The 285,522-nt window shown below is 46.3% G+C and overlaps 5 protein-coding genes across 7 annotated transcripts in view; 2 read left to right on the top strand and 3 right to left on the bottom strand.

The window, feature by feature from the left end:
• TTC29 (tetratricopeptide repeat domain 29) overlaps positions 1-2,698 on the top strand; it is a 168,619-nt gene extending 165,921 nt beyond the window's left edge. Inside the window, exon 11 of the mRNA XM_068154101.1 lies at positions 2,429-2,698. Coding sequence (XP_068010202.1) covers positions 2,429-2,469 — 41 coding nt within the window. The 3' untranslated portion in view covers positions 2,470-2,698. The remainder of the gene's footprint in view (positions 1-2,428) is intronic.
• Positions 2,699-22,955: 20,257 nt separating this feature from the next.
• Positions 22,956-24,967, bottom strand: POU4F2 (POU class 4 homeobox 2). Its single transcript, XM_068154100.1, has 2 exons — positions 24,467-24,967; positions 22,956-23,994 (listed from the first exon to the last, which is right to left on the bottom strand). Exons 1-2 carry the CDS (start codon positions 24,776-24,778, stop codon positions 23,053-23,055), a joined length of 1,254 nt encoding a protein of 417 aa, XP_068010201.1. The 5' UTR covers positions 24,779-24,967; the 3' UTR covers positions 22,956-23,052.
• Positions 24,968-56,397: 31,430 nt separating this feature from the next.
• SLC10A7 (solute carrier family 10 member 7) lies at positions 56,398-225,449 on the top strand. 2 transcript variants are annotated; one of them, XM_068154084.1, is made up of 12 exons: positions 56,399-56,615; positions 60,281-60,363; positions 67,080-67,216; positions 71,957-72,032; positions 112,006-112,044; positions 171,818-171,853; positions 183,078-183,161; positions 194,313-194,478; positions 198,087-198,138; positions 199,654-199,727; positions 217,618-217,763; positions 221,653-225,449. In XM_068154084.1, the coding sequence occupies exons 1-12, from the start codon at positions 56,516-56,518 to the stop codon at positions 221,695-221,697; spliced, it is 1,038 nt and encodes a 345-aa protein (XP_068010185.1). In that variant the 5' UTR covers positions 56,399-56,515; the 3' UTR covers positions 221,698-225,449. The 2 variants fall into 2 exon arrangements, with proteins under 2 accessions (XP_068010186.1, XP_068010185.1); XM_068154085.1 differs by lacking the exons at positions 198,087-198,138; positions 199,654-199,727 and having other exon boundaries at positions 56,398-56,615.
• Positions 225,450-238,289: 12,840 nt separating this feature from the next.
• On the bottom strand, positions 238,290-246,949 carry REELD1 (reeler domain containing 1). Its single transcript, XM_068154099.1, has 6 exons — positions 246,730-246,949; positions 245,052-245,274; positions 243,327-243,484; positions 242,225-242,516; positions 241,646-241,709; positions 238,290-239,343 (listed from the first exon to the last, which is right to left on the bottom strand). Exons 1-6 carry the CDS (start codon positions 246,947-246,949, stop codon positions 238,768-238,770), a joined length of 1,533 nt encoding a protein of 510 aa, XP_068010200.1. The 3' UTR covers positions 238,290-238,767.
• Positions 246,950-253,303: 6,354 nt separating this feature from the next.
• LSM6 (LSM6 homolog, U6 small nuclear RNA and mRNA degradation associated) lies at positions 253,304-258,452 on the bottom strand. Of its 2 annotated transcripts, none has more exons than XM_068154082.1 (4): positions 258,382-258,452; positions 257,013-257,125; positions 254,970-255,083; positions 253,304-253,489 (listed from the first exon to the last, which is right to left on the bottom strand). In XM_068154082.1, the coding sequence occupies exons 2-4, from the start codon at positions 257,104-257,106 to the stop codon at positions 253,455-253,457; spliced, it is 243 nt and encodes an 80-aa protein (XP_068010183.1). In that variant the 5' UTR covers positions 257,107-257,125; positions 258,382-258,452; the 3' UTR covers positions 253,304-253,454. The 2 variants fall into 2 exon arrangements, with proteins under 2 accessions (XP_068010183.1, XP_068010184.1); XM_068154083.1 differs by lacking the exon at positions 258,382-258,452 and adding an exon at positions 258,314-258,378.
• Positions 258,453-285,522: the final 27,070 nt, after the last annotated feature.

Genomic DNA, 285,522 nt, shown 5'->3' with positions numbered 1-285,522 from the left:
CCCATTGAGGTGGTTGAGGCTCCTTCCCTGGAGATATTCAAGGTGAAGCTCGACAAGGCCCTGGGCAACCTGATCTTGTTGGGGATGTCCCTGCTGACTGCAGGGGGGGTCAGACTGGATGAGCTTTGGAGGTCCCTTCCAGCCTGGACCTTTCTATGATTCTGTGATAACTTAAGCTAATTCTCAGATATTCTCCATAGGTTTACTCATCATACTCTTACTTTCTTACAACTCTGGATGAAGCCCTAGTTAGCAATTCCACTTCATAAAGCCTATGATGTGATAAAGCATAAGTTTTTATTGAGTCTTGAGTGGTCCAGTAGTTTGCATCTGCTGCAAACATTGCCCCAGCAGAGACACTGCTTTGGATGTTATTTATCATCTCCACCAGAGCTGTATTAATGCATTTATTTGAGACATGGGTTTAATTAGGATGCCATGTGAGCACCATTAGTATTGCTGTGACTGACAGACCAAGTCCAGTTTTAGGCATTACAATGCAACGAGGTGGTGACAAGTTGAGCCAAGGATTATCCAGAGGTCAGAAAATGTGAGCTCCTTTCAAATATTGAAGAGGCTCCATTTGCTGAGGCTCTGAAAGAGAAGATTAGAGCAAGGAAAAGAGTCTCTCAAGCCAAAAGGAATTATTATAAAAGAGCATGGTGTTCCTTTTGCTCCTTATGCAGAACAAGAGAAAAAATCAGCTTAATTTGCAATAAATATTTATCTTAAGTCTTAGGGAACAAATTGAGCTGTAGGATTGTGATGCATTGGAACAGAGAGATTAGGGGTGTTGTGAAAAGACCTTCATCAGAAGCCTTTGAGAACACACTTGACAAAAAAATCCCAGGGATGGGCTAGACATATGTGCACTTCCTTCATTTGGGGAGGTGAATCCCCCAGGGATGGTATGGCTGCAACTAGGCAGAAGAAGGTATGCTGCTGGAGAGCAGAGCACTGGAAACAGAGCAGAAAGTGCAGCTAGGAGCTGGCAGTTTGGTGTGGGAAAGAGCAAGGCTGAGCATCACAGATCATGGGAGCAAAAGAAGCGTGTGGCTCCTCAAAGCTGCAAAGTTAAGCTACAGCCTCCCAGTGTTCCTATTAGAAGGACCCCCACTGAGAGGTGGTTACCCAACTTCCTCACCCCGCTCTTGCTTTGCACTTCTTCCCTAACCTAAGTTATACTGTGATACTGTCCAGGTGGCCAATAAGGTCAATGGCATCCTGGCCTGCATTAGGAATAGTGTGGCCAGCAGGAGCAGGGAAGTCATTGTGCCCCTGTACTCTGCGTTGGTTAAGCCACACCTTGAGTCCTGTGTCCAGTTCTGGGCCCCTCAGTTTAAGAAGGACATCAAGACACTTGAACATGTCCAGAGAAGGGCAACAAGGCTGGGGAGAGGCCTTGAACACAAGCCCTATGAGGAGAGGCTGAGGAAGCTGGGATTCTTTAGCCTGGAGAAGAGGAGGCTCAGGGGAGACCTCATTGCCCTCTACAATTACCTGAAAGGTGGTTGTAGCCAGGAAGGGGTTGGCCTCTTCTCCCAGGCAACCAGCACCAGAACAAGAGGACACAGTCTCAAGCTGTGCCAGGGGAGGTTTAGACTCGAGGTGAGGAGGAAATTCTTCACCGAGCGAGTCATTCGTCATTGGAGTGTGCTGCCCAGGGAGGTGGTGGAGTCATCGTCCCTGGAGGCGTTCAAGAGGAGATTGGACGTGGCACTTGGTGCCATGGTCTAGTCATGAGGTCTGTGTTGATAGGTTGGACTCGATGATCCTCGAGGTCCTTTCCAACCTAAGTTATACTGTGAGACTGTGAGACTGTTCCCCTGGATACTCTTCTTACTGCCTGCCATCTTGCAGTGCTCTCTTTGCCATCACCTTCTCCCCAATGCAGCTTCCTTCTTGGATCCCCAGCTGGTCCCAGCTGGACCTATCCTGCAAAACCTGTTGGAGAACTGCTGCAGGGGAGTGCAAGAAATGAGAACAGAATTCCCTGGATATAAACTACAGCACAGGAGGTTCCACCTCAGCATGAGGAGAAACTTCTCCACTGTGAGGGTCACAGAGCACTGAAACAGACTCCCCAGAGAGGTTGTGGAGTCTCCTTCTCTGGAGACTTTCAAGCCCCATCTGGATGCATTCCTGTGTGACCTGTGTTGGATTCTATGGTCCTGTTCTGGCAGGGGGGTTGGACTCAATGATGTCCTGAGGTCCCCTCCAACCCCTAACATCCTGTGAGCCTGCTATTCTGTATTTTTGGGTTTCTTATGTGTGTCACCTCTGTCTTAGATTTCCTTCTGCTGTGACTTTTTTTTCCTGTACTACATGTTTTTCAAACCAACCTTTGAGGCTTTTTTTTTTTACTCTTAAGAATGTTCTAAGTCTAAAGCACTAATGCACTTTTTTTTTTCCCCTTTTCTTTTAACAGCAGAAGTTGATAAAGAAAACAGTGCTGCAAACCCCCCATGAGCCTCCTCCAAAGACACCACCTCTAGATCCTTCCTGGTACAGCATTTGCTCTGCATCCATTATCCAACGTGCTGGCTCCTACAAAACCTCATTTGAATCAGAATTTAACCTGATTTTGACCTGCAGCTGCACATCATCTCTGGTTTACTTTGTCAAGCATTTTCCCTGCTCATAAATACACAGAATCATACTTCCTTCAGATGGCTTCTTTTTTTTTTCCCCACTTGTTTTCCCAGTTTTAGAATTTAGTTGCCTTTGATCATGTAATTGCTTTTCCATTTGCAGAAATAAGCCTTTGAGACAGAAACAGCTCTGCTAAACAGGTGATGAACCCAAATGTGAAGCATATTGGTGTCAAAGTTGATGTGTAAGCTTATGTGTAAGCAGGGGACAGCCTTTGGTGACTGGGAGGTGGCTTTGGGGGAGGCTGAGGTGGGCTTGGGGGACACTGAGGTGGTCTTGGGGGACACAGCAGTGGCCTTGGGGGGCACAGAGATGGCCTTAGGGGATGCAGAGGTGGCCTTGGGGGACACAGAGGTGGTCTTGGGGGACACAGAGGTGACCTTGGGGGACAATGAGGTGGTCTTGGGGGCACAGAGGTGTCCTTGGGGGACACTGAGGTGGTCTTGGGAGACACAGCAGTGGCCTTGGGGGACACTGAGGTGGCCCTAGGGGACACTGAGGTGGTCTTGGGGGACACAGAGATGGCCTTGGGGGACACAGCAGTGTCCTTTACTTGCTGTTTTTCAGCAGAAGCTGATAGATATGGAATGAGCCCACGAAGATCCTTGAAGAGTCATGCAACAAACTAGGAATTTTGGTAGGAAATTCACCCATTAAATGGAAGTGCAGTGCTGCAGTGTTAGTATCTGAGAGCTCCAAGTCCTTTCATGACTGAAGTGTGGCTTCAACATGTGCTGTGTGTTTTCACCCCAAAATAGCAGGTGTCACTGAAATAAATACAAAAGGAAAAGAGCAATATGAAATAGAAAGTTTGCACCTTGTGCCCCTAATGCTTGTTGTCTTCCAAAGTGTCAGGATCCTCCTGCTGAGATATTAACCATCCTTTGTGTCTACTGGATATAGATCCATGAAGGTCTCCCAGGCAGCTGGTGACAGGACAAGAGAGCATGGTGTGAAGCTGTGCCAGGGGAGGTTTAGGTTGGATATTAGGAAGCAATTCCTCACAGAAGGGGTTTAGGCTGGATATTAGGAAGCACTTCCTCACAGAAGGGGTTTAGGTTGGATATTAGGAAGCAACTCCTCACAGAAAGGGTTTAGGTTGGATATTAGGAAGCACTTCCTCACAGAAAGGCTTTAGGTTAGATATTAGGAAGCACTTCCTCACAGAAATGGATTAAGTTGGATATTAGGAAGCACTTCCTCACAGAAAGGGTTTAGGTTAGATATTAGGAAGCACTTCCTCACAGAAAGGGTTTAGGTTGGATATTAGGAAGCACTTCCTCACAGAAGGGGTTTAGGTTGGATATTAGGAAGCACTTCCTCACAGAAAGGGTTTAGGTTGGATATTAGGAAGCACTTCCTCACAGAAAGGGTTTAGGTTGGATATTAGGAAGCACTTCCTCACAGAAAGGGTTTAGGTTGGATATTAGGAAGCACTTTCTCACAGAAAGGCTTTAGGTTAGATATTAGGAAGCACTTCCTCACAGAAATGGATTAAGTTGGATATTAGGAAGCACTTCCTCACAGAAAGAGTTTAGGTTGGACATTAGGAAGCACTTCCTCACAGAAAGTCTTCTCCAGCCTGCGCAACCCCAACTCTCTCAGTCTGTCTCCTTAGCAGAGGAGCTCCAGCCCTCTGATCATCCTCGTGGCCCTTCTCTGGACACATTCCAGCACAATAACAGTACCCAGTTTACCCCTTATATATTGAAGCTATTGATATGAAAGATTAAAAACATTATAAATCCAGCACAGTTTTGCAAATAGTACCTGAAAACCACATTAATCTGCAAACTCTTCCAATCTTGCTAAGTATAGCATCACTGCTTCTAAAAGGTTGCTGTCTTTAGGGATTTGGCAATTCTTAGCAAAATGTTGTCTAAAGGAAAGGTGAATTGAATGAGTTTATCCCTTGTAGTAAATCACAGAATCACAGAAACACCCAGGTTGGAAAAGACCCTCAGGATCACCAAGTCCAACCATCAACCCTACTCTACAAGGTTCCCCTCTAAACCATATCCCCAAGCACCACATCCAAACAACCTTTAAACACATCCAGGGTTGGTGACTCCACCACCTCCCTGGGCAGCACATTCCAATGCCTGACCACTCTTGCCATGAAAAACATTTCCTAATGTCCAGTCTACACCTACCCAGTCACAGCTTGAGGCCATTCCTTCTTGTTCTACCACTAATTACCTGGGAGAAGAGACCAGCAGCAGCCTCTCCACAACCTCCTCTCAGGTAGTTGTAGACAGCAATGAGGTCTCCCCTCAGCCTCCTCTTTTCCAATCTAACCATCCCCAGCTCCTTCAGTTGCTCTTCATCAGGTTTATTCTCCAGGCCCTTCACAGCTTCCTTGCCCTTCTCTGCCCTGGCTCCAGCACCTCCACATCTCTCTTGTATGCAGATGCCCCAAACTGGACACAATATTCAAGGTGTGTCCTCCCCAGAGCTGAGTACCAGGGGACAGTCACCTCCCTGCTCCTGCTGGACACAGCATTTCTAATCCTATCCAGGAGGCCATTTGCATTCTTGGCTAGCTGGGCACACTGCTGGCTCCTATTCAACTGCTTGTCCATTAGCACGCCCAGGTTCTAAATCCTTAAGTGTTTATGAGCCTCATGTCCATTTCTGCAGCAACTGAGCTTTCTGTGTGCTTGTCCCAACAGTTATTGTGCAATTAAACTAAACAGCATCCAGTAGCATCACTAATGTTTGCCAATCTGGCCTTGTTACTAAGTTTTGAGGGAAAAGCAGTCACAAATTAATCCTCAGGGGCATCAGCTCTCACACACTTTTTAAAGATACTTTTTAAGTCATAGAGCTTCTAATAAAAATCAGGGGGCTTCTGTCATCCTATAATAATGTAACTGCAAGTTCTGCTCTTCAGAGTCAGGAAGCTCCAGGAAAAAACAGTCTTTATTGAGCTAAATGTACCTGCCTCCCATCCCAGTAAGGATTTGTCCTGTCTGTCTGGTAGAAGGCTGGTGATCCTCTCCTTGCAGGCTTTTTCAGTGGGAAAACACAGACTTTGCTTTCCCCTTCAATTTAGCAGGGCAAGGAGGTTAGGCAGAATGTTGGTCCATGCATCATACTTTTGGACATACCCTGGAATAAACCTCTGAGCTCTTAGAAGCGATCAGAGCTCCATGGGTCACGGGCTGGCCTCAGTGTAACACCTTGCATGACCCAGCTGAAAGCGCAGCGCTTGGCTGCAGTATCAACTCAGTACTTCTTCAGAAGAAAAATCACCACTTACTGAACTACCAGAGCTGCTTGCTCTACTTAGGTGAGCTTTTGCCAGCCATAGTCCTGCTTCTAAGATCAGCTGAGATCAGTGCTCAAATGAATATAATGGAACTCCTGTCCTTTGTCTCTTGGACTGCAATGATAACGAAGCAGGCAGAGCAGAGAATAGTTCTGTTCCATATCAGCAGGTCCTATTCAACCATATTTATGTGAGGGATGCTGTAATTTCTTTAAGGACCTGCTGATATGGAACAGAATTATTCTCTGCTCTGCCTGCTTCATTATCATTGCAATCCTTCCTCCAAGTTTTTTCCAGAAAGCCTCTAATCCCCTGACCCTAAAGACTTTGCAAACAGAAAGGAGGACTCATGAGGGAGTGTGAATTGCAGTTACCAGTTTTGTTGTGTGCTTGGAGAAATTAAAGGCATAGCTGGCTTTAATGAAGTTAGGAAAGGAGGTAAATCAATCGAGCCCATAATGCCAGCTCTCTGCTCCAAACAAAGACTTGTCCAACATGTACAGCAGATTAATCTCTGAGTGGTTCTGAAGTGTAGTATTGATGTCTCTCAAATCTACAGGTAGGTGCCTAAGGTAAGTGAGACGGGCACTTAACACTGCTTTCTGAATAGGGTTTTAGTAGATGGATGTGCCAGATGGTATTGACCAACAAGTCATAGTGGAGGGGAAGGTTGGGCCTCAGAAAGGATTCTGTGTAGAATAACGAAAAGCATGCTTTCTGCCCCTGAATAGGGCATATCTTGTTAATGATGATGATAGATAAGGTATTTCATCTATGAAGCCATTCAGAAAATTAAGGTTTGAGGCAGAGGAAGGTCATTGCCATTCTGGGAGGGATCCATCCATCTCTAAATAGGCCATCTGAATGTAGACTGAGATCTACACTGTACATAATTACCTGGAAATAGGTGGAATAAATAAGATTGATGCTGGGCATTACTAAAGCCACAGTTTAGTTTTCTGCTAGGAAAAAAAATAAGAAGGATGCAACTGGGGAAAAAACAATATACATGTAAAACATGCAAGAAATAGGATAAAGTCTTAAGCTATCACACATGACGCAAGAACTCATCAGCCTTCAGAAGTAGTGCACTTTAGGGTTGCTCAAAGCTTCATCCAAGCCTGGATGTGTTCCTGTGTGACCTGGTATAGGTAATCCTGCTCTGGCAGGGGGGGTGAACTGGATGAGCTTTTGAGGTCCCTTCCAGCCCCTCACAGTCTATGGTTCAACCTGGTCTAGTGGGAAGTGTCCCTGCCCAGAACACAGGGGTTGGAACTAGCTGATCTTTAAGGTCCCTTCCAACTCAAGCCATTCTATGATTCTGTGACTTTGTCCCAAGACTCAGTCAGCTATTTCTGAATGAGGATGCTACAAAGAAGAGAATGAGGATGAAGTTCCCCCAAAAAATGAGATGACACTAAGTGCAAAACAATTCCTTTTGGTTACTGATATTGCAGAGTCCTCGAGGTGGTGCACTGTGTGTCAGCCAGCAGCCAACAATGTCTGTGGGGCTTAAACTAAGCATGGAAGAATTTTGGCAGTGTCAAGGAGACCCTGTTAGTACAGTCTTATCTCACAGTAATATTCCAGACTGGATAAAGGTTATGTAGAACAGAACAGAACGGAACAGAACAGAACAGAATAGAATAGAATAGAATAGAATAGAATAGAATAGAATAGAATAGAATAGAATAGAATAGAATAGAATAGACCAGAGACCAGACCAGGTTGGAAGAGACCTTCAAGATCATCGCGTCCAACCTATCATCCAACACCATCTAATCAACTAACCCATGGCACCAAGCACCCTATCAAGTCTCCTCCTGAACATCTCTAGTGATGGTGACTCCACCACCTCCTTGGGCAGCCCATTCCGATGGGCAATCACTCTCTCTGTCTAAAACTTCCTCCTAGCCTCCAGCCTAAATCCCAAACCATCTCTTGTCATTATCTGCAAAAGGACAAGTAAGTTTGCTACTCTGCTGCAAGATGCCAGTTTTCAGGCATGCAAGAACTGGGTCAGTTTGACAATCTAATAAATAAGGATTTTGGGGTGGGTTTGGTGGCATTTGCCATTGGAGTTTAAGAATTCTGGATATTTTTATTTGACAGGCTGGAAACAAGCATTGTGTGTATAATCTAATCCTTAATATTGGGTTTGCTTTGGTTTCAGATTGCTGGTGCTTCCTCTTCATGTAGATAAATGCCAGCCAGCTTCCTTCATGTGGCTGCTGGGCCATGAGTAAGGAAGGAATCATAGAATCATAGAATGGTTTGGGTTGGAAGGGACCTCCAAAGGTCATCTAGTCCAATTGCATCTGCAGACAGCAGGGGCATCCTCAACTAGATCAGGCTGCCCAGAGCCCTGTCAAGCTTAGCCTGGAGAAGAGGAGGCTCAGGAAAGACCTTATTGCTGTCTACAACTACCTGAAGGGAGGCCGTAGACAGGTGGGGGTGGTCTCTTCTCCCAGGCAACCAGCACCAGAACAAGAGAACACAGTCTCAAGCTGCACCAGGAGAGGTTTAGACTGGATGTTAGGAAGAAATTCTTCATAGAGAGAGTGATTGGCCATTGGAATGTGCTGCCCAGGGAGGTGGTGGAGTCGCCATCATTGGAGGTGTTTAGGAGGAGACTTGATGGGGTGCTTGGTTGCATGGGTTAGTTGATTAGATGGTGTTGGATGATAGGTTGGACCCGATGATCTTGAAGGTCTCTTCCCACCTGGTTTATTCTATTCTAAGTGTCACCTTGAATATCCCCAAGGATGGGACCTCAACCACCTCCATGAATGAATCATAGAATAACAGAATCAATAAGGTTGGGAAAGACCTCAAAGATCGTCAAGTCCAACCTGTCATCCAACACCTCCTGACTACTAAACCATGGCACCAAGTGCCACATCCAAACCCCTCTTGAGCACCTCCAGGGACGGTGACTCCACCACCTCCCTGGGCAGCACATTCCAATGGCTAACAGCTCTCTCTGTGAAGAACTTCCTCCCCTTTTCAGCTGCTCTTTCTGAGAAGGATCACAATGAAATAGTTGAGTCTGGAGTGCTCAGACTTCCATGACCTTTTCCAGCCTTGCTTTCATCCTCTCACAAAGCTTGTGGTGACTCCTGGCTCTTACTGGCAGCCAGATGATTGTTGTCAAACAACCAGACTTAATGCAAGGTGTCCCTGCTCCTGAGCCAGGGGTTGGACTTTAGGACATAGTTTAGTGGGAATGGTGGTGTTGGGTTGATGGTTAGACTTGACAATCTTGGAGATCTTTTCCAACCTTAATGGTTCTATGATTCTATATGATCTTGAAAGGTCCCTTCCAACCCCACTGGTCTGTTATTCCATTACCTGCTGCTAGAAATTCAAACTGCCTTCAATACTCAGCTTTGAGAGGGAAGTGGGTTTGGTTTTTCTTTCCAAACTGTGACTTGTTCATAGCATCTCTGGTTTTGCCACACTTGTGCTTACAAGAAGTAGAATGTATGTGCTGTCTCTGAAGATGAGCAAATAAATGCATTGATGATTCTTTCCATGTGTGAGTCTTCTTTTGACCCAGGTATACATATCACTGAAGGGTGGTGCTGAGCATGAGGGAGCCCAGCAGCTATGGCTGGAAAGCTGAGGAAACCTTAGGAAATAAGCTCCTCCTCCTAAGCATTAATCTCAACAGGTGAGAAAGCCATTTAGTAACCACAGTACCCTGTCCCCATCCCTGCTGAATGAGTAAGTTTGCTTCACTGAGGTGAACAGTGTAGTTACCTCTTTGTTTCATTGCCACATGAAAGACAATGAAGAGCAGCAAGAGCAGCTTTGAAGCCCAGCTAATCTGGGCAGGATCTGAAGGGCTGGCCACAGCCCTACCTGGAGTCTGTGGGAGCTGAGGGTGTGCAGCCCCACAAGGATTGCTCAGTCCTTTGTAGGACTGCAGCAAGGGACAGGGGAAAGTCTCAAGTGGCACCAGTTGTACCCATTCTCCAGTTCAGCTCTGCAGCAGTTTGGGTAGACAGGAAACCAATGGACAGCAGATTTTCAGTAGCATAGGAAATACCCAGGAGCTGCTAACTTGACCATCCTGGGAGGATTATGACAGTATCACAGTACTAGAGGTTGGAAGGGACCTCAAGAGATCAGGAGGTCCAACCCCTGTGCCAAAGCAGGATCACTTAGGGAGTGTCTGTCAGCAGCCTTTGAGATAGCAGAGTTTGCTGCCTCTATCCCCTGGGATTTTGCTCTGTCTTCTTTGCTCTGTAGCCTTCCCTCCTTGCTAACCTCTCTACCTGCTGAGTGAAGGCTGAATACAGATGAGAAGTAAAGATGATGAGCTATTTCTAATGAAACTTAGCTGCAAACAGCTGATCTGTAGAAGTCCTGTTACTCTCTCAAGAAAACCAGAGGTGCTTTAAGCCTAGAGTATCCCTGATCTCTGTACACCACTCTGCTGCTAAATGCCTTCCCAACTCTGCCCTTCAAAAACTCAGACCTGGCTGTGAGGCCCGTTAGGGGATCTGTATATCAGAGCAACCCAATCAGCTGGAACCTGGCAGTGCTTTCACCCAGTACCATCCACAACTGCCTCCCCATTAATTCTCTCAGCCTGGAAGCACCCTGATGTCTCCTTAATAAGGGTTAGCATTATTTATGGCAATTTACAGGTGTGCTGCTAAAAGCTGGAACTGTAAATCACCTCAAATGCTGCTCCATGATGAAGTGCCTCTACATTATTTAACAAAATTGTCCCAACATGACTGAACAATGCAGGATGGGAAAACTTGGCCACAGAAAGGCAGTGTGGAAAAGGCCACAGTAACCACTGCATTTAGTTTAGATTTGGAATTGCAGTCGATATTCCTCTGGCAGCTTTGTGCTCCAGGAGTGTTTTCAGCTTCAGACAAGTGGAGTGCTTCTGACCTGAGGGTGTCATGGGGCAATGGGATGACTAATAAGTGTGACACTGTTCTGCAGCTGGTGTTTGGCATTAAAAGAGGAGGGGGGGGAAGACCAGGCTGCATGTGTGTGTTTTATTTACAGCTTACTGCCTGGAGTGCACGGCAGCAACATTGTTTTACAGTGTGTGAGAGTGATTCTGCCTCGGTAGAAAGAAGATTGAGGTGTGATGAAATGCCAGGCAACAGTGCCTACAGATACCTCAAAATAAAGAACTACACATGTTCTGGAGTGTTGGTCTATTATATTTGACCTTAATCTGAGCACAGTGTTTTCCCAGACCAAGGAACAGCTTCTCGTTCTGAAATGATAGGAAAGGTGGAGCAGCTACTCCTTCCTAGGTAGCCTGGGCTGAACATGAACCTCATTAATTGCTATATTGGTCCTTTCTCTTGTAATTGGAGGGGGGTTTCCTCCTTCAGGGGTGCAGAGTACCATTATTAGAATAAACCTTTATTAGAATAAACCAAACCAGGTTGGAAGAGACCTTCAGCAAGGCCCAAGGACAGATTGTGATGCCTAAAACACACATGTGGTGGAGATCTCACTGAGGGACATCTGGTGCAAAACCTACCAGAGCAGCTCAGTACAGGCAGCTACCTCAGCTGCTGTGCTCACAAACACCCACAGGAGAATTTGGAAGGGGAAGGGAGAGAAGAATGGATCTGAAGCAGTGGAGGGAAGGTTGGTGCCAGTGCATCCTTCCCAGGGATTCAGGGATTGGAGGTGTATGAGTCCAAGCCCTATGAGGAGAGGCTGAAGAAGCTGGGTTTGTTTAGCCTGGAGAAGAGGAGGCTCAGGGGAGACCTTATTGCTGTCTACAACTACCTGAAAGGTGGATGTAGCCAGCAAGGGGTTGGTCTCTTCTCCCAGGCAACCAGCACCAGAACAAGAGGACACAGACTCAAGCCGCACCAGGGCAAGCTTAGGCTGGAGGTGAGGAGAAAGTTCTTCACTGAGAGAGCTGTTAGCCATTGGAATGTGCTGCCCAGGGAGGTGATGGAGTCACCAACCCTGGAGGTGTTCAAGAGGGGATTGGACGTGGCACTTGGTGCCATGGTCTAGGAGGCACGAGGTGCTGGATGACAGGTTGGACTTGATGATCTTTGAGGTCTTTTCCAACCTTGTTGATTCTATGATTCTATGAAGAGCCTCTTCTGATAATGAGAACTCCATAGCCCTGGCAGTCCCTGTCAGTACCTGTGTTGCTTTTTGAGGACCAACTACTTTTCTCTCTATTTTTTTTTCCCTTTTTTTAATTTAGCCCTTTGAATTCTCTCAACTTAAATCTTAACATCAGCCAGAGCTTTCTTAGGGTGAGGTCCAAGACCTTCTACAACTGTCAGTGAAGATGTTTACAATGTCACTACAGAAATGAAGCGTGGAGTCCCCATCCCTGGAGGTGTTCAAGAGGGGACTGGACATGGCACTTGGTGCCATGGTTTAGTCATGAGGTCTGTGGTGACAGGTTGGATTTGATGATCTATGAGGTCTCTTCCAACCTTGGTGATTCTGTGATTCTGTGTGATTCTGTGGTCTGTTCCCATGTGGTGAACAGGGTGGTTTGTGTTCACATGTGTCCACGTGCAGGAGGTCCCACTGAATTAAAGCCGTTCTCAGACAGCACAGCCACATTCACCTGCATCAGAAGGGTGAGAACTATTGCCACAGAATCTCACAGGAGCCTGGTTTTCTCAGGAGGGAAGTTTGTCCCTTTCTGCTTGTGCCTCTGCCTGTGCCTCCCCCAGCCTCAAACTGCTTTTAGAACTGTTTTAAGCCCACTTCAAGCCAAAGGAGCAGATAGGGAGAGGGCTTAGCTGTAAATTCACCCCCACAGATTTTGTGCAGCGAAGCAGCTGACAGAGGGCACAGCCCCCATGTGTGTCCCACACAAAGGAAAAGGCAGCAAATCACACACATGCCAGAGAGCCTGCCCCAGGCAAGAGGTTTTATTAATGCTCCATCCTTAGGAAAAGCGTCAGTCAGAGTTTGGACCTCATTTAACACCAGAGAACCCAACTGAAAGACCCAAATCCAAGGGAAGCTGGCTTTTACCATTCCACTGCCACTCTTTCCTCTGAGGCTGAGTTTTAAAAACAACTGCTGTGCTGCTGCTAGGGAGGTGAACCACTTCTTGCTGTAGCTCGAGGTGAGTAGGTGTTTTGCTGGGCATCTCATATTCCCAGCACCCTGGCAGTAAAATATTTAAGTGTATTATTGGTTCAGCTCTTTTTGGAGGTGCTGTCAGATGGGACAGAGTCTCCTCTGACAGGAGATTTCTTTACAGGTCCTCATTCACCCCAAACCTCTCTGTTTTCCCATGCAGTGAGGTAGGTTAGCAACACATCCCTGCCTCCTTGTACTGGTTTTGCTGGGACGGAATCCCAGGCCAGCCATGGGCTGCAGGTCATTAACAGTTCTGAGTCAGCCAGGACAGCTGGCCTGAGCTGGCTACAGGTGTGTCCCAGACCAGGAGCATCACTCAGTATAAAAGGGAAAATTTGCTGAACATGGGAGAGCTTTCTGCTCAGGTTTCTTCTGATCCCGTTCTTCTGTGTTCTCTCAGGGACTGCTTTCCTGTTTGTTGTGCCTGCTGTATCCTCACTAGGCTGGGTATAAATGTATGTACAAGAAGGATATGGCTGTGCTGGAAAGTGTCCAGAGAAGGGCCACGAGGATAAGCAGAAGGCTGGAGCTCTTCTATGGAGACAGACTGAGGGAGTTGGGGCTGTTCAGTCTGGAGAAGTCTCCAAGGAGACCTTATTGGGGCCTCCCAGTATCTGAAGGGGTCTACAAGAAAGCTGGGGAGGGATGTTTTAGGGTGTCAGGTAATGATAGGGCTAGGGGGAATGGAGCAAAACTAGAAATGGGTAGATTCAGACTGGATGTTAGGAAAAAATTCTTCCCCCTGAGGGTGGTGAGACACTGGCACAGGTTGCCCAGGGAGGTGGTGGAAGCCTCATCCCTGGGTGTTTCTAAGGCCAGGCTGGATGTGGCTGTGAGCAAGCTGATGTAGTGTGAGGTGTCCCTGCCCATGGCAGGGGGGTTAGAACTGGATGACCCTTGAGGTCCCTTCCCACCCTGACAATTCTGTGATTCTGCCATCCTGCAACAAGAATCTTGCAGCACGTGCAGGCTTTGGGAGTGGGGACTGTGTGTTTTCCTTCGCAGAGCGCTGCTGCCTTGGCACTGGGAGCCCTGTAAGTGATGTGTTTTGCAAAATAAATAAATAAATAAATAAAGGAGGGAATGAAAATGTCATCTACATAAATATGCCACGAGAAGTTTAGTCTCTGGATCAAAGTGCTCAAAACGACACAGCTTTGAAACAGAAAGGTAGGAATCAAAATTACACATCCCTGTGTATCAGCTCGGGTGCCAGCTGTTTAGCCGAGGTGTACACGCCGTGGCTGATTAAATGAAAGTGTTTTAACAGCTGTCTGAAACAGCAAAACCTTCTCCCCATCTTCTCCAGGCTGCCTGGTACTTCATCCCCATGGGCTGCCCAGGGGAATAGATGCTAGGTCCAGCTCATGCGTGACTCTGTCGTGGCTCTTCAGCGCACGGAGATGCTCTCGGCGCATCCAAAGGAGCAATAGATCCTTGGCAAGGTTCAGAGCAAGTCCTGGTGCCACTGACTCCCAAACCTCTGTCTGGGCAAGTGCCCATCAGCTGGCTGACTGCAGGCCAGACTATTCAGTGAGATCAATGTGATGCTGGCTAATTCAGGGGGACAAAGCAGCTCAGCAGGTTGAGGAGAGAGGCACTGACTCATGTATCCAAATGAAACGCAGCCCAATGCCCCTAGCAGAGAAGAGGCTTTATGAAGAGGAAAAAAGCTTTAAATGACTGGTGGCTGGTCTCTGGTGGCTGCATCCCTGCCAGTCTGCAGAACCAGCTGGGAACCATTCTCTAGCCCTGGGGCCAAGTGACACTGCATGACTGCTAATTCCCTGCCTCCCCAAAACCATGTGGGCACAACTCCACTGCCTGTCTGGAGCAAGTATCGTCCCCAGCCCATGACCATTGCTTGGGGACACTGGCCAGCACAGTGAGGCAGAGAAACAGGGACTGGACACATCACCCCTCCACTACCCCCAGCCCACTGCTGGCATCCACCTTGAGCCTTCCTATGGATAGAAAATGAGATGATGAGTAGTTTAAATTGCAGTCAGGCAGGAGGGTAGTGGGGAGCAGGCAGCCCCCATGGCTGTCACAGTGGAGCTGCAGTACTTAGCAAGGGAATCTGTCTTGTGGTGATGCCCCTTCTCCATGAGGAAGGAACAGTGGGAAAGGGTTGTAGCCGTCACCTGTATCTATCAGGGCACCAAGCATCTCCATTCACAGCATTTTTAAAGGTGCTGCCTCTTAAGGATGTATTGTTAAAGAACCTGCATGAACCTAAGATGAAGAGGGGTTGGGAAAGAGACTGCAGCTGAGGGTGTAAATCCATTTCAAAAAGTAACACCTGCTTTTTGGGATGTGGGTTGGTTTGGGGTTTTTTGTTGTTGTTTTGGGGTTTTTTTGGTTGGGTTTTTTTTTTGCATAGCATCTGGCAAAATAAGGCAAAAACCAGAGCTGCTGCTTCTTTGTTTAAAAACTGCTACCAAAAAAATGCTATGATAATCATAAGAGGAGGTTTTCCCATGGTTTTCCCTCCCATCTCTCCCAGGCTTACTTGCCCAGCTATGTTTGACATGACACTTTTTAGTGGCTTTGCTAAATGCAGACAAAGCAATCTCCCTGTAAAGCCTCCCTCACAAACAAACAAACAAAACATGGTCTTAATGTTAAGTTTACCCTGCCTGCTTCTATAGCTTTCCCTCCAAAATAATGTGGTGTCACAGGCAGAAGGAAAGTGAGCAGTGGGTAAGAAAGGGCTTTCCACCATGCAGTGAGCCCTCCTCAAATCCAGCAGGCCATGAATGTATGCTCACACATGACCCTCAGTCCCCAAATGCCACATGCAGATGGATAAGAAAGCACACACCAGCCACATGCACAGCAACGTGCTGCCGTGTTCCATCTCCTGTGTGTGTTCCTGGAGGCAATAACTACAGGCACATCTGCAGGTATGATTCAATGCATCACCCACCATCAGGCCTTCTGTGGCCCTTAGTGTCTTGTGCTTTTGCCCACCCAGGGTAATGCTTTCACTTATGGTCCTGAAAGTCTTTTTCTCTTCCTCTGCCCAGAGAGCATCTGGGGCCAGCACAGTGGTGGTGGCTCTAGGAGGGGGCTCGCATTGGTGGTGATGACTCTATGACCTGCAGTCATGTCCAGTTCTTCAGGAGCAGCCTTTCCTGATATGGCAGACAGGGCTGTATGTGCCCTGCCCCTCACACAGATGGGACATCCCCACCACACTTGCTGCGCAGGAGATGGGGAGGACTCAGATGGGCTGCAGCTACTTACACATCCTGTTTCTGGCTGAGATAAATGTTCCCACAGCTGGCAGCATGTCCCCGGGACAGCCCCATGATGTAGATACCCCCTTGCCACAGGCTTTAGAGGCAGCGAGAGCCCTTGATGGTGGTGTCTGTGCAAGGGGGTTGTTGGGTTGCAGCGGGGTTTGAAAGGCTGCACCTGTACTCCACCTCACCGTACAGCCCCCTTGCCCTGGCCCCTGACCCATTTCATGTGCTCTGCGGTGCTTCCCGGTTGCAAAAAGGCCTCTCTCAGAGGTGAGAATTCCTTTCTGCGGGGGAAGGAATTGCCGAAACCCTCCCCACCGCTGCCTAAGTGCTGCCGGAACAGCGGGTGTCTCTCCCGGGGGCGACGGGGGCTGGCACTGCAGGGCTCTGTGCCACTTCCCCGGGGGGGAGGACGCCGGCCCTGCCGCACGGCTGTCACCGCCACCTCCTCGCCGTTATTTACATCCGTCTTTAGCACTCTAATTACCCGCTTTATTGCTTTCGCCTGGGGGAAGCCCGGGGACAGCGGCGCAGGGGAGGACCCTCCCCGCAATACCCCTGCCGCTCTCCGCTCCGCACCGCCGTGGGGAGGGAAGGGGAGGGGGGACACGCAGAGCTCAGCCGGGACTTCCCCCTCCCCGCCGGGTTTCCAGCAGGATTTCGGACCGGGAGGGGCGGAGCAGGTCTCCGGAGGCGGACAGAACCCGTCGCCGTGTAGGGCCGGGGGAGTCCTTCGGCGTGGGCGGGGGGACCGGAGCCACCCGACGGGGCGCTCCCCGCAACCCACCCTCATGGGTCGGCTTCGTCGTGTGGCACCAGCGCAGCGGAGGAACAAACTGACAGACTAGATGGATTTCCATCTGAGCAGCGGAGGTAATTTATTGGCCTTTATGCTCTTCAGTGGAGGGGGAGAGACGGCGGCGTCGCCTCTGCGCATCATGCAGCAGCTTTGCTCTGCTTTAGCCAAAACAAACGTGTTCCCCCCGGCACCCCGCTGCCGGGGGTGCCCCAGCCCGAGCACAGACAACAGCCCCTGGGTGCAGTCCCCGGCCAGGACCCGTCGCCAAGGTAAGGGGCTGGAAGTGTAGGTCCCGCAGCCCTGGGGGGAGCTCCAGCCTCCCACCCCGCTCCTCCAGGTTGTCCGCAGCTCACTCGCTCTTCCAAACTCATCTAAATTACATCAATAACAGAGCGCACTCTTTAATGAGCTCTCAACTTTAAAGACTTGAAAGATATTAACAAGCCGCTTGACAAATGGTGCTTAGAAGCACATTAAAGACGCTGCTAATGGAGCGCATAATGACGGCTAATTTTCGATCAGATATAAATTAGAGCCCCAACAGTTATTTGCCTTAAGGACTTTATGTAAATGATCCTGTTCTGTATAAACGGGGAGGCGAGGAGAGCCCCGCCGCGCTGCTCAGCCACGCCGCAGCCGGACGGGCCGCGGAAACACCGCGGGGAGCTGCGCCTGCCCCAGTCCTCCCCCCCACACCACGCCGCACGCAGTGGTACCAGCCCCACCGGCCCCCAAGCCCCACGCGTGCCCGGCGGCCAAGGAAGATGAGGATGAAGGTCGATCTGGCCCCGGGGCTGGCTGTAGAGGTGCTGGAGCGGTTGTGCCCGCCAGGAAGGACGGTGCCAAGCACCCGCAGGGGATGGGGCCGGTGCAGCCCACCCCGGCTGAGCCGAGGCGGGGACCCAGCTGCGAAGCCGGCCCCTTGCACATATATACACGCTCCGGGTCTGTCCCAGCTGTTGCCCGGCGCTCCTGCCAGCGACCTTCCTTCCTTTGCTGGTCTGGTTTGGGGTTGGGTTAAATTTTGGGTTGAGTTATGGGGTTTCCCCCTCCCCTTGCCTTTAGTTGTTTCGGCAACAAGTGCCAGCTGGGGGCTCAGCCCCGGGGCGGTGAAGGTGTAACCTCTTACCACCACCACAGCACAGCGACTCTTTGCCTGCCCGGGCTGCGGGCTGCTCTTGGCACGAAGGAGCCGTCTGAGCAGGTCAGCATCGCTCCCCCAACCTTCCGCGCCCTCCTCCCTCGCAGGAAGGGTTCTAGCTGGCTGTGGGGACCCGCGGAGTTTTCTAGTGGATTTTACGGGTGTTGGGTTGAGATTCTTTTTCTTTCCTTCCCGCCCCGCTCGTTTGCAAGGTGCCCTTCGCTTTCCAAAACGCACATTTACCTTTGCGGTGTTCCCCTTCTGCGGTGCCAGCTCCTGGCTCTCTTCTCCGGGAGGGCGCGGGGGAGAGGGTGCTCACCTGCCGAAGTAACAACAAGAAGAAAGTGGGGCAGTAATTGGGGCAATAACGGAAGAGAATCACAGGAGAATGTTGACACACACGCACATCGTCCTCCCTCCCTCCCGCCACCGGTCGCGACCACAAGCTCCCCGGGCTGTCCTGGGAGCAAGGGGGACTGCTGAGGGCTGCCACTGCCGCCACCTTCTCTTGAGGGGATTTTGGCAGAAAAGCCGGCGATGCCCCTACCGGTCTTCCCCTTGCAGAGACCCGCAGGGGTGCGGGAGTTGAGCGGGCGCGGAGGGCCCTGCCGCTGCGTGTACTCACCCGGGAGGCCTCGGGGTAGCGCCTCCTGCTCCGAGCTCGCTGCCCCGATCCATCGATTTGTTCCTGGAAAAACGCGGCGCATTCTTATAGCAGCTAGAAGCAATTAATATTGCATTAACCCTATTAAAGGGGGGGAAAAAAAAGAAAAAAGAAAGAAAGAAAAATCCTCACCCCATCAAAGCCATTTATTATTGACGGGGGGGTGGAGGGGGGTGGGTAACCGGGGACCAGGGAGTGTGTATGTCGTGGGGCAAGGCAGGCAAACACGGGCGTGACAGGGTGGCAGGAAGGAAAGGGAGCCGAGGGTGGCTAATATTTAATTTCAGGTCTGTGGTTTTCTAATTCGAGATTAAAAGCAGTCACGTCTTTGAAGCCAGACACTTGGTGTAAATGTACAGTTAAAATATTCTATTCCACAGCCCCCAGACAGAGCTCTGCTACTCCCAGGCTTCATTAAATTTTAATTATCATCCCAGACTGGTGCAAGGGAAGAGGGGGAAGACTGTCCACCTAATTGCAATTGATAAAGGCAAAGAAGCCTACATCTTTTTTCTCTCCGTGCGCGCACAGCAGCAGCAGTTGTTGTTGTTGTTTTAATGCGGACAGAGCCCTGCGAGGGCAGCATGAGCATCAGCACCTATAGATCCGCTGCTTACAAAAGATGCACGTAAAGGAAAGCCGGGAAGTGATGCTATAGATGCGTGGTGGGGCTGGGAGGGGTGGGGGAGAACATTAGCTCTTGGAGAGATCTGGCGAAAGATCAAGGGAAGAGACAAGGATCCTCATTAGGGCTCGTCAGCTTATTGTCTCCCAAAACAAAGCCTCGGACCTTCCCGGCCGGGGCAGCGGTGCAGAGCTCAGTGGAGGGGCTGCCCCGCTGCCCACCCGGGCTCTCTCGGAGCCCAGGAGCCTCTGCTCGAAGTCTTCACTGCGGTTCTTTCGTGCATATTCGTTTGTTGATAATCTGCATGTTTGGGACAGGCAGGTACGGAGAGAAGTCCACTCATTTGCCCCAGGTTTTTAATTTGGGAAACTAGAAAGCAGTCTGTGTCCAGGCAGGAAAAGGTAAAAAAACCACACACACACACACACAAAAAAAAGCCACCACCACTGCGTTTGCTTTCTAAGCAGCTTCCTATTATCACATCGCCACTTAATTTTATTTCCATTCTCTCCAAGTTAAATAGAAAGCCGAGCTCACAGGGGAGCTGCCATGTGCCTACAGACTGGGGATGTCAAGCAGAGAGACTCACTGTGCAAAGTTAATTTCAATTCCCGAGGAGGATTTCACATTCTCGCTCGCTCTGACCCACAGTAATTAGCTGAGATAACTAATGATTACTTACTTATTCCTTGTAATTATCTGGATTTAATAATTCGCTGTGTAATTTATTAATTCGCCCGTAATAGCCTTTAAGTGAATGGCTCATTTAAGAGGGCGAAACAGCAGTTCAGGGGCTGCTCGCCGCCTGCGCCCTACTGACGGTTTTGGGGGGGTGCTCTACTGTTTTCAGAGGTCCGACTGCCCCCTGCTCCCGCCGGACTGGCTCTCCCCAACCTTCTGACCCGCCGCCTTCTTCCCTACCCCGCTCCATGCCTCTTAAAACGACCCCCGCGGCCACGGAGGTTGCGCAACCCGCGGAGAGAAGGGGGTGATCTCGGCGGAGCGAGATCGGTGGCCGGCTGTTGGCCGGTCGGCGGGGCGCGTAGGGGCGCGTAGGGGCGCGCAAGAGTATGGAGGCTTCTCGGAAGGGCAGGATCACCCCTCCCCCAAAAGCCGCCCCGCGCCTGCGATCCAAGCAGCGGCTGGAGGAGGAGACGAGCCGCGCTGCGCACCCAGGGTAACGACAGATACACGGACCAGGAACGGGGAGGTTCCTTCTGGGCTGGCCAGGGGACGAGGCGCTGCCTCCTTACCCCCTCGGCACCCGCGGAGCCACCGCCCCGGGACCCTCGGAGTGCCCGGGCGGCTTTGAAGATGCATCTGGAGCTGGTGGCTGGGCGGAAATATGAATATTTAATAGCTGTTGGTGTGTGATCTCCTCTCCCACCTCTCCCCGCCGTCGGGTTTCCCCGGCTTTTGTGAGAGCCACGCGGGGAAATTACATTTTTCTTATTGCCCCCAACCCCCTTTATTTTTAATTTTTTTTTCCTTTTTACGTGGCACCTTGCTGGGAACGGAGAGGCTAGGGAAGAGGGCACTCGAAGGGGACACCCCCAAACCCACACCTCCCACGCTCAATCACTACCATGTCCACGAGGGTCACCCGTGATAGGGAAGGGGCGCGGAACGGAGCTGTCCGTGGGGCTGTTAGGCCCTGGGGAGCCGCAGTTTCGGTTAGCGGGCTGTGGACCCCTACCACTCCCCCACCCCCCCTCATCGCCTTGCTGCGGGTTCTGAACGGATCTCACGGCCCGGGGCAAGGGACGGGCGGTAGGGAAAAATCAGCAGCAAAGGCGATTTTGCCAAGAAAACCTTAACATTATATATTTTTTCTTTCTTTTTTTTTTCCATTTTTTTTTTAATGAAAGACGATATAACAACATTTAAAAATAACTTAGTACATTGCTAGAATAAATAAACCTCCTATTAACCAGGGGGAAAGAAACAAAACAACAAACCGAACCTAAATAAAACCCAAACCAACGAAATTGGGTCACGTACAGAACTTAAGCCTGGGCTAGAACAGCGATACAGCGGGATCGGTACGAATATATCTATATGTGATATAGATATATCAACGCAAATGAAATATTTACAGTCCGTACAGGTTCCCAACCGAGCACCTTCCTTTTATTGTTGTTGTTCCACCAAAAAAAAAAAAGGTACCGAACCGTTTGTGGAATGTACAAACAGCGCAGCCTCGCTCGCTCCCTTTCCTACACATTGGCATTTGGCATTTCGACAAACAGGCTTCAAACCAAAACATAAATAACAATAATAATTTCTTTTAAAAAGGGGGACTTTCTTTCCCGGAAAAGTATTCCCGTCAAAGGTAATAAATAACCGAGCAAATAAATAAATAAATAAATAATAAGCAATCGGATAGATAGATAAATAACCGAGCCGGTCTGAATACCGTCGCGATACAGCTTTGAAATCGAGAAAAAAACGGATATTGTGCTGGCAAGAAACCCGAAGCGACAACCTCCCCCCGCCCTGCAACACCCTCCCAAACGCTGTCACCTACGCGGCCACGTCCTTTCTCTCTTCGGGAGCAGCGTGTGGTGGGGACAATATGGGAATCCCCATTAAATATGTAACGCGGTAAACAAATACCTCGGACAGTGAATCAGGCTACACAAATCATGTAGGACATCTACTACAGGGTGCCGACGCCGTACGAATCAAAAATACTCGCCAGAGAAAAATACCTTGGGTTCAAGTGACAATTTACAGATGGCCAAAAGGGACGTTCAGAAGAAGAAGAAGAGGGGGAAAAAAAAAAAAACCTCACGTTCATAAATCCTACCAAGACAAAATATTTGATTCTCACTATCCTTTTTTTTTTTTTTGTTCTTTTTCATTTTTTTTTGCTTCACTGTTATCAAGACTTAGATTAAAGAGGTGTAATTAATTAGAATGAGCACAAAATGAAGTTGCTAGAGAGATTAAATTAATAATTTACAAGGGGTTGTTTGGCAGTAATCTAATAATAGCTTTTGAAGACCAGTGAACACAGTGGGATCAGCTCTTTCCCTAAGCGTTAGAACTTCAGAGACAGAAAAAGGATAATAACCACAGTAAAAATATATATATATTTATATATTTATAATACGCAGTGTAAATGCAGAAAAACCTGCCCTCTGTGTCTTTTTTTTCTTAATCATTATCATTATTATTATTATTATTATTATTATTATTATTATTTAAATCAAAATACTTTTTGAGACGTCTCTCGCGGCGCAAAGCCTCAACTCTAGATTCAAGTTTGGGTCCCGAGAACACCACGACCACTGTGCCGGGGACATTTTTGGCCCTTTTGCACCCAGGCCAGATCTGTTAAGAATAAAAACCAGCAGTACTTGCCGGGGCGGGTCTGGGCGGTGGCTCCGCGGGGAAGCTCCCCCCGAAAGTTGAGCGGTTGGGGTGGATGGGGGGCGGTGGTGGGGGTGGTTGGTTGGTTGGTTGTTTTCTCTTTTGTGGCGGTTGTTGTTGTTTGTTTGTTTGTTTGTTAACGATGTCGGTGCTGTTGGGTGTCCTCAGATGCCAGCCGAGTACTTCATGCGCTTCTGCTTCTGGCGCTGGTTGCAGAACCAGACTCGGACCACGTTCTTCTTGAGGTCCAGCTTCTCGGCGATGGCCGCGATCTTCTCGGAGGAGGGCCGGGGCTGGAGGGCGAAGTAGGCCTCCAGCGAGCGCTTCTCGGGAGCGGCGATGGAGGTCCTCTTGCGCTTCTTCTCCGCGCCGCTGAAGAGCTCGGGTTTGGCCAGCTTTTCGCGATGGGACTTCTCGGCCTCCTCTAGCCAGGCCTGCAAGATGGGCTTGAGGGCGATCATGTTGTTGTGGGAAAGGGTGAGGGACTCGAAGCGGCAGATGGTGCTCTGGCTGAGGGACCCCACCCCCGGGATTTTCAGGTTGGCCAGCGCCGAGCCCACGTCTGCCTGGGTCACCCCCAGCTTGATGCGACGCTGCTTGAAGCGCTCGGCGAAGGCCTCCAAGTCGCGGGGATCGGCGTCCACATCGCTCATGCAGCCCATGTGGGCCGGCAGCCCGTGGGCGTGGGCCATGCCCAGCGCCGCCGGGTGCATGGGGTTCATGCCGGCCATGTGCGGAGCGTGGCCCGGCGTGGAGACCACGGCGCCGTCGGGTGCCGCCATAGCCCCCAGCGCCAGCCCCGGCGTCAGGTGCTCCAAGAGTTCCCCCTCCAGCGCCTGGTGGGGCTGATGGTGGTGGTGGTGGTGATGGTGGTGGTGGTGGTGGGTACCCGATAGGGCAGACGGGTGGGAGATGGGCACCGAGGAGGAGGAGGCGGCCGAGGTGCAGGGGATGGTGTTCATGGTGTGGTAGGTGGCGTCCGGCTTGAAGGGGCTGTGGTGCGGCGGGTGGTGGTGGTGGCTCTTGCTCGGGGAGACGATGTCCACCGCTGCCAGGGCTTCGGCGCGGGCCAGCAGGCTCTCGTCCAGACCGCCGAATATATTGCTCTGCAATTGCAAATAGAAGGCACACATAACGCTCAGCAGGGAATTCGCCTCCCCGCGCACTCCGCCGTGCCACTAAAACCTTCCCAGCATGTTAAAAGAGAAATCCTGGAGAAGGAGGAGGAGGTGGGGGGGATATAGTGGTGATGGGGGTGGGGGGGGTGGGAGAAGAGGAGCAGAGGGAGCCAGCGGGGCGAGGGAGCGGGCGCGGCGCGCAGCCGCTCGCACAGCGACGGCGGGCGGACGGACGGACAGACGGACGAGCGGACAGACGGACACACGCACCAGCCGCACGCAGCATCCCAGGTCATAAAAATTAATAGGGGCGGCAAGAGCCGCCGCATGCATAAGTTGGGCGAGCGCCCGGCAGCGCTGGGTGATTTGCTGCGCGGCCATGAAAAAATCATCAGGCAGATCCGGGGGGGTCTCCGAGGGGCTCCCCTTAAAGCGGGGCGGCGGGGCGGCGGGCACCTACCGGAGGGGCGGGCAGGCAGGCCCTCCGCATCGCCTCCGCGCCGCTGCCGCTGCCGCCGGGGCCGGAGCCCGAGCCCGAGCCGGAGCCGCCGCTGCCGGAGCTGGAGCCGGGGCCGGAGCCGGAGCCGCGTCCGGCGGAGCCGCCGGTGCCGGTGCTGCTGGGGGAGCTGGCGGCGGGGGCGGCGGCGGAGGGGCAGGGCGAGGCGGTGTGCAGGGCCGAGTACTTGGTTTCGTGGAGGCTGCCGCCGCCGCCGCCGCCGCTGCCGCCGTGGGGGAGGCCGAAGGGCTGCTTGCTGCTCAGGGACATCATCATGGTGTTCGCCGCCGCCGCGGCCCGGCACAGTGGCAGGTGTCCGCAGGAGGAGGGCAGGGATGCGGGGCCGGGGGCCCGGACCCCCCCGCCCCCCCGGAAAATCCACAGGAGCCCCGGCTTCCCCCGCGCGCCCCCCACCCCTCGAAAAATGAAGAAAATAATTTTTTAAAAAAAGAAAATAAATTTAAAAAAATTAAAAATCCCACTCGCCCCCCAGCCGGCTGCCCGAGCCCCGCTGGGGAGGACGCGGCCGGGAAAGGCGGCTCCGGCGAGCCGGGGATACGCGGGGGATGCGCGGGCTGCCTCCTGCCCGTCCACCGCCGCCTCCGCTCCGGCGCCGAGCCCTCGCCTCTCGCGAAGTGCCCTCCCCGCCGCCGCGCCGGTGGGTTTTACTCTCTCCCCTCTCTCCCCTCCCCTCTCGCCTGTCACTACAGCCCAACTCCTCGGGAAGGGCCCTCCGCGCCTGCCTCCTCGGCCCCGGCCCCCTCCTCCTCCTCCTTCTCCTCCTCCGCCGCCGCTGCCGTCTCCCTGCCCGCCCCCCGCCGCCCCCGCGCCCACGCCCACGCGTGATCCCGCACTCACCGCCGCCTCCCGCATCGGGGAGGGGAAAAAAACCCAAAAAGGTAAAAAAAAAATAAGAGGGGAGGACGGATGCTCCCCCTCGTCCCCCAGCAGCTCCAAATCCACCCTTCATTTAAAAATAAATAAATAAATAAAGAGGAGAAAACAAAAAAGAGAAGAAGATAAAATAAAGGAGGGGGGGAAAAAAAGAGAGAGAGAGAAAAAAAAAAGGGGGGGAAAAAGTCCCATCCGAACTCAAAATGAGCCCACAGCCAAAGAGTGTCCCGTGTGCAGCTTTGGCGCGGCTCTCCGCTCCGGGGGCGCAGCGGGAGCGGCGGGAGGTGCGGACCGCCGGGCACTGCGCGGGGGGCCGCGGAGAGAAAAAGGGTAGGAAGTGGCGGCCGGGGTCCGCACTGTGACCCCCATCGGGAAGGAGCTGGGGGATCCTTCTGTAAAAGCGCATCGCTGTCCCGCCAACTTTCCCTTTTCTCTGGCTTCGGAAAAGAAATGTGGGGGGAAAAAGAGAGAGAAAAGAAATGGGGGAAAGCCAGTTTTACTGCAGGTGGCTGGGTTTATTTCCATGAATTTCACTTCGCAGCAGGAAGGTTAAAATAAGTGCTTAGGTGTTTAATTTCTCACCTAAACAGCAGACTTGGTAATTTTAAGGGAAATAATAATAATAAAAAAAAAAAAAATATATATAGGAAAAAAAAATTACATTGTATCAGCTCTCACTGTCGCCGGCTCGGAGAAATGAAATAAATCAAAGTTAAAAGCTTGAGTATCATTTAATTATGGTGCGAATAGCGCTTGGAAAGAAGTAGAACAACATCTCTAAACAAATTATGGCCGGGCCAGGAAGGAATTATTAGATTGAAATTTCATTTAGGCTCGGGAGACACAGCGCTTCAATATGTAATCTGTTATGCCTCATCTGATTTGTATGCTTAATTCAGCTTGACGAATTTATTAGTTTTCATAATAGTAAAAAAATTGAGCAGCACTATGGGCTAATGCATTGTGTGTACTATAAATTGTATGTCACCGTTGAAAGGCTGAAGTCTATAGAAATCTTTTATTAATGACAACATAGGAAAGAGGATTTTCTTGCAAGCCTTTAAGGAGTTCATGCCAAACCTCCGCGCTTCGTGTCTCAGTAGGCTATTAACATATCGTCATACTAATTAGGCTACTTCGTGAGTGATATAATTTCAAACTTTAAATTATGTTCTAATTAACAAGGGTTGTCCAATTTGCTTAATCTTCAAAAGGCTTTTGGCTTGTCTAATTAGTCTAAAGCACCCAGGATCTACAACGCCCAAGCAAAAGCCATCGATAATATTTCTCGTGTTTGCGGCCGATCGCGGGCAGAGTCCAGGCGGGGCGGGAAGGGGCTGGCAAGAGGGTGGCTGTGCTTCCACCTCCCCCTCGCCTCTCCCGCGCATTCCCCCAGGGGTCCCCGCACCGCTCCGCACCGGGTCTCTCCAGCAGCCCTTCGCGCTTCAGTAACGGGCGTGCCAGTAAAGGTGCCGGGCAAACGGGGGAATCCTCCCGCTTTTGGAAAGGGAAGGAAGAAAAAGACACACCAAAAAGCAAAGGGTAAAAAAAAAATAGAGAAAAAGAAGAAGAAGAAAATACCTCGTCGGCGCTGTGAAGTCCGAGGGCGGCCAGCCCTCCGGGTCGGTGGAACCGAGGAAGGGACTTTGCCCGCCCGGTTCTCCTGGCTGAACTTTGGCGGAGAGAAGGACGAGGAGAAAAAAAAAATCTCTCCACGCTATACATTTAACCCCTCCCGCACTGAGTTTAATTACTCGCAATCGTTGTTCTAATGTATGCTGTCACACGGGAGAATTGAGGATGCATATCGTTAATATGAATTAATCTTGATTTTAATAGCAACTGACAACGCAGCTCCAAAACGCCGGGCGCTTATCGCCGCTCCGGTAACGCCGCGGGGGGTGCAGCGAGGTGCGGAGCAGCGCGGAGGGATATCCGGGAAAACTTTCCTGGGTACCGGGCCCGAGGGGCTGACACCAGCAGGTCCATGGCATCCCGGCCCCTAGTGAGCGGCCCGTCGCGCTGCCGCTGTCACCTCCGCTGGCAGTGGTGCCATGCCTACCCCTACTCTTTTTCGGGGGGTTTTGATGGGGTTTGTTGCTTTGTTTTGTGTTGGGGGTGAGTGGATTTTTATTGAGAGAGATGCCTAGCTGCACATCCAGCCCGGTGTGGTGATGAAGACCGTCCGGGGGAAAGCCGCAGCAGGCGCGGAGCCCCCGCAGTCCCCCGGCAGCTTCCCGGGCCCCGCCGCCTGCTCTGCGCACCAGTGGGCTGGCTAAATGAAAGGAGACACCCCCGCCTCCCCTTACCCACGCCCACACCCTGACCCACGCAGACATCTGGGGAGAAATCACTGTCGCCTCTCATGTATCCATGTTCTGATTTACGATTAAAATTTAAAGCCGCGCATTCATATTTTACCGAACCTAATGCGCCCTATGAATTTTTAATCCATTTAAGACGCGGGCTACACTTGGAGCAAACTCCACCTTTGTTTGGAGCACAGGGCAAGGCCGGCCCCGCACCTACCGGAGGGGATGCCCCGCTGCCCGCACACCACGCCCCGGTCTCCCGCTCCTCTGGGGCTGCAACCCGCGGAGCCCCAACAGCCGCCGGCCCGGGACGCCCCGCATCCTCGGCAGTCTCATTCCCGCCATCTCGGCATCTCTGCCCGCACCGGCTCCTGCTCTCCGCCTCTCCGCCCTCCAAACCTGATCCCGAGGCGGGACGGCCCCCACCCGGGCTTCGCTGGGACCACGCTGCCGCCGCAAGGCAAGTCAAGTCACGAAGTCAAACTTGCAGCCCGGAAGGATCAATGAAGGCTTTTGCCGTCCGTGGCGCCTCGTGCTTCCTGGCACTAAAATAAATGCAAGAAATCGAAACTTAATTACTTGAAAGAAATCCAGAAATCCCTCTGCATAATTTATCCCGGCAGTTTTCCTGGCGTTTGTGTTGAACGCAAGACTTTAACTCCACACACTCCTCAAACCCAGCGCCCCCACCCTCGGCCAGCGAGAGGAGACCGGCTCCAACCGGCGGACCCTCAGGGCCCCCGCACCTTCCAGGTCGAGGGCTAAGGAAGGTGATGGGGTGATCTGCGGGAGACCGCGGGTTTGCCTCGGGGTTGTCCGGCGCTGAACATCCCCCTTCTGGGGATGCGAGGATGTCCTTCAGCATTATGAGTAGGGATACAGGTAGGGATGCAGGCAGGTATGTGGGTAGGGATGCAGGCAGGGATGCAAGCAGCGACCTGGGCAGGGATGTGGGTAGGGATATGGGTAGGGATGCGGGCAGGGCAGTGTGGAGTATTCTTCCCTCCCCACCTGTGAGATCTGAGCCCTGAGCAAGGCACTCAGAAGATATTTTCTGATCAGGACTGTCTGGTGTAACAACCTGAGTCTCCTAAGCCTAATGGAATACGCCAATAAAGTAACTCAGTTATTCTGATAAACTCTCCTCTTGACTTTGATGGTACCCCCGTGGCCTCTGCAGTCCTCCTCATGAAATAAGGTATGACACCTGCTAGCTGGGGGTGGTACATGAACTGGAGATGCAGCTCTGGCCTCCTCACTTACCATGGAGCAGGCTGATGACAGCCTGCTCGGCAAGCCTTTCTTTCCCTGAATTCATTAGGACTGGGAGTCTGCTGGCTCGGGAGCAAACTTTATCATAGACACCTCATCGAGAAGTTGAAGTAATGTTATGAAAGAATGAAAAATACATCTGGGAACTGCCTGGAAACTGAAGTACATTTTGATTTAACTTACATTAACAGAAACCTAATGTAAAAGTGAAGGGATCTAACAAAACCATTAATAATTCAAAAATAATTACAGATAGTCTATCCTTACTATTCATAACCACTCAACATTTTAGACAAAGGAAGCTGAATATTCTTCATGTGAGAAAGATGTGAGCAGATTGCTAAGCATGAGACATCCAGCTCGTGCTGCTCTGCTCACCCTGCTCATGCTTCTCTCTCTACCCAAGGTGCCATCCAAAAGGGACCTTTCCAGGAGGGAAGAAGAAAGTGGGCTGGAGGTGGAGGCAGGTCCTGCCCTGGTACAGGTGTATGGCATGGAGTTCAATCCCTCCTTCTTGCTGGAGCTGCTGTTTGAGGTGGGCCCAGTCTGGCACAGGGAGACCAAGGATGCTCTCATGCCTCCTTGGACTCTCACCAAGCTCTGCCCATCTTGGAGGCCTCAGGAAAGGCTTTTTTTCCATCCACAGTCTTAGTTAGTGACTCTCTTGCCCCATGCCATGCCATGCTATTTAACAACAGCTGATATCAGCACCATACATCCTCTGCTTGGATAGCCATGGCTCCATGCAGAAGTTTTTTTTAATGTATCCATTTTAATTCAAGTTTCCATCAAATGCTTTATAGCTCAAGGGTCTTGAGCATCCTGCTAGGCTGTGTTTTCGCTTGTGTCCCTGTTTGTCTGAGGTGGGTATTTTGAGACAGACCTGATGCCCAAACACTATGAAATCAAAGCAGCTGGATATGAGGCAAACTTCACTGCTTTTCCTTACAGATAAAGATCAAATTGTGAAGAGGGAAATTCACAGACATGCAGTGGCTTCTAAAGGAAATAAAATATTGCAGAATACAAAGAGATTCAGATTTAACTCTCACAGGATCCTGTCTTACAAATAGCCAAACAGGTGGGACCGTTTCCTAATCACTTGCAGCCTGAAAAGCCAATCAGATCCTGGGCGGCATCAGGAGAAGTGTGGCCAGCAGGTCGAGGGAGGTGATCCTCCCCCTCTACTCAGTCCTGGTGAGACCCCACCTGGAGTACTGCCTCCAGTTCTGGAGCCCCTATTACAAGAGGGATGTGGAGGTGCTGGAATGTGTCCAGAGAAGGGCCACAAGGATGATCAGAGGGCTGGAGCACCTCTCCTATGAGGACAGACTGAAGGAGTTGGGGCTGTTCAGTCTGCAGAAGAGAAGGCTCCGAGGTGACCTCATTGTGGCCTTCCAGTATCTGCAGGGGGCCTACAGGAAGGCTGGGGAGGGACTGCTCAGGATCTCAGGTAGTGATAGGACTAGGGGGAATGGAATGAAGCTGGAGGTGGGGAGATTCAGGCTGGAGGTGAGGAGGAAGTTCTTCACTGTGAGAGTGGTGAAGCCCTGGAATGGGTTGTCCAGGGAGGTGGTTGAGGCCCTGTCCCTGGAGGTGTTTAAGCCCAGGCTGGATGAGGCTCTGGGCAGCCTGATCTAGTGTGGGGTGTCCCTGCCCATGGCAGGGGGGTTGGAACTAGATGATCCTTGTGGTCCCTTCCAACCCTGAATGATACTATGATACTATGATACTTTCCCAACAACTCCTTGCATTGAGAGCATTAAGAACTCATGGATCATTAAAACTTAAAAAAAAGAAATCCTATAAATCACACCATGCATGTCCTTGGGACTCTATTCTTGCTGATTTAGACAAAACCCCAGTATCTTAGATTACCCTTCATTAATTATTTTCATTAATTTCCCTTGTTATAGATGTATTACCACAAATCATATTCCAAACACATCCCTTAATTAAGCACAAAATTCCTCTCCACCTCCATGTGCCATTTAAATTGGAGCAGGGAGAAGGTGCAGGCTCAGCCCTCTGCCTGCAGGCTGGCAGCAGGCAGTTGGTGTGAGAAAAGGTGGTGCTTGCATATCAGCTATCTTCTGGGATTTGCTGTAAGTCTGAGAAGATATTTTCATTCTCCATGTGGTCATCAGCATGGACATGTTCTCAGCTCAGAGCTCTTAGCCCTTCCAGTCTGTCAGTGCCCTCCATCTTATTCTGCCTTGCTTTCAAAGAAAATCTGAGTTGCTTTTCTCACCCTCTTGCCATGTGAGCTGTTGGCTGATCTCTTTGAACACTCCCAGGATTCACCAGGCACTGCAGAGCAGAATTCCTTTTTCAACCAAGAGTAAAAAAAACACTTCTAAGAGGGCCTAAGCATTGAAAAAGGTGATGAAAACCTCCTGTTTCTGAGAAGGCTGTCACAAGTGGATAGATGCAATTTAACAAATGGTTTAACTGTTGTGCCACTGGATCAGTGTTTGCACCTTGGCACCACTAAACAGTGTGCTAAAATCCTTGTCTAGGTAGGCAGGGTCCTGCAGCCTCACAGGAGAAGTGTACAATGCACAGTTGTGGTAGAATCATAGAATCAGTCAGGGTTGGAAGGGACCACAAGAATCATCTAGTTCCAACCCCCCTGCCAGGGGCAGGGACACCTCATACTAGATCAGGCTGCCCAGAGCCTCATCCAGCCTGGGCTTAAACACCTCCAGGGATGGAGCCTCAACCACCTCCCTGGACAACCCATTCCAGGGCTTCACCACTCTCATGGGGAAGAACTTCTTCCTCATGTCCAGCCTGAATCTCCCCACCTCCAGCTTCATTCCATTCCCCCTAGTCCTATCACTACCTGATGCCCTAAGAAGTCCCTCCCCAGCCTTTCTGTAGGCCCCCTTCAGATATTGGAAGGCCACAATGAGGTCACCTCGGAGCCTTCTCTTCTGCAGACTGAACAGCCCCAACTCTTTCAGTCTGTCCTCGTAGGAGAAGTGCTCCACCCCTCTGATCATCCTCGTGGTAGCTGGTGTGCCCTGTGGCATCTTCTGTGCTTCCCATGGTCGGTGTAGTTTTGGTGAGATCTTGTATGGACTCATCTTGCTTCTCAAACAGGCACTGGAAGTGTCTGTGAATTATTCTGTTTTCTCTTTCTGACTTGATGTCCACACAATCAGAGCATGCTGGGACTTGTCACTCTGGCTGGTCAGGAAGGGCCACTGGGAACAGTGTCTGCTAGCAATATTAGCTATGTGCTGCAGCATCAGTCCCTGCAGGACCAGGTGTGCTGAGCTCAGATCTAGTCTTTAGGCTCATCCTTGCTTTAATTCTCAAAAGATCTGTGCTTAAGAGCAGTGATAATTGTAGGAAGTGGGCTCCACCTTCTATGTGGACATAGACACTTGGCTATGTTTTATTCAAAGGTAATCACAAATATAAATATTCTTTGGGGTTTTTTTCTGTCATTTTTTTCCTCTTTTTTTTGGTTTGTTTTGTTTTATTTTGTTAGAATCCAGCAGAAATGCATTTCAACCTTTCCTACAACCTCTGGCCACACATCAAAGCCCTTCCCTTCACACAGGGAACACGGGCAGGTGCCTGCCTGTGTTCTCCCATCCCTTTCTATAAATGAAATATTTTTATGTTCTGGAGATTGTTAATTTAATGAAATAAAATGGTGAAATGCCTCTGTAGCTCACATTAACATCTCCTCTTGGAAGCAGCTCTGGTATCTGGACAGATGGGCAGAGTCCAATGGGATGGCTTTCAACAAGTCCAAGTGCCGAGTGCTGCACTTTGGCCATGGCAATCCCATGCAGAGCTATAGGCTGGGGTCGGAGTGGCTGAGAGCTCCCAAACAGAGAGGGACCTGGGTGTGCTGATCGACAGCCACCTGAATGTGAGCCAGCAGTGTGCCCAGGTGGCCAGGAGGGCCAATAGCATTCTGGCCTGCATTAGGAATAGTGTGGCCAGCAGGAGCAGGATGGTCATAGTGCCCCTGTACTCTGCTCCGGTTAGGCCGCACCTTGAGTCCTGTGTCCAGTTCTGGGCCCCTCAGTTTAAGAAGGACATTGAAACACTTGAGCGTGTCCAGAGAAGGGCAACAAGGCTGGGGAGAGGCCTTGAACACAAGCCCTATGAGGAGAGGCTGAGGGAGCTGGGATTGTTTAGCCTGGAGAAGAGGAGGCTCAGGGGTGACCTCATTGCCCTCTACAACTACCTGAAAGGTGGTTGTAGCCAGGAGGGGGTTGGTCTCTTCTCCCAGGCAACCAGCACCAGAACAAGGGGACACAGTCTCAAGCTGCGCCAGGGGAGGTTCAGACTCGAGGTGAGGAGGAAGTTCTTCACCGAGCGAGTCATTCGGCATTGGAACGGGTTGCCCAGGGAGGTGGTTGAGTCATCGACCCTGGAGGCGTTCAAGGGGAGATTGGATGTGGCACTTGGTGCCATGGTCTAGTCATGGGGTCTGTGTTGATAGGTTGGACTCGATGATCCTCGAGGTCCTTTCCAACCTAAGTGATACTGTGATACTGTGATACTGTGATCTCCCCCAGCCCTGAGACAGCAATCAGGTTCCAGTGAAACCTCTCACCAAAGGCAATCAGGTCGATCGATGGGAGTTTTTACCAATGCCATCAAACCTGGTTCTGTGTTAAGAACTGCAGACATACACACAGAAAAGAGGACAGACCAGAAAACTGGGCTATGATCATAAAGAGGAAGTGCAGAAAGCAAAGAACTGACACCCAGGAAAAAAAAAACACCTCAAGAAGAAAAATCAAACAAACCAGCAGATGAGTAATCGACTGACTCACATATCCAGCCCAAGCCAGAGCTTCAAATGCCTGTGACACAGACTTCTGGAGTGCCATCTACTCAGGAGAATTCTTACCAGTTTGAACATTTTGCTGCACTGGGATGAGCTAAACTCGCGCTTAACTGCTTTGCTGCGTGTTTTGAGTGGGCAGAGCTGGGACAACCCAGAGGGGCTGTCATCTTGAAATTTTCAAGCTGCCTATGCCTACATACAGGATCACAGCATCATTTTTGGCTGGAAAAGACCTTTGAGATCAAGGAGTCCAACCATTCCTCAACTCTGCTAAGGCTGGGGCTAGACCGTGGCCCTCAGCACCGCATCTCTGCCTCTTCGAAACACCTCCAGGGATGGGGATTCAGCCAGCTCCCTGTGCCAGGCTTTGAGAACCCTTTCAGCGTAGAACTTTCTTCTAATGTCCAAATTAAACCTCCCCTAGTTCAATTTCTTCTGGTCCTATCACTTGTTACTTGGTAGAGGAGACCAACACCCACCTGGCTCCCATCTCCTTTCAGGGAGTTGCAGAGAGCAATAAGGTGTCCCCTCAGCCTCCAAGCTAAACCATCCCAGCTGCTTCTCACCAGCCCTGTTCTCCATACCCTTCACCAGCCTTGCTGCCCTTCTCCAGACACTGTCTAGCACCTCAGTGTAGTGAGGACCCTAAAACTGAACCCAGTACTCATGGTGTGGCCTCACCTCTCTCTCTGACCCCAGGACATCATGAAAAGGGTATAGTGTTGGGCAGAAGGATGAACTTCCTCTGGGTTAAAATGATGGTTTTATTATCATAAGCTCAGCTGATATCAGGGGAGTTCTGGAGCAAGCATGGGTTGTCATAACTGCAAGAAAGGGTCCTGAGAGAAGGTGATAATGGTTCAGGCTCAGTCTGCTAGACACAGATTGTTGTTGGTTTGGGTTTGTCACTTTCAGGAGTAGCTAACACAAGAAAATGAAACACTGACTCAGTGAGGTGAGGCAAATACCATAGATTTTCAGTACATGTATAAAAGTTGCTTTTCACTCCTGCCTTAGCTACCTCAGTCCAGGAATTTCCTTTTCTTCATTATTAGAATGGAATTAAATTAAGATTTTAGTCCCATTTCTTTCAAGATCATACTCCAGAAAACTCTGAATAAAAATGCTGTGGCTAGTGACTGACAAACAATGTGTTTGGGCTCAGAAAGCAGCCATTAAAAGTTGTTTTCTGTTTGAGGCTTCCTGTTGCCTCCACGTTTTGGAAAAGACAGACTGCAACCTACCCTGACAACTGCCATAGACCCACCTTTCCCATCCTTACTTCATGTTCAGTGAGAATTTGATTGCAAGTGGCTGAAATCTGATACTAATCCACTCTGTAGAGTGTGCTGGAGACTTATGTCCTGCTGGTCTTGGAGTAAATTTACTGTAGTAGGCTAGGTGGGAAGGTGGAGCTGGTTCTTCCTATTTTCATAAGAAGCTGACCAGGTGGTGATGGATAATGCCTCTTAGTTATTTTACATCATCGAGCAGCTTGCTTAGTAAGCAGGATGATACAGGAACATGGGGTTCCCTTTCTTCTCCAGGTGAGGTGGATCCTGGTAGAGCTGGGCAGCAAGGCTGGTGAAGGGTTTCTGGAGAGCAGGTCTGGGGAGGAGCAGCTGAGGGACCTGGGGGTGTTTATCTGGGTTCACACTTGGACCCTGTGCATCTCTGGGGCTTAGCTGTGGGACAGTGCTGAGCTGTTGGCTTTTCAGAGGGGTTGCTGTCTTCTGGTGTGCATTTACAAGCTGGAAAGCACAACAGTGCTTGCTTCTGGCTGGGGTCTTCAGAGGCTGCTATGACACCAATAAGTAAAAGTTAATTGCAAATTTATTTTCACCTAGCAATAAGGGAAAAACACTTGGGGCCAGTTTCCTTTAAAGAAAAGGGGGGGAAAGCCTGTTCTACACTCATTTGATTAACCCATGCTGTTAATCACTGCCAGGTTTATGAACCTCTGTTATAAACTTGTTACTCTGAGGGGTTTCAGTTCAGTGATTGAAAAACAGCTTTAGGGCCTGGGTAGGTAGGAGGAGCGAGGAGCACAAGTAGCAGCACTGAGCCTTTGGAGAGGTGTATAAATAATTAGCAACAGATTTCATGTGGACTCTTTCATCAGAGCTGGCAGTTTATCAGAACATGATGAAAATGCAGAAAGAGCTCAATATCTGTTCCAGCATGACAACATTGAAATCTAAACCAAATCAGTAGATGAGAAGCTATTTTAGGTCGGAGGGAACAGCTTTGCCCTGCTGAACTGCTGTGGTTTCATCAGACAGTGTCTGAAAGGTCCTCTAATGCTCTTGTGTCTTTTGAACCTCAGATCTGGATTTCATGGTTGCAAAACATACAACACAGGTGAAAACCTGAACTGTATCTTAATACAGCAAAGTGATGAATAAATAGTTGCCCATGCAAGGTCAGAAGATGGAGGGAAAGAGGCAAACTAGGAAACAAGGGTGGGAACTTCTCAAAACACTACAGTGGGAAAAACTACAAACCACACTCTGGTGTATCCCACTCAGAAGGGACCCAGATTTTGTTCTTACTGAAGAACAAGGAGCACAAATCCTCCCTATGAAACAGATGTATCTGCAAGTTAATTACATTGCAAGTGTCTTAGATAACAAGCACAACATTGTTTTAATCAGAGTTTGGTTTGTCATCATTCCAGTTTAAACAACTTTATTTAAACAACTTTATTTTTAAACAAATTTATTTTGGTTTGCTTTTTTCTTCTCTTTACTCTTCTCTCTTTTCTTCTCTTCTTTTATCTATTTATGTGCAAAGCAGTCTGCTTTTTAGGGCAAGAGTTCTGCTCTCCCATCTGTGGGGAAATGCCCCAACTCCACCTGTTGTAGATTGCTTTGATTGCTCCCACCTGGAGGAGGAGCTGACTAGGAATCAGCCTGCGTTTTGACTAATAGGAATTCATTTCAGCCTCAACATAACCCAGCAGTGGCTGAGGGGTGGGGGTTCTTGGTGTGAAAGCCATGTCTTCATGTAGAGGTTATGCTACCAGGAATGTGGTGGTCTCTGCTGCTTTCAGAAATGCTGATGGGACCTTGGTGAAGTCAGGACTTTGCAAGCACTTTCTCTGTTAACCTAACCAGAGTCGAGATCTCACTCTTCGCCTTTTCCTGCCGAGGCTTTCTGCCCAGCTTTGAAGTCTAGAAGATAAATTGAATTCAAAGAGTGAACTTCATTTTGCCTCCAGTTTGAATCTTCAGGCTGAGCAATGATGATCTTTGTTCAAAACCACAGGTCAGTGAATTTCTGAGATGTGGGTGTGAGGCATTTTCCACCCCTTCTACTCCTGCTAGGGATTACACAGACTTGTTCAAATAATGATTATGGTTATTTTTTCCTAATAGCTTTCATGCTTGTGTGCATTTGTACTTTAAAAGGCTCTTACTTTGCTAGCATTTGTTTGTTGTGCTTGTCAATTTTAAGGGTATGTGTGCTGTTATCGAGAGCAGTGTTCTCCGCCTGCGTGTTGTGTGATGTGAAATACAATGGGATCCCTGCAGAATCTGATATGCGCTGAAACAAGAGCCTACAGGTGGTGTGTAGGAGGAGATGGGATCACCCTAATCCTTCCAGGCTTAGCTTGGCAGCACATGAACTCCCAAAGAAATGCCGCAAGGTGAAGCTGAGCCTGATAGGTGTTTGGGAGTGCTTCCCATTTCTATGGCTATGTGGTCAGAGTGCAGTTGCTCTCTCCTGCTAGAGACACCAGTACAAGCAGGACAGTGTTTACCCAGCCAAAAACCTCACAAACCCAGTGAACCTGCTGGCAAAGCCCCAGCTGCAGCTCTGCACCAGCCCAGGTGTTTCTTCTCTGTGAAGTGCTATCCACATTAGGCACTCTTACTATACAACTTTTAATTTCTGTTCTAGCTGAGAATGTCCTACTCTCTTGCTGCATTTCTGTCTCTGACCTTGCCTTTGCTACTCAGATGGGAAGCTGTGTGCTACAGGCTAACCCTTAGGCATCAGGCAAAGTACCCAGAGAGACGCAAAGCCCTCTTCCCCTGAATGAAGCTGTTTCTTCTGGTTTTAAACTGAAAGCAATGCTATAGAAATCCACAGGCTTCAGCAAGGCAGGTAATGAGAAATACAGGTCCATATTTTAGAACCTTTTTGGTGGAAAAGACCTTTGAGACCATCAAGTCCAACTATTATCTAACTCTGCCAAGGCTGGTGCTAAGCCATATCCCTCAGCACCACATCTCTGCCTCTTTGAAACCCCTTTGAGGATGAAGATTCAACCACCTCCCTGGGCAGCCTATCCCAGTGTTCAGGAACCCTTTCAGTCAAGAATTATGAAATAATGTCTAACCTAAACTTCCCCTGCTACAACTAGAGGCCATCTCTTATCTTCTTATTACCAGGGAAAAGAGATGAACTCCCTCCCCGCTCCAACCTGCTTTCAGGGGGTTGTAGAGAGTGAGAAGGTTTCCCCTCAACCTCCCTTTCTCCACATTAAACAGCCCCATTTCCCTGAGTCACTCCTCACCAGACCTGCTCTCCAGACTCTTCACTAGCTTTGTTGCATTTCTCTGGACCCTCTCCAGCACCTCACTGTCTGCCTTGTGGTGAGGGTCTCCAAAACTGAGCCCAATACCCAAGGTATGGCCTCACCATCTTGTCTACTTTTAGCCTCTTCTGGTGCATACTGGAAGCTGACAGTTGCCTGTCTACTTCATGTCCAACAGAGGCAGACCATCTCTGTGGTGAGTTGGAGTCTTTAATTTCTTTCTTTTTTTTTTCCTCTTTCTTCCTTCTGTTCCCAGTAGCCCACAGGGCAAATATTATACTCAAAGAGTGAGTGGAAGCTGTGCCACTCAGCTTTCACTTTTTAATCTGCTAAGCAGGAATGGGAGCCTTTTAAGTGCCTGGCTTGCAGGAGGTCATCATTAGTGTGTCAAGGTATTTCTTTATTGCTATCTTCCACAAAAGTATCTGGTGTGGCAACTCCTAGTTATGCTCTTTTGAACAGAACAAGGCTTTCTGTTTATGAAAACAGACTTCTTAAAAGCAAGCTGTGGTGGCAGGTGAGGGAGGAGAGGCTGCTTGCAATGTTTTCAAGCCAAACGGCTTCTTTGGCAGGAGGTTTTCAGTAACAAGTGAGAACAACCAGAATTAGCTCTCTCAGCACTTCGACAAGCAGCATTTTCATCTGTAATGAGAAGAATGGGACTTGTTTGACATAAACTACAAAACAACATGGGAAGGAGGAAGAAAGAGGGCAGAAATACATTACTGAGGGTGAGGAAGAAACAAGTTCACCATTCTGCTGTGAATTCAGGATTTTTGCTTGTTATAATGTATAATTACAGCTGGTACCATTCCAGAGGAGGGCTTGAAAGAAGGTGGGTCTTGCCAGCTGCTAAATCCTGCTGAGGAAATGACCACAGCAGCATCCTTCCTGAGTTCTTATCAACCAAATCATTCCCATTTTATTCTTGTGGACTGAGTCCTTATCAACCAAATCATTCCCATTTTATTCTTCTGGACTGAGTCCTTCTTTATGTAGAAATGCAAATTCTCTGGACTCCTGAGGTTTGAAAACTGATTAGAATTTTTATCTTCCTCCATTAAGGGTAAAAAATAGGCTAGTCCAAGATAGACAGCCCCCAAATTCTGTACTGATCTGAGAAGGTGGGAAGGGTTTCCTTCTGCCATTGATTGAATAACTACTCTCAGCAACCAGTGCTGGTGATATGGTTGTGCTTCTTCTGAACGTTTGTTGTCTTTCTGAGAGTTTCAGCAGCTTAGTGATAACTTTTGCAATACCAAATTCTATTCACTTGAAGCAAATCCATGTGTTGCTTAAAAGCAAATCTTTGGTTTGCTTTCAAAATCTAATACATGACTGAGAACAGCAGAGAGACTCCACGTGTGGCTATCCTAATTTCCTCTGCAGCTCTCCCAAGGAGCAGAGCTTGAACTCTATGAGGAGACAGGGCTGATGTTTGGTTGGATTTGTTTGGGTAGATCCATGTGTGTGCAGGCTTTGAGGCAGGCTTTTGTTTTAAAAGCAATGATGGGCCAGGATACTGGAGGACAAAGTGAATATTGATTGGATTCATGCTCAGGATGGTGACCAGATATTTCCTGTGTAATGAAATTGTACACAGCCTAGTCTTTAATTTCTCCCCCCCACTCCTCTCTTCTTTCTTCCTCTGAGAGCAATTGCAAAGCTTGGTTGCACTGATGGAGATTGACTCCTTTCCTATCAGTAAATGATGTAATTTAAGCAGCGATAGCTGTGCACAGGTGACTCTGGACCATGATTTTCTGGCTCTGAAACACCTGCCCATTTGGTGCTTTTCTTCTGCTCTGGCTCCCAAAAGCCCTGCACACCTCATGTATCATAGTTAACTGACATTGTTTGTCTCTTTCCAAAGTCTTCTGATTGCCCCAAAACTGGATGTATTCATAAAGAATTCACTTTGTCACTTGCTCTCCCTGACTCTTGGTAGGTGTTTTGAGGCAGCTGCCTCAGCTTGACTTCCCTCCTTGACATGCAGTGCATTATGTGCTCCATTTCAGTGAAAGCTTGGGATAGGAAGCTGGTGAAGTGGTCTGGTTGGAGGGGAATGGTAGGGAGGGAGAAGCAAAGGTTCTGTGTAAGAGAACAAGCCTTACCTATGCAGCTCTCCTTCTGTTTGGACACAGTGATCTGCTGCTTATTAATATTTCATTTGTATTGCACACACATGCTGCTCAGAATGGTGCTTATCTAGGCACAAAAAGGCTATTAATAACTGATCCTACATGCATCTGTGAGCTTCCAGGATCTTATTATAAAAAGGATTCTTTTTGCCCCCTTCCATTCCACTGCTAAGTATTCCAGCTCCTTCTGCTTTATCTCCCTGTAAACCCATGATTTTTTGATTGCATAATGAGAATGGCTAAGAAAATGAAGGTATCCAAGGATTGCAAAGTAAACAATTATAGCAAAAGAGTTTGATAATAATTTGGAATGACTTATTCCTCTCTATTGCCTCTTGGCAATGATATTTTTTCCTTTCTAGGGCTGCCTGGAGGAGGTGAAAATGTGTTAAAGCCCAGGTATTCCACTGCCTTTTACCTCCAGTTTTTGGTTTAGACCCTGGAAATGTTAAAGAGCCATAAACCAGGGTTAATGTGACTGTAATAATAGACACAAATCAGGGTTAGGTCTGCTAAGCATAAAATGAGAATTATATTGAAGTGAAGATTTATGGGGCTGCCTCCTAGTTATGTCAGGCAAGGAGAGAACCACGGACATCTTGTGTAACAGGTGGATGTATAAAAAAATAAGTATGAGGTGATCTATAACTACTGAACTCCTTTTTGGGTCTATACAATAAAGGATCTATTAAACCCAGCAAGAGGAAAATAGTATCATAGTATCAGTCAGGGTTGGAAGGGACCACAAGGATCATCTAGTTCCAACCCCCCTGCCATGCCAGGGACACCCCACACTAGAGCAGGCTGCCCAGGGCCTCATCCAGCCTGGCCTTAAACACCTCCAGGGACAGGGCCTCGACCACCTCCCTGGACAACCCATTCCAGGGTTTCACCACTCTCATGGGGAAGAACCTCCTCCTCACCTCCAGCCTGAATCTTCCCCACCTCCAGCTTCATTCCATTCCCCCTAGTCCTATCACTACCTGAGTCAAGCTTTGCTGCTATGAAAGAGTTCTTACCATGCCAGGTCTATGGTGTCAGTTTGGACAGCAGAGGATATTGTTTGTTTGTTTGCTTGCTTGCTTATTTTTCTGGGATTTGTTTTCTCACCACTGGTATGAAGTATAATTAAAGCAGGTACCCATATGTTTAGCCAGGAAGACAAATGGTCTGTTTACTTCAGCAGCTGTTTAACAAGCCACCAGCACAACCAAGTAAATTAATCCCAGGAAATAACACTTGAAATAAAGATGATACCTGAAATCATTTTTATTCATGGTTAGAGACCATGCAGATTCTTTTGACAAGGTGAAAAATCTTAAGGGTGATGTAGAAAACTTCAATGTACAAGTGCTAATTCAATTTGAGGGGAAGGGGAAAAAAAAAACCCCAACCCTGACTTGATAGAATGGTTTCTGTAGAGATATTACTAGAATAGCAAACCCCCAAGCAATACAAAGGCAGCCAGAGTATTGTATGCTCATTACCTGAATTTTCAAACACTTAACAACTGTGAGAAGTATGAATATGCAAAGCTCACAGACTCTGACCAATATTTTTTTTCTTCTTCTTCTTCTTTTCTGTTCCTGGAATGAAAGAGCCAGTGGTTTCTGTCATTGCTTGCATAGAGCTGTTATTAACTCCCTTTAAAGTCGCAAGTGATACAAGGTTATAGGTCTCTAACTCCACAGAGCATCCCTTTCAGCAGCTGCAGCACCTTAAATATGAGTGCAAGCGCCCTGCTGAGCTGGGGCTCAGATTTCAGCTCCTGTTTATCATTACAGCTGGGATGCAGGGGAGATGAAATGTGGACCTTGCACTGACAGTGCAGTCTTAAAAATGTATTAAATCACAGCTATGGAGATGAAAATATTTCAATGGGAATGAACTCTTGCTTTTAATGGGTGAGGGTCCTAAACAGTCATCCTCATCCCTAGAAGGAAAACCATAGGGAAGAGCCATATCAGCTCTGGTGAGACCCCACCTGGAGTACTGTGTCCAGTTCTAGAGCCCCTATGACAAGAGGGATCTGGAGGTGCTGGAAGGTGCCCAGAGAAGGGCCACGAGGATGATCAGAGGGCTGGAGCACCTCTCCTATGAGGACAGACTGAAGGAGTTGGGGCTGTTCAGTCTGGAGAAGAGAAGGCTCTGAGGTGACCTCATTGTGGCCTTCCAGTATCTGAAGGGGGCCTACAAGAAGGCTGGGGAAGGACTTCTCAGGATCTCAGGCAGTGATAGGACTAGGGGGAATGGAATGAAGCTGGAGGTGGGGAGATTGAGGCTAGATGTGAGGAGGAGGTTCTTCCCCATGAGAGTGGTGAAGCCCTGGAATGGGTTGTCCAGGGAGGTGGTTGAGGCCCCATCCCTGGAGGTGTTTAAGCCCAGGCTGGATGAGGCTCTGGCCAGGCTGATCTAGTGTGGGGTGTCCCTGCCCATGGCAGGGGGGTTGGAACTAGATGATCCTTGTGATCCCTTCCAACCCTGAATGATACTATGATAATGAATGTCCCATGTGAGGCAATGGAGATTGGACTCGATGATTCTTTGAGGTCTCTTCCAACCTTGGTGATACTGTGAATAAGAATTCCTTTCCCACATGGAAGACATCTTGACCTCCATGAGGATTTCAGGGATTTACTGCCACATCAGGCCTGAAGGCTCCAAAGGCAGGGTTAATTTGCCTAATTTTAAGTTCTGGCTAGACCCTGTGAACTCCCCAGAGGGTGGTGGTGAACGGTGCCACATCCAGCTGGTGGCCAGTCAGTAGTGGAGTCCTGCAGGAATCAGTACTGGGCCCTGTCCTCTTCAACATCTTCATTGATGATCTGGATGAGGGGGTCGAGTCAGTCATCAGCAAGTTTGCAGATGACACCAAGTGAGGAGCAGATGTTAGTCAGTTAGAGGGTAGAAAGGCTCTGCAGAGGGACCTTGACCGACTGGACAGATGGGCAGAGTCCAATGGGATGGCATTCAACAAGTCCAAGTGCCAGGGGCTGCACTTTGGCTACGGCAATCCCATGCAGAGCTACAGGCTGGGGTCAGAGTGGCTGAGAGCTCCCAAACAGAGAGGGAGCTGGGGGTGCTGATTGACAGCTGCCTAAACATGAGCCAGCAGTGTGCCCAGGTGGCCAAGAGGGCCAATGGCATCCTGGCCTGCATTAGGAATAGTGTGGCCAGCAGGAGCAGGGAAGTCATTGTGCCCCTGTACTCTGCATTGGTTAGGCCACACCTTGAGTCCTGTGTCCAGTTCTGGGCCCCTCAGTTTAGGAAGGACATTGAGACACTTGAACGTGTCCAGAGAAGGGCAATGAGGCTGGGGAGAGGCCTTGAACACAAGCCCTATGAGGAGAGGCTGAAGGAGCTGGGATTGTTTAGTCTGGAAAAGAGGAGGCTGAGGGGTGACCTCACTGCCCTCTACAACTACCTGAGGGGTGGTTGTAGCCAGAAGGGGGTTGGTCTCTTATCCCTGGCAACCAGCACCAGAACAAGAGGACACAGTCTCAAGCTGTGCCAGGGGAGGTTTAGACTTGAGGTGAGGAGGAAGTTCTTCACTGAGCGAGTCGTTCGTCATTGGAACAGGTTGCCCAGGGAGGTGGTGGAGTCCCCATCCCTGGAGGTGTTCAAGAGGGGATTGGACGTGGCACTTGGTGCCATGGTCTAGTCATGGGGTCTGTGTTGGTAGGTTGGACTGAATGATCCTCGAGGTCCTTTCCAACCTGAGTTACACTGTGATACTGTGATAATCCATTATGCCTGAACATTGCATGGTGGCATTTTACAACAGGTAAATCTAGCAGCCCTGGTGTTTTATGGAAACGTGAAACACCACCCAGTGTGCACCATGGATACACCTGCACTGCTGCCTGGCCCTTAGCTTTGTTTTTTTCTCACATGAGCAGCACCACTGAGTTCTGAGAGACATAAACACTCCTGAGATACCTGTACAAGACCTAGGATTTGTGCCTGCTGCTGAATGCTCAAAGTTTTGGCATCTAATCTTAAACAAGACACTAAAAGCCCCAAGGATCTGTTTGTAAGCATTTTTCTTGTCTTGTTTTTGGGGTTGGGATTTTTTGTTGTGTAGGTCTCTTGTTTGTTTGTTAGTGGACTTTGGGTTGTGTTTTGTTTTCTGTAGGTTTTATTTCCTTGCCTTTTTTGTTGCTTTTGTTTTGTGGTGGGTTTTTTTTAAGCTACAATCATGTATCTATAAATAAAGACACCAGCCTCTGCAGGTGAAGGCCACCAGGGCAGTAGCAAATCTATTTATAATAGACCCTCTTAAAGGTAAGGAAAATGTGTTTTTAAAAATAAAACAGCTGAACTATGTAAAACACTAAAGAATGCCAACAAAAAAAAAAGAGAGATGATGTGCTGTGAATGCTTTTATCTTTTTACAAACCAAGTTTTCATTCTGTCCAGGCATTAAGGGATTTATTCTAGGAGCTCTTCTTCCAAGATCACAGAATCACCAAGGTTGGAAGAGACCTCAAAGATCATCAAGTCCAACCTGCCACCACAGACCTCATGACTAAACCATGGCACCAAGTGCCACGTCCAATCCCCTCTTGAACACCTCCAGGGATGGGGACTCCACCACCTCCCTGGGCAGCCCATTCCAATGGCAAACAACTCCCTCTGTGAAGAACTTTCTCCTCACCTCCAGCCTAAACTTCCCCTGGTGCAGCCTGAGACTGTGTCCTCTTGTTCTGGTGCTGGTTGCCTGGGAGAAGAGACCAACCACCCTTCAGGCAGTTGTAGACTGCAATAAGGTCTCCCCTGAGCCTCCTCTTCTCCAGGCTTAACAATCACTGCTCCATTAGCCTCTCCTCATAGGGCTTGTGCTTAAGGCCTCTCACTCATAGTTTTCCTCCTTCTTGGCAACTCTTGGTGATGGTGTTTGCTAAGAGACTTCTCAGCTGCCTGAGTCTCTTGTTGGAGGCAAATATTCCAGGTTATAACATAAGTATTGATGTTCTGAGCACCAAGCTGGCAACACCTGTACTTGCTTTTGGCTCCCCAAGTCCTCTGACCACTTGGATGGGACTTGTTGGAGCATGGCTGTCTCCCTTTTCTTCAGCATGAATGCTCCTGTTTCCTTTCTGTGGAAACCAAGTGGTACAGTGGTCACCTCCAGTGAGCCACACCAACAGGTCCTGCTTTGATGTGGAGATAGGTGATGATGTATTTCAGGGTCCTTAGCGTGCACTAAAGTACAGTGGAGCAGTGAAGGGGGAGCATCATTGCAGCTGGGAAATGTGGCTGGGATCTGAAATGAGACTCACAATGGAGTTCCTGGCTTGGTTGTCAGGGGTCTCCACAGTGAATTTCCTCCATGGAGAAATTTTCTACTGGAATTTTTCATGTTTCAAATTGTTTAAATGTGAAAATCTGTCCCAGTTTCTGCTTAAATATTGTGGAGGAAATGAGTTTATCTACTCACTGCAAGTGTGCAATGCTGTATGTGCTAGCTGGCATATGTATTGTAAGGCTTTTTAGTGAGCTCAGAGCTATTTCATGATAAAAGGAGCCTGGTGGTCTTTAAAGCACTAAATCAGCTGTAAAATAAGGATCCCATGCAAATGAAAAGAGAAGCACAGGGAAGGAATGGTGTCACTTTTATACGACCAATGTGCAGAGCATGGCTGGGTCTAAACTACAGAGGGCACTGCCAACTACTGACTGGAACTGAAGGTTTCAGAATCATAGAATCATTTAGATTGGAAAAGGCCTCTAAGGTCATCAAGTCAAATCATCAACCCACGACCACCATGCCCATTAAACCATGTCCTGAAGTGCCACATCTGCATGTGTTTTCAGCACCTCCAGGGCTGGTGACTCCAGGAAGCTGCCTTGTGGGTCCCTATCTCTGAACTGACAAGTAATATGAGTAGCAATCAATATGCTGCTGCTGCTGCTTCTTGGAGCTGCACACACTTCCCAATCATCAATCCAAATTTTTGTTTGGCTCTCATTGTTGAAGATGATCAGAAAAGAAGGGGTTTGTGAATATAAATGAAGCACCCTGTAGCTCTAGGCCCTGCAAAGTGATGTTACTCGGTGTTAACTCTGTACCTTGCCTTTTTTTGTGCAGAAGGAGGCTGGCTCTGTATTTTGGAATGCTGAACAGAAAATTAAAAATGCAGGCCAGTCTTTGGGAACATTTTAGTTACTGTTTTAATAAACTTTTGTTTATGCCTAGAGGTGCCATTAAATTACCAGCCAGACATTAATATACAGTACACAAGGGATCTCGTATATAAGCAATGACTCTTGCTGCGTGACTCAGATGGAGCTTGCTGTATACACAGAGAGCTGCTGGATGGGAGATGAGAAGTGAAAACCTGCCTGGAGAAAGCGTGGTGATACAGGCAGATGATGGTCTCTTCTCCCAGGCAGCCAGTACCAGAACAAGAGGACACAGTCTCAGGCTGCACCAGGGGAGGTTCAGGTTGGATGTTAGGAAGAAGTTCTATACAGAAAGAGTGATTGCCCATTGGAATGGGCTGCCCAGGGAGGTGGTGGAGTCGCCGTCATTGGAGGTGTTCAGGAGGAGACTTGCTGGGGTGCTTGGTGCCATGGGTTAGCTGTTTGGGTGGGTTGGATTGGCTGATGGGTTGGACGTGATGATCTTGAAGGTCTCTTCCAACCTGGTTTGGTTTATTCTAAAATAGAAGTCTACTAATGACTTCTTTTACAATAACTCCTAAAAATTACTTAGGCATTGGAGGTACCATTTGGTCAGCTCTGTTTACAAGTAAGTTATTTTGAAGTATGACTTCAGGGGACAGAGTTCTGCATGGCAGAAACACCTGTGCTTTCTTTCTAATGGAAGGCAAGCACATGGTGTGGATAATCCTGGAACCAAAGGTACTGAGCATTTCCAGGTGAAGCATTGGTCAGGACTCCCTCAAACAAGGAGTTGTCTTATACCACCACAGCATCTGCTTCAGCTGCTCACTCTGTGTAGCGATGCTGGAAATGGTTAATTCCAAACGTGGCTTGCTTTCTGTATCACAGTATAACTTAGGTTGGAAAGGACCTCGAGGATCATCGAGTCCTATCAACACAGACCCCATGACTAGACCATGGCACCAAGTGCCACGTCCAATCTCCCCTTGAACACCTCCAGGGACGATGACTCCACCACCTCCCTGGGCAACCCATTCCAATGACGAATGACTCGCTCAGTGAAGAACTTCCTCCTCACCTCGAGTCTAAACCTCCCCTGGCGCAGCTTGAGACTGTGTCCTCTTGTTCTGGTGCTGGTTGCCTGGGAGAAGAGGCCAACCCCTTCCTGGCTACAACCACCTTTCAGGTAGTTGTAGAGGGCAATGAGGTCACCCCTGAGCCTCCTCTTTTCCAGGCTAAACAATCCCAGCTCCATCAGCCTCTCCTCACAGGGCTGTGTTCAAGGCCTCTCCCCAGCCTTGTTGCCCTTCTCTGGACACCTTCAAGTGTTTTGATGTTCTTCTTAAACTGAGGGGCCCAGAACTGGACACAGTACTCAAGGTGCAGCCTAACCAAAGCAGAGTACAGGGGCACAATGACCTCCCTGCTCCTACTGTGACCCCAGCAGGAGCACCACTGAAGGAAGCAAAGACTTCAGGAGCAAGCTGGAGTGAATGTGGGCCACAGACACCACACTGGAAAGCATCTGGCTGAGTAACAGGCTGGAGAGACACAACCACCAGGATGTGTTTTGCTGCATGCCTTGTGCTTGCATGCTTCCACAAGCAGGTACAGCTTCACAAGTGGGATTGCAGAAGTGTTGTAAGTTCATCTAAAAGGAAGAAATTCAAAATCCCTCCAGCTCCTGGGGAGGAAAAAAAAAAAGAAAAGTATGCCAATTAATTCTGAATTGGGATTTTCCTTTACATTTGATCTGCTTAAGAATGCACCACAAGGAAAACTTCCTATGAGGAAAGCTTAGAAATACTCTCAGGGACAAGGTACCGTCGTAACTCTCCCACTTCCTAAAGGGATCAGGGCAGAACTCTGCTTAATGCACATCCTCTAAAGGAAAAATGGGGCTCTACCTGGTACAGCTTCCTTAGGTTCTCCAGCAAAAAGCACTCAACCAACCAGATGATCCCTCCCCATCTCTGATCTTGCTGCTAGCATCCCTACTGTGCTTTCTCACTGACTTCCACCTGCAAAAAAATTACTTCATTCATTTTCTACAGCACAAGGAACTGGCATTAAAGCCACTTAACAAGGGATGAAATGGGAGAGCTGTGAAATGAACAATACCAAACTGACCCAAAATGACTGGTGTGGGTTAAGCTGGATAGGTGGCAGGCAGCAGGCAGTGCTGCTTGGAAATCTTTGTGAAAGCTGATTATGTTATAGGAATATTTCAAGTTCCAAAAAGAAGAATTCTTCCTTGGTAATAGGAAGGAGAGGTCGGAGCATCCTAGAGGTAGAGCTCTTCACCAGTGATTCAGTAAAGGTGTGGGGCAGGTGCTGAGCATCAGAGAAGGATTTAGCAGATGTGGTGGCTATACCAAAGAAAAAAGTGGTGGATGTTTAGGCACAGGCTTTGCCAGAGGTGCACAAATCTTACCTTCTGGTTAGTGAGTTGCAGTAAAGGGAAAAAAAACAATCACTGTGGAAGGAGAGCAGCAGGGCAGTAGGCTTGGACAGAAGTTTCCCTCCAGGCTATGTCCTTCCTGGTGCTGTTTACCTTGGGATGGTATGTGCCCCAAAACTCCTACCTCAGCATCACTCTAGACCTCACTTCCTATGTCATCTCTCTTTCTGTTTAAATAAGCAGTTTGAGTGGAACATTTTTGGAGTAATAGCTACACCCAAACCCTTCATCAGGCACTGCTGGCTTCATGATTTGTATCTGCTTGCTACCAAAAAAATAAGGCAGTCATGTTTGCCTTATATGTGATGGTTGGAGGGGCTGTATTTGTTTCCATGGTTTTGTTTTTCATTTATGTCATTATTTGCCAGCAATAGACAATCATGTCCTTTGTTTTACTTCAGCTTTATTCCCTTGTCCTCATGTGATACTCTTTTAGGCACAAAGCGTCCCAGTTTTTTTTTTCATACTTCATCACTTATTAATGCCACAGATTGTGGGATGAGGAGTTGACAAGCATCCTCATTTTTTTTCTGTATTGACAGATATAGTAACTGATTTGTCATTAAATAGCTTTTAAAGGATCTCTCTCTCTCTCTGACTGTATTTTTTTTCTCTTAATCATTTAGTGTACTCCCCAATAGCTTATCTCCCTATCTGACTCCACTTTCTTTTTAGAGGGGGGAATCTGCTTTCACGTTTGAGATAATTCACTTAACTCTGAAACTTTGAGAGGGCGAGGCAGAAGTGAACCTCATCAACATCAGGCATATCAGACCCCATCTCTTTTTGGGCCTGGCCTTTCTGGAAGGCAGCTTGTAAGGATGTCTGCAAGAGGTGGAAGAGCAGTTTGGGGTTTGATTCAGCACCACATAGAAGGGTGGGAGCATGCCCCTTCCCCTCGGGACTGACATACAAAGGACATGGAAGCACTTATGTTCCTGCAGCACTTCCTAATCCATTTTAAATCATAAGGCCAGATAGGCTGGGATCAAATAACTTGATTTGAAACTACTGTGGAATTCACTTCCAGGCAGGTAAATGATGGTACTGTTACAACTGTAAGCTCTCCTATTTCCTCACATGTTTGGAAAGCTCTGGCCTACTAAGCAAAGGGCAGGTAAAACCTTCTTTACTAAGTCTGTACCGTGGTATAGGTAACAAGCTGTTTGGTTTCCGTTCTGCAGGGGGAAATTGTGGTGGTTGGTGAAGACTGAATAGCCAGGCTGCAAGTGATGAACCTGGCTTGATGTTCAAAATGGTCATCAGAAGTTAGTATGTCAGACTAAGCACAAAGGATGTGTCTACACCTAGATCTTTCTGTTGCACATCCTGCTGATCCTGAGACTGTAGTCTGCTAGATGACCAATCCGGCCATGGTCAGAGCTCGTCACAGCTCTCTCTGGGGAATGCACTCACCTGTTCTCCAGACTGATGGTGAGCTAGGTCCTGGCCTGCAGTGAAGACAGGACACGGAAACGACACGAAAACAACCAAGCGGCATGAAGCAACAGGTGCCACAGTATGATGAAATCAAACTGACAAACCTAAAGACAACTCCTCCAGCACTCTCCCTCAGGGAAGCTAGTGAATTTCCCGTTTCTCTGAGCCTATGAACCTTTGGCAATGTTAAAATCAAAAGGGAGAGACACAAGAGAAGTCAGCTTCAACCTTCCATCCAGCCAAGTGAATACAAAGCTTGGAGCAGGGGCTGTCCTTCCCCTTGGATAAGCCTTACTACTCCTTTTACTTGAAAACAAAGCTTAAGCTTCTCAAAGCCAGCATTCAGCAACCTTAAGACAAACATTCCTCTAGCAGCTGCCTCTTTCTTATGTGCTTATGTATTTCTGACTTCTCTGGCTACTCTTTCCAAGCTTGGCCTTTGTGACAGGTATCACAGCTGAGATGAGCACTCTCTTTCTTTCTGCTTTCTGTAATTTGCATGCTCATCCCGTTGAGTGGTTACTTACTCCAACTGCTGTAAAACATTACATCTGCCCACATGTGTATGCACACCCAGAAATAAATCAGCTGCTTCTGTCTGTAAAAATACAGCAGAGGATTTCGTACAGAAACTGCTCAGGTGTTAGATATTTTGCTATGATTATTGCAACAAGAGCTCATTCCTGTAAGTGCAAGGAGAAAATGGCACAAAAGTATCACCACATTATATCTGAAGTGTCTCACTTCAGAGCTGAAATCCAGCTGGTTTTTCTCTGATTTCACAGTGAAGCTATTTCATGTTCTGACTTCCATTTTTTCAGGTGTAAATATGTACAGCTTCTCATGGTTTCAAAACTAGGTATTTTTTTTTTCCTAATGTTTTTAAATTGCAGTTAAAGAAGCCCATAATTTGTTTGAAGCACAGCTTCCTTGTGCCAATTGCCTTGTGGTGGGGGGTTATTGGTTGTTTTAATGAAACAAAACCCCCAATCCAGCCTTCTGAATGCATTACAGTCTTGCTACTTGCTGGGGAGCCCTGTTTCTGTGAAGAAGTGCAAAACATGAGAATGTCTCTAATCTATAAGGGGTTTTTTTTTTGGAGGTTTAAGAGCAGGCAAGAGAATATCATGAGTGGAGCAGCACTAAGCCAGGTTTTGTTTCTGTGCCAGATAATTTTCTTCCTAATGCCTAAGATTAGTGCATGAAAATGTCACACTGGCCTCTTAAGTGAAATAAAAATTGCTTATTTGTTGGATACCTAAACCTATGAGGACCCTTTATCACAAGGGGGGGAAGGGAGGGGAAAGCATTATGCATTTAAAGTCCCTGGAGGAAATAATCAGACCATTACAGAAATAAAACCAGAGATGCACAAAACCTTTTATCATCTTACAGCTTCTATTTGGGAAAGCATACCTATACATGTGTTTAAGTCCCTGTTCTAAATTGAACTTTTACATAATTCCTACTACTGCATCATGCTAATGGTAGTAAGTCCTACAGCTGGCAATACCTAAGTGCTCACAGGCATTTCATACTCCCCAGTAGCAGCAATAACCAAAAGATCCCTTGCAGATGCCTGGAACAGTATAAGCACCTAGGCCAGAAGAGTTGTGAACTCCAGTTCCATAGGGAAAAGCAGGTGCTGGCACCAGTACAGCAATCTCTTCAAGGGCTTGATAAAATCTGAGATCATGCCACTGAGTGCTTGTGAGAAATATAAATGTGTTGCAAACTGTCCCCCATATATTTCCACTTTTTCTCCTCAACTTTCCTATTTATAATTAACACCCCTCTTTATCTTGTTCATGCTGAATATCTTTGTTCTTTCCACATTAAATAATTTAATACTATCTCTTCCTCCTGTTTAAGCTCCCTTTATCTCACGATCCCCTCTCCTTTATATTCAAATCTCTCCTGTCTAAATGCATAAGCAGGCAACATCTGCTACTATGGAACTTAGAAATGCCACCACATTCCCTAAAATAACTTAAGAGTGTAGTCAGCAAGGTATGTTGTGCAGAGAAGAGGCTGAGTACATAAAAGAAAGAGGCTCTGTGTGGCACAAAGGGGAGCTGGCATCTCACCATCAATTACAAGCCACAGAAGACTGACTGTTCATAGTGTAAAGCCCAGAAATGTCCAGTCCACTTCTGCATCCTTGCAGACATGAAAACCAGTTGCCACTCACATAAACAGTCCTGTTGAGTTCAACAGCTCACCTGTCAGCAACAAGGATTTGGTGTCACGTAGCTGTGTGTGTAGTGAAGCTTTTGTATTATGCAGAAGGAAGCACGAGGGCCTGCAGAGGCAGGAAAGCATCTGGAAGCCCTGAGGTGTGCTTGCAGTTAAACAAAAAATGAAAATCTGGGGGCATGTGGAATGAGAAAGAAGCTAAATTCTCATTCCTGTGCTGTGTCTGAGCCACAGCTAAATACATTCCAGAATGGGTTTGTACAGTGTAATGAGAACACACCACATCTCTGTGTCTTTAAATACCTCCAGGGATGGGGAATTAACTACCTCCCCAGGCAGCCTGTGCCAGTGTTTGAGAACCCTTTTAGTGAAGATGTTTCTCCCAATATCAAGCCTAACCCTCCCCTGGTGCAACATAAGGCCATTTCCTCTTGTCCTATCACTTGTTACTAGGGAGAAGAGGCCAACACCCACATTGCTACAACACCCTTTCAGGGAGTTGAAACAAGGGAGAAGAGATGAGAAAAGATGGCTTCAGACAGCACACAAAGAGTGATCCTTTGGAGGGAAAAATCTGAGAGCTAGGACTGAACCTGACTTTTGCCAACTAGACCCACTGTGAGCAAACATCTGAAATCTGTTGGCAAAACAAACTCTAGAACTAACTTGGGCAGCAGGCAAGGTTAGAAACTCCCAATTAGTATCCACCTGCAAAGAGTGAGAGGCAGGATTAGTGCCATGTCAAAACTATGATGCAACAGCAGGAAGAGACTGTTGTCTTTACTGCAGGATTTTATTGCCAGACCAAGTGTCCTCCATGCCTGGCCTTTCTCTGCATCCAATCTACAGCTCCAGAAGCAACTGATGCTGTCCCTCTTTTGCAGTCTTTCTACAGATCCTGAAGTAATTGGTGCTCCAACTTCCTTCACTGTAACATTTGTCTGCTTCTAACTTCTGAGTGCTTAACTTTCAGTCTCAATAAATTGTTATTCTGCTTTTCTTTGTTAATGATGCTGTCCTGAATTGTGCTGAAGCTCTTTGTACCTTCCGGCTTTGATCATGCAGGCTGAGGCCTCTGCGTTGTGTAAGGAACCAGGTGGTCTGGAACTGCCACAGTGTGCAAACCCTTCTGCCCAGCTCTATTAGGGCTGTGTACATATTCACAACAAAACAACCTGGGAAACACTGGACATCTGCCTGGTCTCCTGCTGCCTTCAGATCAGACAGTTGGTGCTCTTGCTGGAATGCTTCCAGAGTCACACAGGAAAAGATCCAAGCATGCTGATCTCTGAACAAGGCAGGTAAAACCCGTGTCACAGAACTAGGGCCTCTTCACTTGTGAGTATCCACATCAAGATTTCATATAATCTATATGATAAACACTAACTTTACATCTTTAGCTGATTAATCTTACCCTTCCTGTGCTGTAATCAATTCCTCCAAGTAATCAAATCCTGTGCTCATTACAGTCACAGCTTGCTCTAGAGGAACAGCTGTTAGGCATTTATTTTTTTCCCCAAAACAGTCAACCTGTAGCAGTTGCAACAGGCAAATGCAGTGAGGTTTTGCAATTTGGCACTTGCATCCAAGAGAACAGGGACCAGTATGTGCTCCAGTAGTGTATAGCTCCAGTAAAATATATAAAATCATTTTAAAGTGCATGTTTTGGATTGGCTTGTCAGTGGGAGAAGGCACATTCCCTCCATATTCAAAGAATTCAGCTATGATGTATACATGTTTACACAAGTGAACCTCACAGGACGTCCAGCAATCCATGCCTCCTGAACTAGCTGAGATCACAGCTGAGCTTTGAGCTATAAACATTTATTTACTTGGTAAGCAGAAAGCATGTGGTAGGGCTGTTCTTGGAAGCCTGGATACATCCACAGAGAGTGTGAAGGATGAACTTACCAAAGTATTCAGAATCACAGAACAGCAGGGGCTGGAAGAGACCTCTTGAGATCATCTAGTCCAAGCCCACTGCCAGAGCAGGATCATTCAGAGTAAATGACACAGACACACATTGAGGTGAGTTTGTACTGCCTCCAGAGAAGGAGACTCCAAAATATCACTGGGCAGCTTGTTCCCAGTGCTCTGCTACCCTCAAGGGGAAGAATTTTTCCTTATATTTATGTGGAACCTCCTATGTTCCAGCTTGTGCCCATTGCCCCTTGTTCTGTCACTGGACAGCAATGAGAAGAGTCTGGCTCAATCCTCTTAACACTCATCCTTTAGTTATTGATCAAGCATTGATAAGATCCCTTCTCAATCTGCTCTTTTTCAGCTAAACAGTCCCAGGTTTCTCAGCCTCTCCTCAGGTGGAATCCTCTCAGCATCTCAGTGGCTCCTCACTGCACTCTCCCCGTAGTTCCTTGTCCGTCTTGAATTGGGGAGCCCAGAGTCTGCCGTAGTGTTCAGAAATCACCCAGCAAAGTGTTATGCATTCGAAAGCCGGCAGAACAGGGCAGCGATGGCAGCGCTGGGGTGAGCAGCTGCGATGACAGCACGTCCCGCACTTTATCATTTCCTTGTTAATGTGATTTCGGGCGAGGGGGTCGCGGCCGGGCAGAGCCTGGGCTAATGAATCCATGGGGAAAGCGAAGACGAGAGGGGAATCGGAAATGGAGAGCGCGGGTCGAGCAGCAGGGTAAGGGTTTAGGCTACCTAGTGGGGACGGAAACGTATTTAACACCGAAATAAACCCACCGACCTACGCACCGGGACCCATCGGCAGCTGCGGAGCTGGCTGGCTCGGCGGCCGCGGGACACGTCGCAGCAGGTGATACCAGCAAGTCGCGACAGGCGTTTCTTTATCGTGCGGGCAGCCTTTGGGTCGGCTACGGCCGGGCAGGAGACAACCGAGGGGCGGACTCCGAGCCGGCGACGAGCAACAGGCAGCCTGTGCCGCGCCGCCCCCGTGCAGAGCCGGGACAAGCCGCGCGCCTGAGGCACAGGGGACACACGTGTGCCACAGCGGTCACCGCCTGCCCCCAGCTCCTCGCGTCCCTCATACGGGCTGTAGGATGTCAACTGTCAGTATTTTCCCTGCCAGACCCAGCCCTCAAAGCGCCACGGAAGGATCCCACCTCTGGCCCCTTCCCCCGGCCGATCGCTCGCGACTTAAGGGGGGGTGGTGGAAGCCAGCGGCTAGGCGGTGCCCGCAAGCCCGGGGGGAGTTCCGCCTGCTTCATCTCGCTCGGGGTGGGTCCCGCACGTCTAGGGAGGGGTGCCACGTCCAAGGAACGCTGCCGCCTCCCGCCAGCTCCACGCCGCCCGGTCCGGCCAGACCCGTCGCGTCGTGCCCGCCCTCCGCGTCAGGCGGCGGCCGTCACGCCGCCGTTGTAATGTACCAAAATAGTGCGCATACCCCCCCACCCTGAGCCCCGCCGCGCTCGTAGAGCCCTGCGCCCGCCAGGGCAGCGCCGCCCGCCGGGACTGCTTCTAACAGGCTGAGCTCCTTAGCCCGCCCGGTGAAAGCAGCCATGGCGCTGATGCCGCCGTTTCGCCTCCAAAACCCCGCCACCCGCCGTGGCTGCCGCCACCCCGTCCTCGACGCGAGGCTGCAGCGTGGGGCGATCGAAGGCGACGGGGGAAGGCGGCTTTGCGGGCAGCAGGGCGGCGCGGCGGCTGCGTGGCTATTAGGAAGTGCGTGGTAGCGATGGCGGCGGTGGGTGAGCCTGTTCCTGTCAGCGGATCCGGCTGGTCCTGCCGGCGGGCGGTGGGGTTGCACCCCGCCCCGGCGCCGAGCCGTGCTGCGCCGCGCCGGGCTGGGCCGTGCCGGGCGGCGAGGAGCGGCGGGGCAGGCCATGGGGCTGCTGGAGCGCCTGCGGAAGGAGTGGTTCATCCTCGGGATCGTGCTGGTCATCGCGGTGGCGCGGCTGGAGCCCACCGTCGGCGTCAAAGGGGGTGAGTCCGGCCGCTGCCCCGCCGGGAACGGTTTGCCCCGGTAGCTCGGTGGGTGGTGCGGGGAGCTCCAGTGCGGGCCCCCGGAGAGCCTGTGCACCCTCGTGGGGGCCCGGCGGTAGTTTGTCAACTCCCGGTGGCCGGCGCTGCCCTGCCTCCTACCCCGCCGCCACGTTCTGGCCGTCCGGGACGGGCCCGGTGCTGGCCGTAGGGCGGGTAGCCGGCCGCCTCGCTGCTGCGGTGCGGAGGAGCTGCGCCCCGGGCTGCGGGTGCCCGCGGGCAGCGTGCTGAGCGCCTTGCTGCCGGGAATGCTGAGACTTGCTCGGGTGCCCCATGGCTATCAGGGCTTAGGAAACTTTGACATCGGAGTTGCCCATGAGCGCAGGGGGACGCGCTGCGGAGTGCGGCACACACCCGGATCCTCCCGGCCCGCCGGCGGTCCCTGCGCCTCCGGCAGCTCGTCTTCTCCGCTTGTTCGGCAGTCCCCGTTCCCTGGGTACCCGAGAAATACTTCGGTGTGTGTTCCTCTGTGGCTTTGCGAGGCACTGTACCAGTTGCTCGCGTGATGTCCTACTCTTTCTGGGTTAGCAGGAGTGAAACTGGATAGCAGCTGCGAATGTGGTCCAGTTAAACTGTGCAACAACTTGAAGAACTCTTAAGAGGGGCATGAAGTCATCGCAGCTCAGCAGATGAGGGTCTGCCAGCTGTGACCTCCTCCAGAGGTGCAGCTTAATGTCTATTGTGTGAAAATCTCGGTGGCTGCATTTCAGTCAGGTGACTCTTTTTTTAGTTTAATAAGAGCACACTTGGAGTTTAGAGATTTCTGTCCCCTGCTCCCCCTTAATTAACTGCCCCCCCCCCCATGAAAGATGAGGGAAAGCAGTGAAAAAAGCATCTGTATAGAATGGTGTCCAGTGATCACAGTAAGCAAACCAGACCTGTCCTTCTCTAAACAGTGAGATCTCTGTTTCTTGGAGCAAGAGCTGATGAAATACTCAGTGTCACTTTGAAATGGCCAGTGGTATGGTATATCTTTATGTACACATGCTGGCAGCATCTTCTGCTTAGTTTCCAGTGTAATTTCAGTTCAGATGTTCACAGCTTTCAAGAGCAAATTATTCTTTTATTCTTTTTTTCTGACTGATCTCTGATGATTTAAGAAAAGGGCTGTAGAATGCTTGAACAGAATTCCTTTAGCAGCTCCATGCTATGGGAGAGGAGGAAGAATCTGGCAGGGCAGGTAGATTTTTGGTTTGTTTGTTTTCTTAACAGAGCTGAAGTTTGAGGATAGCTTCTCACTGAGGAGCCAACCTTTCCCCTCCCTTAGGTTCTGGGAGGGAAAAAAGAAAGTGATTAAAAACCCCAAACTATGTCTCTGAATATTTGCTGTGGCAAGTAAGGCTCCCATACTTCATGGAGTTCAGGGTAGGCAAATTTCTGCTGTGCAAGGATCCTTCTATGTGCTGTCTTGCATAGGTGAGTAGGACCCACATGGAGCTTCTTGCAGGCTCGGTGCTGTGTCTTCAGCAGACCTTAAAGACGACTTTTAAATTGATAGTACGGAGTGGTTTGTCCCCGTTCTGCTTTGATTGTCATGCTAATTGTTAGCAGCAGTGTGGGAGATCCTTTTAACTTGGAGATAATTTTTGCTCAGCTTACTTCCTGCATGGAAGTGCTGTGATGGAGCACGTCATTTAATTATCCTACTGCAAAGAGGTGTCAAGGTTTGACATAGTGTTGTGCCTGGGACAACTCACTGGAAAAATCCTGTAAGCACTGATTCAAACTCCTGAGCTTGTGCTCCCTGAAGTGGTGTCCCTCTTCTGAAGCTATGTGAGCTCAGAGCTCAGTGTTCAGTTTAAAACCAAGAAAAAAGAAGAGGTGGGGGCTTATCAGCAAACCTTAGTTTGTCATCTTCCAGCTGGCAAAACTCAAGGGTTGTAATTTGCAGGGCCTTACTGGATGCTGGGCCATCCATACCAGTGGAAAACTGTGCCCCAAATCACAAAGATTTGTGCTGTTGCCACCTTCAGGGCATAAGCCAAGCCCTTTCTGTGTGTTTTCCCAGTTGATGAATGAGTCTATTTAGTTCCTTTGTGAAAAGAGCTTTCCTTTTGCAGGAGAGATGGGAGGGGATCTGTTCTGATCAGACTTCCCAGTGCTCCCCGTGAACGTGGTGGTTGCTCTAGTGGGAGAGGTTTCTTCTGTGTGAAGGAGTTCAGGTAGCCCAGTGGAAAACCTTACAGCAGAAAACCTGGGTCCTGGAAGAACCCCTGTCTTAGCCAGGCTAACCAACTCACTGCCTGTCTGCCCAGTGTGCATGTGCATGTACATAAATGCTCCAATCTTCCACAAGATTAGGAAAATATGTATTATTGCTTAAATATATGGAATATAGTTTGCTGTGTATGTATTTGTAGAACTTTTCTAGGGTGTTGGTTGGTTGGTTGGTTTTTCCCTCCCCTGGCTATTCAGTTGACTTGCCATCATTTTGCAACTGGCCACATGCTTTGTTGCAACTTTAACTCTTGCATTTCCTGCCTTACTTTTGCCTCTTTAGTCTCTTTCTGAAAGTAGGATCTGGGTTTAACTGACTTTAGATGCAGTGCTGCTTAGTCTGGGTGTACAACCAAATCCCTCTAATGTGAGGATCATTGACCTTGCTCCAGTGTGACCATCAATGTGTCATTCATCTGAGAGAGCAGAAAGGATCTTCTCTTCTGGAGTGTTGAGTAAAGGCTTGCTTGTTTGCTGCTGCAGTTTTGCTAATGACAACTTGCTGTCACGTGCAGAGTTTGGATATTAGTTTGGTCCTAAGCAGACTGCTAGTATTTCCTTCTTAATATATTAAGTGGTTGAATGCTCATGAAAAAAAAATGAGTTTGCACATTTTGTGCTTGGTGGCCTCCAAAGGCAAAGTGTATTAAGAGAATTCATCATTTTTATAGGAGTGTAAAAAATACTTTGTTTTAATCTCCCTGGGGGAAAAAAAAAAAGGATATAAATATATACAAATGTAAGACTTTAATCTAGTGGAACCCTTGGAGGTGCAGGCATCTGCCCTTGCTGATCTCACTGCAGCAGAGTGTCTGAAAGGTGTTATTGCAGGGCTGGAGTGAGCCGTTTTGCCACAGCCCTGCTGCAGGGGAATGACACAGACTTGTGTCGTCCCAAAGAAATACAAGGTGCTGCTTGGCTTCCTCTGTGCAGGCAGCCAGAGAGGTGTGCCTGTCATGGGGGACAGAGTGAGATGGAGATATGTGGATGATGTTGATGGCCCTGTGGAGAGAGCAGAGAATAGTTTTACTTGAGTGTGTGGGTGGAGTTTGCTGATGCTGTAGAGATACTTCGATGACAGAGCTATGAACATTTCCCCCTTTTCACATTTCCAGGACTTGTCTGTTAGTTCCCAGTGACCTGTAAGCACAGGAAGCCAAATTTGTGTGACATCAGAGCTCCCTCTCCACTCACTGGCTTGCTTTTATTTAAAAATGAAGAGCATGCTTGCTGTAGCTTAATAGAAACTTCATTCTTTTTATTAGAGCCTTTAATGATTAGGTTTTCCCCAGGTATTTTGCTGAGTAGTCTCATTTACTTTGATATAGCAGATGCATCTCATTATCTCCTTGCCTGTAGTTCACTTTGTTCTCTTTGTCTATATTTTTTAGGACCCTTGAAACCAGAGATTACCATAACTTACATTGCTGTTTCAGCTATCTTCTTTAACAGTGGACTCTCCTTAAAAACAGAGGTACTGTAATTTCTCATTGCTTTGTTCTTGGTTTGCTTTGCAGAGCTTTGTGTTGCTTTCAATCAGGTTTGAAAGTAAGTGGAATACTTAATTAACATGCTGTTGTTGTTGACTCTGGGAGAGCAGCTGACAAGAGAAGATAAATATTGGACCTTTATGGAATTACCATCTACACCCTGGATGTGTCCCAAACCCACATCAGGGTGAGAACAGCATACATTCAACCCAAAACAAACCCACCCCACAATTTCTTTTTGCCTGTATCATGCTTCAAATGGAGGTGGTGTGTGACTTGATGGCATCTCTCTCCTGTGTCTGCTGGTAGTTCTTGGCCCTAGGGCCTTTGGTTCTGCCAGGACATGGTACAAGTGAAGCAAGTAACTCCAGTTAGTTCTGTAGCAGCTGTCAAAAGTGTTGTGGCCTTAAAGGGAAACTGGAACAACAGTGGTATCTGTTGTTTTGTGACAATAATCCTAATGGAAATAGTCTGCAGAGGGGAACTTTTCTTCCACAGAGAGAGAGAAAGGACCTGATGCACAGAGCCCAAGCACTACCAGTCAAGTGGAGTTTTCTGCTTTCAGGGTTAGGAATCTTTGCATGCAGAGAACAGATGTAAAACTTTGTCACTAGTTTGTGTCTTTGAAGCTTTGTATTTGTAAAGCAGCTGTGAGTGAGAATGAAATCAGCAGCATTATCAAAGTCTTGATTAGATTCCCAGTGCTAGTGTACATCTTTGTTCTAGCCAAGGTGACATGACTGACAGGTTTCTGGACAATGTGTTATGTCCTGCCTTGAACCTGCATCACTTTCTTGCTTTTTAAATCTGTGGGTCTAAAAGCAATATATTGATTTACATGAAGCTTTTGCAGGAGCTGATACTTAGGTCCAGGTAGTTGATCTCAGATTACTTTGGAAGCATCACACTGGGACTGGTGCTGTCCTTGTATTTGTTCCATCCGGATTTTGCTATGGGGGTGGAAGATAAAGAGGAAGAAAAATCATAGAATCATAAAATCATAGAATAAACAAGGTTGGAAAAGACCTCAAAGATCATCAAGTCCAACCTGGCACCCAAGATCTCCTGACTATTAAACCACGGCACCAAGTGCCACGTCCAGTCCCCTCTTGAACACCTCCAGGGACAGCGACTCCACCACCTCCCTGGGCAGCACATTCCAACGGCTAACAACTCTCTCAGTGAAGAACTTTCTCCTCACCTCCAGCCTGAACTTCCCCTGATGCAGCTTGAGACTGTGTCCTCTTGTTCTGGTGCTGGGTGCCTGGGAGAAGAGACATTTCACTCATTGCACCTTGTGCTGCTGCTTTCTAAAATGTCTCAATCAATCCTTAAATGTGTTAGGAGGCCAGGTCATGGTCTTATGAAGTACTTTGGGGCATGTTTTAATTGTTTAAGACACAGCCTAAAGTTGATATCATTAGTTAGTTAATATCCAGGTTTGGTTTTGGATTGCAGAGTAAATTGTTTCTGCTTTTGTCTTTGTTAGTTGTTGTCCTGTGTGTTGGCTGTTCTGCCTTGTCCTGTGTTGGTTAGATCAAAACTGCATGTTTGTTATGCTTGATGAGATGATAACAAGTGGTGTGTTAATGGAGGCCTTCTGATAAAGCTGAGAAAATGAGAAATGACTGAGCCTCTTGTAAGGTTATGCTTCTGGTTTTATCCACTGTGAAAGCTCATCCTCAAAGAAAAGTTCCTGATGTGTTCAGAGAGCATTTTACAAAGCAACTGGCACCACTCAGGGAGAACCTGAGATAGATGTTCAAATCTAGAGCTGACTTAAATTTGTAGAAATAGTGTCCAGGAATGAGAAGAACATCTGATTCCACCTTAACAGAGTGCTCTTTCAGTTTCCAGTGCCTGGATAGTTTACTCTTTAAAAGCAAATACCTCCTGGAGGGCCCCAGAAATTAAATCACATCCTTGAGTTAGCCATTTCAGTGAAGACTTTGGCAAGCTGCTGGAAACAGCGTTTGCTCTGTGTGGGTATTTTCCCAGAGGAGTCCAGCTCTGACCTTCTAAAAGGAATCACTGGATGGCAACAGGGATCCACACTGACCAGTGAGGGGCTAGGATAGGCTCTCCAAAGGGTCTGAAATACTGGGAAAGACAAGGTAACCTCTTCCACCTGGTGTGCAGAAACAAGAGGTGTAATTAGCAGCTGCCAGGAATGTTTCTGAGACTTCTGCTTTTGGAGAGACAATGGCATATGTATTTTAGGATAAGCCCTTGTAGATTGCTTAAGAGGGTGAACTCAGTGTTTGTTCTGTGTTGATACAGTCTCAGGAGTAACTACTCTGAAAGTCAACCACTAGAGACATCTGAAAGACTGGTAGTTTAGATCTGCAAAGACTTTTTGCGCTGGTGGAGCATCCCTTCATTCCCTAGGTTGGCCGTGTGTTGCTTTTACCTTCTTTGTTCCCTGGAAGCTCTAAGCAGCCTTTCCCAAGTTTGTTGGTTTTTTTTTGTCTTGGATTTTGCTTTTGAAAATGTCACACAGTTTTCTTCAAGTCACCTGTTTTTAAAGCATTTTCCAATTGTAAAAGAAAGGAAAGGGCACTTCTGTATGTGGGATAGTGCCTAGGCTGAGGATGCTTTTCCCAGTGTGGTCCACTAGGAAGTCTGGGGGCTGGAGGTGACTTGGCAGGAAGGAATGAGCAGCTTTGCTGAAAGAAATCATTTGCTTTGGTTTTTACCAGTCACAGGCTCACAGGATGTTAGGGGTTGGAAGGGACTTCTGGGGATTGAGTCTAACCCCCCAGCCAGAGCAGGACCATAGAATCCAGCACGTCACCCATGAACGCATCCAGACAGGGCTTGAAAGTCTCCAGGGACAAAGACTCCATAGCCTCTCTGGGGAGCCTGTTCCAGTGCTCTGTGATCCTCACAGTGAAGAAGCTCCTCATCATGCTGAGGTGAAATCTCCTGTGCTGGAGTTTGTATCCATTGCCTCTTGTCCTATCCCAGGGTGCAACTGAGCAGAGCCTGTCCCCTCCCTCTTGCCCCCAGCCCTCAGGTATTTATAAACATTTATTAAGTCCCCTCTTGGTCTTCCCTTCTTCACTCTAAACAGCCCCAGGGCTCTCAGCCTTTCCTCATAGGGCAGTACTCCAGTCCTTTCATCATCCTTGTAGCTCTCTGTTGGACTCTCTCCAGCAGATCTTGGTCCCTCCTGAACTGGGGAGCCCATAACTGGATGCACTATTCCAGGTGAGGTCTCACCAGGGCAGAGTAGAGGGGGAGGAGAACCTCCCTCCATCTGCTGGACACAAGTCCTAAAGTTGTATCTTTTCTTCCCACAGGGGCTGTGTTTCTTCTACCAGACATTTTATTTTTGCTTTCTTTTTGAGATCAGATGAAATGGCACTGCACTGGAGCTGTTCCTAACACTGTGACTGGTGAAGAAAGCCTGCTTTATCATGCAGTGTGATACAGAGCCTGCTTAAGGGCTTGCTTTGTTAAAAAAACTATTCAGTGAACCAAGCACTGAATAGAATGATACTTTCTTAGAATCACAGAATTGTCAGGGTTGGAAGGGACCTCAAAGATCAGCCAGTTCCAACCCTGCTGCCGTGGGCAGGGACACCTCACACTACAGCAGGTTGCTCACAGCCACATCCAGCCTGTCTTTAAAAGCCTCTAGGGGTGAGGCCTCCACCACCTCCCTGGGCAACCTGTTCCAGTGTCTCACTACCCTCATGGTGAAGACTTTCTTCCAAACATCCAATCTGAATCAACCCATTTCTAGTTTTGCTCCATTCCCCCCAGTCCTGTCATTGCCTGACACCCTAAGTAGTCCCTCCCCAGCTTTCTTGTAGGCCCCCTTAAGATACTGGAAGGCCACAATAAGGCCCTGCCTAACAAACCTGGTGGCCTTCTGTGACAAGGTCGCAACATTAATAGATGAAGGTCAAGCAACTGACATCATTTACCTGGGCCTGAGCAAAGCCTTTGACACTGTCCCACATCACATCCTGGTCTCCAAGCTGGTGCAGGATGGATTCCATGGATGGACCATTCAATGGATACAGAACTGGCTTGATGGCTGCACCCAAAGAGTGGCTGTCAATGAGTCCATGTCCAAGTGGAGGCCAGGGACAAGCGGAGTGCCACAGGGATCAGTCCTGGGACCAGGCTTGCTCAACATCTTTGTTGGTGCCATGGACAGTGGCTTTGAGGCACCCTCAGTAGGTTTGCTGATGACACCAAGCTGTGTGGTGCAGCAGACAGGCTGGAGGGAAGGGATCCATCCAGAGGGACCTTTAGCGATGAGCCCATGACAACCTCATGAGGTTCAATAAGACCAAGTGAAAGGTCCTGCATCTGGGTTGGGGCAATTCCCCCCAGTCCTGTCACTCCCTGACACCCTAAAAAGGCCCTCCCCAGCTTTCCTGTAGCCCCCTTCAGATCCTGGAAGGCCAGGATCTTGCTAAAACTGGATTAAGATGTATGTTTCAAGTCCATGTTTTGTGTAACTTTAAGAATAGGAAAGATAGGGGGTTTTGTTGTTGTTGTTGTGTTTATTTTTTCCTTTGGGAAATTTGGGAGATAAAGAGAAATAAACCCACAAGGACACACTGCTGCACTGCTAGTACTTGCAGATGTAGAATTACACCAGCATGCATCTGGATGGTTGAAAATAGTATCATAGTAGTATAGTATCATAGTATCAGTCAGGGTTGGAAGGGACCACAAGGATCATCTAGTTCCAACCCCCCTGCCATGGGCAGGGACACCCCACACTAGATCAGCCTGCCCAGAGCCTCATCCAGCCTGGCCTTAAACACCTCCAGGGATGGTGCCCCAACCACCTCCCTGGACAACCCATTCCAGGGCTTCACCACTCTCATGGGGAAGAACCTCCTCCTCACATCCAGCCTGAATCTCCCCACCTCCAGCTTCATTCCATTCCCCCTAGTCCTATCACTACCTGAGATCCTGAGCAGTCCCTCCCCAGCCTTCCTGTAGCCCCCTTCAGATACTGGAAGGCCACAATGAGGTCACCTGGGAGCCTTCTCTTCTGCAGACTGAACAGCCCCAGCTCCTTCAGTCTGTCCTCGTAGGAGAGGTGCTCCAGCCCTCTGATCATCCTTGTGGCCCTTCTCTGGACACCTTGCAGCACCTCCACATCCGTCTTGTAATAGGGGCTCCAGAACTGGAGGCGGTACTCCAGGTGGGGTCTCACCAGAGCTGAATAGAGGGGGAGGATCACCTCCCTCGACCTGCTGGCAACATTTGGTTGTTTCGTGGAAATTTGAAGCTGAGAGAGGGCTGCATTAGAGTACATGGAAATACACATTTTTATATGGCTCTTTTTTTTATTTAATGGGGTGTCAGCTAGCTGGAGAATCCTAGCAAGTCAGGTTGCATTATTTACTTGAAAAGAGAGCAAGTTGTTTTAAGGGAGAGGAAAGGGAATGTTGCTTCTCAATCAATGAGAGCTGAAACCAGCTGAAAGGTACAAGATTTTCTCCTTGTGTGCAAAGACCGCTTAGAAGGTCCTTGGAGTGCCTGGAAAGACAGAAACAAACACAGAGCTAACTGAAGAGTTTATTGCATAAGGATAAATCATCACTTCTCTGGAGTGTTCTCACACTATTTAAAATGAAATGAATTTTTTTCTTCTTCCCTTCTCAAGTCTCCTGTGGTGTTTTGCACTCCAGTTCCCTGGATTTTATGACTTAGCTGTTGTTAGCTTGTTGCAGTTTTGGTGTGATTTTTTTCTTTGCTGTTGTTCATATCTTCATTGATGATCTGGATGAGAGGATTGAGTCAGTCATCAGTACATTTGCAGATGACACCAAGTTGGGAGCAGGTGGTGGTCAGTTAGAGGGCAGAAAGGCTCTGCAGAGGGACCTCGACCGACTGGACAGATGGGCAGAGTCCAACAGGTTGGCATTCAACAAGTTCAAGTGCCAGGGGCTGCACTTTGGCCACAGCAACCCCACGCAGAGCTACAGGCTGGGGTCAGAGTGGCTGAGAGCTCCCAAACAGAGAGGGACCTGGGGATGCTGATTGACAGCTGCCTGAACAGGAGCCAGCAGTGTGCCCAGGTGGCCAAGAAGGCAAATGGCATCCTGGCATGCATCAAGAACAGTGTGGCCAGCAGGAGCAAGGAAGTCATTGTGCCCCTGTACTCTGCACTGGTTAAGCCACACCTTGAGTCCTATGTCCAGTTCTGGGCCCCTCAGTTTAAGAAGGACATCGAGACACTTGAACGTGTCCAGAGAAGGGCAACAAGGCTGGGGAGAGGCCTTGAGCACAGCCCTATGAGGAGAGGCTGAGGTAGCTGGAATTGTTTAGCCTGGAGAAGAGGAGGCTCAGGGGAGACCTTCTTGCTCTCTACAACTACCTGAAGGGAGTTTGTAGCCAGGAATGGGTTGGTCTCTTCTCCCAGGCAACCAGCACCAGAACAAGAGGACACAGTCTGAAGCTGCACCAGGGGAAGTTTATGCTGGAGGTGAGGAGAAAGTTCTTCCCAGAGAGAGTTGTTAGCCATTGGAATGTGCTGGCCAGGGAGGTGGTGGAGTCCCCATCCCTGGAGGTGTTCAAGAGGGGATTGGATGTGGCACTTGGTGCCATGGTCTAGTCCTGAGGTCTGTGGTGACAGGTTGGACTTGATGATCTTTGAGGTCTCTTCCAACCTTGGTGATACTGTGATACTGTGACTGCAACTTCCTCTCTTCTTTTTCTTTTGCAGGAGCTGACAAGTGCTTTGATGCATGTGAAGCTACATCTTTTTGTCCAGATTTTTACACTTGTGTTCTTCCCAACGGCAATATGGCTCTTTCTTCAGCTCTTATCAATCACACCTATAAATGAATGGCTGTTAAAAGGGTATGTTTAAGCATAATGGAGTGAAATCTATTTGTAGTTGTCTTCTTAAAGGGCTGCTAATCCTGCAAAGGATTTTTTTGTAAGACCTGTGAAAGGACTTTTGTGCTCTAGTACTTTGCTGTCAGAAATACAGTGTATGCACAAGATCATCTGTTGCTGTCTACAACTACCTGAAGGGAGGTTATAGCCAGGTGGGGGTTGGTCTCTTCTCCCAGGCAACCACTAACAGAACAAGAGGACACAGTCTCAAGCTGTGCCAGGGGAGGTTCAGGCTGGATGTTAGGAAGAAGTTCTTCACAGAAAGAGTGATTATCCATTGGAAAGTGCTGCCCAGAAAGGTGGTGGAGTCATCATGATTGGAGGTGTTTAGGAAGAGACTGGGTGGGGTGCTTGGTGCCATGGTTTAGTTGGTTAGATGGTGTTGGGTGATAGGTTGGAACAGAGGCACAATTTTTCCTCAATGATCTTAAAATTCCCCCCTAATCCAAGGGAATCTCAGTGACTGAAGTGCAAGGTGCAAGAACTTTTGCAACCAGAAGTTTCTCCTAATGCCCCACAGCTGTAGGTGGTTGGGTTCCCCCCCCTAGAAACACTAAAGTACCCTAATGAAAACAGGTGGGAACAATTCAGGCTTTGATAAAAGTTTGTTCCTCCTCGGGCATGCTTGTAGTGGGAGCTTGGTGAGAGTTCCCACAAAGGCCTGGGAAAAGCAGCACCTACTCCCAAGGGCATGCAGCACTCTTAGGCAGGATGGCTCCCCTGGGGGCTTTAGTTTTCCACTATTCTCTGCACAAGGTTCTGCCTGAAGGACACAGCTGAGCCCTCAGCTAAGTTCCTGTCTTGCTTCAGAATGCATGGTAGGTTCTCCCATCCTCTACAACAGTCTGTTTTGCTGCAAATGTTATTTGAGAGGGAGGTTCAGATGGTCCCAGCTTTTCAGCTGTGTTTGTATGCTTAGGCTTGCTTGATATTTTTTATTTCCTTTCTGTCTGGGGTGGTAAGAGGCTTATTGCTTTGTGGTTGTGGACATCATCCCAAGCATCTTCTAAGTTTTGGTTAAGTTTTGCCTTGACAGCCTCCTTTTAAAAAGGATGAAGAAGAGAATGAAGCACACTATTGATGTTTGCAGTTTCCCCTCTTCTGCCACTCATAGCATATGGCAGACATATGGTGGTAGGGCAGGAGGTACAGCTTTGGTAGTTCCATATCTACGATGTCTGGGCCCCTCAGTTTAAGAAGGACATTGAGACACTTGAATATGTCCAAAGAAGGGCAACCAGCAGCACAAGCCCTATGAGGAGAGGCTGAGGGAGCTGGGATTGTTTAGCCTGGAGAAGAGGAGGCTCAGGGGAGACCTCATTGCTCTCTACAACTACCTGAAAGGTGGTTGTAGCCGGGAAGGGGTTGGTCTCTTCTCCCAGGGAACCAGCACCAGAACAAGGGGACACAGTCTCAAGCTGTGCTAGGGGAAGTTTAGGCTGGAGGTGAGGAGAAAGTTTGTCACGGAGAGAGTCATTAGTCATTGGAATGTGCTGCCCAGGTTGGTGGTGGAGTCACTGTCCCTGGAGGTGTTCAAGAGAGGATTGGACATGGCACTTGGTGCCATGGTCTAGTCATGAGGTCTGTGGTGACAGGTTGGACTCAATGATCTTTGAGTTCTCTTCCAACCTTAGTGATACTGTGATGTGTGACCTGGGCCTCTACTCCTCAGCTGTGTGTAATGTACCAGCAGATTATGTATTAGGTACTGCTCTTCAACAAGTGTTTGGACCCTTGATATTAGTGTTTCTAGCATGACCTGAACCAGTGGAAGGTTTCAGGTTGTTGGTTATTATCTGTAGTAACCTGCTGGCCATTAGAGGACTTTGTTTGTGTATTGGCCATACTGTGTGTAGCTGACACAAAGCAAGGCAAAAGTTCACAGATGTGTGCTTCAGCACAGCTTGTTAGAAGTATTTCCACTTAGTGTGCACTAGCTGTTTTGTGGATTAGTGCTTTGATATGAAGGATACTTAAACCCATAGCTTGCCAGTGATTTGGTTTGGTTTGTTTTTTAAATGAGAACAGTTTTAAATTTGAGAGAGGGTTAAGAGAGATTGAGTGTAGAAGGTCCCTGCCAAGCTGAGATGAATGCACTTCATCTCAGTGCACATTTCATAGCTCTCTGGATAACTCTGAACTTAATCCACCCCTTATCAGTGCAGGTGAGGAGTTCAAGGAGCTGGCTGCCAAGAGGCCATGTAGAAGAGAGATTACAGTATCAGAAGCAGTCTAGGGGATGGACATCAGACTCACCATGGATTTGCCTGCTCTATATTTTTCTGTCTGTTTCTAAATGTTTCCACACCATTTATTTTCCCCCTGCATTTCTTTTCAATGTGAGTTTACCCTGCTGAGGGCTGACAGCTCTCTGCTTTCTTAGCTTATTTCACTGTAAGCTCAAGGTACTGTGTGCAGTTCCAAGGTGGTGCTTGGCACTTTGTGATTGGATTTATATAATGCTTACGTTGGTTGCCTCTTTCCACGGTGTCTGTAGCTGACAAACTGAATATTGTCATTGCCATTTAGCTGTTTCTTCTCTTCAAGCTTTTTGTGTATTTGCAGTCTGTCAGCTGTGCTGTGATGTTCTTTCTCCCTGTTGTGGGGATTTGATACTTCAGTTTGCTACAGCTTTTTGTCACTGGGGTTCTCAGGCAGGGAGTGACGCAGTTATGAGTGCAAAGTAGCTCATCACTGGTAGCTGATTGTTCTAAACTAGACTTAGAGAATTACTGTAGTTAGACAAGACCTTTAAAGTTGAGTTCAACTTTTCTCTGTACCAAGTCTCATGCTAACCCATGGCCCTTAGCACAGCATCTCCCATACTCTCTCAAACTGCAGTACTTCCAAACATGTACAGACCCTATGTTTTGGAAGGTTTCACAGACTATTTCATCCCATGCCTTACTGACTTTTCTAAGTCATCAGAGTTTTTCTTTAGAAGCCCTTTTTTCCTTAGCCCCAAATTTAGTTGTGATTTATTGTGGTATGTTCTTGTTTCTAAATAAACATTTAGAATCACAGAATTGTGAGGGTTGGAAGGGACCTCAAGGATCATCTAGTTCTACCCCCGCCCTGCCATGGGCAGGGACACCTCATACTGGATCAGTTTGCTCAGAACCCCATCCAGCTTGGCCTTACCTTGAGTACTGTGTCCAGTTCTGGGCCCCTCAGTTTAAGAAGAACATCAAAACACTTGAACGTGTCCAGAGAAGGGCAACAAGGCTGGGGAGAGGCCTTGAGCACAGCCCTGTGAGGAGAGGCTGAGGGAGCTGGGATTGTTTAGCCTGGAGAAGAGGAGGCTCAGGGGTGACCTCATTGCCCTCTACAACTACCTGAAAGGTGGTTGTAGCCAGGAAGGGGTTGTTCTCTTCTCCCAGGCAGCCAGCACCAGAACTAATTGTGGCCTTCCAGTATCTGAAGGGGGCCTACAGGAAGGCTGGGGAAGGACTTCTCAGGATCTCAGGTAGTAATAGGACTAGGGGGAATGGAATGAAGCTGGAGGTGGGGAGATTCAGGCTGGAGGTGAGGAGGAAGTTCTTCCCCATGAGAGTGGTGAAACCCTGGAATGGGTTGTCCAGGGAGGTGGTCGAGGCCCCGTTCCTGGGGGTGTTTAAGAGCAGGCTGGATGAGGCTCTGGGCAGCCTGCTCTAGTGTGGGGTGTCCCTGCCCATGGCAGGGGGGTTGGAACTAGATGATCCTTGTGGTCCCTTCCAACCCTGAATGAAACTATGAAACAAGAGGCCACAGTCTCAAGCTGCACCAGGGGAAGTTTAGGCTGGAGGTGAGGAGAAAGTTCTTCACTGAGAGAGTCGTTCGTCATTGGAATGTGCTGCCCGGGGGGGTGGTGGAGTCCCCATCCCTGGAGGTGTTCAAGAGGGGATTGGATGTGGCACTTGGTGCCATGGTTTAGTAGTCATGAGGTCTGTGGTGACAGGTTGGACTCAGTGATCCTTGAGGTCTCTTCCAACCTTGGCGATACAGTGATACTGTGATACCTCAAGGGCTGGGGCTTCTACCAGCTCCCCTGACATTTGATACAACTGGTTTCTATAATAATCAGTTTGTATGGACCAACTTTGAAAACAAAGGGAAGTTCACCACTTTTTTTTCCCTTCCTTAGTTTGCTGCACCAACAATGGAAAAAGTGTCTGTATTTTGGACTTCTGAAATGCAATAGAAAGCTTTTGGTATTTTGATTAATGGGAGCTGGGGGATTTCACCAGGAAGTAAAAACATGCATCAAAATTGAACAATCCATGGGCTTTTAATGTTCAGGAAATAAGCAGCATAATAGTGGTTTTTAAAATGTATTTATTTTAGTAGGGGTTTGATGGAAAAGCAAAGTACAGTGGAAACCTGGAATAGTGAGCATGGCTCTTCTAAGTTTTCTACTTTAGTAGTGTAGTTTTTATCACAGTAGGAGTGTATGTTTTTATCACTGAACAGCTTTTTTTCCAGAAAATGGGAGCTTACATCCCTGCTTTCTTTCTTACTTCCTTACTTCCTTACCTAACTAGGGCAGGACATGTGATGTCTTTGGGGCAGATGTGTAGATATCCTTGTGAATGGTAGATGCAGTACTGCAGGTGGGGAAATGGAGTCACAGCAGGGTTAAGTGTTTGGCTTTTTAAGGTTTTAGGTTGCACAGTGTTTTGCATTATGTGAGGAGTATAACACTTCTTTTTTTGTTGCTTTCAGCTTGCAGACAGTAGGCTGCATGCCACCTCCTGTGTCTTCTGCAGTAATATTAACCAAAGCTGTTGGTGGAAATGAGGTGAGTTTTTTGTTTTGCTTTTGAAAGCTTTGTTTTTAAACAAGTTCTAACAGTTACTTGTTTACCTTGAACTGGTGGCAAAAACACTCTCTGCAATGTGATGCTGCTGTGGTTTGTGAAAGGTTCCAGAGTTAAAGCTTGGGGGTTGTGTTGGTGTCAAACAAGGGAGAGCACCATGTTAAATCTGTTGGAGCTGATCAGATTGGAAGGGACTCAGCTCTCTGAGTTGATAGAAAGGTTTCTGATAGAAACTTGGGATAGTAGATTTCTGCTTGTTGCTGCACTCTAATGCCTAACTGAGTAATGTTTGTGTGCTGTGCACCAGTTAACTCCTAGATAGCTTTGTGGTGAAGCTCTGCTCTTGCAGTGATTGCTTGGATGGTGTTTAATATTAAGACACCCTGTAGTAGGAATTCCTGGAGCTTAGAGCTGCAAGTGTAGCAACTGAGACGATTGAGACACAAACATTAATTGAAATCTTCCATTGTTATTTGAGCCTGTGTGAAAAGAAAATTCTGGGGAATGTGGAGTCCTCTGACAGTGCTGCAAAGCAAAGTGCTCAGCAGATAGGAAATGCCAGAATTGTTGTTTGTGGAATCTGTGTGTGGTCACATTATATTTCTGCCTTAAAATGGCATGTTCTGATGTCATTTCAGACCCTTTCTTTACCTTGCTGTGTTCAGGAAGACCCAGATAGGCAGCTCTTAGGAAATTAATCCAGCTGTGTTGATTAATGAGGTTGTTTCCTCTTAACTGGATGAGACCTAGAAAGTGAGGAAGGGAGAGAGTAACAACAGGTTAGTTTTGAAGCAGGGGCTGTTGGGCTGCTGTTCTGGAGGGTTGGAGCCAAATCTCAATTCAGCTGTCGAGCTCCTGCGTGAGGCTGGGCGAGTCACTTCAACCACGTTTTTTAAGCGTGGCCATTAGTTGTGTACTTCTCATTTTCTGAGTTCAGACTCTTGGGACCGATTAATGTCAGCTTTGAAAACACATGATAGCACTGAAATAGATTGAAGTTGTACTTTGTACTGACAAAGTGCTGTTTAATTGCTCTATCCTCCGAAGAGAGACCTAAAGCATCTCAAGTCGAGCATCTCTAATTACAGGCAATCCTGATGCACCTCGCTGTCTCCCAGTTTGCTACCTGAAAAACAAGAGTCAGAAGAATGTCTGGTGGAGGTGCTGTGGAGTAATTAGGATAAGAAAGTCATTCAGGTGCATGTTAGTGATCAACAGAGATGTGAGAAGTTTTCCAGTTATGATTCTCGGTGTAGGTGCTGTAAATTAGAATCATCGAATTGTCAGGGTTGGGAGGGAACTCAAGGATCATCTAGTTCCAACCCTGCAGGGACCTCTCACGCTAGATGAGGTTGCTTGGAGCCACATCCAGCCTGGCCTTAAAAACCTCCAGGGATAAGGCTTCCACTACCTCCTTGTTCCAGTCTCTCAACACCCTCATGGCAAAGAACTTCCTAACGTCCAATCTGATTCTACCTATTTCTATTTTTGTTCCATTCCCCCTGGAACTGAAGTACTGAATGAATGCTCACTTGGTGCTAGCACTCTCTGTCCTATCCTTAGAACAAGGCAAAGACCCTCTGGAAAAAAATAAGGTTTGATTTGTCAATTAGTCAATTTGTTATAGTTGAAGTGTAGAGAGTTCAGTTTCTTACCAATGAGAGTTCCCTTTTTAATGTAGTGTTTTTCTGGGATGGTGGTGGGGGTGTGTGTTTGCACCAACTGGAAAATGGAAACTGTATTGTGTAAGGTGTGTGTAAGTAATTGCATAAATCGCTGACAAAGTAAGCTTGAGCCTCTAATTCTTCTGTAGCACAAGGTGTTGGAGGAATGTAAAAATGTCTGATTTGTTAGTGACAAAGCACATCAAGAATTACTGGGTTTTGGGAGCTGAGAGTTCTGACAGGAAGGCAGGCAGTATTGCAGTATCACTAAGGTTGGAAGAGACCTTAAAGATCAAGTCCAACCTGTCACCACAGACCTCATGACTACACCATGGCACCAAGTGCCACGTCCAATCCCCTCTTGAACACCTCCAGGGACGGTGACTCCACCACCTCCCTGGGCAGCATATTCCAATGACCAATGACTCTCTCAGTGAAGAGCTTCCTCCTCACCTCCAGCCTAAACTTCCCCTGGTGCAGCTTGAGACTGTGTCTTCTTGTTCTGGTGCTGGTTGCTTGGGAGAAGAGACCAACCCTTTCCTGGCTACAACCACCTTTCAGGTAGTTGTAGAGGGCAATGAGGTCTCCCCTGAGCCTCCTCTTCTCCAGGCTAAACAATCCCAGCTCCCTCAGCCTCTCCTCACAGGGCTGTGCTCAAGGCCTCTCCCCAGCCTTGTTGCCCTTCTCTGGACATGTTCAAGTGTCTCAATGTCCTTCTTAAACTGAGGGGCTCAGAACTGGACACAGGACTCAAGGTGTGGCCTAACCAATGCAGAGCACAGGAGCACAATGACTTCCCTGCTCCTGCTGGCCACACTATTCCTAATGCAGGCCAGGATGCTGTTGGCCTTCTTGGCCACCTGGGCACACTGCTGGCTCATGTTTAGGCAGCTGTCAATCAGGCAAAGGAGAAACAGCCTTTACACATGTGCAGTGTAAACAGTTTATTGCCAGACTTGCTCAAGTTTCATTGCAAATACATATTTTTTTTTAATTTGATGTTTCTTAGGTTGGGATTATTGTTAATTGTTCTTCTGAAGAGCAGCAAATCACATTCTTCATGCTAGGGGAGAAAGCCTTCTCCCATCTTCTCACCAAATTTCACCTAAGCTCTATTGATACATTTCTCTTTCTGGCATGAGCAGAGCAATCATTTTCCTCCTCCTCCTTTTCAAATCCTCTCTAATATACAAAGAATTTAAATCTGGGAGTCAGCTGAACTATGTGATTGTACTGTAAGAGCATTTGTTGGTAATAGTCTCTTGAATGGCTTTTTCTTTGTCAAGCATATATCCCTTACCTAGAGAAATTGATTTGTCTGAGGGCGTCGCCACACTGCATAGTGTAGTATGAAGATAAATGAGCTTGCTCAGAAGCAATGGAGTGAGGAAGCTCCACATGAGCTAATTAGGCTGCCAAGTGTCCTGCTGCTGCAGAGTACAGGCACACCCTCAATAAGTGCTCTGAAGACCACTTTGGATTTCTTGAAACATAGCACACAAGAGCTGGGCTAGTTGACTTCTGACAGTGGAGAGGATTTAAGGTTTTGTTTTTCTAAGCAGAAGTGACTGTTGAATGTCATTTGGACTTGGCTTATTCTCAAAGAGCTGGTAGGCACTATGGCATGGTAGAAACACCTGACCTGGTGCTGAGGAAATGTGGATTCTGTGTTTAGCTCTGTCATTAACTTTTTGGGTAGGACAGAGTAGGATATTGTGTCTCTAAGCTTTTTTAGGGTGTCAGGTAATGATAGGACTGGGGGGGAATGGAACAAAACTAGAAATGGGTTGATTCAGATTGGGTGTTAGGAAGAAGTTCTTCCCCATGAGGGTGGTGAAACACTGGAACAGGTTGCCCAGGGAGGTGGTAGAAGCCTCATCCTTAGAGATTTTAAGGCTAGGCTTGATGGGGCTCTGAGCAACCTAATGTAGTGTGAGGTGTTGTTGCCCATGGCAGGGGGGTTGGAACTGGATGATCCTTGATGATCTGGATGAGGGCACTGAGTCCATCATCAGTAAATTTGCTGATGATACCAAGCTGGGGGCAGGAGTTGATCTGCTGGAGGGTAGAGAGGCTCTGCAGAGGGACCTAGACAGGCTGGACAGGTGGGCAGAATCCAAGGGCATGAGATTTAACACATCCAAGTGCCGGGTTCTGCACATTGGCCACAACAACCCCATGCAGTGCTACAGGCTGGGGTCAGAGTGGCTGGAGAGCAGCCAGGCAGAGAGGGACCTGGGGGTGCTGGTTGATGGTAGGCTGAACATGAGCCTGCAGTGTGCCCAGGCAGCCAAGAGGGCCAATGGCATCCTGGCCTGCCTCAGGAAGTGTGGCCAGCAGGAGCAGGGAGGTCATTCTCCCCCTGTACGCTGCATTGCTTAGGCCATATCTTGAGTCCTGTGTCCAGTTCTGGGCCCCTCAGTTTAGGAAGGAGGTTGACTTGCTGGAACGAGTCCAGAAAAGGGCAATGAAGTTGGTGAGGGGTTTAGAGCACAGCCCTGTGAGGAGAGGCTGAGGGAGCTGGGGCTGCTTAGCCTGGAGAAGAGGAGACTCAGGGGTGATCTTATCACTCTCTACAACTACCTGAAGGGAGGTTGTAGACAGGCGGATGATGGTCTCTTCTCCCAGGCAGCCAGTACCAGAACAAGAGGACACAGTCTCAGGCTGCACCAGGGGAAGTTCAGGTTGGATGTTAGGAAGAAGTTCTATACAGAAAGAGTGATTGCCCATTGGAATGGGCTGCCCAGGGAGGTGGTGGAGTCGCCGTCATTGGAGGTGTTCAGGAGGAGGCTTGATGGGGTGCTTGGTGCCATGGGTTAGCTGTTTGGGTGGGTTGGCTTGGTTGATGGGTTGGACACGATGATCTTGAAGGTCTCTTCCAACCTGGTTTGGTTTATTCTACTAAAGGTTTATTCTAATAAAGCTGTTTGGGTGGGTTGGATTGGTTGATGGGTTGGATGCAATGATCTTGAAGGTCTCTTCCAACCTGGTTTGGTTTATTCTAAATAAAGGTCTCTTCAACCCTAACAATTCTATGGTTCCATGAGGTTAGCAGTGATGGGGAATGGCAACTCTGTGAAGTGTTTGAAGATCAGTGCTGAAAAGCATTATGGAAGAGCTGCATTTTATAGTTCGGGGACAGGGTGATTAAGTACTTGGTCAAGTGCTTAGAAAGGGAGTCTACATCATTAGAAGCCACTTGGAGGATGGGGGATTTTGCAGCCTATCAATTGTAGAATTCAGCTGTGAGATGATAAAAGGAAACTTAGTACTTTTTTTTTTTGGTTAATCTTACAAGGATCTACTTTTTAATTGGTACATGCCTGAGGGTACAAAATAAAATGTTCTGCTTTGTTGGCTGGGGAAGGTGTGGTCATCAAAGCTGATACTAAGAATTCTGATTGAACTGTGTTCATCCTTGAAAATGTTAGTGTTCTGGGCTTGTGAGTGCAAACCTGGGTAAGCTGAAAATCTTCATTATTTAACTGTCAGTGTTTAGTAGCATCTGTACTCTCCACCAGTGTTTGTTTTCCTGATGGTTCAAACACATGGGGTATCAAAAACCAAAGTTACTTAAGCTTTAAGTCCCCTTGGTCTCTCTTTCTCCCACTTCACTCTCTTTTTCCATCACTCCTCTTATGATTTCCTATATGTTACTTTTATTACCCTTGCAGCAGCTGTCTAAACTAGCCTGTTCCTAGCTCTTGTTCCTAAGCAAAATCAGTTCAAGTACTGAGTTTAATTTGATGGCATCTAAAGCCCTATGAGCAAAAAAGGTGTTTAGATGTACACTGGAAAAACATAGAGGTGTCACTATCAGAAATAATAATCTAATTTTTAGTTTGGTGATACTTTGAATGTTGTAAGAATAGAATAGAATAAAGCAGGTTGGAAGAGACCTTCAAGATCATCGTGTCCAGCCTATCATCCAACACCACCTAATCAACTTTGTCAGTTACTTAGTTGTTTCTGTTATCAGTGACAATTATGAAGTCTCTTCATTTGTCCATGGCCAGTCCATGTAGTTGAAGTAGGAATGAAAACCAGAAGGCCTCACTTTTATTCTTTGCTCTTGTTGAGCCATGAAAGGTCATGATTTTAATGACGGTGCAGCAGCTGACAGCACAGAGGGTCATCTGGTGTCATTTTATTCTTAAGTCTTGTAGGTTTTCAGTGAAATTATAAATCTTACTTCTTTTAAAAGTCTGCTTCTACCTGTCCATTTCTGCAAGACAAATATGTCAGCATTTCAAGGTAAAGCTGTAAAGACAAACCTATTAAAAGCTCAGAGATCCTTAGACAGATGCTGTAGAGATGCCAGATATTACTACAAAGTAGTCAGACAGCAAACATCATACCCTCCTTAAGAATCAAAGTAATGAAGAAAAGAGATTGAAAATGAGATCTATAAGTCTATTATCAGTTTGGGAGAGGGGAAAAAAACCAACAACAACAATTTGCAATGACTTTTATGGCAGCTTAATGACATACTTTTGAAAAGTGTAACATGAGAGGGAAGAGCTATGATGGAATTGTACAGATAAATCGTGGCAGACAGTTAGTTTTATTGAAGAATACTTTGGCTGTTTTGCTCTCTCATCCACAGCAAAAACCATTGAGGTTTTTGTTGGTTTGGGGTTTGTTTTTTTTTTTTTTGTTCAATTGAGCTTGTACAAAAGCTCTTAATCAAGGCTGTGTTTCTCTGCAGCTTTCGTGTGGATCTGCTGAGCCTTTTGTAAAACAAGGGGTTGCATATCCAAGGCAAGGTTCGGAAATACAAAATAGACCATGATGAAGAAATCTAGAAAGGTATTTATGAAATAAGACATAAACTAAAGAGAGTGGTGTTTAGGAGGAGACTTGATAGGGTGCTTGGTTGCATGGTTTAGTTGATGAGGTGGTGTTGGATGATCACAGAATCACCAGGGTTGGAAGAGACCTCAAAGATCATTGAGTCCAACCTGTCACCACAGACCTCATGACTACTAAACCATGGCACCAAGGGCCATGTCCAATCCCCTCTTGAACACCTCCAGGGATGGGGACTCCACCACCTCCCTGGGCAGCACATTCCAATGGCTAACAACTCTCTGTGAAGAACTTTCTCCTCACCTCCCGCCTAAACTTCCCCTGGCACAGCTTGAGACTGTGTCCTCTTGTTCTGGTGCTGGTTGCCAGGGAGAAGAGACCAACTCCCTCCTGGCTGCAACCACCCTTCAGGTAGTTGTAGAGAGCAGTAAGGTCTCCCCTGAGCCTTCTCTTCTCCAGGCTAAACAACCCCAGCTCCCTCAGCCTCTCCTCATAGGGCCTGTGCTCAAGGCCTCTCCGCAGCCTCGTTGCTCTTCTCTGGACACGTTGGGTTGGATGTGATGATCTTGAAGGTCTCTTCCAGTCTGGTCTGGTCTATTCTATTCTGGTCTATTCTATTCTATTCTTTTAGATTTGTGGGGTTTTTTTAATGCAAATGTCGAACATAAACCTGAGTCTAAACTTGCAAGAACACAAGCCTGAATATAAACTTGCAAGGTTCACAACTATCCTTTCTGGAAAAGAATCAAGGTCGAGTAGTAACATTTTACACCCCAAATGAGATGCAGTAGTTTAAACTGATACTTAAAAATAAAAAGTGTAGGAGTACTTACTGAGAAATGAACACTGGAAAATTCCTCTGAGTGATAGATTTGTTTGTGTGGTGTTTTTTTTTTTTCCCTTTAAGCCAAAGAACACAAAAAAGTGAACCCTAACAGCACTGTAAAGTCACAAGAAAGATATTGATTTCTCTAAAAATACCTGAAGTTCCTTGAACTGTGTGGACATGTACATTAACCTTTCAAAAGAAACAAAATAAAATGAATAAAAATAAGGACACCCTGTAATGGTTTGTGATTTGTGCCCTGATGCAGCAGTGTGCCGAGAGTGGTTAGCCTTGGAAGGCACCACATGGAATATTATGAAACAGGAGTCATTTAAGATCTTTGAATAAACTGTGGGTTGTGTTTAGTTGTGCCCTGTAAAACAGCTTTTTCTTCTCTAAATGGAGGTCGAGGCCCTGTCCCTGGAAGTGTTTAAGCCCAGGCTGGATGAGGCTCTGGGCAGCCTGCTGTAGTGTGGGGTGTCCCTGCCCATGGCAGGGGGGTTGGAACTAGGTGATCCTTGTGGTCCCTTCCAACCCTGAATGATACTATGATACTATGAAGTCAGTGTTTACAGTAGTGCTGTCTAAAAGTTGGTTTCCAAACTGCACTTGAAACACTTCATGTTTGTAGGTTTTGTTTGTGAAAGGGGAAGTCGTTCTATTGCTTTAAAATTTGCTACTGTAAAGGAAACCCCCCCCTAAAATGAAATATCCATCTCTGTATATGTATTTTAATTTCTCAAGTAATCACTTTTGTCTGCCCATACAGGTTAAATAGTTCCAAACTAAATGAAACTTCCCCTAAATGAAAATATGACTCTGCTGTTAGATGCTCCACTGAAGTCTCTGGGAAATGTGTGTGGGTGTCAGAGGACAAATTTAGGGAAGATGTCTGTACTTCATGTGGACAAATATAAAGAATTAACTGTGTCAGCATAAGCCTTCTATGTACATAGGAGGAGTTGTGCTATTAAATTCACCCACTCTATTCCTGGATTATGGGCTAATTTTTTTATGTATCCTAAGAGTTTACTTTTCTTTTATCATTACTGTGCTTTGAGCAGATGGCTTTTATTGAGCTATTTATTGACACTTAGGGTTTTCTCTTTCCCTGAGTGGTGAGTGCATTTTATATCCATCAATGCATAGGAGTAGCCCAAATTATTACTTACAATATGAATTTCATCACTATAATGTGTCCCAGTCATGCAGCTCCATTAGGTATCTCTAGAGTTCCTCATTGTCTTCTATAACCCAAAGCAATTGTGGAATCTGCTGGGTTGTTTTTTTTTTCCCCTCCTTCTCTCACTGTAGTCATTTAATTTATCACTAGTACTTGTAATACAGATCCACTACTGAAACTGTTGAGAGTGGAAGGGATTTTCAGAGGCATTCAGCTCTGCTCTTGATTCAGTGAAAGCAAATTCAGGCTAACAGGGGGACTTCTAAAATCACCATGTTTGAGCACTTCATGCAAACTAAGTAAGGAGCCTGGAGGTGAAGTTTCACATTCTCCCAACATCTTAGATAAGCTGCTGATTGACTAACCTACAATGGCAGTGGTACAGCTGGACTAGTGATGAAAGATTGAATTTTGTCCCTGGTTGCCAGTACCTCTAACTCAGGGTCTTTTATATGGCTCATAAGATGTCTGGTGGAAAAAGCCCTTCTCTATGCTTTTGGGAGTCTAAGAAGTTAGGGAAGTGCAAGAAAATATTAAATCCCTTAACTGCACAACTTTATGTACTCGAAGATGTACACACAGAATTCACAGCCTGGTGCACCTTCAGCCTTTCCAAATCTGAGGAGCTTGTAGCAGCTCTACCATCATCTAAAAGGCTGTCAGATTGCCTGTTTAAGTGATGCTACAGTGGCTGGAAGCTACCTGGAATCATCACCCCCTTGTGTTTTTGCAGCTGTAGCTGCCTGACTAGATCTGACTTTCTAACAAGAGTGTTTTCAGTGGCTTTCCTGTTGCTATTCTGCAATGCTTGGCTGGGGAGAGCAGGGTTGTTGGTTTTTTTTCTCTGCTATGGGACATTCAGTGACCCTGAAAGCTGTCTGTGGCATAAAGAAGCCAGAGCAGAAGAGTTTCGCTCTCACGCTTGACAAAAACGGCCTTTTAAAGCAAGGTGGGTTTGTATTTGTCTTGGTCAGCAGGTTAATTCAGTGTGAGGTTAGAGTGAGCTTGAGCTTGCTTGCTTTAGCAAGGGAGTGCTGTTCACAATGCATTGCCCTATGCAAAGTAAGCATTTTTATCTGTTTGAACAAATCAGTAATACTTCTGTTGAAATATTTGCAGGGAGTGGGGTCCACTGCCCCCCTAAAATTCAGCTTCTCTCTGGCTGTTTGAAAGAGAGATTGCAGATACTTCACCACAGAGGGAAGTGTTACCAGCTCTCCCTACTTGAGTCTTTGAAAAGTGTCTTTTGGAGAGCACTGAAGACTGGAAATGCTATTCTGAAGGTGACAAAGTGATTTGTTTGCAGTGGAGTGTTTTATGCTGTCTTCCATTGAATGCCAGCACGATGCCAGCATTCACTCTGTGAGGGTCATTTCCTAATGGCTTGCTTTTGGCAGAGCAATGCGGTCGTTTGCTGGCACTGAAACCCAGTGCCTCTCTAGGTTCTTCTTCTGCTGTTGCTCACCTGTTGGCTTACCCAGCAAATGTTAATTTGATATCAATTTTAATAGTAAGTGAAGTGTTTAATCATTGCACATGTTAGGATTGGTGTTGAATCATTGATGCAGCTGCACAGAAACTATTGAGCTTTGTCCATTGCTTGTAGGTTGTTTATTTTCTACCACAAACAATTGATATTGTTCCTTTGACATCTGTCCATGTGTCCACCTGTGTCTGTGCATCTGAACCCTCATTCATGAAGGGACACTACTGCAAACGACTTAACCTGGCTATTGGTTGCTCCAGCATCGGGACTGGGAATGAAAGCATGTGTTTATAAACCTAGCAGCAGCTAATATGCAACAGTATTGATTGTTCAAAATGGAACTAGTTCAGCATTTGTTTCTGAAAAGGCCATTTGGAATGGTCATGTGGAAAGCATTGCTACCACGCTGAAATCTGAAGGCTACCTTTTACACATGACTGCAGCTCACTGCAGGTAAATCAAAACTAAACATGGCTGGTGAGAGGACAAAATGCTCTTTTCTGCCACCCTCCCTCCCTCCTCCTCTCTTATTGTTGTATTTTGCAATGACTTAAATTTAGCTTTGTTTGCTATTGTTGCAAAAAGTCTGTCATGTATACGTGGCTGTATGCTTTGATACATACTGGCTGAGCGCTTCAGCTCCGACTGCATATCCAAAACCTTTTAAAAGGAAATCTCAATGAGCCCCACGGGGCCAAGTAAATTATTACATGTGGTGAACTCTTAAGTCATAGACCAAGGTCATGGCAGTGAGAGTGTATTTCAAAAAGGTTTTATCTGTGCTTGGAAAGCAGATGAAATCTCTCATCATTAACTTCAGAATTATAGTTATAAGAGGATTTTCACTGGAGGTGAAAGATCAAGTTCATGGCGGACATAATGGAGTCTGAAAAGTTATTTCTGAGACATAATGCCAGGACATGAAACATTCACTGAGGTTTTCATGTTATTGATGGGGAGTTTACAGCCTCTAATCTGGATACTGAAGATCAGAAGCACGGTAATTATTGCTAGCTGGTGAGGCTTTGTTTCTACCCTTTTAGAAGGAGGGAAAAAAACCAAACCTCCTTTCTTTTTTTGGTAGTATTGTGAAGGCTTTCAGAAAAATTTCCTAGTTTTTCAGCTCTGTCAGTCTCTGTCACAGCACACAGGCAGTACCTTCCTTAGTTAATAATCCTTCTGTAGAAGTACAAGTTAGTAAACCTGAGTGATACTCGATCCTTCGTGAATTGTGTGCATTTAGTGCTGGGGTGTCTCTGTCCTTAATTGTTCGCAGTCCAAATAAACCAGAAAGAGCAACTGGTGAAGGGAGACAGTGCAGGAAAGCAGAAGCAGAGCTAAGATTTTAGTGACCTGAACTCTTATGCTGCCTGTGGAAATGGCTATTCATTTGCCCGTTCATTCAGCAGGCTTTCACATTTGGCTGGAGGTCGCATGTGTGCGTCAATGCATTTCAGCGGTACCAACGAACAGCAGGAATCTGCTGGGTAGCAGAGAGGCTGAATTTGATGTCTGCATCTTGGGAATGGTTTTGTGAACAGCTCTGCCAATAACAGCACTCACTTGTCCAGAGGCTTTACAGTGCTTGAGCCCTTTGCTTGCGGCCGTGTTGAAATTCACCAGCGATGTGCTGCGTTTAACAGCAGAGTATTAAGCAACCATTGGCAAAAATGGATCACTTCATATTTGTGCTTTCACTGTCAGGAAGGTTGTTATATTTACAGGAAGGGTTCAGCTGTTGTGATTTTACTTGGAAGAGTCTGTTTAGCCTCTTTTCTTGCCATTTTGCTTCTAGGTCAAATGTAAGGTTTGGGTGTTTTGTTGCCTTAAATCCTTCCATCTATTTTAAGAGGAAGCCTTTGCTAAAAGGGTTCCTTGAGTCACAGCTACACATTACAAGGTCATGGGGTTTTTGGCAAATTATCTTTAAATTCCTTTGAATTTTCCAATGAAAACCATAAAATCTTCTTACCATGGAATTAATTTACAGCCAGAACTAGAGAAAGACCTCTCTGATAGTGGCTATCAGGTTTTATTCAACTGAAGCCAAGTACTTTGTTTCAAAATGAATGTGTTTTTAGGGACACCTTTTCATCTATTCAATAGGTAATGTCTTAGAAGTCCTGTGAGAAGAGGAAGTTCAGGCAGGATTGGTAGGTTACCTGTAATTCAAGAAATGACAACATTAAAGTTGGGCACAAAATCTGGGTTCTGATCTATGGATGTGTTTTGTGCTGCTGTTTTAAGATGGCGATGTGGTCATGCAAGGACAGACATTTTAGCAGGGCTTATGGGGACAGACAAGGGGTGATGGCTTAAAGTAAAAGAGGGAGATTCAGGCTAAAGAGAAGGAAGATATTTTTGACACCAAAGGTGGTGAGACAGTGGCCCAGGTTTCCCAGAGAGGTGGTGGATGCCCCATCCCTGGAACCATTCCAGGTCAGGTTGTTTCATAGTTTCATTCAGGGTTGGAAGGGACCACAAGGATCATCTAGTTCCAACCCCCCTGCCATGGGCAGGGACACCCTACACTAGATCAGGCTGCCCAGAGCCTCATCCAGCCTGCTCTTAAACACCCCCAGGGACGGGGCCTCGACCACCTCCCTGGACAACACATTCCAGGGTTTCACCACTCTCATGGTGAAGAACCTCCTCCTTGCTGTAAGCAATCTGTTCTAGTTGCAGATGTCCCTGCTGACTGCAAACATCCTACCATGTCTCAAAGTGATTACAGTAATTCTAACTCCCCCCACCCCTTTCAAATCAGCCAGCTCCAGCATGTTGTTTGTCTTCCTTAACCACACTGAAATCTGCAGTAGTTTTGTTTCCCAGACTGCCTGGTCTCAGTAGCAGTCAGTGCTTCTAACTTCTGAGGGAGAATTTTACTCAGGTGAATCAATTATTGTGCTGTATTATCACACAGCATCTTGTGAGTTAGGCAGCTCATTGAGCAACACTTCCAGCAGACTCTTCATGGATCCTGTATTACCTCTTCTAGGGCTTTTAGGGCTCTTTGTTGTTTTCAGAGTGATGGGAGGCAAGAGTGTCTTTTCATATCCAGTAATGACTCTTTTTTGAGTGACTTAATGCAGACCTGCCAGAGAAGCAGATTTTAAAGGAGATTTCCTGTCTTTTAGGCTTCAAGTTCCTTCCAAATTGTGTGATGCAAGGCAATGGTAAATTTCATTTTGTCAGTTTTTTTTTTTCCTCCTGTAGAGCATATTGTAATATGTTGAGACTTTATTCTGAGCCATCTCTCTTAGATGTTTTCACAAAACTGGAAATAGTTGAATTTGGTTTTCCTGCTAATTAGCACATGCCAGCTGCTACCAGCAACTGAACACCTGTGCTGCTGGTGAGGGTACCTGGAAAGCCTGGGCATGATTCTTCTCCTTTTACTGTAGTGGAATTGCTGTTGAAATCAGAGAAATGGACTGGGTAAGTGTAAGTAAGAGTGGCTCTCTATGATTTGTAGCAAGTGGATTCCAGAAGCAGTCTTAGCTGGTCTGTTTATGCAGAAGTGAGCCACTGAGAAAGTGCTAGGTAGATACATAAATAAATGCAGTTAGTGGTTTTTATTTGTTTGGGTTTTTTTTTGTTCACTGTATTTTCCTATGTTAATTACTGGTCTTTGTGTCAAATAAATGACACTCTGCCTGTAAATTTGCCTGTATTCATGCTGTATACTCTGGTCAAGATAGAGCTTTATTTGTGGGTTAGGTGTATGTCATTATCTTGAATAGAATAGAATAAACAGAATAGAATAAACCAGGTTGGAAGAGACCTTCAAGATCATCGCATCCAACCCATCAACCAATCCAACCCACCTAAACAACTAAACCATGGCACCAAGCACCCCATCCAGTTTCCTCCTAAACACCTCCAGTGATGGTGACTCCACCCCCTCCCCAGGCAGCCCATTCCAGTGGGCAATCACTCTCTCTTTATAGAACTTCTTCCTAACATCCAACCTAAACCTCCCCTGGTGCAGCCTGAGACTGTGTCCTCTACTTCTGTAGGAAGTGTGTTCCATCAGGAAACATCACTAAGCTTTTCCTCTGCTCTCTCCTTATGCAGATATTAGAGGAGTTATAAAGATATTTTATTAGCAGATGAGCTATTCAGTTACAAGAGACAGAGCTTTGCTCAGTGGAGGAAATGTGGAGTCTTCCCATCTGCGTTCAGAAGCCCATTTCCTCCAGCCTTCCGTTTCTAAAACCCCGGAGGATTTAATCCAAGTAGTTTATGGATGTTTTTTTCCTTCCTTTGTCCACATATCCAGAAATAGATAAATTGTGAAGAACTGAATATTATGCATACAGCCAGCAATGAACTCTTAGATCTGTACTGTTAAATGTCCTAGGTTAGGGAAGAAGAGAGATGGGACAGCTGTATATACAGTCTTTCTTACCTATGTTGAAACGAGGAGTCCTAGTAAGAATGTAGTACGTGGGCAGTATTAATGGTTCTGCTGCAAGATCTATATTTGAACTGTGTGTCATTTAAAGTATTGCTCATGAACTCTTTTTGGTATGGACTGAGTAGGTTCTTGGAGGAGTTCCAGATGTTGTTTGTGGTGTTACTAATGTCCAAACTGCTTTTTCCTCTCTCTGGTCTACTGTAATGACAGCGAAATGGGAGTGACTCCACTCTGTTTCCCAGTGATGAGCAGTGTTAACATGAATTTTGTTGGAAGACCTTTTTTTTCCCTCTGGAGTTTGTTTTCATATTTGATTCCTCCTTTTATGGGTATGTTGGCATTCCTGTCATGCTACAGTGCTCACTTCTTCCAGCTGTTGAGGTTTTGGAGAATGGCTGTGGGGAGTTTTATTTACTGTCAGAAAGCCTCACTGAATAGCTCTCATGTTGTAATATTGCAGGGAAGCATTGGCTACCAATGTTTGGATACCTATAGAGCATAAATCAATACTTGGAGCAAACAGAGGAGTATATATGTTCTGAAGCATTTGCTTATTTGCTGTTGGAGTCCTGCTGATGGCATCTGGAGTTAAAAATAAGTCTGTAACGTGCACGTCCAAGCTGTAACTGTAGTATTAAACACAAGCCTGGAGTACTGTGTCCAGCTCTGGAGCCCCTATTACAAGAGGGATGTGGAGGTGCTGGAAGGTGTCCAGAGAAGGGCCACGAGGATGATCAGAGGGCTGGAGCACCTCTCCTATGAGGACAGACTGAAGGAGTTGGGGCTGTTCAGTCTGCAGAAGAGAAGGCTCCGAGGTGACCTAATTGTGGCCTTCCAGTATCTGAAGGGGGCCTCCAGGAAGGCTGGGGAAGGACTTCTCAGGATGTCAGGTAGTGATAGGACTAGGGGGAATGGAATGAAACTGGAGGTGGGGAGATTCAGGCTGGATGTGAGGAGGAGGTTCTTCCCCATGAGAGTGGTGAAACCCTGGAATGGGTTGTCCAGGGAGGTGGTTGGGGCCCTGTCCCTGGAGGTGTTTAAGCCCAGGCTGGATGAGGCTCTGGGCAGCCTGATCTAATGTGGGGTGTCCCTGCCCGTGGCAGGGGGGTTGGAACTAGATGATCCTTGTGGTCCCTTCCAACCCTGAATGATACTATGACACTATGATAAAAGTAGGCTTTTAGACACTGTGAGAAATGTTTCTTAGAATCTATGCCTGTATCCTCTGTATTTTTCTATGCTGAATGCATAGAGTTAGTGTGGAGCTTGTTTGCTTTATTAACTGTTAATTTCTGGTCTGTTTGGTGAAGTAGATCTTACATTTTCATCCATGGGGTATTACCTGCTTGATTTAAAAGGAGTAGAGGGAAAGGTGTGGGGATGCACTGTTCAAATGGCATGGCAAGAGAAGACTGAGAGCATATAATTAAGCATCTACAGTGTATTTATTCTTTGTGTGTTACTTGCATTAATGCCACCCTCACTGATACAATCACATCACGATTTTGTTTAACACACTTGTTTGACCTATTCTGCCTTACAGTGCTTTACTTCTTATGTTGCAGTCTGGATTGGTCTGCAGCAGACAATGTGGTAGTGAAGTTTTTAGTGTGGTGATATGGAATATTTTATGACTTCTTACTTGTTACTGTTGTATAAAGCTGTGCAGCTCCTTGTAAGCTGCCAGCAGTCACAGAAGGCTGCAATTAAACTCTAACAGGCCAATATAGGAAAGCTTTTAAGAGAAACATTTGTTGAGGACATTATTTACAGAGCCATACAAACCAGTTTATGTTGTCCTGGTGCTGCTGGTATCTTAAAATTTAATTATTTGGACTAAGCCACATTCATTTTGCCAACACACCTGCTGGGTGGGAAAGCCAAGGAGAATTTACTAGATTCATATTCAGGAAAAAAAACAAATTGGATGGTACCTTTCTGAATATCTCAGAAACACACTGAATGGTTCAGCAGGTTTTTCTCCTGGTGATAGGATGCAGCTAAAGCTATTGAAGCACAGATTCTTCCTGGATCCAACTGTTACAGTGTGTTAGGAAAGTGCAAAAATACACCAGGGCGGCATTTTAGTGTTGTTACTCCCACTAAGAGGGGAATGTTGTGACTGGAACAAAGCAGTGTAGCTGTGGTGTGAGAAGTGGGAGGAAAATAGGATGCTTTGTAACAGCACAATACCTAGGAAAGTTTAACACATAATTTTCAGACTCTCCTGCTTGTAGCACTCTGTAAAGGTTTTGGCAGGGATTTGTCGTCTTTGGGAGCTGCTGTGATATGGCAGGTTATTCAGTGGTTCTGAACACTTTGAAAGCATCCTGAAATGAGGTGAAGTCAAGTCATATGGGCCATAGAATAAGATTAGAATCCAAATTTTGTAATACTTAGTGTGTGTTCTTTTTTAACTTGATTTTTTTGCCAATGGAAGGAAAGAAAAGGTCTTGCCACAAAAAGGACACCTCTGCGTGAGTGATCTCCTCCTTATCACTTTTGTTATGTGCCATGCCTGGGTTTTCAAAACTCTGCTGCTTGGAAGCATGTGGCTGGGATGATGTCCATGGTGTGGGTGTGCCTCCTGCCAGCAGGAAGATGCATGTGAGATTTATTTCCTCGAAGTCTCAGTGCCCAGGTTCTTTCTGTCACTGAGTGCCGGCAGTAGACGCGCGCTGGAAACAGGCAGGACACAGCACCGCTGTAGGAAGCGTGCAGGAGCATCAGTACTGCCTGCAGCAGCCCTTGTCCAGCTGCCACTGTCACATCTGAGGTATAGTGGTTGGGGAGCAGAATTTGTGGCAAAACTCAGCTAGGAGAGCCTGGGTTTAGGATCAAACCTTCATTTCCCCATGTTTGCAGCCAATCCTACTTAGGGAGTCAGTGCATTGTGAACTACCCTGGTTCTAAGCCCAGACCTGCCAGTTAGGCACTTGGCTGAATCTGCTGCAGTTGTCAGAGGGTCATGCTTAAGGGATAACACTGCTGGCAGCTAAAGCCTGGGAATTAGTCAAAAATAGAGTGTTTGGAGTAATTTTTTTGGAGGCTTTTAAAAATGTTGTTTGGTCATGCAGTGCATGTCAACCTTCCAATGAAATCTTCATTAAATGCCACCCATTCCTTGCAGTGGTGTTTGGGGTTTTTTTGTTTGGTTGTTTTTTTCACTCCTGTTTGCCTTTGTCAGGCTTTATTTCCTGGAGTATCATTCATTAGCTTCCCCAAAGAGATTAACAGTTCCCTGAAACAGGATCATGTGTATTCTGGTGTTTTGTGTGAAAGCAGAGCTGGAGAGCTGAGAAGCCACAGGATCCCTATAGAAATTTGAAGGCAATTTTGATACACTAGTCCACTCAAAAATCTGCTGATACTGTAATGTTTTTTCCCTTGCCAGGACCCTCCTTGCCTGGTGTCATTTCTTGAGCTCTCCTGGGATGAGATTAGTCTAAAACAACAAAGTAGCCAGATGTCTGGTTCTGAGAGAGTCCCAGAGGCCAGGGTATGGTAGGCAACAGTAAATCGCTTGGGGCTGAAGATCAAAGATACCTGAGAATTACTTATGGGCACATACTATGTGTCATTCCCATTATTAACAGTCTGAGAAAATTTGTATCCCTAATTAACCCTTTTGTTGGTTAAATTTTCTTGCCAGTACAGTCCTGTCTTTAGTAACTGTTTGTTGGTTTTGGTAGACAAGTAAGTGCGTGTTACTTAAAGAAAACAATTAAAATGCAATGCTCTCACAGTAACAAATGTCTCTAACCCTTCCAGATCATTTTTACTGTGGCCTACTTGCAAATGTCAGCAGTTAGCATGATTTCTTTGTGTTTCCTGGGCCATCCTTAGGACTGGTGTTACTCCTATCCAGAACTGTGCCAATAAGAATAGCTAATTTGTTGGGGGTAGCGAGTTTAGTTCATTGCTGCCTCCTCTAAAATGAGTTAAAATTTAATCCCAGAGGCAGAATATCTGCACATCTCTGTTTCCACACACACACACCCCCCCTTCCCCCTGCCTTGATGTTTCTAATGAAATGCTAATTAATATTTTCAGTGATCACCACTTGTTTGTATTGTACATTCTGAAATAACAAAGGCTTGTCCCTGAATTCTGGTAGGGCTCTTAGAATAAGTGGCTCTTAGAGAGAAAAAACTGACTGCAGCCTTCTGTGCTTTTGTTGTTACTATTTTATCCTCCAGAAGAACATACTGAGATTGTGAGGGGGATGTCTGCTTTACTGAAGGGTAACATTATCTGCTGTTGTAGAAATGAAGGTGCAGAACAATTGTTTTCCCCCAGGTTTTGCATAATAAACTGCAGTTGTCACAGGTACCTGTTGGTTGTTATAGTTGCCGCACCTTCGCTTTCTTGTAGTGTTAATGCCAATACTGCACATGGGAAGATGTGAGTAGGAAGATATGAGACAGGAACGACTGGAGAGATGGGAAACTACTGGGGAGAGTCCAGGGAAGAGCCGTGAAGATGAGGAGAGGACCGGAGGCTCTCTTTTGAGAAGAAAGACTTAGAGACCTGGGGCTGTTTTGCCTGGAGAACAGGGGATCTTATTAATACATATAAATATCTGAAGGATGGAAGTCATGAGGGCAGAGATGGGCTCTTTTCAGTGATGGCCAGTGATGGGACAAGGGTCAGTGGGCACAAACTACAGCACAGAAGGTTTCACTTGAACTGAAGGAAAAACTTCTTTTCTTTGAGGGTACTGGAGCAGGCTGCCCAGAGAAGCTGTGGAGTCTCTTCCTCTGGAGAAATTCCAAACCCACCTGAATGTTGCAGTCCTGTACAATCTGATCTGTGTGAATGTGCACTGGCAGGGGTTTGGCCTAGATGTCCCTTCCAACCCCCATGATATACTCAACAAATGCTAGAGTAATTGTATGGCAGTAGAAGCACTGGTATCTCCCTTTCTTGTCAGGTTTGTAAAGCTTATATAAATTCTGATCACTAGTACCCCTTCTCCAGTTCAATTAAAAAAGTGACTGGATCTGAGGAGTTGCAGAAGGTTCAAATGCAGGGCAGGAACAGGGAAATGCACTGCAGAAACACTTCTCCCTGGCAGATGCCAGCTACTTTTTATGTTGAAGGATGAAGCTGTGAGATGCTAGTGGTCACTAAATTAGTGAATTGGTGAAATTATTGACATCATCTGCAATCCAGTGGGATGCCATTTAACAAGTCCAAGTGCTGAGTGCTGCACTTTGGCTACGGCAATCCCATGCAGAGATACAGGCTGGGATCGGAGTGGCTGGAGAGCTCCCAAACAGAGAGGGACCTGGGGGTGCTGATTGACAGCCACCTAAACATGAGCCAGCAGTGTGCCCAGGTGGTCAAGAAGGCCAATGGCATCCTGGCCTGCATTAGGAATAGTGTGGCCAGCAGGAGCAGGGAGGTCATTGTGCCCCTGTACTCTGCTTTGGTTAGGTCGCACCTTGAGTCCTGTGTCCAGTTCTGGGGCCCTCAGTTTAAGAAGGACATCGAGACACTTGAATGTGTCCAGAGAAGGGCAACAAGGCCTTGAACACAAGCCCTATGAGGAGAGGCTGAGGGAGCTGGGATTGTTTAGCCTGGCAAAGAGGAGGCTCAGGGGTGGCCTCATTGCTCTCTACCACTACCTGAAAGGTGGTTGTAGCCGGGAAGGGGTTGGTCTCTTCTCCCAGGCACCCAGCACCAGAACAAGGGGACACAGTCTCCAGCTGCGCCAGGGGAGGTTTAGACTTGAGGTGAGGAGGAAATTCTTCACCAAGCGAGTCATTTGTCATTGGAATGTGCTGCCCAGGGAGGTGGTGGAGTCACCATCCCTGGAGGTGTTCAAGAGGGGATTCGACTTGGCTCTTGGTGCCATGGTCTAGTCCTGAGGTCTGTGGTGACAGGTTGGACTTGATGATCTTTGAGGTCTCTTCCAACCTTAGTTATACTGTGATACTGTGATAATTAGATTGTCCTCCCAATTTCTTGTTCATGTAGCATGTTTCTTTCCTGTACCATAAAATGCTTTAGGGACCCATAAAGCATTTATTTTGACCTGTGGGGGGGGGAAGCTTTAGAGTGTTTTAGGTGCTTGAGAGGACTCAGGCAAAAGTATAAGTAACTTGTGCAAGTGTTTTGGGTTTGCATGGCAAAGTTTAGGTAGCAGGTGGGGCTACAGTGTTGGCATCTGTGAAGAGCTGCCTGAAGCTTGCCCTGTGTCCAGTAACGCCTGTGTCTTGCTCTAAGACTAACCCCATTGAGATTATACTCAGATTCTTGGTAGAGCATTCTTGTTGAATTTCTGTGTTTTCAGCCTGTCTGGTACAACTGGCCATCACTTCAATTTGTGGAGTTTTTGACTTAGAGTTTGGGGGAGGAAGGAAATTGGTTAGAGCAAACCTCTAGCAAACTATATGTGTTCATGGGATTTTCCTTCTAATTCCTTTTGATTAAAAACATCTGCTTCTTTTGCTGCTTTATGGATAAAGAAAGTAATTTCCAGTTAGAAGTGCTGAAGAGGAAAGCTGTAGTTTATGTTCCAAATGCTATTCAGTTTTACATCACCAATGTGACGGTAGCTGGGTTGTGGGGCAAAGGAGATGGTTTGGAAAGATCATGAGATAGTTGACAAAGCTCTTCCTCTCTAAACCGCAGGTCCTAAAAGCCTGAATTGAAGTCATAGTAGATGTATGAGCTTGTGGCAGTATAAGAAAACTCTTGACTATATTAAAATATTTTGCTAACCCCGGGGTTATCCTCGTGTTTTACTGGCAACCCTGTGACCTGGAATAAATGCAACACAAAGGGCTGTTTTAACAGCGTGCCCCTTCCCGGTTCCGAGGGGCGCGCTGCTAACAAGTTCTCCTGGCAGCGGTGGCAGAGGGAATGTCTGTGGTGTTAAAATTAATGACTTGTAAGCAAATTTATTTGTTCTTCTAAAGCCAGGATTTTCATGATGTCTCCTTTTTGTAACCACCATGTGCTCAAGGAATAGTAACAGGCAGAACTTCTGTTTCTTTCCGTGTTTAAATGGTGTAACCAGCGTTATCGTACGTGGCCTTTCTCTGGCAGGCTGTTGTGACATGGATTACTACGCCTTGCAATCCTTTGTACTGACAATATAACAACCAAGCATTTAAAATAAAATATTAAATTGCTTCTTGGAGAGGGCCAGATAAATGAAAACGAATGAGGGTAGGAAAATTCTGCTTCACAAATCATCAAGCAAGCCTAGCTTTGCACACTCTGCAAAACATTAGTAAGACTATTGCATTCTTGTTGTGCCTTCCATTGTTAAAGGGAATTAGAGAATTTGTACTGTTTAATGAAATTAAAAGCTATATTAGAACCACAGGGTTTTTTTTTTTCCTAGTGGTCTTTGAGACTATCTTCTGTAATATGAGAAAAATAGTATCTTTTCCTGGCAAGTGTGTGTGTTGTTGTTCTTTCTTGTTAAGGACCTGAGCTTGGACTTTGTACAACCAGCATCTGTACTGTAAAAGGGTTTGTAAGAGAATCACATTCAAATACACTGTGTAATAAATGTGAACATTAATTTTTTTTTAAAGGACATAATAATGGTGGCATGCAAATCAGTATTCTGAGTTGTAGTTGGCTACTGAACACACTTGAAATGGGGGAATATTTCTCAGACCTTAACAAATGTTCGCTAGGAAGAGTAGTACAATTCTAAGCCTTCTTTTAATGGAATGGTTTCATGGGCCTTTCATCTGAAATCAGCATTAGATGGTGAATCTTGGAAGGTTTTTACATGTGTTTGCACATCTGAAACCTTGTCAAGGGCTCTATTCCTTCATCAGTAGCTGTGTGCTGTGGTGGCAGGCCTTATACTGAGGGTTGGGAAATAGCCTTGCTGCTGAAAATCAGAGAGTCATAGAATGGTTAGGGTTGAAAGGGACCTTGAAGATCACTTAGTTCCAACCTCCCTGCCATGGCCAGGGACATCATCTACTATACCAGCTTGCTCAAGGCCCTGCCCAACCTGACCTTGAACACTTCCAGGGAGGGGGCATCCACAACTTCCCTGGGCAACCTGTTCCAGTATCTTGCCATCCTCACTGTAAAGAGTTTCTTCCTAACATCCTGTCTAAATCTGCCCTCCTCAAACTTAAAGGCTTTCCCCCTTGTCCTGTCACCACAAGCCCTTATTAAAAGTCCCTTGGAAAGAATAAGAAGGGCCAAGCCTGAACCAGTTTGCTTGGCTAGCACGACAGAGAAACAGCAAAGGTGTGTATCATAGTATCAGTCAGGGTTGGAAGGGACCACAAGGATCATCTAGTTCCAACCCCCCTGCCAGGGGCAGGGACACCCTACACTAGATCAGGCTGGCCAGAGCCTCGTCCAGCCTGGGCTTATCATAGATCATAGAATGCATTGGGTTGGAAGGGACCCCTGTATCTGCCTCCTTGGGTTTTTTCCCTGCTTTGTGAGGGAAAAATCCAGAGGCTAGGTAGGGGTGAAGGTCGCATCTGGAGAGCGGTGCTTTGTACTTGGGAGTTTGAAAACCCTGGGCTTGCCCCAAAGTTGAGAAGCAAGGAGCGAGTCTGCTGGAAATAGAGCAGCGAGGTACATTCAGACCCTGCAGAAGGATGTGCAGCGGGAACCATTAAGCAGAGGGAGGGGAAAATGGCTGAATGTCTTTTGTGGGAAGGGAATTGGGCAGTGGGGCTTGGCAGGAGCTGGTGGGGAGCGGAGGGGGCACCCGCCACAGGTTGATGGGCAGGTGATGCAGCGGCCTCCGCCAGGGCGGCACAGGAGGCCTACCTAATATGCTGTCTGCCCTCAGGGCCTGGGGGAGCACAGTTGGATTATTATGTTAATGCCTGAGCCTGCTGCCCTCTTCCTATCCCAGCTGGGCTCCCTGTTGTTAGGAACTGCTTTGCTCTGACAGTGGAGTAATATACTTCATGATTGAAAGGGCAAAGGGGCTGGCAAGAAAAAAAGAGCAAGGCCTGCACAGACATGTAAATGAGGGGGGAAGGCTGTAGGAGGGTTTGCAGCGAGCTGTGGAGAGAAAGTTTATTAGGGAATGAGTAATATAAATCTGCTAATTGAATTGTTATTTACAAGTCCCATTCCCTGATTTGTTTCTTTGTGCATTACCCCCCCTCCCCTCCCCTTAATGCTGATGTACAGTGAATTTGAAGTGCTTACCAAAGCAGGCACTTAGGTTGATTTATTTTGAATCCAGGTGCTATAATACACTGGTACCAGTGTACAATGCTGACAATGGTGTATTTTTCAGGACTTTGATTACTCTTTCATGCCCTGCCACTATATTGCTACACTCCAGCTTAGAGCGGTGATATGATTCTTTTATATATGGTAGGTAAGTATATCACTCTGAATTTTGTTGGTACTTCCACAGGAGCAGAAGATAGATACAGATTACAGAAATATATTTGCTGTGGTGTTAGAGCAAATTGAACTTTGATTCAGCGAGATGGTGACTATGTTGTGATGTTTTGCTGAGGTCTTTCCTGGAATGGAATTGACTAAAGAGAGACTGGATTCCAGAATGAATGTATGTGAGAGAGAAAATCCTGTCTACAAACAGATTTTGTTTACCTATTTTCTCCTTATGATGATATGATCTGGTATGCAGAGCCTTCCTCTACCTTTTATCAAGTTTCTATCAGTGGCAGAACTTGAAATACCAGCCAGAGGTTGATTTCTAACATCCTGATTTCTCTATTTTTAGCCCAAACTTGCTGGTCACAGGCTACTCAAAACAATAGCTGTTAGCCTCAATTAATTGTTTTTTAACATGAGGTTTTATGAAATGCAGCTAGTGTGACAGATATAAAGTAGTTTGATGGGTGAGGTGCTTTTGTTGTACATTTAGCTGGCACTCAGTGTTTGTGTAAGAGCAGATTTTGGATTAATTCTAATGTGTAAGATGGCTTTTTCTACTCTTCATGCATTTGCATGTCCTAATTCTGTTCCTTTAGGGTTTTTTTGTTCACATGTATTGCTGCTCTGCATCGCTCTTAAGAAGGTGTGTCTGTCTTGGCATTGGGACTTCCAGCTGTGCAGCTCTCACTTTTTAACTTGGAAGTCATAAATGTCAGTCTTGTCCGCTTAGGTGTCATAGAGCATCTTATGTTAGTCAAGTATTTGAAGGTGAAAAGGAATTCTGGCGCTGGATTGCTTCTGCAAATCTGGTTTGGTCTGACTGTGTAGGTGCAGGATGTTCTAGGCTTAAATGGCGTGACAGGTTCTTCCCCATCAGAGTGGTGAAACCCTGGAATGGGTTGTCCAGGGAGGTGGTCGAGGCCCCGTCCCTGGAGGTGTTTAAGCCCAGGCTGGATGAGGCTCTGGGCAGCCTGCTGTAGTGTGGGGTGTCCCTGCCCATGGCAGGGGGGTTGGAACTAGATGATCCTTGTGGTCCCTTCCAACCCTGTATGATACGATGACAGAATACAGTTTTGCTGCTTCTTGCCTCATTGGGTGCCCATCACAGAATAGGTAGCAGCGATATCTCTGCTCTGCTGGAGCCTTTGTTCTTAACACACAATCATTGATTTCTTTATCGAGTTCTCTTTGGAGTTTGTGGGCAAATCAGGAGGTGTTGGCCTTGTCGCTGCAGTTTATCAGTGAGACAGGATGATGGTTTTTAACAAAAAAATGTTGGAAAATGGACACATGGTGGTAAAAATGTTTCACAGTTGAAGGAGTTTGTTTCCCAAAATTACACTCCTGTTTTCTCATTCATATTGTGTATGCACCTAGTTCTTTAGTAACTGCTTGAGAAATACAGCACTTGGGCTACAAACCATCTCAGGCTGGAAACTTTTCCATTGTTTGTTTTTCTTCCCCTTGTGTATGCAATTTAGGCCTTGTAGAAATGTTTCCATTTTCTTTCAGGAACATCTGTATGTAAATATTTGGTTTCAGGTCAGGCTAACCCTGGCCAGTTGTGCAAACAAATAATTTTGATGTTGTCCACGTTTTTCAGTGTAACTTAGGTGCTCCACCCGTTCATTTCTCTTGATAAACTGATCTCCCTGGCTGTTATCTTCTCAGTACATCATAAGGATTTAATAACAGTGCTGCATTGTGGACCAACTGAGAAGCTTTGTGCAATGACAGAGGCCATCCTCCACTAGACATGAGAGCAAGTCTGCTGAAAGCAGCAAAATGCCAGCATGAAATGATTAAAAATGGAATTTCAATCATTCTATGGGAAGTGGTGGTTCTAGCAGTGGGAGGACTTGGGGTTTAAAGCAAACTTTTGAATACTGGAATATCCCTCATATTGGAAATTCCAGGTTTCAGCCAATTCTGGATATAAGTGGAAAACTGTAGAAGCTGAGTAAATGCTACCACAGAGAGTGTGTTCAACACAGACAGCAAGTTTGTGACCTTTTGCAGCAGCACAAGCTTTTGCATTTCTTAGGTTGACAACCTGCACAGCTCCTGGTGAGCCTCTGCTCTCTACAGAATAGGAACAGAACTCTGTCTGTGAAGCTCCTAGGTTTTGATATTTCCTCTCCACCTTTTCTTCAGAAACCCAGTGATTATCAAGTATTTCATCCCACTAGAGAATAAAGTACATAAAATGACTTTCACAGTTTCACAGAATCACCAAGATTGGAAGAGACCTCAAAGATCATTGAGTCCAACCTGTCACCACAGACCTCATGACTAGACCATGGCACCAAGTGCCACGTCCAATCCCCCCTTGAACACCTCCAGGGATGGGGACTCCACCACCTCCCTGGGCAGCACATTCCAATGAGGAATGGCTCTCTCGGTGAAGAACTTTCTCTTCACCTCGAGTCTAAACTTCCCCTGGCGCAGCTTGAGACTGTGTCCTCTTGTTCTGGTGCTGGTTGCCTGGGAGAAGAGACCAACCCCTTCCTGGCTACAACCACCTTTCAGGTAGGTGTAGAGGGCAATGAGGTCACTCCTCAGCCTCCTCTTCTCCAGGCTAAACAATCCCAGCTCCCTCAGCCTCTCCTCACAGGGCTGTGCTCAAGGCCTCTCCCCAGCCTTGTTGCCCTTCTCTGGACATGTTCAAGTGTCTCGATGTCCTTCTTAAACTGAGGGGCCCAGAACTGGACACAGGACTCAAGGTGTGGCCTAACCAGTGCTGAGTACAGGGGCACAATGACTTCCCTGCTCCTGCTGGCCACACTGTTCCTAATGCAGGCCAGGATGCCATTGGCCTTCTTGGCCACCTGGGCCCACTGCTGGCTCATGTTTCGGCGGCTGTCAGTCAGCACCCCCAGGTCCCTCTCTGTTTGGGAGCTCTCCAGCCACTTCAAGACTTCAAGGAAGTAATAAGAATAGCTTTAATTTAGTTGAGCTGCTATGTATTTTATGCATGTGTTCATGTAATACATACATGAATGAAAATTCCAATGAATGGCTCCATTATTTTTGTAGCTCATGGTCAACTTTCCATCCACTACAACCCCCAGGTCCTTTTCACCTTCACTGCTCTCTGACAGGTCAGTCCCCAACCTATACTGATCCATGGGGCTGTTCTTTCCCGGGTGCAAGACTCTACACTTGCCCTTGTTGAAATTTATTCAGTTTAGCCCTGCCCAACTCTCCAGCCTGATTGGATGGCATAGCAGTTAAATTGTCTGGTTCTGCTACTAATAGCTGAGAAAGCAACGTGACAGTGGGATATTTATAGAAAAATACTGGTACAGACACAGCCTCACAGTGCATACCCACCTCCTGGAGGGTAGAGAGGCTCTGCAGAGGGACCTCGACAGGCTGGACAGATGGGCAGAATCCAAGGGCATGAGATTTAACACATCCAAGTGCCGGGTTCTGCACATTGGCCACAACAACCCCATGCAGTGCTACAGGCTGGGGTCAGAGTGGCTGGAGAGCAGCCAGGCAGAGAGGGACCTGGGGGTACTGGTTGATGGTAGGCTGAACATGAGCCTGCAGTGTGCCCAGGCAGCCAAGAGGGCCAATGGCATCCTGGCCTGCATCAAGTACAGTGTGGCCAGCAGGAGCAGGGAGGTCATTCTGCCCCTGTACACTGCACTGGTTAGGCCACACCTCGAGTACTGTGTCCAGTTCTGGGCCCCTCAGTTTAGGAAGGAGGTTGACTTGCTGGAACGAGTCCAGAGAAGAGCAACAAAGTTGGTGAGGGGTTTGGAACACAAGCCCTATGAGGAGAGGCTGAGGGAGCTGGGGTTGCTTAGCCTGTAGAAGAGGAGACTCAGGGGTGACCTTATCACTCTCTACAACTACCTGAAGGGCGGTTGTAGACAGGCTGATGATGGTCTCTTCTCCCAGGCACCCAGTACCAGAACAAGAGGACACAGTCTCAGGCTGCACCAGGGGAGGTTCAGGTTGGATGTTAGGAAGAAGTTCTATACAGAGAGAGTGATTGCCCATTGGAATGGGCTGCCTGGGGAGGTGGTGGAGTTGCCGTCATTGGAGGTGTTCAGGAGGAGACTTGATGGGGTGCTTGGTGCCATGGGTTAGCTGTTTGGGTGGGTTGGATTGGTTGATGGGTTGGACACGATGATCTTGAAGGTCTCTTCCAACCTGGTTTGGTTTATTCTAATTATTCTAATAAAAAGTGGCCTTGTGCTTTCTTTTCACTTCAGCAGGGAAGCAGTACTCTTTGGAGTGGTGGGCTGCATTGCTTAACTAGACCTCTAATCATGTAATGGATGATGTGTCTCCAGGAGAATCAGGGGACAGGACCTTTAAGTATTTTTACCACAGCTTAAGATCTCAGCAGATGTGAACTTAAGTAAAAGTGTATTTGGGAGGTTGTTATTGTTCTGTATCCTTCTGAGGATACCTTCTGTAGTATTTTTTTTGTTTGGTTTGGTTTTGTTTTCCAGAGAGAAAGTCACTTGCAGTTACGAAGGGTCTGACCATAAGAGAGGATCAAGTTGGCAGAGTTGCTTGTGTACTGCTGTTCAGCTGAGCCTCCTTTATTAAATCATTGTTCAGCTGTCTGTTTGTTCTGCTGCAAGAGTTAGGGCCTTCACTGCTAAGGTAATAAGCGCTGAGTCAGTAACAAATGCATGTGTGTGAAGTTTGTTGGTAGTTTCCATACCAAAGTGTCAGTGATGACCCAGGGACAGGGATTCTGTCCTTATTTACCCTCTAATTGTATAGTATGGTTTGTTTCACAGGTCAGGTGTAAGGCTGTTGTGGCCTTTGCTTAACAGTACACAGGCAGAAGAGGAAGTTACCTTCTGTTCCCCTGTGTCTAAGGAAGTTACAGAAACAGGCTTTCCATTTGGGGCAAAATAGCATACCAAAAGCATGGCTATATGGCTTCCTGGAACCCCAGGGATTGCTGGTGTGGCAGACACATGTGAAGGTCATAGAGGAGTGGATCAGCTGCTAGGGCATGGAGTTTGTGGATAGTTTTGACCATATGTACTCAGTTTGAGAAAGTGTGTGTTCTTATGAGTCTGTCAGCTTTAAATCACTCTTGCTTGTATATTTACCCTGGCACTGGGCAGTAATCTTAATATTTGCATTTACAAATCTTTAAGCAGAGGAGAGAAGAGAAACTGCCTCTGTTTATTCATGTTGGTATTCAGAAGTCCACTGGAGGTGTTCAGGTTACTGCCCCATGTGGTGTGTCGCATAGGATCCAACACTGGAAGGCACTGTGTCTTATGAGTGTGATTTTGTGTTTTGTACTGCAGCTGATGGGAGGACAGGAAAGTTAAGCTATAGCTTCAGGGTACTGCTGGGCCTTGGGGTATGGCCAGGCAAGGACTGTCTTGCACAAGGATGAGGTGAAAGGAAGCAGACCGTCATTGTTAGAAGCAGGAAATCTCTCTTCACCTTGGTCTGTTGAAGGGATGGATGTGAGGCTACAAGAGATGTATATTGCCTCCATTTGTTGCTCTGGAGAGAGCCTTAGAGAGGCTTTTTCCCCGATATGCTTTGTGAGCATTCCACCAGTCTTGTGTACTCCACAGCCACATAAGCTGTTATGGGATGGTCTGTGGCATTTAGGATAAAGCAAAGAAACTACAAAGTGATTGTTGTACAGCTGATAGCCTGGGTTAGTCAAGCACTGTGTCTCATGAAGCACCTGATCTCTTCTGTGCCAGAGGAGATCAAGTGTTGGTTCTTGCAATGTGGAGGTGAAGGTTCTTCCTTCCTGGCTTCCTTAGTGTCATCTTTCTGATACTGATGACAAAAGCTTTTAGAATAGAATAGAATTAACCAGGTTGGAGGAGACCTTTGAGATCGAGTCCAACCTATCATCCAGCACTATCTAATCAACTAAACCATGGCACCAAGCACCCCATCCACTCTCTTCCTAAACACCTCCAGGGATGGTGACTCCACCACCCCTCTGGGTAGCACATTCCAATGTTTTCTTTCTGCTTGGCTCTGCAAGTATCACAGTATCACTTAGGTTGGAAAGGACCTCGAGGATCATCGAGTCCAACCTGACACCGCAGACCCCATGACTAGACCATGGCACCAAGTGCCACGTCCAATCTCCCCTTGAACGCCTCCAGGGTCGATGACTCAACCACCTCCCTGGGCAACCCATTCCAATGCCGAATGACTCGCTCGGTGAAGAACTTCCTCCTCACCTCGAGTCTGAACCTCCCCTGGCGCAGCTTGAGACTGTGTCCCCTTGTTCTGGTGCTGGTTGCCTGGGAGAAGAGGCCAACTCCCTCCTGGCTACAACCACCCTTCAGGTAGTTGTAGAGGGCAATAAGGTCACCCCTGAGCCTCCTCTTCTCCAGGCTAAACAATCCCAGCTCCCTCAGCCTCTCCTCATAGGGCTTGTGTTCAAGGCCTCTCACCAGCCTTGTTGCCCTTCTCTGGACACGCTCAAGTGTCTCAATGTCCTTCTTAAACTGAGGAGCCCAGAACTGGACACAGTACTCAAGGTGCGGCCTAACCAGAGCAGAGTACAGGGGCACTATGACCTCCCTGCTCCTGCTGGCCACACTATTCCTAATGCAGGCCAGAATGCTATTGGCCCTCCTGGCCACCTGAGCACACTGCTGGCTCATATTCAGGTGGCTGTCGATCAGCACACCCAGGTCCCTCTCTGTCTGGGAGCTCTCCAGCCACTCCGACCCCAGCCTATAGCTCTGCATGGGATTGCCATAGCCAAAGTGCAGCACCCGGCACTTGGACTTGTTGAAAGCCATCCCATTGGACTCTGCCCATCTTTCCAGTCGGTCGAGGTCCCTCTGCAGAGCCTTTCTACCCTCTAATTGACTAACATCTGCCCCTAACTTGGTGTCATCTGCAAACTTGCTGATGACTGACTCTACCCCTTCATCCAGATCATCAACGAATATGTTGAAGAGGACAGGGCCCAGCACTGATCCCTGGGGGACACCACTGGTGACTGGCCTCCAGCTGGATGCGGCACCGTTCACGACCACTCTCTGGGCCCAGCCCTCCAGCCAGTTCCTAACCCAGCACAGAGTGTAGTGGTCCAATCCACAGGCTGACAGCTTAGTCAGCAGTTTGCTGTGGGGGACGGTGTCAAAGGCCTTGCTGAAGTCTAGGTAGACCACATCCACAGGCCTCCCCACATCCACCAGGCGGGTCACCTGATCATAGAAAGAGATCAGGTTGGAGAGGCAGGATCTGCCCTTCCTGAATCCATGTTGGCTGGACCTGAGCCCTTGGCCATCCTTCAGGTGCGCAGTTATTGCTGCCAGGATAATCTGCTCCTCAAGTAAGTAATCTCAAGGAAAATGATCCAGCCATACAGGACAGTGTTGTTTTCCAACCTCTGCTCAACATGGATTTCCTGTTCCTAATCTACATATATTAGTATTGGTGAGAATTTGCAGACTGACAAAAAGGCCGAGAGGGACCTGGGGATGCTGGTTGATGGTAGGCTGAACATGAGATAGCAGTGTGCCCAGGCAGCCAGGGGGGCCAATGACATCCTGGCCTGGATTAGGAACAGTATGGCCAGCAGGAACAGGGAGGTCATTCTGCCCCTGTACACTGCACTGGTTAGGCCACACCTTGAGTCCCCTGGGCCCCTCAGTTTAGGAAGGAGGTTGACTTGCTGGAGGGTATCCAGAGAAGGGCAACGAAGTTGGTGAGGGGGTGGAACACAAGCCCTATGAGGAGAGGCTGAGGGAGCTGGGGTTGCTTAGCCTGGAGAAGAGGAGGCTCAGGGGAGACCTTATTGCTCTCTACAACTACCCAAAGGGAGGTTGTAGACAGGCAGAGGTTGGTCTCTTCTCCCAGGCAAGCAGCACCAGAACAAGAGGACACAGTCTCAGGCTGCACCAGGGGAGGTTTAGGCTGGAGGTCAGGGGGAAGTTTTACACAGAGAGAGTGATTGCCCATTGGAATGGGCTGCCCAAGGAGGTGGTGGAGTCACCATCATTGGAGGTGTTCAGGAGGAGACTTGACAGGGTGCTTGGTTGCATGGGTTAGTTGATTAGGTGGTGTTGGATGATAGGTTGGACACGATCTTGACAGTCTCTTCCAACCTGGTTTATTCTATATCTAAAATGTTTCTGAGATCTGGATGCTTAATGTTTGCCATTCTGGTTATGCTATGTGGAAAAAAAACCCTTTAATGTATGTTTTCTTCTGATTTTTAGTCTTTTATCTCCTACTGTGTCTGAGCAAGAAATACCATGCTGACCCTGCAAAACTGCCATGCATTGTGCTGGCTGCTCACAGTAGAGGGAAGTTACCGTTTCTGACAAAAGGAAAGGAAGCAGAATAGTTTTTATCTCTCAGTATTGCTGAAACTGTTGGTGAAACAGAGAAATCCCTCAATGGAGAGCACCACGTGCACTGACTGTCCAAAAAGCCTGCCTTTTGACATCCTTTTGATGGATGGGGTTTGTATTGGTAAATATTATTACCAACAGGCAGTGATGGTTATGAGGAGCTACAAAAACAGAATGAAAGACTGATTTTCAGCATAAAGAACTTGGCTGGGGAGAGGTAGGAGGAGGCAATAACTCTTTGCCAGCCAAAGCCCCCAGCTTGTTTCCACGCGCTGCTTGTGGCAGAACGCTGAGCCTGGCTGAAACAGCACAAACCTGTACTCAGGTGATGGCAACCTCTGCCAGCCCAGAACAAATCTGTGAGTGTGTGCACAGCTTCGGATTCATGGCTCAACGAGGTGTTTTAGGGAACATCATTCTCTGGCTGACGTTCCCTGCTGAAATGCAAACAAACAGCATATCAGTTATTCTCTTTTCATTTTCTGGTGCCTTTTCAGCAGCATTTCCATGAAATGGATGGTTATTGAACATGGTTGAAATACAGGAATATTTTCATGTTGTCAGCATAGCTTTAGAGGCAGGTGGGGAATTAGGTGATACCTTTTTCACAGCTAACAAATGCTGTTGGACCACAGGGAGCGTGGCAGTGAATAAAAACGTAATCCCCTCCATAACTTAGTGTTTGGGGTTTTGTTTGGTTTTCTTTCTGTTGGTGTTCTGGGGTTTTGTGCTTTGGTGAGTGTAGGGTATTCTTTGTGGGTGGTGTGCAGTTTTGGGTGGGTTTGGGGTTGTTTTTCTTAAGAGGTTGAGGTTATGTGTACAGATCCATGCCATTTAAAAACAACTTAGATTAATTCAATGTTTGTTTGTTTGTTTTTAAAGTGACTTTTCAAAGATCAATTCACATTTTGGGAGGAATTTTTTACTCAGAGTGTAGTTCTAAAAATCTGATTTTTGTGGTGTGGGGTTTTTTTTGGGGGGGGTTGGAGTTTTGTTGTTAGGGCTGGTGTGGTGGGGTTGGGTTCGTGCTGGTGGGGCTGGTGTGGTGGGGCTGGGTGAGGTATGGTGGGGCTGGTGTGATGGGGTTGGGTTTGTGGTGGTGGGGTTGGGAGGGTTTTTGTGGGGCTGGTGTGGTGGGGTTGGGAGGGGTTGGGAGGGGTTTGGAGGGGTTGGGAGGGGTTTGGAGGGGTTGGGAGGGGTTTGGTGGGGTTGGGAGGGTTTGGTGGAGCTGGTGTGGTGGGGTTGGGAGGGTTTGGTGGAGCTGGTGTGGTGGGGTTGGGTGGGGTTTGGTGGGGCTGGTGTGGGGTTGGGTGGGGTTTGGTGGGGCTGGTGTGGTGGGGTTGGGTGGGTGATGGTGGGGCTGGTGTGGTGGGGTTGGGAGGGTTTGGTGGGGCTGGTGTGGTGGGGGTGGGTGGTGGTGGGGCTGGTGTGGTGGAGCTGGGTGGGTTTTGGTGGGGTTGGGAGGGTTTGGTGGAGCTGGTGTGGTGGGGTTGGGAGGGTGATGGTGGGGCTGGTGTGGTGGGGTTGGGAGGGTGATGGTGGGGCTGGTGTGGTGGGGTTGGGAGGGTGATGGTGGGGCTGGTGTGGTGGGGTTGGGAGGGTGATGGTGGGGCTGGTGTGGTGGGGTTGGGAGGGTGGTGGTGGGGTTGGGAGGGTGATGGTGGGGCTGGTGTGGTGGGGTTGGGAGGGTTTGGTGGGGCTGGTGTGGTGGAGCTGCGTGGGTTTTGGTGGGGTTGGGTGGGTTTTTGTGGGGCTGGTGGGGTTTGGGTTTTTCTTAATGTGATTTTTGGTGGCTGCTTTGTGTGTGTGGTTTTGTGTCTGGTGGTTTGGTTTGGTTTTGAATGAAATAGCACCGCTGAGGTGCTCTATGGCGCGTACAGCACGCACGGTCAAACTCATGTGCCAGATACGTGCTACAGCTCCTCTTGAATTCATGATGGAATGTATACACCCATCCAAGAGTCACATCCAGTTCCCATTTATTTCTCAGAGATGATGCTGGCGTGTTAAAAAGGCAAGTACTCTGCCTTGGAGGGGGGTGCAGCTGTGCAGCCAGAGATTTTGTGGAGCAGTTAAGGCTACCTCTAGTGTGGGGTGTCCCTGCCCATGGCAGGGGGGTTGGAACTAGATGATCCTTGTGGTCCCTTCCAACCCTGACTGATACTCTGATACCTTTCTTTTTTGCCATCCTCTGGTAGGAATTTTTTTTTAATATGCATTTTAACAGTTATTTAAGAGTCCCCATATGCTGAGAAAAGAATCTGAATAGATGTGGCTTTGTTAAAGCTGCATCAGAACTGGGTTATCCCATCAATACAGCAGAATGACTGGGAGCTGCAGTTGGAACAATATGTAAAAATACAGCTTGTAAAAGATTTCCTTTATTAACTGTCATCAGCCCCAGAATATATGTTCAAATAAACGTTGTGTAATAACTAAATTTGAGATTAATAGGCCCCTTAAGAAGCAGCGAAGTCATTCAGGATAGTCAGTGAAAAATAGCCTGTAAGCCTGTAACATGCACATATTGTCCTGCTTACATGCTCTCTCTGGTGTCATTCCCATTTATCAATGTCGGCAGGCTCTGTTCTCATTAAAACACTCTTGCACAAAAGCAACTTAATTTTCTTAAGAGAAGAGGACACCTGATTCAATTTGGTGCTCAAAACCAGGAACTTGAATATATATATTTATTTCCCCCCCCTGCTCCCCCCATCTGAACTCAGATGAATCGTTATGAACAGCAGCACAGATTAAACCTTATTAGGTGTATTTATATTCTGTTTGCAGTAAAAGTGCTGTGGCAAATAGCTTTCTACAGGGCTGTAACATCTTATTAATGGAAACAGCAGTTAAGACATGAGCTGCAGCACCACTCACATGAGATTTTGTTTTTAAATAGGAGATTGAAGGAGTTGTTTAAGGGGACTCTGCCAACTCATTCAGGCTGCTTCTGTCGTCATCTTCCATCTTCTCCAGCTACACTGATCTCTTTGGGTAGATAAAATTTCCTTTGCTGTCCTGTTTGCTCAAACCATTTCCACTGCTTTCTCCAGTCTTCCTCCCCCACCTTCTATTTTGCTTTTCTTCTCTCTGTCAAATAGAAGTGGTGAATTTGCATCAGTAAGACAGACAGCGTAAAACTTTGTATCACTACATTGCCAACACTGGGGGTGTTCAGAAGGAGAGTTGACAGGGTGCTTGGTTGCATGGGTTAGTTGATTAGGTGGTGTTGGATGATAGGTTGGACGTGATGATCTTGAAGGTCTCTTCCAACCTGTCTTGTCTATTCTATTCTATTCTATTCTATTCTATTCTATTCTATTCTATTCTATTCTATTCTATTCTATTCTATTCTATTCTATTCTATTCTATTCTATTCTATTCTATTCTATTCTATTCTATTCTATTCTATTCCCTTCTGCCATGTAATCCTGCAGTAGTACTGCTGGAGTCCTTGTCTTTCTCCAGTTCTTTTACACTCCTCTAGGTTGTTCTCTCTCCTTCATTGTGCCATGTGTGTTACATAGGACGTTTAGTCTTATGGTAGATACCTGAGTTGTATATCTCACCAGTGCATATCTGAAAATTATCTGGGTTTAACTGCAGGTAATTGTGGGCATACATAGAGCAGCTTTGTATGACACTCAGGTTGCTTCCTTCTGGGATGTTTTGAGGCTGTTTAGTTTCATTACTCTGCATCTGTGGCCTTGGGATGGAACATCCTTTCCAAGAGAGCAGGGATGACTGGAGGCCAGACAGGCCCTAGTGAGCATAGCAATGGGGTGCCTGGGGGGTGAGCATAGGGTTAAGTACAGTTAGGAAGGTTACCTCCCTAAAGGCTACCAAATGACAATCAGGAATCAAATATTTTAGTGTTTTAAAAAAAATACATAAGTAATGGTAGAGAAGCCTTCTACTTTTTTTTAATGTGGTCCACATATAAAACTACAAGGCACTGTTGTTTCCCTGTGACCCTGCAGTAAAGGAAATGCTAGTTCCAGCTGAGATGTGCATCAAAATTTCATTTGAATCTTGCTGATAATGACCAAGTGTTGCTTTTTGACCTAGTGTTCCAAATACTGCCAGTGTTTCTTTTCCTCCTCTTTAATGTAATCTTACTGTGTTATTATCAGACTATATCTAGTCTAATAAATTCCAAGATAGTTTAGTTTGATACCAAAATAAAAGGACACAGAAGAGAGTATTCTGCATTTAATGCCACCCAAACCTTGGCATGCCTGTGTGGTTTGCTGTCTGCTCACATGCACTTGCTGCTGCATTTGGCTACTCACCCATGGGGAAGTGCTCAGCCCCTTGGTTGTGGCTTTGTCTGTTTCTTCTATCTAACCTTTTACTAGCCTTTTTTGCTCTGAGGACTGTCTTGAAACTCGTTGCTGTTACAGCATTTTCCATATGTGTACGTCAGGATAAGGTGGAAAATGAAGGACTGAAGATTTTCACTAGGTTCAGGCAAGGGCAAAGGAAAGTTTCTGCCAAGAGCTGCCAGACACGTTTCCTTCAGATATGGGCTGGTTACTTCTCACTCAGGCCAATGGATCCTCTCTAGTAATGCAGAGAGTTCCCTCAAGCCTAGGGCCACACAGACCTGACTGAAGGTATGACTGCTTACTATTAAGTCAGTCTGTTGTTTAGTGGAGCTGGTGCGTGCTATTTTAAACTCAAGAAGAGATGCATGTGCCCTTCTGTCAGGAGGCCTGGCAGTGACTTTCATCTTGTCTCTGAGCTGATGTAAACTTGTGTGGTTGGTCTGGTTGTGGCCAATGAGTGTGGCTTGCCTTTCAATACATTTACCTTCTGAAAGGGTCTCATCATTGATTTTTATAGAGTACTCTCTCCTCGTATTAAGCACAATGACGGTTTGCAAACACTTGCAAATCTGAACTTGGAGTATTACAAGAGCATCTGAATGTTTTCATGGTTTATTGTTTCATTCAAGCTGACTGCAGATGGTCTAGTATCTGTTGAAGCACAATAGAGACAAACACTGAAAAAAAGGTTGCACAACAATAGTGACTAATAAATGCTGCAAGTAGAAAATGAAGAGCCTAGCTGTATCATGTGTCAGTGCTAATGTTTGTTTGTATCATCCCTCCAAGGATCTCAAAGTGCTTTTTAAGCAGTGAATTAATTTTGACAATGCCCTGTGAGGTATGCAGGCAATATTATCCCTCTTGGTAGAAGGGAGTTGGAAGCACAGAGTGTTTCAATTCTACAGGTAGGCTTAATTACAAATTGGAGCAGTTGATTCAGTTTACTGCCAGTTTGTTTAAACTAAGCCAGAATCACAGATACATAAGCCCCAGGTTGGTGAGTATGAGGAAAAATTACTTGTAAGTTTATTTTGCAGGAGAAATGTTTATAAAGGAAAGTGCAAATAGAATAATCAACATGTGTGAGTCTTCCCTCACTGGGGCAAATAGTCTGAGTGATTCTAGCTGGATTTATGGTCCTATCATAGACTTGTTAGGGTTGGAAGGGACCTCAAGGATCATCTAGTTCCAACCCCCCCCCTGCCATGGGCAGGGACACCTTACACTAGGTCATGTTGCTCAGAGCCTGATCTGTGGTTTTGTTGTTGTTTGGGGTTTGTTGGTTGGTTGGGTTGGTTGATTTTCTTTTGACTGTAATGAGTCTTTAATCATCTGCTGTGGATGATTCCTGACACTTCAGGAAAAGGCATTGAAAATTGCAAACTAGTGTACCCCTCCATCAGTTGTGAGTTAGGACTTTTGCACATGACTGGTTGAGTACTTGGGGCATTAAAACTTGGTAAAGATTGCTGTCTTAGTATCTGTTCTTGTTAGCAAGCAGAAATGTAGCTGTCACTGCACACACAATCTGCATGGGGAGGAGGGGATCAGTAAGTTTCCTCCCAGCCTTCTGGTGCAGAAGTGGAGCCCAGATGCTTCTGTCTTTCAGATCTCAACAGCTGATTTACACTGTTTTGTATAGCGAAGGCTGTTTCACAAGGAAGAGATCTTTACATGTGCTTAAAAGGAAGGTCTAGATCCTCCTTCATGGGTTCAGAGACAGGATGTAATAAAAGGGACCTTTCTGCATCTTTGTCTGGTGGAGATGGTCACACATCTAACCACTACCAAAGGGACTTGATAAACCTCATGGGTTTTCTAAATATAATGATACTAGGAACTCTAAGAGGGATATATTGGCAAATGATACCTGCTAGAGCATCTTGTGTAGGCTTGTGTGCATGGGTGTGATGTGCCTCTCTTGCCATGTGAAGTATCAGCTGCACTGTTTCATGTGCAAGTAGAAAGTCCTGATTTAATTCGCACTTGTTGAAGAATTGCTTAAAGTAGTCCTCACTCCTGCTTTCAGCTGTGATCTCTGGCAAGAAGAGCTGCTTGGACTTGTGCCCCTTTTTTTTTTTAATGTTCAAAAAAAGGAATGCTGATGAGGAAGAGGTGTTGAAATATATTCCTGTAGTTTACAACTGTCAACTATAATGTTTTATTTAGCTGTATCTATTCAGGTGCTCCCTCCGCAACATGGAGTGCCATATGCCATTGTCCCTGTTAGTAAGCAAGTCAGCAAAGGTTTTGCAGCCTGCATTTGGTTTTGTATTTGGGCCACTGAGGAGCTGTGGTCCAGTGCCATCTTTTATTGATAGGGCCAGCAGAGGAGGAATCTAATGAAATTATCAAAGCTTTGAATTAATTATGAACTTGAATAAGAAAGCTAAGCTCTCTAGAGCCAAGGATCTCATTACCCATTCATTTTCATTGCATCCTCTTATGGAGCAGAAGGCAGGTTCAGCTACAGCTCCTACCCTGATTTTGGACTTTATTCAAACTTGCTAAACTCACTAGCATCCACTTGTTATTAATCTGTGGCTGGAAGTGTCCAGGGTGATTAATTTGACTCTGCCCTAAATCCTTATGTATGGTAGATTTCCCGTCTCCCTTTCCTCTTACCTTTGCTGTGTGGCTTTTCAGCATCAGACTGGCTGCCATACAAGACTTTCTGTTCTTTCTTGGTAATTGGGGAAAGCTGTTCAAGACTCAAGTTTTAACTTCCTGGAATGTAATGAGTTAATATTAGGAAATAATACTGCTACCTTATATTGCCTGGATATTTAGGTAAGAACAGACACTTCTAAAGTCATTATCAATTTTGTTGATTTTCTTGTTTTCAATGACTAAGGAGTAAGAAGGACTTAGAAATTTTGGCATCAGGAGTGTGGAGTGGTGGGGTTTGGGGTTTTTTATTTGTTTGTTTGGGCTTGTTTTGTTAATGGTTTGTTTCTTTGGGCTTTTGTTTATGTTGGATTTTCATTTGTTTGGGTTTTGTTGTTGTTGCTCCTATTTTACATTTATTGGTTCAACTACAGAAACTTCTGCATTTGTCAGTACTTTATTATAATGAACAGTTGAAGTAGTTTGCCTGATTAATATTCTAGTAAAAGTTGTTACAAGTCTGTGAGAATGCAGTGTTTTAGTTAAATCTGATTGCATTTACTGTAATTAATAGGTCAATGTGTAAAAATGTTCCTGGCAAATTAGAGCCAAAGCAATGAGACCAAGCTTCTGTGTAATCTTCTTAATTCTTGTGGATGTCCCTCTAAATTCTATCAGCAAGGGTTTTCTTCTCCTCTTGCCTCCTTTTGTCCATTTCAGCACATTATTTAGGAATGCATAAACCAGAATCAATCAGCTTTCATAAGTTGCAGGCCACTGGCAATTTCTGGAGCAGTGGCTAACTGCCTAATGGTCTCAGTCTCTATGAGTACGTGGAGAAGCTAATAGCTTGTTGGGTGGGGAAATCAGATTTTGTTCTTGTATGACAGCAGCTTTACTGTTGGTGATATTTCTTTGTCCTTTTTTTTTCAGGCAGCTGCTATATTTAATTCTGCTTTTGGAAGTTTTTTGGTAAGTAATGCAGTGTTTGTTGCAAGCCCTTTAACAGTCTAATTTTTAACAGTGGCATCGGTGTGTTTGTGTTTTTCACATGCACGTTGGTGGAATCGTGCCATTTAGCTGGCAAAAAATTTGAAGTGTCTTTCAGTTTATGCCACCATGCCATTAAATACAGGCATTGCTGTTTTCTTTTTTGTTAAACTCTTGAGGAAAGTAGTGAAGAAATTGTCTGTACTCCTGGTAAATTAATAACGTGTAAACACATCTTCATTTTCTCCTTAATGGGTTAACAGAATCTATTCTTATGCAGATGCTTCAGACATGGGCATCAATATATTGATTTTTCTAATAAGGCCCATCAAATACTCATTATTTTCTATCAAGAGGCCATGGGTTTTGAAAAGAAAACATGACCCAGCTGATCAGAGAGTAGATGCTAATTTACTCAGTGACTTGTCATTTGTTTAGCATATTTCACTGTCAGTGAAGCCACGCAGTGTCTCTGAGGAGCACACTAAAATAGCTAGATATGGGAAAACAATCAATCCAGCTGGAATACAACCAGTGCTGTGAAAAGCATGCACAGTGTTTTTGGATGTGGTGGTCTAAAACGCTCAGAAAGGACACTGTAAAGAAATACATTTATGAAGAGAGGAGGAATAGGTTTGTTTTATTGCTGTGTTGTTTAGAGAAACATTAATGAATATGAAATGCAAATGATACGTAGGCAGGCTACTGTGCCTGTTTTATTTAGGCAGCTAATAATTGACTTATTTTTCCCTTCTTTACTGAAATGTGTACATTCTTTAAGTATATCTTTGTGATTCCAAGCTTGTGTCCCTAGGAAAAGGACTGTGATAGATAAAATGAATGAATGACTGGAGAATTGAAATTAGGAAATTAAAATTGCAAGCACCAAATAACTCCCTGTATTTGTTTTGTGAAAAGCTGGAGTCTGGGCCTCTGAGTGTGTAAAGGTGTACTGCTAAGAGGAAAAACTTGCATGGCATTTTGAAGTTGTGCATTGTGCTGCTGCTCTTTTGAGGGAGTAGGTTAAAGTTAGGAGGCTGGCTGTAAGTTTTGTGGGTATAGATGAGCATCCATGTGCTGAAAATATCTATTTCTAAACACTTGTTCCTTTTTGTCACCTATTGTACTCTCCTCCAGTGGGAGGAAGGATCTGTCTGCCTCAAGCTGTGGAATCCCAGTGTTAGAGCAACTCTTTAGCCTGTGTATGTGCATGGCATTTTCTCTGCTGTCCCTAGCTTTTGGCTCAGGAGGTTTCCTTGAATACCCAGAGGCCTCGGTTCAGCTGTCATTAGGAAAATGTCTTTTGACTTCAAATAAGAATTAAGGCCCCAAAGCATCTGACAACAATGGCTGCTCCTAGTGAAGCAACATAAACATATTTTAATTTCTAGAACCTCTTTGTAGCTCTTAGAAGGAACCTCAGTTAAAGAAGCAGAGCTGGTTTGTGGGTTCATATGAACCTGGGTTTGGTTTTGATCTTGGTTCCATGTACTGATTATGGGAAAGTGTCATTTATGTATAATAATCTCATTTCACTTTTTATTTGCTGCCTTTTTTTCCCCCCTGAAATCTCAAGAGCAGCATTGCAGTAAACACTCTTGTTAATAAAATTCCTGGGAAAGACTTTTCAAAACCCCTGAAGGTCATCTAGACCAGATGGCTGTTTTTTTGGTTTTCCTAATTATTGATTTATTTATATCTTTTAATAAATAAAATCATACAGAATACAGAATTAAGCAGGTTGGGAAAGACCTTCGAGATCATCAAAGTCCAACCAGAAAGTGGCCACTCTGAAGGTACAAATACATAAACACACTTAGGGGCCCATTGTGAAATCCTGGTTTGAAATCATGACTGTGCAGGGAATGTGCAGGTATGGACAGCATGTAACTCACAAACATGTTTACTGATAGCTTTGCTCTTGCAGACTTTCCCAGTTAGGGAGTGGAAATGCTGATCCATATGAGTGAAAATGCAATGGGGTGATAGTGGGCCAGGAAGTGTACCAAGCAGCCAGTGCTGTTCAGCAGTGTCACACTGCTGCAGGTCTCTCTGTGTGGCCTTTTGAGTGGCTCCTGCATGTCACTAGCATGTGGTTTTCAGTGAACAAATGAAATGTGTGTATAGATAAGCATGGTTGTTTGAAGTCAAAATTATTCTATCAAATAGGAAAATAATTAACCTGTTTCTGAGAAGGTTATGGAGGGTGCTGGTGCTGGTTTTGGAAACCCATCAGTTTACATTAGTAACTAACTGCCAGGCTTGGCTGTAGGTGAAGATCCTATTTCCTGTGTCTTTCATTGGTACTGAATCTGTATCACATGTGCATTTTTCTTATCAGTGTCTGGTGATGTGCTGCCTGTGGATAGGCATAGATGTCACTGCACACCTTTGTGACCACAACCATATATGTGTCTTGGAGGTGATCTGGCACTCTCTCGCTGCATTTTTGCTATGTTCCTTGTCTTACAACGTGTAGCACGTAGGCAGGAGGCTGCAACCCTGACAAAGCCAGAAGGACAGTGTGTTGTCTGCTCTCAGATTATGCCCTGTGGGCCAGTGCCTGTGTATGATAGTGTGAAGCAAACTGATTTAAAAGGGCTGAAAGATGTGCTGTGCTTTTAACTCTTTTTCTTGTCCTTTTTTTTCCCCCCTCTGGTTAAGACTAGGAAATGATCCTTGGAGTTGAGTTAAAATAATCTGTGGAAGACATAAAGTGACATAGAGTGATGCTGGGATGAGCTTATTCAGATGAAAAGGCACATGTTGTGATAAACAAAATGCAGAAATGGCAAGTATTTTTAGCTGAAATACACTTAGGTTCATCATCTGAAGGTGATTTCACTGGCAGGGAGATGTAAAGAATCTGCCAGCCAACTGCAAAGAAATTCCTTTTAAACTCCACCAAAGCCCATATTCTGATACAAGTATTCAAGCAAAACAGTGCATGGGATGGTTCTGTACATATTTACACTTAGTGTACTAATGTCCCAGGTCTAATTAAAACACAGTGTTTTAAAGAACTAATTGTTACAGAAAAGTGGTTTTTATGTAGCTAGATTAGTAATAACTAACGCTAGATGAATTCAATTAACATAAATTTCAGCCAAGAGAATATTTAGACTCGTACCACAGAGGATTGCTGTGAGTTGGGTAGTTAATATCATTATCTCCTCCCCTCGTTTAAACAGTTTGCTTTACAGTAATTGTGGAGCATAAGCAGTGATTTCAGTTTTTCCTCTTAATGGGGCTTTAATAAAATCTGATAGTATTTTTTGCTAATGCTGGGTGGGTGGTTAGCAACAGGGTTGCTCCTCTAAAGCCTGCAAATGCCTGCTGAGATCTGCTGAGATAGAAGGTGCTGAGACAGCTGCTTTCACTTGCCCAGGGAGGTGATGGAATCGCCATCACTGGAGGTGTTCAGAAGGAGACTTGACAGGGTGCTTGGTTGCATGGTTTAGTTGATTAGGTGGTGTTGGATGATAGGTTGGACGCAATGATCTTGAAGGTCTCTTCCGGTCTATTCTATTCTATTCTATTCTATTCTATTCTATTCTATTCTATTCTATTCTATTCTATTCTATTCTATTCTATTCTATTCTATTCTATTCTTCTGCACCTAAAGGCTAAAGAAATTGTCTGGGATCTTAAATACAGGTCTGTTGAGATTCTGAACCTTGTATGCTTTATCATAGCATTGTTTCAGGTGGATCATTGTTTCAGGTGGATCAGGCCTGATCTAGTGTGGGGTGTCCCTGCCCATGGCAGGGGGGTTGGAACTAGATGATCCTTGTGGTCCCTTCCAACCCTGAATGATACTATGAAAATCCCTAATTTCTATTCTACTTCTAAAAGTTGGGCTGCAACAGAAAAATAATGCTTGTTATTGTCCTTGGCAGGCTACTGCAAGACATGTTGTGCTGATGGGTGTTCTGTGGTGCTTGCCTGGGTGGCTCAGCTGCTTTGATGTTAAGTTCACCAAGGGGTAGTCTATGATTGAGGCTGTGTGCACACTGAAGTGGAGGCACATGGTCACTTGAGAGCTAAGCTCAGTTTGCTGTGACAATACAATGCCACATGCATGGAAGTAGGAGAGTGCTTGAAGAAGAAAAGGATGTCTTCACAAAATGCTTGGCACTGCTAGACTAGAAACAGTCTGGGCTAATCTCTTTCTCCTCTCAATTAACTTCCTTTCTGCTTGAGCCAGTGGTCTTGGAAATGCATGAGCATCCAGCTTGCGATGTGAGTCTGTGTTGTGTGGTTCTTTGGTGCCTTGGGGTTATGAAAAAAGTGTGAAGGGAGCAGCCATCGGCTTCACCTTAAACAAAAAGCTATAACCATTTCCTGTGGTGACAGGAAATAAGAGCTTTTGGAGGTCTCTACTCTGGTGACTACTGAACTCCTCAGAAAACAGAGCAGAGGGCAGACAGAAAATGGAACTGTTAGGTGAGACTCCTGATGCTGCCTTGGATTTAGCTTCACTTCCTCTGTTAAAGTCAATAGGTTGAAATAAGGCACATGTCCAGGCTAATTCAGTCAGTCTGAAGGGAAGAACCTATTGCAAGTGCCCACCACTTGTTTCCTTGATCTCTTTTGTCCAGATCAGGTGTGTATATGCTTTTGTGGTTTTGTCTGACCATCTTTTGAAGCTTGTTGACAGTGGTCAAAAACCCAAATAAATTTTGGAGCAGCCACTTGTCTAAACAAATTGAGGTTGATGGTGTGGTTTTTTTATATACATTGCCTTCCAAATGAAAGCTACAGCTAGCAGGGAATATGAAAGTTAGCTTCTCACCCATACACAAAGCCTAGCTGGTTAATGAAAATGTATGGAATTCTTATCTGCTCTGCCTTAGCAGGCATAATGATTTACACAGCCTGACAGCACTAGTGCAGCAAGTAAATGCATTAGTCATAGTGTCCATTTTTCTTGCAAATTTGTGACACAGATTTAATTATGGGAATGACCAGCAACTTCCAAATCTAATTTTGGTAGGCTGAGCCAACTTTTTTATTTTAATAACAATGGATTTTTTAGCAATGATTTCATTACTATTTAAAGAAATCCACCCGTATGGAAATAACCAATTGCCTGGATTTTATTTGCTTTGGTTTACCTTAATGGATGTTGAATGGCTTAGGGTTTTTTTTGGGGGGGTGTTTCTTTTGTTATCACTTTTATTTCTAGCATAAATCTCCTTATCTGGCTTAATTCTTTCTTGCACAAAGATGGTAAATATTTTTCTGAAGCCAGACAAATGTTTGTATGCTCTTCTTGTGCCCTTCTAATTGTGTCTTTGCAGAGTGAAAAAGGGGCAGAGCAGTCATCTGGGATTCCCTTTCTACTGTGCTAGCTGTTTGCAAGAAAACCTTGTCAGGAAGTCTGTTCACAACAGGTGCTGAATTCTAGATTCAGTCTTGTTTCATTTCAAAGTGGAGATGCTTTATGGTGTGCCACTGCTCTCTTGTTAAGTGGGCTCCTCTTCCCCTGTGAAGTAGTACAGTGGTGCTGCTGGTCTGTGCTCCCAGTTGGATTCGGCTGGTTCTCAAACTCTTGAGCGGGTTCTCCCTGTTAATCAGCCACATGGGAAGCCACCTCAGCCTTGAAGGATGGCGTTTTGCATGAGTGCAAGGGGATGGCAGAGCTCAGCAGCAGTGAGTCTTTGGACCAGTTGTTATATACCTGGCAGGAAGAGTTTGGATTCCATGGGATTTAAATAATCTTGGGAGCCACTTAGTTGCCTTACTGTCGCTTTCTCTTATATCGTGGCCAGTGCTTGCTTCTCTTGCTGTTACTTAGCATCCTCATTTTGGGTTCTACAAGCTTCACCTGAAATCTTGCAATCATGTAATCTGGGCTTCATCAGCTGGTTCCAGATGTACCAAATACCATTTTCTTCACTCTTGTTGTGTATTCATGCTTCCTGTGTATAGCAGGCTCAGTTTCACACCTAGTTTGAGTTAGCTTATATTCAAGCAAGGCAGGGTAACAAAGCTCCCTGTGATAGAGAGCTGTTAGTTTGAGCTTAAGGAAACAGCCTTGGGTACAGATAATTATTTTGAGGGATGGCCAGGCATGTGCACCCATCCCAGTATGCTCTCTCCCATGCCTCTCCAGCAGCCAGACTGACAGGGAGGGTGAGAGTTACAAACAGATGTACAGTTTCTTACAGTCTGCTTGTCTATGAGTAATGCTGAACTCCTCTACCAGTAAAAAAGGAGTAGGTATAAAAGTGCAAGAGTCACAAAGTTAACAAGTGAATGAGATCCTGCTTCCAGGTCTCTGGGAGAAGTCAGGTAAGGGGATAACTGGAAATCTGGGTATTTTAACAGCTATTGTGGGGTCCATCTGATGGCACAGTTACATGAAAAGACCATTGAAGTCTGAAAGGTTTAGATGGCCAGCCAGTGCAGACTGTCTGAGAACCAGCTAACAATTAACAGTCCTGCTGTTGGTTATCTTTGAAATAGAATAGAATAAACCAGGTTGGAAGAGACCTTTAATATCGTCATGTCCAAGCTATCATCCAACACCACCTAATCAACTAACCCATGGCACCAAGCACCCCATCAAGTCTCCTCCTGAACATCTCCAGTGATAGTGACCCCACCATCTCCTGGGCAGCCCATTCCAATGGGCAATCACTCTCTCTGTATAGAACTTCCTCCTAACCTCCAGCCTAAACCTCCCCTGGTGCAGCTTGAGACTGTGTCCTCTTGTTCTGGTGCTGGTTGCCTGGGAGAAGAGACCCACCTCTGTCTGTCTACAACCTCCCTTCAGGTAGTTGTAGAGAGCAATAAGGTCTCCCCTGAGTCTCCTCTTCTCCAGGCTAAGCAACCCCAGCTCCCTCGGTCTCTCCTCATAGGGCTTGTGTTCCAAGCCTCTTCACCAACTTTGTTGCCCTTAAATGTTAGGAAGGAGGAGTAACCAAGAGGAAAGTGACTTCTTAGTTTTCCTCATGTTCCCATTAGCTTTTGCTACTGAGCTTTTAATTCATCTCCCTCAGTCTTATGGGACTCAAGCAGGCAGCTCTTCCAAAAAGAAAACGTGTTTAAAAGTAGCAGTAAGTAGGCCATCAAATGTATCTCTGTGTATTCTCTTTGCCACCCCAAAATAATTAACTACTGTCTTTTAAAAGATAAATATATTTAGGTGTTCTCCTTCTTTCACATCCTCTCATGACAGCTAGGAGTAGGTAGGTTTCTTTTCTTGCACCTTCTTCTTTGGTCAGCAACCCCATCTAGTGCTCTTCCTTGGCGTAGTGACTGGTGACTGCTTTTAAGACAGTACATTGCATCCATCCCTTTCCCTCACCATTGCTGTTTTCAAGGAGTAACAGGCTCTCAGAGAAAGAAATAGCTGAGGATGTATGTGCAGAGCAGTGGCATTTCTTGAGTTAGTAAAATAAGCAGTAGAAGTGGCCATTGCTGGAGGAAATTCAGGGGCGTTGCAAATCTGAGAGGTAGCATGAGAGTTCAAGCAGCTTTATTGTTCCAGCCTGACTGTCATTTATGAATTGCAAAGTAGGAGGGAATGAAGTTTCAGGAGCTAAACCTGGGCGTTCCAAGTACCTTACATTTTATGATCTGCTGTATTTCTTCTGATCACATAGTGTGGGGAAAGTGGAAATGGAAGTTCCCTCAGACTGACTGTGCTGCAGTCGTCTCTCTTGTTAATGGAAATCGAATGGTGCTGATTGACAGCCACCAAAACATGAGCCAGCAGTGTGCCCAGGTGGCCAAGAAGGCCAACATCATCCTAGCCTGCATTAGGAACAGTGTGGCCAGCAGGAGCAGGGAGGTCATTGTGCCCCTGTACTCTGCTTTGGTTAGGACACACCTTGAGTACTGTGTCCAGTTCTGGGCCCCTCAGTTTAAGAACGACATCGAAACACTTGAAGGTGTCCAGAGAAGGGCAACAAGGCTGGGGAGAGGCCTTGAGCACAATCCCTATGAGGAGAGGCTGAGGGAGCTGGGATTGTTTAGCCTGGAAAAGAGGAAGCTCAGGAGTGACCTCATTGCTCTCTACAACTACCTGAAAGGTGGTTGTAGCCAGGAAGAGGTTGGTCTCTTCTCCCAGGCAACCAGCACCAGAACAAGAGGATAGAGTCTCAAGCTGTACCAGGGGAAGTTTAGTCTCAAGGTGAGGAGGAAGTTCTTCCCAGAGAGAGTTGTTAGCCATTGGAATGTGCTGCCCAGGGAGGTGGTGGAGTCCCCATCCCTGGAGGTGTTCAAGAGGGGATTGGATGTGGCACTTGGTACCATGGTCTAGTCATGAGAGACTTTGACAGGCTGGAGAGGTGGGCACAAGCCAACCTCAGGAGGTTCAACAAGACCAAGGGCAGGGTCCTGCAGCTGGGTCGAGGAAATCCCAGGCACAAATCCAGGCTGGGCAGGGACTGACTGGAAAGCAGCCCTGAGGAGAGAGACTTGGAGTGCTGGTGGACAAAATGCTCAACAGGAGCTCTCAATGTGCACTTGCAGCCCAGAAAGCTAATCAGATCCTGTGGCCAGCAGGTCAAGGGAGGTGATTCTCCCCCTCTATTCAACTCTGGTGAGACTCCACCTGGAGTACTGCCTCCAGTTCTGGAGCCCCTAGTACAAGAGGTATCTGGAGGTGCTGGAAGGTGTCCAGAGAAGGGCCATGAGGATGATCAGAGGGCTGGAACACCTCTCCTGTGAGGACAGACTGAAGGAGTTGGGGCTGTTCAGTCTGGAGAAGAGAAGGCTCCCAGGTGACCTCATTGTGGCCTTCCAGTATCTGAAGGGGGCCTACAGGAAGGCTGGGGAGGGACTTTTGAGGATCTCAGGTAGTGATAGGACTAGGGGGAATGGAATGAAGCTGGAGGTGCGGGGATTCAGACTGGACATGAGGAGGAATTTCTTCCCCATGAGAGTGGTGAAGCCCTGGAATGGGTTGTCCAGGGAGGTGGTTGAGGCCCCGTCCCTGGAGGTGTTTAAGCCCAGTCTGGATGAAGCTCTGGGCAGCCTGCTGTAGTGTGGGGTGTCCCTGCCCATGGCAGGGGGGTTGGAACTAGCTGATCCTTGTGGTCCCTTCCAACCCTGACTGATACTATGATACTATGAAAAGGTCCTGGTACCAATTCATGGTGCCTTCTTGTCCCTGTTCTGCAACATTTCCCTGCATTTTTACTCCAAGGCAAAGTAAAATTACCAGGAGGAAATAACCCCTGCTTCTGTTGTAAGCTTGAGGTGTCTGACTTCCAGTTAAGTCACTGAAGTCTGTATCCTGGGCTGATGTCATAACACTAGTACTGGAAATCAGTTTTTACAAGTCAGTGCATTGCAAAGCTGCCCTATTTCTTTCTGTCAGATACTTGGAGAAATATTTGCATGGTTTGTCAAAAAAAAATAAGGTGAAAATTTGCACTACAAAACTTTGAATAGTTTCTTTGTGGAACATTTCAAACCTCTCACAGGTTGTAAGCTGTGTCTGTGGGAAGCAAATGTTCGGTTCATTACATTAGGTAGGTTGGTGCATAAAGGAGAAATTGGGAAGGGAGGCCCTATGAAAGCTAATTTGGTTTTTATTTTGCCCTCTCTGTAGTATCTTTTAATACTAGAAGCAGCATAACTGCATTCCTCTAGGGCTCTGGTTGTACACAAACATGTAGTCATTTGGCCTGATTTAAGGGTAAATGTTCCCTGCAGAAAGATTTGGCATTGCACAAAATATATAATTTTCTCCCTCTCTTTTAAAAATTCATCAAAAGGAAATGAAAATGTTTTTAGAATCTGCTGTTAATGTTCTCCCCCAAAGTTTTAGCTGGCTGTTAAAATGGAGCAATGATCCTTTTGTCTGGGCTGCAGCTTTTCGTCACCTGCCTGAGAAAAATGTGTGGTTGGGTGTGAGGGAGTGGAGGGAAGTATCATAGTATCAGGCAGGGTTGGAAGGGACCACAAGGATCATCTAGTTCCAACCCCCCTGCCATGGGCAGGGACACCCCACACTAGATCAGGCTGGCCAGAGCCTCATCCAGCCTGGTCTTACACACCTCCAGGGACAGGGCCTCAACCACCTCCCTGGACAGCCCATTCCAGGGCTTCACCACTCTCATGGGGAAGAACTTCCTCCTCCCCTCCAGCCTGAATCTCCCCACCTCCAGCTTCATTCCAATCCCCCTAGTCCTATCACTACCTGAGATCCTGAGCAGTCCCTCCCCAGCCTTCTTGTAGCCCCCTTCAGATACTGGAAGGCCACAATTAGGTCACCTGGGAGCCTTCTCTTCTCCAGACTGAACAGCCCCAACTTCTTCAGTCTGTCCTCAGAGCAGAGCAGCTCCAGCCCTCTGCTCATCCTCCTGGCCCTTCTCTGGACACCTTCCAGCACCTCCATATCCCTCTTGTAATAGGGGCTCCAGAACTGGAGGCAGTACTCCAGGTGGGGTCTCAGCAGAGCTGAGCAGAGGGGGAGAATCACCTCCCTTGCCCTGCTGGCCACACTTCTCCTGATGCAGCCCAGGATCTGATTGGCTTTGTGGGCTGCAAGTGCACACTGAGAGCTCTTGTTGAGCTTCTTGTCCTCCCAAGTCTCTCTCCTCAGGGCTGCTTTCCAGCCAGTCCCTGCCCAGCCTGGATTTGTGCCTGGGATTGCCTCCACCCAGATGCAGGACCCTGCACTTGGTCTTGTTGAACCTCATGAGGTTGGCTTGTGCCCACCTCTCCAGCCTGTCCAGGTCCCTCTGGATGGCCTCCCTTCCCTCCAGCTGTCTGCTGCACCACACAGCTTGGTGTCATCAGCAAACCTGCTGAGGGTGCACTCAGTGCCACTGTCCATGGCACCCACTAAGATGTTGAACAAGCCTGGTCCCAGGACTGATCCCTGAGGGACTCTGCTTGTCCCTGGCCTCCACTGGGACATGGAGCCATTGACAGCCACTCTTTGGGTGCGGCCATCAAGCCAGTTCCTTATCCATCTAGTGGTCCACCCATCAAACCCATGTGTCATCCCTTCCTTTGGAAAAGGGGCATTTAAACCCCTGTCTTGTGCTTCACTGGCTCTTTGAGCTGGTTCTGCTGCAATGAGGAGCTGTTTCACCTGGTGTCTGTATTTGTTGTAAAAAACCATCTGGTAAACTTGAGGAGTTAACCATCATGGACTCAGTAATCCATAATGGAGCATGGGGCTCTTTCTCCTCCCGTGTCCACCAAATGTGGATTCAGCAGCTAGCAAGAGCTGAATTCAAGATGATAGTATGCGTGCTTTGTGGTGTCCCTCTACAAACAGCGGTACCAGTGTTGTGTTGTTCCATGCATGCCACCTTCTCCTTAAGTTTATTTTCAGGGAAGGAAAAATATCCCACATTAATTCATCAAGCTTCTTGGGTTTATAGCCCAGAACAGGTTAAAGCGCTGCCCGGATTTCGATGTCTCTTTCCTATGGTGGTTCTCTATCAGACCTTGCAAAACCTCTTGAAAACTTGGCAGCTCTACATTCTCCTGGGGTAAAATCAAGAGGGACATCATTATTACTATGAGCTGAGCGTCTGGAAACCGTTGCCCTTGCTGTCAGGGTGACAAATACTGTCTTAATGGAAGTGCCAGAGGTTAGGTCACAAGCCTTCACAAAGCCTTTAACTCGACTAGCAAGGAAGGCAAGGAAGCCTTCTCAAAACTGGAGCTTCCTTTGGAAAATTGTGTGTATATTGTTAGCCCTTTAAAAGGCAGTTTTGGGAAACTATAGTGGCCCTTCTGTATGAGACAGTAGCAGTTCAGGACTTTTTTCTCAGTGGCTGCACTTGTGTTGCTGCTGAGGCACCCTTTTCATTGTTGTTTTCCCGTAGCTTCTTTCAAAGTATGATAACAACCTTCAGCTTTTATCCTTAATAGCACATATTTGGAAAGGTGGGTTATTGTGAAGGAGGGGGAGAAATGGTTTAATTAATGGTCTGACATTACCTGGCCTCATTTAACCCTCTTCTGGCAGTGGAATAGATCTTTCATTTTGATTTTAGGTGAAACAAAAAAAACCTAAACCCCAAACTAAACAAGCCCCAAAACCCCACCTCAACAAAACCCAAAACATCTTGGAGATGATTCCTTTGCCTGCCTTCAGGATCCTGCTTGCTCATACAGTTTATCACCTTTCCGGCAGGATGTGAGCAAATGCAGCTCCCAGCATCTTATTCCCTCCTCTTTCACCCCAATTCTTCACCTACTTACCCCTGGTTATTTTCCTGTAATGATAAGTAAATTGTTTTAAAAAGGCAACAATGCTGGTGAGAGGCCTTGTGCATAAGACCTATGAGGAGAGGCTGAGGGAGCTGGGGTTGTTTAGCCTGGAGAAGAGGAGGCTCAGGGGAGACCTCATTGCAACTACCTGAAGGGAGGTTGTAGCCAGCTGGGGGTTGGTCTCTTCTCCCAGGCAATCAGCACCAGAACAAGAGGACATAGTCTCAAGCTGTGCCAGGGAAGGTTTAGGCTGGAGGTGAGGAGAAAGTTCTTCCCAGAGAGAGTTGTTAGCCATTGGAATGAGCTGCCTAGGGAGGTGGTGGAGTCCCCATCCCTGGAGGTGTTCAAGAGGGGATTGGATGTGGCACTTGGTTGCCATGGTTTAGTAATCATGAGGTCTGTGATGACAGGTTGGGCTTGATGATCTTTGAGGTCTCTGCCAACTTTGGTGATTCTGTGCGACTGGATCCCTTTATTCTTTTGGTGGTCAACTTGACCAAGACTGTGCATGACTGGGAACAGCTTTTTTTCCTGATGTAAATCCACTGAATGAAAGCTGTGCATGGTTTTGCCCCCTCTGTGTACTCTTTATGTGCTTTGTGCCATGAGAGAGGTCCTTGCATTGCTGCCTACCTGAGTGGAAAAGTCATTCCAGCTTCCTGCTCCCGGTGCATTTGAGGCATGTACTAATAGCCTGCAAGTGCACACCTTGTGCCTTGTTGCTTAGAATAGAATAAACCAGGTTGGAAGAGACCTTCAAGATCATCGCATCCAACCTATCACCCAACACCACCCAACCAACTAAACCATGCAACCAAGCACCCCATCAAGTCTCCTTCTGAACACCTCCACCACCTCCTCGGGCAGCCCATTCCAATGGGCAATCACTCTCTCTGTGTAGAACTTCCTCCTCACCTCCAGCCTAAACCTCCCCTGGCGCAGCCTGAGACTGTGTCCTCTTGTTCTGGTGCTGGCTGCCTGGGAGAAGAGACCAACATCTGCCTGTCTACAACCTCCCTTCAGGTAGTTGTAGAGAGCAATGAGGTCACCCCTGAGTCTCCTCTGCTCCAGGCTAAGCAACCCCAGCTCCCTCAGCCTCTCTTCATAGGGCTTGTGTTCCAAACCCCTCACCAACTTCATTGCCCTTCTCTGGACATGTTCCAGCAAGTCAACATCCTTCCTAAACTGAGGAGCCCAGAGCTGGACACAGGACTCCAGGTGTGGCCTAACCAGTGCAGTGTACAGGGGCAGAATGACCTCCCTGCTCCTGCTGGCCACACTGTTCCTGATGCAGGCCAGGATGCCATTGGCCCTCTTGGCTGCCTGGGCACACTGCAGGCTCATGTTCAGCCTACCATCAACCAGCACCCCCAGGTCCCTCTCTGCCTGGCTGCTCTCAGCCTGTAGCGCTGCATGGGGTTGCTGTGGCCAATGTGCAGAACCCGGCACTTGGATGTGTTCAATCTCATGCCGTTGGATTCTGGATTTTTTCCCCCATTTTTACTACTGCATGGAAAGTGACTGTTAACTATTTGAAGGAGAAATATATTACCTAGGATTAGATTACATGAATAATGTGAAAGCCCAGGGTTCTGGGGCGGGGGGAAGGGGGAAACCAAGCCCTCAAACCTCTTAATAAAATGGACTGTCAAATATACAAGCATGTCTTTCAAGAAATGATCAAAAACCCTGTGAAAAGTTTCATATCCTTTTAAAAGTCAAATAATTATCCTCCATCATAATTTTTTTTGGGGGGGGCTAGATGGACAGTACAAAGATGAAAGAAAATTTTATAGATAACATTGCACTTCACAGCCGACTGAAGCAGGTGTTAGAAATGCAGATTAAGTGTACTGACTAAAGACTATATAAATTTGAAGTGAAAATGCCACTGGTCTGCTTGCAGTGTTGGGCACATGTGGAGTTTCAGATAGCTAAATTATTGATGTTGATTGTGTGAGATAGTGCAGCAGTTAGGGAGGGAGAAGGTCCTTGTGCCTTCATGATGGCTTTTCCCCCTTGTAATCTTTGTAACAGTGCGTGGTGAGCACCTAATAGAATTTGTTTTATTGGGCAAGTTTTGCTGGGGAGAGGAAGTGCATAATGCAGCTATATGTTTGTGCCCATACTATAAGTTTATTTGCCAATGAGGTGTTTTACAGGAACACGCAGTGCAGTCACACAGTCATGGGTAAATACCGCTTCTATAAATGAAGGAGGCTGAATGTGAGTGGTGTTGCTGTACCAATCCACAGATGCTGGGAAAATTGTGGCTGCTCCTGCAGCACACTCCTGTGAGAGTGGCATAAAGTCATCATTTTCTGCACTTCACAGGGCTTTGTGTGGACATCATGCTGCATGCTACACAGCTGCCTTGCTGGTGTGGGAGGTGTGAAGCTTGTTAGGGTTTTGGTAGGAAGGCATTGAGAGAGGGATGATGATGTTTTCTTTTCTTACAGCAACTCAGTAACCTGCTAATAAACTGTACTAGTCTGTGAATTTAATTTTGTCATGACTTATCAGGTGCCTGGAGCTAGTAATCAATCTGTAGAAAGACTAATTCTCAGATAAATTAGAATCAGAAGTGGATTTGGAGTTAGACTCTCCTAAAGTGAGGAGCAGTACTGAGGTTCAACATGAGGGACAGTCAGTTTTCTTCTCACTCTGGACTGTTGTGAGAAGAAAGTGGTAGGATCCTCACAATGCTCTAACAACTGGCTAGGAGGGGAGACAGTAACAGGAACGTGATGCTGTCATCCATCACCTTGAATGACTGCGAGGGAATGACAGTAGTGATAGGACTAGGGGGAATGGAATGAAGCTGGAGGTGGGGAGATTCAGGCTGGAGGGGAGGAGGAAGTTCTTCCCCATGAGAGTGGTGAAACCCTGGAATGGGTTGTCCAGGGAGGTGGTCGAGGCCCCATCCCTGGAGGTGTTTAAGCTCAGGCTGGATGAGGCTCTGGGCAGCCTGATCTAGTGTGGGGTGTCCCTGCCCATGGCAGGGGGATTGGAACTAGATGATCCTTGTGGTCACTTCCAACCCTGAATGATACTATGATACAGCTTTGACAGGATTTTATCTTAGTCAGTAGTCTCTGGATCTGCTGGCTCATGAAAGACCTGCTTTTTATTGAAATAGACACTATTGTGTTGTTCATCAGCACTTGGGGTGTGGTGTTTGCATTGGCATCTTTGCCTGGAATAGCTAGTCCATAATCTGCAAACATCCTGTACGTGGTTGAGAAACCTTGGTTGTGGTGAGGGGAACAGATATTCAAGTGTCTATCCAGTGCTTCCTGGAAGGTTGGCAGCGTGCAGCTGGCAAAGAAAGTAGTTTGAAACTTGCAAAAGCTATAGATGGTTGCAAGTCTTTTGCATGTATTTATTTTTTCCTTAAGAAGAACATAAAAACCTCAAATGTTTCACTGTTTTCCATGCATCTCTACCCATAGACAGAGGAGGAGACTCCACAACCTTTCTGGGCAGCCTGCTCCAGCACCCTCACCATAGAGAAGTTTCTCCTCATGCTGAAGCATGTGTTCCAGCTTATACCTCTTGTTCCTTGTTCTATCACTGAGTACCACCAAAAAGAGCCTGGTACCATCATGTTGGCACCCACCCCTCAGATGTTTACAGACATTATTAAGCTCCCCTCTCAGCCTTCTCTTCTCCAGAGTGACCAGCCCCAGGTCTCTCAGCCTTTCTTCATAGGAGAGACTTTCAAGTCCCTTAAGCATCCTCGTAGCTCTCCCTTGGACTGACTCTGTCCAGTAGATCCCTGATTTATTGACTGAAATATTATTTCAGTGGAGATTTAACAAATCAAAGAAATATTTTGGTACTTTCTTGGGGTTATAAGTGCAGCATTAGCTTCTCTAGTACCTGGGCTTTGTACTGGAGTGTTGGTGCCTGTGCCACTTGGGAGCTGTAGTCTGCACTGGGTTGTGCATGCCTGGCACAGTGAAGGTGCAGTGTGGATGTATTAAAAGCATATGGGCAGAAAATTTTGATAGTTTTTTCTGAAGATTATGTTCTAAGAAGTAGGGCTTGGTTATAAAAGGATGGATTTGCTTGCCTAATTGTTTTGAAGTCTCTTTGACCCTGCTTCTATTCCAGAAGAAAATGTGGAAAACTGCTGTAGAATCATTTTGGTTGGAAAACACCTTTATGATGATGAATTAGAGTAGTGTGTCCAGTTCTGGAGCCCCTATTACAAGAGGGATGTGGAGGTGCTGGAGCGTGTCCAGAGAAGGGCCAGGAGGATGATCAGAGGGCTGGAGCACCTCTCCTGTGAGGACAGACTGAAGGAATTGGGGCTGTTCAGTCTGCAGAAGAGAAGGCTCCCAGGTGACCTCATTGTGGCCTTCCAGTATCTGACGGGAGCTACAGGAAGGCTGGGGAGGGACTGCTCAGGATCTCAGGTAGTGATAGGACTAGGGGGAATGGAATGAAGCTGGAGGTGGGGAGATTCAGGCTGGAGGGGAGGAGGAGGTTCTTCCCTATGAGAGTGGTGAAGCCCTGGCATGGGTTGTCCAGGGAGGTGGTTGAGGCCCCATCCCTGGAGGTGTTTAAGCCTAGGCTGGATGAGGCTCTGGGCAGCCTGATCTAGTGTGGGGTGTCCCTGCCCATGGCAGGGGGGTTGGAACTAGATGATTCTTGTGGTCCCTTCCAACCCTGAATGATACTATGGTACTATGAAATGCGCTTGTTACAGCATAAATGTGTCTATAGCTGGAGTTGCCTTACATTAGCTATTGCACAGGTGCCTGGATTTAGTCTGTATTACACCAGTAGCACCAGCACCTCAAAAGGAGGTGTGTTTTCTGCTTGCCCTTGGCATGTGCAAAAGGGGATTTTTCCCTGGTGCCCATAACTGCCTGTTTTCCATACAGAGCTGTTAGAATTGCACTGAGGAGTGTGAATATTTGAGTCAAGCATGCAGCTTCATCTGCTTAGGCCATAATCTCATACAGCCTCTGTGCTTCCAGTGCATCTTGCAGAGACAGCACTGCTACCAGGAGCCAGCCTGCTGACTTCCCATCCCGTTTTATAATGTGTTGAACACTGCTGTACATTTCTTTTCTCCCCATCTCTATTACTCAGGAACCTTTGCAGTAGAATTCTTATGACAGTATCTTTTTAGAGCCTGGAATTTTTTTATTAGAAACACTCAGAGGTTGTAGGGTGTGAATTACAGAGGAAGCCGTCCTGAAATCCTTAGAAATGAAGCGTTCTCTTCCTCTGCATCATGATAAATGTAGCAATTGTGTGTGTATACCAGAATAGATCATATTGAACATCCCCTGAGCTCCGTTTGCAGACAAGTCCTATCTCCACCATGACAAAATTCCCACAAGGATTTAAATTATTAATGCCCTGGAATCTGCGGGGTTCAGCAGATATGTTCAGCGTTATTGATGGCAAACTTTATCCCTTTATTCCGAAGACACGTAATGAAATAGGGAGTCCCTCAAATAACTGCATTTCATTTTTAGGCTAATTTTGTAGAGGCCAGTGGGCTTTGCCCCGATGTGTGTAAACACAATTTTTCTCTTTTGCAGCAGATTGTGGGGTAGGTGGGAATGAGGCTGATTTGGCACTAATTTATGAATCCTTCTAGCATGCTCTGTGTGCTGCACCCTGTGCGGGCAGGATGGTCTAATTACACTTACCCTGTATAATGAGAGCTTTTAATGACAATTACTGATTGTAGTTACGGATGTTTAGGGACCATTTTTTCTAGCTTAAGATGATGTATTGACTTTTACAAGAGAAGGCTTTAATTTTCACTTGGTGCAATATCTCTCCTTCCCTCCTTCCCTCCCCCTCCAGCTTTCACAACTGATAGGCTGACTGGCAAAGCTGCTAAAGTGTTGCCACAGTGAATTATTGCTCAGTTAATTTAACTTCAGGAGATACCATTTTTCACTGCTTTGTATTTCTGAATTCACATCTACACTTTCCCATGTTCTTTTTGCAGCAAGTTAGTATTTGAAATGATGCTATACAAGTTGCATTTGTATTCTGTAACAAGGTAAAACTTCTTCACACTGAATCATCACTGCTGTGATAAGCAGAAACACAGGGGAGACCTTATTGCTGTCCACAACTACCGGAAGGGAAGTTGTAGCCAGGTGGGGTTTGGTCTCTTCCCGCAGGCAGCCACCAACAGAACAAGAGGATACAGTTTCAAACTGTGCCAGGGGAGGCTTAGGCTGGATGTTAGGAGGTAATTATTCATAGAAAGAGAGATTGGACATTGGAATGTGCTGCCCAGGGAGGTGGCGGATTCACCGTCACTGGAGGTGTTTAAAAAGAGCCTGGATGAGGCACTTGGTGCCATGGCTTAGTTGATTAGATGGTATTGGGTGATAGGTTGGACTTGATGATCTCAAAGATCCAACCTGGTTAATTCTATTCTATTCTAAAGCTCATTTTGGAAAGCTTCATTTTCTCTTAATATACTGACAGAAATGACATTTTAACATGAGGCTGGCAATTTTAAATGGGAAGAGGTTTAATCTTTGTTCCAGCTTTCACCTAGATTAATTGTAGTGATAAACACAGACTCCACTCATGGTCCCAGATTGTAAAGTTGCTTTGCCTGGGTCCTGCTCACTTTTCTTAAGTCATGCTGTGAGTGTACTTCTTACTGACTGGTGTCTTTAAATATAAATTCAGATTGGGGCAGCTTCCAGCTTAGTGTTCACTTTCTCAAGTGAACTGTCAATGATTGGAAGACACAGTTTAAAAGATTCATTACTTTTTTTGCTCCTTTCTCTTTCATTTACTAGGTTCGAGGGGGGGTTGGGAGTATCTCTGCTTTAGTTCCTGCTGCTGGCAGTTGTGTATTGGTATGGGAAATTATGCCTATGGAGGGCCTTATAGGAGACTAGAGTGTGGCAACTTTTACTTTGTACAAGCTTGAAGAATGATGGACTTGCTGGGAGAGGAGTATTTTGTGGGATGCTTTGGATAGATTTTTCTGTAGTAAGCCAAACCAGGGTCACTTTACTTTGAATTTGGGATAGAATAGAATAGGCCAGGTTGGAAGAGACCTTCAAGATCATCGTGTCCAACCTATCAACCAATCCAGCCCACCTAAACAACTAAACCACAGCACCAAGCACCCCATCAAGTCTCCTCCTGAACACCTCCAATGATGGTGACTCCACCACTGCCCCAAGCAGCACATTCCAATGGGCAATCACTCTGTCTGTATAGAACTTCTTACTAACCTCCAGCCTAAACCTCCCCTGGCACAGCCTGAGACTGTGTCCTCTTGTTCTGGTGCTGGCTGCCTGGGAGAAGAGACCAACATCCACCTGTCTACAACCTCCCTTCAGGTAGTTGTAGAGAGCAATAAGGTCACCCCTGAGTCTCCTCTTCTCCAGGCTAAGCAACCCCAGCTCCCTCAGCCTCTCCTCATAGGGCTTGTGTTCCAAACCCCTCACCAACTTCGTTGCCCTTCTCTGGACATGCTCCAGCAAGTCAACCTCCTTCCTAAACTGAGGGGCCCAGAACTGGACACAGGACTCAAGGTACGGCCTAACCAGTACAGTGTACAGGGGCAGAATGACTTCCCTGCTCCTGCTGGCCACACTGTTCCTGATGATGATTAGAAATGCCTTAATTTTGATAGGTTGTTGAGGTGCATGGAACTGCAAAAGAGAGAAAACATCAAATAAGTCAAAAATGAACTTGACCTTCTGAAAGAAATGTTATGATTTGGGAGCTAATCTTGTTTGGAAACAAAAATGAGGGCAGAAAGTGAGTTCCAAATGGGCATCAAGCAGATTTGTGTGTTTCAGTGATGACATCCCAGCTGATCACAGTTTATTGCTGATGCTCACCAACATGAAGAACTCTAAACTTCTTGCTTTGCTTGCTCTGCTGCTTTGATAAAGTAAGCCATGTGCTCCAAATGCTGCACCTACGTGGGATTGTACATTTCAAATCGTTTCCTACATGTCTTTACTGATTTAGTTCCAGTTACCTTGGTTTTGAGGATTCTTTTGGTAAAGAGAGGCAGGGTGCTCAGAATAACAAATGCTCCTGTCCAGCAACTGTCAGCACAAAAGTGCTGTAAAGCATTTTTCCCCCCTCAAAGCACACTTAATAGGGAATTGTGATCCCACAAAATGGAATAGTCTTTTTGTCTTTTCTTTTTGCCCTACTCTGAGGTGCTATTTCTCATTGACTTCGCAGGTGAGCAAGTTTGAGAGGTGACAACCCTGCTCTTCTCATGCTGTAAGAACCAGTGCCAACACATTATTGTCTTGGGCTGTTTTTGACCAGTGCTACAAAGTGAGCAAAGTTTAGAAACAACAGCCTTGAGTTTATTTCTCCCACTTTGTCTGTGATCCATTTTAGAAGCGGTCTCTAATGTCTGCCTGAAGAAGAGGATGTGGCCATCTGTTATTCTCAGCCTCCTATCCTTTAGGCACAATTTCTTAGTCAGCTTTGCTAAACAAGACTGTGAAGCTGTGCCTTGTGTAAGCCTAAAAGGTAGGGTTCTGCCCTGATGGAAATCAGTGGGAAAGGCAGCTCTGGTGCAAGGTTACTTTGATTTATGTTTTGCTACAAAACAGAAAGATTAGACAGAGAAGTTGCCTTTTTTTGTAGTGTATTTGGATTTTTTTTCATGTCAGGTGTTGAAGTGCTCCAACTATCACCAAGAACAATCAATCACATGTGCTTCATATTGCTCTCTTGTCATTCTTACAAACATTAACCTTCTCTAAAACTACCTGAAAGGAGGTTGTGGAAAGGTGAATGTTGGTCTCTCCTCCCAGGTAACAAGTGATAGGAGAAGAGCAAGTGGTCTCAAGTCATGCCAGGGAGGTTCACATTGGATGTTAGGAACAGTTTCTATTCTGAAAGAGCGGTCAGGCCTTGGGACAGGCTGCCCAGGGAGGTGGTGGAGTCACAGTCCCTGGAGGTGATTACAAGATGTGGTGATGAGGGGCGTGGTTTAGTAGTGGACTTGGCAGTGTTGGGTGAACAGTTTGACTCGGTGCTCTTAAAGGTCTTTCCCAGCCAAAACAAGTGTATGGTTCTATGATGTTTCATTCCAGTCAACATCTGGCCTGCATTAGGAACAGTGTGGCCAGCAGGAGCAAGGAGGTCATTGTGCCCCTATACTCTGCTTTGGTTAGGTCGCACCTCGAGTCCTGTGTCCAGTTCTGGGCTCCTCAGTTTAAGAAGGACATTGGAAGACTTGAAGGTGTCCAGAGAAGGGCAACAAGGCTGGTGAGAGGCCTTGAATACAAGCCCTATGAGGAGAGGCTGAGGGAGCTGGGATTGTTTAGCCTGGAGAAGTGGAGGCTCAGGGGAGACCTCATTGCTCTCTACAACTACCTGAAAGGTGGTTGTAGCCGGGAAGGGGTTGGTCTCTTCTCCCAGGCAACCAGCACCAGAACAAGAGGACACAGTCTCAAGCTGCGCCAGGGGAGGTTTAGACTCGAGGTGAGGAGAAAGTTCTTCACCGAGCGAGTCTTTCGTCATTGGAACGGGTTGCCCAGGGAGGTGGTGGAGTCGCCGTCCCTGGAGGCGTTCAAGAGGGGATTGGATGTGGCACTTGGTGCCATGGTCTGGTCATGGGGTCTGTGTTGATAGGTTGGACTCGATGATCCTCGAGGTCCTTTCCAACCTAAGTTATACTGTGATACTGTGATCTGAGTGTGGTTAGGAAGGGGATCTATAATCTTGTATGCTGAATGGGATAGTGTCTTTTCAATCATGTTCTTCTCATGACTCTGCTGGATTTCCTTCCTGGACCGTGTGACAAATCATGTACACAGTAGTCTGTCTTTCCAAAAATTGGGATGGTGTCTTCCCAGCTTGAGAAATTTTACTGCTTCCAAATCCCTTTTGCTTGAGTGGAACATCTGCAAATATTTTTAAGATAAGGTTATGTGAAATGGCCTGTTAAGAGCTGAGATACAAAGTAGTCCCTAATGGGGATATAAATGAAGTAGCACTTGTAATACATTGTATATTGTCAACACTGCCTTTTTAATTTAGTTATTGGAGGTCTCCATTTGCATTTCTTAATATCTGTGAGATATGTCACACAGTTTGAGAGGGAAGGTAAGACTGGGTAATGCTTCTGAGGGGCATAGATATTACAGCCTGCTAGAGTACCCAAATCAGATGGAGCCTGAATGCTTCTGGCTTTTCTGCAAGAAATCAAAGGAGAAATTCCCTGTGTGAGAACTGATGTTGGATCAGTGGGATGTGGGCTACACTGCTCTAGAGGAGACGTCTTACCTGTTTATCTGCTTCCCCATGAGGGTTGTGAGACACTAGAACAGGTTGCTCAGGGAGGTGGTAGAAGCCTCATCCCTGGAGGTTAAGGCTGAGTGGGATGTGGCTGTGAGCAGCCTGATCTAATGTGAGCTGTCCCTGCCCATGGCAGGGGGGTTGGAACTAGATTATCCTTGAGATCCCTTGTGACTCTGACAATTCTATGATTCTACAATGAAGGAAAGTGGGGGCATCATTAGTACTCATTTGTTTAGGGACAAATCTTTTCTCCAAAAAGTGGAACAAAGAAACAGTCTTTTCTGTGTTATTCTTTGTTGATATGAACTGAGACATGCATGTGACACACACAATGTTCTTTGTTTCTCCTTGAAGTAACCAGCCAAAGGGTTCTGCCCCTGTACACTGCACTAGTTAGACCACACCTCGAGTACTGTGTCCAGTTCTGGGCCCCTCAGTTTAGGAAGGATGTTGACTTGATGGAACGAGTCCAGAGAAGGGCAACAAAGTTGGTGAGGGGCTTGGAACACAGTCCTATGAGGAGAGACTGAGGGAGCTGGGGTTGCTTAGCCTGGAGAAGAGGAGACTCAGGGGTGATGTTATTGCTGTCTACAACTACCTGAAGGGAGGTTGTAAACAGGCAGAGGTTGGTCTCTTCTCCCAGGCAACCAGCACCAGAACAAGAGGACACAGTCTCAGGCTGTGCCAGGGGAAGTTCAGGCTGGAGGTCAGGAGGAAGTTTTACCCAGAGAGAGTGATTGCCCTTTGGCATGGGCTGCCCGAGGAGGTGGTGGAGTCGCCATCACTGGAGGTGTTCAGGAGGAGACTTGACAGGGTGCTTGGTTACATGGGTTAGTTGATTAGGTGGTGTTGGATGATAGGTTGGACGCGATGATCTTGAAGGTCTCTTCCAACCTGGTTTGGTCCATTCCATTCCATTCCATTCATCAGATGCCTTCCTGGTGCTTAAGCAATGGCAACCAGCAAATAGCACTTTTCATCGTGATTGCCAGCCTGTTACAAACAATTCTATTTGAAATGCTTTGAATGCTCAGGGTGTGCACTTTGCAAAGTGTCATCTTGTGCTAGATCTCAGCGCCTAGTAGTTGATCTCCCTATAATTATCTACTGAATCCATTCTGTGCAGGAGCTCATGAACGCACAGGTGCACTAGTTCACTTTATGCTGGTACTGCTAACTTCTGTGGCTCTAGGCATTTCTGCTAAAAATCCAGTTAAAAAGCCAACCAAAGCAGACAAACCCCCTCGTGTATCCACCTAGCTCTTGGCTTTCTTTTCTGTCCTCTGTGGTTTTTTTTAATGTATGTTTCCTAAGCCAGGTTATAGACTTTCGGTGGAAGAGACAACCTGGTAAGTACATACAGTTGGCTACACATTGGCTTGTCTAAACATTAAGCACCACTGTAAAACAAATAATGCAAATAACTCTGTTCTGGTGCTGAGAGTCCCCTGTTAATTTGTAGGTAAGCACTTGTATCTTCCTTCCTATGCTTTTGTTTCTGCTGGATGTGTGTATGAAGGTTGCATACAGATGAAATAGGAGGCTGATTAAGTGGCAGTGTAGAAGAAGCAGGAAAACCAGCTACCCTGGCTGTTTGACAACCATTTGCATACTAAACTGAACAAAAAGGAGAGCAGCTCTTTAGTCTGTTTCAGTCACAGCAGCCTAATGAATTGTCCATAGCTATGTAAGTTATTAAACATAATTTGTGCTTGAATCTTTTTCAAAGAGATTATTGTGTTTATATTAAAGATGATCTGTTGGTGCTTTGCTACCAAAAGGAGGATTTGTTTTTACTGTACCATCAAATAATTGGAGGTTGTGCCACTACTTATGATTGCTTTATATTTTATTTTTTTAGCCTGCTTGAGAAATATTTCTGTCTGGCATTTCATTACACAGATAATATTTGAGGTGAATGTTAAAACTGTGTACAAGAGCAGCATTTAAGAACCCCCATTTGTTCCTTAATTAACATTTGGCTGCCTGTGTTCTCTCCATATGCAGTCAAGGCAACATTTAAGAAAATACTGTGTTCAAATATGCCATTTCATAGAGGAAAGACAAAGAGAGTTTGCCAGGACAAAGGGCAAGGTCATCAATTTGTATTCACCAAATGTGACATACATTGCATAAAGAGGATTTGATCAAACCTTTTTAATGTACTTTGTTCAAGAGGTTGAAAGGAATACTGCTGTAATTGTCTGTGCTGTATTGGCATGAGGAGGACAGATGGCTACTAGAGAACTCTTCACAGGTTTTCCCTTCAAATGATTGCAAGTTTGTGATAAGTGAAGTGCTGGGTTTGGATGGGATTGTGCTGGTGGCAGTGAGACACGCACCCATCCACCTACGGAGTTCCCCCTAGTCCACATGCACTAAGGCAATAAAAGTAATTGATACTCTGGTCTCTTCCAACCTGGTTTATTCTATTCTATTCTGTTCTCTAATTCATGTATGGGATTTTGGGGGGCTTGCTTTGTCTTTCTGACAACAAGTCATTACTGTCCTTAATCACAGAACCATAGAATTGTTTTGGTTGGAAAAGGCTGCACCTTGAGTACTGTGTCCAGTTCTGGGCCCCTCAGTTTAAGAAGGACATCGAAACACTTGAAGGTGTCCAGAGAAGGGCAACAAGGCTGGGGAGAGGCCTTGAACGCAAGCCCTATGAGGAGAGGCTGAGGGAGCTGGGATTGTTTAGCCTGAAGAAGAGGAGGCTCAGGGGTGACCTCATTGCCCTCTACAACTACCTGAAAGGTGGTTGTAGCCAGGAAGGGGTTGGCCTCTTCTCCCAGGCAACCAGCACCAGAACAAGGGGACACAGTCTCAAGCTGCGCCAGGGGAGGTTTAGACTTGAGGTGAGGAGGAAGTTCTTCACCGAGCGAGTCGTTCGTCATTGGAACAGGTTGCCCAGGGAGGTGGTTGAGTCATCGACCCTGGAGGTGTTCAAGAGGAGACTGGACGTGGCACTTGGTGCCATTGTCTAGTCATGGGGTCTGTGTTGATAGGCTGGACTCGATGATCCTCGAGGTCCTTTCCAACCTAAGTGATACTGTGATACTGTGACCTCTAAGGTCATCGAGTCCAACCATTGACCTAACACCACTGTGGTCACTAAACTGTGTCTTGAAGTGCTACATCAGCATGTTGTTGTTTTTAATGTTGGGACAAGTAAAATAAACAATTGACTGCCTATCTGTTTTCCCTGGATGGTCTCACACTTGCAATAAAGTGCCTGTTAGCATGGCTGACTCAGTGCCGTTTCTGAGAACTATGGTGGTTCAGGTTTTTTTTGCCTCGTACATCCTCATTTATTGGATAGTTAACTTTTCAGGCAGATCCAGCAGTGTGGAACAAGATGTTGTGTTTGGAATAAGGAATTTTATTTTTCTAAGTTTCCCCCTCTTCTCCTGGTTGTATTTGCATTTGCTGTGCGTGTTTCCTGGTCATCTGAGATTCTGTAGTGCTCTGCTGTGCCTGAAAACCTTTCCCCATTGAATGCCTTATTATTCCATGGGGTATCAGATTTTGTTCAACAGTTTATTTTTATCTGTCCTCTTTGTCCAAAAGAATAAATATCATGTTGGAGGGAAATCTGATCCATTTTGCTAGCAGATCTGTAATACTGAAGTGCATAATTTGGCAGGAGCTTGGGGCTATTCTCCTAGGTATTGGACATTTTACATCCCTCAGCCACCAGCGGTACATCTTGATTCATTAGAAAGCAGTGAGTGGGCAGGCTTTGTTTCCTCTGTAGCTTGGAAATGCTCACTCAGGAGGAGAGCAGTGTCTGCTATGGTGTCTTTAGCTGGCTGGGTTTGAAGCTGATGCCCTGTAACTGAGGCAGTGGAATGGCAGAAAGCATCTTAGCAGAGATGACAGATCTCGAGTAATATTCCTACTGACCAAGCTGTCTTGGAGGTTGCAGCTGCAGAGGTGTTCACCAAGGCTTGTGCTGCGGAGCTATTTATTTCTAGATTCCTTGCCTGAATTACTCAGAAGATCACTTCAGTGGAGAGGGAGCTTTTGTGCCACTTGGGCCTTTCAGACTATTTTTGAACTCGCTGTTCTCTCATAACTCTGTCTGCACATTATTAGGGAGCTTGCTGCTGGAGCCATTATTCTTCAAAGACTTAATTAAATTGTACAGTGTAATTAATCTGGCATCTTAATTTCTAAAATTCTCCTAGTGTGTAGGTAATAAAACAGCAGAAAGATTTTTGTGGCTGAGCAGAGAGATTCTGTGGCAGCTTGGCTGTGTTATGAGCCTGGGTGGAAACAAAGAATATATCCTTTTATTGAAAATAAGTTTATCCATGGCTGACTGAAGCTGCACTGCAGTAAACATAAAAAACTGCTGTACTGGGACTGACCAAAGGTCATCTGTCCAAGGATTCTTTCTCTATTAGTGGCCAAAGGCAGATATTTAAGGAACAGATCATTCATATGTGATACTTCCCCTCAAGTTCTCACACTCTTTAGCTATTTCCTCAGCTAGTTATAGTTTCTGCAGTAATACATTTCAACAGGTTTATCATCCAGGAACCTGTCCTGTTTTCTCTTCAGGCCAGGTACCTGCATCCTGTTGTAAAAGACTTCAAGAGAGAAATGACTGGGATGAGTCACCAGATTTAACCAGAAGCTTCTGCTCTTTCTCTTTATGTTGTCTGTGCTTCCTAGATACTGCTCAGGGTGTTTTACTGAAATAGTAGGGCACTGGTATCTCAATGGCTCACACACCAAATGGAAAATGGATATCTCATTGAGTGCAGGCCTTCAAAATAAAAAAGGCTACCTTCAGGAAGAAGATCCAGCTTTAATACTTGCTTTGAGACGAGCATCAGAAAAATGTGGGTTTGTGTTGCTGCTTGGTTAGGAGTGTGTGGTATCATTCTCATCAGGAGACTGGTCCAAAGTTCTGCTTTCGGGATGAGGAACAGACTGCAACTGTTTGGGCAAAGGCTTTTATATGTATCACAGCATCGCTAAGGTTGGAAGAGACCTCGAGGATCATCAAGTCCAACCTGTCACCACAGGCCTCATGACTAGACCATGGCACCAAGTGCCACATCCAATCCCCCCTTGAACACCTCCAGGGACGGTGACTCCACCACCTCCCCGGGCAGCACATTCCAATGACCAATGACTCTCTTGGTAAAGAACTTTCTCCTCACCTTGAGCCTAAACTTCCCCTGGCGCAGCTTGAGACTGTGTCCCCTTGTTCTGGTGCTGGTTGCCTGGGAAGACACCAACCCCTTCCCGGCTACTACCACCTTTCAGGTAGTTGTAGAGAGCAGTGTGGTCACCCCTGAGCCTCCTCTTCTCCAGGCTAAATAACCCCAGCTCCCTCAGCCTCTCCTCATAGGGCTTGTGCTTGAGGCCTCTCCCCAGCCTCATTGCCCTTCTCCGGACACGTTCAAGTGTCTCAATGTCCCTCTTCAACTGAGGAGCCCAGAACTGGACACAGTACTCAAGGTGTGGCCTAACCAAAGCAGAGTACAGGGGCAGAATGACCTCCCTGCTCCTGCTGGCCACACTATTCCTAATGTAACCTGTCCTTCCTCTGCTTTCTCACCTTCGATGCTTTGAATGTGTCCCCTTGGATAAATTCAGCTGCATATCTTGATCTGGCACACAAAACTTCTATGCAAAACCAAAATGGCATCTTTCAGTAATCAAAAAGCATGGAATTTCAATTACATCTTCAATCCAGAAGTCACAAGATGCCTGGTTGTGTGCTTACAGGAATGCCTGTGTCCTGCTTGACAGGTTCATCTCATAAGGTTAAAAATATGTGGGGGGGTTTCTTTTGGTTTTCTAATATAGCTATTGATAGAAGAGGGGAATACAAATGTAACCAAAGAGGCTCTTTGAATCTCACTTCACAACAAACATCAGAGCAAAATGCACTGCCACCTGTTAGCGTGGTATGAAAGGTTAGCAAGCGTGCACTGCCTTCTACTGAATCATTTTGCTCTTTGAACTCAAAGTTAACTAGTTCAGAGATGATTTTATTTCAATAGGTGCACTGCTTCTGACACTCTTCTTACTGTTGTGGGGATGGGAAGATGCTTTTCACTTTCAGCTTCACTTAGTCTTTCTGGGACTCCATAAGCAAGCTGAGATAAGAGGTTTGGGGTTCTTTTTTTTCCATCTGGAAGTCAACAAAAAAAGGAAAAATAATTAAGTATAGTGGTTATTAAAAATCACTGCTGATCCTTTTGGTGTATGCTCACTCTTTTGAGCATGTGTGTGCCAACAGGGTGACTTGTATGATATGCTTCATCACAGTATCACAGTATAACTAAGGTTGGAAATGACCTCAAGGATCATCGAGTCCAACCTATCAACACAGACCCCATGACTAGACCACCAAGTGCCACGTCCAGTCTCCTCTTGAACGCCTCCAGGGACGATGACACCACCACCTCCCTGGGCAGCACATTCCAATGACGAACGACTCGCTTGGTGAAGAACTTCCTCCTCACCTCGAGTCTAAACCTCCCCTGGTGCAGCTTGAGACTGTGTCCTCTTGTTCTGGTGCTGGTTGCCTGGGAGAAGAGACCAACCCCTTCCTGGCTACAACCTCCCTTCAGGTAGTTGTAGAGGGCAATGAGGTCACCCCTGAGCCTTCTCTTCTCCAGGCTAAACAATCCCAGCTCCCTCAGGCTCTCCTCATAGGGCTGTGTTCAAGGCCTCTCCCCAGCCTCGTTGCCCTTCTCTGGACACGTTCAAGTGTTTCGATGTCCTTCTTAAACTGAGGGGCCCAGAACTGGACACAGGACTCGAGGTGCGGCCTAACCAGTGCAGAGTACAGGGGCACAATGACTTCCCTGCTCCTGCTGGCCACACTATTCCTAATGCAGGCCAGGATGCCATTGGCCCTCTTGGCCACCTGGGCACACTGCTGGCTCATATTCAGGTGGCTGTCAATCAGCACCCCCAGGTCCCTCTCTCTTTGGGAGCTCTCCAGCCACTCCGACCTCAGCCTGTAGCTCTGCATGGGATTGCCGTAGCCAAAGTGCAGCACTCGGCACTTGGACTTGTACAGTCTTTAAAAAATCTAGATATAGAATGTTGGCAAAAGGAAGTTTCAACTGTTCTAGGTCTTAAGGCTGTGAAGTGACATTTGATAAGCGCTTTCATTGACCTGCAGTATTCAAGTACGTTCGCTGTTCATACCTACTTCATGCTAACATAAACTTTCTGTCTGCAAATTCCTCAAATACAGCCATTTTTATCAATATATTTCCTTTGTGTCATTGCATTTTCAGCTCAGTTTTCATAATGCTATGTTAGGGCTTGAAAGCCTGAATGGTGTGTAAGCAAACAGATGATACAGTACTGCACTGAGGAAGGATGCTGTTTGCTTGTGTTGGTTGTGTTGTACACTTGTATGTAATTCTGAGATGTTTTCAGGTTGAGGGCAGAGTGGTGTTGATAGGCAGTGCCAGGATCTGGAAATCTGGGCAAGCCCCACAGCATGCTGTTAGCACAGCACTGTGATCCAGAGGAGTAGGTAATTAGCATGTAGGCAATCAGCTTAAGAACTGGGATGCAGGGATGACTAAGCATTGCAGTAGAGCTGAGGCTTCAGGGGCCTGAGGTTCAGCATAGGGAGTCTTATTTTCTGAAGACTGGGCAAGACTAAAACTCCCCCTTCTTGCTGGCTCACTTGTCTAAACACACAGGCTGGAAGTACTCTGTGTTACACTTTCTGCTGTCTGCAGGTAGGGGCCTGTGACAGCTGAGAAGAAGTTGTTCAGCTTGTACAGGTCAAACGTAAATGAAGGTCAGCTCTGCATGTGAAACACTTGAGTTTCTTCCCTTTCCATTCCTCTGAACAAGGCAAGGTTGCATCAACTTCCCAACCCCTACTTTCACCACCTGTGTGAAATGGAGTGTGTTTGCAGAGGGCACTGTGCTAAAGATAAACTGCTTTATCTCTTCCTTCCTGCACCTGAAGTCTAGCTAGGTAAATCTCTCATGCAAACATGAGCTGCAGAAGCTGAAGGACACCAGCTTCTCCTAACCAGAATGTTATAAACAGTGTAAATAAACTTCGTTCTGTGGCCATGCTTGACAAGACAGAAGAGAAAGTAAAGTTTGGCATACAGATAAAGTACAGCTTCTGCTTGCAAATCTAAATAGCTTAATAAATGAAAAGGTACAGAAAGTAAGAACCTTGATTTGGAGACAGACTGAGAGAGTTGGGGCTATTCAGCCTGGAGAAGAGAAGGCTTCAAGGAGACCTTATTGTGGTCTTCCAGTATCTGAAGCGGTCCTACAAGAAAGCTGGTGAAGGGCTTTTTAGGGTGTCAGGGAGTGATAGGACTGGGGGGAATGGAACAAAACTAGAAATGGGTAGATTCAAATTGGATGTTAGGAAGAAGTTCTTCCCCATGAGGGTGGTGAGACACTGGAACAGGTTGCCCAGGGTAGAAGCCCCATCCGTGGAGATTAAGGCCATGCTGGATGTGGCTCTGAGCAACCTGCTTTAGTGTAAGGTGTCCCTGCCCACGGCAGGGGGGTTGGACCCAGATGTTCCTTGAGATGCCTTCCAACCCTGACAATTCTATGATTCTATGTTGTTGCTCAAGCAACGGGAGGTTGTAGACAGGTGGAGGTTGGTCTCTTCTCCCAGGCAGCCAGCACCAGAACAAGAGGACACAGTCTCAGGCTGCACCAGGGGAGGATTAGGTTGGATGTTAGGAAGAAGTTCTACACAGAGAGAGTGATTGCCCATTGGATTGGGCTGCCCAGGGAGGTGGTGGAGTCACCATCCCTGGAGGTGTTCAGGAGGAGACTTGATGGGGTGCTTGGTGCCATGGGTTAGTTGTTTAGGTGGGTTGGATTGGTTGATGGGTTGGATGCAATGATCTCAAAGGTCTCTTCCAACCTGGTTTATTATTATTATTATTATTATGAAAATATTTAATAACTGGTACTTATGGTGTGCTTGCACAGCCTACCATTGTCTTCTCCCTTAGCCCTGGGTAGCTTTAAGGTAGCAAAACAGCAAGCTGAATCCTGATGTGACCTTATTTGTCTTGCTGTTCAGCTCAGTGGTTTCCTCTTAGAAACAGCAGCAGACAGCCACTGCCTCACTTGAATTGTCCTCAATCAATATGAGTGTGGCATGGTACTATTTATACAGTAGAACAGTATTAAAGCAAAGCTTATCTATTGATACGGATGGCTAGAGAAACAGGTTTTTATCTGAGAGCTTTCAAAGTCTTCTTCACAAGTGAAATGGGACCCTGTGGAATGAATTGTGGGCTTGGTTACCTTTTCAGATGCAGATACTCTTTCCAAATGGGGTTAGCCACACAGAGTTTTTCCACAGAGAAGTTTGTAGAGTAAATGACTGTTACTGCACATCTGAAGTGTAGCTGTGTGAAAAGTATTTCTGCATATGTTTCTGTGACTTCTAGAGGGAACCCCTCAGAGGTTATGCATCGTGCAAGTGCAGATCCACAGCAGCAAAACTGTTAATTTGCCTGCCTAGAAATATTAACCACACTATATCAAATAACTGCCAGGAACAATTCCCCACCATTCCCTGTGACTTCATTTTAATTGATTTTATTTTATATATTATTTTTAAACTCCCAGCTTCTAAGATTTCCTTTACTCTGACAGAATGTTTATTAAATGCATGCAAAGAAAATTGTTTTGCAAATTGTTTCTGAGAGTGGTTTTTATCTCCCCTAAATTGGTGGCTTGTTTCACATTCCCCGTCTACCTTTTGTGCCCCCCACCGCCTGTGCTCTGCCTCATTTGATTCCTTTCTGGATTTGGTGCTTAAGCAGTGATCAGCTGCTGGTCTGATCAGCTGTGCGTAGTGCCTGCTTTTAAACGTTGCTCACACACACACCAAGGACAGTTATAAACAGAGCAGGGGTATGTTTAGAATCATAGAATCAATAAGGTTGGAAAAGACCTCAAAGATCAAGTCCAACCTGTCACCCAAGACCTCATGACTACTAGACCATGGCACCGAATGCCACCTCCAATCCCCTCTTCAACACCTCCAGGGACGGTGACTCCACCACCTCCCTGGGCAGCACATTCCAGTGGCTAACAACTCTCTCTGGGAAGAACTTTCTCCTCATCTCAAGTCTAAACTTCCCCTGGTGCTGCTTGAGACTGTGTTCTCAGACTGTATCACAGTATCACCAAGGTTGGAAGAGACCTCAAAGATCGAGTCCAACCTGTCACCACAGACCTCATGACTAGACCATGGCACCAAGTGCCACATCCAGTCCCCTCTTGAACACCTCGATCCTTTCCAACCTAAATGATACTGTGATACCTCCAGGGACAGTGACTCCACCACTTCCCTGGGCAGCACATTCCAATGACCAATGACTCTCTCAGTGAAGAACTTTCTCCTCACCTCAAGACTAAACTTCCCCTGGCACAACTTGAGACTGTGTCCTCTTGTTCTGGTGCTGGTTGCTAGAGAGAAGAGACCAACCCCTTCCTGGCTACAGCCACCTTTCAGGTAGTTGTAGAGAGCAATGAGGTCACTCCTCAGCCTCCTCTTCTCCAGGCTAAACAATCCCATCTCCCTCAGCTTCTCCTTATAGGGCTTGTGCTCAAGGCCTCCCCCCAGCCTTGTTGCCCTTCTCTGGACACATTCAAGTGTCTCGATGTCCTTCTTAAACTGAGGGGCCCAGAACTGGACACAGGACTCAAGGTGTGGCCTAACCAGTGCTGAGTACAGGGGCACAATGACTTCTCTGCTCCTGCTGGCCACACTATTCCTGATGCAGGCCAGGATGCCATTGGCCCTCTTGGCCACCTGGGCACACTGCTGGCTTATGTTTGGGCGGCTGTTTGATATGGTTTACAGATGATGGTGAGCTTGATAATGAACACTGATAAAACCAACCATTGATTGAGACCTCAGAGTTTGAGTAGCAATAAATGACACACTGCAGTCCAAAGAAGCTGTGGGTTAGTTGCTTTGGTTTGTGTTCAGGGCTGTGATGCTAAACAAAATATTGATAATGCTTTCATGAGGATTTTTCTCTGTCTTGTTCTCTTTTCTTTAAGATACTATATATTCTTGGTTGCATGGGTTAGTTGATTAGGTGGTGTTGGATGATAGGTTGGACACGATGATCTTGAAGGTCTCTTCCAACCTGGTTTATTCTATTCTATATTCTATTCTATTCAGTCATAATACTGCATTTCTGTGAGGAACATGGAATTTACATATAAATCCAAGTGATTATTTTCTCATCAAAAAGCAGAGGTAACGTGCAAGTGTGATGCTACTCTTAAGTGCAACCTCTGAATGATTTGAACAAATATGGTAGTAAAGGAAATCTTCTCAGGACTTAGGCTGTACTTCAATTGAAATACCAGGAATACTGTTCAGGAATATAGTTGCTACTTTAAGTACACATTAGTGAGCTAACTAGCTTCAAAAAATCTAGTCAGTGGCAGTTATGCACCTAAGCCACTTGATCCTTCATAATCTGAGTTAGGGGTGATCGTGATGAGTATCATTTCACTTCATTTTTAAGTGCTTGGATTGTGTCCACAGAAGGGCCATGAGGATGATCAGAGGGCTGGAGCACCTCTCCTATGAGGACAGACTGAAGGAGTTTGGGCTGTTCAGTCTGCAGAAGAGAAGGCTCTGAGGAGACCTTATTGTGGCCTTCCCGTATCTGAAGGGGGCTCCAAGAAAGCTGGGGAGGGACTTTTGAGTGTCTCAGGGAGTGATAGGACTGGGGGGAATGGAACAAAAAGAGAAATGGGTAGGTTCAGATTGGATGTTGGGAAGAATTTCTTCCCCATGAGGCTGGTGAGACACTGGCACAGGTTGCCCAGGGAGGTGGTAGAAGCCTCATCCGTGGAGGTTTTTAAGGCCAGTCTGGATGTGGATCTGGGCAACCTGCTGTAGTGTGAGGTGTCCCTGCCTGTGCAGGGGGGTTGGAACTGGATGATCCTTGAGGTCCCTTCCAATGCTAATGATTCTATGATTGTAGCAGCTGTTCAGAAGTATTCCCTGGCTCTTGCTTCCAGCTCCTGATGAATGTTTTCTGTTGGTTCTGTAATGTAAAGCCAGGCACTGGAATATGGTAGCCATCCTTCAGTAAATGGCCTGATGTGCTCATCACTGTATGTAGGGAAAAAACACACAAGTAGTCTTCTCAGTCAGGATGGCAGCATCTGTGGGCCTGCAGTAGAGAGGAATATTCAGCACCTCTGTCATTCTGCTGGTATGTTATTTGGCAGCTGCAGACTTGCTGACATAGAAATTGAGATTTTATCCAATACAATTTCAGATTCAGGAAACTCAGTTCTGCTGTGGTAGCACTGCAGGCACTGTACCCTGGGAGCATATTTGGTAATTTTATTCCTTCTCTTTTATTTTTGTCTTTAGACTTTGCTTGTGCTGTAGGGTTTAGAAAATGCACAAATGCAAGGCAATTAAGCCATGTTTGTCTGATGATCTGTGCATGCATGTACACTGCACTTTGCTGCTCAGGATGCAGCTGAACACAAAACCTCTGGCCAGCTCGCTACTGAGGTCTTGCAGAATCAGGGCTTCTGCATGCCCTGAGTGTGTTAAACCAGCTGAATTCAGCTTGCCTAGTGTCCTAGTTGGATGTTCATTCTGACCCCAGGTAAAATATGTGGTATGAACTAGGTCTGAAAGCTTCATAACATCAACTTTATGACTGGATTCAGTCATAAAATCATTAAGGCTGGAAAAGACCTGTAATATGAAGTCCAGCCATCAACCCAACACCACAATGCCCTCCAGACCATGTCCCAAAGTGCCATGTCTATATGTTTTTCAAACACCTCCAGGGATGGTGACTCAAGTACCTCTCTGGGCAGCCTCTTCCAATCCCTGACCACTTCTGCAGTAAAGAAATTGTTCCTCATATAAAATCTAATCCTCCCTTGGCACAGCTTGAGGCCATTTCCTTCCGTCCTATTGCTTGTTACTTGAGAGACCAACCCCCACAGCCCTACAACCCTCTTTCAGGTAGGTCTTAAATAATTCTAATGTAATTGGAGTCTTCTGTATACTGTGGGGAGAAGCATTTACACCATCTGACTTCACTGCCCAAGTGAGCTTTCTGATGGATTTTCAATACAAAGCCCTCCTAACCTGTATGTTTATGTTTTATGTCTTCATGTTAAGGGGTCAGATATCCTTCCCTACCAACATGCTGCCTTTAATAGTGTAGGTTCTACCATAACATAAATTGATAATAATTTATCTTGCACCTGTATTCCTACAGAGTTGCAGACATAATAAATCATTATTAGAATAGAATAGAATAAACCAAGTTGGAAGAGACCTTCAAGATCATCGCATCCAACCTATCGACTAATCCAACCCACCTAATCAACTAAACCATGGCACCAAGCACCCCATCAAGTCTCCTCCTGAACACCTCCAATGGTGGTGACTCCACAACCTCCCTGGGCAGCCCGTTCCAATGGGCAATCACTCTCTCTGTGTAAAACTTCCTCCTAACCTCCAGCCTAAACCTCCCCTGGCGCAGCCTGAGACTGTGTCCTCTTGTTCTGGTGCTGGTTGCCTAGGAGAAGAGACCAACCCCCACCTGGCTACAACCCTCCTTCAGGTAGTTGTAGAGAGCAAGAAGGTCACCCCTGAGTCTCCTCCAGGCTAAGCAGCCCCAGCTCCCTCAGCCTCTCCTCATAGGGCTGTGTTCCAAGCCCCTCACCAACTTCATTGCCCTTCTCTGGACTCGTTCCAGCAAGTCAACCTCCTTCCTGAACTGAGGGGCCCAGAACTGGACACAGGACTCAAGGTGTGGCCTAACCAGTGCAGTGTACAGGGGCAGAATGACCTCCCTGCTCCTGCTGGCCACACTGTTCCTGATGCAGGCCAGGATGCCACTGGCCCTCCTGGCTGCCTGGGCACACTGCAGGCTCATGTTCAGCCTACCATCGACCAGCACCCCCAGGTGCTAGAAATAAATCATTATTATTTCTAATAATTCATTATTAGAAATAATAATTTAGCTTTGCAAATGTGCTTTTATGGATTTGTAGAAATAAGCTCAAATTAGTTTGTCCTTTTTTTTAAAAGTTTGATCAGTTTTTCAGGGTTTGTTTTTTTTCTCTTCACTCTTAATTTCTCAGGACAGTGTGGTGGGTTTAGGAATTACCCCCCCCAATTACCTTGGAGAACTGCCCCCCGAGATAAAAATTGCCAGACTGGCTCAGAAGGTTTTGGAAGCAAATGAAGCAAACTAATATCTAGAGATATCAATGCAATGAATATGTACAAAATACACACTATAGAGATATTTACAGTTTATACATAGCACAAACTCCTCAGGCCCCTCTGGATGGACCCAGAGGGAACTGTTCACTTCCTCCCCCACTCCCTCCCTCCTTCCCACTACAGACTCAGAATCAAACAGGTTGGAAAAGACCTCAGAGATCATCAAGTCCAATCTGTTGCCTAACACCTCCTGACAACTAAACCATGGCTGGAAGTGCCACATCCAATCCCCTCCTGCACACCTCCAGGGATGGTGACTCCACCACCTCCCTGGGCAACCCGTTCCAATGACGAATGACTCTTTCTGTGAAGAACTTTCTCCTCACCTCCAGCCTAAACCTCCCCTGGTACAGCTTGAGACTGTGTTCTCTTGTTCTGGTGCTGGTTGCCTGGGACAAGAGCCCAAACCCCACCTGGCAACAACCTCTCTTCAGGTAGTTGTAGAGAGCAAGAAGGTCTCCCCTGAGCCTCCTCTTCTTACCTCACACAGTAGTCAGAGATACCCTGGCAAAGCCACGGAAGAGAGAGAGAGAAGCTGCTATCAGAAGTGACAGAAGAAAAGAGAACTGTTTATGCTTCTGCTCTACATCCCCATTAGGAATCCAATGAATTCTATAGACCTTATCATTATTTTCCTTTTGCATCATATGGTAATTTATTTCAGGTTCAGTCTTTGCAGTCAGGCTAAAGTTCCCCCTTCGAAACGGTAACAGACAGTTGTTTTCGTAGTTATTTCCTGAAGATTACATCCCCCCCTCTGTTTGTTTTGTTTTTTGTTGGACTGGAACACCTCAGCCATGGTAACAGCAATCAACCTGCTCGTGTAGCACATGGTAAAACTTCTTTTGACTGGGGTTTGCGTCATTAGCTGTCAGGGCTGCAGAAGATGAGTAGTTAACCGAGGAAGTAATGTGTAACATTATCGTTGACGGAACATTTCTTACCATTAAGCCTTCAAACTCTTACTCAGCTGTCAACACATGGGCACTTTCTGGAGCCAAATTCTCTCATGCTGTGCACTGCCTGCAGCTCGCCTGAAGCTCAACTTTGACTAAAAGTGTTGATTTCGCTTCTTTTAGCCTTGTTCTCATTTAGCGTTAAAACCTGCTTAGAGTCTGCCTTTTATTCTGCAAAGTACACATGCATGTGTCATCCCTCGCACACTTCTGATGTGGAGTTAAGGAGCTCAAAAGATATGCTAGTAATCTTAATGAATAATTGATTAGAGAGGAGTCTGGCAGTGTTAATTGTGAGGTGCAGCTGAGTGAATGCCAAAACAAAAGCTCTTCTGAATGTTTCCGAAAACCTTGTAAAGTCTTTAGCATTGAGCAACAGGGTCAGTGCACTGAAGTGGAATTTAAAGGAGCCTCTTGAATGTAATGGATTTTGACTTCTCTTTGTCATGTGCCTCAGTGCATCATTGATTGAGCACTCATTTGTTAAATCAGCTGTAGTTTTTTGCCATTTGTGAGAGCACGGCCGCTCACCGCGGCCTTTTTCCCCCCCTTAAACGCCGGTTTCTTGTCTTAATAAATCACAGGCACAAATTAGTTTTTATCGAAGGCAATCAATTCTCCAAGCAGAGAGGCACGGGAAGATGGTCACCGTGAAGCACGTTGTGAGCTTTTATTTTCTTAGCTGTTAGAAGAAAAGGGGGAAGTCAGGGATAGGTTTTTCAGCTGCAACATCGATAATTCATGTCTTTAAATTCAGCTCCCAGCAAAATGCTCTGAAATGATTTTATTTGGAAAGCTCTCGATGGTGTGCGTTGAAAGAGCGGTTCAAGGTAACCAGTGTGCAGGCAGCTCTCTAAGAAATGAGCAAAGGAAACCTGAGGGTTAAGGAACAAGCAGCATGCTGTATGTTTGCAGCCATGAGAGATGCTCTCTGATTAGTGGAAAGGCTAATTACCTGGAAGCACTGTAGGTGCCCTGCATACCTGATTAGAGTTCTGCCAGCAGGGCAGGAGAAAGAAGACCTTGAGAATGTGTCAAAAATATCCCTTTATATAAGCAGATGCTATTACCCTTGGAAGAGAATAGTCACTTATCCAGAATGGTTAATGCTGCTAGTAATAAGTATTCTATGTGTGGGCCATGAACTTCTGAGCAGTGTCCAGGTGGAGTATTTAACAGAGTAATGGTAGGTGAAATCTGAAAACGCTCATCTTGATGCTCTGTGCAGTCAGATTTATTTGCCAGTTGTCATTGCAGCTCAGGGTCTGAGTGAGTAGTCAGCTGTGAGGAACAGAAGACAAGCTAATGTTTGGAGTTTTTTTTTCAACATTGATGCTAGTTATAAAGTTAGAAGCTGTTTCTTGGTCTCATCCTGAAATGAGAGTTCTTAAAAAAACCAAACCATAGATATGACCAAAAAAGAACATGCAGAGAGCCTCAGTGTTCTGCAGGGTGTGAGCTCAAATTTTAGGCACACTTGGAAGTTAGCTCTTCAGAGGATTATTGTTTTAACCATTTTGGAAAAGATTTTGAGCAGGGGTTAAAAAAAGGGGGGGGGGGGGGAAAGAAAGGGAAGAGAGGAACAGAAAGGAAAAAGCCTCAACAAGAGTAAGGAAAAAGTCATTCATGTGGATGGAAAGAATTAAAGCTTCTCAATAGTATGGAGCTTAGCACTGTAACTGCCTAAATCAAATTAGAGTGAAGAAGGATAGAGAAACAATTTTCAGCTCTGACACCACCTCATTTTTAACCCAGACTGCCTCCTTATTCTGGGAGGAACAGTAAATGCTCAGCACCTTCATGCTTGGGTCCATAATGAGCAGCAATCTAAATTTCCCACCCAGGTGCTGGCGAACGGAAGGACTGCATTTTCTTATGGTAGGAAACATCATCGTGACCATGGCTTGAGAAATAGCTTTTGTTTCCCTGGCAGGTATACTGCAGTGACACCTGCTCATCTTGTGAGGGCTGTATGTGTCGTTCCCCCCCCCAGCAGAGCCCTTTGCTCCTAGACCTGTTCTACAGGTAGCTTGCAACTTAAGCTGCTGTTCTCACTTCTGATACTGTCAGGCGCTTGGGGACACTTCCCTTTCTTCTCTCCCCGGCTCCCTAGGCTCTATCAAAAGTGTGAATCTGAAGCCAAACAAAATAAAGCTTCAGTCCACATCTTTGCTCAGCCTTTACGTGTGCATTTTTCTGTTTTGAGTTCTTTTAAACTGCAGCTATCAGAAAGAATAAAATAGTGCATCACCTAGTAGAGTACTGAAGTGATCATCCAAGCAATTTTCTTCTCCCTGAAGCCAGACAGCCAAAGCTTTTTATTACTGACTGACTGAACTTTCTGTGTCTGTCTGCCTAGGTTGCTCATCCACCTTGTTGTGATTTGTGATGTTAGAGGCCTTTGAATGTAGGCAAACCAGGAATGCTGATTTAAACATAATATTTACATTTAAAAAAACTCCTACATGAGATATATCAAAAATAACCCAGCAGGTTTATAGCATTCTTGGGGTTTTTTTTTTCCTCTCTTCTTATTTTTGTGGACAGCTTTAGCAGGCATCTGGCAAACTGATCCTGGAATTCTTTAGTTCCTTTCCCTTTTCAGCAAAACTGTGTGGTTAAAAAAACTTTTTTCAAGTCTTCAGAGAGCTTGCAGCTTGTTCACAGGACCAGTATTGGGATGGATCGTCCCAAGTTATACTTTCAGGCTACAGGATGCTTTTTTCTCTTCTGTGTATGAGGCTGACGTCACAGGACGTTAGGGGTTGGAAGGGACCTCTGGAGATTGAGTCCAATCCCCTGCCAGGGCAGGACCGTAGAATCTAGTGCAGGTCGCACAGGAATGCATCCAGATGGCTCTTGAAAGCCTCCAGAGAAGGAGACTCCACAATCCCTCTGGGCAGCCTGTTCCAGTGCTCTGTGACCCTCACAGTGAAGAAGTTCCTCCTCACGTTGAGGTGGAACCTCCTGTGCTGTAGTTTGTATCCTCTGTGTCTGATCCATAAATGAGAGGAATGATGGCATTATTCCTTTTGGATAACAGGGCCTTAATTTGTCCACTACAGTGTCATTTGCATTGTCTGCCATTGCTTTATAGGGCAAAGGAACAGCTCTGTGTAATTTTGAAGTGACCAAAGCCATTATGTTTTTACTATCATCTGTGTGAGAGTATGCAGCAGACACTCTCACAGGGAAATTGCTCTTAGAGCAAAAAGGGCTGGTAACAAGTTGGTGGTGAGTAAACTGGTAGGTAGGGGTCTCCTCTCTCATGTAACATACTTTTTATACCTGGACAAGCAGGAGCTGTGGTGTTGGTCATGTGTAAGGTACCATCTGCAGCACATGAGCAGACTCTATATTTAACACCAAGGTGAAGCTGCTGTGGTTATATTCTGGGTAACACTGCTCTGTAATGAGCAATTGTGAGTTGTTTAGTTGATTAGATAGTGTTGGATGATAGATTGGACTCGATCTCAAAGGTCTCTTCCAGCTTGGTTAATTCTATTCTAATAATGAGTTGGAGGATAGACTGGATTTTGTTGTTTACAAGATAGTTACAATGTGTATCACTAGTTATTAGGTTGCATATCTTGATTTCTTTTAGATCTATGAGGCAAACAGTGCACCTGAGAGCTACTTTGAAAATCAGGTCAGTTGTTAATCTTAGGGTGAGTTAAATCTTTCTGCTCTCACTGCAGTTCTTCTGTTCAGGGAGATAGCAAGTGATAGCCTTATTCTACACCTTCTGTGAAGAAATCCAATCTGCCACCCACCAGGTGGAACAGTTTATGAAGGTTGTTATGCACACAAAATAGACACAAGCAAATCAATCTCCTGTTGGTAAGAAAATCCTAGAAATCTTCAGTAAAAATGGAGAGTCTTAGGGATATGTTTTGTCACTGGAGCTAATGAGGTTCTGTGAATGTGTGTGGCATGTCATTTAACTGAGTAATTACAAGGGATTTCACTTTCAAAAGGAATGTGTCCCACTTGTAGAATGAGAATTAGTCTGGATAGAGAGGACTGAGGCCTTTGGAAATTTATAAGTACATAAATAATCTAATCCTGTACTGTGAACTTCCAAACTCACAGTGATTCTTTGGGAAAAGCTGGGGCACAGCCTGGGGAGGAGCCAGAAAGGAGCTGGTATTCCCTGAGGGCAGACTAAAGACTCTTGCCCTGAAAGGGGGAAGACAGAAACATTGGGTAACATCTCTTACTTGTTCCCTTGTTTTACCTTTTGTGCTGGCATCTGAGGTCTTGGGAGCTCAAATCACAAAAAGCTTTTCTTGCCAGGGTGGGGGTTTAGGGAAATATTCTCTCTTTATTTGGTTCCAATCTCACATGCCAGCTCCACTCCCTGCCTAGGCAGTCTCTGCTAGACTAAGGCTGTTTTGTTTTCAGAAACAATTTTCCCCCTCTGGAAATACTCTGTTATGTTGCTGAATCAAAGATCCACATTTCAGGGCAGATGATTTAAATGCAAACCCAGTATTCATATCAGACAGGGGAAAAGCAGGCTCCTTCTGACAGCAAGTTTGAGCATTGTAACCCATACAGGAAACTGAAGTACAAAGCCAAGTTCTGTTTGTTGCCCTTCTCTTTTCTCTCTCTTTTTTTTTCCCCTTTTTCCTTTTTTTTGTTTAATCTTTAGGCTTCCTCTGCCTTGATTTGTGCCTTTCTACAACTTACCTGCTCCACTATGCCCAGAGTGCATTGACATTCCCATTCTCAAGTAAACTGTGCCATAGACACGTAGAATCATTTCAGTTGGAAAAGACCTTTAATATTGCTCAGTCCAACCACTCCCTAACAAGGCTGGTGCTAAACCATGTCCCTCAGCACCACATCTTTGAAACACCTCCAGGGGTGGGGATTTAACCACCTCTTTGGGAAGCTTGTTTCAGTATTTGAGAACCCTTTCAAAGGAAGAAGCTTCTTCTGATACCCAACTTAAACCTCCCCTGTTGCAACCTGAGGACCAAATCCTCAGTTTGTACCTATTTATTATTTATACCTATACCTCTACAACTGATTAAAAGGAAGTTGTACTGAGGTGGATGTTGGTCTCTCTCCTCTCAACTAACAAGCAATAGGACAAGAGGAAATGACTTCAAGTTGTGCCAGGGAAGGTTTTAGATTTTATATGAAGAACAACTTCTTTGCTGAAAGAGTGCTGAGGCATTGGAACAGGCTGCAGAGAGGTGGTGGAGTCACCGTCACTGGAGATGTCCAAGAAACTCTAGTCTTGGCACTTTGGGAAATGGTTTAGTGTGGGCATGGTGGTCTTGGATTGATGGTTGGACTTGATAATCTTAGAGGTCTTTTCCAATCTTAATGATTCTGTAATTGACTCCTGTATTTGTAGGAGTAAGATGGGGGGAGGCCCTAATTCAGGTTGTGTCAGCATTTGTCACTTTACCACATGAAGAATATGATAGGAACCTGTTACAATCGCTGTGTACAAAGTAGTTTCTTCTTACAGCTGCTAAGAAGCAGACTTGCTTGTCAGGAAAATTACACCCTCTTTCAGAGGATGCTCTGCAAAAAGCTGGCCATAGTGGATGTGGGCTTTGGTGCTTGATTCCCTCTTCTAGTTCACAGCAGTACTCTGCTTCTCGCTGTGCTCAGGTCATGTGGGCAGTGCTGTGCAGCCTGAGGGCCTTTCTCAGAATCACTCCTGTCTCCTTGCAAGGGCAGATGGTATATGTGAGTCAGGCAGTATGAGCTTGTGGAGGTGAGTTTCAGGGAGGTGAATTTTCCTTGGACCTGCCAGCTCAAAATCAGTGTAGACAGAGCTCTTTTGATGTGACAGCACTGTAGATTCAACCAGTTTCCTGCGTGCTTCAAAGCGGCTGTCAGTTTCTTCAGCAGGTGGAAGGAGAGATTTAGGCTGCTGTGCTGAGGGACAGGCTGCTTTAAGCAGTACCTTGGCCCAGTGGGTCATCTGTGAGTTGAGAGATAGCGTGCAGTTGAACAAATGCACCAGTCTTTTGTCTTGAATGTGAGATCTACATTTGTATCTAGTGAATAACTTCCAAAAGAGGAACATCTTTGAAGCAGATGGTTAAAAAGAATAAATAAATCACAAGTTATTCCAAGACTGGTATGGCATTGATAACAAGAACAGGAGGGTTGGTTCATTCTGCTCCATATGAGCAAACCTCTGCATCTTGCTGTTGATGTGCATACTGAGCACATGAGAATGTGTATTAAGCAGAGTGTCTGTTCCGTGGGGCTAACCAAAGCAGCACAGGAGTTTCACACTCTCAACCCTGAGTTTGGACAGTTCCTAGAACAGAATAGAATAGAATAGACCAGGCTGGAAGAGACCTCCAAGATCATCACGTCCAACCTATCATCCAACACCACCTAATCAACTAAACCATGCAACCAAGCACCCCATCAAGTCTCCTTCTGAGCACCTCCAGTGATGGTGACTCCACCACCTCCTTGGGCAGCACATTCCAATGGGCAATCACTCTCTCTGTGTAGAACTTCCTCCTGACCTCCAGCCTGAACCTCCTCTGGCACAGCCTGAGACTGTGTCCTCTTGTTCTGGTGCTGGTTGCCTAGGAGAAGAGACCAACCTCTGCCTGTCTACAACCTCCCTTCAGGTAGTTGTAGAGAGCAATAAGGTCACCCCTGAGTCTTCTCCAGGCTAAGCAACCCCAGCACCCTCAGCCTCTCTTCACAGGGCTGTGTTCCAAGCCCCTCACCAACTTTGTTGCCCTTCTCTGGACTTGTTCCAGCAAGTCAACATCCTTCCTAAACTGAAGAGCCCAGAACTGGACACAGGACTTGAGGTGTGGCCTAAGCAGTGCAGTGTGCAGGGGCAGAATGACCTCCCTGCTCCTGCTGGCCACACTGTTCCTGATGCAGGCCAGGATGCCATTGGCCCCCCTGGCTGCCTGGGCACACTGCTGGCTCATGTTCAGCCTACCATCAACCAGCACCCCCAGTTCCTTCTCTGCCTGGCTGCTCTCCAACCACTCTGACGCCAGCCTGTAGCACTGCATGGAGTTGTTGTGGCCAATGTGCAGAACAGAAGTGGCTGAGCACTTGCAAACCCCTAGAACCATGTCAGCAGGAGGAAAGCAGCAGGTTTTACTGATTATAGAATTGGGTGAAATAAATAATGCTTGGTCCAGTTATGCTAAAGTATATTTGGAGCTGGAAATAAGAAACACCTTTACTGCTATGAAATAATATGGTAACTCTTGAAACAGAATTAAGCAGGTAAATGATCTTAATTTAATGAAATAATCACAATTCTTATTGGGCTTCTTTTTAAACAGCAGGCTCTAGCAGCATGTGCTTGTAATTTTTGAGGCAGTTATTCTATTGTCTGCCACAGAAAGGTGGTTTATGGTCCTTTTCTCCTTAGTCATTTAATAACATATTCAACCCATGAGCATTCAAAGATTTATGCACAGTTCATTTCAGATGAATACTATCCTGTCCTATCCCATTCCAAGCATTAAAAACAGTTATCACAAGATAACATTAGGTCAGAACACAGAGTAGGCTGCTTGAATTGTATTATTGATTGCTGCTTTGTGAAGATTTTTTCCTCAGTTGTGTTGGAGCCATGTGTCTGTTTGCTGCTGCCTCCTAGAAAAGATGGCCTGGCCACTTGAATTGAGATGTCTTGCTCTGGATGCCCGGTTGGAAGTATGTGCTTAGACAGTTTCATTTCTCATTCTGATCATCTAGTTGCAGCTTTTAGAAGACAAGGCTGCATCTTCAGTTACATCTTCCAAAGTGGAGAATATTTACTCATCTACTACAGAAGATATTGTGGAGCAAACGTTTCTATTAATAACATTTATTAATGCAAGGCTCACTCAGGAATTTGTGCAGATGTAGTAAGCAAGAAAGATTTGGGTTTACAGCTGGGTTTTCAGTCAGTTTAGCTTGTGTGTGTCCTGTTGACATTCTGTAGTCTGCCACCCACCCTCCCCAGGGGTGGGGTGGACTGGTAGAATACCAGCTGGTGTGTTCTGTTTGTAAGATGTGAGATAATCACAGCTGCAGGACTGCAGCCCTAATGTCTGTAGAAATGTATTTGGGAAGGCTGAAAAGGAAGAACATATCCACGAAACACCTCTTTTATGTAAACATTAACTCATTTATTATGGTCTGCCTATTATTTAATGATGCTCTTGCTTTTATTGACTGCCTGCATGTGTATTTGCAGGCATTAAGTTTCTTCCTCAATGACAATTTTGAGACTGGACTTACTGGATTCCTGGGAAAACAAACCTGTTTGGGGGGGTTTCCTCCCTCTGTTTAAACTATGGTATTTGACTCCTCTTGAGCACATACTCATTATCTTAAAATAGAAACAAGCTTCCCTCCCTGTGCTCAGAACCAAGATTGCTGTTGAATTCCCAGACTGGTTGCATTACAAGCAAATGATTTTCTGTCTGGTGGAGGGAATGGCCAATTAGTATGAAAAGGGTTAATGCCATTACCCCTTGTTAAATGCCCCTTTGTTTTGCCCGTCCTGTGTTTGCAGAAGAGGTGGCAAGCAAATGGCAAACCTGTGGTTTTGTTCCTTTTCAAAAATCCCTGACAAGCCCATGACACAGGCTACTGCTGTAGCTGTACATTTCTATTCATTATTGATGACTTGGGGCCAGGCAGGCAGCACACAACACAGGCAATATGGATTACCATACTGGGGGCTGGCTCTGGGGGAGGGTCGTGCAGGCGCCTGCGCACACACGTGTGTGTGTGTGTGTGTCTGCATTTTGGGTGGGTTTGGCCTTGAAGTCCTCAATTCTGCAAGGAAATCCTGCCTGGGAGTAATAGTGCAAACAGGTTGAACAAGCTTAGTGATTCATTTTAGTACAACATTTCAGGGCATTTAGTCTTGGGGGGGGGGGGGGGGGAAGAAGATATTAGCAAGCTCACTCTTGAACTAATTATTAACAGCTTAACTTTAAGGAGACTTGGAAATGATCCTGAAGGGTCCTGAGCATCCTTTATCCCAGGGGACTGGGAGGGTATTTCTTACCTTTGAATGTAGTGAGCACCTTGGCTGAAGAGACCTTTTCCTTACCAAACCTATGTAAGCTAATTTACCCATAACAATAATTAGAGCCAAACTATGCTGTTGGTTTAACTGGGGGCATCATAGTTTCTCATTTCACGGATACCACAGACCAAACCCACAATTTGGGTGAGCATGGGAATCATGCCAGCACTGTAGTGATGGGTTTTCAGTGGTATTTCTGAGTAGCAGGTCACCAAGAGCCCTTTGCAATGCTAGGATTGTCTTGCTACTACTGATTCACAATGAATCCTTGCAGGTTTTTATTGGCACAATACTCCTGCCTGTTATAGGAAGTTGTTATTTTCATCCATGTGTCAAAGAGTGCTTGCTTACATTTGCACTGTCTGAGGTTCTTGGCTTGGAAGAAAAATGAGGGAGGTAGGAGTTGGTTTTAAACACAGTGCTCATGTTAGCAAAATGTTCTTATATTGATGGTGTGTTTATACAGAAACTGTTCCACTTAAACAATTTTCAGTTACAAGGAGAGCTATAAAAAGAAATAAGCAGAATCACTTTTGATAACTGCTCATTTCTGTAGCATTTGTCATAGCTCTTCTCTCAGGTTTCTGCAGTTTTCCCCTTATGCTTCTATTTTCTTTCACACAGCTGATTATCAAAGCAGGAGAAGTTAATTTGCAGTTCAGCTAGTTCAAAGCTTATTGTATTATGATACTTTCTAAGCATTTAACAGCATAAAATACTGAGTGCTAGAGCCCAGCTCACAAGGATGGGCAGAAAAGGCGTGTAGGGACCTTGCTGCGTCAGATCTCTGACTTCAGACATCACTGGTTTAATTCTGTTTCACATGTGGAGCCCTTCAAAGTAATGCTGTTGTAGAACATAAAACCTGCTCTCTCTTCTTTTGGGAAGGAGCAGTGAGAATCCATCCCAGTGGAAGAGGGGCACTTGGTTATTCCAAAAAGCACAGTCAGTCAAAGCAGAGCGTTTGCTTAGCGTAGCCCTTGGTTTCTGTGGTTCTGGTTTCTCATGCTGTGACTCAGTACTCTTTAATGTATTTCAAAATACAGAATCGACTCTATGGCTATTTTAACGGTACCACAACTTCTGGTTTAGGAGGTTCTTTTCTCTGGAAGGTCCCACAGCACCATCTAGTGTGCCATCCTTTCCTATTGCCAGCTGGCTGTGCGATAGCAGAGGTGCTGGCACGTATTGCTGGTAGTGTCTTCTTCCTAATTAAAATTAGAATTTGCTGATTACTCGATAGAGATCTAAATACAGGAGAAATGTAGATCCTTTGTGACTTTCTTCTGCAGGAAAATAGAGTTAGAAGGCTGAACGTGAGCCAGCTATGTGCCCAGGTGGCCAAGAAGGCTAATGGTATCCTGGCCTGGATCAGGAACAGTGTGGCCAGCAGGGGCAGGAAGGTCGTTCTCCCCCTCTATCAGCACTGCTTAGGCTACACCTTGAGTCCTGTGTCCAGTTCTGGGCCCCTCAGTTTAAGAAGGACATTGAGACTCTTGAATGTGTCCAGAGAAGGGCAATGAGGCTGGGGAGAGGCCTCGAGCACAAGCCCTACGAGGAGAGGCTGAGGGAGCTGGGGTTGCTTAGCCTGGAGAAGAGGAGGCTCAGAGGAGACCTTATTGCTGTCTACAACTACCTGAAGGGAGGTTATAGGCAGGTGGAGGTTGGTCTCTTCTCCCAGGCACCCAGCACCAGAACAAGAGGGCACAGTCTCAAGCTGTGCCAGGAGAGGTTTAGGCTGGATATTAGGAAGAAATTCTTCATAGAGAGAGTGATTGCCCATTGGAATGGGCTGCCCAGGGAGGTGGTGGAGTCACCATCATTGGAGGTGTTCAGGAGGAGACTTGATGGGGTGCTTGGTGCCATGGTTTAGTTGTTTGGGTGGGTTGGATTGGTTGATGGGTTGGATGCCATGATCTTGAAGGTCTCTTTCAACCTGGTTTTTATTCTATTCTATTTTTCTAATTGGAGCTATAGGCTCAGCAGTATCACTGAACTACCCTGAAGATGTTAACAAGGCTTGAACATGTTGCACAACAGAGAGATGCCGTGAAGAGGTGAACAAGACTTGATGTGTTGCATGAGAAAGAGACAACAAAAAGATGCAGGAAGGAGTTACAAGTTTGAGTGGGGAATCTGGCTTGATCCCATCCCAGATACATGAGCAAATGTCCACCAAAATCTCTTTTGGTCACACACAGCACTGTGGAGCTGCTGCAGTAGCAGGAGGTTGCATGGCCAGAGGCAGGAGGGTCCCCCCCCACCTATTGCAGGATATTCCACACTCTGGCAGACAGTTCCCATCTAACTAAATTGTCATTTATTTTTTCTTAAAATACTGCTAATGTAGATTATGAGGTTTCAGGATGTCTGATGAAAGTGCTCATTCCCAGCTCTGAGGCTTTTGTTGTGTTTGGGCATCATTCCAGATATTATTCCAGTGTTACCTGTGAAACCTCAACAAGTCCTTACAATTACTTTAAAACTTTAGGGCCCTTACTGTCGTGTTCTTAACTGTTCTGTTGCTGTGTCAGAGGATTTCTGGTGTGTGGAAGATGCCCTCTGCTGGGAAGCCAGGCAAATGAGGCTTCTGTGGAATATTACCTTTCTGTAGTATTCTTTTCATACTCTTGGATTACTTCTCAATCCCATACTGGAACCTGATCCCTCAACCTTACTGAAAAGGCTGCAAATAGGCTCCTGCAGCCCCTTGCTACAAATACTAATCACTGCAATGTTTTCCAAGTCATTTCAGTTACAGACTAGAAAGCATCATGCTGAAATGGCTTAGTACTTGAAAACTGACATATGCAAAATTCACAGTTAGCTATGCAACCTTGTTAGCCTTTTATGTCCTTTTTTAATGCCCTTTTCTTTTATGTCCCCTCTTTATTCAGCATATGCTGATGGTTTCACAAGAACTTGCCTAATCCCAACCTGACTTTTTAGTGGTTTGATGGTTTTTTTTTGTTTGTTTGATGGGGTTTTTCATAGTTTCATTCAGGGTTGGAAGGGACCACAAGGATCATCCAGTTCCAACCCCCCTGCCATGGGCAGGGACACCCTACACTAGATCAGGCTGCCCAGAGCCTCATCCAGCCTGCTCTTAAACACCCCCAGGGACGGGGCCTCGACCACCTCCCTGGACAACCTATTCCAGGGTTTCACCACTCTCATGGTGAAGAACCTCCTCCTCACATCTAGCCTCAATCTCCCCACCTCCAGCTTCATTCCATTCCCCCTAGTCCTATCACTACCTGAGATCCTGAGAAGTCCTTCCCCAGCCTTCCTGTAGGCCCCCTTCAGATACTGGCAGGCCAGTGTGTGTGGTGTTGGTTTTTTTCCCCCTCTTCTGATTTGGAACCAAGTAAGAATATTCAGTGGAGGGAGTTTTATTTTTGTTATCTTGTGTCTGTCAAGAGCTTCTGCTTAGTTCCAAAGAGGGCAACTGATTTCTAAGGATTTTGGCTGGTTAGCCAGGTATGTGAAAGCTCTTTCAGCAGTAGGAGTCATTTATACATCCAATTAAGATTACTCCAAAGCAGTTTGGCATGGGTCTGTGCTTTAAATTAGTTTATTCAAGAGAATGAATAATGTGGTTGAGCAACCAATGAGCAAGATTGTGCACAGAAATTGTGGAGCTGTGACCAGTCTGAAAGGTAACGGGAGGTTGAAGTCTTGTAGATTGGGAGGTTGGCCTGTACAGTCTCTATCATGTTCTTGAAGGCACTTTTTGCCCTTTAGGAGAGCTTGCTTTATTTCTTTTGTGATAGTTCTAGATTGTTGTAGAACATTTGTTTACATATATCTTAGAATTATAGAATTGTTAGGGTTGGAAGGGACATCAAGGATCATCTAGTTCCAGCCTCCCTGTCATGGGCAGGGACACCTCACACTAGATCAGGTTGCTCAGAGCCACATCCAGCCTGGACTTAACCTCCAGGGATGAGGCTTCCACCACCTCCCTGGACAACCTGTTCCAGTGTTTCACTAGCCTCATGGTGAAGAACTTCTTCCTAACATCCAATCTGAATCTACCCATTTCTACTTTTTTTTCCCATTCCCCCTAGTCCTACCTATTACCTGACACCCTAAAAAGCCCCTCCCCAGCTTTCTTGTAGGCCCCCTTGGTGCTAGCTGCCTGATTCAGACCTAGACAGACTTGCTAGAGGTAGGGTTCTCTTTCTGAAATGTAAAGCATGGTGAAGTCATCTGCAAGTTTGTCAAAACCAAAGCAAAAACCCCCCAATTTTAAACACTCAAGCACATAGTAATGAAACAAAAGACATAGGAGGTAAGAGGAGTAAGAAATGTCTCGAAGTGAAGTCTCTCATGCTGGAATCAGAACTACTGCAGATAATTTTTTTTTTGGGGGGGAAGGAGTGCAGGCTGGGGGTTTGGTTGCTCTTTGTTTTCCAAAAGGTGCCAATGACTCAAAATAAAACCCTGTGAGAAGTATTGCTGCACACAGGTGAAGGCTGAATTTCAGTTTCCACTCATGCTTGTCTTCTGATGAAACTGCTCAGAGTTTGTGGCGGGTTTTTTTTTTGAGGCTCTGGCCAGCCTGCTCTAGTGTGGGATGTCCCTGCCCATGGCAGGGGGGTTGGAACTAGATGATCCTTGTGGTCCCTTCCAACCCTGACTGATACTATGATACTATGATACTATGATACTATTTTTAAACTTTTTCCTATCAATGGTAGTGGAAATGGTACCCAGTTAACTTCCTACTACTTTTTATTCCATTTATATCATATAATGGTGCTTACAATTTTGTCTCTTTTGCATCAGGCTCTGATGAAGCATTCAAGAACATCTGTAGCTTTAAGCACAAGTGTCCAGTTTTGGGCCCCTCAGTTTAGGGAAGATGTTGAGTTGCTCGAAGGTGGCCAGAGAAGGGCAGCAAAGCTGGGGAGGGGTCTGGGGCACAAGCCCTATGAGCTGGGGCTGCTTAGCCTGGAGATAAGGAGGCTCAGGGGAGACCTGATTGCTGTCTCCAACTACCTGAAGGGAGGTTGTAGACAAGTGGGGGTTGGTCTCTTCTCCCAGACACCCAGCACCAGAACAAGAGGACACAGTCTCAAGCTGTGCCAGGGAGGTTTAGACTGGATGTTAAGAAGTTCTTCATAGGGAGAGTGATTGCCCAGTGGAATGGGCTGCCTAGGGAGGTGGTGGAGTCGCCATCACTGGAGGTGTTTAGGAGGAGACTTGATAGGGTGGTTGGTGCCATGGTTTAGTTGATTAGGTGGTGTTGGATGATGGGTTGGACTCAGTGGTCTTGAAGGTCTCTTCCAATCTGGTTTATTGTATTCTAGATAACTGGTTTCAGAAAATACACATTTGTTCAGAACCTGGACTACACCCCACCCCCTTTTCTTGTTGTTGCAGTTTGTAGCACCACTACTTAAGACAAATCTGATGTGACTTTGGTTAAGGTTTCTTCCACTCCTAATTGCCACCTGCATGTCATACTGGTGACCTGTAAGAATGAAGAAAAATTGCATGGGAGATCTGTGGGTAAAGGAAAGGAAGGAAAGTTCACATGTATTTCATGCCTCATTACAATAATTCTTGCCCCTCTCCTACCATGTGTCCCTCTGGATCTGTGCCCACCTTCCTCTCACTATTTGCATAATTTCTTTCTTAATGATTTGCCATCAGAGCTTCAAATCCATCGTTACTTCCTTTTGCTGTCTGATCTGGCAGCCAGTTACATGTATTGATTATCCACACTTTGGAGAATGAACACCTTTTAATATCTGCTCTTCAGCAGCGCTCTACTGGGTGTAGCCTATAGAAAACCTCTGAACATCTTTATCTATACAAGGCACATTGCAATTAAATGGATCTCCAAGTCAGTCCTTGCTGTTAAAGTGCATTTATGCACATGCTTGCAGACACAAACCTGTATTTAAACTCTCCTGATTAAGACCTGTTTCATGATCTTTACTGTAAAAAAGAAATGTCTTTACAGGCATCTGACTATCCAGACTCCTGTGCTGTATCGGTGGCTTAGGTCAGGCTGAGTTGTTTGGTTTGTTTTTTTTTTCCCTTCCCTTTCCACTAAAATCATTGAAATATATTCAGTCAGTCTTTCACATCAGAGGTGTAAATGGATTTCTTGAAAGTTTTCCTGCTGATAGCAAAGGGCAGTCACTTTACAACTTCGACTCCATTGTGGGCAGCAGTTGGAAAGCTTAACACTCCACCCGATCTTTGAAGATGCTAAAATTGTGTAATGACCTTGCATTCTCAAGGGCAGATGCTCAGCTTCTGCTGGAAGTGCTAATCTACAATCTGTTTATCTCCATACACTATTTGACAGCACTTGCCTGGAAAGCAAGGCAGGGAAAAAAGCCTGGTCAAATTTAGTTACCTTTTCCTCTCTGATGGTGTTAGTGTCCAATGGACTTAGAAACAGTAGTCTTTATATTAATTTTTAGCTTCTTTTGTGCTGTTCAGCCTGTCACAGTCTTAGAAAGCAGCCACACTGTCACTGTGAAGCCTCCAGCTCTGTGCATGAGCTGGACTGGGAAGAGTAGTGCTCTTCTTCCACCTTTTCTTTATTTCAAGTGAATCAAATTTTGATTTTGCCTTCAGCACCTAAGTTGTCCTCTGTATTTTTTGTCCTTAGGCTTCATACTCAGTGTGCTTTATAGATTAGTGGGTATGAGTTGAGGTGCATCACAGAATGCTTATGAGCATATTCGGGTTGGACTCGATGATCTTTGAGTTCTCTTCCAACCTTAGTGATACTGTGATACTGGTGAGACCCCACCTGGAGTACTGCCTCCAGTTCTGGAGCCCATATTAAAAGAGGGATATGGATGTGCTGGAAGGTGTCCAGAGAAGGGCCACGAGGATGATCAGAGGGCTGGAGCACCTCTCCTACGAGGACAGACTGAAGGAGCTGGGGCTGTTCAGTCTGCAGAAGAGAAGGCTCGGAGGTCTTCCAGTATCTGAAGGGGGCCTACAGGAAGGCTGGGGAGGGACTGCTCAGGATGTCAGGTAGTGATAGGACTAGGGGGAATGGAATGAAGCTGGAGGTGGGGAGATTCAGGCTGGAGGTGAGGAGGAAGTTCTTCCCCATGAGAGTGGTGAAGCCCTGGAATGGGTTGTCCAGGGAGGTGGTTGAGGCCCCATCCCTGGAGGTGTTTAAGCCCAGGCTGGATGAGGCTGTGGCCAGCCTGCTCTAGTGTGGGGTGTCCCTGCCCATGGCAGGGGGGTTGGAACTAGATGATCCTTGTGGTCCCTTCCAACCCTGACTGATACTATGATACTATGATATTGAGGAGCAGTTTTTTGGTGATGTATTGAAGCGAGGCTGTGGGTGCAGGGGAAGGAAATACCTTTTGTTAAATAAACCATAGTCATGTAAATCCTTTTTCAGACATGGAAGGGAAACCTGAATAGAAAGGCTTTTGCACAGAAAAGCGCAGCAGTGTTTCCAGGTGACATAGAAATGGCTTTAAGTGCCCTCACAAATTGTTTGGTGTTTGTCACTAGACCAGCTGATGAAATTGAAGAAGGTTCCTTTCCCTGACAAATCTTGCCTTGCTTGCCCCTGCAAACCATCACAGTCACCACAGCTCCACTGACTCAAAATAACCCTTTGGTTTTCATGTAATCCCTGTGGCTTTTCGAAGCAGTGCTCCATATCAAACTAAAACATTAACATCAGATTACTCTGATTCAGCAGCAGCATCTATTTTTTAATATGAACTTGTCTGTCCTGTCAGGTAATTGTCTGGCTTCCCAGGGAATTCTGGGTGTGTTGTAAATGGGAAGATTCAGTCTCCTAAATCCTTTCTGTGGTGAGGCAGCAGGAAACTTGCTTTTGATTATTAAGATTGCCAGGTTTAATAGCAAAATTTTGTAAAGGATTGCTAGAATTGACCTTTTGAATGCCAGATTTTTCACCAAGCTCAGTCAGGAATCTATTTATGGTGTGTAGCAGGATTTTCTTCCTCTTTGCTTACAGAATTATGGAGCAGTGTCACTGTCACAGAGGGGATGTTTCCTTTTGTGACATACTTTGAATTAGCAGTGGCTGTTGCCCTGCTGATTAATATCTCCAAGCTTCTAAAGCAAGTATGTACCAAGCCACAGATCCTGTTCTAAAGATCATAGTCAGGTTGGAAGGGACCACAAGGATCATCTAATTCCAACCCCCCTGCCACGGGCAGGGACACCCCACACTAGAGCAGGCTGCCCAGAGCCTCATCCAGCCTGGGCTTAAACACCTCCAGGGATGGCACCCCAATCACCTCCCTGGACAACCCATTCCAGGGCTTCACCACTCTCATGGTGAAGAACCTCCTCACAATGATGAAGGACACCATCTTTATTTATCAACAAGATAAAGGGGAAGGTTGGTTTGTGGGGTTTTTTTGTTTGTTATTTGGGTTTTGGTTTTTATTTTACTTTTGCATTTTTTTTGATGTGTGAAAGCACTGTGAGGTGTACTGAAGCACATAAGAGATGTCCAATGGTGCTGAATCAATGAGTTCCATCAGATTTAGAGAGGAGCTGGCTGTACTCACCAGCTGGCAGTGTGCTCCTTCCTCCCTACCCTTAATGCTCACAGGGAGTACAGAACGTTTTTGGTCTATCTTCTCCAACTCCATCCACGCTCCTCTTTGCTCAGGCAAAGGTCTGAAAGTGTAACCTTGCTGCAGTGGTGTTCCACCATCCCAAAACTACAGAATGCTTGGGGAATACTCTGGTACTTGGTAATACTTGAGCTGGGTGCAGTGTAGTTGGCAGTGAGGAAAGGGAAAGAAGGGGTCTGCCTTGCCTCTTCTTAGTGGTAGTTGCTAACAGCTGGAGTTTGGTCATTCTGATGAAGGGACTGTGTTGCATCTACTTTACACAGATATGTTCTAAGCATCATATAAGCTGGGGCTGCCTGGAGAAGAGGAGACTCAGGGGTGACCTTACTGCTGTCTACAACTACCGGAAGGGAGGTTGTAGACAGGCAGAGGTTGGTCTCTTCTCCCAGGCACCCAGCACCAGAACAAGAGGACACAGTCCCAGGCTGCACCACGGGAGGTTCAGGCTGGAGATCAGGAGGAAGTTTTACACAGAGAGAGTGATTGCCCATTGGAATGGGCTGCCTGGGGAGGTGGTGGAATCGCCATCACTGGAGGTATTCAGGAGGAGACTTGACAGGGTGCTTGGTTGCATGGTTTAGTTGATTAGGTGGTGTTGGATGATAGGTTGGATGCGATGATCTTGAAGGTCTCTTCCAACCTGGTCTGGTCTGGTCTATTCTATTCACGCTGCTGTGTGCAAGTGTTGGTTCAGCTCTTGGTGTTTCCTCCTGTCCTCAACTTCTGTTCTTTATAGGATTGATTTTTTTTTTCTACTTAGAGAGCTCTGAAAGTTTTCCAGGTTGTAAAGTTTGTGTTTGCAGTCCTGAGATGCTAGGGAGCCATTTAGAAGATTGCCATTGTTGACCTCTGAGAAATACTTCTTTTTCTTCTGATAACAGAAGTGGATTTATACAAATATTTAATTAAAATGGCAAGATACAGAAGTGTAGCTCACAGAGTGTGGTCAGCTGGAGCAGGGAAGTCATTGTGCCCTTGTACTCTGCATTGGTTAGGCCACACCTTGGGTATTGTGTCCAGTTCTGGGCCCCTCAGTTTAGGAAGGACATTGAGACACTTGAACGTGTCCAGAGAAGGGCAATGAGGCTGGGGAGAGGCCTTGAGCACAAGCCCTGTGAGGAGAGGCTGAGGGAGCTGGGATTGTTTAGCCTGGAGAGGAGGAGGCTCAGGGGAGACCTCATTGCTCTCTACAACTACCTGAAGGGTGGCTGTAGCCAGGGAGGAGTTGGTCTCTTCTCTCTAGCAACCAGCACCAGAACAAGGGGACACAGTCTCAAGCTGTGCCAACCTGTAATTCAGTTTCTGATTGTTTAAAAAACAAAGGCTCAAGGTGAGGAGAGAGTTCTTCACTGAGAGAGTCATTGGCCATTGGAATGTGCTGCCCAGGGAGGTGGTGGAGTCACTGTCCCTGGAGGTGTTCAAGAGGGGTTTGGACGTGGCACTTGGTGCCATGGTCTAGTCATGAGGTCTGTGGTGACAGCTTGGACTCGATGATCCTCGAGGTCTCTTCCAACCTTGGTGATACTGTGATAGTGTTCTTTAACAGTTGCTTTTTGGTCTCAGCTAACCTCTCACAGACAGGAGATTTGAGCAATCATTTCTAAGCAGATTGTTTGAAAGCTTTTTGTTTGTTGGTCCTGGTTTACCTTCTCAGGGATAATCAAATAGCATTCCTTGAGTAAGTCAGAGTGGCTGCATGGAGCAATTTCCGGAGATTTCATATGGAGGCTTCTAAAAGTCCTTATATTTAGCATTATGGATGGACTTGATCTTAAGGGTCTTTTCATACCTAAATGATTCTGTGATTCTCTTTCTTCCTCTGCAGCTGGTACACTCAAAGACCTGTATTTCTTCATCACTGTTATCTGCGTTTTGGTCTAGCCCTCCCTGTAAACAGTGAGTGACTCCCTGAAGCAATTCTTGCTGCTTCTACTTTTTTTTCTTAAGTCTTTTATGATCTATCTCAGCTGTGGCATTTGCAAAAAGATAAATGATTATGGATAGCTGGGCTGTGGGGCAGTCAAACATGGCATGTATTATTTATTTTAAAATATGTTCTGGAATTCTGCAGAGCCTTCAAGTTGCACAGCCTTAACTGTTGCCTTCTCAGTCCTGCTCATCTGCTGTCATTTGGGTCATGCACTTGTTGCTTTTTGGTTTAAGAGCACAATAGGAGCTCTCTGTGCCTAATGGGCTGCCCACTTCTTGTGGACCCAGAAAGCAAATGCAAAACTGGTCCTGTAAGGTTTTTCTTTCTGTTAGGTTCCAAAAGACTGAAGTAAAGCTGTGTTACTCAAGGTAAAATGAATAACAGGGGACAACTGCTTTCTTGTGTTTTGTGCTCTTTAACATCTTTATTGATCTGGATGAGGGCATTGAGTCCATCATCAGTAAATTTGCTGATGACACCAAGCTAGGGGCAGGAGTTGATCTGCTGGAGGGTAGAGAGGCTCTGCAGAGGGACCTCGACAGGCTGGGCAGATGGGCAGAGTCCAAGGGCATGAGATTTAACACATCCAAGTGCCAGGTTCTGCACATTGGCCACAGCAACCCCATGCAGTGCTACAGGCTGGGGTCAGAGTGGCTGGAGAGCAGCCAGGCAGAACTAGTACCTGGAGGTCCTGGTTGATGGTAGGTTGAACATGAGCCTGCTGTGTGCCCAGGCGGCCAAGAGGGCCAATGGCATCCTGGCCTGCATTAGGAAGAGTGTGGCCAGCAGGAGCAGGGAGGTCATTCTGCCCCTGTACACTGCACTGGTTAGGCCACACCTTGAGTCCTGTGTCCAGTTCAGGGCCCCTCAGTTTAGGAAGGATGTTGAGAGGCTGGAACGTGTCCAGAGGAGGGCAACAAAGTTGGTGAGGGGTTTGGAGCACAGCCCTGTGAGGAGAGGCTGAGGGAGCTGGGGTTGCTTAGCCTGGAGAAGAGGAGGCTCAGGGGAGACCTTCTTGCTCTCTACAACTCCCTGCAGGGAGGTTGTAGCCAGGTGGGGGTTGGTCTCTTCTCCCAGGCAACCAGCACCAGAACAAGAGGACACAGTCTCAAGCTGTGCCAGGGGAGGTTTAGGCTGGAGGTTAGGAAGAAGCTCTACACAGAGAGTGATTTCCCATTGGAATGGGCTGCCTGGGGAGGTGGTGGAGTCACCATCATTGGAGATGTTTAGGAGGAGGCTGGATGGGGTGCTTGGTGCCATGGTTTAGTTGATTGGGTGGTGTTGGGTGATAGGTTGGACGCGATGATCTTGAAGGTCTCTTCCGACCTGGTTTATTCTATTCTGTTTGATTGCTTTTCACTTGGAGCCAAAAATGAACAGCAATTAGGCATCCTTTTAGATGGGTGGGAGAAAGTTTTGGACTTCTGTCCTTTAAACAACAGTCTGTGAATGGTTGAATGACACATCTGGATGGAGGATCGTCTTGGCTTAGAGAAATTCTGCGCAAGCGTTGCGCATTAGCATGCATTCAATGGTAGAATCATTTTATCGAGCAGTAATAAAATATTGAAGTCAGCTGGAAGGATGATGGGGAATTGCTGTTTGCAGCCATGAGACTGATGCATGTCATGTTAACTCCCAACCTGAACAACTCATTTTCAGGTTCTCTCTCGTGAAACTCAAAAGCCTCTGTTTTGTCCAGTCATCAGCTTCAAACCTGTTCCTTGTCAGGGGAGACAACAAATCTTTTTGCTTGCGCCTGCCTGGGGGACGTGGAAGGCTGAGGTGGTCCTGTGTGATTAAATTAGATGAAAGGCTTGCCTTCTACCAGCAAGACATGAAGGCTAATCAAGTGAAATGAGTTTTGAGATCTCTGGCCCTTTCCGTGGGGAATATCAGTTTACATTACACAGCCACGACACCCAATTCATCACGGTTGAGGCAGCGTCTGCTCAGAAGAGGACCTGGGACTGGGTAGCGTGGGACTTGATCACAAGTCTCCCCCTAAGGAGCCAAGTTAAGATACAGCACAGTGAGAGGAGAGCTGGAGTATGGGTTTTTTAAATGGATAACCTGTGTTTCTGTGTATCAGAGCTTTTAGAATACAGAGGGACTTGAGTGCCAAATGTGGAAAGTTTGAGTTAGATGCTTTGTGCTGAGTATAGTTTACTAAATGATCAGCATGCAGCTGTTAACTAATGGACACAGTAAAGAGCAAAGATGAACTTCTTGTTGTTTAATTTCTATGATCTCATTGGGCATGTCCCTGCTTACTGAGTCTAGGTGGACTAGATGACCTCTAGAGGTCCTTTCCAAGACAGTGCTTTCTGTGTTTCTATGATTCCTTGCTGAATGATGTTTGTGTATTTCTATGCACTAAGGTATAAGGAGCTAATGGATATTCTGCTTCCCTGACTAACAGACTCTTTTGTAATTTATGTCTTCCAGGGCATTGTCATAACTCCACTTCTGCTGCTGCTTTTTGTAAGTATCTTGATGTGAAGATATCTTCTTACTGGGTAATCTTGCACCTTTAGATATTTACAGTGTTGTTCAAAATGTTATTTATGGTACTATGATATTATTTATGATAGAAACTTGGGTGCTTTTACAATGCTTAAATGCAGACCAGAAAAAATCTTCCTTGTTATTTAAATGAGGTGCCTCCACAAAGCGAGTTACAGTGAGTACAAGCACTGCCTGGCCAGAGAAGGGCAGCGAGGCTGGGGAGAGGCCTCGAGCACAAAGCCCTACGAGGAGAGGCTGAGGGAGCTGGGGTTGTTTAGCTTAGAGAAGAGGAGGCTCAGGGGAGACCTGATTGCTGTCTACAACTACCTGAAGGGTGGTTGTAGCCAGGAGGGGGTTGGCCGCTTCTCCCAGGCAAGCAGCACCTGAACAAGAGGACACAGTCTCAAGCTGCACCTGGGGAGGTTTAGGCTGGATGTTAGGAAGAAGTTCTATACAGAGAGAGTGATTGCCCATTGGAACAGGCTGCCCGGGGAGGTTGTGGAGTTACCATCATTGGAAGTGTTCAGGAGGAGACTTGTTGGGGTGCTTGGTGCCATGGTTTAGTTGTTTAGGTGGGTTGGATTGGTTGATAGGTTGGACACGATGATCTTGAAGGTCTCTCTTGAAGTTTAGGCTCGAGGTGAGGAGAAGGTTCTTCACAGAGAGAGTTATTAGCCATTGGAACGTGTTGCCCGGGGAGGTGGTGGAGTCACCATCCCTGGAGGTGTTCAAGATGGGATTGGAAGTGGCACTTGGTGCCATGGTTTAGTAGCCATGAGGTCTTGGATGACAGGTTGGACTTGATGATCTTTGAGGTCTTTTCCAACCTTATTGATTCTAGGAAAACCCAGGGCTCTTGCAGAATCACAAGACAATATGCTATTAGTCAGGCTGAGTAAAATTCAAACACTTGCCAAGTAAGGTGAACTCAATTAGGAGATCCCTTGGAGAGCTTTCCCATGCAGGAGCTGGAAAAAATCATAGTGATCCAAAATGGATGACAGGCCAGTTGGGAAAGCCCTGGGCAGCTAAGCCCATGGGTACTTTTGTGATAGAAGTCAGTCAGATAGGAGCTGCAGCACGGCAAATTACCAGAGCCCCTGTGTGCCACTAAATGTGGTGCAACTTTACTCCTGTTAGTTCAAGAGTTCTTTTTCTATCAGTAGTCTTCAGTCAGGACCATGGTTCCTCACAATTCATGGTAGAAGAAAAGGAAGACAAAGTTTTATCTTCATGTTTTATAAAGTTATGGATATCAGTCAGCATACAACGAAGAGACTTTAACACCTGGGTAATGTTAAGTCCTTTGTCACTTAGGAAGTCTGGGTGCTTGAGGATTTCCTGGTATGGATATGGTGCAAGTTCCTGAGCACTGTGGCTTTTTGAAGAGGGGAGAAGTAGGCTGAAGCACTTCAGATCTTTCAGAAGAGGTTTACATTCTCTGTTATGTTTTTCTTACTAATTGCATTGTATGTAAGCCAGCACCCTGGAAAGGGGGGCAAGTGTGAAGTTAGTCTGGAACTGTTTGTAAGTGGCAGGCTGTTTATAGTGGAGATGTTTAAACAGCATATGTACTGTGTACAAATATGGCAGTGTATACCAAACTGGGATAAATAGTACTGTGAGAGTGGCTGTAACATTAACAGCTACTGCTTCAGCAAAGCTGTGTGGGAAGATTCTAATTTTATTACAACAAACTGTAGTTCATCTGATGTAGCTACTTCACACAACAATTGTTTTGACCGCTGTGATGGGTTAGGAACTGGCTGGAGGGCTGAGCCCAGGGAGTGGTGGTGAATGGTGCCACAGCCAGCTGGCAGCCAGTCGGTAGTGGAGACCCCAGGGATCAGTGCTGCGCCCCATCCTCTTTAACATCTTTATTGATGATCTGGATGAGGGCATTGAGTCCATCATCAGTAAATTTGTGGACAACACCAAGCTGGGGGCAGGAGTTGATCTGCTGGAGAGTAGAGAGGCTCTGCAGAGAGACCTCGTCAGGCTGGACAGATGGGCAGAGTCCAACGGCAGGAGATTGAACACATCCAAGTGCCAGGTTCTGCACATTGGCCACAGCAACCCCAGGCAGTGCTACAGGCTGGGGTCAGAGTGGCTGGAGAGCAGCCAGGCAGAGAGGGACCTGGCGGTGCTGGTTGATGGTAGGCTGAACATGAGCCTGCAGTGTGCCCAGGAGGGCCAATGGCATCCTGGCCTGCATCAGGAAGAGTGTGTCCAGCAGGAGCAGGGAGGTCATTCTGCCCCTGTACACTGCACTGGTTAGGCCTCACCTCGAGTACTGTGTCCAGTTCTGGGCTCCTCAGTTTAGGTAAGATATTGACTTGCTGGAGCATGTCCAGAGAAGGACAACAAAGTTGGTGAGGGACTTGGAACACAAGCCATATGAGGAGAGGCTGAGGGAGCTGGGGTTGCTTAGCCTGGAGAAGAGGAGACTCAGGGGTGATCTTATTGCTGTCTACAACCACCTTAAGGGGGGTTGTAGACAGGCAGAGGTTGGTTTCTTCTCCCAGGCAGCCAGTACCAGAACAAGAGGACACAGTCTCAGGCTGCGCCAGGGGAGGTTCAGGCTGGAGGTCAGGAGGAAGTTTTACACAGAGAGAGTGATTGCCCATTGGAATGGGCTGCCCGGGGAGGTGGTGGAGTCACCATCACTGGAGGTGTCCAGGAGGAGACTTGACAGGGTGCTTGGTTGCATGGTTTAGTTGGTTGGGTGATGTAGGATGATGGGTTGGACACGATGATCTCGAAGGTCTCTTCCAACTTGGTTTGTTCTATTCTATTCTATATCATAGAATCAGTAAGGTTGAAAAAGACCTCCAAGATCATCAAGTCCAACCTGTCACCCAAGACCTTGTGACTACTAAACCAAGGCACATACCAGTACACAGTAGCAAAGTTTTCTTGGTATAGGTGGAACCAGAAACTGTAAGTTGAGAAAGAGAACTGGTTTAAGAAAAGAGAGAGTTTTGTTATTCTTGCGCTGAATATGTTGATTCCAAGTGGTTTGCCTCAGTGCTTTTCATGTGCTCTTCCCTCCTGTATGGAATGTGTTTCTTCCACAGACCTGTACCTGTATTTCTAAATGACTGAGACTTTAGCTTTTGACTTGGCACACTGGCAGTTTTCACCCTGCTGTGTCTGGAAGAAAAATGGAACAAAACTAGAAATGGGTAGATTGAGATTGGACGTTAGGAAGGCATTCTTCCCCATGAGGGTGGTGAGACACTGGAACAGATTGCTCAGGGAGGTGGTTGAAGCGTCATCCCTGGAGGGTTTTTAAGGCCAGTCTGGATGTGGCTCTGAGCAACCTGATGTACCTGCATCCTGATGCAGGCCAGGATGCCAGTGGCCCTCGTGGCTGCCTGGGCACACTGCAGGCTCATGTTCAGCCTCCCATCAACCCGTGCCCCCAGGTCCCTCTCTGCCTGGCTGCTATTAGCCAATCCGACCCCAGCCTGTAGCACTGCATGGGGTTGCTGTGGCCAATGTGCAGCACCTGACACTTGGATGTGTTCAATCTCCTGCCCTTGGATTCTGCCCATCTGTCCAGCCTGTCGAGGTCTCTCTGCAGAGCCTCTCTGCCCTCCAGCAGATCAACTCCTGCCCCCAGCTTGGTGTTGTCCACAAATTTACTGCTGATGGACTCAATGCCCTCATCCAGATCATCAATGAAGATGTTAAAGAGCATGAATGAACTTGTAGCTGAGTAAAATCCTGAAGTTAAAAGCTTTCCCCTGTATTCACAATTCTTAAATGAAAAGATTGTTTTAAATGTTGTTGATGCTGCTCAGATTTGTGCTAAGTCTTTTCCAGCCCTGTGTGTTTCAGATAAAGCTTTTAATAACAAAGGAGCTGTCTCTACTTTTTCTTTTTAATAGGATTTCCACACACTGTGCTTTGGCTTTCCTTTCAAGCACTTGGCAAATGAGAGTTGATACCAGTCAAATGAATCGTTAAATATGCAAATATTGTAGTAGCTGGAAAGCCTTGGAAGTTAATAAGGAAGTTGCAGCTAATGGATTTCGCTAGTATGTGACAAAAGGCTGATTACAGTGGAGGGGGGGAGGGAGGGGAGGCAGCACAGTGCATTAGCTGGTAGCAGATCAACTCAGCCACGTGGAAGATTTAAAGTGCATCATTATTGCTACCTGGTTATTTACCTCACTGTTTCCTTTCTCTCTAATCATTGGGAAGACAAAACTCTTTGATCTAATCCAAAGCCTTTACAATTAACACAGAGCTTTTTAATGACTGCTGTGAAATATTTGCTTAATCATTCTATTCCTTTTTCAAATACACCCTTTATGGCTTTGTTATATAAATTGGATACAAATAGCAGTCAGAGAATAACAGAAGCCCTCCATCTTCCAAGCACACACAGCCCTGAGGAGAGAGACTTGAGAGTGCTGGTGGATGAGAAGCTCAACATGAGCTCTCAATGTGCACTTGCACCCCACAAAGCCAATCAGATCCTGGGCTGCATCAGGAGAAGTGTGGCCAGCAGGGCAAGGGAGGTGATTCTCCCCCTCTACTCAGCCCTGGTGAGACCCCACCTGGAGTACTGTGTCCAGTTCTGGAGCCCCTATTACAAGAGGGATATGGACGTGCTGGAACATGTCCAGAGTAGGGCCACAAGGATGATCAGAGGGCTGGAGCACCTCTCCTATGAGGACAGACTGAAGGAGTTGGGGCTGTTCAGTCTGCAGAAGAGAAGGCTCTGAGGTGACCTCATTGTGGCCTTCCAGTATCTGAAGGGGGCTACAAGAAGGCTGGGGAAGGACTGCTCAGGATCTCAGGTAGTGATAGGACTAGGGGGAATGGAATGAAGCTGGAGGTGGGGAGATTCAGGCTAGATGTGAGGAGGAGGTTCTTCCCCATGAGAGTGGTGAAACCCTGGAATGGGTTGTCCAGGGAGGTGGTTGGGGCGCCATCCCTGGAGGTGTTTAAGCCCAGGCTGGAGGAGGCTCTGGGCAGCCTGCTCTAGTGTGGGGTGTCTCTGCCCATGGCAGGGGGGTTGGAACTAGATGATCCTTGTGGTCCCTTCCAACCCTGACTGATACTATGATACTACTATGATATTGCAAAGCTCTCTAGGTAGAAGGCTCTAATGTCTGAAATGTTTCTGTGCAGGACTTCCTTTACTCTGGAGGTGTTAAAAACCTGTGGAGACATGGCACTTCAGGATGTGGTTTAGTGGGCATGGTGGTGGTTGGTTGATAGTTGGACTTGATGATCCTAGAGCTCTTTCCCTGCCAGTAGGATTCTATGATTCTATTTTATGGAGATGTGGTGTTGTATAAGCCTTGAAGGTCTGCTGTGTGTAAGAGCTTGTTATTTGTGCACCACCCTTGTGTACCTCTGAGGGGAATTTGAGAATGCTTGTTACAGGAGAGACAGGATAATAGGCAGTTCAGAGAATAGATTTTTGTGTTTGCTCTCAAGATCATTGTGCTGTGGTCAAGTGGAAGTGCAGCTCTGATATATTTCAGATTAAGAATAGCTCCAGTTATTTTTATAGCTCTATAAAAGGCTTTAAAATCAACAAGTCTGTTTGGCTTGGCTTGGTATTTAATGTGCCATAGGGGAACCCAGAATGGGATTAGGCATCTGTGCTCACTTGAACAAGGGGACCCCAAAATATACACAGTCAGGGGAAAGAGAAAGAAATAAATGTAAATGGTCAGACTGCTTCCTATGGGGGAATTTTTAGTTGTATTTCTAATTTTAGTTTATTTTTTTGAACCAAACCTGGAGGCTACATACAAACAGCCAGGAGTTTCTGTTTGTGTCAGATCAACTCCCAGGGGCCACAGAAGCATATGGAATATACAGCAGTTTGCAATATACATCATAAGACCAGAACATCTCTTCTGTTTAGCAGAACTAGAGGCTGCTGTTTGCCTTTAATTTTTAAGAATAACAATGTAAGGTCTGCTTATCAGAATCCCTGAGTGCCAAAGCATTGTGTGGGCTCTCTGTTGTACCTTTAGCTCCTTCCTCTGGGGCAAATGATGGCTTGCAGTTTTTGATAGGCAGAATTAAAGCTTTACTTTCAAATTGAAATACGTCCTGTAGAAGCTTTGCTCTCAGTGATATGCCTTCCCTTCCTTCTGCTGCTGTTAGCACTCACAAGAGATAGACCTCTTCACTGACTCTTGGTCAGTCTCTGGGAGCTGGCATCTTCTACAGTTTCTCTGCCTTATGGAGGTATTTCAAACGCTCTGCATGTGAATGCCTCTAAAGCAGTGGATTAGGAAGAACATCCCTGTGCCCTGCTAGCACTGTTTAGACTGCTGTGAAATGTTGTGTAGGAATGACTGTATCATCTCTTTCTAAAGCCAGGTGCTGTGGAACTCTGTTCCTCAGTTCTCACTTCTTTATCAAAATGGATGTGATGAACATCGAGGCCCCGTCCCTGGAGGTGTTTAAGCCCAGGCTGGATGAGGCTCTGGGCAGCCTGCTCTAGTGTGGGGTGTCCCTGCCCATGGCAGGGGGGTTGGAGCTAGATGATCCTTGTGGTCCCTTCCAACCCTGAATGATACTATGATACCATGATAACATGTCCAAGTTCAAGGGGAGTCTGGAACCCAGGTCATGTCTGTGAGTCCATGAGATGCTTACATTTGTAGGTCTGATGTGCTTGCATACTGCAAATGTTGAGGCAGTCTTGCCCTCCACAAATGACTCATCTACCAGCTGTGGGTCCTTCAGCATTTGTGATTCCTCATAGCTAGTCACTGTATGTCCAGAACCTGGCTTTCAAGGCTTTTTTTGTTCAGTGTTCCTGCCTTCTCTTTGCTTCAGCCTTTACCTTCTGTGTCTTTCTCTGGAAATAGTTTTAAGGTAATAGAGGAGTTTATAGATGTTGTCTAACAGATGATTTGAATGTCAGGGATAGGAAGGGGCTACAGAAGATTCTCCAGTCCAACTCTCCTGCCAGAGCAGGATCACCTGGAGTAGGTCACACAGGAATACATTCAGGAGGGTTTTGAATGTCTCCAGAGGAGACTCCACAACCTCTCTCTCTGGGCAGCCTGTTCCAGTGTTCTGTCACCCTTACAGTGAAAAAGGTTTTCCTTATGGTGATGCCTTATGGTTTTGCCTTTTGGTGGTGCAGATGACAGTAAGGTGAACTTGAGTGTGTGGGGTGAAGCTGACAAGGTGAAGGACCATACCCTGATATAGAAGATCGTTTGTACTGAATAAAACAATTGTCCTAGGTAAACTGGTTTAGTCTCTCAGCACAGTACCTGTAATTCAGTTTCTGATTGTTTAAAAAACAAAGGCTCAAGGTGAGGAGAAAGTTCTTCACCAAGAGAGTCATTGGTCTCTGGAATGGGCTGCCCGGGGAGGTGGTGGGGTCACCATCCCTCGAGGTGTTCAAGAGGGGATTGGAAGTGGCACTTGGTGCCATGGTCTAGTCATGAGGTCTGTGGTGAAAGGTTGGACTCGATGATCCTTGAGGTCTCTTCCAACCTTGGTGATACTGTGATACTGTGAAACCAACCAAACCCCCCCAAAATCCACACCCAACCCAAAACACATCCTTGTATATACCAAGTGTTCACGAACCCAAACCAAGCTGAAGATGCTGCATTTGAAGTCATATTTAAACGAGCTGGCAAGGCTATTGCTGTTTGAACAGCTGCCTTTTCCAGCTCTGTATTACATTGCTGAACGATTTTTCACCACTGACTTAGAAACTGATTATGCCTCTGCTGAGCATAAAATGCTGAAGTGGGAGAAGTCCAATCAGTGTTTGTAGAAAACTGCACAAGAGCCACTGCCGAAGTGTCGTCGTTTTGTGAAGCTGTGCAGAGGGTCCTGGCATGCAGACTGCTTGCTTGGATTTCACTCCCCTGTGACTCAGGCAGATTTTTAAAGTTTAAAAATCTTCACTTTCACTTGAAAAAGCTTCCTGGAATTCACAGTAAGTAATGCTTTCAGCTCCTCAGCACGGAGCGAAAAAATAAGTCCAAATGCAGGCTGAAAAAAACCATGGACCTTTTAAAATTTCAGAAGCTCCTTATGAGAATTAAAACAACAAGGAGATCATGAGTGGCCTGATGGAGTTTTCTGCTCCACTTTCTGCAAGGAATCATGCAGAGATTCATTCCCATGTGCCTCTTGGGAATGGAGTAGCTGTACTGCCTGGCTCCAGATACTCATGTGGATGGTATGAATCTTCCCCTGCAAGCCTTTACTTCTCCCTTTTGACTCACAGTATCACCAAGGTTGGAAGAGAACTCAAAGATCATTGAGTCCAAGCTAGTCACCACAGACCTCATGACTAGACCATGGCACCAAGTGCCACATCCAATCCCCTCTTGAACACCTCCAGGGATGGGGACTCCACCACCTCCCTGGGCAGCACATTCCAATGACCAATGACTCTCTCCGTGAAGAACTTTCTCCTCACCTTGAGCCTAAACTTCCCCTGGCACAGCTTGAGACTGTGTCCTCTTGTTCTGGTGCTGGTTGCTAGAGAGAAGAGACCAACCCTTTCCTGGCTACAACCTCCTTTCAGGTAGTTGTAGAGAGCAATGAGGTCTCCCCTGAGCCTCCTCCTCTCCAGGCTAAACAATCCCAGCTCCCTCAGCCTCTCCTCACAGGGCTGTGCTCAAGGCCTCTCCCCAGCCTTGTTGCCCTTTTCTGGACACATTCAAGTGTCTCAATGTCCTTCCTAAACTAAGGAGCCCAGAACTGGACACAGGGCTCAAGGTGTGCCCTAACCAAAGCAGAGTACAGGGGCACAATGACTTTCCTGCTCCAGCTGGCCACACTATATTCCTGATGCAGGCCAGGATGCCATTGGCCTTCTTGACCACCTGGGCACACTGCTGACTCATGTTCAGCCAGCTGTCGATCAGCACCCCCAGGTCCCTCTCTGTTTGGCAGCTCTCCAGCCACTCTGACCCCAGCCTGTAGCAGTGCCTGGGCCAATTTGTAGAACCTGGCACTTGTGTTAAATCTCTGGGTTGATGGTTGGACTTGATGATCTTGGAGGGCTTTTCCAACCTTGATGATTCTGTGATTTTGTAAGTATTTCTGATTTTTCTGTTCCCTGAATATCTGAAGAATTTGCTTATATGCTGCTGTTTTTGTGGCCAGCTGTTGATTATTTTTCCTTCCAGGCAGAGTTACAGGAAGTTCTAGATCAAATCATCTAAGCAGAGTTTTATCAAGTTATAGATTGCATCATCTCCTTGTCTATCAGGCCTGCAGGTATCTTTGAAAGGAAGAAAAGTGCCATAAAAATAATGCAGACTGAGTCTTGTGGGAATGCTTTAGGAAATCATTCAGATGGGGCTGAAAAGGTCCTGAAATCTCTCATTGTTTTGTGGATCTTTCAAGTGAAATGCAAAACACAAAACTGTGGATTTGTGAAATCCTCAGTGTTATGTCATTTACCCTCACCATGAAGAAAAGGATTGTCTGTGGAAGCTTTGATAATGCTGGGTTGGACTCCTCATTTTGTATTTCTTTGTGCATATTCTGTTGCTGTTAAAGATGGGCTGAATTCCATTTCACAGTATCACAGTATAACTTAGGTTGGAAAGGACCTCGAGGATCATTGAGTCCAACCTATCAACACAGACCCCATGACTAGACCATGGCACCAAGTGCCACGTCCAATCTCCCCTTGAACGCCTCCAGGGACGGTGACTCCACCACCTCCCTGGGCAGCACATTCCAATGACGAACAACTCGCTCGGTGAAGAACTTCCTCCTCACCTCGAGTCTAAACCTCCCCTGGTGCAGCTTGAGACTGTGTCCCCTTGTTCTGGTGCTGGTTGCCTGGGAGAAGAGACCAACCTCTTCCCAGCCATAACCACCCCTCAGGTAGTTGTAGAGGGCAATGAGGTCACCCCTGAGCCTCCTCTTCTCCAGGCTAAACAACCCCAGCTCCCTCAGCCTCTCCTCACAGGGCTGTGCTCAAGGCCTCTCCCCAGCCTTGTTGCCCTTCTCTGGAAACCTTCAAGTGTCTCAATGTCCTTCTTAAACTAAGGGGCCCAGAACTGGACACAGGACTCCAGGTGTGGCCTAACCAAAGCAGAGTACAAGGGCACAATGACTTCCCTGCTCCTGCTGGCCACACTATTCCTGATGCAGGCCAGGATGCCCTTGGCCTTCTTGGCCACCTGGGCACACTGCTGGCTCATATTCAGGCGGCTGTCGATCAGCACCCTCATGTCCCTCTCTGTTTGGGAGCTCTCCAGCCACTCCAACCCCAGCCTGTAGCTCTGCATGGGATTGCCATAGCCAAAGTGCAGCACTCGGCACTTGGACTTGTTGAATGCCATCCCATTGGATTCTGCCTATCTGTCCAGTCGGTTGAGGTCCCTCTGCAGAACCTTTCTACCCTCTAACTGACCAACATCTGCTCCTAACTTGGTGTCATCTGCAAACTTGCTGATGACTGACTCGACCCCCTCATCCAGATCATCAATGAAGATGTTGAAGAGGACATTTCCAATGACCTGGCCTAAACCAAGTCCAATCAGACTGTAAGAGACACTGCATACTTCACTAAGCATTTTGAACCAAGTTGTAAAAATCCCACTGACTCTGTTTGTTCCCCCCTTTTCCCCCTGCATCTTAAAAACAAATACTTCTAGCATTTACAGTCATAACTAAGGTGATGACCTATTTGAAGCCTAAGCCTGTCTCAGTGGAAAAAGGAGTTATATACTTTCAATAGATCTCCTTGACATCATTGAAATAAAACATGTGAATACCTTCACTCTTTTTCTATTTATTGCAATGACTACACCAGGTTTTGTTGCTTGGTGTTTGTATCAATGGTGGGGTTAGTTGAGCTAAGTTTAGTCAAGGAGATTCACTCCCTGTCTGTTCAGACTATCATCCTGCAAATGCTTGTCTAATTTACTTGCCATAGCTGTGTAGCAGGGTTGCAGCTAAATGAATATTGATGGAACTGTTACCTTAGGTTATAAAATAATCAACCAGAGCTTGCTTTACTTTTTGTCATTGTGGAATACCAAATGCTTCATTGGGATGTAACAATTAAATGCACATTGTGCACATTGCTTCTGAGTCTGTGCTCACGCTTCCAAGTGTTTTATGTGTAAGATAAAATGCATACCAATGTGTGACACCTCTGTATGGAATGTGCAGGTCCTATGAAAAAGTGCAATATTAATGGTGTCTTTTTGTTTTGTAGCTTGGATCCTCCTCCTCTGTGCCTTTTACATCTATATTCTCCCAGCTGTTTATGACTGTTGTAGTCCCCCTTATTATTGGACAGGTATGTCTTTTAAATATACACTCTTATTTAAAGCAAGAAGATAAAGAGAGCTATCTTAAATACAGACTGGCAACCTGATAAGCTGCCACATAGGAACAGCCTCGGGATAGTGAAGTCTAATATCAGAGAAAAGATGCTACAGTGCTCCCTGGAGCCACATTGATCTTTGTTGAGATTGAGCATCTGTCCCTCAGTACCACAAACATACGCTGCTGCATATCGAGGAGGGACTTGGTGAACATAAAGTGGGGAAAATGGCAGCCCAGCCTGGGAGAAATTCCAGCCCCATACAAATGAGCTCTGAGAATACCACATAGTCCTTTTGTCACATGCCCTTTGCCTGGCTGATGAAGGAAGTTCTCCCTGTGTAGTAGCTACTATCACTAATTATTGGAGGGGAGAAAAAAAATTCAACATTAAAAAACACACAAGAGCTAAGCAGTCAGAAGTTAAGAAATCACAAAAGGAAAGCTGCTCAAGCCTTTTCTCACATGTTCTACAGGAAAGGCTTTAACTGCACAGTTGCAAACTGTTCTTTCTGCCTGACTCCTCTGTCATTTGTTACACTGGATGGGGGAGTATTCACGGAATGAGCAGCTGTTCAATATTTCATTTTATACTCATTGTTCATATTGTACCACAAGGCCTTACTCTTCATGGCATGTGATAGAAATCTTTCACTGGATGTAAAGGTATTAATGGCAGTGTAGGACTGTCTGTGCCACTTATCTCTGTGGTGCCTGGTTTTTCACAAATGTTAATACTAATTATTTTTTTCTCCCACCTCATGGTGGGAAATTGCTATATTTAAGGCCAAAAGTTATCAGAAGTGTCCACTAGTCTAAGACACCAAAATATCCCTAGCCTAATTCTTACATGCTTGGAAGTACTCATCATTCTCAGTCATTCCCAATGCACGAAGGGAGTATCAGTAGTTCATTCCCATGGGTTATCATTGCTGATTCTAGCATGCAGTTTAGCTCTGGGTTCAGCTGGAACTTGAATTCTGTCAGTCTAAAGCAGACTTTGAAATGGAAAGAGCGTGGTTAAAATGCAGGCAAATGAAAGTGGAGTCTCTAAGAGAGCACCTTGGAGAATGTTAAGCTTATCTGTCATTGCCTGTGCTCTGCAGAGCAGTCAAGCAGGCTTTTTTCAAGCTGTGAGTGCACATTTCGAAGTTGGCAAGTTCTAGTACGTGCCAAACTCCTAGTGATGTTAGTTTCTTACATGGTCAAACAACGCTGTTAAAGCCTAATAAGAAGATGAGCAGGAGAACATACAATAATGACCAGGATCAGGACCTGTGTAACCTGGCTGTAGCAAAGCCATGTAGAAACTGGACTTAACCTCTGTGTCCCTGAAGTCTATTGAATTAGTCATGTACTTGGAGCTAAATCCCTCAGAATCTCCTTATTAATTAGGACCACACAGGGTTGCTGATGAGCCTACTTGTGTATCATGTTCTTACCTTGTTGAAATTAAATTATCTCTACTAAAAGAGGACAAATGAAAGTACTTGAATCATACTGACAGGTCCAAAACCCAGAAGCTCTTAGTTAGAAGCCTTGATTGGAAGTTTCTAGGAAGCAAATAGCATGTCATAGATCTAGCAATGAAGTAACTTACAGAGATGGAGTGTATCAGCAGTCTGTACTGCCATGGAAGAAGACTGAAGGTGGTGGTAGGTTGCTGGACAAAGTGATTGCAAAATTTCAAGAGGGCTTTCATCCCTGTATATGGTGATGAATATATATACCCTATATATGGTATGGTACTTAGGAAAGATGTTCAGGAAATTGCTATGTGAGCCAGCTGGTGGGGTTGAGGGTTTTTTTATCACTGCACCAAGCAGTAAGGGTAAGTCACAGGGACTGAGCAGCAGGCATATGAAATAAGTGCTCTGAATAAGTTCAGATTACATGGTAGAAATAATTTATTGAAGGAGTGGCCAAGCATTGGAACAGGCTGCCCAGGGAGGTGTGGAGTCACCATGCCTGGAGGTGTTAAAAAAATACATAGACATGTCAACCTGCCCTTCATACAGAGGCAGCATGGCTGTGTTGCCATTAAAAGGGAAGTTTGCATTTAATTCCTATCCCACTGCTCCCTCACTACTGAACTGTTGCACAACACGCAGCACAGCAATATAATATTGCTTTGTGAATCACTAGTTGCTCACTTTGGGACTCCAGATGCTGTAAGAGATAATGGCCCATAATTCATGAATGACCATTTCAGCAGTTACTTCTCATTTATCATTTCATGCCCACAATGTTAATTCCTTACCATGCACAGTCATGCTCTCCAGAAAAGTCAGTCCCTGCTAAGGTTACTTGGTAGCAAAGAGCTTGATTGGGAATAAAACAAGCTTGGAACCTGCCTGCTTGGAGGATTGCTTCTCTTCAGCCTTCCTAACTCAGCTGGGATCAACAGAGGCTTTCCTCTTGATCCACATCAGTGTAAACCAGAGAAGGCTGCTTGAAGGAAGCATTCTCCAAGGGCTTTATTTTCCTTTAAAAAAATCTTGCCTCTGGGAAAACCTGTGTTGCTTAAACGCTCGTTTCCTGAGCAGGCTGCAGAGCCGGCTCTTCGAGCAGCCCCTGGGATACGAGCAAAGCAGATGAGAAGGTGCTTTTAGTTCTGTTTGGTTTTGTTTGGAGTTTCTTGTTTGCTTTATGGCAAAAAATATCAAGAGTTTTGGTTGCTTGGCTGACTTGTCAGAATTTTTAATGATGGCTGGGAGAAAGAAGTCGGGATAGTGTAATTGCTGCTCGCTTTCTGCTGTTTCTCAAACCATTTTTAAGGGTGACAAGACTGCTGTGAACAGGAGTCAAACATTAGCTACTAAGGATGAAACGTGTAAGGGGCTGCAGGTACAGGCTCTGCTCAGGTGGGGGCTGCTGTTTGCTAGGTAAAAGAACTGTTAAAGGGGGAGGGAGATTTGCTATCAGAAAGGCGCTGAGTCTTACAGGTAGCTGCTGACAGATGATTTCAGTAGGAGGAATCACTCTGTTCTTTGGCAGAGCTGTGCAAGTTGTCTAAGCCTAAAACCTTTGTTATCTACAGATGTGTTTTGCTAATTGCCAGTGTGTTGTTACTCAGGTCAGCATTGATGGAGTAATGTTGCATTTGTAATTACAGAGTAATGAAGAAGACTTCTCTGACAAGGTCTTGAGAAGAGACATAATCTGTAGTATCAGGACATGGTTTAGTGGGCTTGGTGGTGTTGACAGTTGGCTTTGATGATCCTAGGGGTCTTTTCCAACCTTAAGGAGTCTATGATTCTGTTTTATAAAGATGTGAGGTTCTATCAGCCCTGAAGGTCTGTGGTGTGTAAGAGCTTGTTATTTGTGCACCACCCATGTGTACCTCTGAGGGGAATTTGAGAACGCTTGTTACAGGAGAGACAGGGTAATAGGCAGTTCAGAGAGAAGGCTTTTGCTCTGGCAGCTCAGAGTTCTGATGATTATTTTTTTTTTCCCCTGGGTAGAAGAGTTCTGATGAAGATTGCTGCTCCTGAGCTGTCGTGATTTTGCTCAAACAACTGTTTCCTTGTCTATAGATGCTGGCAACGCTTTTAGCCAGCAAACTGTGAGGTTTTGAGAGATGTTTCTTCATGACCAGTTGTGAGATTGGGCTGAAGACTGTTGTTTCTTGCCTTACTTTATCTTTTCATTCTAAAGTGGCAGATAACAGGAAGAGTGAAAACCAGTGCAGTATTTCCTTTCCCCTTTTTGCCGTCTCTCTCCATTCTCTACACCTAAGTGCTTGTGACAGCCTCTTATTTTATGTTTTATATTAAAGAGCAATTTATGATTAAATGTTAATGAAATAGAATTTTCACTGTGCTTTCATTATATTCTACCAGTTTGAACATTTTTCAAAGCAGCACACCAAAACCCACTGTTTTCTATGAATAAATAATAAAAAGCTTGTCTGTGCATTATCATTCATGCATTCTCGAGTTGCCCCGTTGGTAATTTGTCTGCCAGCGTAAAGTGGGCACTTCACATTAAACAGACCTTAACTAAAGCTAAAATTAATGTTATGATTCTAAGCAGTTCTCCATCCCAAATCTATAAAATGAAGCTGGTTGTACAGAAAATCCTCACTGCATCTGGTCACACACACACACAGAGAATCGTGATGTCCTACAAGTAAAGGATTTTAAGTGCCTTCTGCATCGTTGCTCAAAATGGTCCACAGGAGCCCTATCAGCGTTTGGGAGGTGTGCTTATAAATAAGCACGGCTCTGAGAGGGTGCTAGGTTGCAGTACAAGTTGTCAGTGAAATTGAAACTAAAAAGCTTTGCAATGTATTTATTTTTAAAGAAAGAGAAAGGGAACTGTAGGTGGAAGCTGCTAGGGAGTAAGGTTCTGCTCACCTAAGCCTGAAGAGAGAGCAGGGGAAACAATAGTTAAAGAAACTGTTCTATAAAGGGAACAGTGTCAGATCCTTTCCTTGTGACTTAAATCCACATGGAAGTAGCCCTACTTTCTCTTCAAAGTCCAGAGGAGCTGCAGGGAGGAGGAGTGGTACCCTGGGAGATGAGTGCTTCTAGAAGCTTGTTGCAGAAAACGGAGCTGGCAGATAAACAGCTTTCAGACCACAGTTGGCTCCCTTCTGAGGCGTGACGCGAAGAGGGAACAGAACCTTTGTCTCCACAGAAATACAAAAGCTGAAGAAAACCTCTGCCACTGCTGCAGCCTGGCTTTACCTTCCTGCCATCTCACACCTGCTTGTAAGCTTTTAAAGCAACAGTTGTAAATTACCCCAAAATGTGAAAGTTAATTTTGAGAATGGCCTCGTGTGGGTTTTATAAAGCATGCTTTGAAGGCTTGTATGTGTCAGGAGCTACCTCTTGGGAGTAAACTGACTGACAGAACAGAGTGAGATAGCTTTTAAGGGAGTTTGGTAAGCTGAGGAAAGAAAACAAGATGCTTGTCAAAAAGACACTTATTTTTTTTCCCCCAGATTGGTGCGGGGGAAGCCCTTTTTTCCCATCCCATCTTCAGAAAGGAAATACAAGATTTCACTTTCCACAGAGTAAGGATAGATTTGGCATTTTTTGATGTTCTAGAAGTATAGAAAGGTGGGTGAACCAGTACAAAGTTTGGAACTTTCTAGCAGTATACAGGAAGAGGTGAGAACATGTGCCTTCACACAGCTACAGGCTCTGGAGAGCTCTCAGAATGGGGTCTGGCTCTGTGAGATGAGCTCTGCTTTGGAAAAGAGTCTGTGCATCTGAATGGCCATGCAGACCTTGGGTATGTGGAAGGTGGTTGTGCTATGGAAGTCTGTGAAGAATGGTCCATGGTTACATTGTTTCTGTAACCTCCATAATCTCCTTTACCTTCCACTATCTGAAGCTTACTACTAGTTCTCACAGTTGCTGTCACCTTAGTTCACTTTTGTCTTGCCAGTTTCCCCTGCTTTCATAGTATCATAGTATCATTCAGGGTTGGAAGGGACCACAAGGACCATCTAGTTCCAACCCCCCTGCCATGGCCAGGGACACCCCACACTAGATCAGGCTGGCCAGAGCCTCATCCAGCCTGGTCTTAAACACCTCCAGGGACGGGGCCCCGACCACCTCCCTGGACAACCCATTCCAGGGCTTCACCACTCTCATGGTGAAGAACCTCCTCCTCACATCCAGCCTGAATCTCCCCACCTCCAGCTTTCATCTCTTCCAGGCTTCACCAAAGCAGTTCCCAATATTCCATGCAGTCTTATTTCTTGGTTTGCCATCAGTGTGTAAAAAGAGGTATTACACAGTTACTAAAGTCTTGCAGATATTTAGCCTGTCTCAAGGCTTTTCAAAAGAAAACTTCACAGTACAGAGTTCATCACAAAGGTCTGTGGCTGTAAGTAGTGACAGTATTACTTAGGAATGAGTTAGGAATCTTGCCTTAAAAGACAAGGTCAATAAGGTGACTGCTGCATTTAGGTGTAGTGGTAACCCAGCAGAGTTTCAACTTGTTTCCTTGTGTTTCAATGCGAGGAAAAAAGTGACTCGTGTTTCTGTGCTGAAATGGTAAAGTCCCAGGTGTTTTGTTCAGGTACTCAGAAGCACAAACCAAGAGATAATAAACTGGAGAAGCAGAAGGGCAGTAAAAACATTGTGTATTCTGTTAAAGATTAAATCAGTCCCAATGAGCTGATGGAATCGGGGAAACAATCTACTCTGTGGAATGATGTAAATACCAAGAGATACTCTTGTGTGTTTAATGGGAGCAGAGAAGGTGACTTCATAGCCATTACCCCTGTGGTGGTTGGGTTTTTTCACCTCATGGGCTTAAAAAAACACTGAAGTTGAAGATCTGGATAATTTTTCAAAGATCTACTCTGTTACAAATGTCAGAAATCATTCCATCCCATATACATGGAGGCTGGGGAGCTCCTTGCCCTATTTAGGTCAATTAATAATGAACACTAATGAATCCTGTTGTTTGTTGCATTTTTTATCCTGCATGTCCAGTACTTCAGCTAGACTCCTTCCACCTGCCTGCTCTGTTTTACTGACAAATTTCTCTGGGTATAGTTGGGAAGGTACCATTAGGTAAGTGAAGCTGTTTTCATCTATGATCTTAGAACAGCTGAGCATTATTTACTTGCTCTCCTGCAACAGCAGATTGTGTTGCTTTGTACAGGGGATGTTAAGGGAATTAAGCACACGAGCTGTTAGCCCATTTGCCTAGGAAGGCTGGTGTTGGAACAAGGAGGTTATGGCAGGATACAGAGGAAAACTGCTCTGTGTGTGAACGTTCTGGTAGAACAACCATATTTAAATGGGGATAATACTGTTAATTCATGTGCAATTACATTCTTTTGTTGTTCAAAAATTCAGTCCTGGGAGAGAGGGAAGCCTGAGCCTGGAACTGTGCTTTGAAGTAAATTTGAGCTGATGGCTTCCCAAAAACCTTTGGAGATGGCCAGAACAGTCACCAGGAGGTAGTGGCCTGATGGACATGTTTGTGTCCTTTTGTCATCTAACTTTTCTGTGAGTTTGTCAACATCTTTTATCATGCAGGCTATTATCAAATAACACCTACTACAGAGTTTTGCTTCTGTTCCTCTCTTCTCTCCACTAAACCACAGCAGGGGGGAAAGGATTCACCGTGCACTGTTCTTTCGTGTGCAACCTCCAGGTCAGCCATCAGGAATTCCCTGCTCTTTGGGGCTGGCATTTAAATCTGTAGGCAAATCTTTGCAGTTCATTGTTCCTAAAGTGATCGCTACTGTAGGGCCAGAGGCTCCAAAGTCTTCATGGCAGAAGTAATTCTGCAGGAGTTTCAGCCAAGATGTGGTTTGCAAGGCCTTGAGATTTATACCTTAGAACCCGTGCATGCCTTCTCTGCAGCATAGTAGAGTCCTGCAGCATTTCCCATGTAAAGTACATTATTATTATTAGATAATAATAATATAGTATCCCTTAATTATTATTTTACTGATATATCTGCCCACCCTCCCAAGCTGTTGTTTTTAACTGCCTTTTTTCCCCTCTTTTTTTTTTTTTAATGTGAGGAATTAATTCCCTTTCACTGGGATCTGTGAAGTTATTGCATCTGAAGGGTGCTCCTCTTCTTGCTCTTCTCCATCTGTGTGCCACTCTGATGCTTGTAGTCTGGTTGTCAGTCGTTCACATTTCTACCCCAGGCTGTAAGTTCATCTTTTCACAGGAGCATCACTTCAGATAGTTTCTCAGTTGCTTATTTCTCCAGTGCTTGTCCCTCCCTTGTCCTCCATGTACTTCAAATACTGGGCATTGTTACTTCCATTGAGAGCTGACACACCAGTGGGGTGCCCCAGTGTGGTGTCCTTTGTACAGACCAAAGGGCACCTCTCTCTTATGAGAGGCTGAGGGACACTCTATCCTGGAACAGAACAGGCTGGGAGAGGATCTTCTCAATGCTTATATCTAAAGGGTGGAGGCCATGAGGATGGGGGTGTTCTCTTAGCGTGGTTGCCGGGGATAGGACAAGGGGCAGTGGGTGCGCACTAGAACACAGGAGGTTGCAATGGAACTTAAGGAGAAACATTTTTACTGTGAAGCACTGGACCAGGCTGCCTAGAGAGATTGTGGAGTCTCCTTCTCTGGAAAGATTCCAAACATATCTGGACACATTCCTGTGCAACCTGATCTAGATGAACCTGTGTTAGCAGGGAGTTGGATTAGACGATCTCCAGAGACCCTTCCATCGCCTGCCATTCTTTGATCCTATGACTTTAACATGCAACAATCATCATGCTGTGGCTAAGTTTGCAGACAAATGGAGCTCAGTATCCCTGCCCAGCCTCTGAATTACCTATGAGATTCTGTATTTAATCATTTCAGCCTGTGTTGCTTGAGGCTTTTCAACCCCTGTTAGACTTTCTGCCAGAGGCTGCCAACCCCACAGAACAACGAGGTTCACTGGCTGGCTCTGTACTTCATTCTGCATTGCCTTTGTTGCATTTGGGGGAGTTACTGTTATTTCACTACACATCTTCATAATGATTTTGCTAAGTTCTGTGTTAACCCTGGAAAGTTATGGAATTGGGTTAAGAATTAAAAGGCTTTCAAAGGATCCTTGTCCTGAAACAACTCTGCAGGGCATGAATAAGTAACTAATGGATTGTTTTTCAGTCAAAATGAATCGGCTGACATGAGCATCCCTGTGAAAAATCTAGCTGACTCTTTACAGATAGCTGTAGGGTTGTATTTCTCCACTCTTTAAGTTATACAAGAATTTAGATTACCTTGAATCACTGATCAGAGGCTGAATCGACCTCTGAAATGATAGATCTTCCTGAGCCCTGTGAGAAAAACAAAACCTCTCTGGGACTGTGTGTGAGGGAGGGTATATTTTATCTGTGTTTCCACAGTATACATTTATGTGACACTGGGTTGAGGAGATGATTTCTAAAAGCCATGCTGGGAGTTACGGTGGTTGAGTCATAATAATTCCAGAATGGATAGAGGTGGATATTTAAAGAGACCAACCAACTGAAGATTTTAAGGAAATATTCTTGCACTTTCAGTTTCAAGCTGGTTTTTTTCTTCCTCTTATATCAGTCCGTGATAAGTAGGTGTATAAACTTAGTGTTGTCATGTATATATGTTGTCATGTATTACACTTTGTACAGACACAAAGGTATTGTTCACTTAATAAACACCTGCAGTCTAAGCTGTGCTGTGGCAGTAGTAGCCATCACTGTTCTTCTGCAACATCTGGTTACTTTCAGTATAAATCTTTGGGAAGGGCCATAAATAAATAGGTGGGTTTAGGTGGCTTTGCTTTTTCCCCAGTGTGATTTCAGTGGTAGGGGATAATAGGTTGGGTTGGTGTTTTGTGTTGTGGGGTTTTTTAAGTTCCTTTAGAAAACACTCAGTTTAGAGGTGAATGACTTTGCTTCTTGCTTCTGATAATTAGAGTCCCAAATCTGCTCAGATTAGGCTCACCTGGTCTTCCCATTTGATGGCTTTCATGCTGTGCACTCAATGTTCTCGTTCAACTTTGTTACCTCTTTCATCAATGCAGTGCCTTGTTCCTGCCTGCTGGCTGGTAAGGAGGTGGCTGAAGGAGCTCCACTGAATGCTCTTTTCAGAGGCTTGGTCATACCTTCTGAGCTGTGTTCTCTCTTTTTGCATCTGGCAAGTGTGAAATTTGAACATTGAGTGGGGTGTTGTGCACTGGGGTGTTGAGCAGTCTCTTCCATGGTTTCCTGTAAAATTGTTATTTTTCAGTGGGAAGCTTAGAAGTGCTGAGAACTAAATGATAGTTTCCAGCCTCTAACTTTCCATGAGCCCCATGTGCCAAATTTTTGGTGTGTACCCTACCATGTGGGCTGTGAAATCTGTTTGTTGTGGTGACTGGATTAGCTGCTTCCAGGACTGCTACGGAGAGATTTGCAAGCAAGCTGGAGAGGAGGAAACCTGGCAGCTGCAAGGTCAGTCCTGCAGCTTCGGCAGTCGGTGCGTGAAAAGGTCCTATGGTAGCATCAGTGATGGTGCTTGGATATTCATCTTGAATCCCTCTAAAATCTTGTGTGCTGTTAAACCATGAGTGGCATTTGTTGATGGTACTGCTATGAGAAGGTAACGAGACACCTTTAGGGCCCTCTGGTAGAGGAGTTTCAGGATCTCAGTGCTGTTATTTCTGAAAGAGCATGGTAGCAGAGAACATCAGGAGGCCTCAAGAGAAATTAGGCAAGACGATGTGATTGCTGAAAAATTAACACAAGCCACAGCTGTCTGATAAAAGCTTTAAAAAGTTGTTGTTTTCAGACCTTATGAAGTAAAGAGAAGAACTAGAAGCGCCTCCCCAGGCAGGGCTGAAACAGAGGCATTGTATCTGCTGAGGCTCGGTCCTGTAGTGCCTGGCAGCATTTGAAAGTTGGAGGTACTTCAGAATTGATGTTGTTTCTTAAAACAAAATAATAACTAATCCTTGGCAAACCAACTTTGGATTGTGTTTCCTGAAAGTGCAGAAGTTCCCACCGAGTCCAGCAGGTTTCCTGGCTCTCCTGTGTTAATTCTGGCGCTCTAAAAGCGTGCAAGTGGCGTTTGTCTGTGGATTTACAAAAACTCTGGATATTCAGCGGCTGAATTATTTAAGCTCCCACAACACATGCACTTTTGCTTTTCAAGCTTGAGTTATAATTTAATTAAAAACTTCTGGTGCATCGCTGGGTATTTAAATATTAAAGTGTTCCATGGATCACTTTCGATTATCCGCCCTCCTGAAATTCCTGGAGATGTCAGATTTTTAAGATTCCCAAAGTTGCACTTGGAATTGTCTGTTGGTGCAAAGGGGACTGTGATAATTACATCCATCCATTAGTATCAGCAGAGGAGATAAACTTTGGGGAGGCTTAATGGGCATGTCTCAGTGACAGCTAGCAAAGAACATTTGGCATGATTAAGGATGGATTTGAATGTACTTGAAAATATACTCTCATTATGGACGCCCAGTGGAAGTTGCACTACAAATGTTAAATTCCCCAGAAGAAGACTTGTGTGGCAGGGAAGCTTTGAAATCCACTGTGGCCGTCATCCAAATTACTCTCTTCTCTTTGTGTCTTTCCGCTGTCAGATTCGTTTTGTGATGCCCAACTTGGCTCCCTGCGTCTTTGAAAAGAGGCAACCTGTTGGTTTCTGTGTTTCAGATTGTCCGAAGGTACATCAAGGACTGGCTTGAAAGGAAGAAGCCTCCATTTGGTGCTATCAGCAGCTGTGTGCTCCTGATGATCATCTACACGACGTTCTGTGACACCTTTGCCAATCCCAACATCGACCTGGATAAATTTAGCTTGATTATAATAGTGTTGATAAGTAAGTTCAGCTTTAATGCCTCCCTTGTAGCTGCGCTTCAGGCGTGGAATCAGATACATGTCCTGGAAAGGGAGAGGCTGTGGGGATGCTGGGATGGGGCTAGGCTTGTGCTTGTAATCACAGTATCACAGTATAACTGAGGTTAGAAGAGACCTCGAGGATCATCGAGTCCAACCTGTCACCACAGACCCCATGACTAGACCATGGCACCGAGTGCCATGTCCAATCTCCTTTTCAACACCTCCAGGGACGGCAACTCCACCACCTCCCTGGGCAGCACATTCCAATGACAAATGACTCGCTCAGTGAAGAACTTTCTCCTCACCTCGAGTCTAAACCTCCTCTGGTGCAGCTTGAGACTGTGTCCCCTTGTTCTGGTGCTGGTTGCCTGGGAGAAGAGATCAACCCCTTCCTGGCTACAACCACCTTTCAGGTAGTTGTGGAGGGCAATGAGGTCCCCCCTGATGCATCTAGCAAACCAAATCCCCAGAAGTCTTAGGAGATGGAGGCTTTTTAGAAAGGATGAACCCTGCTCTTCAGGTGTGCCTAAGATGGCTCAGTGGCTCTACCTTTCTAAAGAGGCACAGTACTACTTTCCAAATGTTTATACAGAATTATCCAGGTTGGAAAAGACCTTTGAGATGATCAAATCCAACCAATCACCCAACACCATCTAATCAACTAAACCATGGCACTAAGTGCCTCATCAAGTCTTATTTTAAACACTTCCAGTGATGGTGACTCTATCACCTCTCTGGGCAGCACATCCCAATGGCCAATCTCTCTTTCTGGGAAGAATTTCTTCCTAACATCCAGCCTAAACCTCCCCTGGCACAGCTTGAGACTGTGTCCTCTTGTTCTGGTGCTGCTTGCCTGGGAGAGAGACCAACCCCCTCCTGGCTACAACCTCCCTTCAGGTAGTTGTAGACAGCAATAAGGTCTCCCCTGAGCCTCCTCTTCTCCAGGCTAAGCACCCCCAGCTCCCTCAGCCTCTCCTCACAGGGCTTGTGCTCCACACCCCTCCCTGGCTTTGTTGCCCTTCTCTGGACGTGTTGGAGCAACTCAACATGTTTCTTAAACTGAGGGACCCAGAAGCGGACACAGTATGACCATTCTGTTTCTGCTTCTTTGTTATTCAATGACCATCAGTGCACAGATGTTACATTCCAAACAGAAAGGGAAGATCTGAGGTCGAGTTTTCACTCAGAAGCACTGTTACAACTTCTAAGTAGTTCTTTCTTACTGTGTTATGAACCTAGAAACTAGCTGGGAGCTCCAGTGTGCTGATTTATCCCTGTAGATGAGCACAATTCTTGCAGAGTCTGAGAGCAGACTGCTGGTGTCCTTGCCATCAGTTAAAAATACACTTGGAGATCACTGCCTCCCAGGGAAAGGAAGTGGTGTATAGGCACTGTCTCCTCTTCCAGCAGGGAATTTCTGTCTTGCTTCAGACTGTCCAGGGACAGTAGTTTCAATTTGCTTAGAGGAGCGGCAGCTACAGTACACTTACATAATAAATCACATCCCATGCACTCTAAAGCTGTTACACTTCAAGAAATCAATGCATCACCTAACTTGAAGTGTGTGCACAGGCACTGTTTAATGTATCTTCTATAAAGCCAAGCTCCTTCTCTAAAGCCACTAAAGTCAGGAGGACATTTGCCCCTGCCCTTTGTGCTAAGTTCTTATTCCATCCTGATTTTGGCAGGTTTTTGTGTTATGAAACACTGTTGGTGTATGGAATTAGAAATGGTATTGTCTAAATACTTCATTCTGAAAGCAAAGAAGGAAGCCTTGCTAAGGAGCTCTCTATCAAATTAAAGGGAATACTTGTTAGCAGAGGCACCTGAGAAGGGCCACATCCCAGATGCACTTAAATAACTGCAGAGTTGGCAGCAAAAGGGAGGTGGAATATGGAGATGTTCACCTCTGGCTTACCATGCAACAAAACTCAGAATGAAGTCATTTTATGTTACTGTGCTGACTGCTGCTTTAGAAGAAAGAAAAAAAATGGGGTTTTTTTAGTTAAAAAGGTGTGTTCTACCTTGAGCAGTTGGTGTAGAGTGGCTGCTTCCATTACCTGCCTTGTGCTTTCTTTTATTTCACTGCGAGCCAACTCTGCAGTTGTGCCATGTGTGATTCTATAGAGCTCTGGCAGTGCAGTGCACTTGAAAATCATTCCGTGTGTGAAGGACTGGAGTTTCTGAGAGACAATGTTAACATCAGCTTTGAAACAGCTTGGAACATATTAGACCTTTTGTTTTCCCTAAAATATTTATACACCCAAAACCTAAGGAAGATGTGGAGGTGGATATGTATACTGCAGGCCAGTGCTGATTTGACATCCTGCTATAACGCAACAGCCACCATGTGTTCCAGCAGGATGTGGAATCAGCACAAGGAGTTTGAGATGAAACTGCATTTATTATTCTGCTGATTAATGTTTTTTCTGTAATCTTTATGTTAATATTCTAGCCACAGCAACATATGCACAAGGGATAATTGGTAGCAACACCACTGCTTATTGCTTTAAAGAATTATGTGTATTAGGGGGTTGGCTTTTTCTGTGCATATTAATGTGCTTAGGTGCAGAAAAATTGTAATTCAGGAACAATGGGTTGCTGCCTTAGTTCATGAAGGAAGGGTTAAGTGCCTGCTGAGATGACATTTATGCATCCTAGGAAATGTATGGAAAAGTATGGAAAATGTCACCAGTAATAGCTAATATCCTTGCCGTGTTTCCCAGTTGTAAACTGGGGTCAGAATCAAACGTGTTGTCTTGGCTTGCTCTACCCTGTGGGACACATTAGCCTTATTGCATTCACACAGTTTGCAAGGAAAGGGAGAGGACCCAGCCCAGATTGTGCTGCAAGTAAAAGCCCTTCCCCCATAGCCCACAAACCCAGAAGAGGTCTGTGCAGGTCCAGGTTTCTCCTCCAGCTCAGTGGGGAGTTCCTGCTCTCTGGCGCAATGCTCAGTCGCTGCAGTCCCAGCAGCTACCCAGCACAGAAGCCAAGCTACCTCCTTCTCCCCACATCTCTGCAGACCAAGGGTGGGCTCTGTGCATCCCATATCCCTGTGGGTGAGGGAGAGCTCCCCTCAGGATGCTCAGAAACCATCCACACTTACAAAGCTGACTCAGCTTGAAGCAAAGCTGCTTTGTCTGAGGTACACTGCCCTGTTCAGGAGCTAGCCTTTGTCTGAGAGGGAGTCAAAATGTCTGTTATGATCTCTTAATAGTGATCATTCATTAGGAGAGTAATATACCCAGTCTGAGAGATTCTATGTTGCTAACCTCATAAGCAAAAGTAGTGCAAGAGATGTGCAGCTTGTAGTGGTGGATGTTCCTGCCATTCATTGTGTCAAGAAAAATTGGATTCAGAAGAACTTGGGTAGCCACTGCATTGGCTCTGGCTTTCTTGAATGTAATGATGTGTATTGTTCTCCCAGTCTGTAGAGGTGGTTTGTTGCTGGATCTTTCTAGACTTGGTGCAGCCTAGCTTCTGACCTGTACTATGAGGCAGAAGGCACAGACACAGCAATTGCAGAGCCTGAAGTGTTCTTTATTTCTGTGCTCTAAGTCTAATTTTAACTTGTTTCTCTTCCAGTCTTTTCTGTACAGATGAGCTTCATGTTTTTGACTTTCCTCTTCTCTACAAGGTAATTGAATGTGCTGAATTGGAACTTTTGGATGTTTGTTTTGTGTGATGTCTTTGCTTTGGGTGATGGTTTATGCAAATGTGTAAGAGCAGGTTTCTGAATAGGGGTGACCTCATTTTGGTATTTCAATATTGTCCTTACTGCATTTTTCTCTGTTAGAGTTTCATAGGCTAAGAGAGCAGGACCTGAATTCTGTCCTTTCTTGTGTGTTAATTACAGAGTTGTTAAATCTCAATCAATCACTGCTATACCTCATCCACTGAAAAAAATGGATTTGCACAGATGTCACTGAAGGTATAATTTGCCCTGCAGACATGCTGATGACATATGAGAGAGAGAACTCAGTTTGACTTTTTACATCTCAAGACACATTTGCCGGGCTGCAATTCACTCTTCTCTGTATATGTCAAATGTGTTACACTTATATGGTGGTTCTTAACAGACAGTTGGCCTGAGCTAATGTTTGGTAGAGCTGGTTTTTCCCTTTTAAATCTCAACCAGGAAGAACAGTTGTGCATTCCCTTCTCAGGAAAACACTACTGTGAGAATGGTGGCAGGCAATGGCTTAGGGCATCACTTGAGTGTACAGCAGAATACCCGCTGCTGTCCTCTCACTTGGGCCTAGTGGAGTCTTGGCAACACTCTGCTGAATGGGAAGTGTCACAGTACAGCAGACTCCAGACACCTTTATTACAACATCTATAAAGGAGAATCACAAAGAAGGTTTCACTTTCTTAATATTACTTACACTTTTTTTAGTGCCACAGGAAAATTTCTCTGTGCCAAGGTCATACCTTGACCTGAGAAGGCATTTTAAAAGTCACTTTTGAACTTCTAGACCTAGCCTGGGGGGAAGATACATTCCAGCTGTAAAATCTAAAATGCCATAAGTAGTAACCAACCCAGTGTGGTAAATATTTGGAACCTCATCAAATGATTTCTCATTAGGACCAAAGGGTCATCCATTGACCAGTCATATACCTCTCTCTCATGTCATTTGTCCACCCTTCCTGGTGTTACTCCCAGTGTGCAAAGCCTTAAATGCAGTTTTTATTTGAAGTGGAAGATAGCTGCGTGTTCTAAGTGGTGCTCATAGAGTAAACATTGAGCATTTTGTTGACATTACATACTAGGAAAAGAAATGGTAGGTCACTCTTTTTGTCACAGAGGCAAGCTGGCCACTGCTGTGACAGAGCATGTTTGCAAAAGTAACCTTGGCTGGAATTAAGTTGGTGCCCTATGTACCATGTCTTCAGAATTACTTTCCTTCCCCTCTATTCATTAGAGAGTTTGTCATGGCTGAGAAACAATTCTGCTTTCAAAACCAACCCCAAACCTCAACAAACCCAACCTAATCCAACAGTGCTGGTCACTTGTGGGTAGAAGGATTTCTGTCACTAGACCTGATCAAAGGGATGTGAACACACATATGGATGCTCCAAGTAATCTATTTGATCAATGATGTTTTAAAAAGGTTTTTACTCTCAGAGGTTATTAAAACTCTTTCTTTTCTAGGAGTAACTCTAGTTTCACACCAGCAGACACAGTGGCTATCATTTTCTGTTCCACACACAAATCCCTCACCCTGGGTAAGTCAGGAGATAAGCTTTTGAGCAAAACAACAGTAACATTCATACCTTGCTGTGTTCCAAACAGGAAAAATTGCTGCTTGCTGGCTTTTCTGCTTAAATGGGTTTGGGTTTAGTGTGGCAAGTAATGTCACCAGTATGACACTAATAGGTGGATAAAATTCTTATTCAGGGCAGACAACCGTCTTCTCAGCTGAGATTTTAGTGGTTATACAGCAAGACCACCTTATTTGTGGAAAGCTGGGTTATTCTTTGTGTTCTTATTCTGGTCTGTTGATAAAATTTCAGGTTACTGAAAAGATTGCAAGGTAGAGCTGCCCAGTCTCAGTAAAAGCTTAACACCTACAAGCTGGGATGTACAAGTGAAAAGTCAAAGCACAAGTACTCAGAAACCACAGACAGACAATGCTGCCTTTTGTTTAACATCAGCAGAAATGTATGTGTTTACTTTGTCTGTAGATACTTTGGATTAGAATTTATCAAATCCTCATTGAAATGTTGGTCACTTCTGATCCCTTGGTGATAATAAGATACTCTGATAGAAACTCCCGAAATACCGCCCAATCAGTGATGCTTACAGCCACTTGCTACTGCTTCCTTCTGGGTGTTCAGTCAGTGGGATGAGGAGTGTTTGAATATTTTCTTACTGTGTTGTGAAATGTGGAAATTTGTGTTTGATAAAACATAGGGGACTGAGTATATGCCTTCTGTATCTGTCTAAGAGCAACACAGCCAGGGTCAGTAACAAAGGTAAGAACTTGGTCTGCAACGGGCGGAACAAGTCAGGGCTTAGGTGGCATGTTTTCCAAGTCAGTTTAGCAGTGAAACTCATCTCAGGGTTCCTTGCTTCAGCCAGGCCTGTGCTGCAGAAGTGTTAGCAAGTGCCCTTGAAAGTCTGTGGGAAGTGAAGGAGTTCCTGGAAGACAAGAAAAAGGCAAACATAAAGCCTCTTTGTCACAATGGAAACCAGGAGGGGACGAGGAATTATAGATCAGTGAGTTTGACTTCATTTCATGGAAAACTACTGAAACAAATAATTATTTTAACAGTGCAGGAAGAAACAAAGGCACAAGTAACAGCTCCATAGAGTTGTCAAATGCATATCTTACCAAACCTAACCTTAATTTCCTTTCACACAAGGTCCTGTGGGTTGCAGAGAAAGAGCAAAAGTTGTATGGCTTGAGAGCGTTATGGCTTTTGACATTTGCAGGATGATGTGGGCTCCACAATTAAAAAATTATGTGGACCAACTGGAAAGAGATCAGAGGAAAGTGCCATGAGTGATCACAGATCTCAGAAATGTGAGCCCTGAGGAAGGCTGAAGCAGTTGGGATTGTTGAGAAGACAGCTGAAATACAGTAGTGATCTTCCAACGCATAAAATGTTGATGCAAAGAAGTGAAAAACGAACTCTTTCACAGTGGACTTTGAAAAGGGAAGGACTTTGCTACACTCAGGGTGATTTTAGGTAACAGTCAGGGAAGCCTGTGTAATGTAAGACAGTTTAGCTTTGGAATACGTTGCCTATTAATGACTTGAATCTCCTACCACTGTAGACAAGCCTCAGACAGGGCTTTGATAGCTGGAGGCCATCCTGCCTTGAAGCAGACTATAGAGTACACAGCATTAGATCTTTTTCAGCCACATATTCTATGAAACTGAGGCTTGAGCTTGTGTTCATGAGGGCAGCTACACTTGTATGTACAGAAAGCACCCCCACAGGCAACTCATAATTGCTATTTGGAGGTACCTATAAACTTAGGCCATGACTGTAATACTACAGGAAAGAAGCTGCTGGTGTTTAACAGCACAAGTGTGTAGGTCTCCCTTTTGCTCCCCGGTGAAAATAGTTCTGTATGTGCTCTGTTGAATACTTTTGCAGCTTGCCATGACACTGAGACAATAAGGACAATGCCTTTTTGAGTATTTAAGTCCTAGAGAGGTTTACTGTCACCCACTCAAAAAAGGGGACTCTTCTTTGTACTGAGCATCCTCCTACAGCCATTCTTGACCTGCATCCTGTGCAGAGAGCTGGGTCAGTTCAGTTCTTTTCTGCTGGTTGACTTTCCTTTGTGTATTTTGTTGGCTCCTTTAGAAAAACTGAAGGAGGAGCTTTTGAGGTTTCTAGGTTGCTTTAACTTTTGACTCACATTTTCCCAATTCCAAGTTACTGCTCTCATTAGCACAGCCCAGTGAGTTGGGTTTTTGTGTTTTGTGGCTTGCTTTGCCCAAGCACACAAAGAAAAATGCTTTGGCTACCTTGACTTGAAGGACTCCTGCAGCTTCTACTTCTCTTGCCAATACAGATGCCTCATGGATAAGTGTGCTGGAGATGGTAGAACACAGTATTGTGGGACTGTCTCTCAGCTTTACCTTCATCCTTGAAGAGCTGATGTCTCAAAGAAAGCAAGTTTGTCTCATAGGAGGCTAATCACAAGATGCTCTGCACATTTAGACTAGCTTTACTTACTGCTTTGAGCCTGGGTTGAGACCACTGGGTGGTTGGGACCTGTGCTATTTATGCTGTGTTCCATCTCTGGGACTCAGCTTTGTCAAGGTTTCTTTGAAGCTCCCAGGCTTGTCTTACAAGGAGCCAGCAGCAGCATGTCCTGAACTGAGCGCCATCCCTGATGGGGAAATGCTCTTTTTGGCAGTCCCTGAGAGCCCATCTTTGGTAAGCCTGAGGGCACTGCCACTCCTGTGTGCACCCTCCAGCGTGTGCACAACACAGGCTGCTGTGCATCAGTTTCAGCCTGGCTGAGTGTGAGACCACTGGCATTTTACTGTCTTTGCTATTAATACCAGGTCCAGCTAAGAGCTGCACAGATGCATTTCTGTGAAAGCAGGGAGGATTGGGTTGTGTATAGCTGGAGTGTGAGGAGGCAAGCCCCTGAGCTGATGATGTAAACAGCGATGTTAGCCAGAGCAGTTAGTGTTTATTCCTTCACTGAAGGTGGGAGCAGAGTAGATCTAACTTGGTTTTAAGGATCAGTTAAGTCTATCCCCAGCACAGTCTTGCCCACCCTGATCTTGGCAGAAAGAAGAGCAGATGTAGGCATTTTGGCCCCTTCCTCTTTTGTTGTTCTGTCACATTTCTACTTGTCCAGAGGTGTTTGCTATGAACAGCATGACGAGAAACCCTTCTGTTCTCTTGTGGCAGACAGTTTTTCCCTCTCCCTCTGTCATTACAGTGTCTGAAAGCACAAGCACAGCTCAGGGTCTGGCATCACATCCGCTGTGGAGCTCTGCTTTGTTTGTCTTCAGGATTCCAGCAGTGGTGTATAAATGACCCCCCAACACTTGTTCTTTCACTTTGAAACTGATTTCTCCCAGCTTGGCAGGTGAAACTCCAAATAGGTACGTCTGGCCCATTCCCTGGGGAGCTTAGAATGGCACTGACTAAAGTGGGAGAAGAGCTGACAGCTTTAAAGCTTTAGAAGTGGTAATAGGAGAGGCATGAGAAGACTTTTATAAGTCACTTTCTCCCACACCATATTATGAAACCAACTAATTCCCATGCAGTGCATGCTCATGAGGCCAACTGCCACTTCCACTGTCGAATCCATGAGTAAGTGCTTGCTCTGCACGGAGATGAGTGCTGCTCCCATATGCTGGGGTTTATTTTGTAGACAGAACAGCTGACACACTTTTTGTCTCAAAGATCAGAGTGCAGGGCATGTTTGTGTAAGGACAAATTACACAGGCTTAGGTGCCTTTGTGTTTCTTACTTAGGAGCACAAGCTGATATTCCTGCATAAGGGGTGGCTGCTTTGGCAGGGGTTGTTTTTTTGAGGACAGTGCATCACATATGCAGAAAAACTAATGTTTATTTGTATTTCACTTAATGAGTGAAACAGGACCTAAACTTAAAAGGAGCAAAGATAAATGTAGTATTCACAATGCCCTCTGGCATATCCACCCACACTTTGTTCTCTTTCTCCCTTCTCTCCACTCACATATATGCAGAGAACATGTGAGCACACACATAGGCGGACGTTTGATGCATGGCTTTTATTAGTGCATTTGCCAGTGATTGATTAGTACTTAGTATTAGTACTTCTTCTATTGATTGATTGCAGATGAAGTGACTATTTGACCTTTAATTATGAGCCTTGCTATTGAAAATGACATTGAGCTATGGCTTCACATAATCCATCTGGAAAGCCCGACATGATGCCATTCCCTGGAGTTCATTCCGCGAGAGGAGAAGAGGCCTCAAGGAAGTGCACAGCTATCAGCGTGGCTCATCCAAAAAAAACACTGCAGTTGTTGCTTGCACTTACACAAAAGTTGCAGCCGAGTAGAGAACATGATTTTATTTATTTCTCAGAGAGGGAATGGCTAGCTGGAAGTTACAGCTCCAAAGGTAAAATGCAGGCTTGTCAAAAAATATTTTCACTGTCATTCTTTGTATTTACCATGTAAAATTAGTTTATCTGCAACAAATGGAGTGCTGCTACCTATTTTGGCTACCAAAAGTACAAACATTAGTACTGATGAAGAACTGATTGGTAAAAAAGCCAAACCAAGCCTAAACAACAGAAATAACCCCACCTTCTAATAAAGCCAGGGTGTTGTTTGTGATGCAGAGTGCATTCTTCCTCATTTGGGTTTATCAGTGAAGTGGGTTTTTCACCATGGAATTCTGAAAGTAATGGCAGTTCCTCAGCTACAAAATTCTTTCAGGAAATAATAGAATTCATTGGCAAGCAAAAGCTGAAGTGCTGACATTCTTTTGTATTGTTTTTAATCTCATTCCCACTTCTTTTCTAAATGCTCAGCTTCTTGCTGCACGAGTCCAGAACTGATAGTCTGTACTTGAAACAATTCTTAGAAGCCTGCTGCAGTGCACAGGAAGATTCACAGACCACTCAATTGTCTGTGAGCACATCATCCAGGCTATGGATTAATCAGCCCATGTCTTCCCCTCAGTTCCCCAGCTGCACAGTGTGAGAGCATCCTGCTCACATATAGCTCCAGTTTGCTCACAGCTCTCTCTAGCTTGTTCAAGTATTCTGCAGATACCTCCTTCCAAGATTTTACAGAGGTAAATAATACATTTGCACAGCCTAAACCATTGTTGCTTAGTGTTAGCTGGGGTTTTATATTTCATTTGGGTTTTTTTTTTCCCCTATACCCAAAGTCTGTGAAATTCCATCCTAATTGAACAGAGACTCTGCTTATTTTGTGGTGATTATCACCCTTCAGATAGAAAATGCCAAAATGTTCTAACTTGTGAGGATAGAAGGTAGATGATTTTGATTTGAAAAAGGAGGCATCTCTTAATTCTGTAACAGAAAATAAGGTGGCAAAAGCAGGTGCATTGCCCTGAGGGAGTGTTCAAGCTATCCTCTGTGGTATTTTTGAAAAGGAGTGGTTGTTCTCTGCTCTTGGCAGAGAACTGCTCTCTAAGGTGATTATTCATGAAGGTACTGACTGTGACTAGCTATAAATGTGTAATTCCTCTGACTTTTACGTAAAGCCCTAGCAAATAATCCTGGTTAATTGCTTTCTGAAAGTGTTTTAGGAATAAGACTTTTGATAGTGCCTCTTTGGCTTGCAGAATGTTCTTACGAGTGCTGAACGGCAGCTGTTACTGCTGGCATCGTGTCATACTTCTTGGTGTTGGTAGTACTCATGTCATACTTCTTGGTGTTGGTAGTACTCATGTCATACTTCTTGGTGTTGGTAGTACTCATGTCATACTTCTTGGGATTAGTAGTACTTGAATTTGCCTACATTCTTACCTCTTGCAGACCTTTAGTCTCATAAAGCAATGGTAGTGAAAATGATCTGGCTGCTCCTCTGCCTAGAATTGGTGGGTGGTGACCCTTAGGGCAGAAGGGAAGCTGATGGGAGGAACATGCTTGAAGGAATGAGTATCTTATGAAGGCCTTATCTGGGCCACTCACTGCTACCAGAAAGTTAGAAACTCCTATTTCTCCTTCTGATATCCAGGGGCCTCAGTGGCTGCTAAAACCTTTAATGAGTTTTGCTACTGTGGTTCTTTGGGTCAAAATGAAAAGGTTTTCTCCTCCTGGTTGAGGTCCCGTCCCTGGAGGTGTTTAAGACCAGGCTGGATGAGGCTCTGGCCAGCCTGATCTAGTGTGGGGTGTCCCTGCCCATGGCAGGGGGGTTGGAACTAGATGATCCTTGTGGTCCCTTCCAACCCTGAATGATACTATGATACTACTCTTCAGTCCAGCATTTGCTTGGAAAGAGCAGCAAGTGATTGGCTGTGCTTTTCCCTCTGCTCTGTGATTCCCCTTCTCTTTGTCCTCTTTCTGTCTCTGGAAAACAAGAATGAAGGATTCATGTTCATCCATGGGGAGAGGAGAAGCACCTGGGTCTAGGGCACTTCTCTCATGTTAGCAGCATCTTCTTTGTTGTAGCCCCACCTGGGGGCAGGTGGATTGCCTTTCCTAGATCAGTAATCTTCCAGCACTTGGTTCTTACCAAACAGTGTTATCTGTTAGGCTATTACTATGTAATTGGCATATCTTTGTTCTCAGTAGACCCCCAAAGAATGCCTTTTCCAGCAGAGCTACCATGTCAGAATATTAGCAAAATCAAATCTAGACTGAAGATGTTTGTAGTTTGGGATAACATGAGTGTTTCCTGTTTGCACAGGCTGTGGTCACTCTGATAATCTGTGTCAGAGTGTCTCTTTTAAAAACTTTCCCATGCTACTCATAGATGTGGCTGGGCAAGTGCCCCCTGCTTGTCTCCTTCAGACCAGAGCATCCCTAGGGACAGTGCTTTCAGGAAGGAACTGTGCTGGCAGGTCAATCTGACAGTAGGAAGTAGCATAGTCCAGTGAGTTAGAGTGGCTTTTGGACACTGGTATTTTAATCACCAGATTCACAATCTATTAGTTTACCCAATTTTGACCTCTCTGTTATTCCAGAAGGGGAAATACTGGAGCAAATTAGGGAATCTCCTTTCCTTTCTGACCTGAATTGTATGTTTCTTTGATTAAACTGAGAATGTGGCAAGAAATTCTGTACAAGCTCCCAGGGCTTCCTTTTCATCTACACACTCTGCCAGTAGTAGGGTTTTTATTAATATTTAGAAAGTTTGCCTGCAGCAGTACTAAAATGTGCATCAGAGGACAACAGTTGTTTACTGTGTTTGAACTGAAGAATCTCACCCAGGAGATCTCATTCACTCGGAGCTTACATCTCTCAATCTTGACTCGCAGAAAGAGATCGATGAATAACAATTGTCATCTCAGAGTTGCACCTCTCCAATTATTTATTTGGTTGTGTGTCTTCCCAGACATGCACATGTAATTGGATCAGACACTAAAAAAAAACCCAGATTGCAGGGGTTTAATGACAGCAAGCTCATACCTCTTTATAACAATGGGGGGAAAAAAAAAGGAGAAATAAATACACACACACACACATCCATCTGTAAAATTGTCATGACAAGAGCCCTCCCTCCCCAGCAAAACCAGTTAGAGTTAATTTATCTGCTTTAACAAACTAACATTCTATTCAGCAGACAGCTGACAGGTTACCCTTGGGAAGATCCCTGTTTGGACATGACTCAATTTTTTTTGTTGGTGGTTTTTTTTTACCTCAAGCTGGCAGAGGCTACAAGTGTCACCCATACTAAAGCTGGCGAGTATTGAAGATGATGTTGAATCTCCCTCAGAGAGTTGCGTCTACATTTGCTGCTCTCAGTGAACCTTCTGGCAGCCAGTCTGAGCTGCTGACTCCAGACAGTTCTCAAACAGTGGGTGCAAAGATGTGAAAAATCAACAGCAGCAGCAACATTTAGAAATCTGCTATTACTGGATACACCTGGGAATCTGGAGGAGGGATCCTCCTCAAAAAGCTTCCCTGACCACCACAAGCACATAAGCCTAAGTCCATAGAGTTTTAGAACAGTAAAAAGTATCCCTCACTATTTCTAGGGAGTGAGCTGTTCTCTCAAAATGCCTTCCCAATTGACTGGAACACTAGTCTGGACCTGGGAGGGAGAGATGGATCCAAACTAGAGGAGGGGAGATTTAGATTAGATGTTAGGAAGAAGTTCCTCACCATCAGGGTGGTGAGACACTGGAACAGGTTGCCCAGGGCGGTGGTAAAAGGGAAATTTTTAAGGCCTGGCTGGATGTGGCTCTGAGCAACCTGATCTGCATTGTGCCCAGGCAGCCAAGAGGGCCAATGGCATCCTGGCCTGCATCAGGAACAGTGTGGCCAGCAGGAGCAGGGAGGTCATTCTGCCCCTGTACACTGCACTGGTTAGGCCACACCTTGAGTACTGTGTCCAGTTCTGGGCCCCTCAGTTTAGGAAGGAGGTTGACTTGCTGGAGCATGTCCAGAGAAGGGCAACGAAGTTGGTGAGGGGTTTGGAACACAAGCCCTATGAGGAGAGGCTGAGGGAGCTGGGATCGCTTAGCCTGGAGAGGAGACTCAGGGGTGACCTTATTGCTCTCTACAACTACCTGAAGGGAGGTTGTAGACAGGTGGATGTTGGTCTCTTCTCCTAGGTAGCCAGTACCAGAACAAGAGGACACAGTCTCAGGCTGCACCAGGGGAAGTTTAGGCTGGAGGTTAGGAGGAAGTTTTACACAGAGAGAGTGATTGCCCATTGGAATGGGCTGCCCGGGGAGGTGGTGGAGTCACCATCATTGGAGGTGTTTAGGAGGAGACTTGATGGGGTGCTTGGTGCCATGGGTTAGTTGTTTAGGTGGGTTGGATTGGTTGATGGGTTGGAGGCGATGATCTTGAGGGTCTCTTCCAACCTACTCTCGTCTATTCTATTCTATTCTATTCTATTCTATTCTATTCTATTCTATTCTATTCTATTCTATTCTATTCTATTCTATTCTATTCTATTCTATTCTATTCTGTTCCTAGTGTTAGGTGTCCCTGCTCCTGGCAGGGAGGTTGGAACTGGATCATCCTTGAAGTCCCTTCCAGCCCAAACAATTCTATGCTTCTAAAGCTTTTCTAGCCTCTTCTATTCTTGGTCACAGAAACTAGGTGAAGCGAGAATTAAAGGGAAAACGATGCCGGCATTCCTAACAAATTCATTTTGTTGTTCTGAAAAGAAGCCTTTTCTTGGTTTACCATTCATAATGAATTTACATATCATGTTTTGCCTTTGCATCAAGGTTTCAGGAGAAGAGAAGCTTTAAAACACACCTACTCATCTGTTTAAAAGATAGTAGGAAACCGTTTGCAGCATAATCCTTTCCTTCTTGTGTTTACGTAGATGATAACAACAAGTTAAGCAAAGATCATAAAACAAGTTCTGGAGTGGCTTTTTAAATGATATGTGTAAATAAAATCCACGTAGAACTGAAATACTGGGAAATCTTAGTCTCAGCTAATGTTCAATGAAATAACCAAATTAATCAAATCTCAGCTTTGTGTTTTTAGGGTGGTTGTTGGCCTCTTTGTCCAGAACCCTTCTCACTAGTGTGTCTAACCTATTAAACCTTCAAAAAGCATTGGCTGTAAGAATTACAAAGGGAAGAAAGAGTTTAATTTCCTGGGTTTTAAAGTTCATAGCTTAGATATTGCAGGGGAATTACAAGGAAGAATTTACCCTGTGCTTTTGGTATATTATGAAGAGTAAACTGATATCCAGAGCAATAAAGCAAGCACTAAAGTGTGAGGATCAGCTTACAACGTTGCCATGCCTGCATTGTTGTGCCAATTTAAGGATGAGTCACACTTACAATATGACTTATGGTGGTTCAATTCGTTCTTGAATTCCCTGCTAACTAATGACTTCTGCCATATTGTCAGACAGGTGGAGGTGTTTGAGAGTCTAAGGCACAAGCCTTCAGTTGTTGGTGTTAAATGTTTCATGGTTAGCAGCTGGTGAGATTGCCTGTGTTGTTCATTAGACATCACTTCCAATCTGGATGCACCCCTTGAAAACCCAGAAACAGACAAACTGCACTTTCTTGCTTTCCCTCCCAGCTTTTACATTTCTGTTTGCTTAAAACATTGATAGTATCAAGATGTTCCAGTAACTGTCCTTACATTGCACTTCAGTTACTGTTTTTTGTGATGAGTATTAGTGAGCCAGTTACCTGAAGAACAAGAATTAGTAAAAGCAGTCAAAGCATGTTAGGTTTGCTTATTAGGTAACAAATGTCTATCAACTTGTCTCAGCCTTGATTCCTTTAATTTTAGGATCTCTTGGCTAAGGCCAAGAGCAAAAGAAATCTCAGAGTTACAGCTGGAATGGGGCTACAAAAGGACTACCAAGTTTTCCTCTGAGGAATTTTTCACCTGGGGAGGAACTTGGCTCGTTTTTGGGGGTTCAGCTTCAATTAATCTGACATCTCTCCAATGTGATTTACATCAGCAGGGACTTCTTCAGCTGCAAACAAACATTTGTGGTGTTATGGATTGCCAGATACCATTCAGCTATTCCCACAGCTGAAAGAAACTGGCCTGAGAGAAAAGCATGTGCATGTTTGGAGAGGGAAGTGATAGAGGAAATAGTGTCTTTAACCAGACAATTTGGCAAAAGCATCTTCTGTTGTCATCTCAGTATGTCTTAACAGTGTGAACAAGGGCAAGAAACATCTCTCCCTGGCTAGCCTTAACTGAGCACAGGCAGAGCTTCTAAACTTCTGTCTCCTCAAAACTAACTATAGAAATGTGATTTGCCTGGAGAGAAACAGGGAAACCCTTAAGTTTTCCAACACAGAGTAGAAGCATCTTGCCGTTCTGGTAGCTATCTGCATGAACTGCGTGTCTTTGCAGGGATGAGCTCAGAGCCCCCCTGCTCTGGCAGCTTAGGAGAGTTTGAATATGATTTATGCCCCTTATGGCCCTCTTTACAGGCCCTTTCTCAGTGGAAAAAAAAAGAAAAAGAATTAGCTGTTTGACCTACCACTGTTCCCTTCACATCAAGCCCTGAGAGGATCCTTCAGAAGGGGAGTAGCATGAAGAGTGTCAGAGTGGATACCATCATACACTTGATTCGTTTTGTATGTTGCACTTGAAGATTATGGCAGTTGAAGAGTTCTGAAATGTATAGACGAGCAGAAAGGTGAACTTGAGAATCCAGAGCCTAAGGCTTTTCTTCAGAGCATTTCCAGTGCCTCTTTGTGAGGGTCATTTGGCATTCTGATGCCTGAACTCCTGTTGGTTCCATAGCCCTAGTGACGACCTCTTTGGCCCCAGACATCTTTCCCTAAGCAGCAGCGTTTTGTGTGTTTCAGTAATGTAAGCAATAAAGCTTTAGGATAAATTGTTTGTTATGAAGACATTGAAGGGGAAAAACCTATCCAGTGGAGTATGTAAGTAGAGCATCTGGCAATAATTCTGCTTTGGGTGTGAGAGATAATGGCCTGTGTTTTGGTGGTGATAAAAATGTTCTGTTAAGTTCTCTGAACCCACTGCAATGTGATAGAAAACCGCAAACGATGAAACAGTGCTTTAAGGGGAGCTTACATGTTCAGTGAGCATAAAATAAACATAGTAAAATAGAAAAAAAAACCCCTGATTTCCAGTACTCATTGTTTTATCACTTCCATCATGGGTATAGGATAAAAGAAAACTCTTACTTGCTTGATAGAAGAAGAAAGCTCCTACTTGAAGTTCGTACTTGGCAGATGTCAGTTGAAAGCTCTGCTATGGAATATGCTGCAATGTCAAAGTCTGTTGGGTAATTTTAGACAAATGTGTCATGTGTGACATGGAAATATGGCATGCTGTACATTAGTGATTTCCCAAGTGTTTGGATCAGGTAGTAATGTGCTGAGAAAGTGCTCTTTATCTCTCCACACTGTGTACTTGTATAGCAGTGGGGAAAGGCTTTTGGTAGAAATTACTTTAGTCAGAAAAAGAACCCATTTACAATATGTGCCTTCTAACATCTCTCAGACAATGCATTGTATTAAAGAGGCATTTTTTGATTAATGTTTTATAAACATTTTTCAGCATGACAGCTTAAAGTCCCTGTAAAATTGTAAATGCGTGCACAGTGCTCACTTCCATAAAGTCAAATGCCATCTCATAAAGTCTAGTTGGATCCTGTCAGTGACAGTGACACAGAATCAGTACCTTGGAGCATTAAAATTAATTTGCTTCATTTATATTACTGCAGTGATAGCTAGATGAAAAGAGTCCTATATTTAAATTCTCTTAAAAATACCTTCCACTCTTTTAGGCATTTTTATTATTATTATTTTACAGTTCACTAAATGTGGTGAAGTGCAGCATAATATTTTCATGGGCCTTTTAAGAAATGTGAAAGGAGCAGAGGGGAAAGGGGAGGATGTGGGAGGTTATGCTGGGTGCAGAGCTGGAGGAAGGATAAATAGCTTTCAGCGGTGCAGGCTACTAGATAAACAGTGGCCTTTGGCCAGGGCTGATGAACCACAGCCTCGGAGCCAAACTGGAATACCCTGGAGCAAGGGGGATCAAACAGGGCCCTCCTGCACCAGACTGTAAGAGCAGCCCTCGCAATCTCCCTTGCCCTTGTAGAAGGTCACAGATAAACAGCTTTTCTCCTGATAGCTTCTCCTCTGGTTTGCGAAGTTCTTACGTGAGGTGGGCTGAGCGAGGCTGCAGACAGCGAGAGAAATTCAGTGTACTTCACATCACACACCTAACTCGCTTCTCTTGACTGCACTGCACTTAGTGGAAGTACCCAAAATTTACACTGCTGCAAGTGAGCAGAATCAATCAAAGGTCTTGGGAAGCAAAGCCATGCAAACTAGAAGCATGGGAGTGGAGGAGGGAGAAGGAGGGAAGGGAGAAAATACAAACAGAAAAGGGAAGGGGCTTCTTAATACCAAAAGTCAAAGAAGAAGGAGGAACATCAGGGAGTGGTAGTAGGAGAAACATAGCCAAACACAGGAGAAGAGGGAAATTTGGTGTAAAAAACTGGGAATACAAATTATGTTGTTTGTAAGGGATATTTGTAGCTGATCTCAGCAATTCCTCTCTTCTGCTACAGCTCCATGTTGTCCTGGTCAGGTGAGGTGCTGTTTTCTCACCCAGCTGGGTACCACACTTCTTTCTTTGGAGGAGGATGGGACACAGCCCTGACTTGCGCCTGTCACAGTGTTTGGCCAGCTCAGATCCAGGACACACATTCACACAATAAGGCTGTTTAAAACATTTTGGCAACTCAGCAGTTTGTTCCACCCCTACTTTGAGAAAACCTGCCCTAGTTGGCACCAAACCACAGAAAAGCACTTTGGCATTCAGTTCCTATGATATGTAGTGAGCAAAGGTCTTTGGCAGAGGAGTTGAACCGAGGTGCTGGAAGCCCTTAACTTCATAAACCATAGCAACACAAATGGGTGTTTGTGACCTGAGCCTTCATACCATGACAGCAGCCTTAAGACTTCTAAAGATTGGCATTATCAGTTTATAGACAATGTGCCTCCTCTGGTGTCAATCGAGACCCAGGGAAGTCAGTCCAGTTATTACCCTGAAGTGCAGAAAAGGATGATTAATGGCTCTGGAAACAAACCCAGAAATCCTTACAGACATTATTCTTTATATATGTAAGTGCAACCTTAATGCTCTAGATGGCAAATAAATACCCTTGTGTTACTGGCAAGTGGTGGGAGGGAGGAGCTGCTGTGTACTGTGAGGAAGCTTAAGACTAAGCTACTGACCTGGATTTGAATGTATGTGGTTTGACCCTGTGCACTATTTCACTTATCTTGGACTTAGTGCAGCTATCATACTCCATTAGTACTGAAAGCAATATGCTAGGAAAAGATGAGGAAAAGGGGAGTGGGCAGGACAGCCCAATTTAATGATAACCAAAACCATTTTACTTAGCACCTTCACTTCTTGCTGTCTGAAAGATTTAAAGTCATGTCACTCTGCTCTGTTAAAGCTGCACCTGTTTATGTCACTCCAGTGTCAGTGTTTCTGTTAGAGCTTCTCTTGGTGCTGGTTCGTAATCTCGTCTTGAAAGTGCATTTCAAGCTAAGATTCAGCACAGGGCATCAGCCAGGCATTGAAACAGCAGTTCACTTCCTTTGGCTGGGATTTGGTTTTCATTCTGTTGGGTTTGTTAAAGTGTTTTAGATATGTATGTATATAATATATATATTATTATACAGCTATTTATTTTTCCCAAGTGAGGGAAAAGTAACTGTTAGAATAACTTTGTTTTTTCTGGCTAGGAATCTGCATGAGTTTAATGTTTTTGGACAACATCAGCAGTTACTTTCACAGTATCACTAAGGTTGGAAGAGACCTCAAAGATCATCGAGTCCAACCTGCCACCACAGACCTCATGACTAGACCATGGCACCAAGTGACACATCCAATCCCCTCTTGAACACCTCCAGGGTTGGTGACGCCACCACCTCCCTGGGCAGCACATTCTAATGATGAATTACTCTCTCGGTGAAGAACTTTCTCCTCACCTCGAGCCTAAACTTCCCCTGGTGCAGCTTGAGGCTGTGTCCTCTTGTTCTGGTGCTGGTTGCCTGGGAGAAGAGACAAACCCCCACCTGGCTACAACCACCTTTTAAGGTAGTTGAAGAGAGCAATGAGGTCACCCCTGAGCCTCCTCTTCTCCAGGCTAAACAATCCCAGCTCCCTCAGCCTCTCCTCACAGGGCTGTGCTCAAGGCCTCTCCCCAGCCTTGTTGCCCTTCTCTGGACACGTTCAAGTGTCTTGATGTCCTTCCTAAACTGAGGGGCCCAGAACTGGACACAGGACTCAAGGTGTGTTGCCTAACCAATGCAGAGTACAGGGGCACAATGACTTCTCTGCTCCTGCTGGCCACTCTATTCCTCATGCAGGCCAGGATGCCATTGGCCCTCTTGGCCACCTGGGCACACTGCTGGCTCATGTTTAGATGGCTGTTAATCAGCACCCCCAGGTCCCTCTCTGTTTGGCAGCTCTCCAGCCACTCTGGCCCCAGCCTATAGCTCTGCATGGGGTTGTTGTGGCCAAAGTGCAGCACCTGGCACTTGGACTTGTTGAATGCCATCCCATTGGATTCTGCCCATCTGTCCAGTTGGTCGAGGTCCCTCTGCAGAGCCTTTCTACCCTCTAACTGACCAACATCTGCTCCTAACTTAGTGTCATCTGCAAATTTGTATTTTGTACTGCTACCCAAAAAAGAAGTTTAGACAGCATTAAAACATGGCAAAACAAAACACATGGTGTTTTGTTCAGCTTTGTGCTAATATTCCTGCCACAAGCGTTTGTGCCTGGGATCTGTGGATCTCTGTCATGAAATATTTCCTGGGAGGTTTGCAGGCTGGCAAAGTTGGGATTAAAAGATTCAGTAAATGCATTAAAAAGGCAACAGGTCTATTCCTTTTCATTAAACTAATGTGTACCTGCAAAAATTACTTCCTCTTTCCAGCAGTTTTCCCTGGTAAACAGCAGGAACTTTAATTGCACATTAGTAGCTTCCAGGAACCTATTGTTGTGACATGTAGTTAAACAAGCTGTGAATTAAGAACCTCTGTTCACCCAGTGATCTAATTACATTGTCACTCTAATTATAGTATTTTCTATTTATATTTGACACCTTCCATTTTCTTTTCCCAGTTTACTGAAATGGCTTTCCCCTGGAGACTTTACCTTTTAGGCAGGAACTTCTCATCTTTTCTTTCAGAAAACACTCAGTAATTTCAAGCGCGTCTCAGGCACTTCGGATCTCTGCTGTTAGTTTGCTGTGTGATCTTAGGCTAGGCGTTTCAGTCTCCTCTTGATTCTCTGTAGGAGTCCTGTTCAGATTACTAAAGTGTTTTTGAATCTGTGGATCAAATTGCACTGCCAAAACACCAGGTACTGTCTTGTCAGCATAAGTATAGCGTGTTCATAATGTGGGACTCTGTTTTTCTGTAGGTAGGGCCCACAAGGTTCAAGCTGAGATTTGGAAACGGGCAACAAAACCTTGATCCATTCACAAGAACAGTATGATGAACATTGCAAGTCAGTTACACTCCTGGATGTAATGCAAATACCCGTTCAATTTCTGTCCCAATACTGTTCCCAAGCCCCAGAGGTCAGTGTTGATAATAAGCAGCCTTCTAGAAACAACCAGGTTGGCAAAGACCTCATAGATCAAGTCCAACCTATTACCTAATATTTAACACTTCCTGACAACTAAACCATGGCTTCAAGTGCCAAACTCTGTGATAGGGCCATGATGTTGTTTTGAAGGTAATTATAATATTGAAATTAAGCACAGAAGCTTTCATTTACTTAATTTCCCTGGAAATACCCACCTAAGTAAAGGCTGCTAGATTATTAGTGGTATAATGTGATGAAGGTGATCAAAACAATGACAGGAAATAGTTCTGTGGAAACCTCATGAAGCTTGCAGCAAGAGTGGGGCACTGGTGGAGTGGTAACATTCAACATATAAACTGTTTCCACACATAGGGAGGTGACAGCTTCTATTAAGGGAAACCTGAAGTGGTGTTGAGAACAGGAATTTATCCAAGACATAAAGAGAAGTTTCTGTAAACCTGGTAACTTTGGCTGATCTGAAACACCTACTGATGGAGCAACAGAAGGCGTGTGGCACAAAGCTCAGTCCTTTCTCATTGCCAAGAAAGGAGACACACAGATGAGCTCTGTGAAAACTGTGTGCAGTCTGCTCCACCGCAAGGCTGATGGTGGCAGAAGATTCCTAGAATGACATTTAAGATGTGGGAGAAAAGAAGGTCTGTTCTCAGGGAGCTTCTGAGGAGTTGCAGCTGCTCTTGTTGGCAACTGCAAACTCCTGGTCAAGCAAGACAGAGGTGGTTGCAAGTTCTGCCCACATCTATGCTGACTGCAGGGAGGTTGGACTAGATGACCTTTGAAGGTCCCTTCCAGCCCGGACCATTCCATGAATCTAAGCTTTATTGGAGTGTGATAGCAAAGTTCCAAGACTGAAGCAGGTAAATGTGAACAACATGTTCAAGGGAAACACATTCAGTTTCATGACTGCAAAGCTAAATCAAATTTCATTTTACATATCACATCATCAAATGGGAAGATTCTGCGTGGACATGTCTAACAGAGTTAGCACTGCTGAGTGCAGATTCAAGCTCTTAGGAAAGACGCTCCATCTCCAGCTCTTAACACTCATTTCTTCCAGCACCTAGCAACTTCTGTACTCCAGCTGCTCTCTAACTCTTTATAGGCAGGACCACTTCATATTGCTTACTTAAGTTCACTAAACCTTTTCTCTCTCATGCTGTATCTCTTCTGAAACACATGAATGAAGCAGGGAGCTTCGTTCCCTAACAGGAGCACTCACCTGCAGGGTACTTGACTATCTGCCTTGAATTCATAGATCTGGCCAGCCTGATCTAGTGCGGGGAGTCCCTGCCCATGGCAGGGGGGTTGGAACTAGATGATCCTTGTGGTCCCTTCCAACCCTGAATGATACTATGATACTATGATCAGTGAAAGGAGGAAGGCTGTCAGCTGGCAAGGTATATAGCAGAAAAACACAACCTTCCTCCAGTGGTGAATGGACTGAAGAAAGGTTGCAAGCAGGAGTTGAGCAGGTTGGATGGAGGACAGTCATGACAACACAAAACAGAGCACAGTGAGAGGAAGTAGTAAAATAGGCAGTACAGAGCTCTACTCAGCAGCTGAACGGTCATGCTGTAGCAGAATGTATTTTATATCAAGGCTTATTGAATTAGGAAATTAAATTAGAAAAGATCTTTTATGGCATTCCCCTGCTCCTTCCTTTCTGCCACAGAACTTTCTCTGCCATGTATTTTTTCTGCTCATGCTCCTGCTGCTTTGTTTAGGTTGTGGTTTTTAGATAGAACTTCTGAGTCTTCATTTTGTTTCCTTTGGGTTTGTCATGGGTTTTCTTTTTTGGTGAAATATCAATGCAACATACAATGCTTTACTTTTATGTGCTGCTCAGAGCCTGAGGTGAAAGTCTCTCTCCTGTTTGTCTGCCTGCAGGAATTCCAATGCTGAAGATAGTCTTTGCGGGTTATGAGCACCTCTCCTTAATCTCCGTCCCCTTACTGATCTATCATCCAGCTCAGATTCTTCTTGGCAGTCTGTTGGTACCAACAATAAAATCTTGGATGGTTTCCAGGCAAAAGGTAAGAATTACTGGTTTACACTTACAGTGAAGAGTGTGCTTTGAGGAAAAAATTACCTGAACACATCTTAAACTCCTCAGGTTCCTCTTTTGAGATCCCATGGTAGGGATTTTTCTATGTCGTTACTTCCTTCATGGCAGTGGTAGTCAAAGTAATATCAAGTTAAAAATGCTGAACTTTATCCCTCTTGCCTCTGAAAAGGTTCAGATCTTCAAGTTAGACCTCTATAGTTAGTTCCAATTAGGAATTCATTGATAGTAGGAATTCAGATGATGCCCAGTAGGTATGGTTCCATCTTTAGTTAATCATCACAGCTTTGGATCTCGGTTGTGGAGATGTGACGAAGGTCTGTCCACTGGCATGGGAACTGGAGAAATCAGGTAAAATGAGGGCACTTTCTGAATGGAATTGAAGCAGAAAAAAACAGATTGATTGATTGATTTGGTTTTTTGAACTTGGGTCACCCTTTCCAATAGGAAGATGTCTGCAGAAGGCTGGTTGCATTTCATTTCATGCCAAAATTATGGCATGAGGTAGCTTGTAAGGTCACAGACTAGAACCTAAAAGGTTTTGCATCAACATCACTGATTCAGATTGTGGTTCTTGCAGTACACATGAACACAAGCCCTATGAGGAGAGGCTGAGGGAGCTGGGGCTGCTTAGCCTGGAGAAGAGGAGGCTCAGGGGTGACCTTATTGCTGTCTACAACTACCTGAAGGGAGGTTGTAGACAGGCAGAGGTTGGTCTCTTCTCCCAGGCAGCCAGCACCAGAACAAGAGGACACAGTCTCAGGCTGCGCCAGGGGAGGTTTAGGCTGGAGGTTAGGAGGAAGTTTTACACAGAGAGAGTGATTGCCCATTGGAATGGGCTGCCCAGGGAGGTGGTGGAATCACCATCGCTGGAGGTGTTCAGGAGGAGACTTGACAGGGTGCTTGGTTACATGGGTTAGTTGGTTAGGTGGTGTTGGATGATAGGTTGGACGCGATGATCTTGAAGGTCTCTTCCAACCTGGTCTATTCTACTCTACTCTTCTCTACTCTACTGACATCTGACAGCCATTCTGTGATCTATGTGAAATAACTCCAATGGTTTTAGTCAGTAGTAAGCATGTCAGAGAAAGCAAGTCCTTGCAGCAGACTTTGCAGCGTTCAGCGAGACCCAGCAGGCTATTTTTTTACCAGCTTTGCTCCACTGAAGTCACCTTGCTAACTTGAATGCCTTCCCCAAATCAGTCATTTTTGTGTGACTTTGCTTTTGGTTACATGAAGTGTAAAAAGCAGGAGAAGTCTGAACTTTCAGGACCTGAGTCCAGAAATCAGACCTTGTTGAGCACCCAAAACTGGGAAGCTGAGAGTCACATATTGTTTTTCCATCAGTCTGAAAGTCATGAGGTGTTTCAAATCAGAAACCATCAGGAGATTGTGTGATGAAAACTCCATGCTATTCCTGCAGAAAGACAACTGAAAGCTGACACTGTCACTGCCAGTGACAGAATGATCCCTGTAATGCTGGCTTCTCTTCAGCATCTAACTGTTCTCCACTGCTGGGACCAGGAGTGGGACTGGAGCTCATCCAGATCTCCCCGATCCTTGGGGGCATTAATGGCCTTTGGGGGCTGCTGTCAGTTGGTGCAAGTCAACACAGCCTTTAAACAGGGCATCAGAAAACCAGTACTGGAGAGATTTACAGTTCACCAGCGCTAGTTTCTTATTCATTAAGCATCAAATAAACCTCCTGTGCTAATCAGACTGTAATGCTGCCGTGGAACCACTTTGGGGGATTGTTGTTCTGTTGCAGCAGTTTCTTCAGTTGGTCTTCTGTATTATTCACAAATGTTATTTTAATTACTCTTTGGGAAAAAAACAACTATAAATCAATGAGCTTGGGTCTGGTACCATTATAATAAGTATAATAGAAGTGAGTGTTGTGACTGGATAATGGTCTCCCACTTTGAAAATAAACATGTCATCATCACCCTTGATGTTTATTCTCTATAAACACCTTGGCTTCGTTTTGGCATCTCTCTTGCAGGGGGAGACGGTGAGCCAGTCACAGTACTCAGCTCCGCTGACATTCTTACTTAATTATGGTAGTACATGTGATCTGCTTGTATGAAATTGGATTTAAATATTTAGAGGTTCATCTGCACTAAGGTATTTCTAGTTTGTAAACACAGCAGCAGAACCTGCCAAACTACAAAGGTCCAAAAAAATTTGCTTCCCCAAACAAGCCTCTTGCTGAACAGTACCCCAAAAAGACTGATCCCCAGTGGCTGGATTTAACAATGGTTAAATGCTGGAGTTGCTGGAAGCTGCTGTTTCTGAGGGGAATATAACCTATTTATTTTTAAAGGTTTGGCTTATTTATTTTTTTTCTAAGGGTTTACATTTGTGCTGGAGTGTTGTTTTTTTTTCAAGCAGTGCTTACAAGCTTTAAATGTACAATATTAAAGGTTAATAACTACAGTCAGGAGGAGCCACCAGACATCTCTCAGACTGAAAATCACTTGTTTCGCCAACCCTCTGGAAACGATACGTCTCTGGCTTGACTGTAAAAACCAGAGCACTTGGCCCCAAAGCCTGAGGAAAACAAGAGATTCCAGGTTTCAGGAATTTGCAGATTTCATTCACTTCCCTCTCAGAACAATTTGCCCTGCCCAAGAAAGCAGTGGGCTTTTGTGCTGCAGAGGGTACAGCAGGCATCCTTCGGAATGACTACAGGTCGGCTGAAAACCTGACAACTTTTAAGCCACTCGTATTTGCCTCCTAAGTTGGAGTTGCTGCTTCCTGCCAAAGTAGAAGCATGAACGCCTGTAATTTGAGTTGAACTGCTGTCAAACACTGAATAAGTCGTTCAGCCACTATAGTTGGCCACCCCTGTGGAGAACACAGAGCTGGACCCTACCATCAAATAGAGGCACATGTTTTTAATCCTCCTTAGAGAGCAGACTAGAGCTACAAAGACATCAGGTATTCCCTGGCATAAGATCACCTCTGGGCTGATGTACTTTGGCTTCTTGTTCCCTTTTCTTAGAAAAGAAGGCAGACACATCACCAGTGTGTGATGTCCACCGCTGCACTGGTGACTATACTCTGAGCAGACTTTGAGCCTAATGGAAGGAGGCCAGGGAACACAGATGTGTTGGCAGAAAACTTCTTCACAGCCTCTCCACATGTGGGTCAGAAGTTAGTGTCATAGTATCATAGTATCATTCAGGGTTGGGAGGGACCACAAGGATCATTCCACAGATAGAAAGAGGACAAAGAGAAGGGGAATCACAGAGCAGAGGGAAAAGCACAGCCAATCACTTGCTGCTCTTTCCAAGCAAATGCTGGACTGAAGAGTAGTATCATAGTATCAGTCAGGGTTGGAAGGGACCACAAGGATCATCTAGTTCCAACCCCCCTGCCATGGCCAGGGACACCCCACAGTAGATCAGGCTGGCCAGAGCCTCATCCAGCCTGGTCTTAAACACCTCCAGGGACGGGGCCTCGACCACCTCCCTGGACAACCCATTCCAGGGCTTCACCATTCTCATGGGGAAGAACCTTGTTCTTGTATCTGTGTTACAAGTGGTTTGAGTAGGATCCAAATAATTGCTTTCTGAAAGAGATCTGAGACCCACCTCTACTTCCTTCACTGGCACTGTAACCATGTTCCTTCTGGTTCCTCTCTGAAGGTTTATCTGTAGGTGAGGAGGTTCCGATGGGCTATGAGACAAAACCACCAGCACAAAGCCCAGCGTGGGCTGGCAGCAGCCTGCTGACTCGCTCAGCCTCCCAGGAGTACACACAGCATTGTGCTGCCCCTTGCAAATAAAAGTCATGTCTCGTGCTGTTGGTTGTCTTTAAGAATATGAAGCAGTGACTGTTTTGTTTTCTGTTTGCAGGCACAGAAGTTAACCAGGCAGCCCAAGGCCCCCGTGAAGGTATAACTATGGAGATGGCCTGTGTCCCAGTGAATGTATATATGTACTATACTGTACACACAGACAGTTGAGACACCTGGCTATTTGTGAATGTTGCTTCAGTGCATATTTTATTTTTATATATATATATATATTAAAAAGATACCTGTTAAGTGCCTTACAGATACATTTTTGGCAAAAAAAAACATTGTTTCCAGAAGCCACTTTGTTGGTTACTGCAAGAGGTTGTACAGTATTTTGGAGTCCTTTAGTTCTTATTTTTCTACCTTGAGTGAATGGTCATGACTAACAGCTGTTGTTTCTTCCACTGCCCCTGCTTTGAAGCCAGGGTGCACCAGCTGGAAGTCCCTGTTTTTAACTAGCCAAAGTGGCTAGGAGCCTGCCCCGTTGCTGGCTTGCCCTGGGGAAGAGCTTTCTGAAGGGGTTTTTTTGAGATTGACTTGAATTTCTGTGTGACTCTGTTACACTCCCTAGTCATATGACTGTGACATGCCTTTTTCTTCTGAGTTTGTGTATACTCAGCATGGGGCCATCCATTGGATGGAAGCTGAAAAGCATGAATTATTTGCATTTGTTGACACAGTTGTCTAGACATTCCTTCAAAGTTAATGGTTTCCTCAAAAAAATTCTTTCAATTCCATTGTATGATATTGTGCCATTGTATATCTTAAATGCCTCATAAGCTTCTTCAAAGAACTGGTCTGGTGCTTGGGTTATGAGTGAAGTATTTGTGTTTGCAGCTAGGAGATCTTTCATCATTTACCCCTGAAGAACACAAATTTTTGGTTTTCTCTTTTTTTTTTTCCCCTCCCCTTTTCCTTCCCCCAGTGCAATGCAGGGAGATCTGCAGTGACAGAATTTAGGATGCTAATATTGAATCAGAGGCTTTATTGTAGGAAGCCAAGCTATGTTTTCTATATTGCTGCATTGGTAATGAACAATAGCTTGTGAGGACAAGAAAGTTGACAATTTTGGTTGGTGTTTCTTTTTTTGCCAATTAAAAGAATCTTTATAGCAGCAGTACCATTACCTTAGCTAATTTGACAATCAGTCACAACTTTTTAATATATAAAATGTTACTTTCTTTAATAACCTTACATTAAAAAGAATACCAAAATGCTGTTCCTAGGAGCAGAGTTGAGGTGCAAGGAACACAGACATATATCTAAACAGATAAGATTTCAGAGGTGCGCCCGAGCCCAGCCTCTGAAGTGTGCCCCTCTGTGGAGGTGGTGCTGGCAGTTGTGCATCCAAACATTGCAAGGAATGAAAGAAATAGGTCAAAGTGGGATCAATATGAATGCAGAAGTTTCCTGTGTGTTGTGGTTGACGTTGCAGTTAATGGTGCAGCCGAGTGCCAACACCTGGGAGCAGATCTTTAGCAGACGTAAATTATCACAGCTCTGAGAAGGCTGTAGCCATTTATGTGAGCTAAAGGTCTTCTGTATAGCAATAGGCAGGCAAAATCCATGTCCCTTTGCCTTAGTGAGAAACAATGTGTTTGGTTTACCTGGTCTATTATTCCTAGTCCACTCTTCCTGAGAACACCAGGAAAATAATCTGGTACCACTCACCGGTGCTTTACCTGCTGGTCAGTCAGAGCAAGGTGGCACTGTCACCATCCCTGTGAGAAGCCACGGGGAGCTGACAGCATCACCTTGTTCTGAACTGTCATCACCTGACTATGTCACAAGGTACAGGAGGTGGCAGCATGCTGAATTCTTTCATTCCCTGGAGGGGGACCAAGCTCTGCACACTGAGCAGGAGGGAGCGCTGAGGGACATCACCACCACCTGTGCCCCCCAGAGTTCTGCTCACTTCTCATTAGCCAGTGATGCAAAGGGAATCAAAACTGAGCTCACTGCTTTGATCAGTCAGACCCACTAACAGGCCAACCTGTGGGGTAATTGGAGAGAATAGCATGTGTTGTTGAGCCAAATCAAGATTCCCCTTGAGCATGCTAGCCAGGAACTGGCTCTACCTGAGAAAAAGTTCCTTTGTCTGAGCTTAAAACCCTGCTCACAGCAGAGAGTCTAGACTAGAATAGAATAGAATAAACCAGGTGGACAATGTCTTTTTGTCCTCTTTCCATAAACCTGACTATCCAGAGTATATAAAGACTTCATCCCAATTCCACTGGAATGGAAGGCTCTTTCTGTTGGTTTTGAAAGGCAAAGCACCAAGCCCAGAAAGAGTGCTCAAGGTTGTCACATATCAGCAGTAACTTACAGGGGTTGTGTCAATGCTGAACAGTCAGAACACTGCAAGTACCTTTACTGAGCTACCTCTATGTACTGAATCTCCCACTTTCAGTGCATCCAACAGATTTGCTTAGGTTCCACTGACCACATTCTTCTTGCTCTGTTTTAAATTGTTTCTGTGTTTATTAATATTTCAAACTGGTTTAAGCTGGAGCTTTGTTTAGAGCCGTTACAAAGTCCTTGTTGATTGCTTGGGTCAGCCAAAATATTGTGTATGAGTGTTGGAGGTGTTGGTCTAAAGGGAATATAAATCAAACCTGAACTATATATATATATATATTTTAAATCCTTGCTTAGTGAAACCTACTTCTGCATATCAATTCTGTTATAAGACTGTGAAGATGTTTGTTTTATGATGTTTGTTTTATGCCTCTATGTCTTTAATAAACAGAATGGTTTTGAATTTCATTTTGTTAATAGCAAACCAAAATTGCTCATCCTCTACGTCAACTTTTTACCTCTGTTGCCTGTGTTTTGTTCTTGTGTGGATAAGCTTTGAAACTGTTTGCTTGTTCCTTAAACAAAGAGCAACCTGTGAACTGTACAGAAATATGTTATGGAGTAAACTTGGGGAAGGAAAGTCCTCAGAACACTGCAAATTGTTATCAGCTGAAAATTCGCTCATTGAACTCCCCCAGTGTTTCAGTAGAGGGTTAGAACAGCTCTGAATCTTTTCACCTTCTTGGGTTAAATTCAGCTGAGGGACACCTGGTATTGAACACAAACAGGCAAAACTGATGGTGGAGGAGAATGCATCCTGTGTTGAAATACCAGGATTGTCTTGATCATCAGCACCTCTTTTGTGTAGCTATAATCTCATCCAGTGACTGCAGAGAAGGGAAAAAAAAGCCCAAGCAGTAAAAGAGCACTTCAAAGGTCGTAGGGAATCTTAGCACTTTGAGTGACTCCAACATTTTCTTTCCCATTGTGGTAGTTTTAGACTATGCCTTTAAAATTTTGTCACCCTTTTTCTGCACTAAATTGAGGAGCTTTTGATGAGCCCAGTAACAGGTCAAAGCTCAAATATTTTGTTCATGCCGTTAAAATGGTGGTCGTGTGGTGTTTTATCTTGTAGTCCTTCAGTCAGTGCGAATGGGTTACACGACGGAAAAGGCCACCTCAGCAGAAGCTGCACAGCTGTGCTTGTTCTCGGAGCAGGGGGAGAGTGATCCAGTAGCTTGGTTTTACAGGAGTCCCCTGCGTTATTCTGGCAGTCAGGGAAAAGAGGAGCTGTTAGTTTTATTTGTGCATGGTTTTCTGAGGAAATATCTTGACAGCAGGAGGTTAGAAGGCACGATGAAATATTGTCTGTCTGCAAGCACATTTGCTTACGTGCAAGTGCCTACGTGCATAAGAGATGAACAGTGAGAGATGTAGAAATGGCTAGAAAGGACCAAGTCCCTGGTAGACATTTTTCTTGCAAGACTGCATATGGAGAAAGAGCTACTTTCTTTTTTTTTTTTTGGATGTTATTCTGACATTAAAAATGAAATTTCAGACATTGAATTGTGCTTTGTATTGAATCATAATCTCATAGAGAACCTTTACAGCAGATGATCGCAGCGTTGTGTTTGTAAACTGTCGACTGTTTTGCACTTAAATAGATGTAGATGCATTTGGGAATTACAGCACAGTAAAGGGCTACATCTTTGTTTCTCCATTTTTATATAATCCAAATGCATTTGTATTACTGTTATTATAAAGTGCCAGGAGCACATCCAGTCCCTGGCAAACACGTTCAGTAGAGAAAAGACTAAATTCTGCCCTTGGTTCCACTTGCACATCTCCAGTGCAAGGGCTGTTAAGCTGCTGAGGGTCTCCCTGGGGAAGCCGTTTGAAAAAGCCCTGCCATTGTTCTAACAAAGCTCGGTGATAATGTAGCACACGAGGGGAGTGAATGAAGAGTATTTTACTTTGGATTTGATGGCCTGCCCTTTCCAGCATCTAACAAATCGAACCTCCTTTGTCCCCATTTCCACCAGTAGCCCTAATCTCCCTGGCTAAAACTACAGCATCTTATCAGAACAATGGCAGAAGAGGGGAGTTGTGTCCTCTCTGCCGTTTCCTTGCTTAAACCACGGTATCTCCTGTGATCATCAGACTCTGACTTCTCTGAGGAGGCATTTTGAATTAAATTCTTCACAGTTTATATGTACTGTTCCTGTAAGATTCTCATCCAACAGAAAGCACCCTGCAGGTGCTAAGTAATCTTCTCGAGTAGCATGGACAAGGACTGCGCCATAGCTTTAGATCTGCAAGACAACGGGAAGCACTGCCAGGAAATTCAGGTGTGAGGCATTGCTACAAGCAGGTCTGCTTCATGCTGGCATCTAGAGCTGTAGCAGAGGTCATGAGCGCAGCCTCTAAATTGTTCTCTTGCCAGAAAGGTGGAGAGGGAGATCTTCAGTGAGAAGTGAAATTAAATTTGTTAGTGATTAAAGGACAAGAGAGATGTGTTGGAAGCAATTGGTGCCAATGAGGCCTCTCAGCTGCTCCCCTAAGCAAATTGCAGTCTCGGTGGAATATCAGCTTCTCAGTCCATCAAATTGCAGTAATCAAGCCTGGAAGTGATGGGAGCATGAGTCACCACAATTTTCTCATCAGCAGAGGCCAAGTTTTCAAAATATTTTTAGATGCATTTCTGCAGAGATTTCTGCCAGCCAGTGACCTGTAGAGTGACAAGGAAATGAGCAATAGCTGCTGCTGAAGCAGGCTCTGCTCACTGCCACCTCCCCTGCTGACTGCAGCTTTGGACAAGGAGGGCAGGTAGATTGAAAGCCTTTGGCATGGTTCTGCAGAAAAGAGGCCCACTGAGTTGATGCCAACACCTGGGTTTGGTAAGTAACAAAATAGCCTGTTAATTCTCAGGCTATCTAGTAGGTTCGATTAAACTCTGACCTGTGTTGCTAGCCCAGAGCAGAAGCAGCCATGAGATTAGAAATTGTGATCCTTGCATGGAGAGATGGCTGGTACCCAACAGCTGCAGCACACAGAAAAGGCCCTGCATCTTCTGAGCATCCTGTGCTGGTGCATATTGTCCACTTTACCTGTGCTCCAGGTTGTCAGCATGGCACAACCATTTTTCACCCAGTTAAGCCAAAGAAGAAAAGCCTCTTTGAATGGCCTCCTCTGCAGGTGGGCTCCATCTGGTATAATTGCAAAAAAACCAAAGGCTTGCAGGTGTTGGTATGCTGATGTTAGTTTATCTGTAAGAAAAAAGTGACTATTTATGGTCAGATTTCTTATGAAACACTTATGAATTCTAAGGGAAATCAGCTCTTAAAGGGGAGGAAAATGGGCTGCCTTGTTTTGCCAGAAGAATTGCAGGAAACACAATTTGGGGAGTCCTGTGCTAACAACTGAGTATGAAATCCTTTTGATAAAAGCTTTTGCAGGTCTCTCTTCCCTTTGTTTCTTAACGTTGTGTCTGCAGCCCCTCTCCACCTGTGTCTGCTGCCCAGCCCATGCCCAAGGTGTTAGAAAGTACTTGTCCACAGTGCTTGCTGACATAAGCAATAAAGTGTCTTCTTATTATAGTATCATAGTATCATTCAGGGTTGGAAGGGACCACAAGGATCATCTAGTTCCAACCCCCCTGCCATGGGCAGGGACACCCCACACTAGATCAGGCTGCCCAGAGCCTCATCCAGCCTGGTCTTAAACACCTCCAGGGACGGGGCCTCCCCCTTCCTTCTTCTTTTGTTTTGTTGTAATTCTCCTAGTTAGCCGTCCCTAACTGAACCTGCTGGCATTATCACCAAGAGGATGCTCTCCTCTGCTTGAAGAGCATCTCTGAGGAGCTACTTTGTTCTTTGAGACCTCATGCCATAGCAGCATGATAATCGTGACTGAAAAACCACAGCAGCCTTCCAAGCTGCTGCCTGGGGATGCAGGAGTCAGCTTTTGTGCTGACACTGAAGAATTTATACTCATGCCAATTATGGTTCTCACGTTCTTCATTAGGACTTGCAGCTCCCCTGGATGGAAGCACCAGCACGCACATGGGCCTGCAGCTCACCACTGTATCCATTATAGTCTGGAACAGGCTGTCCAGGGAGGTGGTAGAAGCAACATCCCTGGAGGTTTTTAAGGCCAGGCTGGATGGGACTCAGCAAGCTGATCTAGTGTGAGGTGTCCCTGCCCATGGCAGGGGGGTTGGAGCTGGCTGATCCTTGAGGTCCCTTCCAACCCTGACAATTCTATGATTCTAGTCCCTGTTGGTCCTTTGGGCAATTCTGCATTACTCTGATATTTTTGCCACATGCTTCAGCAAGTTCTCACCCGTTCAGTTTCATAATGTTGCTTTAAATTACAGACATTTTGGGAGAGCCTCAACTTTTTCTTTATAAAAATGACAACCATTCTTTCTTTTAATTCCCCCCCCCCCCCCCCCAGTGAAATCTTTTAGATCTCTGTTTGTCTGAAGAATTAACTGTCATTTCCAACTAGTGGCTCAGGACTAAAAGATGTGTGTGCAGTTATTTGGCTCTCTCACTCACCCTGCCTCTCCTCCAAAACAGATATGCATCTTTCAGGTACTTCACAGCGAGTTGCCTAAAGCCCCCTTTAGAAAAGCACTACAACATCTGTTTAGGTCCAATTCCCTGATAAATAAAATATATCCCAGAGGCATAATAGCTTACTAAAAATAAGAGCATGACACTGTTCCAGCCAGCTAATCCAATAGCTCTGTTTGATGCAGCTCACAGAGTGCTAATGTGGGAAGCCTGTATCTTTTCAGCTCGGCTGTCTGCGAGCACCACACATGGATCTCCTCCCGAGCCGGAGCCAAATCCCAGAGCTGCCTGAGCAGCAGCGTGGGAGCAGCTCTTCCTCAGGGCACTGGGGGTTTTGCCACCCTGTGCTTACAAACTCCCCTCTTTCTGGCCCCTCCAGAAAGGGGCCAGAGCTGTGATGCATGAGAGTTTGTGTGAGTCAGGGGAACAGGAGAAAAAAAAGTGCTGCAGCCTTTGGAGCTTGACTTGTACCACGAGTCTGATCAGGTAACAGCTCCTTGTGATGTCTGACACTAACGTGGAACCTCTCTGATTATAGAGGACATGAGGAGCTGGCTATAGCTACCCTACCACATATCAATGGCCCCAAATTGTCTCACTTAAAGTGTCTACAGGGATGTTTAAAAACCAGGAAAACTCATATTTTACTGGTGCCAGGTTTTTGGAGGATTTTAAGTAGCCTTTTTAAGTTGAATATGACCTGTAGAAAAAACCTGCTCTCCATGTGCAGCAGGATGTGTATGAAACCATTACTCTGTAATTTAGTGTTTCACATATGTTTAGGAATGTATTTTTTCCTGTCTAGCTCTTTCTTTTCAACAGCAAACTCTCTCTGCTAATTCATTGTTTAGCCTGGAGAGGAGGAGGCTCAGGGGAGACTTTATTGCTGTCTACAACTACCTGAAGGGTGGTTGTAGCCAGGAGGGGGTTGGTCTCTTCTCCCAGGCAACCAGGACCAGAACAAGAGGACACAGTCTCAAGCTGCACCAGGGGAAGTTTAGGCTGGAGGTAAGGAGAAAGTTCTTCACAGAGAGAGTTGGAATGTGCTGCCCAGGGAGGTGGTGGAGTCCCCATCCCTGGAGGTGTTCAAGAGGGGATTGGATGTGGCACTTGGTGCCGTGGTTTAGTAGTCATGAGGTGCTGAGTGGCAGCTTGGACTTGATGATCCTTGAGGTCTTTTCCAACCTTATTGATTCTATGATTCAAACGTTTCCTTCTGTTCACATTTTTAGCTTTGTTCTGCGCAAAAACACATATTGCAAGCAGCAGCTTGCTAGGTTTAAGGAAAATAAACAAATGGTGTGAGAAATTTCAGCATTTTTCAGTTCTAGTGAAAATGACCCCAAATCTAGTCTGTGCAGATTGCATAGTGGTAGTGCTGCTGCTTGAAATGTGCTTGGAAACTGCTTTCAGAAGCCTCCCGCTTTTGTAGTTTATTGTCTTAGCAACAAAAAATATTTGCTCTGAACAATCCCAGAAGCACAATACATTAGCAGAAGGGAAGGAACATTTATAGCAAATAATTCAGCTGTTCTAAATGATGGCCATAAAGAGACAAGGGTTCCTTTTTGAATTTTGCTGCCAGGTTCTGGTTTCAGTGGTGCTGAGGAAGGCAGGTAATGTTCTTTTGATTAACAGTCAAGCCTTGAGTGGTTTTCATTTAAAGAAGACTTTATTAAGCTTTTTTCATAGTTTCATAGTTTCATTCAGGGTTGGAAGGGACCACAAGGATCATCTAGTTCCAACCCCCCTGCCATGGGCAGGGACACCCCACACTAGATCAGGCTGGCCACAGCCTCATCCAGCCTGGTCTTAAACACCCCCAGGGACGGGGCCTCGACCACCTCCCTGGACAATCCATTCCAGGGTTTCACCACTCTCATGGTGAAGAACCTCCTCCTCACATCTAGCCTGAATCTCCCCACCTCCAGCTTCATTCCATTCCCCCTAGTTCTATCACTACCTGAGATCCTGAGAAGTCCTTCCCCAGCCTTCCTGTAGGCCCCCTTCAGATACTGGAAGGCCACAATTAGGTCACCTCGAAGCCTTCTCTTCTGCAGACTGAACAGCCCCAACTCCTTCAGTCTGTCCTCATAGGAGAGGTGCTTCAGCCCTCTGATCATCCTCGTGGCCCTTCTCTGGACACCTTCCAGCACCTCCACATCCCTCTTGTAATAGGGGCTCCAGAACTGGACACAGTACTCCAGGTGGGGTCTCACCAGGGCTGAGTAGAGGGGGAGGATCACCTCCCTCGACCTGCTGGCCACACTTCTCCTGATGCAGCCCAGGATCTGATTGGCCTTGCGGGCTGCAAGTGCACACTGAGAGCTCATGTTGAGCTTTTTGTCCACCAGCACCCCCAAGTCTCTCTCCTCAGGGCTACTTTCCAGCCTCAAATTCTTTTTGTTGTTGTTGTTGTTATTCTGTTTTGAACAGACTTCCACCTGAAGAAAACTCTCAATGACTTTTTAGCCCACGTTAAATTCCCACTGACAAACAGGTGAGCACTATTATTAAACTGCTCCAGAAAGAACCAAAAGGATTTGCCAAACAAATCATGCCAGGTCATCAACTCTGCTGTTCATCTTTTCTGCATGTTATTGCTTTAAAATCATGGCAGTTGTCCTTTAAAATTCAAGAGTCATATTAGTCCTTTAACTTGGAAGTGAAGAATCAGCACTGATGGTTGTCTTGGGCCTTTTTAATTGTTCGCAGTTCAGAAAGGGATGGAGATCTGGTTGGGATGGAGATCTGGTTAGAATGGACTCTTGAAAAGTCTAGGAATCTTCTCATTCGTTCTTCAACATGTTTTGTTGGGTCTGCATCCTTTGCTTTAATGGGGATTTTGCAACTCAGCTATACCTGGAGACTGGAGGTAACTGGTGTGGTGCTGTGACTCATAACACCCCCCTTCAACTCTCTGGGCTTGTAGGAGAGTGGCTGTAAAGCTACTGGGAGGAAAAGGTGCTGGTGGACAAAAAGCTCAACAGGAGCTCTCAGTGTGCACTTGTAGCCTGCAAAGCCAATCAGATCCTGGGCTGCATCAGGAGAAGTGTGGCTAGCAGGTCGAGGGAGGTGATCCTCCCCCTCTACTCAGCCCTGGTGAGACCCCACCTGGAGTACTGTGTCCAGTTCTGGAGCCCCTATTACAAGAGGGATGTGGAGGTGCTGGAAGGTGTCCAGAGCAGGGCCAGGAGGATGATCAGAGGGCTGGAGCACCTCTCCTATGAGGACAGACTGAGGAGTTGGGGCTGTTCAGTCTGCAGAAGAGAAGGCTCCGAGGTGACCTCATTGTGGCCTTCCAGTATCTGAAGGGGGGCTACAGGAAGGCTGGGGAAGGACTTCTCAGGATCTCAGGTAGTGATAGGACTAGGGGGAATGGAATGAAGCTGGAGGTGGGGAGATTCAGGCTAGATGTGAGGAGGAGGTTCTTCACCATGAGAGTGGTGAAACCCTGGAATGTGTTGTCCAGGGAGGTGGTTGAGGCCCCATCCCTGGAGGTGTTTGAGACCAGGCTGGATGAGGCTCTGGGCAGCCTGATCTACTGTGGGGTGTCCCTGCCCATGGCAGGGGGGTTGGAACTAGATGATCCTTGTGGTCCCTTCCAACCCTGAATGAAACTATGAAAAGGACTGCAGGTGTTTGTTGACAGTTGCTAGAACATGAGCCAGTGTGTGTCCAGGTGGCCAAGAAGGCCAACAGCATCCTTGCCTGTATTAAGAACAGTGTGACCAGCAGGCCTAGGGAAGTGATTGTCTCCTGCTGAGTACTGCCTTCAGTTTGGGGCCCTCACAACAAGAATGAGACTGAGATGATGGAGCATGTCCAGAGAAGGGCAACAAAGTTGCTGAAGGGTCTGGAGAACAGATCTGGTGAGGGAACTAAGATGGTTTAGTCTGGAGAGAAGGAGGCTGAGGGAAAATCTTACCTCCCTCTACAGCTACATGAGGTTGTAGCCAGGTGTGTGTTGGTCTCTCTTACCTAAGTAACAAGGGAGAGAGGGCAAGGGGAAATAGCCTCACATTGCCTTAGGGGACGTTTAGGTTGGGTATTAGGAAACATTTTTTCAACAACAGGGTTCTCAAAGACTGGAACAGGCTCCCCAGGGAGGTGGTTGAATCCCCATCCCTAGAGGCGTTTCAAAGATGCAGATGTGGTGCTGAAGGGCATGGTTCACTGGTTGGCAGTGCTGTGGTAAGGGTTGAACTTGGTCTTAAAGGTCTTTTCCACCCTACATGATTCTGTGATTCTATTAGTAAACCGCTCAGCTGTCTCCCTGCCCAAAAAGATGGACTGCAGTAAGTCTAGAGAAGCCAGAAGCCGCCAGTGGAGCTGAGCTTCCGCACCTCATTGCTGGAAGGTGTCCAGAGAAGGGCCACAAGGATGATCAGAGGGCTGGAGCACCTCTCCTATGAGGACAGACTGAAGGAGTTGGGGCTGTTCAGTCTGCAGAAGAGAAGGCTCTGAGGTGACCTCATTGTGGCCTCCCAGGATCTGAAGGGGGCCTACAGGAAGGCTGGGGAGGGACTGCTCAGGATCTCAGGTAGTGATAGGACTAGGGGGAATGGAATGAAGCTGGAGGTGGGGAGATTCAGGCTGGAGGGGAGGAGGAAGTTCTTCCCCATGAGAGTGGTGAAGCCCTGGAATGGGTTGTGCAGGGAGGTGGTTGGGGCCCTGTCCCTGGAGGTGTTTAAGGCCAGGCTGGATGAGGCTCTGGGCAGCCTGATCTAGTGTGGGGTGTCCCTGCCCATGGCAGGGGGGTTGGAACTAGATGATCCTTGTGGTCCCTTCCAACCCTGACTGATTCTGTGATACTATGATGGGAGTGCATCCATGTGTCAGTGCCTGTGTGCCGCTGCCCGGACCCAGCGGCTCCCTGGCGACTGCAGCTCCAGCCGGGCTCAGCCTTTGGCACAGCTGCCCCATACCCACTGGGTTACTTTTGGGTGAGCCACGTCTCCTCCCTCCTTCCCGCCTTTTCCATCCCCTGGAGGGCACTCTGCCACGGCCCTTGTGCACTCAGGCCTGGTGCGTGGCCGCGCCCGGCGGCAGCCGGGTCACACCTGCCCTGCTGGCCCCTGGGCGGCTTCGTGCCTGCCGCCGCCTCTCCCGTCAGAAGACTACGGCACCTCTAGGCCCTGCCGTGGGGGTGGCCCGGTCTGACCCCAGCACGACCGAGCGCGGCCCGCCTCAGAGCTGCCGAACCCGGGCCCGTGCCGGGGGAAGGGGGCGAGCCAGGGGGGCCGGGCGCGGTCGCCATCGCCGGGACAAGGCTGCCCTCTGGCGGCGGCGCGGGGGCGGCGGGCCGAGGCCAGCGCCTCTCGGGGTCGGCTCTCGGCTGCTTGCTGGAATCGAGCTGGAAACGTGCGCGAGAGGCTGGCGGCCTCGTGTTCCCCTCCGGTTCAGCCCCGGGAAGGCAATTACGCGGGAGCCGCTGCCCACCGCCCTTCCGCTGAGCCCATGCAGGCAGCGGCAGGCTGCGCCGTCCCCTTGGAGCGGTTCCCTGTGCCGGGCCGCAACCTCAGCCCTGGCCGGTAACGGTGCGCCCTCAGGCCTGCCCTCTAACGGCTGTACCCACAGCCCTGCCTGGGAAGCTACCGCAGCAGGGGCCTCTCTCTCTGCTGCTGAAGTAGAAGGTCACGGTTAGCTCCTCTGACACGTAGCATTTGTGCTGCATTAGGCGCTGGGAGTTCCTGCTGACACCTCCCTTGACTGGGTTAAACGTTTTCCCACGCCGGGCTGTGGTGTTTGCATGACAAAGATCAGTAAGTCAGGTCTCCTGCCTGTCCCTCTTCCCCCCGCAGCCCAGTGTCCTTGGTACCTGGCCGCCGCCTCCTGACGTGCATCAGCGCGGTCTGATGTACAGCCAGGCTGATCTTTGACTCGCCTTTGAAACAGCAACGCATTTCCACAACAACAAATTACGCGTTGACACTAGAAGGTGGCAATCTGTAATGGATACTGCAATCTGAAGATTCAAAGAGACTACCCGTGATCTTTGTCCCCAGCCGAGCAAGCTGGAGTCTGCCTTCCCTCCTGCACGTTATTTGATTGCGGTACGTAACCTTGGGATGTGCTAATGATCATTAGTCAGAGCTGATGCATCCTGCCCTGCTCAGGAAGGGAGACGTTCTCGAGAAGAGCAGTAAATCAGCAAAACGTGCGCTTAAATACAGGGTAAAATGTGGTTTGAGACACGGTCCTGCAGCCATCATATAACAAAATGCTTTATTGAGAGTCACACAGGCGCTGGCGAGGAAAGAGGCCTGCTCCGAAGAGACCTGCTGAGGGGGAGGGACCCAGGAGAGATTCCTGAGCAGCTCGTGGTCCGAGAGCAGTCACAACTCCCCCAGTCTTTCTCTGCCCTCTCGTAGGGGATGTGGTGGGAAGGGAGCCCTGCAGAGGTGTTCAGATGCAGCTGTTTCAGACTGAACCTTGAGCACATGGCAGGGAGAGGGGAAGTGTAGACGATGGAGATTGGGAATCAATACGGCTGACCAATGTGATCGAGTATTGTTCCTTTATTGTTCCAGTGGTGCAGGCTGATGGTGCAGCCTATGGAGCAGGCCTGTAGTGCAAGTATAGCACTATAAAGTGTAGAAGAAACAGGAGACAGGAAAGGCAGAAGTGCGTAGCAAGGCAACTGCTACAACTTATATACACTGGGAGTGCCCTGCTGGCACAGCTCCATTGGTTCCCTCTGAGTGACCACACATTGCACTGTTACAGATTATTGGTCCAACTACTAATGACACAACGAGGTTGTTGATGCAGGTGCATGTCCTGTTGCCCCAAGATAACTGTCCATGTTTATAGCTACCAGTGTCTTGTTTTAGTTACATGCTGCAGGCACAGCACTGTTTTGCTCCACTGCTAGCTGACTCTGCATTTATGGCCTGCCACCATGTCAGGCTCTAGGCCTGCACTGCCAGATTGCTCACACTGCTTGTTGCTGGCATTGCCACAGGGAAGGGGTATGGCTTGTCACAGTATCACAGTATCACAGTATAACTTAGGTTGGAAAGGACCTCGAGGATCATCGAGTCCAACCTATCAACACAGACCCCATGACTAGACCATGGCACCAAGTGCCATATCCAATCTCCTCTTGTCAGCAGGAGTGAGGGGCTGCTCTGCTGCTCACCTCCTGTGCAGGTCAGGTTGCTGCTTTGTTGGGTTTTTTTGGCAGCTGTCTTTGCAGCCGAATGTTGCAGGAATGACTAGAGCATCTTCTCATCTTTTTACAGGCATTTCTCATTGTTTTAACTCTAAGTGAATAACACTTGCATCTGCAGCTCCACCAAGGAGCTGGTTGAAGTAGGCACAGGCCCTCAGTGATGAGAGGATAAATCCTCACCCCTCAGTAAGGTACCCCAGGTGTCATCCTCCTGTGCTATGTTTACTGAGAGATGTGCCAAATGTTTCACTCTTTGGCTTCCTGGCCTTGCTGCTTTGCCTCCCTCAGCTCATGTGGGTAGTTGTTGGCCTGGCCTCATCCTGCACTGCCCTGGGGAGAGCACTGCTTCTGTTGGGAGCCTGAGCTTGTCCATCCTTTCTAACCAGGATAACTGGGCCCACAGGGCTCTGTGGCTTCTCCTCTGAGTCTTGTCACCCATTTTGAAGCTGACCTGAGAGAGCATGTTTGGCTATTTTGTATGGTGGTGGTGTTACACGGTCAACATGCAGGACTGAGATCCCCCAATTCCAGCAGAACCTCTGTGACCAACAGTCCTGCATCTAGAGAGGGGAACAAGGCAACTCTTCTACTTGTCCCTTAAGTAAATGTTAGAATGGTTTGTGCCTTTCTTTTCCTAATTCTATCCATTTTCTCTCCTAAATCTGTCCTAAACATGAGCACAGAGGAATTTCCATACAAGGTGAGTCACTTAAGAATAGAGATGGTTCGCCTTTAATAAATTAATCAGTGCTCATGTTTTCAACAGCCATAAGAAGAGAGAAAACCTCCATCCCTCTTGTCATGGCAACTGCCATAAATGAAATATCATTCAGAAGTCAAGGGGGAAAAAAAAACATAAGCACTTTAGGTCTCAGCCAAGTCCACAAAGTAACAAAATTCATCACTAATTCAAAGGAGCTGTGTCCCTCAGAGCTCATCATTAACTGTTTTTACTACTAATAATACTGGAGCTGCATAAATTTAACAGAAGGCAGGGTCTGGCAGAAGGCAGAGTGGTGTTGAAGTGCCCCTGTCCTAATCAGACATCTGCATGAGCCTTCACTTGCTCTAGTCAGCCTAGCAAGAGACAGTGAGGGGTGATAGGAGAAGAGGAGGTTGTGGGCTTGTAGCTGTGGCAGTCTGGTAACATTAAGCCTAGAGAGGCCATAGGTATTTGTAATTTATTCATAAACAGCTATGCCATCATGAGAAACTTTCTAAAATAATATGTGATAGTTCCTTAAATATTTAACAGTTTGTTGACCTATTTTCTCAGTTAATTAGCACTCTTTTTTTGGCTGCATTAACAATGACTTGAGTGCAGCCTGCTTTAGTTGCTACGCAGCTCATCTACACTGGGTTGCAGGAAGATGATTTCTTTCTGAGGCACATGACACAGGAGTGTCATTGTGTCTGGGCTTGTACTTAAAAGACCTGTAGACTTCCTAGTAGTTGTGCTTAAGCTCAACTTGTGGAACTTAAAACCATTCACCTAGCATCCTTCTGAGTCCTAAAGCAAATATCTGTTCAATTACAGCACTACCCTCGCTGGAACGGGCATGTTGTGACCACCCTTCTCTTCAGAGTTAAGACCATCAAGCTCATCTCTCCAAGCTGCATTTGTGAGTACACTTCTTTCCTTATTTATTTTGCCCAGGGCTCACTAAGCCTAGAACTCAATAGAAATGTGGCCATGTGTGTCATCATGTCACTTATCACAGCACACTGATGTGTTCCTGAACACTGACAGATGGTGCTTAGATGCACCGAGTTCATCGTGCTGTAGGGGTTTGAACAGGAGAATTCATCTGTCTCCCACCCATCTCCTCTCAACTCAGTAGGAGGACCTGAGAGCAGAGTTTGTCTGACTATCAAGCACAAGGATGGCCACCTAGTTGGAGGTGGCCACAGGGCCCTCCTGATGGGGAGGAAGTTGTCAGCAGGAAGGATGTGTCCTGTCATTGGCTACTTAGCTCAGGGAGTATGGCTGTGGGCTACAAAATAAGCTGCAGCACCAAAGCTTAAGTCTGTCCCCCATTACACAGCTTGGAGACCATCTGAGCCCTTCCATCCTAGTAAAGGACATCAGAAGGGGCAGTTCCTGCTTTCTGAAGGGCTCTAAATGGTACATCTTAAGAGGATTGTTACCAGGACTATTCCTGGCTCTTTCAAAGCTGCAGTGAAATAAACCTTTGTCCTTGCCCTTGTCACATCCCCTTCGTAGAAGGTGTCAAGGATCTTCGTGGTTTCCAAGGGCTGTTTTAGTGGACTCTGCAGAAAAGCACTTGGGCAGAGAGAAGCATGGAGAAGTTCAGGGAGCAAGGATGCAGTTAACTTCCCATGTAGCACTTGCTGGGCATGTCCAGAGTGACCTGAGAAGGGTACTTGTCAGCGTGTGCTGCTACAGTGAGCGGCACTGAGCTGACTCAAAGTCAGCTGACCAAGCAACGCTGGCTGCCAGGCTTCAACAAGCTCCCTCATCAGGTGCAAATGGACAGGAAAGGTTTCTTCCATTTGCACCTGATGAGGAGGCATGTTTCTCCCCCAAAAGCTGCTGTTCACCACCCTGTGCTTCGCTCCCACCGATCAATTCCGTGTCCTCTGAATCAATGCTCCCCATTAATCAGCTATTTATTGCTTTTTATTTTCCAATTGGAACTTCACACCTGCTGGCAAATATTTTTGTCATTTGAGAGTGCACACAAGACCAAACCTGCAAGCTCCTAAAGGAGAATGGAGAGGTTTTATATCTGGGGTTTCTTGTTCCTAGAAAGAAGTAGGATGCTGAGATGATACAATATGAGGAAAGAATTCCTTTTTTTGGCTACAGCCTTAAGGCAGCAGAGGCAGAGGATGCCATGGCTGCAGCCACAGCTGAGGAGCAGGTACACAATGTTAATCTTTGTAACACACCAAACAATCTATCAACTTCTATTTTCTTACAGCTACAGCTTAGATAGCTTTGACTAACATCTCTGTCTGAACTGGCTGCTTTGAGGGTTTACCTATCTGGCAGCCCAGAGAGGATCTACACCACCACTGCCAACAGCCTGTGTGGTGTGGCCCACGCTGTTTCCAGCCACACCAGCTACTGCAGCCCTGCTTTCGGCCTTGCAGGTGTTCAGGTAATTGTCTTGTTCCCGCTGGTCGAGGGGCTGACCCAGCTGTACTCGGCTTGCACCAGCACCAAGCTGTTCTCCCGGATCTTTCGGAAGTGCATCACCTCCCCGTGGTCTCTGACGGCCATGACCTCGGGGTCGGGCTCGCCAAAGGAGACCTCCGTCCGCTTGTGGCAGTGCTGAGCACAGACGCAGCGCAGGGCGGCTGCCAGCGCCAGGCCCAGGGCGGCCGTGCACAGCAGGAGGATGCCCAGCTGGGCGGCGAGGACTCGGGGCCCTCTCTCAGGGTCTTCTCCCTTCCCGGGAACAGCAGATTCGGGAGCAGGTCTGGTCAACCACGGCAGGGTGTTCCCACCCACCTTCTCCTCCTCCTGCTCTCCCCTGGCAGCGCTCTCCTCTGGCTGTGGTGCCAGCTTTCTTTCTGCCATTTGCCTTGATGCTGATGACAAATTACTGGCAGTGTTGGGGTTGCCAAACCAGGCTGATGTCACAGCAGTGTCTCTCACGTCAGTGTGTGCATGTGGAGCAGAAGGAGACCCTGTTGCATGTGGAGAGATATTCTTGCTCTCTGTACTGGCCTTTGAAAGCAAAAGCAGAACAAGATGTGCAGTGAGGGAAGAGAAAGGAGCCTGATCAGGTTCTGACTACCTACATCACAGTGCAGTTCAGCTCTGTATTCCTGACACCCAGATGTCTCTCTAGCCTTGGTATCTGATCTTGTCCAAGTTTTGTATTGTCCAAGCTTTGTATTTAGGTTCACATTGGGCCCACTGGAGTTCAGTCACCACCCTTCTTGAGGTTGTGGATTGAACCATGAAGCAGAGAGACCCAGGGGACTTCGGACAGCCTTTGACATCAGCAGGTTTGGCACAGTCACATAGAACTTGTGAACTCTCCCCTGTCTTGCTTTCTCAGGCTACACAGCCAGTCTGAAATCTGCTGCCTCTCAGTATTGCTTAGCCACCCATCTGAGTGCTCCTGTTCCAAGGGGCTCTGACTGCTGCTACACACCTTATTTCATCTGTCTCAAAATGACAGCCATTCCATGCCAGTTCTGCAGCCCAGCCTTTGCTGCAGATATTGTCCAAGACTAACTGTGAAACAATCATACAATTTAGGAGGCCCCCCAATGAATTTTTCCATTCCCACTGTGCACCTGAGCCCCCATCCAAAACCTGCAAAATATACTGGAGTTTTTTCTTTGGCTCTACTGAGATTTGGATCTGGCCTTCGTGACTGGCATCTCTCCAGCCTGTCCAGCCCAGCAGGCTTTTTCACACATCCATTAATTATACTAGAGGAACTCTCACCCTCTACCATCAACAGCAGTTTCTAAAGCTTACTGGGGAGACAGTGTGACAGGAGCACAAAGCTGAGGTAGGAGCCCTTGGCAAGCTGTGAAGCAAAGCAGGGGAGAGTCAGAGCATTCTTTGTGGAAGAGTCCATTCCTGAAGGTGCTAGTAAAATGCAGTAGTAAATAAAAGACTTTCAGTGGCTGAGCTGCAAACTGTAAAGCAGCTGGCTGGCAGTGTTAGGACTGCATGTGTACAGATCACTTGCCCTCAAAATGCAAATGCATGTGATCCCCATCTTTTCTTAGACCTTTCTGTCTTTGGAGGAGATGTGGGGAGGCCTGTGGATGTGGTCTACCTGGACTTCAGCAAGGCCTTTGACACCGTCCCCCATAGCAAACTCCTGGCCAAGCTGTCAGCCTATGGCTTGGGCAGCAGCACTCTGAGCTGGGTTAGGAACTGGCTGGAGGCTGAGCCCAGAGAGTGGTGGTGAATGGTGCCACAGCCAGCTGGCAGCCAGGCACCAGTGGTGTGCCCCAGGGAGCAGTGCTGGGCCCTGTGCTCTTTAACATCTTTATTGATGATCTGGATGAGGGCATTGAGTCGATCATTTGCTGATGACACCAAGCTGGGGGCAGGAGTTGATCTGCTGGAGGGTAGAGAGGCTCTGCAGAGGGACCTTGACAAGCTGGACAGATGGGCAGAGGCCAAGGGCATGAGATTGAACACATCCAAGTGCCAGGTTCTGTACATTGGCCACAGCAACCCCATACAGTGCTACAGGCTGGGGTCAGAGTGGCTGGAGAGCAGCCAGGCAGAGAGGGACCTGGGGGTGCTGGTTGATGGTAGGCTGAACATGAGCCTGCAGTGTGCCCAGGCGGCCAGGAGGGCCAATGGCATCCTAGCCTGCATTAAGAACAGTGTGGCCAGCAGGAGCAGGGAGGTCATTCTGCCCCTGTACACTGCACTGGTTAGGCCACACCTCGAGTCCTGTGTCCAGTTCTGGGCCCCTCAGTTTAGGAAGGAGGTTGACTTGCTGGAACGAGTCCAGAGAAGAGCAATGAAGTTGGTGAGGGGTTTGGAACACAGCCCTGTGAGGAGAGGCTGAGGGAGCTGGGGCTGCTTAGCCTGGAGAAGAGGACACTCAGGGGTTACTTTATTGCTGTCTACAACTACCTGAAGGGAGGTTGTAGACAGGCAGAGGTTGGTCTCTTCTCCCAGACAGCCAGCACCAGAACAAGAGGACACAGTCTCAGGCTGCGCCAGGGGAGGTTCAGGCTGGAGGTCAGGAGGAAGTTTTACACAGAGAGGGTGATTGCCCATTGGAATGGACTGCCCAGGGAGGTGGTTGAGTCACCATCACTGGTGGTGTTCAGGAGGAGACTTGATGGGGTGCTTGGTTGCATGGGTTAGTTGATTAGGTGGTGTTGGATGATAGGTTGGACGTGATGATCTTGAAGGTCTCTTCCAACCTGGTCTATCCTATCCTATCCTATCCTATCCTATCCTATCCTATCCTATCCTATCCTATCCTATCCTATCCTATCCTATCCTATCCTGTCCTATCCTCCCTGTCCCCACTGCTTACCTGCCCATCTTCTTTACACAGCAGACACAAGCCTGGGGTGGCAGCACTGGCAATGCTTCCTGCTCTAAAATGTGGAGAGAGGAGAGGCAGGGTTAGGAAGTGACCCACAGCATTAAGTGTTACGTGGAAGCTCATGCAGCCCAAACCCTCTAAGATTTGTGAGCAGGCAGACATCCTCAACCCCACATTCCATAACTGCTTTGAAACCTTCCTTGCTTTTCCCTGCAGATGGAGGGACAGGCCTGCTGAGCTCACTGTTTCATGGAATATCTGTGTGCACTTTTAGAAAACCATTGTAGCAGTCAGGAGGTTTTATCACAGTTTTCAGCCCCCAAGCCAGCCCCTGGTGGTCTGAGCAGCACAATGTGGGGGTTTGAAGACTTTTGGATGTTCTCCCTGTCACTGTCTGTGATGAGCAGTCTCCAAAGGATTATTTCTCTGAATGTCAGGAAGTAAACGTATTCTTGGCTCCTCCCCAGCCATAGGCACCTTCCTAGACAGACCCTCACTCAGGGTAAGTAGTACTCTTCTCCTTCTGCAGAAAGGCTGGAGAAGAGCTCTTCCCAGCACCCCATTTACCTCTCAGAGATGCTGTAGCTGGAGGTGTTGTCCTGAGAGACAAAACCTTGCAAGGCATGGACGATGCTGAGTTCCTGGGTGGAGGTGGACAGCTCCGGCTCCTGGCTGCTGGCCTCGCTGCTGCTGCTGCTGGATGCAGCCCGCGAGGGCCGGGTCAGCTGCTTGGGCTCAGCTACAGGATGGGCGTCAGACCCAGCCTCCAAACCTGGCTCCACTGCCAGCGTGGGCACAGTGCCCGTGGGGCTGGCAGGTGCTTCAGGGGTGCGGGTGGCAGCCACGGGAGAGGTGGGACCTTGTCCAACACAGAGACGAACAGAAAGCAGGGACAGAGAAGCAGAAGTTTATTGTCTTGGGTTTGTTTATTTCAAACCCCACTTGGTGCTAACATTTGCCAGGAAGGATGGTAATAGTGACTCTTTATTTTCATATCAATCCTAGGTGGGAACCCAGATGGAAAGTAAAGCAGCAATGCTCACTGCCTCAGTTATGGTCAAGAAAAATAACTAAAAGTCAGTTTTGGTGCTATGCCACTTTATACCTTGGGTATAAGTCAGTCCTTGGAGCATTTTACTGACCGAAGTAAGTATAACTACATGCATGCTGATGGGCAGCAGTCACATTTAGAGACAAATGCATTGCTTTATATAGGCAGTGTTGCTAACTGCACTTGCTTGTCTTCTGGAAATGAGATTTTAGGTGTTGTATGTTGCATTTTAGGGTTTGCACTGAAATGGTAAGATCTGGCAACCCTTTCCAGTACTCTCCTTGGAAATGGCTCCATCACCTCAAGTGCTGACTCATGTCCTCACTTCAAGGAGTTTGCCACAGCCATTGCTGTTCTCCCCGGTGGCCACAGGAGTTAAACAGGTCCCTCCAGCTCGTTTGAGTCACTTGTGTTAAACACTTGCCCAGAATAAGCTGTGAAACTACATCAGGAAGTGATCAGTGAGACACTCATCCCTTAGAGACTTTCAGATTCCACCTGGACACATTCCTGTGCAGCCAGCCCTAGGTGATCCTGCTTTGGCAGGGGGGTTGGACTCTATGATTTCCAGAGGTCCCTTCCAACCCCCCACCTTCTATGCTTCTTTGCTTGCCCTACCTGTGTGGTGTGGGTCAGCTGGTTCCTGCGAGGGCGCAGGGGTTACAGGATGAGGCTTCTTGTCACCGCCAGCAAGCGTTTTGTTTTGTCCTCGCTGAGCCACAAGAGCAGATTCGATCTTTGCCCAGTAGACAAAGTATGACTGGACTACAGAGATGCTGTTGAGACATAATTAGGCAAGAATTCACTTGGTTTTACAGCATTAATGAAACACCCAACTGTTTAGCCAAACACAAGGGCTGCTTTGCTCTGAAAAGAGAAGTGACACGAAGGTATTTTAAAGATTAGCCCATCACATGTTTTACAAAGAAAAGATACCAGGTGCCATAAGAGAGATAGGGAGTGAAGAATCACCACTCATAAGGAAGATCAGCCAAAGAAATGTGTGGGAACTGAACAGCTTTTTGCCTGCCTCCTTTAATTTTTATTTATCCTGGCTGTGTTGATAGAAGTGCATTTGGAAAACTTGGACTAGCTCTGCTTATAATCTTCTGTAGGCAGGGAAACAACAGTGGTATTTACTAATTAAAACAAGCCAATGTAACTTGTACAAACAGCTAAATAGGTAGGGGGGGGAAAAAAAGGTCTCTCTTCTCAGCCCTCTGTTATTTGAGCCTGCCTAACCCTCTGCTTTTTGCCAGGTGCCAAAACTGCGCTGGCCAACCTTTATGTTCACCCAGAGAGCCTTCTTTCAGAGAGAATTGCAGCTCAGACTGCTCAGCCGCTTCTGAAGATTAGCTACAGGGAAACTAACCCAGCTTTTCCTGGGCCAGATGATTCCTCCCAGGCATTTTCTTAAGCCTAACAAGGAGTTCTTCCAGATGCTACGATAGGGAGAAAAGGGGGAGGGTATCGGAAATGAGTTTGTAGGGCCAAAAGCCAGAGGGTGAAGGGAGCGTTAGGGCAGGTGGCAAGGAATAGGCAGTGTTAGGTTTGGGTTGGGCTTATTTGGTTGCTTTTCTGTGGGTTTAATAGTAAAACAGTGGGCAAAAAAATTGGAAATGCCTAGCAGCACTATTTCTGTCTCAAGGAATTCGTGCCCAATCACAGTGAGATGCGCAAGCCACGCCACCCACCGGGACACTTATGTTTTGGGGAGCAGCCAGGGATCTGGCCAAGCAGCTTCTAAGTGGTTTTTGTAAAGTCAAAATGTAGCAATTTAATCTCTTCACCAAATGAAAAGTCTGTCTGCTTCCTCTAAGACAGTCTGCTAGAAGATGTTTAATTTCATTCCAAATCAGAACCAAAATACTTGCGAGGTTTGGCACTTTGGTGCCAAGCACAGATGCTAAGTTTCAACCCCCTGCTCCCTCTCTTCCTACTCTGTTTACAGTTAACTCATTTTAATTATGTTGGGTTTTTTTAAGGAGTGATGTATAAGATCATTCTGTAGGCAGGGAATCCCTATGGGCTGTGTTCTTTAGAAAGACAGGCAACGTGTTCACAGTTCCCTCTTTGTACCTTAACAAGTGCTCAGGCTGTCATCTTCCAGTGCATTTGTTCTGAGAAAGCAGTGAGCAGGTAAATACAAAGCTGCACTGCCCAGCAGATAGAGATGGTGATTTATGCACCAGCTGGGATACCACAGCAGCATTTGATAAGTATTTAGCTGTATGGGGTTCCAGATACATAAACCACCATGCTGGGCAAGTATAATGGAAAAAGTTAAGCCAAGCCTTTAGCTGAGAAGCCACAAATTCTGCTTAGGAACCAGCACATTCTTACAAAAACTTGATGTCTCCAATGGGTTGGTCTGGTGCTTTCCACACAAAGGACAGGTTTCTCTTCAGTGACTTGTCTGAGTGGGTGACAGTGTCACCATCTTCAAAACAAGTCAGCAGCTTGGAGCCAGGAGGGATGAAGATAAAGGTGCCAGCAATCTCATCGTTAGACACTTTGCGAGCTTGAAGCAGAAAGCCCATGAAGTCCATTGTGCTCCTCACTGTCACTGCAAGACAGAGCATGAGACACAAAGGGATCTGCCTCATAGCTATGGGGTGAACTGTTTGCAATAGAGTTTCCAGTGGTAGCAGTGAATCCAAAAGAAAACCCTGTGCGACACCGTTTTGCAGTCTTTGTCCTCACAGTCAGTCTTGGTCATGCTGGATGCAGGAGTTCAGGCTTTAGCTGTAACTCTGCAGCGTGTAATTGCACACAGAACTTGCTCCAGTCTTTCCCCAGCCTTGACTGACTGCAAGCTGCTAACCACATTGCAGTGGCAGCATGCAGCCATTTGTAAGGAAGGAATTTTGGGTAACCACACTGTACACGTGCAAAAGCTTGTGTGCTGCCCTCAGAGGGCTTTTATCTTGCACGAAGATAGTAGGCAAGTGGCCAGGCTGGGGAGCAGTGCCTGTTGGCTTGGTCAGCATCTGCATTAGGAGTGGCGATGGACAGGACACAGTATCACAGTATAACTTAGGTTGGAAAGGACCTCAAGGATCATCGAGTCCAACCTATCAACACAGACCCCATGACTAGACCATGGCACCAAGTGCCACGTCCAATCTCCTTTTCAACACCTCCAGGGATGACAACTCCACCACCTCCCTGGGCAACCCATTCCAATGATGAATGACTCACTCGGTGAAGAACTTCCTTCTCACCTTGAGTCTAAACCTCCCCTGGCACAGCTTGAGACTGTGTCCTCTTGTTCTGGTGCTGGTTGCCTGGGAGAAGAGACCAACCCCTTCCCGGCTACAACCACCTTTCAGGTAGTTGTAGAGGGCAATGAGGTCACCTCTGAGCCTCCTCTTCTCCAGGCTAAACAATCCCCAGCTCCCTCAGCCTCTCCTCATAGGGCTTGTGCTCAAGGCCTCTCCCCAGCCTTGTTGCCCTTCTCTGGACACATTCAAGTGTCTCGATGTCCTTCCTAAACTAAGGGGCCCAGAACTGGACACAGTACTCAAGGTGCAGCCTAACCAAAGCAGAGTACAGGGGCACAAAGACTTCCCTGCTCCTGCTGGCCACACTATTCCTACTATTCCTACTACCCAGACAAATCCCCCAGACTCCTTCATGCGCCACAAAGGAGCAGGGAAGATGACTTTACCCTCTGAAGGTGTCTCTGGTGTTATGTGTGATGAGGACTGATGAGGATGAGAGGCACTTGAGATAAAGGAATCCCACCCAAAGGATCCAAACCTACCAGCTGCTTCCGGCAAAGGGCTGGTCTGCAACATGGTGAAAACCTGGAGTCAGCCATCACCTGAGAAACATTAGTCCAAGTGCTGCAAACAGAATCCCTCTGTAATGATACTCAGTTTGTCACAAAGAGAGAAGTGGTGTAGCTCACTCAGAGCAGTTATCCCTCTTCCCAGCCCTCCCAAGGATTAATGCCATTGCTTGAGATTAATTGCCATCCATTTTTTTCCAGATGCAGGAATGAGAAGTTGTTCCTTACCTGGCACCTTGTCACCTGGGAAGTAGGAGGACACATTGGTGTGGAGTGTAATGTAGTTGTTGCTGAGGCTGTGCAGCTGCACCCTCAGGTGCCTGGGCATCATGTCGCTGCAGGCAGAGAGGCCGGCACCGTGCGAATAGGCAGCCGCACAGGAGACCAAGCACAGGGCTGTGCACGCCCAGCCAGCTAGGGCGACGTGGGCTCTGCTGCTGTCCTCCATCCTACAGCAGAGAACAGCAGGCTGGCTCCCCTCAAGGCACGTCAAAGGTCAGTATTTGGTATGCCATGTCTTTAGTGCCTCTCAGCTTTGGTGGCTGGCAGGGTCCCAGATCAGCTGGAGCATTGTGTTACTCTGACTTTACCACCGAAGGACGAGTGTGCAGTATTTATTGTGGTGGGTATGGTAAGGCAGGCTGTCCTGCTTTCAAGGTAGCACTTCCTAACATCATCTTCTCAACATGCAGCTTCTCCTGGCTTAGATTTCATTATGCTTAGTCAATGAGGAGATGTATATAAGCCAGAGGTGAGGAGGTCTAGCTAACACCTCCATCTCTAGCTCTTCTGAAACTTGCCAGCTGACTGACAAACCTCCACTGCACACAGTGCCCAGTTCATACCCAGCCTGAAGCAGGGAGAGGATGGATTCAGTTTAACCTTCCACAGTTGAGCATCGTCCCAACCAGTTCCAACCAGTTATGTACCCCAAGATGTCTGTGGGAGTCACAAGAGCCTTCACTAAATATCCCAGCGCTTCCCTCCTCCCTGCACAGTCAGCCTCCCTTCCGGGCATACCTACACCTCCCTTGCTGGGTCTGATTCTCATGGGAGCTCATGGAAGTACGGCTGAGCAGCAGCTCTTTCCCCTCGGGCATCGCCACCTTTTCCCTCCCCGGCCGCTCATCCGTGCCCCTGAGGGCGCAGCTGTGGGGTGCTGGGCTGCGCTTCCCAGGGCCAGCCGCGCTGGGGCTGCCGGTGCCATCGCCATCGCTTACCTCGGGACATGAACGCTGCCGGCTCGCTGCCGCCGCTGCCCTCCCAGCCTGCCGGAGACCCATCCCTTCAGGGACCTTCTTCCCCTTCTCCTCTAATGGGAAGCGCAGCAGCTGTTACTGCTAATACCCACCACCTACGGCAGCACTCTGCCACTGCCCAAATCCTGCCTTAATCATATTAGTTTTCCTCTTCACAGCCCACCCACTTTTTTCTTTTCTTTTTTTTTTTTCACATCTCCAGGCTCCAGCGATGAAAACAAAAGCATCTGGTGAGGAGGGGGAGAGGCAAGCCAATGGAGTTTATGAGGAACACCCTGGGATTCCTTTGCAGAAGATCAGACTCTTGCTTGCCCTCTTGCCCTCCCCACACTCTCCCCCTTCCATGCTGAAACTTTGCAAAGCAAAGCCACCTCAGCTCCCTCTAGTTCCTGACCCCCAGGCAGTGTGCCCTGGTCTCTGTCACTAACATGGGAGTTACTGTGGCAGCAAAAGCAGAATTTTGCTAGAAAGGCTGGGAAGGTGCATGCCACGTGCCAGTCCTGCCAAGAGGAGCCATCAACACCCCAGAAACCCACCAGAGCTGGCACATAGGACTAAACGTCCAAACACAGCACAGGAGCTGTGTTTAAGTCCAGCCTGGCACCCCTGCCTCTTGCCTGAGCAACCCTGCAGCCATGCCAGTGCTTGCCCTGTCCCAGGGCTTCCCAGCTCCTCCTCAGCTCCACCTCATCACAGACTGCTTTGGTGACCAGGACTCTCAGCTGATCCTGGCCATTATCACCAGGCTTGTCCTGCTCCCTGCCAGGAGCTTGCTCACAATGGATGGAAAGCAGGGTCCAATTTCTTCTTGTCAGGAGGTGCTGAACAAACTGCTGATAGCTGGTGGCCCTGAGGAGGGCTAGAGGAATGGAGTAACAACCCATCAGCTGGATGGCTTTTCTTCAGCCAGCAGATCCTCAAGAGGCAGCATCCCACGGCCACTGGGAGCGGGGTTGGCCCTGTGATGGAAGTTGTGGAAGATGAAGGGACAAGAGCACTTGCTGACCTCAGGTAAATGTGTGTCTGATGGCTGAATGCATTCAGGTTCATACTTAGTCCACCACAGAGCTGTCCTGTCCCATAACTAAAGGAGGCACACCAACACACAGGTGGCATCACCAGGCACCATGGTGACTCTTACCTGGGGCACCCCCCTGAAAGCTGGAGGCAAATTTGCAGATGCCCCACTTAGCACTGTGCCCATCAGCCTGCCCTGCTCTACAGCCTGTCCTTCAGAAATGAAACAAGGTGCTGGGAGGGGCTGAGGTACTGCTGCTGACAACCCATCTCATTTGCTTAACTGGTTTGAAAGCATGGGAACTGGTGGTACTGTGCTCTCCTCTGCATTTGGAAGAGGCCTTATAGTCACAGATTTCCAAGCTACAATGCATGTCTAACAGTTTTCTTTCCTTTTGCCAGTGGAAGCAGAGAGTAGTTCAGGGGAAGGGAGGAAGAGTTTGCATCTTGCTGCTGTTCTAGATTGCAATTGCCCACACTTTAGATACCTTTATGCTGTACTAATGACTGAAAGCAGCTGCTCTCCTGTGGATTTTCCTTACTAGCTGTTCCTAAGCTAAAGTATCCCTTGCTTTTAATTCCAGCATAATAAAGCAGCAGCTCCAGACCTCTGACAATCTGCAGGGGAAAGGCCAGACTTGTTGCAGCCATTCTGGCAGTGGCCAGGTCTGAAATCATTCCAGGACAGTGCAGGTCTTTGCATCATGCCATGGTGTTGCAGCACTGCAGTCTTCTTCAGCTGCTGCTGCACAACCAAGCACACGTTTTCATTATGCCAGCTCCAGTGAGGATCATTCCTCCACTGGCTTCCACCTAAAAAGGGGGGGAAAGCAGCAGAGTGCAGACCCTGAAACAGCAGTGTTAGGTGTTCCCTGGAGCTCTCTGCAAAGCCATGGGGATAAGGGAGACTGACCTCAAATAAATGAGCCCCAGCCCATCCGTAGTGGCACAGGATGTACAGCGGTGCCACATTGGCCCTGCTCACTCCCCAGGCTGGTGGCAGCCTCTGGGCAGCGCAGGAGGTGCTGCAGGGGAGGGCTGTGCAGTAGCACCAGTCAGCAGGGGAGGGCTGTGTAGCACCACCAGTCAGCAGAGCTGCAGGGTGCAGTCTGGACCCAGTTAATTGCTGGGCTGATCTGAAATACAGCCCTATGCAGAGTTCATCCTCACTGCCTGCTCTCCAGCAGAGGAGCTCCGTGGCTTCAAAGCTGCACTCAACCCAAATGTCACAACCATCTCCTACTTAGAGATGGAAAAAGCCTGTCAGAGTCATTACCGTGACACAGGCACCTACCAGCAGCCTCCAACTGCACATTCAAATGCCAAGTGACAGGCAGATGTTTCCAGTAAGAAATACAGCCCCCTCCACAGCCTCTGGTTGCATCACCCACCGGGACAGCATTGCCTCAGCCTCCTCTGGCCAGAGCTTTGACCTACTGGAGTCGCTTGAGCTCAGCCAGGCTGTGTGTCTATCACTGATCATGGGGCCCAGACAGACATGAGAAAACCACACAGCACTGCTCTCACTAGAGAAAGATTTGCCTTTTTCCTGTCATAAATTTCTTTGTTAGTAGGAAGCTGGTAAGGAGAAGGGAACATGAGACAACTTATACCCTGCCTATTGTTTTCTCAGCAGCATTTGTGTAGTGGATTTCCAGAAGAAAATAAAGCACAGCTGGGCTTTTAAAAGAGCTCCAGGGAAAACTGTGCATGCTCTGTAATAGCTTCATAATTAAGACAGACTATAAACCATAGAACTTGGAATTTCATTGACAAAGTGCACAGAAGGATTATAAACCCAGTAACATCCCAGGCTCATCAAAGCAGAAGCTTTCTTCTTCTTGCAGACTGCTTCTAGATCTCCACATCATTGGTGCACAAGAGGAACAGCAGACATGGAGCTGGTGCAGTGGAGATCATGTGTCATGTGAGCATGGATGTAAGTACTCAGAATTGACATTTCAGAGTAAGCTGGTTGAGAAATGCTTTGTTACTGCAAGGTGTTAAAAGGAGTCAGAAGTCCTTCCTGGTCAGCTGGCAGACACCTGAGTCCTGTGAACAAAGTTTGGGGGAGTCAGAGAGGAGTGGGCAGGTTCAGTATCACTAAGGTTGGAAGAGACCTCAAAGATCATTGAGTCCAACCTGTCACCACAAACCTCATGACTAGAGTAGGGAGGGCACTACTGCCCACTGCAGGCTTGAACTCACAACCTTCTCATTAAGGGTCTTACGTGCTACCAACTGAGCCACTACTTGTTGATCAAGTAGAGAGCTCGAAGGTGGCCACAGTTGAGTCCAGACCTCACAGAACTGATCATTACACCAATAAAGCTAGCAGCACCTTACTTAGGATTTAAGGATACTTCACATGATCTTCAAAACAAAGAGCAGTGGCCAGCTGTGAGGACACAGTTTAAAAACACAGTGAGAGAGCTGTAAAATCCCACAGTAGACCCACAAGGAGCATGGAGGACAATGCCTACAAATTGACATCTCATTGTTGACCTGTGCATGCCTGTGGTTCTGTGTTTGGGGAGACCAGGGTAAAAGAGGATGTTCCTCTTGACATCTAGTTAGGAGGGCTGCCAGAAGTATTGGCAGCTCCTTCCACTTCTATCCAGATGACTATTCTTGCTGTTTCTCTACCAGTTATTGAAGTGTGACAGTGGATTCAGATGTTACTGCTAGGAATGGACTCATACACACACATATGACATGCAATGTGAGTTTCCTTCCCTTAAAGAGTTAGCCTAAAAAGCCCCCAGACAAGCCTTCATTTTGTCTGGCAAGTCCTGCAACCTGGGCAGCTGTTCTGCACTGCAGGAGGGGGTTGAGGGGAGAGAGATGGTGCAGGGCTTTTTAGGAATCTCAGTAAGAAAGGCCCAGCAATTGCTAGCTTAATGACTGCTTTAATAAGCCAAAATAAGACAGGGAACAGAGAGCAAGTGCATTGTACAGCCCTTCAGCTGCTGGGCACCCTCCATTCCTGCAGCCTCAGCACAGCCCAGATGGATTTTCCCACGGTGCATTGTGTGTAGCAGATGCAAACCTATCCGTGGAGAACAGCTCTCCCTTTTCAGCACTCGAGCTGCTGTATACATTTCCTGACAAGAAAGCAAGCCCCTTTCTAAAGGATGTTCTCATGAGAACTTGTGGCTGCTAGATAAAGGCAAGGCCAGGCAGGTGGTGCAATCATGGTACTGAGTGGGAGCTGCCCACAAGCTTCACTGTAAGGAGGAGCTGGCAGTGGTGGCCTGTGGCCAAGGGGTCTGTGCGGCCCAAGAGAGAACTGAAAGCCACCCTGGGCATGGAGCCCAGCCCAGAGCTGCTGTTTGGATCACTGAGTCCTAAACATTCAGGGGTCCCATGGTCAGGATCAATACAGCAGCTCAGGAAAAGCTTCCTCCCATCTGATTCTCAGCCTTGGAGGACAGTTTGGCACAGGGACCCGAGGCTTTGGAACTGCTGGCCCCACAGTCTGTTTGCTTTCAAAACTGACATGGGGCTGGAGCCAGCCACAGGCATGGATTAGAATATTAAAGATCAGGCATTGCTTTGGTACCATCAGTCAGCCAGTCAAAGGCCATCACTGTCACGCTTTCTTGACTACTGTCACCACCAAAGCAGGAACCTGCAACTGTGGGGCACAGCTGATTTTCACAGCTGTACAAAAGCCTTAGCACTTACAGGGCAAGCCCTACCCAGGAGGGCTCTGGGTAGCTGTTTTGTGGTTATATCATCATGGAAAAGATAGAAAGAACTCAAGTAAGTGGTCAGAGTGGTTTGTGTTAGATTCCCTTTGAACCAGGAGGCACCAAATTGTCAAACTGAGTGGTCATCAGTGTATAGACCTTTAAAGCCAAACTTCCTAGCATGTTCTGATCCCAGTGAGCTGTCTGAAGTGGGTATATAAGGCAGGTGTAGGAAAGGTTTTAGATTCCTAGTCTGTTTTCTAGTAGTTGAAGCTACCTTTTATTGATTAAGACCATTGTGTTTGGTAGAGATGCAGGAAAAGGGAGCTACAAGCTGGGGTGAGTGGCACAGGGACAGGAGGTGAAGCAGTTCCTGGCTATGCTGGCATGGCAGCTGAGAGCTTCTCACCTCTGACTTCCTCAGCTGGCACCGAGCTTTCTGTTCCCCCTTAGGGCTTTTCCCTTGGATTCAGCTCTTGTCCCCCCTCTAATTGCTGAAGTGTCACTGTCACATCTGCAATTCAAGATTTCTTGGACAGCTGAACTTTTTACCTGATGACCCTTACTAGGTGGGCATTTAAAGCTGCCCCTGTGCTTTCCAGAGGGGACAGGTCATTGTCACCAAAACATTAGCATTTCCCTTCCCAGCATCAGCTGAGCTATTGTTTTGCCATCAATACAATGCTGTGATCTTACCTCCCAAGCAGTATTTCCACCACTCCTAGCTGCATTAAAGGAGCTGCTGCTTTGAGTTGTTCTTGCAGCACTCAACATGCTTCTCTTGTGTTTTTGTTCTGTGCAGTGGAGCAGAGCAGCATTTGGCAACAAAAACCATTCAGGAAGCTTACACTGGTTTACATTTATTTAAAAAAAAATATACTTAAACACTTGTGTATTCCACCTGTGGGTTGGTAACTACAAATCAAATAGGGCTCAGCACTTCAAAGGGGTTCCCCAAGTACAAACCAGCCTCCTCCTGGCATCTTCACATCCTCCTCTTCTGCGTGCTGATGTACAACACTGTGGAAAGGAGAAAGCAGCACGTAAGAGGGCCCTGGCAAACAATGTGCAGGAGTCTGCTCATGTCAAACATCTTACTGCCAGGGCTTGCAGGATAGGAGTGCAATGAATGCCTTTCAGTGTCAACAAAGTCAGGAAACTTTTAAGCCCAGGTTTCAAGAGCCACTGTTGAGTTTACACAAATTTACTTTGGTTTCAGTTTTTATTATTCACAGCCAAACTACACTCCAGCAGATGCAGGCTGAGCAGAGGGAGAACAAAGCCAGCTACCCTGCAGCATTACTGAGGGGAACATGAGTGTTTCTAAGGAGCAGAATTCCAGGTGTCAGCCATTACCCCTATGATCTTTCAGCAAAAGCTGGAAATCACAAGCAGTTGAGGCAAAGCTAATGATTACCTCTGAAGCAGCAGACAACTTCCACCTGCTTGGCTGGTGATGTTCCCAGAGCAGATCCATGCACATGAAACTGCACTGTGCTCCTAAACCTGAGGTGTCTTACGTTCTCTGCTCAGCCTGTTCTTCAGCCTCCTGCTTCTTATCTATTTCACTTTTATAATAGATTCTTATTCTCATAATTGATTCTCCAGCTGCAGTATTGCTGCACTCCTTAACATAATACTCCAAACTCCTTGCCAAAAGCATTTGGCTTCATTCAAGGATTATTTCTCCTCCCAGCACACTTTCACACTGCTGTCACATTCTCTTTGACTCCTTGTAACATAGGATTCAGTTCAGTTTTATTCCCTCCATCATTCTTGTCCTGCACCTTCTTCCAAAGTAACTTGGTGAAACTCTGCTTCATTTACCTTCTCTACAAGTCTCCTCACATCTGACTTGTGACCTTTTCCTATTTTTAGACATTCTTCTCCCTGGCTTGTCCTGCTATTACAGCCTAAGTGATACCACAGAGTATCACAGACTGTCCTTGAAGCGCACTAAAATCCACCTATATGCAAAGGCTCAATAGCAAAGCACAAGTGGATTTGTCTTGACTCGTGGCAAAATCTTTACTCACAAAGATGAAAACAGCCTCCAGTACTAATTGAACAGCATTCCTTCAGGTCTGTACCACTGCATGTACCACAAGAAAATATTAGTGTCATCAGCACCTGCAGTGTTTCATAAACTTACATAGTTGTTTGCCTAGCAAAGCACAGAAAATTCTATGGAGCAGAGGCAGCAAGTGCCAAAGCCTAAACCCGTCAAATAAAAGAAAATAAGCTCTGAGGAAGGTTAGAAAAGAGCAACATGCTTCTCTCAATGAACTTTTGAGTTCAGATGCAGAAAGGGCCACAGGACTGCAGAAAAGCACAGACCTTTAAAAGTGAAACTGTAAAGAGTAAATGTGTAAATGTGTTAAGCTTTCCAAGAAAGCCTAAAACTAATATTCTCACAGGTAGCTTCCTTGCACCTCAGCAAAAGTAAACATCACAACACAATCTCCTAGTGAGCAGCAAGATGAGGAGGAGGAGGAGTTACCATTATTCCCTCGGATGAATGCATCCCCATACTTGTTCTTTAGCTGTCCATTTACATACTCTTCTGTCTGTTCCAGAGCTATGTTCATATACCCATCCAGGCAAGCCAGGACACCTGAGGACAGTGAGAGTTTAAAAGTGAAGCAGCTGGAACTTAATTTAAACTAAACAAACCTGCATTGTGTGTGAACAATACTGAAAACAATCATCTTCACAACAACCTCGAAGTGCAAGCTTGGCCAGGTGAGTGGAAGATTATTCTTCAAAGAAATAAGCTGGGATGAGGAACTCCAGGCACCCTAGTGGCAGCTTTATCAGTGGAGGGGAAAATAGGTTAAGGTATGACCTTCAACAGATTGACAGTTTGCACTGGGAAAGTTTAAGCTGTCCTGTCTCACTTGTGTTTTAAGCCACACACCTGAGAACAGCCTGGGAAGCTAAGTGTCACTGGATAACCTAAGGACAAGGCTATGCAAATGGAGCTTTTGTCAAAACTTATGAAGGATGCAGCTGAAAACCAACCCTTTTCATATCTATCTTCATGCCTACAGATCTAGAACATTGCCTGCCAGTCCCTGTTCTGATATACCAAAATACTACATCATTTCCACCAGGCAAGGGGTTTCCAAATGGCACTGAAACCCTCCTACAGAAATAAAATGAGGCTGTTTAATTAATGCAACTCAAGGCAAAAAACCTCTGTCATTTTTAACATTAGCTGTTCTTTTGATCAGGAGAAGATGTATTTGAGCAGCACTGATTTCAGACAGGTATTTATGTCTCACTTTTCATAGCCCCTGTGAAGGCTGTACCTTGTTCACTCAGTACTTCCCACGTGCTGGGCATGATGGCATTTTTCCACTCTAAAAATCACTCCTTGCCATCTACTCCCACCCTTAAGATCAGGACCAGGGCCACCTACAAATGTAACCCAGCCAACCAACAGACTGTTCCTGAATGGAACTGAATGTGGGCTTAACAGATGTAAACAGCTGCTCAGGGAATGCCATCTGATTTGCTAACCCTGCACAGAAAACAACATGCAAAAAGCTGTTACTAATTACCTCCAGCTTGCATGTGTGTTTTCCTGACCTCATTCCTGCACACACAAGCAGTGCTGCTAGAAGAACTTTTGCCTTAAAAAAACCCACCTGATTTATTTACCTGCCATTAAAACACAAAATATAGAGTGCTGGCAGGGGAGAACACTCCAGTCTGAGAATCCTCCTGTGAGCCAAGTTCTTATTTTTCACAGTGTTACTGTAATGTCTTCCACTAAGTAATGAGGAACTCAAGCTCTCCTGCCAGCTTGCAGCGGTTGGAGGATCACTGTTTTGCTTTACATTTTAATTTCCTCTGTTTCCACACAAATAGGGAAAAACTGACTGCTCACAAAGTGTTACTGATTGCACCAAAAAACCCCAAGCCAAGCAAAAGTCAGAACTCTTTTTGGTTTTGGTGGGGTTTTTTTTGACTCCAGTAACCACACAATGATAGAAAACCAAACCAAAACGGAAGGTTTGTCCAGAATTAAGATTGGACTGTGTGGACTTTTTAAGCTACCACTCAGCAGGCTATAAATGCAGTATGGTTTTGCTGCTAGAGTGCAGTGATGGTTGTTTCATTCTCTTTCACCCTCTGCTTTGTGTTTACTCTCAGGCCACTAATGGCATTAAACACTGTCACTGTTCATCTTGGCTAGTTTTACCTGTAGGCTTTACTGTACATCTCCACATGTAGCAATCATACACATTAATTCATCACATTACTTTCCCAGGGCTTCCTCCCTTGGATGTGCACAGCACTTGGCAGCCAATGCAGACATTTTGCAGTTACACATCAACATTTGTACTAGGCCACATTTGTGTGTGTGGCTCAGAGGGTAGAGGTACAGACATAAAATTAGCAGCACAGCCTGCAGAGGATTGAGACCTGCAACAAGAGCCTGAGATGCTTTTTTGATGCCTGGCTTTTACAAATGTGGGTCAAATCTCTGCAGAAAACAGTAACTTCACTCGGTGTGAGAGACAGATGGCAAACTTACCTCGATAATCTACTCCAGAATTTAGTTTTACAACAACTGGTCTTCCAATGATTTGTTTTAGAAAGTCACTAGGGGTTTGCTTCCGTAGACTCATCTTGATCTTCTCTACTAAGCTGGGAAGAGAAGTGAGAGAAGACATTTGGATAAGCAACATGCTCACATATGGTCTGTAAATGCCCAGCAGAGACAGGCAGTCCCCTGATGCTTAATACTTACTGTAGGAGAAAATATTGAAGGAGATGAAAATAAAACTTTAAGGGGGGAGGTGGAGAGACAGAGCTCCTAGAGCCACAGCATCATGCTTTTCCTTTGGCATTTTTGTGACTTTTGCAATTATTAATAAACATCCTTGCTTGCCATGCTGGGCATCCTGTAAACTTCCAGTGGAGCCAAATGTCTCATCTTCTCTATAATCCCCTTTGCTAAAATGGCATTACTTACACTAAAATTAGAGAGTTAGGTCATAGTAAGTGGTTCTTGTCTTTATGGGGTGGAGGGAGAGGCCAGTACATTTCTACCCACAGCAGTCTGTGCTGCAACAGCAATAGGATTTTTGGTGACAGCTCACAAACACAAGCAATGAATCTGAAAGGATGCTTTCGAAGGAATCTGATGTTAGGCTAGGTTTAGAATTGAGGCTTGTGATTAAGTTGTGCTGTGGGGCTATGACTTAAAAATTCACGGTGCAGCACACACACCCCCAGGCTGCTGGGAGGCCTTCCTCAGTAAGCACTGCTTAACTCCTGCTTTCACGTTCACTTTAAGCGCCAGATGCTCTGCTTTTTAAATCAGTGGTGGGAAATGTCGCCAAGGCTGACACCCTAAACATCTGTTTACTTCCTTTCAGCGGCAAAGCGCAACAGGACCGTCACCGGCACTCCTGTCAGCGCACAAAGGCACCTGCGATGCTGGCACGGCGGGACTCGGTGCAGCACTTCGTACCTTCCCGGGAGAACGGGCGCGTTCCGAGCGGCGGGGCAGCTCCAGCACCGCGAAGTGAGCACGCTCCGGTTTGACGTGGGCTGCTAAAGCTGCGCCTTCACACCAGATACAGCGGCGCTAAATGTGCTCCGAGAAGCCCCCTGCGAGACCCCCCTGCAGTGAGGTGAGGCTGTGCTGCCGCCCGCTTAAAAATCATCCCGAAGCACCGGTAACGGCATCGGTAGCATCGGTACCGCACACCCACAAGTACTGTACACACGCGTCGTGGGGGGGTACACAGAGCCCACCGCCCCCATAACCAGATAGCCCACCCCTTCCCTGCTCCTGCTCCTGCTCCCGCTCCCGCTCCCGCTCCCCACCTCGCGGTCCGCTGGACGCTGCTGGAGGTCCCCCCGCAGGCCCACGCCCGGGCCGGCCCCGCACTCACCCACCGCCGCCTGCGCCCCTGCCAGCTGCCCGCCGCGCTCCCGGCCAGCACCGCCCCGCTACGGCGCGGCAGCAGGGACAAACCGCGCCGGGTGCGAACGCGCGGGATGAGGCGGAGCCTGGGGGCAGTCGCGTGGCACAGGCAGCGGGCAGCGCAGGGGAAGTGAGGCTAGGCTAGGCTAGGCTAGGCTAGGCCGGGCCCGGCCGCTGCCCGCCCTCAGCTGGGTCCCTGCGGGCCGTCGGAGAGAGGCTGCTGATGGCCGCCTGCGCTGGCCTCGGCCTTGCAGCACTCGCGTTCCCCCGCTGAGTCCGTGTTTTGGGCGGGTTCGTTCCTCCATTGCCGCTCCTGGGTCTGCGAAAGGCCGCAGGCGCTGGCGGGTTTGACACTGTAGCGGTGCAAAGGTTTCTGCTGTAGCTTCCACAAAGCCTTCAGGCTGTGTAGCCAGGGCTTCACCCCGGCACCGCGGACTCCTCGCTAGCTAAACTCTTAACTTCTTGGCGGAGATCCGTGTTTCATGGCTCACATGCACTTGCACCCAGTACAGTGTTGCGCTATTTTCTTACGGTATGTAGAGTCACTGAATCCCACGGTTTGGGTTGGAAGGAACTTTGGAGATCATCTAGTTCCACCCCACTGCCATGGGCAGGGATAACTCCCACTGAACCAGGTTGCTCAAAAACCTCAGGCAGTCTGGCTTTGTAGGGAGGGGGCACATGATCCACTGTATAATTCCATTCTACTATAAGGAGATCCTGTTAATTCCAAAGTGATACTGTCTTACATGGGCATAATCAGGGAAATAAGTGAGCATCTTTCAGCTGTCAGTGAGAGTGTCCTTACCAGAGCTAGATAGGAAGGTTCTGCACAGTTTGTTTTACAGACAAATGAGTGAACATAGGAGCTAACAGATTTTATGTATTTTCAAATGTCACCTGGAAAGAACATGGCACAGCGAGACGCTGAACTTTTATCTTCCTACTTCTCCCCTAATTTTCTCCTTTATCCCCAGCTATACCCTAGTGGTGGCTTGAAAATACTTTTATTCTTTCCCCTTTATTTATTTTTTTTTTTAAAGGGATTTAGTACCATGGCAGGAGTTAATCAGTTGTGAAAGCTTCTGGACTGGTTTTTTTTTTCAGGCTTGTTTTATTATTCCACCATCATGGATTTAGTGTCTTGGTGAAACTCTTAAGTCTCATCGTACAAAGAAAATGTAAGAAATTGTGCAGTGGCTTTTCAGAACACAGATTTGTATTCCTTCTTCCTTCTGGAGTTGTTTATCTTCTTTTTTAAGATGCATACCCAGTAACATTTCATTCCCCAAACCTTAATCTAAAAGGTTTTAAGAGACAAGGTCTGCAAACCTGACCTTGTTCCCTTGACTGTCCTAAGAGTTCAAGCAGAGGCATAGCCAGGAAGGTTGGGCCACGTTGTACCCATGTTTCCAGGCAACCATCATGTTAATCAGGAGCATCCAACTGTGCTTGATTATATCTAGTACTTGAAGCAGAAAAGGAACATAAAATAGTTACTCCAGGGAGCAGGCTTGCAAAGTTTCATTTGGTCGCCTGGCTTCAGCGTGCTATATTTTCATAAGGGAGTCTTCTGCTTTTTGTTGTTATCAATCTCCCTGATTGGCAAATAGATTTTTCATGCCTGGGCTAGTAAATTTTGATGACAAGTTTGCAAATCCAGCTAGGGATGTTTTATGGTTTGAGAGCCTTCCTCTTTGGTTTATTTCTTATGTTTTTATAGCTTGGTGGGGATTTTTGCTAGCCATCAGAACCTACAGAGCTGTTTTGCCCTCTCTCAGGAAGCTGCTCTCTAGCTAGCTTAGGCATGTGCTTACAGCTTCAGTGTGAGTGGATGCTTTGCTTGTTTGGTGTCAGCCAACAAAATTCTTCTATTTTCTTACTTCATGCCCTGTTAACAGAATCACAGAATTATTGAGGCTGGAAAAGACCTCTGAGATCATCAAGTCCAGCCTATGACCTAATACCACCACGTCAGCTACACTGTGCCACCAAGTGCCACATCCAAGCTTTTCTCAAAGACCTCCAGTGATGGCGACTCCACCACCTCCCTGGGCAGTCCATCCCACTGCCTACTCAGCCTGTCTGTGAGGAAGTGCTTCCTAATATCCAACCTAAACCTCCCCTGTCACAGCTTCATACCATGCCCTCTTGTCCTGTCACAAGTTGCCTGGGAGAAGAGCCTGACCCCCACCTGGCTACAACTTCCTTTTAAGTAGTTGTAGAGAGTGCTAAGGTCCCCTCTAAGTCTCCTCCAGGCTGACCCACACAACACATTTATCTGAAGTCACACACATTGAGACAGGCAAGTTTTGTGTCCTCAGCTTTCCTGGTTTGAGACCAAGTCCTGTACCCAGAGCTTAGGTAACATGCCTTGGCTTGCCAGAGGTCTCAAGCAGGCTCACGTGCTGTTGCTGGTGGAAGGCTAACCTTTGTGCAGGAAGGCACACGTGGCTGAGGACCTTGGCGTTGCGTGATTCGCACCTGGGAAGACAATTCCCATCTCGGACATGCAGGAAGATTAAGTCATCACATCTGTTAGTAGGCAACCTGAAGAATGTGTTATTTCCTGAGTGACAAAACCCCAATGACCTCAGGAAGGTGGTCTTCAAAGGACTTCAGGAATCCACATTCCGCGCACTCCTTAAAGATTTCAGAACTGCAGGGGTGATGATAAAATTAAGACCTCGTTGGCTAATGATTCTCTTTTGTTTGTTTATCATCCAGATGTCAGAGGATTTCAGTCTAAAATGTTGCATACCTGCCATCAGTAGATTCAGAGCCTGCAGGGCTTTATCCTCTCACAGTGTGCTCTGGCAGAGCTTTTTCAGCTGTGTAACTCGTGGAAATCGGCGAGATGCTGCCCTTGCGTTCTAATCAAGATGAACTTGAAAGGTGAACGTTGTAAGTGGGAGAAATTATTTATAATTTGGTAATAAAAGTTTATGTCCAACACTCCAAATTTCACACATCTGCTATGTGCTGGCCTTGAGATATGGAACAATTGCAATTGCCTTTACATTTGGCCTCAGATGAAAGATCATAAATTACAATGATGGAGTTCGTAGTCATTCCCAGCTCACAAAATTTCCATATTAACATCTTCACCTCAAGCATAAATGGTTACAAAGTTACAAAGAAAAGAGTTGTGTTGGCCTTTGTCAACTGAACTTAATGATGGAAGTTGGTGGATCGTGTGCTATTGCTAACTCTTCAGCGTAAAGCATCGCTGAATCCTTGCTCAGAAGGCCTAATTAAAGCTTTACAGTTCACTTTAAGAATTAAAGGGGAGCTGACAGTCTCTCTCTCTAATGCAATAAAAACCACTTCAAAGTTAGGAAGGCTTTTCTCTTTCCAGCTACTTGAAATGAAAGCATTTCCATAGAGTGAGGTTGCTGGATAACAGTGTCTTAAAATGAGTGCCCACTGTTTCTTGTGAAGTGCACACTCTTTAGGTAAGGTAAATGAAGAAGAACCAGAATCCAGAAGACAAAAGAGTATCTATGGCAGATTTTTAATTCAGCCTAAATTATCCTCAGCTACACCCAGGGGATGGGGGACAAAAAAATAATAAAGGAATAATTAAACAGTCCTCACCTGAAAATCTTGTGAGAGAGGACAAATCCATTGTGGCCATAATCACAGCATTCCCCAGGAATTTTAACAATCAACTTTGGTGTCTTCTTAGAAAGCAAACCCAAAAGAAATAAAAAAGGGAGGGAGGAGGGGAGGGAATTGAAATTATGCACTCAATGAGTTCCAAATCCAGGGAAACCTTTGTTGTTCAGAGCTTCTGTGAGTGTAGGTGGTATCAGCCTCCATGAAATGATGTTGAGTGGAGGAGCTCTGCAATTTAAGATTAGCACTGCTATTGCAGGGTTTCTTGAGGGGCCTGAAGTGAGCAGGATAGGATAGGATAGGATAGGATAGGATAGGATAGGATAGGATAGGATAGGATAGGATAGGATAGGATAGGATAGGATAGACCAGGTTGGAAGAGACCTTCGAAATCATCATGTCCAACCTATTATCCAACCCAGCTAATCAACTAAACCATGCAACCAAGCACCCTATCAAGTCTCCTCCTAAACCCCTCCAATGATGGTGACTCCATCACCTCCCCAGGCAGCCCATTCCAATAGGCAATCACTCTCTCTGTGTAGAATTTCTTGCTAACCTCCAGCCTAAACCTCCCCTGGCACAGCTTGAGACTGTGTCCTCTTGTTCTGGTGCTGGTTGCACGATGTTTCAGAAGGGGAGGCTGAGATTCTGCTCCTGCTGAAGCCAGCTGAAGTTTTGCTAATGACTGCTCAGTACCAAAGGTGCCTCTATAAATTATTGAAAATACACATATAATCTGTTAGTGAATCCATCTCAATGAGCTGGTGCCAGCCATGTAACTGTTGGACTGATAGTTGTCACAGCTTAGGTTTAGAAACTTCTCAGCAGTGGATCCTGGCTGCTGGACAATCAGCCCACTGCCTTCAGTGGATTCAGTGATTCCAGTGGATTCAAGATAAGACTCTTAGGCTGCAGGTCCTTTCCATCTGCTTTGGATCAAGAAAGCACCAGGCAAGCTTTCTCCACAGCTCACGACAAGAAAGCTTTTGCAACCTAAGTGGCTTGTGTGCTTTTCTGTCCTGAAACAAGGAGAGTGTGGATGAGCTGCCTCCTCACTGCTGTGGACCCCCAGGGTGTTGTCTGGTAGAAACCAATGGTACCATTTGCTGAGGGCTGTGTGTGTCTCCATTTGTATTTTCAGAGGCTGTGCTGCCACAGAGAACAGAATGGTGCCAGGTCTGCACTTCAGCCCAGGGCTGCTGACCTCATGGCTCTCTTGAAGCTGGCATTGCCTCCATACTTTGTTGCTTTGATTTTCCTTCTGGAGCTGTGTTCTTCCACTAGGATTTGTGCTTCTAAGAAGTCATCTTCTGATGCTCTGAGGGTGAGGAATAGAACATTAAAGAATTGAAGGTGCAGGAAGAAGCAGCAGAAAGGAAGTATTAGGACCTCCCTTCTTTTCCTCCTCAGCCAGCTTCCTGGTAAACAGAGAGCTGTTGGCAGGTCTTCAGGGAGCTGGGGAGAATAATGTGAGAAATCAGCCTGAGGCTTTCTCTGTCTTCTCGACTTCCAAGTCTGTAGAAGAGAAAGGGAAGATCCCCAGAAGCTTTCAGAATTCACTTAACTCCCTCACAGCTCCTGGGAGTGCTCTCCTTGGCTTCTTCAGGGCACAAACTTTTTTGTGAGCCATCCCTCCCATTTGGATGGGAGATTCCAAGCATTTCAGTGGCAGTTTGTCTGTGCCTGTACAGTAAATGGTCAAAGATTATGGTTTTTTTCCCCTTAAAGGAAGGCTGTGCTGTGCTAAGACCATCAGAACTGCTGATTCCCAGCCATGTTCTCAATTAAAAAGTGGCTGCATTTTGAGATTAGAAAAAAGCCACTGGGTTTGTGCTACAGATTTTAGGTAGAAGAGCCCAATAAAACCCTGTTGTCTTTGAGTGCTCATCACCTTGGGATGTTCATGTCCTGCTGTATGGATTAAGTGACATGATGACCTTTTGTCACATGACTGTCTCTCTTGCTTTCTGCACAAGATGATGTGCAAATGGTGCTTTTTGTTAAGTAAAGGCTGAAAGCTCCACTTGAGTCTTTTCTGCAACACTTAGCTCAGATTCTCTCCAAAATACAATGGAATTGGACACAGCCTTTGTGTGTTTAGACTCTCTAAAATATTTACATCAAAAGAGCACGTGAGCTTTGTTTTTTCCAGGGTGGATTATCAATTCCAGATGATATTTCAATGTAAAATTTCCCATAGCCAGCTCAATGATGCTAGCTCGATCTTTCAGGTCATAAACTCTGGTGTCAGCTTTAAGCACAGGTGTGAGCTGAAGGAGTTACTTCAAACTGAACTACTGGTATAAAGCCTCTGGCAGGTTAGTTCCCAATTCTCCAGAAATGCTTCTGGTGCAGACCTGGGAATATGAAGTAAACATGAGGCAGCTCTAATTTGTAGTGTGGTAAAACCAATCCATACTGTGCTCTGAAGGAAGATTAAAGGTGTTCAGCCACCTTTCTGTCTCTGACCCTTTCCACTTAAGGATCGACCTGATGCTCTAGGGAAGAAATATCATCTGACACATAGGACAACTCTGGAAGGAAGGGAGGCCATCCAGAGGGGCCTTGACAGGCTGGAGAGGTGGGCACAAGCCAACCTCATGAAGTTCAATAAGAGCAAGTGCAGGGTCCTGCATCTGGGTCGAGGCAATCCCAGGCACAAATATAGGCTGGGCAGTAACTGGCTGGAAAGCAGCCCTGAGGAGAGAGACTTGGGGGTGCTGGTGGACAAGAAGCTCAACAGGAGCTCTCAGTGTGCACTTGCAGCCCAGAAAGCCAATCAGATCCTGGGCTGCATCAGGAGAAGTGTGGCTAGCAGGTCGAGGGAGGTGATCCTCCCCCTCTACTCAGCCCTGGTGAGACCCCACCTGGAGTACTGCCTCCAGTTCTGGAGCCCCTATTACAAGAGGGATGTGGAGGTGCTGGAAGGTGTCCAGAGAAGGGCCACAGGGATGATCAGAGGGCTGGAGCACCTCTCCTGCGAGGACAGACTGAAGGAGTTGGGGCTGTTCAGTCTGCAGAAGAGAAGGCTCCGAGGTGACCTCATTGTGGCCTTCCAGTATCTGAAGGGGGCCTACAGGAAGGCTGGGGAGGGACTGCTCAGGATCTCAGGCAGTGATAGGACTAGGGGGAATGGAATGAAGCTGGAGGTGGGGAGATTCAGGCTGGAGGTGAGGAGGAAGTTCTTCCCCATGAGAGTGGTGAAGCCCTGGAATGGGTTGTCCAAGGAGGTGGTTGAGGCCCTGTCCCTGGAGGTGTTTAAGCCCAGGCTGGATGAAGCTCTGGGCAGCCTGATCTAGTGTGGGGTGTCCCTGCCCATGGCAGGGGGGTTGGAACTAGATGATCCTTGTGGTCCCTTCCAACCCTGACTGATACTATGATACTATGATACTATGATACAATTAAGTCTCTTTCTGGGAATTGGATCTGCCATCCCCTGACTTGTTCTGGCCTCTCAACCCAATTTGTCCATTTATCTGACCCTCCTTATATGAAATACAGGGAAAATTTGTGTTTGCCTGTTCTCAGAGGGATCCCAAGATTCCAGCAAGCAGCAGATTAGGGATCAAGCCTAAAATAAATTGAGTGTTTGGGTTTTTTTTTAACACCCACATATTTCAGTCTCCCAGAAATTGTAAGACAAGCCTGAAGCCAGCAGTGCTCCTTCCCTGTGTGGAGCAGCTAGCACAGTTGAAGTAATAGTTGTAATAGCAGCAAAATGAGTTTTATTGACACAGACCACAACATCATATAGAACAGAAGTGTAGATAACTGTGAAATTCAAAGCATTTGCTGACACATACTAAGAAAAAGTACTGGAAAATCAAGACATGGAAAAAAAAAAGAGAGAGGGTCCAAGCTCTGGGCTTGCAAGCCTTTCTTTTTGTTGGTAGTGTGTAGCTTTGTACACTACAGAACCTCCTTAGATATTGCTGAAATGCAAATAAATAAAAGAACAATCAAATGCTAGAGAGAAAATAGGTATACAAAGATGATTCCATTAGTCTGTGTGAGAAGCACCTTCCCAGATACTCACCAGCCTGCAAGGCACATGTGGAGGCTGCCAAGTTCATGTTTGCTCTGCTGATGCATGTCACTTGCTGTCTACAACTACCTGAAGGGTGGTTGTAGCCAGGTGGGGGTTGGTCTCTTCTCCCAGGCAACCAGCACCAGAACAAGAAGACACAGTCTCAAGCTGTGCCAGGGGAAGTTTAGGCTGGAGGTGAGGAGAAAGTTCTTCCCAGAGAGAGTTGTTAGCCATTGGAATGTGCTGCCCAGGGAGGTGGTGGAGTCCCCATCCCTGGAGGTGTTCAAGAGGAGATTGGATGTGGCACTTGGTGCCATGGTTTGGTCATGAGGTGTTGGGTGACAGGTTGGACTTGATGATCTTTGAGGTCTCTTCCAACCTTGGTGATTCTGTGAAAATGATGGTGGTGTAACTCAGAATACCTGGGTTCTCATAGGCCTCTGCCAGAGGCTTCCAGGGTGACCTTGGGTGAATCACATCCTCAATGGCTCAGTTCCCACATTCAGTTAACAGAAATTTGATTAGATGGAAGAAGCTATTTTTATTAGTATAAATTATTTTTGAAGTGGAGGGGAAATAGGGAAGATTTCTATAGGAACACCTTAAACCTTGCTAGTCCCAGAAATTTTAAACATAGATATTTAATCCATTCTTAATCTGGGAAGTGAAACACTGAAGTATTCAAAACCATGGAGACTGTGGTGTAATCACTCTGTTCTTTCTGTGCCTTTACTGACTGGAGAGCTCTTTAGGAATCAAATGTGTTTTAATGTCAATGTTAGGTCACTCCTAGAGATTTTTCCACTTGCCCAAATTTTTGGCCATTGACTACAAAACCATTATTTCTGCAGTTAAAGGAACAAAATGGCTTGTGATTATTTTGGGACAGAGCAACATAAAGAGGTAAAGTCAAAAGGAAAGAGTAGAAATTGTATGCCTGCAACAGAAACAGTTTTGTTAGGAATAAAACACCAGCAGCAAGTTTCTTATTGAGCCAAAAGTGAATTTTTAACTGAGTGCATTCTCCAGCTCTCTTGTCTTTTAAACTTTATTACTATTTCAGTAGATACACTAGCAAAAATAAGGATGTTTTCTGTAAGTATAGATCTGTCAGTAAGATTGGGCTGGCTGTGGCCCAGTCCCCAGGGCCCCTGAAGCTTCAGAGGTAGCATTGACCTCAAACGCGATGCTCAGATCTGATTCCCTGGTGTTCACACATGCAAGAAAACGTTCCTATATACTTTAGCCTTCACTGCTTTGACAAGAAAAGTGGTATTACCAGAAAAATTACATAAACCAATATTGCAGGTGAGGTACTAGCTCTTCCAGCTCTGCAGGAACAGGTATGAATTCCTGAGAGGAGAGGGGAATGATGCAGGGCAGCTGACTCACTCTGCCGTGGTCTGGTTTTGGGCTTTCAGGCAAAACCACCATCTGTGCTATCAGAGCAGCTTCACTAGGAACTGGAGGAGCTTTAGGGCAAAAACAACACCCATGTTCTCACACTCACCTAATCCTACCTAGAGAATTCAGAGGGCAGTAGTGTAAAGTGCCTGTCGCAATCCAGACCACCTGTCAGTAACAACTGCAGCTGGTGAACCTGCATGGATGTGGAAAATCATGGAGAAGGGTAGGAAAGCACTCAGTATGGAGAAGGCTTGTGACTATGAACCTGACAATGTTCCAAAGACTGTTTCAATGAGAAGAGAGATCAGTAGAGCTTGCAGGCTTGGGTAGCAAGGAAGGTGTTGGCAGCATTGCTGCAAAATGGGTTATAAATCCTTATGACTTGGATCATTAAAGAACTACATCTCTCTTTACTTCCCTCTGCTCTACACAAATGGAGGACTTCATTGTACAGAGAAGAGGAAGAAAATCCCCTCTGCATTCAGGAGAAACTGGGAGGTGAAGCAGCCAGCTGTGTTCATACCAGGCACTGCATTTCATTGCTTGCTTGTTCCATTTCACTTTCAGCTCCACTGAGTGACACATGGTCTGGGTTTTGCCATGAACATATGTAGAATCCTCATCAGATCATATCCCACCCATGTCATCTCCTCAGCTACCACATTTTTCCTATGTGTTCTCTTTTCCTCATGCAGATAATTTTGAGATCTTTTTTCTTATCTTTTCTTTTTTCCCCATGGTTTTCACCTGGACACTTGTCTACTTGGAACTGACACTAGCAATTGATTTCACATAATGCACACAGCACAGCCTACATATATATTTCTGTCCCTGGATGTAGGGTTCAGACATTAAAATCAATGCCTTGGAGGTGAAAGGCTTCATCGTCCATAAATAACTCTTCAGCCACTCATTTTGGCTTCTCAGACATAGTATCAACAATGGAGTATGTCACTTGGAAGATGAAAATGGAAAATGCACATGCTATGCTCACATGCTGAAGTTTCCTCAGTTGGAGGGAATTCAAATGGAAATGGGGAACAGCAGCAGATGAGTGTTTTCCCACAAAGTGGATAAGGGATGGATGAGAAGATTGATTTTGTAATGAAATCTCTGTAGTAACTTTAGCCCATTCAGGAAGATTGAGTAATAAATGAATAATCACATGCAGTGTGATCCAGAGATGTAGGATCTGTCCTCACTTCCCTTGCTGAGCTGCTCTCAAATGCTGGGACAGGTCAGCTCACCTCTCTGGGGCTCAGTTTCCCTTCTGTAAAGCAAGAATGATGATGTCGCTAAAGTGCTTTCAGATCAATGGATGAGAAGCTTTATGCAACAGCAAGATATTCTTAATATCTTCATTATGCCAGGAGAGAAAATGATCAATAATTATTTCTATTTTTTCTTTGCTGTTTAGGGGGGGGTATTTTTCTGCTGCCTATATTTGCTACAGTCCATGCATAACAGCTGAATGTTGTCTCTTTCTTGCAGAACATACAAGTCCCTTTGCATCTGTATGATACAAAGGTGAAAACCAGGTTAAAACCTGGTGTGTCAGTTCTCTCAAGGCTGGAGGGCCCAAAGTCAAAGGCAAAAGTCTAATGATTTACTGCATGAGCAAGTGCAGAACCTATGCATTAATAAATTCTACAGGACTGTATATTCATGCTTTGCTCATACTGGGTTTTAAGCCTGAATTCTTTCAGGGGCTGAAATGAAAAGGATTGCTTTTTCAAAAACTACCCCACTTTAAATAATGCATGTTTAAGGAATTGTGTATTTATTTTTAAAGTAACCTCATTACTACCAGACTACTTTTTCCTTCTGACAGTACAGCAGAGTGCTTATCTTCCATATTTTCATAATGAAAGCTTCCAAGCACGGGATGCTGTGGCAGATTTACAGCCTGCAAGCAGCAGAACTGACAGGCATTTTAATATGAAAGGAGATATGATGTCTTTAATGTACAGTGATGTCACTTCTAACAAGGTAGAAGCCTGCTTTTTGCACTGCAATCACCATAAGAAGTGAAACCTGTCTGCTTCAGGAGGGACCTTTTAACCCAGGAAAAGGTCACAAATAATAGAAAGGAGAAGGGACTCTGCGTACTCAGGTGGAAGGGCACGCTGACGTTGGAGGAGCGAGGCTATTGTGGATGTGCATTATGTCCAGGAAGCTGAAGCTAGAAATAGTCTAGCTAGAGCTAACCTTGAGAACAGAAAAGGAAAGGATAATGAAAATCCTCAAGGGAGTGTTAAACTGAAAGCTAGATTGCCTGTTGACCACCTTTTTTCCCTTTGTCCAGCACTGATTTGACCTAATAACTTGAAAGTGGTATTGACAGCAATATAGTCTGCCTTTATCTGGACACATGATTATTTCTCTGAGAGCAAAGACGGCAACCCAGCACCCAAAACTAGGTCTTTCATTCTACATTAGACCTATGAATTTACTACTTTGTCTAGGAAATGTTTGCCCGTGATTGTAAAGGCTGATTTAAAATGTGCATTTCTAAAATCCCTTCCTAAATGTGCTTCCAGCTCCTGGCTGAAAGATTTTATGGTGTAAGTCTGAAGCTGCACTGTTCTTAAACCTTCTCTACAAGAGCATAAGATGCAAAGGCCATAAAATGGCAAGAAATCACAGAAACATTCAGGTTGGAAAAGACCCTCAGGATCACCAAGTCTAACCATTAACCCTACTCTACAAGGTTCACCCCTAAACCATATCCCCAAGCACCACATCCAAACAACCTTTAAATACATCCAGGGTTGGTGACTCCAGCACCTCCCTGGACAGCACATTTCAATGCCTGATCACTCTTGCTGTGGAAAAAATGTTTCCTAATGTCCAGTCTAAACCTACCCAGTCACAGCTTGAGGCCATTCCCTCTTGTTCTACCATTAATTACCTGTGAGAAGAGACCAGCACAGCCTCTCTACAGTGTCCTTTCAGGTAGCTGTAAACTGCCATGAAGTCTCCTCTCAGCCTCCTCTTTTTCTAACTAACCATCCCCAGCTCCTTCAGTTGGGTTAGCTGTTTGGGTGGGTTGGATTGGTTGATGGGTTGGACACGATGATCTTGAAGGTCTCTTCCAACCTGGTTTGGTTTATTCTAATAAAGGTTTATTCTAATAAACGTTGCTCTTCATCAGATTTATTCTCCAGGCCCTTCACAGCTTCCTTGCCCTCCTCTGCACTGGCTCCAGGACCTCCACGTCTCTCTTGTATGGAGGTGCCCAAAACTGGACACAATACTCAAAGTGTGGCCTCCCCAGAGCTGAGTACCAGGGGACAGCCACCTCCCTGCTCCTGCTGGACACAGCATTTCTAATCCCAGCCAGGATGCCTTTGGCTTTCTTGGCCAGCTGGGCACGCTGCTGGCTCCTATTCAGCTGCTTGTCCATTAGAACCCCCAGGTCCCTTTCTGCCGGCAGCTTTCCAGCCACACTGTGCCAAGCCTGGAGCATTGCTTGGGGTTGTTGTGACCCAAGTGCAATAAGTCCAATAAGTAGCTTGTGCTAGCATTAGGATGGTAACTTTAGTTAAAGACAGGAAATTAAGGTATATGGGTGTATATATATATATATATATATATATGTATGTGTGTGTCAACTTTGAATATCGTGACTAGTGGTATTTTGGCAGCTTGCTCTTGAAGGAACATACTGAGGGATGAAGAGAATTGTGTAAGAGGCAATTCTGTTGTTTCCTATTATCTTTGCAAAATCTTAATTTTAAAAGAAAACTCTTTCCAGCAGGATCTTAACCCTCATGGTCTCCTAGATAGGGTGAAACAGTAACCTTCAGGTAAGGCAAAACAAGGAAGAAATCCCAGTGTTAGCCAATGCCTGTAGTGTTGTCCCCAAAAGGATGTGTTGATGTCAATACAGCTGTTCCAAAGTAAATTAAAACCAATCACCTTGGTTTATAAAGATGAAATCCCCAGGAATCCAGGACTACCTGTGGAATCATTTCTGTGTGTCCTGCAGAATCAGAAGTGATTCCCCAGTTAGTCCTGGATTGTTTGAGACTGCAGTTTTATAAACCACTATGTTTTTCGAGGTGATTGGTTTTCATTTACTTTGCAACAGCTGTCACTCTTTGTTCCTTCAAAACAGAGGGGGAGAGAAACTGCAGTTTCAAGTTTACATATAGAAAAATCACCTCATGAGGTGTTTAGGAGGAGACTTAATAGGGTGCTTGGTTGCATGGCTTACTTGATTAGGTGGTGTTGGATGATGGGTTGGATGCGATGATCTTGAAGGTCTCTTCCAACCTGGTCTGAGCTGGTCTATCCTATCCTATCCTATCCTATCCTATCCTATCCTATCCTATCCTATCCTATCCTATCCTATCCTATCCTATCCTATCCTATCCTATCCTATCCTATCCTGCCCTATTCTATTCTATTCTATTCTATTCTATTCTATTCTATTCTATTCTATTCTATTCTATTCTATTCTATTCTATTCTATTCTCTCTCAGAGGAATATGTCAGATATGCTGGCAGTGCCAGTGAAGTCTTCTCCCCATTTTGAGCCTGTTCTTCTGGCAGGGAAGGAACATTTCAAAGATAAGCCCTATGTATGCTTGGAGATGTGATAATCCTGTAATTGTCCCACAGTAAAAAATAGTAGGAAATCAGTTCTGATGTGATACTGCTGTAGACCCATTGATTCCCCACCCCAAAAAAAATAAACTCAGATGCCACTAAGGTAAGTTAATGGTTTGAAAGATGCTGGCACAGTTATAAAAGATCCCATGTCTGGAGACAAAAGCAGCTTTGCCAGACACAAGTTGTGAACTGCTTGACTTTCTGTGCTGCCTTGTATCTGTCAATATATTGGTTATGGAGCTCTGCTCTCAAAAGGCAGACTGTCACATTCCTTAAAAGATAAAACATCCCTAAGGGTACAAAGAACTCAGGGACACAAGCTGATAGACAGGAGGAGCACTGCAACTCTTAACATTTTATGGCTGAGTTCAACGAGTAAGCCCTTAAATGGGTAATTGAATTGATGAAAGGCTCACAGGCGCCCCGATGAAGCTGCTTCTTGCTCCATATGTAACACTCAGGGTAGTTTAAGTGAAAATTGAGGGAGCAATCCAGGCGAGAGACGATCAGAAGCGCTTTGAACGCGGGTCGCACATGAGAAGCTTCCCGTTTGTTGGGTCCCATGTGCCGTTTGCACAAAGAATCCTCTTGCCCAGGAAGTGCTGCATGCCACAGCCCCTTTTTTCTGACTAAGGGTTTGTAAATATTTTTAGAGCATGTCTCACTGCTCCATGACTCATTCCCCTTACGATCTTTGGTACTTTTCCCAGTTGTGAGCGTGCAGCGTCCCTGTGGCATATGGGCACCAGGGGAAGTACCATTAGGGAAGAAAGTGAGGGATTTTAGCTATTTTTAGCGACCCTTGGAAGGTAAAAATGAGGAAGGTGAGCCACATCAAAGCAACATTTTTCAATCTACTGCACTGCAAGGATCCATCTCATTGTTTGTTGGTGTATCCCTTGCTGTATCCCTCTATTGTATCTTTGTTTATGACTGAACTGTAAACTAGCTGGGGAGTGTGCTTTGCTTCTGCCTGTGCTTGCACGGTGCCAAGTGCAAGAGAGTGATGGCCTGTGACTTGCTTCCTTAGGTGCTGTGATAATATAGTTTTAAAATAAATGCTTATTGGCCCATAAATACCAGCTTGGGTTTAAACCTGTACCTGATTGATAACTTGCTTTTCAGACAACTTCTCTTTTTCAGCCAACTCATCAGATAGTTGTCACAGCCTCACAGGACATTAGAGGTTGGCAAGGACCTCCAGAGATCATCAGGTCCAACCCCCCTGCCAAAGCAGGGTCACCCAGGGTGGTCTGCACAGGAGTGCGTCCAGGTGGGTTTTGAATGTGTCCAGAGAAGGAGACTCTACAACTTCCCTGGGCAGCCTGTTCCAGTGCTCTGTCACCCTCACTCTAAAGAAGTTTCTACTCATGTTGAGGTAAAATCTTCTAGTTCAAGCTTGTTATGTTCTTCAGGTATTCAGCAGGTAATGATGCAGGTTGTACCCTCAGATGGGTAACAAATCTCTGTGTGTTTAGTAAAATGTAGTTAATAAGGGAAGGACACTTCATGCAGGGGTGAATTTGCCTGTGAGGGCAAGTACTGGTTCATGGATACATAGTGCATCAAGTTCAGTTCCTCTGTTCTCTCTGGCTGTGATCAAGGCAATCATTTAGTGACAGCCAGCACATACTGTATTGGAAGGTGTCAGTGGGGACACTTGTGCCTAGTTCAGGCAGTTTGAAATGAGCAAACCAGTTTGTACTCTCTGTTCCTCTGAAATAAAGGTTGTATCTGAGCTGAATTTTTGATAATAACTTAGTCACTTAATACAAATTACAAGTTAAGACCTTGCTTACTTGCTTACACTGTCTCCCCTATCCATATATATACATATTGTTCAGTATTCTGATAGATATATATTTTTTTTTGAGGGAAAAAAAGCTTTTGTTTACAATTCATATTTGTTTATATGTGTGGTTACTGCAATTGCATATTTACAGTAGTCTCACAGTAGAATCATAGAACTGTTAGGGTTGGAAGGGACCTCAAGGATCATCTAGTTCTAACCACCCTGCCATGGGCAGGGACACCTCACACTACAGCAGGTTGCTCACAGCCACATCCAGCCTGGCCTTAAAAACCTCCAGGGATGCGGCTTCCTGGGCAACCTGCGCCAGTGTCTCACCACCCTTATGGTGAAGAATTTCTTCCTAACATCCAGTCTGAACCTACCCATTCCTAGTTTTGTTCTATTGCCCCCAGTCCTATCACTTCCTGACACTCTAAAAAGTCCCTCCCCAGCTTTCTTTGAGCACCCTTCAGACACTGGAGGCCAGAAGAAGGTCTCCTTGAAGCCTTCTCTTCTCCAGACTGAACAGCCCCAACTCTCTCAATCTCTCCTCATAGCAGAAGAGTTCCAGCCCTCTGCTCATCCTTGTGGCCCTTTTCTGGATACCTTCCAGCACCTCCATATCATTCTTGTAACAGGGGCTCCAGAGCTGCACACAGTGCTCCAGGTGGAGTCTCACCAGAGCAGAGGGGGAGAATCACTTCCCTGGCCTTGCTGGCCACACTTGTCTTGCTGCAGCCCCAGATGGGCTGCAAGTTGTCGCTGGTGGCTCCTGTTGAACTTACCCACCAGCACCCCCAGTCCTTTTCTTCACAGAATGGTAGAGGTTAGGAGGGATGTCCAGAGATCATCTAGCCTAAACCCCCTGCTAACATAGGTTTGCCCAGATCACGTTGCACAGGAATATGTCCAGGTGTGTTTTGAAAGTCTCCAGAGGAGACTCCACAAGCTCTCTGGGCAGCTCGTCCCAGTGCTCTGTCACCCTCAAAGAATTTTTTCCTTCAGTTCAAGTGAAACCTTCTGTGGTCTAGTTTGTACCCATTACCTATCACTGGGCACCACTGAAGAGAGCCCAGCCCCATCCTCATGCCCCCCATGAATGTTCTTTTCTTCAGTAGCATGCCTTGTGCTCCAGTGCTCATTTTCCTGCTTTGAATAAGGCTGGGTTACAACTGAAATGTTTATATTTCTTCCACCCAAATTGCTTTTGGATTCCTTCCACACACACAGCATCATTCACCAGCCCATTTAAACAGCCAGACTGGTGAGAAGGTTTGACTCTTTGAAAGCACCTTCCCTTTATGAGGAATTAAAGGGCATAGCTGGAAAGCTGGCCATCTGAGCTCAGTCCTTTCTATGTGTTTTGTTAATTTTTCCTGGTTAATGATCCTTTCAAATTCAGATTGCATGGTTACTTCAGACTTGCATCAAACACTCCTCAGACGTAGCAGCTCACAGTGGGAAAAGATAACCTATTTCCTTCAAGCACTGTAGCTCTGTCTGTGAACTGCTGGCATCACATGAAGATTGATTAAAGTTCTTGCAGACACCTAATGCAAAAAGAAAGAAATGGTAATAATTTGCTTTCCTTGCCTGTTTCAAAGGATAGCTGGCTCAAATTCCAGCCCCTTGTCTGAGGGCTGATGAGTCTGTTTGTCAATTAGGTGCTGGTGTTGAAGACAACATTCAGGGGAAAATGGTAATGAGGGACCACAGCCATGGCTCCAGGGGAACATATTAGTATTAACCTCCGTGCTAGGTCATGTGCTGTCCCTTTTAATGAGGCATGTTAGGGCTTCCCAGACAGGTGCATTCTGCATTGAAGAGCAACATAACCTTTTCTACCTTATCATGTCAGGTGGCAAATTTAAACCACAGTGGACTGAAATAGGCTTGCTCAGCACTATAGATAATTTAATTCCTCAGCCATCTTTCCTCTTTATCTCCTGTTGATGTGCTCCAGACTATAAAACAATAACAGAAACCATGGTCAGATAAATATAAACCTTAGGAAGGTGTACAGGAGGCTTTGTGTCCTTCCCCTTGTTCCCCTCTGTGAACTGCAGGATGGGGTGCTGGTGGTGACGAGGCAATGGGTGAACTGGGTAGTGTTGTGTGCCGTGGGGTCCACCTGTCTGTGTCTGACAGACTGCCTACAAAAGCCTCAGTGGCCCTGCCCTGCCCTGCCTAATGTCTTCCTGTGGGGGCTGTTGGGTGTGAAGAGGGATATATGAGTTTGACCTAGTCCTTTTCTGCATGGTGTGCTTTTGCCAGCCTCTGCTCCCTTGGAGTTTCTATTTTTAAATATGATATGCATGTCTCTGGAAAATTACCTGTTTAAGCTTATAATGGAAATTTTCCTGGGAACCACCACCTTGGCATCTGCTCCACAATGGCCTCACTTATAAAATGAGCTTGAAATACACCCTCTTTCTCTTCAGGTTTGGTAGAATAAAAGCAGTTGATTCCATTAGCCATCAGTCAGGGGCATAATAGCTCATAGATCTGAAAGTGCTGAATCCAAGTATAATTATTTATGGTTGGGAGGCAGCATGATTCAGTGAAATATGCTGCTTTGCCTAGGAGTTACATAAGAATTACCACTTTGATGCTGCTTTGTAATCTTGGATAAGCCACCTAAACATTTTGTGACTCAGCTTCCTCTTTTATGAAAAGGATACAATGGGACTTACCCTAAGAAAATATATTGTCATTGTGAAGTGCTTAGAGGCAGCAACAGAGCTGCTCTGCTGCACTAACAGTAACAGTGATCTCTGAGGCAGGAGAGCAGAGAGATGCAGATAGATCAGCATTGCCTACCCTTCCAGGAGCCTGGAGAAAAGCAAGTTTGTTAGCAGCAGCTGAGGCTAGGAAGTTTGATGATGCTGATGAGCCTGCACAGAACCCTCTGAAGGCTTGCAGGTCTTTTGGAGAGATCCAACTTGTGTCCAGTGCTGAAATAGAAGCATAATACAAGAAATTTACTGAGTCTCTTGTCTTTCTCAAAGTCAATGCCAGAGAGCTCTTGTAGCTGCTGGACTGTCCAGACTACTGCCCTCCACTGCCTCTGCTGTGCTGGAAGAACAACCAGGTGATGTGACTTGAGACTAAGGAAAGCCCTCTCCTAAGAGGAAAGACTGTTGGTGGGTATCTAAAGGGAGATGTTTGCTTCCACATTGATTTATGCAGTCTTGTAATTGCATTAAAATAGGTGTAGCCAGTTAGATGTTTGCAGTAGAGTAAGCTTTTATGAGGCCAGACTAATGAATGAGCCCCTCTGCACCCTCTGAAATCCTGTGAGTCCCTCCCACATGTATAGATTGAAATGGCAGCAGCAGCCATAGCACAAGTGTGCCAGTACCTCGAGAACAGCCCAGTGCAGACCCATCAGTCAATGTCCTATTGATCACGCTAACAGAAGTGGAGTAGGAGTGTGTCAGTGCTAAAATGTTGCCCTGGATTTATATTTGCACATTCTTCTGGAGATAATGTGACTTCAATTATAGCCCCTATAATTAAATCTCATTAATAACCACGTATTTCATTCAATTAAAGATGGTCTGGAAGCATCAGTCATCTTCTTGCATCTTCTGCAATGCAAAATTTCATTTGGGAAGAGCTGCAGGAGCTGCAGTGGTGGAGCTCAAAAGCCCCAGCTGAGAGATCTTGAAAGAAGTTTTGATTAGTGGAGGGAGGTCCACGGCAAGAAAAATATTCTGCCGCTCTGAGCTTCCTCATTCTGACCCTCTCGTTCACTTCTGCCAGTTAGAGACAGGCCTACAGAGTTGTTACTGTTGAAATTGGGGAGGAAAAGCAATAGCCTTTCAGACAGGATCTAGTCCTGGTAGCTGATAATTGAATTGAAACGTTTGAATAAACGTGCCTGCCTTGTTTCATAGGGGGAGAGTTGGTTCTGCTGCATAGGAGTATTCCACTGCAGTGCAATGCTCCCAGATAGCAGCAGCTGCCAGAGCTGCATTTCAGGTGCCCTTCTAAATCATTCAGACCTAAGAAAAGGCCTCACCTTTGAACTGCTTGAGGGACAGCGTGATTGGCATTGAGTATCAGCAGACCTCCTGCTCCAGCTGTGGCAGTGTGGTCGGTGAGAAGCTAGTGCTGATCGATGTGACCCAAACAGAGCTGTCAATAGAAGAAATCCATGACAGCAAAGGATTGTTGTCTTGTACCACAAAGTGCCTCTTGTTAGCAGCAGTGCTGTGCTCCTCAGCTCATGGGCAAGGAAGAAGATGGCATCCATGTTTAGGATGATAGATTCCAGTGGTTTGTCAAAACTCATGGGCTGTGTGTTTGGTCATTTCACAACAGCACCATCAAGCCTTCTGCTTTTCATGATTAAGGTGTGTAACAGCAGAAGATTTACATAGCTGGCAGTCAAATGTCTCTTTTGCTAACTGTACCATTTCCTGTGACCCAAAAAGTGTTTCTCTTGCCCTGTACCCATTACTGATTTGCCTGCTTATCTACGGCTTCACCATAGAAGTACTCTCTTGCTGTGCAGAACTACACAGAACTACTTTTTCTTGCCCCTTCATCTACACAATAGTTTATGGAGTGCAATGTCAACAGGATCCAGGAGTGTTCTTGCCTCTGCTGCTGTGATTCTTATAAGCCCAATCCAAACCCACTTGAACTTTTTAGGAAGTCTTCATTTATTTCAGAGAGCTTTGCATGAAGTCCCAAGAGACATTTGCCTGCGTTTCAGAGGAGAGCTGTTAAATTATGGGAGTTCCACTTCGGTTACTTAGGGCCTGATCCTTAAAAATCACAGAAACATTCAGGTTGGCAAAGACCTTCAGGATCACCAAGTCCAACCATTAACCTGACTCTACAAGGTGCACCCCTAAACCATGTCCCCAAAATAGTGGTCTCCAAACTTTTTTTTTGGGGGGGGGGACAGTTGTACACCCCTATCAGCCAAAACAAAATTGAGCCCAGGATATGGCTAATCACTTACTTATCAATTCTATACACATGCTACTGTACAAATACTTTATAAAACATGCACAAAATAGAAATAAAAATAAAGGGCAAAGCAAAGAGAAAATAGATTGCATTAGCACCAAGAAATTTTTAGTTCCTTCATGGCAATGGGTTGCCTTGTGTGCACCCCACTTCAGAAATCACTGTCTTAGAGGATCCATCCGCTGGCAGTGGCAACTTCACATCACATAATGCTGGCAGGAGCCTACCCTCTCTCAGCAGCACAGCCTGTCCCACGTGGCTGCTGGTGGTGTGTCCACCTGACTGGCAGACAGGGTCTGAGCTCTCCAAACCTCAGTCTTCCTACCTCTAGATAACACCTCCCAGAGCTGTTGGGAGAAGGAGGAAGCTGGAGTGAGGCTCACCTAGTGATGTTTTCCTCCTACGTTGTTCACCCAGGTCCTCTCTCTGCTCAGTGAAACCCTGCAGCTCAAAATGGGGTCTCACTATATACCTAGGGTGGCCCTCAGTGGTCATTCCTGTCCCCCAAGGTGAGGAGCTAGTCCTGAGTGCTCGGTGGAGCCCACAGTGCCCAGGAGTGCACAGGGGCCAGGCAAGGTGCCAGACCTGACAGTCACCCTTTAGTGAGGCCCCACTGGGCTAGGCACCAGTGGTACAAGGACTTGAGGGAGAAGTTCTTCACCATGAGGGTGGTGAGCTGCTGGCACAGGTTGCCCAGGGAAGTGGTGGAAGCCTCATCCCTGGAAGTTTTTAAGGCCAGGCTGGATGTGGCTCTGGGCAACCTGCTGTAGTGTGAGGTGTCCCTGCCCATGGTAGTTGGGTTGGAACTGGCTGATCCTTGAGGTCCCTTCCAATCCTGCCAATTCTATCATTCTGTGATTCTATATACCACACAGGAGTAGCTTATGTGCAACTTCTTGCATGTTCATCACAGCTTATTGACACCACTGACAAGTTTGAACACTTTGGAAGCTTGTCAGTGTCATAACCTTTCTCAGCTGTTTCATCTGTGAAATGGAAAAATGAAAGTTCACAAGCTGACACACCCTGCAAGGGCTTGTTGGGAAGGCAACTACGAGACTACTACTACTGTAAGTGTTACAGAATGTTAAACATTGTGACATAGAACCATAAAGTCATGGAATTGTTAGGGTTGGAAGGGACCTCAAGGATTATCCTCCCTAGGCAACCTGTTCCCATGTCTCACTGCCCTCGTGGTGAAGAATTTCTTCTTAACATCCAATCTGAATCTTCCCATTTCTATTTTTGCTCCATTCCCCCCACTCCTATCACTACCTGACACCCTAAAAAGTTCCCCCCTCCCCCAGCTTTTTTGTAGCCTCCTTCAGATACTGCGAGGCAACAAGAAGGTCGTCTTGGAGCCTTCTCCAGACTGAACAGTCTCTCTCAGTCTGTCTGCATGGTAAAGGATGCTCCAGCCCTCTGCTCATCCTCGTGGCCCTTCTTTGGACACCTTCCAGCATGTCCAGATCCTTCCAGTATTAGGGGCTCCAGAACTGGACAGAGTACTCCAGTTGGGGTCTCACCAGAGTGGAGTAGAAGGGGAGAATCACCTTCCTTGCCCCGCTGGCTATGCTTCTCTTGACGCAGCCCAGGATATGATTTTCTTTCTGGGCTGCAAGTGCACACTGCTGGCTCCTATTGAGCTTCTCATCCACCAGCACCCCCAAGGCCTACATGTATACATGTATGTTTCCTGGCTGAACTGTGGAGATTGAGAAATGAGCCTGACATTTCTCTTTTGCTTTACAAAAATGATTTAATGATTTTCACAGTTCAAGATGAAATGCCAGGATCATGCTGCTTCCCCAGACTAAATGAGTCAGCAGAGAGCTGGAATAAAAAGGCTGTCTGTGAGGTTATGTGACTTCAGTGATACATACAACATTTACACACAAATAACCTTTGCATGTGAATCTAGGTCAGCTTGTTGCCTCTGTCATGGTAGTAATACCTAACACTTGATTATGTCAGACTGAGGAAACTGATCTCAGCCACCTTGAGCCACCATCTGAAGGCAGAGTCTGTCAAGGCTTTTTGTGTGTGACTGTCTGGCACAAAAGAAGTACCTGTGGCCAATTGTTTGTCTTTATCCATCTTGCAAGCCATTGTCCAGTCTGCAGAGTTCACCTCTTACTCTGACAGAGCACTTTGCAGCCAATATATACCTGCAGGATGCACAGGCCAAGAGCAGAGGGAGGCTTGCCAGGTTTCTGAATCTGACACCACACATCAGTGGACCTGCTGAAGTAATTGTGACTGTTTGCATGGCTTAGGTCAAGTGTTTTCACATTTGAGACTCTCTGCTGGTTAGCAGCAAGGCTTAATATACCAAAAGCAATGAATTAGTTTGGTCTCAGATCTTGCAAATGATGAATTGTGTGGTGTGAAGTGATTTGGACAAAAGAAAGGTGTTTGAATCAGCTTGCAATAACACATGGAAGAGTTCATGCAACTGCAGTCAGAAGGAGGAAAAATAACCTACATTGACAGGCAGTTAGTGAAAGAAAAATACCTGAGCAGAAGTTTATTCCAGTTCATCATAACCAGATGTGATCTATAGTGTGCCACAGTTTCCATCCAAGAAGAAAGAAAAAGAAGGGGGAAAAAAAAAGAAGTGGGCTAGATAAAACTCTCTGGCTGTGCTTGTTTTCTGTACCAAAAATATGTCCTTGCCTAGATAGCCTCAGTCACATATATTTTCCAGCTACTTGGTAGTACAAGCACTGCTCCCTGTGTTCAGGCTGATGTGGAGGAGGAATTAATTTATTTGTGTAGAAAAAGGCAGTAGTAATGGAAATGACAAGCTTTCTAATTGTGGTTTTTTTTTCTTTCTATCAGATAAGTTTCATGTTAGGAACATATCAAAATTCTTCATTAATTTACATCCAGTACCTTTTCCTGACACTTTTTTAGTAGTGATTTTTCTTCTCTCCCCCTCTTCGTAGTCAGAGTGGTTTGAAGTGGTCCTGGCTTCTCCAGAAGCTTTCATAAATCATGCTAACCAGGAAACTTATCTTTATCGTTTAAAACTTGGTTAGGATGAGAATGTTACGTCCAACTATGCACTTTGAATTGGACAGGGACTGGCTGGAAAGCAGCCCTGAGGAGAGAGACTTGGGGGTGCTGGTGCACAAGAAGCTCAACAGGAGCTCTCAGTGTGCGCTTGCAGCCCAGAAAGCCAATCAGATTATGGGCTGCATCAGGAGAAGTGTGGCCAGCAGGTCAAGGGAGGTGATCCTCCCCCTCTACTCAGCCCTGGTGAGACCCCACCTGGAGTACTGTGTCCAGTTCTGGAGCCCCTATTACAAGAGGGATATGGATGTGCTGGAAGGTGTCCAGAGAAGGGCCAGGAGGATGAGCAGAGGGCTGGAGCACCTCTCCTATGAGGACAGACTGAAGGAGTTGGGGCTGTTCAGTCTGGAGAAGAGAAGGCTCTGAGGTGAATTCATTGTGGCCTTCCAGTATCTGAAGGGGGCTACAGGAAGACTCGGGAGGGACTTCTCAGGATCTCAGGTAGTGATAGGACTAGGGGGAATGGAATGAAGCTGGAGGTGGGGAGATTCAGGCTGGAGGGGAGGAGGAAGTTCTTCCCCATGAGAGTGGTGAAGCACTGGAATGGGTTGTCCAGGGAGGTGGTTGAGGCCCCGTCCCTGGAGGTGTTTAAGCCCAGGCTGGATGAGGCTCTGGCCAGGCTGATCTAGTGTGGGGTGTCCCTGCCCATGGCAAGGGGGTTGGAACTAGATTATCCTTATGGTCCCGTCCAACCCTGACTGATACTGTATTATGATTCTATGCCTTCTATAGTTCCTGTTGATGCCACAATGGGGCGGGGAGGGGAGGGCTGGAATTCCTAAAATTCTAGCAATGTACAAGCAATTTTGAAATCCCATTACAGCTTAGAGGACATTTGGGTAAAGACAAGAATCTTTGTCCTGGACTCTCAGAGGCTTTCAAAGTGAACTCTGAGGTACACAGGAAGAAATGGAAATACTTTCATCAGGAGGAATGCTTTGCATGAGTTTATTGAAATTTGGTGGATCGTTTCTGTAGCTGTGTTAGGTTGTCTGCAGTTGGGGATTTTCCACTAGTACCACTCTACATTCAGCACTACCAGAGCACCAACTGTAGGCAAACCACTTATGTCCTTGCCAGCAGATTACAACTTTTGTCAGAGCAGATTTGGATGGCACGGCGCTATGAATGACAGCATCTGCTAGTACATCAGGAGTGCTCTAGCCTGGGCTAAGCTGGCAGGCAAGCTCTAAGTACCTCTCCTCAGGCACTGATTGCTTTCTTCTGCAGTGACAGTAGCCACTGTGAGAACCTTGTCACACAGGAAGACAGAGTTAATGTACTTTGGAACTCTTTGTACTTCATTGTGAATAGAAATATTGTACAGAAGCTGCATGAAAATCTAAGGACTCCTGGCCAACCAGTTAAGGGCAAATGGGAGAGTTGATAGAGCATGGTCAGACTTGTGGCTGTTCTTGCTGCCCACCTGCAGCTTTCTGTCTTCTTCTGCCCTACTTTTGTGAATCAGAGCTGCTGTTTACCTAAAATCTGGCCAGAACAATGCTTGGACAGCAAAATCATGAATGTTCTTGGCTATCTGGGTGTCCTCTCTGTACTTTCTAATGAAGAAAATAACTTTATGTTTGTATATCTAGCTGAGCAAGCAGGAAAGGTGCTTGCCACACCAGCAAGTTACATGCCTGGGACAAGAGAGAAGCCACCTAGGCTTCCCATTACCAAACAATAGTTTCTGAGCAGCCTGTTGCCACTTGGGAGCAGGATCTCAGGGTTGCAGTGCCTCACTGATTAAAATATCAGCTCCATGCTGAGCAGCAAGTGAATAAAAAGACCAACAAGAGTGAAGGCAAATTGCATGTGAGGGATTATGGGAAAAGGGAGCACCTCTCCTATGAAGACAGACTGGGAGAGTTGGGGCTATTCAGGCTGGAGAAGAGAAGTCTTCAAGGAGACCTTATTGTGGCCTTGCAGTATCTGAAGGGGGCTACAGGAAAGCTGGGAAGGGACTTTTTAGGGTGTCAGGGAGTGATAGGACTGGGGGGAATGGAAAAAAAAACAAACTAGAAATGGGTAGGTTCAGATTGGATGTTAGGAAGAAGTTCTTCATCATGAGGGTGGTGAGACAAAGGAAGAAGTAGCCCAGGGAGGTGGTGGAAGCCTCATCCCTGGAGGTTTTTAAGGCCAGGCTGGATGTGGCTGTGAGCAACCTGCTGTAGTGTGAGGTGTCCCTGCCCATGGCAAGGGGGTTGAACTGGCTGATCCTTGAGGTCCCTTCCAACCCTGACAATTCTATGGTTCTAGGATTGACTCTATGTGTGAAGCTGATGTAACACAAGTGGGGAATACAAAATGATTGCTGAATGCAAGTTGGCTGTCACACAATGGTCTTTGTTACCATCGCCAGTACTTCACAGGCACACCCTGGGTGACTTCATTGCGTGTCTGCTGCCCTGGGCAGCCGGCCTGGGGCCAGCCAGTGTTGGCTGCTGGTGACATGCAGGTTTTCCTCCCTACACAAGTCTTGCTCTGCCTTCCCAGCTGCCAGCCCTCACCCTGGCTTCCTCAGCAGCCACCTGCAGGCCCGGGGCAGCCATTTTGCCGCCTCCTTGCCCAGGTGCAGCCCTGATGGGCTCCATCGCTTCCCATTGGCTGGGGCGGCTGCGGGATTGGCTCCGGCACAGCTGCCCTGATTGACTGCGGGGCGGGGGGGGAGGCAGCCCTGCAGCCCTGCAGCCCTGCAGCCGCTCTGGAGGCTGGGGCGGGATCCAGCCAGCTGGGGCCGGTTCCCAACTGCCGCCTGAGGGGCTGACCCCAGCCACAGCAAGTGGGCGCAGCAGGGCTGTGTGCTACCACCAGCTGCTGCCCAGAGCCTCCCCCTGCCAGCCCTGCCGCCCGAGGACTAGCCCCTGGGACCGCTTGGTCTGGAGAAGGGGTGGCAGGGAGGAGAGGGATGGGCTGTACAGAGTCACGGCTGGCATGAGGAAGGTGAGTAAGGACTGGCACCAGGCTTGTTCAACATCTTTGTTGGCGCCATGGACAGTGGCACTGAGGCACCCTCAGCAGGTTTGCTGATGACACCAAGCTGTGTGGTGCAGCAGACAGGCTGGAGGGAAGGACCTGGAGGTGCTGGAAGGTGTCCAGAGAAGGGCCACAAGGATGAGCAGAAGGCTGAAGTTGCTCTGCTGTGAGGAGAGACTGAGAGAGTTGGGGCTGCTCAGTCTGGAGAGGAGAAGGCTCCAAGGAGACCTTCATGCAGCCTTGCCAGTGTCTGAAGAGGGCTCCAAGAAAGCTGGGGAGGGACTTTTTAGGGTGTCAGGGAGGGATAGGACTAGGGGGGATGGAACAAAACCTAGAAATGTGAAGACTCAGATTGGATGTTAGGAAGAAATTCTTCCCCATGAGGGTGGTGAGAGCCTGGCACAGGTTGCCCAGGGAGGTGGTGGCAGCCTCATGCCTGGTGGTTTTTAAGGCCAAGCTGGATGTGGCTGTGAGCAACCTGCTGTGGTGTGAGGTGTCCCTGCCCATGGCAGGGTGGTTAGAACTGGCTGATCCTTGAGGGCCCTTCCAGCCCTGACAGTTCTGTGATTCTGTGATCGTTGGTTGTTTTGATGCATGGTCTCACACCAAAG

The sequence above is a fragment of the Melanerpes formicivorus genome, unplaced genomic scaffold, assembly GCF_026170545.1.
Source record: "Melanerpes formicivorus ecotype bairdi unplaced genomic scaffold, bMelFor1.0.p_v2 SCAF_27, whole genome shotgun sequence".
NCBI lineage: Eukaryota > Metazoa > Chordata > Aves > Piciformes > Picidae > Melanerpes > Melanerpes formicivorus.
This window is presented reverse-complemented; position numbering and strand designations above follow the sequence as displayed.

Excerpts from the sequence above, each read along its gene's own strand:
- LSM6 (XM_068154082.1), bottom strand. The coding sequence starts at position 257,106 with ATGAGTCTACGGAAGCAAACCCCTAGTGACTTTCTAAAACAAATCATT. Across the intron at positions 255,084-257,012 it reads TTCTGGAGTAGATTATCGAG|GTGTCCTGGCTTGCCTGGAT; the intron begins GTAAGTTTGCCA and ends CACTGTCCTCAG. Across the intron at positions 253,490-254,969 it reads ATTCATCCGAGGGAATAATG|TGTTGTACATCAGCACGCAG; the intron begins GTAACTCCTCCT and ends TCCTTTCCACAG.
- POU4F2 (XM_068154100.1), bottom strand. The coding sequence starts at position 24,778 with ATGATGATGTCCCTGAGCAGCAAGCAGCCCTTCGGCCTCCCCCACGGC. Across the intron at positions 23,995-24,466 it reads CCTGCCTGCCCGCCCCTCCG|AGCAATATATTCGGCGGTCT; the intron begins GTAGGTGCCCGC and ends TTGCAATTGCAG.
- SLC10A7 (XM_068154084.1), top strand. The coding sequence starts at position 56,516 with ATGGGGCTGCTGGAGCGCCTGCGGAAGGAGTGGTTCATCCTCGGGATC. Across the intron at positions 183,162-194,312 it reads TCCCCCTTATTATTGGACAG|ATTGTCCGAAGGTACATCAA; the intron begins GTATGTCTTTTA and ends TCTGTGTTTCAG. Across the intron at positions 198,139-199,653 it reads ACTTTCCTCTTCTCTACAAG|GAGTAACTCTAGTTTCACAC; the intron begins GTAATTGAATGT and ends TTTCTTTTCTAG.
- REELD1 (XM_068154099.1), bottom strand. The coding sequence starts at position 246,949 with ATGGAGGACAGCAGCAGAGCCCACGTCGCCCTAGCTGGCTGGGCGTGC. Across the intron at positions 243,485-245,051 it reads ATTGGAGACATCAAGTTTTT|CATCTCTGTAGTCCAGTCAT; the intron begins GTAAGAATGTGC and ends ATGTCTCAACAG. Across the intron at positions 239,344-241,645 it reads TGTGTAAAGAAGATGGGCAG|GCCAGTACAGAGAGCAAGAA; the intron begins GTAAGCAGTGGG and ends TTGCTTTCAAAG.